Here is a 288,358-nt window from a genome sequence, read left to right on the forward strand (position 1 = left end):
TATTTTCTGTTTTAAATAAGCCTTATCCAAGTGGAAAGATTCCTACTGACTGTTGTGGGATCCATCTTATACCTCTTGCCTTATGTGACTTCTGTTTTTATTCCTCCTGTTTTTTTTCTGGCTTTTCTTCTTTGCCTTACAAACTTGCTCCTTTCTCACTGTTACATTCTTCTTCTGCCCTATTTCTTTTCCTTCTACAAACAAAAACAATTATATTTATCTTCTTGTGGATTACTGCATACCCTTACAATGAACCAGACATGTAGCTCTAAAACAATGGAGCAGGTTAAAAAAATTACAAGCCATTCCCACTTTGTTTACTTTTCTCTTCATCATCTTTCCCAAATGTAATAAAAATTTGCTTCAATTTTTATTACATTTCAGATCAGAAAGGATTGTCATATTATTTGCTGCAACAGTCACCCTGGCAAATTTAAATCAAGTTAAGCATTACTGTCTCTAGAATAAGTCTCACCAAACTCTCCCAAGTGTCTTGAATGGTACAACATGGATCACATAGCTTGTACCTGAATTGTCTTCAGGTGATCCCAGTAGGAAAACCAGGTCTACTGCTTTCTGCTAAGTATATCTGAAAAGCTGCTTAGTCCAAAACCATGCATGACGATCAGAGGTATCAGGCAGAAATACAAGAAAAAGTTTCTCTGATGACTAGAGGACAATAGCCCCTCATCTAAAGTTCTTCTTCAATTTAGAGTTATCTGTGGACTGAGATGAAAAAGTCTTCTTGCTACAGAAGATCAACAGAAACCTCTGAATAACAAGATCATGCAGAAGGCTAGTGATCAGCATGAATATACAACACTGCTATGAGCATTTGTATCTCCGTGTGTATATTTTAATCCTTCAGGAAAGTCTTCTTGGAAAGAAGAGCGTACAAGCAGGTACTGAATACACCAAATATGAAACGCTAGCAGCTGTGTGCCAATGAAAACAGAAGCAAGGAATTTTACAGTCCATTTACAGTCAAAAATTTTGTTCACGGTAAATCATTAGCAATATCCTTCTAAGTGTCAGTGCTCACCCAATTGCTTCAACATTTTTAATATCTCTTTTCTTATCAAACTGCCACTTCCCATGGTATAGCTTTAGGAAACTGTATCCCATATTAACCACAAAAAGTTGTCTTATTTCACAGTAATTACTACTCACAAGAACATAGTCACACAGGCAGTTATTTTCTACTAATTATTACATTTTTGGTAATACCAGTCACAGATCATTGATTTTTTTTCTTGGTTTCCTTAGGACGACTTGTTGCTTACATTGTACTTTCCAATTTGCTGAAATGTTAATAATTCATCCTGTTAGCTTTTCTGTAATAAATTGTACATGTTCATGAGTACGCTTGCTCCTCCCTAGCAGCTTTTGAACTTGTTTTGCGGTTTCAGACTCACTAGACAAAAGGAAAGCATCTCAGAAATATTAAGTACTTACACGTCATGTGAAAATAAGACTTTGGTAGAATGCTATAACCAAGTGAAAAATTCAGATACTCAACTGTACTAGATACCGATTAATTTACATGAGAGATACCAAGAAGTAGGCTTTGTTAGCTTTGATGTTCACAAAACCAGCTGCTTTTACTTCAACTGACTAAAGTACCCACTCTGCCATCCTCTTACTTGACTAAGCACTTAAGTTCAAGTCTCATTCAAAATTAATGATTAATGCTCTTCAGTAAATTATTACTTCTGGTTAGCTTCATTGCTTCACTCAGTTCACAACACAGCACCAACCTTTGTTTTAGGAAAAGCCTTCTCCCTCCACACATCCATTTGCAAAGCCTCTGATTTACAAAACTGTTTATTTTGATCTGAAACACTGTATTTATGATCAGGACTCAAAGGTGGGTTTTGCTTTTTTGTTTCAGAGTTTTACCCTTACGCCAAACTGCTATGTAAGTAAGTCTCAATCCAAATCATTAAGTAACAAAAGGCGTCCTGAATTCCTGTGAAAAAGAGGCTTATTTTGTCACCGGCTATTTTAAGTATTTTAAAAGCTTAAAAAACCCTTGAGGATTCATCCGTTGATGTACTTCAAACTCTTTTACCACGTTGGTTGAAAAGGCTTCCTCTGAAAGGCTTAACAAGCTATTTCCCCTAATTTGGGCATTTAACTGGACGCGTTATTAACGCTTGAGCACAGCGGAGAACGGTTTAAGAAACTGGAGAGGCTGCTTTAAGCAGAGTCTCCGTACAAATAACCCACCCCCGCTCAGCCGGCTTTACTTTCCCAGCACGGGAGGGCGGCGGGGAGACCCCCTACCCGCACGGCGCCCCGAGGGCCCGGCCTCGCCCATCGCATCACCGCCGGCTTTTCCCCGGCCGCCGGCTCGAAGCGCCGACCGGAGAGCTGGGCGGGCCAGGGGCATCCCCACACCCTTCCTGCTCTCCTTTTCCTCACCGAGCTACAAAAGCCCGGGGGGCGTACAACACTCCGCTCCGGCAGCCGCCACCTTGCCCGCCTCCGCTCCCCTCTCTCCTGCTCAGGGCCCGGGGCCCCTTTCCCTGCAGAGCAGCGAAGGGAACGAGGCGGCTCCCTCCGGCGGCGGAGGGCGGCGGCAGCCGCTGACGAAGGGCCTAAACCGGTCGCCACGACGCGCCCCCTCGGCAGCGGGGGGGGTGGCCCCGCCCCTTCCCGGCGCGCGCGCCCGTCCGCGCGTTCGAATCCTCGCGAGAGGCGGTCGCCGCTCGCTCCCGCGTTGCCACGTTCAAAGGCGCCGGCGGCGGGGACCGCGCCGGCCACGCGCGCCCGACACACCGCCGTCCCGCCGCCAATCGGAGCCGAGAGGCGCGCCGCCTCGTTCCCGGGGCGCTCCGCGATTGGCTGGCGGCGGGCGGGGCGGGCCGCGGGGCGCTCGGCGCTGCGCTGCCGTAGCCGCAGGGCGCTCCCGCACGCGGCGCTCAGGTGGCGGCGGCGGTTTCTGACTCGTTCTCGCTGCGGCCCCGCCCCGCCCCCGCCGCGCGCGCCGCCCCCCCGCCCCGTCGCTGCCTGACAGGAGGTGCCATGGCCTCACGCAAGAGCTCCAGAGGTGCCGGTGGCAGCCCCAGCCCCGGCTCCAAGAGAGGTGAGCGGCGGCGCCGCTGGGGGAGTGAGGCCGTAGCTCTGAGGGGGAAGGGGTGGGGGCTCTCCCGCGGTCCCGCCGGGGCGGGGCGGGCCGGGCGGTACCGCTGCGGGGCGGCGGCCGGAGCCCTGGAGCTGGGGGAGGGGCGCGGGGTCGATGCCGCCCCTCACCGCGGCGGGGGGTCGATGCCGCCCCTCACCGCGGCGGGGGGTCGATGCCGCCCCTCACCGCGGCGGGGGGTCGATGCCGCCCCTCACCGCGGCGGGGGGTCGATGCCGCCCCTCACAGCGGCGGGGGGTCGATGCCGCCCCTCACAGCGGCGGGGGGGAGCCCCCGGGCGAAGCGAGAGGGGCCTGCGCCTTCCTCTCCGCCTGCGCTTCCCGGCGGGCTGAGGTGCAGCCTCCCCCCGCCCTTTTGCCGGCCCGCGTGGGCCGTGCTCCTCTGGCGGCCTGGGAGCTGGCGGGTGGGGGGGAGCAGGGACAGATGGCCGAGGTCTGTCCCTCGCATTCCCGTCGTTCCCCTTCTCGGGAGTTCACGTGGAGGAGAAACTCGCGTGGCCGGGCCTGACCGGTGGGGACGCCCCTCGAAAGCTCCCCAGAAGGGTTGGGGCAGGTTGTCTGCCCGAGGCGGGTCTTGACATCTGTAGGCATCCCGGGAAAGTGCGCTCAGACCTTTTCCTCGTCCAGAAGCTGGGAGTAGAACCGGGGTGCTCCATATCTGATGCTAGTGAAGCCGTTGTTACTCTTGTGTTCAGACTTGGATGTTGGAATATCTCCTCAGGCTGACCTGTTTAACACCACTGGTAGCATTACATGGTGTAGCATTAAGCTGAGGGTTTCTGTAAGTATAGAAGCAGGGAGGAATGATCTTGGAAAAATTCAAGCAGAAGGTTTTTTGAGACAGCTCTCCCTACCTTCCCTCCCCCAATAAAGACCACCTTAGCATATCTGACGATTCATAAACTACTATGTGTGGACAGTTTAGGTAGGGAAAGCTTTATGTGCAGTAGCATTTTTAAGCATAGCAGAACATGCCTGAAAGAGGAAAAAAACTATGTACTTCTGGAATCACTATGCAACCATGCACACTGCACTAAAGAAAGGAAGTGCTTTTATCAGAGATTGAATGTTTGCTCATTCTAAATAATTTGGTTTTGAGCTTGACATGCACAGAGCTCCAGTGATGAAATGTGGTGACGTCACTGAAATATCTGTTGTTCCTCTTTGAATATAGCAATAATATGAAGAATGGTGTTAATTAAAGGATGAACCATATAGTTTACCTATCACATGATGAATTAAGAGGAAAAGGTTTCAAGTCTATTTAAGCATGAAAAGTTTAGAGATGATATTACAATGTTCATAGAAGTGTGGGATTGGTTGGTTTGGTTTTTTTTTTTCAATTGCTAACCGATGTAGTAGAGTCTATTTTTGCTTGGGGTGGAGGTGCTCTGATCATCATCCAGTATTAAATACAGATTTTCAATTATAATGTATTAAGAACATGAGTCCTTGGTATAATTTTGAATACTAAACATGGTTCTGTTAATCTTTTAAATATCACTTTAAAGGTTCATCAACATTTGAAAAATAAATTTATCAGGAAACTGAATCTCTGACTTAAGTATTATGTAGGTTTTTATTTTCAGCCTGAGTAAAATTGTATCTCTTTGCATTAAAAGATTGTGTATCAAAAGGTTTGTGTAATTGCACCAGGGACTCTTTATTTACTGTTATCTGTGAGGGGATGAAGCAGTATGAGTAATGTGTTAGGCACTCTCCTAAGATGTAACCTCTTAAATTTAGACAAATGTTTTGTTAGTTTCAGCAACTCTTAGTTAGAATTCTTTGGACAACCGTAGAAATTACAGCATGAAGCTGATGCTGTTTTCATAGTTGCAGCTGCAGAAAGAGGTAATGGATGATTACTCCTGTGTGAATAAAGGAACAGCTAGAGGAGCAGCATCTTCAGAGCAGCCTGTAAGCCTTCCACAGTTGAGTTGTGTGAAAATTTGATGAGGACATAATTTTGAGATGGCTAGTAATAGAGACTGTGAAGTATGGAAACCTCGAGTTTGAGGTGGTTCTTGATAATGTTGTAGTATTCACTTTCACAGCAGTTCATGGCAGAGGATGTGGCTTTTTGCCAAGGTGTTGCTCATAGCTCTGAAACCACTAAGTTGACAGCTCATCTAAAAATCTGTGCACTGAAGACAATGCCTGTATCTGAACGTAGTAATCTGCTTTTAGGTTTCCGCATCAGAAAATCTTGACGGTAATCTTACAAACAGATTATGGCTGAAGTAGTTCTAACTGTAGTTTATATAGGTGTTTTCAGATTCACTGAAATGTCAGATGTGGAACTAAATATTTTTTAGAAATAGAACTCTAAGTTTTACTTTCAAAAATCATATACTAGAAGCTGTCAAATCAGTCCTAATAAAAATAAATCTTTGTATTTAAGCTTTGCACTGCTACTGATGGATGCTTCTTTGAAAGTGACATTTGCAGAATCGTATGAATACGCCAGTGATTTTATTTGGAGTACAGAAGTGAAAACCAGGTCATAATTTGACAGTTTGGGGATACTTAAAGAGGGAAACATGTGTTCGTTATTATCTTTACTGGGAAGTTTGGCTTCTTGTCACTAGCCTACAGAATCCATTGTAAAAACTCCAGCCTCTCTAAAGGAAGAAAATAAATTTTAAACAGCTAGATGAAGTAATAGATACTTACAGGAATATTACTTAAAGCTTCATTAGATGAGTGAGTTTTGGTACAAGAATAAATGCATGTCACCTGGTCATGGATTAACTCCCTCAAATTTCATGAGATGGGAAATTTGGAAATGTCTTGGGCATTAGCAGGTGGTTGTGGAGAAGCCTTCCAGTAAGAGTGAGGATCAGCACCCCAGCTACTTTTGGAATACAGATGGCTGAAAAAATATGAATTAACTTTGTAAGCTATGCTTAATGGTAGATGATTATAAGGCATCTATCATTATGTTGCTGTGTGGGTGTCTCTTGTCTTATAGTACATAAGCAAGGACTTAAACATAATTCTCACTGATCATATAGTTATGCAATAATTGCTGTCTGTTTTCTTTGTATTTCTAATGACAAGTGGGAGAGTAGTTCTCCAGTAAGCTAGGCACTATACAAAAAACACATTTCCATCACAAGGCATCGTCTATATCTACAGACAACTGTATTTTTTATTAAAAAAAAATAAATCCTATCTCTGCTAGTTCTGAGGCTGTGTTGTCATCACACAGATTGAAGTCAAAGAACTCTACTGTTGCTTTGATAAATTTTCTTTAATCTCCATAATAATGATTGACATTATCTTCTGACATCTCTTACTTTTCTCTGCAAGATTCCAGAAGATTTCTGATTTCACTTTTTCCTGTTTTAAGTATGTAGTTTCCTTATATATCTAAATGCAAATGTATTGCCAAGCTTTTAACTCCTTTTACTCATCTTTTGGACCTTCTAAGGTCCCTTAATCTAATCCCTTCGTTAATTTCTGTTTTTTTCAGCTTTCTTCAAATTCTTTTTTTTCTGTATACATTCAAGCTGACCCAATGTCCTTATCCAAATGCAATGTTGTGCTAATATTACTTCTTTTTCAGTTAACAGTATCACTTCTAGAAAGATAGTTGTGCCTCTTAATTTGCATGAACTTTGACATTTTATCTCATCTCTGTTGTAAAGACTACTTTATGGCGTTCTCTGGGTGAGGCTCTCCATTAGGTTTTTAATTTACCTAAAGAGCAGAGAGAGTTCATCAGCTAAACAGGTCACTTTTTTCCTGCTGAAGCTCTTTTGTTGGCTCTCAGGAACATTGAACTTCACATCATTGTGAAGTGGGATTGCCCGTGCCTTCTCTGGACTCTCTCACCTACCCAGCTTGCTGTAGTATAACATCTCCTTTTCTTACTCTATGGATTCTATGTAAATATGCTTCCATCTATCTAAAAATCCTGTCTCTCTAATTTCTGCTTTGAACTACTGGACAGCGTGCTTGCTTTATGCTCTTGACTTTACAATTGTATAGTGTACCATCTGATTTCTTGTGTTACAGTCTATCCATTATCTCCTTCTTCATTTTAATTTTAATCCTTAGGAAGAAGGGTATTAAGGTGTTGGAGGTCATAAGTGAGATGTAAACTTGGGATGCTCTGTGGGGCTTAACAAATGTTTTGACTGGTCTGTCCAAGTCTAACTCCTAAGGTTTGCTGAACTAATACAAATTCTCATGAATTCAGTTAATGTGCCGCTCGGTGCTTTGATTATTTAATCTCAACGTTAGAATGTTTTCTTGTAGCATCTTTGGTATTCAGGAGTATACAATGGAATGTTATTACTTTTTTAGAGTTGCTGTACAACTGTTGCAGACAAATGAGAAATTCTTTGTGTCTCACTGGTGGAGTCTTTAAATACTGTTTTAGAAATGTTGCAGTGATTTCTTCACCAAGCTTATCCTATTGCCTAATTTAGTTGATTACAACTAGTTGAAGATCTTGAATTTTTACCATTAGTGCCTGATATTACTATTTTTTTAACAGTTTGGCACAGACTGGTAAAAAAAAGTCTTCTTATTTGAAATAAGATGGATTTAACTTGGAAAGTTGATTATGACTTGAGAGACTGCTTCTAGATCTCAGAATTTTAATGGCGTTTGTATACCTGGTATCTAACAGATAACTACGGCTTTCAAAGTATGAATAGCTCATGTCAGTGACAAAGTATCTAAATAACAACTGTGTATGTTTCTTCCCTAAATCTTCAGGAAAGCCGAAAACATGGTAAAACAAATAGCAAACCCGTGAAAATGCAGACAGCCACCTCTCTGTGATTCATCTGTCTGCCTTTTGTCTTGTTCAAGGTGGCCTTTTTGAAAAACATTTTAACTTACTGTAAAATAATCTGCCAAATGAAATAATGGTAGCAACAGTAATGATCCAAACATTTGTAATTTACATGGTGTGTTGCACCAGTGCCATCAGTGAAATTAACTGGTTTTGTTGGTTCCCCCCCCTTTTTTCCCTTTTCCTTCCCCTCCCTTCCCCTCCCTTCCCCTCCCTTCCCCTCCCTTCCCCTCCCTTCCCTCCCTTCATTTCTCTAGAATTAGAGTTAAATGAGCTCTAAATCCTGGAAAGGCAACCCTGTCATCTCTTAGGTTTATCTGTATGAAACTTTCTATACTCCATTGCCTATTGAAAGGTATGGTAACTGACTGCCAAGGTCACTCTGCAATGAAAAACGATCAATTTGAACACAGTATATGCTTTTATGACTTGTTTTTCCATATTGCCTGGCATTTGGATTTCTTCCCTTTGCTTTTTCTCAATAAAGTATTATTCCAGGTTTTAAGATTGATACCTAAGTGTAGCAGGATTGACATAAAACCAAAGAGAGCCTGGTACTTTCCCTCTATCAGTACTTTTTCTCCCTAAGAATTCTGGAGCACTGGGAAATTCCTTTTCCTGCTTCCAGAGGTGCTGCCACTTGATAAAGAGATCAAGGAAAGTTCTGTCCCTTTTGATCCAGTGTGGGCTAAAAGATATTATTCATGGTGCTTCAAATATGGAGGAGCCTTGTACTTAACATCTGCAAGGATGTCTGCATTCATATACTTTTTGAGCATTTCATTAAGAGTTTAAATGGTATGTAAGAGAGGTAACATTTTCAATAGCCTTTTGAGGCTAGAGCATGTTTAAAATACTAGGTGGAGAACCTGAAGTATCACTAATAATCTCAGGGAGGCAGAAGGTTGGAGGAATATATTTTCTCAGATTTTGGTAATTACTCTCAGAATGCACATGAAAATTCCTCATCAGAGGTGGTAGCTGGTCTAGGTTCAGACTCCAGGGATGAATAACATATTGGGGGATTAAGGATTTAATTTATTTTTTTTTTTAAAATTCAATTCTATAGGTATGCAGTCAGTTTAATCTAGTTTGAGGTTGCTCTGCAGTCTTCCTCTTTTCAATTCCCCTTCCCTATACCTGAATTAGTAGCTGTGCAGGTGCTAGGTGAACCACACCAGAGAACTGATATACCAAAAGCTGACTCTTCTTTTTCCCCAGACTGGCTGAGTGCACAGCTTTACAAAAAGTCATTTGGGTAGAAGGGAAGAGATGACCATGAGTGGCTGGACATCAGGGGTGGGTGAGCTTGAGTCTAGAGTTTTGTGTTTGATCATGTCATCATGGAGCCATGGTGTGAACATGGAAGGTGAATGGTTTGGTTGGATATGCTAATGTAATGGCTGGATATTTAAGGCTTCAGTAAAGACAACATTTGCTAGCAGTAGAAGGCGTGTATGTTAATATTATTTCTAATTACAGAGTGCATAAAGAGGTGAGATTTCAATATTGCTGTTTCTTTAAACCGAAACCCCCTTTACTGATCATCTGCGAAAAGAAAAAAGTTCATTTTCAGCTGGACCTTTCTGAATCACTTTGAAACATGTAATAACTGTTCCTGTGCTAATTCTTATGTTGAATTCTTCATTGTAGAGAACTTGAGCACTGAAGTTCTGATTTACCCCAAGTGGTTCTTTCCTGATGAAGATCACAAACTGGTAATCTGTGTGATAGCCTGCAGCAATCTTTTTCCTAACTGCATCCTACGGGCTAGCTCTTTGCATGAAAGAGTTTTAAGCTATGCTTTGAAGTGGAAATCATAACATTATTGCGTGTCTTTAAGCACAGTGAAAATTAAGTATGCAGATAAGCATATACTGAGTTTGAACAGACTGTAGTATGTGTGGTTCAGCTTTGTTAGAACTTTTTAAATGAAACAAATTTTAGTCTCCTTCAATTGGAGTTGCACTATTACTATGCATGTACCTACGCAGTGTAACAAATGCTAGCAAGTTATTTGTTTGAAGACTTCCTTTATAAAATATTTAACAGCTAGGGGTTTTGTAACTACTGAGTAGTGGTTTTCTTGTTTTACAATTTTATCTCCTGGGGTTCTGTTTGATAATCGACAATTAATTACTAATGTAACATATCTCACTTTCTTCACTTTTTACACTAGTGTTTTTTAAGGTGTTTTTTTTTAGTATTATTAAAGAAAGTTCACATAGTTTGTAACTGTGGTGTTATTTTTTCCATAGTAACTGGAGGACACAGCTACATCTTTTGAAGCAAGAAAGTTGTGAAAAGAGCAATACTCTTTGCAACTGAGATCTAACAACATACTTTAACAAATATTTGTAAGACTGTAGGTATGAGACACATAAAAACTCTTTTGAACTCTGTAGGAGTTGCAGATGCATAGCACCTCCATGAGCTAACACCTGATTAAATTGACTTAGTATAAGACTTGAACCTTTGATAAGTTTTAGGCATTAAGTAAAGGATTTGAAAATGTTCTTTTTTCTATGAGCAGAAAGCTGTGAATAGCAGAGTTGTAGGTACTTGCATGGCAACTAGTTTTATTTGTCTTTATATGAAACTCCCTCAAACCATGAGAAAAACTGAAAGAACTGAAACGATATCATCTGTTTTCTTTTTGTGGCTTAATTAGGACTTGTAGCTGAAACAAATTGATGTGACCCACATTACAGGATAGGAAAATGGAACAAGGAAAAAATACCCTAAAATTGATGGCAGCATGCTATACACAGATATGAGGATTTTCAACCTTATGTAACAGAAATTTTTTTAAAGGTCACCACCAGCAGAATTTGCATGTTCTGGGTTTAAGTATTTCTTGTATTTCCTCTCCACATTTACCTTTCCTGAACTCTGCTCTGGCCTAAATACAACCAAATATTTAATTAGCCTAGAAATTTTGTAGGACTATTGACCTCATTAAATCATTCAAATAGAAGATAGGTAGATCGTATCATTTTAGATCTTCTTATTTGCAAATGTTCTGTGGGAGAGAGCTGGTTAATCACAACAGCAGCTACTAAAAATCTAAGTCATCTGCACAGTTAAAATTGGTATTAGTTTTGTCTCCTCGTCAGTGTTCTTGTGATACAGATAATGTTGGTCCTGTAGCAGGGACAAACTAAAATTTCTTTATAACCTTGTAGTCTTAACCTTGAACTTCTTGGCTTGATGTCAAGTCAAGTAAGCTTATAAGAGGCAAGTTCTACATTGAGTTTTGGACATTAATTCTATTTTGTGTTTGCACATACATAAAAACAAAACTTGAGAAAATTGACTAAAGTGTTTGGAGAAAAATATCAGAATGTAGGAAGGTGTACTTTTCTGTACAAATCTATTTAGATTAGGTAAATAGATAACACAAAATATTTTTGTACCGTCTTTACAGGACTTTTGTTTTTTCCCAAAGTGCTAACTCTCTAAGCCTGTTATTGTACTATTTTTTAAGTTTGTGGATAAAAGGTTGTGGGTTTTTTTTAAAAAAAGTAATCCAAACTATTCAGATAGTATGTGATGGATGCATTAAATAGTGCTTTAAATATGTTCCTGTTGATAGTCAGTATTCATTATAAAATTTTTTGAAGTTGTAAGCAGTGTTGTTACTAGTCATTTAAGCTGTGTGCACATCTGTGTGTATTTTTTCCTTGTAATAAATCCTAATTGAAGAACTATTAAAAAAAAATGTACCAAAAAGAATAACCCAAAACATGTCTTGGATAAAATTTTACTAGCTTTTGAAAGTAATCATCTTTCTAGCATGTTTAGAAAAGGAGCAGGTGCAGATTCAGGATTTTTTCTTATTAGCATATATCCCTGTATTCATTTTTACCTCCTCTGACTTCAGCAGTTATGCTTAGATAAACAGAACTCCAGAGGAAAGTTGTTAGCAGCAGCAGCTCTGTTACGGTGGCAAACAGCTGGTCTCTCCAAATCTCACTGAAAAGTGTGGAGCTAGCACTGCGAGTAGAATTCACTGTTGTGCTTTATTTATGTAAAGTGCCTTTGACAAGTCTTACAAAACTCTGCAACCTCCTAGGACAGAATTTCTCATTAAGTTTCTTTTTGTCTTTAATTCATGACTGGTTTCTCTTAGAGAAAAAAACTTCAGTTTCTTTAAAAAAACAAAACAAGCTAGTCCTTCTTGAGATGTTTCTTTTATGAATAGATTTCTTCTGAATAAATTTTCTGGGTTTTTTTGTGTATATATGTCTTAGAATAATCATTTAAATAGAAAGCAATCAGGATTTATTCACTGTTTATAGTCAGAATAAATGTAACTACATAAGAATAATAGTTTCAAAAAAAACCACCCTGGGAATGATTCTTGGCATCAATCAGCCAGATGATAATCTTATTCTTCTTTTGTGCTGGATTTTTTTCTGAAGAATAGTTAATTCTGATTTAGCAACAAATCACTTTAGCTTGCAGGTAAAAAGCTCTTCTAAATATTCTGGTGCTTCCTGTGAACCAGAAAGTTATCTGTAGGCTTAAAAGTACTTTGAACTATAACAGCTTATATTCAGAAATGGGCTTTTAGAAAGTATTGACCATCTCTCTTTATAAACTGAATTAAAAAAAATTTAAAAACCTACATGTATCTATTTTACTTGAAGTGTGTTTTCAGATAGTAGGGTTGCAGATCTGATTCTGTGTAGAACAGGGCTGGAAAGAGTGGTTTCTTACTTCGTGCAACACATTAGTAAATTGGAGCTCTCACCCAGCATAGAGAAGAAAAAGATTCAATTCCATTTTCTTCTTGAAGAAGAAAAAGTGTCGTTGACTTTCAGTGTCGCAGCTGCTATTTATGGGGTATACTTGAACAGGAGTGAGAGCGTATATTTTAAATTCTGGTTGTTGAAACTGTTCCAATGCAATGTGAAACAGATTCAGCCTGCTGAGAGTGAGCATGACGATAGGCCGGTTAGGTCTGGAGTCCCCTTTCTTAGCTAGAAAGGAGGGGGAAGAACTGGGCTTTAGTGTCTGTTCTGTGGAGCTTCTCTCTTACAAATTGCTGTTGTGACCAGTTAAGGTTTGGCTGTGCACAAATAAACAGCTTCATCGTGAAGGACTAAAATCTCTGTTCTCATACCCTTGGGTATACTTAAAAATGTGTTTTAGACCTCTGAAGAAATTCAAACATTGTTCCCAGAGGAGAACTGAAACTCTGATCTTTCACATCCTGATTAAGTGCTGAATTTGAGGAGATGGTTCAGTGGAATTGCTTCCTCTATTGAGGGTAGGAGATTCCTTTCACTAGGGAAGTGCAACACAGCACTTTTGATTCTAGAGGGTTTTTACGTATTTTTTGATGCATCTCTTTTTTTCTTTTTTTTTCCTTCTTTCCCCTCCGGCAGGCCACCTTCAGCATCTCTACTATCAGCCTGCTTAGCTGTCGAATCCTGAATTTATGACTTTGCTCTTGTTTTCAGTATTTATGTTCTTCATTGATTCTTGTATAGTAGGATGCTTTACTATGATAAATCTTGTAGGAGTTGAAAATTAAGGACCATGAAGGTTTAGGTGAGGATTGATTATATGTGAAATAAGGAGAAGTTCCTCAAACACTGAAGTAAAAATTTGTGAATTGGCAGCAGGAGAGCAAAAATTGCCTTTCATTTGGCTAATTTATTATTTCAACTCTAACTTCTGGTCTATTTGTTTTCTTTGAATTTACAGCTTTTTCTGTGCCATCCATTTCCCTGTTCCTAACTAGTAAGTTTCTGATTTAGTTTATTAAAGTCCTTTGATAATGTGCACAGGTATCTTTATAACCATGTAGACAAGATTATATAAAGTACAGAGCAGAGATCTACTTTTTAATGAGAATAATAATTAATAATGCTACTTGGTTTTCATTAATTTCCATTAAGGTTGCAGTGCTGACTATTTCTTAGATACCAAAAGAATCAATTTTGTATCACAAAGAATTTATATTGAATTTATTAAAAGTAAACCTTTACCTTAAACTTCAGATCTTATCTCTGAAGACCCTGCTGTTATGATCGTTTGTAAAACAAACACAAATTTCTGAGTATGGATATTTGTGAAAATATAAGGTTGGATTATTTTATAAGTGATACTGTAAGTATTTTAGTAAAAAATCTCTATTCTATATGTGAAGTAAACAGAGAGAAAACAGTAGCCCCGTCTCCCTTACAAAATGAAATAGTTTGTAAAAGCACATCAAAAGCACAGATTTGTCCATTAAAAGTGTGTTATTCCACCCTTGGCACACTGAATGAAAATTAAAGATGAAAATCTGTTTTACTTCAGTGATAACACTTGCGATCATTATGGTGTGTGAACTTCTCAGAATGGAACAGTTCAACATACATGCTTACTGAGTCCAGATTTTAAAATACATATGAAAGAAAGTGTGTATATACATACACATATATGACCTATAGCTGTGAGGGGGGGGGGGGGAAAGCTCATATTTTAATAGGCAGGGGGAAACAGTATCAACAGAGAATGCTGTAAACTTCCCTTTAATAGATATTTTACTGAAAATACTTGTTACTGATCTCACCCAAAAAAACTTTGTGTAAAAATGTTTAAAACAATTAACTGCAATTTCACTACTGAGAATGGCTTGCAACAGTTGTTTTATCATTAATCATATCGGAAAAGATAATTTGGCAAAAATGTCAAGTGGTAGTAGCCCATGCTCATACAAGAGAGGTGGTTTTCCGTTGCACTGCTACTAGTTTAGCTCTGTTGGTGGTAGACTGTTCTATTGTAACTTATTTTAGTTTTTGACTTCTCTCCCATATCTGGTTTTTATCACTCTGCATTTTGCTTTTAAAATTAGCATGTTCTGAAGTCTTCCTGTGATCTAGCTGATTGATCATTTTTACTTCTGAAATGCAATTTTTAGATATTTCTCTGAGGTCAGTGTCTTGCTGGGTTTCCTTTTACTGTGCTTTTCTAATTTCTAGTAACTGCCTGCTGGTGTGCACCTTTCTCTTCATGTGATAATCCATAATTGCTTCTGTATTACTTCCTACTGCACGTTTGTGGGAAATAATTACACACATTAGTAAAGCTTAACCTAATGCTTTGAAGCCTGCCTTCATTTTTGTGTTCGTAGTTGACGTTATTTTTTCTCTAAGCTTCTTTGCTTGTGCTTTGGTAGTGATCTACAGGTGAAATTAACATTGCTAGTCTTGATTGTCAATTATGCTTCACGCTATTTTGGTTAATTTTAGAGGAGTGCATAGTTGTTGCAAAACTAACTTGAAAATAGTTTTTAAATTTGAAACAGTTATACAAGTGAGGTGAAGAATAATAATTTTGAATGTTAGTGAAGCAATTTGAGTTGCTTCAGTAAAGAACCAACAGACAAACCCGTAGTCATAGCATTTGAACACAGTAGAACTAGACCTCACAAGACGTCTGCACTGTTGGCTTAGCTATCCTGATCTTGAGTTGTATTTTAAATATATATCCATTAAATTTAGCCTTTGTCTCTCACAAAACTAACAAATTATGTTTTTGGTATTTTGAACTATAGCATTCAGAGACATACATATGTAAGCTGTATTTTTCAAGTTGTGCTTTAATATATGTTGTTCACGGGGTGTATAATCAGTTTTGTGGCCCTTTTGGTCCATCTTCCTTTTGATGAGTCTGAAGAGTTTCCCTGTTTTAGCTGTAGCCTCCTCTTTCAGGAACAAAGATGTTTGTCATTTCTTGGGAAGATATGTTCTTGTAATCAATGGACTTTTTTTTTTTTAAAGGGCACAGGTTAAGGCTGTGGGTACTTGGTTAAAGGTCAACATATGTGTGTTAGTTCAGATTGGAAGGGTACATTTGGAACTGATTTCTTAACTGTCTCCACTCACTTTACCTTTATGTCTTCTGCTGTTGTCCCTGAATATATTAGGGTTGAGTGAAATGAAACAGAAAGGTATGCTGCAACTGCTTATGGGTATTCAGCCAGGTAAGATCTAGTTTGGAGCAATCCCCCCAAAATACGTATAAAGTGGACTTCAGGTTCTCAGCATCAGTTGAGTGCTCCATGAATCCACTTGTAGTAAGATCTGGTATCTGCAAATGCAGGTGCAGCTGAAGTAAAGTTGCAACAAACTGCCTAATCTAATGCTTGTCAAAACACTATAGGTTTTATATGCAATAGACTACATATCATTGCGCATAAAATTATTTCCCTTAATAACCTGTTGATTTCTCCATATATTTGGTGGTTTTTACCCTTCGTTTAAATTTTTCTCCTATCTTGCTCTAAATTGCTTGTGCATCAAGTAAGTTGCTGAAATGCACTAGTCAGGAGGTCTTTCTTAAAGCATCTGTTCTGTTTGGTGTATTCAAGTGGCTTTAAAAACAGTTAAAAGATCCACTAGTTACAGAATCAATGGGCTGTAGTTCCTTTACATCCATTTGAAAAGTCTTAAACTCGGATGTTATTTCTCACTTTTTTTTTTCCTCCCTTGACCTATTGGGAATTGCATTTGGTAATTAGCTGCTGGGTATTAAAATGACAGGAGGTATATGTTGTTTTCCAAAGTAGCTGTAAGATTCTACTGTTCACTCCATCTACGCCCGATGAGTATGTTATTTAAAGAAGTGTGGGGGAAGAAGGGCAGAGTGCTAAGTCCTCAAGTTTTTATTATGGTTCCTGTTAATGAGAAACAAACTCACGTTTCTGTCTTCCTCCCACCCAAAAGGAGTTAGCTTTTGCTTGAAATGCAGTGGGAAAAGATTGCTAAAATTGAAGATGTAAATAAGTTGAAGAGTGTGTTAATGGATTTTTTTTTCCTCCTTTTCTGGTGCTTAAGAAGAGTGTATGTTGACCATTAATCATTTGTGTTAGCTTTAAATAGTGCAGGTAGCCTGCATATTGTCAGAGTTTAAAGGAGAGGTGAATGAGATGAGTTAGTCCTTTCTGGAAAGGGAGGGCAACAAAGCAAAATCAACACCTCTGCTACTTTTAACAAATACGCAATAGAAGTGTTGCCTGTTTGCTAAGTGGTTTAGCTTTATGGCACGTGGTATATTGCACTCTAGGGAAACAGGCTTTGCTTTGGCAAAACTATCAGTAACCCTCCTTTGGGTCTGCTAGAAGCAAATATGAGGTGTACCAGGGGAACAGTTCTGATCTCAAAAGCCTTTGGCAAGAATGCGTGTGGTTGGTTTCAAGTAACTCTTCTAAAAGACTCAAAACTACATTTTAGAAATTAACTGTCTGTTATTCTTGAAGTAGCTAGCAAGTTTCAAATGAGCAGTCTCTACAGGATACTCGGGAAGCCTGGTAGAGGAGTGCCAACATGGAGAAAGTTTTTTGGGTGAGGGCCAACTTAACAAATGCAAGCAGGCAAGCTTTGTGTCCAGACTTGTGTTTCAGCTTATGCTGATGGATTTAATGTCCTTAGAGCTCAGGCACTGAGGCATACATTGCAGCAAAAATTCTACAGTACAATGTGCTTGGTTTCATTTGCTGCTGTGTTTGATGTTGGAGGATTAAGGGGAGGGAAAAGGATCAACTACCCAGGATGCTCTGTTAGGAGGAGTAAGTGAATTTGATTGTCGTCAGAACTAGATTGCCATATGAGTTCTGAAAAGCGCTTGGCTCCTGAGGATAACTGCTCTAAAAATAGATCTGGAGGAGAGGTTTCTCTTGGGTCCAGTTTCGGGTTCCAGCTGAGCTGGCTTTAGGAAACTTGTTTGCTCCTGTTGCAAGACTACAGTGAGGATAAATCATTTCTTATTCTGCCTTCAACATTAATTTTTGGAGATATCGACACACTCGCTCTCTCTGTGGAAATCAAGCACTAATGTTATGGCTGACGACACAGGTATTATCCTAACCTTTTTGTGAACAAATGGAGAATGCGTGGTCACAAATACTGGCTATGTGTGATTTTGAAATCAGCAAAATAACTGGCTTATTGTGGTATGTTGGTGTTTTCTAGGCAGTTTGCTGTTCTGAGACAGGCTGCCTCTCTGATTATAAGTTCTCTGGAGTAGAGGTGTTTCATGAGTTTATGGCAGGTGGTTAATTGTAACAGTTTTTGTTTGAGTAGAGTACACATTAACATGAGACATTGTTTTGTCTTCAGATATCTGACATTAAAAGTTATTTTTGAAGTATGTGAAATTAATAGGTGTCTTTAACATAAGCTAAAGTCAAAGGAAAAAGGTTTTCATACATTTTTATCTAGGTGTGACTCTTAATGTGAGGTGGGTGAGGTATAGGACATTAAAAGATTTGCCATTGAGGAATAGAGCACACTTTAAGACTTTCTGATGTCTGCATAAAGACATCTGGTGGTGTAAGCACAGGCTTACCAGATATGGCAAGTGACCTACTTCTGACATGGCTGGCAGCATGTGCAGGGAAAGGGCCTGTATTGAGAATTAACTGTCTGGGATGAGCTCTAAGCCAGCATCACTCCTTACAATGTTTTGTTCTGACCCTATGCGTAGGGTTACCTGTGTAGACCATAGGTAAATTTTACGTTACATAACTTCCATTTATATTGAAGTGTTGCCTGATTCTTATGCCATGGTTGAATTTTTAGCAGACTTTTTCAAGAACTTTGAAAATAATTTTCCTGTAAGATAGGAAACCAGAGCATAAAAATGTATCTTTGTGACTGTTGTGAATGATATTTTTATAGCAAAATCTTTTTTTGAGGCATTTGCATGAGAAGTCTTTTAGTCTGGAAAAAATATGAACAGCTATGCTTGATTATTTAAATAAGTTGTCTTTTCTTTCATTTTCCTGTTCTTCTAATAAGTAAAGCCCTTTTCTTCAGAGGCAGCTAGCAGTAAACAGTAGAAAACAGTAAGGTAAGAGTGTGAAATACAGTAAGATTCTCCTGTTTGCCTCTTCTAATACCTAGTTTGCTCTAGAACAAAGTTGTAATCTGGAATAATTTAAAATGTTTTTAGCTTTAAGGTTTAATTTTAAATATATGTAAAGCTTCCATTGACTGGCATGGAACACAGGAGTAGTGAAGTTTTGCTGTTACATAATATAATTGTTTATTTCTGAAAATTAACATTTCTAGCTCAAGAGTACTTTAAATAATTTTCTTATACAGTTGATCCTATTTCTGAATGTACTGGTACATGCTGCTTGTCTTTGCCTCTATTTTCAGGCTACCTGTACATTTTTCCCACAAGAGAGATGTTATGATGAGTTATGTATATGGACCTTGCACTTATGTAATTAGGGTACTGTACTGTAGCAAGCAATACGTGCCTGATGTGAGGCTAAGTTGTCTCAGTTTCTCTCTGAATATTGTTGGACAGCCTATACCAGCTCTGTGTTTAATATAGAAAAGAAACAAAATAGTTGGTATTTGATCTTTGTACAGAGTAGTTTTAATAAAAGAATAATTTTTTTTCAATAAAATGCTGAGCTGAGTAAGAGCTGACATGAGTCAGTTGTTTGGTTTGTTGGTTTGGTTTTTTTTTTTTTTAATTGTTCTGAACTCGTAGCACAATGAATGTAATGAAAGGTTAGTTTATTACAGCTTGAACCTGATGGCAAGCAGGGTCTGAAAGTACTCTTATATAATATCTATTACAGAAATAAGTCAGTCACTGATTTCTCATGACTCATCTTTCAGAGCTACTCCATTTTATTCTAAAAAACAACCACGTTGATATTTAGCTGTTGAGAGTATTTTTGTCTATAAGCGTTGATAAATACATCAAATGTTACTTGCAAGTAGTATGATAAACTCCCTACCTTATTACATTATCACAATATTAATGTAAAAGTTCTTCAAGTATTTCAAAATATGTAAGGAAGAGTTTTACTTCAGTAACAAGGACTGAATGGGACTGAAGGGGCAAAGGCTGGTGCTTAGAAGAGAGTGGAGTGGAATATAGGATGGTAGACATGAAGCTGCAGCCGAGTGCCAGTCTTGCAGCGACGGTATCAGGAGACAGAAGAGCAGACCTTGAGCTTTGGAGAAAGGCCACAGGCATCTTTCTGGATGCACATTTATTTACTACATGTATCTCTCTTTCCCTAAAATGGTCCTAAAGCAATGGACCAAGCAATTTATGTCTTCTGTAGTGGTGATGCCCATTTGAAACCCCCTACTCATATGCCACGTTGAGGGCTTTCTTTTCCCAGTGGTTTGTCTATATCTACTGCATTTTTTATATACACTTACTTCCCATATGTGTAGTTATAAATGAAGCTGTGATTTGCATTAAGTCTCTGTGTCATCCTTTTACTTGTATGTTCCATAGGACTGGAAGTCTGAAGGTACTCAGCATGTAATGAATCTCTGCTTGATTCTAAGCAACAGGGAAGATACTTTTAGCTGATGGAGTGTCTGAACTTGGAGTCTTACCCTTAATATGGTTTAGATTTAGAGTCTTCTTAGGCTATTTGAATGTTGATTCTGTGAGCCAATTCAACTAGCTTTGAAACTTGCTTCAGAAGAAATGTTCTTCCAAACTGTTTCTGCTGGTCATATTGCCCTCTGGTGGCAGTTTGAGAACTGTTGGCACAAATGCAAAGCATCTCAAAAATTTTAAGCTCTGTATAAATATACACTACAGGGGAGAAAGGGGGGATTTCCAACTAAGTTGTTCAGACAAATTACATATGGGTTTTTGGTACTTGGTTGGTTTTAGGGCTTTTACTTAGACAATCATCGAGCTTCCCACTGTAATTCACAGTGATATGAAAAGAAGTAACAGTGGTGAAGTTTAAAAAAAAAAAAAAAAAAAAAAAGAAAAAACACAACCAAAAAAGTGTTACTCAGCTGTCTTGTATTCTGCGTACTCATAAGAAACAAGATTTATAATTATATCCTCAGTCATAATTCTCTAACTCATACAAATCCATTTTTTCTACTGGTTTGCTTTATTTTAACAGAGACTAAGCATGGAGGAAGCAAAAATGGAAAGAAAGAAGGCCTCTCTGGAAGCTCATTTTTCACCTGGTTTATGGTAATTGCTTTGCTGGGAGTTTGGACATCAGTAGCAGTTGTCTGGTTTGAACTTGTAGATTATGAAGAAGTTCTAGGTAAGAATTTTAAATCTTAAGATGATTCTAATAATTATTATGGTATGTATTAACTGGAGGCCATTTTAAATTTCTAGATAGCTGATTTGACTACAGCAGTATTTGCAAATGACCTACATAATAAGAATAGGCAATGTAGTTCAAAAAGTACGTTTTAATGCTGAACTCTATTATGATGATAAAATGGGATTCTTAGACTGAAAAATTATTATTATTAACATAGTGCATTTATTAAAGAATTGAAGAAATCTCCAAGGATAGATCTGGATCTCTTTGTAACATGTATACTATAGATCATTTGAAATGTCAGCTAAATATGCATTGTTTAATTTAAGCTCTCAGAAACTTGCAGCAGTGGTTGAAAGTGGGCAGCTAATGTTACCACTCCTCTGATAGACTGTGGTGCCTACAGAGTCAGAACGACTGTTCAGTCATCCTCTCATGAATGACCTCAGTTTTAAGGTGGTGGTTGTATCTCAGTAATGACAATGTTAAGATAGTATTGTTAATATAATATGTAACAGTGAAAATTAATGTCTCGCATGTCCATAGATAGAGCTATTGTCCCTGATGTTGCAGGATTCAACGTGCACTTTTGCAACTGCTGGTTTTACAAACTTTACAGCTTTACAGATCTGTTGGTACATGGTTTTTTGATCTGGACTGATTTTAAGAGAAGCTTCTAGTTTGAAATTTAATTTGGTCTAGTAATGCAAATAATGGTTTCTATATTTTTACCATGCATGCAGCCAAAGCAAAGGATTTCCGTTATAACTTGTCAGAGGTCCTACAAGGTAGGATATTAGAGAAATAAGCTTGGCTAAAAATTTTGGTTTACTTTTTTATGTTTTTAATTTTTTAGAGAACTACTGTTCTTCTACAGTGACATGAAACTCATTCATTTCTCATCTGTCTCATTCTTCATGGTTTTGAAGAATTCTTATTTCTAGAGAATTACATTTATTCCGACATTCTGCTGTGTTTAACCGTAAACTGATAAGATCCTTTCTAATTGATTGCTTCTGTACAGTGGTGATGGCCTTATTTTTGTCTATTCTAGACACAAGTTTGAACTTTTTCTTCCATAAAACTGTTCTCATTTTCTAAGTATCATATTAAGAACTATATTTCATTTATTTTAATGGCAATCAAGTTCTGCCTGCATTTAGAGAACAACAAGTGTAGGAATAAACTGGAAAACTATGAGGACTTCAAGTTCTTCTGCAAACTGTGCAGTTTCAATCCTATTAGAAGTTATGTCTGAATTTTATCAAAACTAATTAGATAAGCTCTCTACTGATTTGGTGATTCCAGGACACTTCTAATCCTGGATACCACGATTCTGTGCTAAAAATTCTTTTTGAATAGAAACTGGGTTTTCCTTTTGCGTATGCTTAGGGCTGGTAGAGCTGCAGTTTCAAAAATAAAAGTGAGAAGTCTGATGTATTAGTCACTTATAAAAGGATGGACAGCTTTTTTGTCTGCAGTGATTGTTAGACAGTTAATACAAATTATGTATGTTTTTCCTTTATTCAGGAAGTAGGTTGCTTACCTTCCATTAAACTGGCACTTAAAATTACATACCTATCTTTTTTTCCTGAGAATTTAGAATGGCAAGAAGCATATAATCAGAAAACAAATAGTGATTATTTGATTAATTCTCGGTTTACTATTTCTTTTCTCTCAAACATGTTGAATGTTCCTAGTGAACTTAAATTTTATTCTAAGCAGAGCATGTTCACGTAAAGCACATCACTTAATTACAGATTTGCTTTAAATCTGCAATCACCAAAATAAATGTGTGGAGAAAAGACTAATTTGTGTTCAGTCTGAAGTCTAGGAAATGCAGAAAGGAACTTAAAATATTTGTAATATTTTCCAGGAAATTTAAAAATACGGTTAAGAAGAGCACCGCTAAATAATTTTAAAAACCCCTGGTAACAGCCTGGCATTGACAGTCAACCAGTGCACATTGACAACGCTGTGCTGGAAACAAACTGCTGAACCCCTAATTCTCTCTTCTTCCTCTCTTTGCACTTCTAGGCAAGCTTGGGATATATGATGCTGATGGAGATGGAGATTTTGATGTGGAAGATGCTAAAGTATTGCTAGGCAAGTACAAACACAGGCAGAATAATCTATTAAATTCAGTTTTCATATTCATATCTGGTTTTTGTTTAATGTCAAAATAGAATTTCTGTTTTTCCTAATTGGAGAACTTAAATTGGTTTAATTGTAGTAGGTTTTTTCCTTCGTGCAAGTTGTAGGATTAGGTGTGCGACTTGGTGTAGCAAGTTGTGTTCTTTTTCTCCTAATATACCAATGTAAGTAGAAATCATCCTGTAAGTAATCAAATGCTTTTGAAGTTAGATGGTTAATGTTGCTGTATTGACTGTTGAAAGAAGGTTGTGATTATTAATAAATTTATCAGATGCAGGGCTTAAGATGCTTCGAGTTAAAACGCTTATGTTAACATGTTAAGTCAGGTTCATTTTAAAATTACTTCCAACAGGCCTTCGTACTACATAGATGACTATTTCTTTAGCATATTTTTGTACTGGCTTTCCTCTATTCTGAGTTCTCCACAAGTCTGTTCGTTTTCTTTGCCCTTCAGAAATCCTACATGACATGTCTTTTTCTTCTTTGATGTTGAAACACTGGTTTTAGGCTTCTGTTCCTTGTCGTTTGGGAGAATGAAATTTCTCTTTGAAGAGACATAGTGGGCAGAAAGACAATCATTAGACATGCTTTGTGAATTGCCCTTCTACCTACATCTAGTAAAGCACTACCATCTTCAATTTCATGGTCAAGCATTGGATAGATACTTCTTGCATACCTGATGTTAGAAAGTTTAATTGATTTGTTCAAATGTAAACCTATTCTGAGCACACAAACCTCGCAAGTTAAATAAACAAAACAACAAAAAACCCTAGCGTAGTAATTGATAGCTTGAGCAGAGTCAAAATGGAATGTCTCAAACTAATCAAAGTTATCAATAGTATATTAGGGTGTTATGGCTTGTTGTTTGAAACTCATACTTCATAAAAATCAGTTTATTGTCAGTTCATTTTTCTCCACTTATGTTTGTAGAAATAAGTGAGTCTTTTGGGGGAGTTCATTTGTTTACTCCCTTCATGGTCAAAGAAAACCCATGCAGTCAAAATTACTGAACCAGTTTGCAGTGGTGTGAATGTGAGAGGCACTCAGAAGAATTTGTAGTGCTCTGAGTGACTTCAGAGCTACAAATTATGTTAATTACAAACGGTGAATAAGATAACACTTTGTATAGTTACATTAGTTGGGTCACGTCAGTTGGATTCAGACTGCCAAGGTGGTAGCCAGAAACATGCTGCTGCTTTGTTACGTGTCTGTTTTATGCAACTTGATATAGCTGGGAATTCTGCCAGTACATCACAGTGTTTCTATTATAAGCTTGTCTTATCACACATTTAAACCTTATACTTTGAATGTGACATTAAAAGGTCACAGATCAAAAGTTATTTTTATTATTTTTGAATACTTGCTTAGAAATATGATTTAACCTCATTTAAGTTTATTTTCTGCAATACAATGATAAATGGTAAATTTTGAAAAGTTACATGACAATGATAAAAATTGTGAAAATAAAATATATTTTTCTACTAACTAGCACATATTATTAACTGAAATTCCCAGTAAATTATTGTGTTTGCTTGTATTCTACATTTAAAATGCACTAAAAAATGAACACCACTATACAGACTGAAATTATTTCATTGATGCAGAAACTAGAAGACTAGATTTCCCTCTTGAGGAATTTGTCTTCCAGAACTAAGTCTTTGTAGTAAAGAAAACCGTTTAGTAAGCTTATATTCAACTGCATTAGGGTAACTTTCTAAATACTGAATGCATAGCTCCTTTTATCTTTTATTTCTGAAGATTTTGTTTCCATGTATGCTGTGTTTGAATAGTTGTTACTTTCTGGGATTTTTCTCTGGGTCAGACTACCATAATAGCAAGTGGTTTCTCTGCTAGTTTAATATTGACTTAAAAAGGAGATACTACTGTTTGATGTTTAACACTAGAAAGTCATATGCTTTTTTCTTTTCTGTTCTTTAGCTATTACTAAACTACTGTATATTGAAATTGTGGCATGTACAGTGGTTTAATGTTGTCCACTTCCATAATCTTTAGTTTTTGCTACAAATTTAAAGATTTCATTTGCTTAATAATGATAAATGTATTTTAAGTTAATTTAATTTAAAAAAATACTTCTACCAGCATGAGTTTATTTTGTATTTCAAAGAATGGTTTAGTAGCTGATAACTTAGTAGTTTTCTGTACTACTTGGGCACACCTAAATAGAAGAATTAACATTTATTATTTTATTTCTTGTATGTATAAGGTATGATAGGGTCTGTTCTTTTTATTTGTTGAAATCAAAGGAAGTTTGTTGATTAAGTTCTCTTGAGGTATTCGTGCAATTTTAAAAACAGTGTGCAAGAAGTGTGGTCCTTGCCCACCCCCCCATGCCCCAGGTAAGGGGCGGGGGGGGGAACCCACCTAAAACCCAGCCAACCAATCAACCCCAAATATTTATTGAGTTAGTTTTGTATCCATTTCTAAAAAAATTATCCAGGGTGGAAATGCAAACTTGTTGAACTTAGACTACAGTTACCTTGCAGATGCTTTCTTTTTCACAGGTATTTGTGATGTTCTGTTTACTGAATTCCTTTTGGTAATGGGAAGAGAGGCTTCTTAATCTGCTCCTTTGAAGGCTGCTGTTATCAGTAATTCTCTTCCCACTTTTTGTCCACTTCACTCTGATTGTTCTTTGAAGGAAGTTGTTCTACTTAGGAGGAGTGTTATACCTCTGTACTTGCTTTAGTACAGAGGAACAGTGGTTGTAGTAGTATTGCCAAAAAAAAAATGCATGTGTAAGGAGTACCAATGACTGTTATAATAAAATCTTTGGAGCCAAGCCATTTGTTATACTTCAGTCCTTTTTAACAAGCAACGATACCTTGAGAAATGCCACTTAAATGGCTGCAGTAGTTAGTACCATCTTGGAACTGCAGCTACAGAAAGTCAGCAATATATTGTTCATGTGCATTTAGTTTAGAGTAGTCTGACTATGCAGAAAATGGAAAAACAGCTAACCTCTTTTGTCAGTAAACAAGGGGTAGTAAGCATTAGAATCCAAGTTTCTGTGAATGAACTTTTTCCCCCCCTGGTTTGCCTACAGTAGAAAAAGATGTTTGCGAGTAGTTTGACAATGATTGCATTTTCGGAAAATCTGGGGTGAGATAATAGGAGCTAGAGGAATGCTTTTGTACAGTTCAGCTGCTTAGGATAAGTTTCATACTCTTCTCTCTTTTTCTCACATTCTACTGTAGCACCTTCAAATATTCTTGCATATGCTCATTCTTATAAAAGAGATGTTTGCAGGGTAAGAAAGGCTTTGTCTTGTTGAATAAATGTAGGCAAGCCCTTCGCCCCTTTGGTTGTGGTAACACTGTGGAATAGATAAAGATTTTGACTCCCTTGATCGCTGATTTAAATTGTAATGTTTAGACTTCTCTTGAAATAAAGTAGTTATTTCCTGTGAATCACTGGTTTAGCGTGGTATGGCTGCCTGATTGGGCAGTTCCATTTTTGTCACCATTTTCAGATACTTCTTACCACGCTTATGTGTGCTTATCAGTATGTGGATTTTACTTTGAAAAGCAGTTCTTTTTGATTATGGGGATGAATGAAGACCAAAAATAATTTGAGTATTAATTAGTTTAGGTTTTTTTATTTTAAAAGAGGTAAATATATGTAATAACGTGTTACTTTCTGAAACTCAGGCTGAAGTGTCTTTTTTTTTTTACCCTTAGATTCAAAAGCCGTTATATTAATCTTGGATAGATTTTGTAAAGAATTGTGAAGAAAAGATTTGGGGTTTTGTTGTGTGGTGGTTTTTATGGTAAAGACTGTAAGATGTATTCTTCCAGTTTCTGTGGTTCCCTCTGGTGTCCTAATCTTTTAAAAAGAAAATATCCTGCTGTACTCCATGTTATATTTTATAAAAATAATTGCCCAAGAGTCTTATTCTTGACTTAGTGCAAAAACAGGGGCATATATATGGTTCTTCATGTGCTTACAGAAATGCTGTCTAAAGCCTGGGGTCTTTTGTGAGTGGTGGTTTGATTGTGGTTTTTTTTTAATGCCAGATTCTGGCAGAATAGAATGGTACAAATAATTATAATTCTGTGTTTATAACTTAAGAGGGTTTTGGGGGTTTTTTAGATTTATGTTTCTATTCTTAAATTGAGATTTCATTCTTCAGTAAATATTCTTACTTTGGTTTATGTCTTTACATCTTGCTTGGTCCAAATTTTGAAAACAAATTAGATGACTGACTATCGTGCATAAAGTTAAGTCTATAAAATTTAATTTTTATAGAACTAAGCCATGGAAGAAGTTGGAGAGGGATATTTATAATACCTTGATTGCCTCCTGGATTCAATCTGTCATTTTTAAACCTTTGGGCTATCCAGTGAAAAATTAAAGAGAATGGCTGGTCACTCAAGTAGAGGTTCTGGACATCCAGGTACAAGGATGTGGAACATCATGGACTTGGAAGTTTCCTCAGAATTATCAGTGATACTTTCACTATGTCCTGTAAGAAAAACGTGTTGAAATGTGTTCAATGTCTCTGCCATGAACTCCTTTATCTTGAATGTTTCATTAACCTGCACCTAATATTGCTTTGTAGTCTGCATGTGCAACATGTTCACTTAATTTTATGTCTCAACAGTCTGTCTTCACCCTTAGCCCACTTTTCTGCTTCTTCTTTCAACACGAAGGTTTGTTCTGGTTAGAAGTGGGGGAAATTCCTCCCTCTCCTGCTTTAAAGCTTACCAATAATTGACATTTGTCATTGCTTGGTCATTCTGTTGTACTTTTTCCAAATGGAAAAGTTGAAATGTTATTTAGTAATAACTGTAAAAGTGGATTTTAATTACAAACAAAACAAAACAAAAATCAAACAAAAAAACCCAGGAGGAAAACCAGAGAGCATTAAGCATGGCTTCTTTGTATTTTACAATCGCCAGTTAGATCAGTGGGTCTTGTAGCCCAAGATAGCAACTCCTGGTTTCAGAGAGTTTAGAAGTGATGAGCTCTTCACTGCTCTGGCTCTCTCTACTGTAGCTGTCTTTAGTCTGCTTTAGATTTTCTATGTAACAATACAAGCACCCTTTATATTGGCTACCTATTCATTTTATCTAGTGTTCTGTGTATCCTCAGGTTTGGAATTAATTCCTGAGGATGAAGTGTCTCATGTAGAATACATATCATAGAAAAAAATTATTGAGAACCATGTCAAAAGAACCCAAACAAGCAAACAAACTGCAAAATAACCCCACCCCCCCCAGCAATTAGAGTCCTCACTTCTAAGCAAAATCAGAATTCTGCATGGTAGAATAAATGTTATCCTTAGCAGTATATCTATGACAAGTTTGTTTAAATACTGTTTGCTTTTAAATGTTATTCTCAGCTATCAGTTGCAAGCTCTCAAATTTGAACATGGTGGTTTAAAAAAAAAAAAAAGGCAAATTGGATGATTTTTAAGTAGTGGAGGATTACTGTTAAAAAAAACTGTCTAAAGGTAAATGCTGTGACAAGACAACTGAATATAAATGGATTTGGTTTTAGAACTGGGAAGAAGGGAAATCAAAACTACCACCTTTTTTTAAGATTTTGGCATAATACTGTGCATGCTTATTGTCCAAATTATAGTCTGTACTTTGAAAGACTCAACTTTCTTAACATCTTTTTATTTCCTAATTAGCATTCCTGTAAAGACTGCTGTCTGTGACATGAGATGTCTTTCACAGATCCTCCTTTTACAGTTTCCTCTTTCCACCTAACTTCTGTCTCTTTTTTTTTCCTTCCCCCTCTTTCTCTTTCTTTCTCTCTCTTTCCTCTATTCTTGTGTAGGCCTGACCAAAGATGGCAATAATGAAAATATTGATTCCCTTGAGGAAGTCCTTAATATTTTAGCAGAGGAAAGCTCTGATTGGTTTTATGGCTTTCTCTCATTTCTCTATGATGTATTGACTCCTTTTGAAATACTAGAAGAAGAAGAGAGCGAAGCTGCAGATGATGTTGATGGTACGTCACAGAATGAAGGGGTTCAGGGAAAAAAGACTTGTGTTATTTTGGATTTACAGAACCAGTGACTGAGAGACTAATTTGATTGGCTTTCGAAAATGTCCATGAAATCATAACAGGAATTTATGGCATTGAGGGGAAACTCCCAAATGGACGCTATAAAGATTGAACTTAAGTCAGTCATGCAATGTAGTTCACTAGTTGAAAGCCTTTCAATGACTTTTCCATTTTTGTGACAGGATGACAAATACCACACAGTTGTGTAAATATGTAGAATAAAACATGTATCTGCGGTCGTGTAATTGGTTTCTGTATGTGCTTCAATTTGTGCATTTTGTGCACAAAACTTACAAAGCTAAGTGTAATAACCTCTACTGTTAACACTATAACATTTGTCTTTCTAGCAAACATTAACTGAAGCATTTTGTAACAGCCTTGATTGTATTCTAGCATGACTGCATTATGTAAATACATACTTATATGTTAATCCTTAATATAGACATGACAATAGTTCTTCTGTGGAATATAATTTTAATAAATAATTTATTTTGTGATTCACTGATTTCTCAGATAGATTTTTTTTTTTTTATCTGTTCAAATAAAAGCACCTCATTTGAAAGTGCTTGAAAATTTTACAGAAACATTTATTTCTAAGTTAGCTAACATCTGTTGTATTCAGAAGATATGATGTCATTATATGGTTTATTCCCACTGATGTCTGTTTTCAAACTAAGTTTTCAGTCATTTTTTTTGATATAACAATCACACCACAAGAGCTGTTCTAAATTTGTTTGAGGTTTTTTAAGGTGGGCCTTTCATGGAAGTGGGAAGCTGTGATTATGTACTTCTAATGTAATACTGAATATATTAAAGACTAATTGGAAATTAGAATTTAATGTCTTCTATTCCTTGCTAAATTCAAGAACTTAATGCAGTTTTGCAAATTATAAACCAGTTTCACAGGAAAAGGATTACAACAGTTATTCCAAAAATATGTTTCATGTACATGAATTCTGCCTGCTATCATAAAGTTATTGGTAGAGAAAGGGGAGTTGTAATTGTGTTCTGCAGTTTGTAGCAGGTACTAAAAGCTGAAACTGAGCTGTCATTTTAATACATGAATAGTGTACTCAATCAGATTATTATTAAAACTATATGAAATTGTTTATTGTGATACCTTAAGTTTGTATCGGTTTCCCATATAATGTTTATACTCAAGTTTTAACACTAGTGGATGCAGGCTGAAATTTAACCTGCTTTTAAACTAAATGAATTTTCAATTGCTTTGGCGTGGCAGTTTTAAAGCAATTTAACATGCCTGTTTCAAAAAAGCTTTCCTTAAATCGTCCGACTCAGGGTTCTACTCAATCTTTAAAAAGTAATAAAAAAGAAAAAATGTTAATGTTAAGCAAGCGAAGTGGGTTTTTTTTTAAAAAAAAACCAAACTTGTGAAGTGTTAATACTGCTGCTTAAGATTTACAAATGGAATAGAGCAACAAGAACATTAGTAACATTTTCTTCCAAATATTTGAGGATTAGTACATAAGAAGGTTAATAACACATGAATTTAATGGTTTTTAGGATGAGATATATGAAGTATAAGGCAAAGAAAATAAAAAAACCCCATACATTATGAAAATGAATGCTAGAGTATCTGTGGAATATTACTGAGAAGTTTCTTAGCAAGTGGAAGAAACTTCCAAAGTATTTGAGACATAAGAAATGAACAAGCTTGGTTTGTTTTGTTTAGTGTTTTTTTCTCTTTTAATTTTAGAAGCAGATCTGAATTAGAAATGAGTTTCCTCACTATTGTGAGATAGTATCTGTCAGTATGAATTAGAAAAATTGTCCTGGAACATTGAATTCTGTTGTAGATGGTTCAGCAATGGAACTAGATAGCCAAAAAGAGGAGGAAAACATCTATTATGAGAATTCTGTATCATGAAATTTATACCAAATAGTTAAAATACACACTGATAATCTGATGAAGTTTAAAGTGAAATAGAGATAGATATTTTGCTTGAACCATGAGAAAGCTGCAGGCACTGAAACGGGTAATGGTCACATCAGTAAAGAGTAAATTAATTTCACTTGGGCTAGGAAGATGAAATGCAGGCCAAGAAAGTTCTGATTTGATAAAATCAACCTTGTTGATTTTATTAAGTGTGTAAGTTCTCTCAAAAATAATTACAGTGGGAATAAGGAATTTGTGGGAGGAGAAAAAGGGGTGGTGGGGGAAGACATAGGGGAAATGCTAACAGTGACTTACTTGCTAGAGTGTTTAGTTTCTGGAATGTAGGGGTTTTTTTTCGGAAGTGTTCAGTCTTGCCTGGTGGCGTTCCTGTTGAGTTAACAATTAAACCCTCACCAGTGGTGAGCAGAGCTATCAAAGCTCTCCTAGAGTTAGGGGTAGCAGAGTTTGATTTTGATGTATGGCATTAATTGTGATTGCAAGCAGGACTTGACTAGTAAGGGTGGTAATAAGATTTAGATGAGTCTTCAGTTATATCAGCATGGTGTCTTTTTTTTTTTAATAAAAAAAGCATTTTAATAGCAAAAAGGTTGAACTGAGTATGATGTGCAAATAAACAAGGAAAACTGAACTGTGTATCAACTCTTGCTTCTAAGTCCACACAAAGTGTTTGAAATTAGTTGAGGAAATTGAAACCTAAACTTTTAGTTTGATTTTTGGTGACTATCAATTATATAAAATACAGTCAGTATATTAATGTTTTAAAAAAAATCCAGAAAACTTTTAAAGTGGTTTTAAACTGTAGGTAGAAAGCTGTAGCAGCTTTGGCTTCTGATATTATTTTACAATAATTATTTTAGAAGACAAAGCTGCTGATTTCTACCTACTGTTTTTGTTTCGAGAATTTAAAATAGGAGCAAATTAGTAGCAGTGTTTTTAATGAGGAAAATACATTATTTAAGTGATAGGAACTTGCTAGGTTTTGTAGCTAGTAAAGAATGAAAATTTAGTGATTTTATGTTAAATTGGACATGGAGCTTTCATTAGCTCCCTTCATATTCCTTACAGGTAATTTATATTAAATTTTACAGAGCTTCAGAAGTAAATGTTTGTGACTAAAATTATAGTCTTCCAGATTGGCCAGTGGAAATATGTGGAATGTTTTGCTTTTCTGTTTTCTCATGTTGGTAGATGTTTGATATTTTAACTGCCAGTCTTCAGCCGAAGTTTACAACCTTCACACTACATTAACCTTTGTATCATAAGCTCTTGCTTGCTTTATTGTGTTACTAATGTAAAGAAATTGTAAGGAAAAAACCCTTAATACCCATATATGTGTCATGGCTGAGAACTTATGGAAGGTTTGAACCCCAGATTTCTGTGACCACCTTCAACAATATTTAATTTGGAAGTAAGACAGTGTTTGGGGGGGGGGGGGGGGGGTGGAAATCACAACATTCATAATATACAGAATAACTTAGAATTGAAGAGAATAAACAGAAAATTGTTTGCTTATCTGTTGAAATTCATATTGCAACAACTTTTTGCTAATACTTCCCCTGGTGAGCTTTTTTGAGAGCGTGTTCAATCTTTCACTCTTGAAATTTGTTTCAAGGTCAGTGAATAAGGCTTACCATCTGTAGGTTTCATTTTATGGTAATTTTGCATTATTAGTTAGTCTCAGTTGACTGTCCTTAGAAGAAATTGAATTTTTATGACAGTTATTCATACAGATTACAATTGGATCGAGGGGTGGAAGAAGAATGCATTGAAGCGTTGGAAGGATTTTCATTTCATTTCATGGTCAGATGGGGGGAAAAAACCCACCTATATTGTAAACGTGATTTGATTAGTATTTGAGAGCTGGGGGAAAGCCATTATGTACAGTTCAGTCATTTTGGATAGATGCATACTATTTTCCCTATTCAGTTGGCATCAGTTAAGCAGCTATCATAATGATGGCACAGCAGCATGAAATACATTAAATATTGTCTTCCTAATAGTCAGTTAGGATGAATTCCTCAGCATAAAGGCAAGACTTGCTTGTTCGTTTCTTACATCTTCGCATACAAGATGCAACATATGCATCTGTGACTTCAGAAAAGAAAATGCTTTCTGGCCCATGTCTCTGATTTGGATTTTTCCTCTAAAATTAGGCAGTTAAATAAGCAAGAGATATTAAAGCAACTTACTGAGAATATATTGAGAGTATTTTATTTTTTTTTTTAATGCTAGTTTAATGAATTAGAAAAGCTCTCTTGTGTTTGGGAGGGTTACAGGCTTTGGTATGCCCAGTGCTCTGCATACAGGTAATGAGTTCAGTTTAAGGTGAGTAGGTGCTAGCTTTCTGTCAGTAAGCTATTTTGTTTAGCAGACCTTGTATATCCAATGTAGCATATTATAAATGCAGAATAATAGTAATAATTATGTGCAAGTGCATACACAAACAGTGATATCTTTTTCTGACTTGCAGTTGTTCTGGAGAAGGAAAACAAAAAGGAGAGAAAAAAGATTAACTGTTTTGGCTTATAGACTTGTATTTCTCTTTTTAGTTCTGCAATTTTACCATCTTTTGTTAACTTTCTGTGTGGTGAAGGGGGTTTTTGATGGGACCTCGTGAATTCAGGCAAAAGTCTAAATACAAGCCCTAATGTTCAAAGCTTGACACTTTCTGTTCTGTTACCCAGGCCCAAATTGCAGAAAGGTAGCAAGTTCTGTCAGCTGCTTAGTGCTAACCTTGACCATATGCTTTCTATGGTAAATGCGAAGTAGCCTCTTCCTCTCTCACATGTAAGTGGATAAGCCATCTTAATTAGCTTGCATTTGTTAATGATGCTGCAGGTTAAAAGGGTTTATGCAGGTAGATGTTGTGGTGAAATTGATTTACAGGAATTTTTCCATGTGGCAAAGCCTTTTCTATAGCAAGTCTATTAAAGTTTTCAGTATTACTAAATGAATAATGCAAAATTTGCATGTGCAAAAATAAATGTCAGTTTTCTCAATATATTGTTAAATATGAGAATGTTATCTGTCAGCATCTGTGGAACTGCTTAGAAAGACTGAATGCTTTGTGTCATCTATTATGTTTTTTGCCAATGCTTATCTTTCTGAATAAAAATAGTATTCATATATTTTTCTTTTCATGCTGAAATTCTAAAGCTGTGTTCTCACTTGGAGGTTCTTTTTGTGGAGGTTGAAGATTTTTATGAGGAAGAATAGAGGAAACAACTGGATCTTGTAACAGAGTTAAAATGCTCTGTAATATTCTAAGTTTCAAAGAATCAGTTAAGATACTAAGTTATCTACCATTAAGCATTATGTAAAAATAACCACTTGGACATAAATAATTAATTTTTAGTATGACTATGTAAAGCATTTCTTTGGCAAATATTGGAAACCTATCTGTCTATGTTAACTTTGAAGTCTACTTTTTAATTCACTGACTCCAATAGTAGCCATGTCTGACATTCCACTATAACCACATATGTGGTTATAAATTCTGTATTTATTTTTGTATTGCCAGCACTGGACATTTATGTTTCAGGACTGAGTGGAAAAAAGAATGAACTTAAAAACTAGCTCAAAAAGAGTGCAAAGACACTTGAATTGGAACTTAGAATAAGAGTCCACAAGTTTAGTTCCATGATTCATAAAATTCTGGACGTAGGTTTGTGTTCCCCAAGGCTGTAAGAGCCTAAGTCTTTGCCAATGAGTTTACTTAGATGGCAGATTTTATCACGTGCTCCAGGACATTGCTATCTTGGAAAAGTAAAGTCTTTTGCACCCGTGTCTTGCTTCAGCCTATTTGGGGTTCATAAATGAGACCTCCCTGTGCTGTAGCCATTGGGGGAACCCATTCCAGATGGAAATCAAGATGCAGCAGGATTTCTGTCTTGTGATTATTACATAATATTAAGATTTTGAAATATATTATTCTACATACTTTTCCTGTAAATGGGTCTATTCATAATATGTTACAGAATCACCGAATCATCAAGGTTGGAAAAGACCTTGAAGATCATCCAGTCAACCATTAACCTAACACTGACCATTCTCAACTACACCATATCCCTAAGCACTATGTCAACACCTCCAGGGATGGGGACTCCACCACCTCCCTGGGCAGCCCATTCCAACGCCTAACAACCCGTTCTGTAAAGAAATACTTCCTGATATCCAGTCTAAACCTTCCCTGGAGCAACTTGAGGCCATTACCTCTTGTCCTATCGCTTGTTACTTGGTTAAAGAGACTCATCCCCAGCTCTCTGCAACCTCCTTTCAGGTAGTTGTAGAGGACGATGAGGTCTCCCCTCAGCCTCCTCTTCTCCAGACTAAACAACCCCAGTTCCCTCAGCTGTTCCTCGTAAGATCTGTTCTCCAGACCCTTCACCAGCTTTGTTGCCCTTCTTTGGACACACTTGAGTAATTCAATGTCCTTTTTGTAGTGGACTAAACATGATTTACAGAATTGTCATGCATTGATAATTTGCTGAGAATCTTACACTTTTCATTGTATAAAAGCAGTTTGAAACAAATTACTGCTTGCCTGAATATTTAACAAGCAAAATATCAATAATCAGTGAACAAGCTATTGTGTAATCTTTCCATGTAGTGCATATATTTCTATTTAAAAATAATTTCAAATATCTGTATGATAATTTTCGTGTATACAGATCTTTGTAAAATTTTCTGTTTTCCCTGTCAAAGCAAGCTTTTAAGAGTATTTCTTAAAATATCCAGTAACATTTACTATGAAAAGAGGGGAGGAGCTGGAAATTTCAATATGGCTTTGTGCAACTTTGAGTACCTTTTATTATTTATATTTTTATTTGTGCTGTGGTGTAACAAAGTTGAAGTCTATTCTTCCTTTTATATGAGAAAATCGTTTACTTATTCTTCCACAAACTGCTTAGAAGTAATAAGATTGAATAATGAATATAGTCAAGTTAGAACTCTGGACTTCAGCAATGATGGTAATCTGTGAGAGAAGAGTGTAAAGAGGCTTTCATATCCCAGGTTTGTAAGGAAATTGATCTAAAAATTGTATTTCTACCTGGCTAACCTATTTTTAAGAAATTTTGGCCATAATGTCAATGTTTGATATTTTGAAAACATGTAAAATAGAAATTAGATGAAAGTTGATTACAATAACTTCAATGGCTGCATTCTTTAAATCTGTGAACTTTTTTTTTAGTGTAGAATATGAGGGTTTTGTTTTTTAAGAATAAATGTTGAGATATATTGATGCAGTTTGGGTAGTTACTGTTTTCTGGAAACCTAAGCTTGATGTTCAGATGTCCAGTGTAGATGCTTTATATGTCTGATTGAGAAGCCTAATGTTGAGACATGGGAATATCTCTTCAAGTTTAATAAGATTATGAGTTCTAAAAATATATTTACCATAACTTTTCTTAACTTTCTAGTTGGATTTTGGGTAGCAGTGCACATGACTTGTTAAGATAGTTGTGTTTATGGGGTTTAGGTCTTATGCCACAGCAGCATGATGGTGATAATCCAATCTCTTTTTATGGTATTAGAAACATGAAGCTAACTATTATCTGTATTTTGGGGAAGGATTTTGCCTTCATGCGTCTTGTGGAACTAGGTATAAAGCACAATCAAGATGCTAAATGAAGTTTAGCTACAGTGTGGAAAGAGGACAGCACCTGACTTTGGAGAATAAGGTGGTTTTTTTTTAATAAAAGTCTTAGCAGTCTTAAATAATCTAAAGTAAAGCAGTATTTTAACTGAACTGAAATGACAACTGCTTTTTGGAAGATGAGCAATACCTTTGCCAAAATATATTTTCTATTGGATAAAGAAACATAAATTGTAATTCATTGTAAGAAAATACTCCATTAATATAACCTACAGTACATATGTACTTGAAGATCTTTTGCGTTAATATGTTTATTAAATATTTATAAAATTGTATTGAAAAATGAGTTAGTGGGTTTGAGAGAACTGACACAGTACCTAGCAGAGAAATCAATTGGGATGTTGGTCATAATTATGTGGCATCACACTGTCTGGAGAGAGCTGAACTAGCTCTAAGAAGTTAAGAAGCATCTCAAGTAGTGTGCATCTGGTAATGTACTTTTCTTGGATTAATTAGTCTTCCATCTCAGTACTTGTGGTGGTCTTGCTACTGAAGATGCTTTATTCTTTACAAGTTAGTATTTGGTATCTCTCCATAGCATTGCAGTGTACTATGTAAAGATAACTTTTTACATAGCATGGCAGATTGGAAAATTTTATGTCATGTTTGTTGAACATCACAGATATGTTCATAACCTGTTTCCATTTTGCAACAAATCAGGTGAGGAGCCAGGAGGGGTAGCCAAGAAAAAAACTAAAGTCAAAGGTATTTTTAATGTTCTTTTTCTTGTGGAACTTTACGCAGATAGTGATGTCTGAAATGCATGCGCATTGCAAATACAGATTGCAGGTTATAATAATGTTTACTAATACTAGCTGTGTTGGCTAAGTGTTGTCTAATGGTGCAGCAAACTATTATCCTCCCCATTTTTCAGTAAGATTTTTTTTGCTACAGATTGTGATTTAATGGCAATGTGAGTGCTTTCCTAACTAGAGATTATATTTTGTTTGTGCAAATTTTTACAACAGTTGTCTTGTTTGGATTGTAAGTAGTTTATGATAACTTCATATTCTGCATGTTTAAAAAATGTTCTTGTGTATATGCAGATTTTGCTCTGTGTGAAATCCTCCTTTAGTTATCTTTCATGTCTTTCATGAATTCATGATACGATTACTATATCGTAATTGAACTTGAGCATCTTAATTTCTGCTTAAGTCTGTACTTCCAATACTTTTATCTATTTCCTTCTTATGGGAGGAGAAATTTAGATAAAGTTAATAACTTCCCCTTTAATATTATCTGCAGGATTGATTGCAGTGATGATACTTATAAATTTTCCAAAAGCTTATACTAGGATAGCTTGCAACCGATTTATGCCATATATTTATTTATAATTGCGTTGCTGTATAAACAGGACATAATGGTCTGAATGTGTTGAGTGCAACAGAGAGACTAAAAAAGCTAATTAGCCTCATCAAAACACCAAAGTACCAGATGTACTTCAGGTGCTTAACTTTTTATATGTTCTTAGTTATCTGCACACAGCATTGTGCTGTGTAAAGAAGTCTCTGTTGCATTAAGGACACTTAGACTTTAATGTGTTTTTTCTAGCAGTATGTGAAAAATTCATGCTGTTTGTAATACAAACTATTATTAGGAAAAAAGTGCATTTGCTGAGGGAAGCTCTCATGCTTATATGAATGTGACTTAGCATCTTGCATGCAAGTTGAAATTTTTAGAATTTGTTCCACATTGTGCTTGGTATGACTTGGTTGCAAATTGTGTGTTTCCAAGAATGTAATAAATGGCATTTAACAATTCATTCCTGAGCTTTGGATTATTTTTCAATGTTTGATATGAGAATGAAGAAATGGTATGATATATTTCAAGTACTTTATCCCAAAAAAGAGTTGGAAGGAAATGTGATGTTACTCCTTTTAGACTAAGCTGTGTGATTGAATTGTTCACTCCACAGAAATGTTACACAGCAAGAGGCAGATGTTACAGGACAAATGTTGCGTGCCTGCTTTTTACCTCAACAGACTGCAGTTTCTCTCAAAAGTTTAAATAAAAATAGAGCTGTTGTATTTTATATATAAAATATTTATTGCTTTTTTAATAATGTGGGAGTATTAATATTAAAATTAAATACAAATATTGCATACAGAGATTTAATGGAAAAATTTCTAAATTTTATTGAGTTAAAAATTCCTTATTCTGGAGAATACTGCTGGTATTGACAATTTTTTTCAAAACTGTGGGCAAAGTGGAAGTAAATACTGAACATTTAAATTTCAAGGATGCTGTTCTGACTGTTCTTCTGATGTGTTATCTAGATACCATGTCACAGCCAAATGTGAATTGAAATAGAGAAAATAAGTGCAAGAGAGACAATTCAAAAAATAAAACAAACAAAAAAGTGTTGCTAATAATGCTACATATGGAAAAGCAAAGATTTAGGAATTAATTTACAATTGTTACTTTGTTTTCACTGAATATGGTCAAACCAAGTTAACTTTTTTGGAGTTTTTTTAATTCACTAGGACATTGCTGTTTCTTCTTAATTATTGTGTACTTATTTCTTATTTTTGTAAAATATATACTTCAGATATATTTTTAAGTCTTGGCTTAATCTGAGGTAATGTCAGTAAAATGTTGTAATATACATTAGTATTGTTATAACACTTTCATTTGTAGTTGTAGAAAGTTGAGAAAATTGTGAAAAAAATTTCTTTTGGAGGTGCTCTTGATATTTATAGATCCTACAGTTGTCATACCATTGTCAAAGATTCAAAATTCACTATGATTTTCATGCTCACAGACAAAACTGGTTTTACCATTCTGCAGAAGTTAGTTAACAGTAAGATAACAGAGGCATGGTTTTCACTAGATTAATGCTTTATTCGGATGCCGGTGCAGAAAGCTAAGGTTATTGGCTGGCTGCATGGTGTGAGATATTGCTAAAATTTGAAACTAATTTGTTTAAATTGCTTAAAGCTTATATAGTTAATCATACAAGTTTAAATTGGCATCTAACAAATATTAAGGAAGAATTCGATCAAGGCTTTTAGATAGTTGTTCATAAGATGTTTTCTGATCCAAGAATGGTTCTCTTATTGAACATTTCCTCTTTTTTAAATGAAAAACTAAAAAGTAAAAGAAGCTATTAAAGAACCGCTCAAGAAATTAAGGGAGAAGCAGGAATCCAAGAAGGAGGAAATCAAAGATGAGGAAGAAAAAAAGAAAGCCAGGAAAGGAAAAGATGCTACTGATCGAAAGGACAAGAAAGCTGTTGATACGAATAAATTAAAGAAAGATTCTGACAAGGCTAAAAGAGACAGAGGAAAGGAAAAGGAAAAAGGCCTAGCTAAAAATGTAAAATCCAAGGAGACTACAAAAAAATCAGCCAGTGAAAAGGATGGTACTATTCAGGTGGGAAAAGACAAAGAAACAAAAAAGATAGTTAAAAACCCATCCAAGGAAGACAAGAAAGAAAAGAAATAAAGAGAGTTCTGGTTCTGCTAATGAGGAACAGACCTCAAGAATGAGAAATTCAGCATATTTATATGAATGTGGTAAATACGGCAATAAGAAGATAAGGTTTTCTGGAAATAAGTGTGAACAAAGGCTATATATAATAATTTTTTGAAAACTGTTAAGCGTGTGCTGGCATTGTAAACACAAAGCAAAAATGTCTGCTGTGAAACTCAAATATGTACATATGTTAATATGCCTGGTTAACAATGTGTATTGAAAATGTCAAACTGATGCCAGTTACTTCAAGCATACTCTTATTCTGTGGGGTTTTTTTCCTTTCTTTGTTTCCTTATATTAAAATGCTATTTTATTGATGTGGGGATGAAAGTGTAATATCGTGTATCAAATGCAAGTTTAAAGCAATATTAAGAGGATTATCTGGACACATGTAGTGGAAACTCACAGGAAGATATTTCTGTTTCACTAAAACAACCAAGAGGAGCATTGATAGAATGTATTGTCATAGGAATTTATCAGATAAATGTAAATTATTCCCTGCTAAACTTTTTTCCCCTAAGTAGACCAAGAAAACTCTTTCATACATGAACACTCAAACCAACTTCAGTGTTACATTTATTTATGAGACTTTAGTGTATATCCAACCAAAACAATGCAACACTTTTGTTTATTGATCCTGTGACAATTCATTCTGCTTTCTTCTTTCCTTTATTTATTTATTTTTTAGCTATCTTTAGGTCTGAAAACTTGATTCATTGTCACTTTTTAGATAACTGTGTCCTGATTTTTCTGAGTTTTTCAAGCCTTCTGGTAATGAATTAGGCCACCACTAATGGGTTTGATTCCAATCACATTTTAAGAAGTGATATGCTACTACTACTACTGTATTCTGGTTGAACTTGATTAGAGAACAGCTTATGTATTTTTGTAACTATTATTTTCTTCAAACACTTTTCAAGTACATGATACTTCTGTAAGCAAGCTCCTGTGTTTGCTCTTATAGCTTCTGTATTTTTAGCACCAAGGAGCGATTTATCCAGCAGTCTTGTAGAATAAACAGAGTTACAAAACATTTCTGCAGAGATATTTCAGTATGTTATTGAATCTATAATTGCTTTCAAGTTTATATGGGAAAGGAATAATTTCTACTTTTACTAGACAAATAATATTGCTTAGTATATTGAAATATTAATTGCACAATAAAATTACACAAGATTCAGAACAAAATTTGAAGTTACAGTTGAAGATTTTATTATTGTTATACTGCAGTATTATTTTAAAGAAAACAAAATTAAGGAGTGAAATTGAGCATGAGCAGCATATGCATGTGGGTGATGGTGTAAGATTAAAGTCCTGAAAGTTGATTCTGTTTGTGGTTTTGCTTAAACTTTGTGTATAACAGTTGTCAATACACTTACTTCAGACTTTTGATACAGCACATACATGTCTGTAAGATGTTTTGATCCCTAGAGGTATAAGATGTGGTAAGAGGATAAAATATAATCTGATAATCTTATTTTCCTTTTTTTTTTTTTTATTAAGAGGAAATTTATGAAAAATAGTTCAAATGAAAGCTGTAAAAAATAGTACAGTAGCTTAAGATTCTAGCTGTGATAATTAACAGAGATGATATACTGAGCTATTTTCTAAATATATATGTGTGAAGAAGAAGGGAAAGTTGTGTGTGTTGTGAACATTATAGTGCTTAGCAAAAAACTTGACAGAATGAAGATCTAATAAATGCACTTGAATAATGAGCATTTTCTCTTAGGTTTCAGTGATGGTAGACATGTTTACTCATCTTTGCTCTGATAAGTGTTAAGATACATATTTGACAGAGGAGCACTCAAATCACATGAACGGTGGCACAGTGGTATACTGCACATCACTTCTTATTTTCTTCCCTAGTCGGACAGAAGTTGTAACTCTGGGAGTGAAATTTCAAATGAGTTGCCTTCCTGATTAATATATTATTGTATCTGTAGCCCTGGTTCTAAACTATCTGGTTCTAAAAAAGTTTGTTTGGTTATTTTGGTTTTTTTCCAAATAACATTTTATTTGAGCAGCACTCCAGGCTATACAGATAGCCACACAATAAAATGAGATTTTTTGCCCCAATGATCTGTTGTGCTGTTGTACATCTCTATGAAAAATTATTGTCATTAAACTTAACATGGCAAGTTACCACATAAGCTCAAAAAATGCACCACACAAGTAAAAACTGAGTGCAAATTTATTAAAAAGATGAGAGAAAATGGTATCTTGAAAAAAGTAAATGACTTACCATATTACATACTCAACAGGATTGAATAGGAATCAGTGATAAACGCATAATAGAAGTGTATAAAAAGCTTGAAAACAAAGTTGAGAAATGTGCAAGCAAAACAAAGAAATATTCTTGCTAGTCCCTTCTTTCCTTTTACACACTCTTAAGTGCTTGTTGGCTGTGAAATATTGATTATCTTTTGAAATACTTAGAATCCATTTATTATTCATGAAACAAAGCAAGTGGTCGTCTGGAATTGGAGATGTGGGTTATTGGAGAACATGAACACTTATTTAAAGAGGTCTATATGTAGGGGAAGTGAATTGTATTTGTGAAAGCAGGGTTGCTGTTTCTATGTTTCCAAATTCTGAAGTGTGAGACAGTGGCTAATATAAGTAACCAGGTTAGTCTCCATATGTAGTTAAAGATAATTGTAAGAGGAAGTAACTTCTTACTCTTGTAGCCATTAATATTACTGCAGCAAAAGATGAATGTAAGTCTTAATATTTTTTAATATTTCAGGGTTATTTTAATGACACAGAAGAAAATTGGTAAAAAAATTTAACTGTAAATTTGGCTTTTTTCTTCTAGCTTCTGGTTTTGACTCCATAGTAGCAGACTTTTAGTTACAGTACTTTCAGATACAGCTTAACTACTTTATGTGATTTAAATAATATAAAAAGGTGTAAGTAGAATTAATTCTGTTATTCCTGTTCCCATTACTTTTATAGAGTAATGGAATAAATGTTTTCTCACGAGTCAAAATAATAAAATCTCTAGTGTACACAAAGTTGTTTTGAGGCATACTAGACCTAATTGACTGCAGTAGAAATCTAGTAATTATTTTTTTAAAAAAAAACTTTACTGGCTTGAAATATAATACTCATATTGTTCTGGTTAAAGTTACTAAAGATTGTTATCATTACAGGAGTGTTCATTGTAGTGTAGCCTCTGCTTTCCTAAATATTGTTTTTCTCTTGATTTCTGTGCATATAGCTCTTGAGAAACTCGTTTGTTTGGGGCAGTGTGTTAAGAAGGTAGTTTTATCTTAATTGACCTTGGAACTTATACCTAAATATGAACCTAGGAAAAATTATGTAGGACTATAAGAGAATTACATTTGGTAGTGACTTCAGGCGATCCTTATTCCAACATCCTGCTTAAAACAAGGTCATCTCAGAGGTATGACCAGGTTGTGCTGGCTGTTACCCAGCGTGGTCTTTAAAACCTCCAAAGATGGGAATACACAACCTCTCTGTGCAGCCTTTTCCATGGATTTGACTGTCATGATGGGGTGTGGGTGTGGGTGCATGTGTGTATGTGTAAATTTTTCTAATATCTAGTCTGAACCTCTCTTGTTTAAGTCTTTCTTGAATCCTTCATAAGGGGTAGTTGAGAGGAGGATTAGGCTGATACCAGTACATTCTTTCTTAAGGATGTAGTGTCTTAAGATGTGGCATAATCTTTCAAGGCTATGAATTATCTTTATCTACTACCATGGTGTTGATCATTGCTGTTATTGGTTGCTTTCTTTTAATTGTGTTTTGATCTAGAAAAACTCTGTGGTATAGATAATAAGCATGTGACTGGTGAAATTCCACCAGTCATACTTTTTCTGTGGTAATTTAGTTGTCAAAAGAAACTGGAGATTGAGATCACTTTATTCTGAAGAACCTACAGTTCTCTTCATCAGATCTTCTAAGAGTTAACACATGAATTTAAAATACCTGTTCTCATTCTGAGCAGCATGTTGTAAAGTTCAAATTAGTTCTTCATAAAACCTAAAAATGCTGATCACATGAAGCACTTTTTGCCCAAAGAGAAAAACAGTGAGGAAAAACCTGCTGCATGTTTTTCTCCTGGATACTGAATAGATGTTGAGAATAGCATAGTCATTTGTTCGGTCACTTTGAAATAAAGGCAAGTGCTTAAATTTCTGTCCCTTCTTTCCCCTTGTGTGTTTGTCTTCAAAACATTTGTTTACTATCTGAATACACTTTAGTCTTTGTATATATATCACTGTATATCAGGACCACCCTGTAATTGTAATTAAGTGTTTGAATGCATTTTGGAGAGTTTAACATTAGTTAATTTAATTTAGTTTCTTAGTTTATAATTGAATCAGATCAAAAGGAGCATAAAGTTAACTTTATAACTGAAAAATGCAGGCCTTAAAGAAAGATCTGTCCCAGCACAGCCAGCATCACCAGAATCTGAGGAGACCATCCAGCCTGCTGAGAAGTCGTATGTCGAATCAGGTAAGGCCTTCCATAAACCATAGGTGAAACGATGCTTCATTTGAATTATAATTCTATTTCCTCAACATGTAAACTCATTGTGTTATTTCTTTGGGGAGAAAAAGGAATCTTTAATCACTTTTATGTGCTGCTTATCCACTATAGTTTATTTAATGGGAATCACTGTTCATAACTTTTATATAATCACTGATCATGAAAAGTTTATAATTTAAATGTATAGAAGGCACTCTTGTCAGCTTTCATGATTACCACTGGAACCACATCACATCAGAATAACTTTCTGCTGATGTACAGTTGTGGTTTTGATACACATGCAACAGTGTACCCAGTCAGAATAACAGCAGATTTTCCACCTTAAACAAAAACAATGACAAAAAAAAAAAAAAAGGTAAGGAAAAAAAAAAACCACCAGCAACCAACTTTATAAGGTTAATCAAATACTCACTTTTCTACCAAAACCAATACAATACAATAAGTACAGTTTCTGGTGTTGAAAACAATAATTTAAACATTTTAAAAGCCGCATAAGTATTAGTAAAATTTACTAGGTTCGAGAGGAATTCAAGAAAAGATGTTTTTACATGTCAGACTTCAGATACGTGATTTGCATTTTAGTGTTATTCAGAGAATACGTATTTTTTCCTGTTCCTTGAAGAAGCTTATCTTGATGTTTATGTGAACCTAACACAATAAGCCACAAATGTGGGGCATATTGTCAGTAAAATAGAATATAGAATTTGTTTTAAAAGACTTGCATTACTTAAGTTATCATTTATAAAATATATTGTTAAGTTGTTATTTCCTTTTTTTTTCCCCATAACTGATACCATTTTGGATATATATTTGAAAAATGCAGCTATGATTTGGCTTTGTGCTGTTGGGTTTCTCAATTTCAGGACATTTATACGAAGGCAACACTTCATAGAAATCCCTGTTATGTCCTGGTCCGGTGTGTTAGATGACAATCACTTGTCCCTGAACTCGGTTTGTGATTTATTCTGGTATGAGTTGCCAGGGGAAGACCTTGATATTGTAATGTTAGTATGTATTTTCCCTGTTTATAAAGTCAACAAAACACCTCTTCTGCAAGTGACATTTTGTTGTCAAATATGACATGCTAGTGCTGCTGCCTAGATTGTAGGAAAGTAATGGATAAGAGTGTTAGTAAAATAATTATAGAAGAGAGTTCTTGGTTTAAATAGTTATCTGAAGTTATTAATGTTAATGTCACTGAGAAAAAAATATGTGCAGAAGATCCAGTGTAGATAAATTCTTCCATTTCATCTTCAGAATGGTTCTGATGTGATTGATGCAATACTTTCCATATTGAAGAGTAGGCAAAATGAAATTGTTTCTCTTAATTGCACGAGTTGCAGAGGTGCACCAAGTCAAACTCTATGGAACTTTATGGAATGGACTAAGAACTTTATGGAGGCTACTGAAAGCTGCAAGCCTTGAGCTAATGTTTAGACTTTGCCATTTGCACTTACCTTCACTGCAATTTGTAATCCTTTTAGAGCACAAGAATGCTGACATAGAATTGGAAGAGGAATTTCAGTCTGTTCTTCATGAAGCTCTCCATTCCCAGCCTGGTAATACATTAGCACTTAGAAATCACTGAAGAGTAATAATAATACTGCCATAGGCTAGATGAATCTCGGAGTCTGGTTTTGGTATGCACTTAAAGCACTTTTGCCTGCACAAAGCATTCTACTCAGCTAATTTGTCATTTTCAAGAGAATTCAGAAAGTTCAGTCACCAAATCTTAAAACTCTGGTCTCTTACCCAGGGGTGTTTGGCAGCAGTAGCTTAAATCAGCCAGTTGATAAAAACTTTCTCAAAATACTGTGTAGAGTGGAAGAATGGGTAAACAGAGATGGCTTTTACAGTGATTCTCTCCATGAGCAAAGAAGGCACTGGCAAGTCAGTGCGGATACTTTGGGTTTATACTGCTGTAAGGTACAGACAAGTCATCTGGTCCCCCTCCTCATCCCCTTCAGGGACTAGTTGAAAAACGTGAAGGGTATGCTGAAGACTGAGTATTTGCTGATAATAGAATTTACCAAAGAGTATGTATTCTCTAACAATCTGTATTATTGATCAGGAGAGAGACACGAGGATGTAGTTGAAAGTATAAATGACCAGTGGCAAGTGAAGGAAGAAATACCCGGAGAAACTATTGAAGCGCCTACAACAGATGATTTGCTCAGAGAATTAGAGAATGAAATGCCAGAAGCATATGAGACACCAGACTCAGTTCAGAAAGGTATCTGAATGACTAAATATATTTAAAATTAAATTTTGCCAAAAATAAGGATAGACGAAAGGAAATATGTCTCATTAAAAACCTGATTCTTGATTTCTACGTGCAATACTTAGCAAATGTCAACACGGCAAGTATTATTTAGCAGATAAATATTTTTAAAATCAAAATGGGATATTTTAATGCCATGTGTTTTGGAACCCAGGTAATTATATATTTTTGTTTACTTACTGTATATTGGCTTGCAACCAAACAAATTAATCTGTGCTCCAACTATGCATATTTCCCCTCTGTAGAGGGACTTCTATAATATCTGTACGGAGTCTGCTTCTCAACTTTCTAGCTTATTAAACTAAATTTTAACAGTTTATTAGCACAGACTTTTGTAGACAAACTTATTCTCACTCTACTTTCCTCTAATGTGGATCTCTTAAGAGAATGTTATATATGAACTATATTGCAAGTCCTGCTGAGAACATAACATCATATAAAGAAGGTGCTCATAATATTCTGTTATAGGGTGTGCGGTATCATGTATTGAGTTAAAAAGTTTAAAGTGTGTAAATACATGTTTGTTTCTCAGATGCCGATCTTTTGGCAGATGAACTTGAAGTGATAGAGCCTGAACCATATGAAGCTCTAGGTATAATTTTGTTTTTCCAAACTTGGTAATATTGGTTTTCTGCCTACATGTAGCAAATTGTATGAGAAAGCAAAATAGAAAAGGCTAGACTGGTTTAGTAATCCGTAATTTTGAAATTTTTTTTTTCTCCAAACAACTGTTTTTGATTGTCTTCGATGTTTTTACTCTGACTGAGATGACATATTTGCCATTGCAAATGGTTCTTAAAAAGAATGGATGATAGGCATGGAAACTTTGCTTTCATTTGTGCAACAACTTCATTTTTAGTTTTTTATGTGTTTCTGTCTTTGTGTATGATTGGATCTGGATAAGCAAGAGATCTGTGTTTGTACAGTCTTAAGAAAGAGAGAATGAGATATATTGCTTATATTACTATCTTCTTATAGTCTACAATGCTAAGGTCCTTCTAGCCTGTTATTCTTGTCATTAGTCAGAAACTTGTGTTCTCACATAGAACCTGTCACCTTTCAGAAGCATCCAGTTTGTAACCTTCCCTTCAGGACTGATTGTTTCTTTATGGCAGATTATACTATTGGAGAGTGAGTCAGCACCAAGGACTTTGTTCTGAGCTATCCTTGACACTGTCTTTCTGCACACCCTAATTCATCTTTCAGACTTCGTGAAATTTGGCCTGGACTAATCCAATTAGCTTATAGTTATCTTCATATTGTTTGATACTACATACAATGGCATTAGCTCATCTTTCCCATTATGAAGAAACATTAGGTGGATATTACAATTTCCCTGCTATCTGATAAGTATTTTCTTCTAGATGATAATAACGCTTCTTTATAATACAGGCAACCTCATTAGACATTGATTTCTTTTTGGACTAGGCTTCTTACCTTTGGCTCAATGTTAGTTCTGAACTTCATAGTTTTGTTTGATGCCAAATAGGAAAGAAAAATAATTTTATTTGTTTGATACAGCTAAAACTGCTTATTCCTATCTTCTTGGGAGATTACTGCTTTCCAGTTACTGATTTAGAATCCAAGCTGCAATGCTTCCAAAGTAAAAGGATAGTTACTTTACCTTCAATACCATGTGTTGTCAGGTGTATCATACTGAGTATATTAATAACATCACAAAAAATTATAGTGACAGAAGAAAAAAATCCATGTATTTAGCTATGCAATGAAAAGAAGTAAATTGCTCTAAATCTGTGATGCCAGAAGTAAATGTACAGATTTCTCAAGGTGTGATTTCTGGCTCTTATCTTGTCTTCTGTCTTGTCTATCTCTTATCTTGTCTTCTGTAGATCACCACCAGTGGTCCTCCTGCAGCTACTTTAGAACTTTGAGGATAAGGGAAGATTACACTTTTTTTAAATTAATATTAGAAGATCTGTTAAAAAATATTCATGGAGACTAATGGCTCTCATGGATATAGTTTTCATACTGAGGGTATAACAGAGGACTGACAGGTGACCCACCACTAAGAGGTGGCCCAACACCTTCCATTGGATTGCCATGTGTCAGGTTGCACGTGTCTGTAAGGTTTTAATTTGTCAGTTTTCAACTAGGGAGCTACACTTAACAATTGACAAGACACACCGTGGATGCAAGTTAAAATAATTGAGTATTAAAAACACTTCATATTTTTAATTTCAAACTTTATTTTTCGTATTTAATTTACAGTTTCAGATGAATATGTTATGACTGTGGAAGAGACAGTAAGTGATCCAGAAGCACCAGGTTTGTATATTTTAATGAGTTCAGATTATAATATAATCACTTACACTTTTTTAAACGTGCTTCAAAGTAATGCGTCGTGTTGACTAAGTCACAGTTTTATTTTCAAACCATTTTTTGTGTAGTTTCAAATAAGCCTGATTTTTGCAGCTGTGTTACCATTGCAGTTGTGAACACAATACTCCACAAATTCAATCCACAAATACTTACTTAAATATCTTGTTCTGTCCAGAGTCTCTCAGTCTAATCAATGGATTGTCAAAGACCTACTTGTATTCCTAATTTTAAGCCCAGATACAAATATGCATGAATTTATCTTGTGTGACTTAGTGTAGCTCCTGGATGTGTTTTACAATGCAGCTGTCACTTTCAAATCAAACATTGTAGTATTAACTCAGTATGTTTAGTTCTGTTATTCTTGAGCTAAATATGTGATGTTTTTAACTTCTCTTGTGCTATTTAGCTGTTGCATGAAAATTTGATTAGAATATAAAATATGAAATATTTTTATTTAAGGTGACTCTGAGCTAATGCTAGAAGATGCTATTGAACATTACACAGGTACAGTCCAAAGTCTTACTTATTTTTATTGCAGTTTTATTGAATTGTGGCCCCAAACCAAGACAAAAAAAAAACCCCAAAACATTGGAACTTATAGATAGCATTGGTTCCTTAGTAAGTTATTACATCTATATTTTTATTTACATTCTGAAAAAATACAGAGATCTACATGTAATACTTTTCTGTACGTCAGCCAAATGGGCAGAATAATATTTTGTGGGTTACATTTCCAGGAGAATGGATATTTGTATTTTAAATTGCATATAAATGTTTCTGTGAGTAAAAAATAAATTGAATTTGCCAGAGACGTTGAAGTTAGTGTGGTAAGTATCAGAAAAAAAGTAGTAAAATCTTTCTTTTTTGAAAGCAAGCAAGCTATAACAAGGGGATTCCAAAATTCCACTGTAGAAGTCTGCTGTATATAGAAATGATTTATGAGTATTTCAATTCTGAATTGTAGGTAATTTGTAGATTATTTCATGAACTGTATAATAAAAGCCTATTGATAGTGCTTTATCTTTTTAAAGTCTATCTTGTGATGCCAGAAAATGATTCGGTTCTTTTCACAGGATCTTTTAGAAATCTTCACCTTTGTTGAATTCTTACTAACTTTAATACAGTATAAAATACTATAGTTTAGAATATCTCTTTTGTCCTGAATAAACTTGACACTGTGTTATTTGTGTGTATTTATTGCCTCAAAATTCTATGAATTTTCATATTGATTTTTTTTTTTCTTTAAACAGAGAATGGAGTGCCTGAGGATGATAATGAAGACCATGGTATGACAACTGCTGTATTTAGTAAAATGACAGTACCAAAGTCTTTCGTTAATATGAAAGTGAAATTACTTTGTCTTAAAATTTTCTATGCTGTCACATTACTTTGCAAGTTCTCAATTAAGGGGTTTGTTTTTATTGTTTAACCCCATATGTATGTAACCAATCAACAGTCCTTAACACTGGAGCAAGTGTAGAATATGCATCTAGGTTATTTTATTACCTTGACATTAGCTCCAAAACTGCAGTTCACATCCACAAGAAGATTCACTTTAAAGCTTCAGATGCAAATGTCTGAGAAATGAGCAGATGTAGAAGCTTCTCTTTTCTAGAGTCAGTGTGTCTTCTCCATCTCTATCAGATGTGTTTCCCCCCTTCTGGCAGACTCTCTGATGTAATATTTTCTCCAATCCTGGTGCTTTCTAGAATTCTCAGAAAGCTGAGAGGGCAGTGCCAAGATGATTGTTGGCCAGAGCAGTTGAGTTTCTTTTCCAACTCTTGCTTTGTAAGACTTGGTTCTTAACTCAGATCAGCAACCAGCTCTAATAAGATTGCAGTTCCTGTAATCACTTCTACCTTGCCCTGTTGTCGTGGTTTGAACTTGATTGGCAGCCAAACACTATGCAGCCGCTCGCTCACCCTCCCCCTGCCTGGGGGATGACGAAGACAATTGGAGGGATAAATGGAGACTTGTAGTTTGAGATAAAAACAGTTTAGTAATTGTAATAAAATAAACCAACAACAATAATTGAAGGTACAAATGGGTAATGCACAATGCGATTGCTCACCACCCACTGACTGATACCCAGCCTGTTCCCGACTAGTGATCCCGAAATACCAATATCCTGCAATTGCAATCCTGGCAATGAGACAGAACCCCCTCTTTCATGGCCACCCCTTCTTTATATACTGAGCATGACATTACATGATATGGAATATTTAATTGGCTAATTTAGGTCCAGTGCTCTGACCGTGCTCCCTCCTGGCCTCTTGTACACCTGCGCACGGGCAGGACATGAGTTGGAAAGTCCTTGACCTCTTAGCAACAGCTGAAAACATCAGTGTATTATCAGCATTCTTCTCATACCAAATCCAAAACATAGCACTATTCTAGCTACTAAGAAGAAAAATTAACTATATCCCAGCTGAAACCAGGACGATGGTGTTGGGAGAAACTGAAGGCCTGTGGTAAGCTGCACCCACTTTGTCTAGCGTATTGAAAGGAGGAACCATTTCTTCATACCTTCTGCAGTTATTGCTAGTGCTAAAAATTCTTCAGTTGAAATGAGTGCATGTGCCCACAGTGAAGTATATAAATGGATTGATGTAATTACATGATGAAGAGTTTTATACAGTTTGTAGCAGTGAAACTAGAAAAAAAGGCAAGTTTGAGATTTTTCATCAAAAGTTAAAAGTTCTGGATTTTTTTTTAAGACTATGCTGTAAGAACTCTTTTTTTAAAAAAGATGGATGGGGAGCCAAGTGACTGTTAGTGCCTTTTAAGAGAAAACAATAGTATAAAGATTTATTTTTTTTAAATCTTATGTAAATAATCTTTTTCTGATGTGGGCTAGTGCCTATTAAGATAATGAAATTATCCAAAACACTGGATGAACATTGAACTTTATTTCTAAAATTCACAGTAAATGTATATTGAAAATTTAGACAATTAATGGATAGCATTTTGTCTGTTTTCAGACATTACCTGAAGTAATAAATATTCTTAACCTATTTCTTCTTCAGAGTTACAAAAATTAAACTGGCTCTTTTCTCAAAGATTAGGAATGTAGGTGAATTATTATAATTGTACAGAATGATAGCTTTCTTGTTGTCATCGTAGTTTTCAGTATTTCATCTGTGTAGAGAGAAATGCTTGAAATTTCAGCATTATGTTCAATTTGGTATTTGGTTTATGTCTGGAATTTCTAATACAAGCTCCAGTAAAGGTTCACATATCTATTCAGGCCCCAAAACTGGAGGAACTCTTTGAGAGTTTTGCATTTATCAGTAAAGAAATGAACTGGATGCTTAACCAAATTTTTAGGGTACTTTGTGCATAGGAACCATCCAGGAACTTTATTTTTCTTTCCTTTCAGAACCAAAACATGAAAAGCAGACTGAGACTGAAGATACAGGTATATACATATATATATGTATGTATATGTGTGTGTGTGTGTATGTGTGTGGGGTGTATGTATACTCCCACACACATCACCCCATGTATATATATTTATATATATGGAACATATTAGAAAATCTTTGTTTTGTATGTAATTAAAGTAGAAATGCCTGTAAATAAATGTTATTTGGAATATAAATGCTTTTCAAAATCAGAGAAATGTTTTGGAAAATTTAGTATAAAAATAATTAATCCTGCTATTTAAATACACTGAAATATGTAATCTGTGTGATCTTCAATCATGATATATTGCCAATTATGGCAAAAGTGAGTTACAGTCTGTGTAGTTATGAAGTTAGTTTTTTGACTATGAACTGGGACACCTTTTAATTATACCATCCTCAAGGATTCATCTTTAAGGTCTCAAGTCACCTGGGGTCTCAAGTGACAGAAAGTGGGACATATGAGGCTTTTTGTGGACATTTGGAAGACAGTAGTTCAGCATAGACACTCAGTTTTGCTGCCCGCTGTGAGCCTTACTCATAACCTTCTACCCAGTGCTTAAGATCGTTCAAAATTTACAGGCTGTTTATACTAGTTTGGTTTTGATGCTTACTTTTTGCTAGCGTCTTTGTCTAGTTAGCAGAAGCAGTTAAAAAATTATTTGTTTGCAGTCTTCTCTCTGGGTCCCATATACTTTTGTTGTCTTGGAATACCAGCTCTTTTGAGAGTCAACTGAGACAGCAGATTGAAAAATGCACAATTATTTAGTTTAGAATGAAGTCAAGAAATTCTCTAGTGTAAATAAATTGTAAGTATCTCTTTTGTCACATTTGCGATCATAAGCTTAAGAGGACAGTCAAATGAGTTAAAAGGTGCTATATTGAAAGAAAATAAAAATAATTTAATCTTCTGTGGAATCCATAATTTAAGTTGAACTTGCTCATTGTGCTCAGGAATGGGAGTAGGACCCACCAAGGCATTGCACATTTATCCAAACAAAAAGACTTTTAAAGTAGAAGTTTGTAGGGTTTTTTGGTTTGTTTTTTAATGTGTGTAGCAGATGGAGTCAATGCTGCAAAAGGTGAAAGTGGGGATACTGATTATGCTTAGAAAGTTTAAGGAGTGTTTTTAAAATTTCAGTTTTTAAAGTTACTGGGTCTTAATCCAAACAACATCTGTTCAAAAGGTGCAATTTTGAAATATTTACCTAATGAATACAGCAACTCTTTAGTGAAACAGGGAAAGAAAATTTAAGAAGTAATTTCTTATTTCCCTCAAATTCATCAAATTTCCTGTTTGTTCACAGTTAAACATGGTGTGCTAGCTGTATTCTTCTGTGTTGTATGTAAGTTTCATCAGTTGAGGGCTTGACTTCATTATTGCTCTGAATTTAATGTTTTCTTAGCTGGTGAGGACCTGGAGGAGGTGAATGAAGCCACGGAGCCAGGTATATATTTTGTAATTGTGACCTTAAAGTGGTTTGATGAAATATATGCATTTTGAAATCCAATGTTAAAAAACAACAACCGCTGATTATATACGTTTTATACTTTCTCTTATAGATGAAATTATTGAAGATACTGATAAAGAGCTTTCAGGTATGAGTTTTTATAGTTTGTGAAAGAAAACATTTTTTCTTCCATTTTTATTTGTTAATATAATTAAAAAACAAAAATTGAAGCAGAGAAATGTGCTATATAGAATCATAGAACAGTTTAGCTTTAAAGATCATCTGGTCCAACCCCTACACCTTCCACTAGATCAGGTTGCTCAAAGCCCCATCCAGCCTGACTTTGAACACTTTCAGGGATGGGGCATCCACAACTTCTCTGGGCAACCTGTGCCAGTGTCTCACCACCCTCACAGTGAAGAACTTCTTCCTTATATCCAAGGGCTGCTCTCAAGCTCTTCATCCCCCAGTCTGTACTGATACTGGAGATTGTCCTGACCCAGGTGCAGGACCTTACATTTGGCCTTGTTGAACTTCATGACATCTTATGAAGTACTGACGAGCTTCAATTTGAGGAATGGATTATGTTAATGTCTCGCATTACTACTAAAAAAGATTCAGTTGTAAATTTTTGTTTCTTGTGCTGGTGTCAGAGAATTTTAAATGACTACTGGGTCAAATGTAATTCAAAGACTTGCTCTGAGAAGGTAAAAATATAATTAAGCAAGATTTTTTTCCAGACATGACATGACATGTGTATAGGATTTGAGGCTATATTTATTTAGGTTTTCTATTTGAAAAATGTGTTCTAATATAATTAAATGGGGAAAAAAACATTATTGTTTTACACAAATAACAATTGTAAACAAAATCACTTTTAGGGGGTGTAATAGCACTGGAAGTCAGTAACAAAGAGGAGCTAAACTTTTGGACATGAAATATATTCAGTACCTTTTTTCTACTCTTAAGTTAACTTGGTTGTTCGGCAGTTTGTCTTCCTTTTTGTTTGATACTAACTTGATTGGGTGGCTGATGGGGAATAAAAACAAAATTGTGAACATACTGTGTGTAACTTTCAACACTTATTTTCTTTGTTACAGTAGAAAGTAAGCATACAGAAGATGTGGCCACTGAACCAGAGCAATCAGGTTTGTATATTATCTTTTGCATAAGTTTGCTACTTTAAAAAAAAAATCAAAAAATGAGAATGATATATGTCATAGAATAGAATTCTATACTGAAAAAAAAAAAAACCCAACATTCATAACTTTTTCTGCAGCTTTTTTCTTACAAGGATAAACAACTGTGTCGTTTGATTCTTGAGGTTTTAATGACAATATTTTAGTAGCTTACAGAGTACTCTTCAGTTTAGAAGCTGAGAGTGCTCCCAGTTCAGAAAAACTTACAGCAATAAAAATGGCCATATTAGGTCATGGGAAGCTAGTCAGTAGTGCATACTCAAGAAAGAGAGTATATGTAAAAAGAAAGAAAATAAAGTGGAATGTCTCCCCAGCTTTGAGTATTTTACCTATGGGCTTTCCAACTCAGAGAATTTATTTCCCTCTCTTTGATTCTGTTTACCGTCTGCAGCCAGCATCCTGGCTATTCTCAGTTCTTTTCTGGTGAGGCTGACTCCCTCCATGCACATACCTCTCTATTCATGCAACCTTCATTCTATAGCACTTGCTATTACCTTCAGTAATAGCACTTGGTCCCATGTGACATGTCTAATTTAAACATACATATGAAATTAAAAAGAACTGAATTTTGAAGTAAAATATTTCACAATTACAACTGAGAACATAGTAAGTATATGAATGTTTTCTAAGCCCAAGCTGTAGTAGCATGTGAAACTGTGGGAGATTTGTGCTTTGGCTAGTACAATTTCAGAATTTTTAAGTATCATTTTTGAAACTATACAATCCTGCAGTTTATTCATTGGCCTACTAAAGTACTAATACTTCCACTGGAAAAATTCAGCTGAGGAAAATTTGCATCTTACTTCTGCAAAAGTAGTATTACAGAGCACTGTTGATAGGTCACTCTTTTGAGCATAAGGGAAAAATATTCACCTTTTTGTAAATGTTTAGAGAACTGTCCAGTTTGAATTGTTTGTACAATTTTGACTTGCATAAATGCCTGTTCAAGATGAGGATTATTCAAATTATGATTTAGTGTGTAAGTTAATCTTAAATGTTTGTTTTTTTTCCCAAAAAAAGAAGCTATAGCTACATGGAAAGTTTGCAAACAAATTACTTTGTGAAAAGGAGTGAAGGGATATCATTATTGTCATTTAAAGTTACTTCCTGTTTTTTAAGAAATAGTTTTTGTCTTGTGCTGGATAAATGCTAGTAATAATTACTGGGTTATATAGAAGCAGTCCAAATAAAACTGAACAGTTTTAATTTACAACTTTGATTTTAATTATTTGAGACAGACCTAGAAAATTTTGCTGTTAAGGGAAATATAAAATTTCAGGGCTCAAAATATGTGCATGCTTCCTTTCTAGAGTAACTGATCATGTGTGGTGATACTGTCACTTCTCTGTGTATCAGTCAGATCTATTGGAGTCCGACTGTGACGCACTCTTTGGGCACTGATCTGGAAGCAGGACTATTTTGTCATGCCATCACATTTTTCTTGACATAACTGATTTTAAGAACAAGAGCACTTCCAGCTCTTCCATCTGTTGCCTGACAGTAGTCAACACAGAGTTTACCAAAACCATTTCTTCTAAATTTGAAGATTGCATATTGTTACCTTTAATCTGCTTTTTGGAGTTAATTGTTACAAGTTGCTAGTTTGTTCTTTGTAACAAAGTAGTTGTATTGAGTGAAACACTGGGTTGTATCTCTGTGCAGTAAATCACAGAACCTGCAATCCAGGAGCCTGGAGAGCTGTATTATTGTTTTGTTCTCATTAACCTGAGCACCTTTGTGGGTTAGTTAATCTTTGCAATATGCACAAGCTCTTACGTGGTGTGGTGCCCAGGTAGTTCTGTGGGGTTTTGGTTTTCCTTGCAGGAAAGGAAACTTGGTTCTTGGGCATACCAAAAGCATCCAGAGAAGTGAAAAAACATGGGAGGTCTTTGTGGTTGCCCAGTACAGATTGGAGGCATGGTTTAGTTCATGTTTTAATTTACATGTTGAACCTTAACTGAGGTGGTTTGAAATACTCACATCAATACATAACTGTTGTCTGTGACGTCTTTCTGACCTGTTTATCATAACAGCCACATGGTGTGTTGAAATGTTTGAAGCCACAGGTGTTCATTAATAGATGCCTTATCTAAAAATGTTTTGTTTCATAATGAATATGAAATTTTTTTTAACCAAAGCTTGTAATCAAAGTAGGAAAAAGCAGTAGTTACCTTTGACAGCATAGGCAAGAAGTTCAGCAAAGGTAGTGTTCAGTTGGATTGTTGTGCTTTAAGTTGGAACTGCAGAACAAGAAAAGATGTTTTCTCTTAGAAAATGTAGCTGCTTAGAGTTAAAATAACAAAAAGGCCCTTACAGAACTACTGCAAAATTTCAACAGTAGATAATTCCACTGCACAGTGTCAGTTGTATTGATATGAGGATATTGAGATGATCTCTTGACTTACATACAGTATTTTAAAGCTAAATTCGGAATCCAAGTACCAACTTGAAATCTTTTGGTTTTGTGGACCATATTTCTGTTACTTTTTGTGCTGTAATTAATGTATCTATCTTGCAGCAGTAAATTAATTTCCTACCTTCACAAAAAAAAAAAATCTTGTGTATTGTACAGTTGTGGATGTTTTCCGAATATTTTGTTTAGAATCATAGAATCATTTAGGTTGGAAAAGACATCATCCAGTCCAACTGTAAAACCAACACTGCCAAGTCTGCCACTAAAACATGTCCCTAAGCATGTCTAACATCTTTTAAATACCTCCAGGGATGGTGACACAACCACTTCCCTGGGCAGCCTGTTCCAATGCTTAACAACCCTTTCGATGCAGAAATTTTTCCTAATATCCAGTCTAAACCTCCCCTGGTACAACTTGAGGCTGTTTCCTCTTGTCCTATCATTTGCTACATGAGAAAAGAGACTGACACTTACCCCGCTACAACCTCCTTTCAGGTAGTTGTAGAGAGCAGTAAGGTTTCCCCTGACCCTCCTTTTCCGCAGACTAAACAACCCCAGTTCCCTCAGCTGCTCCTCATAAGACTTGTGCTCTAGACCCTTCACCAGCTTCGTTGCCCTTCTCTGGACACGCTCCAGGACCTCAATGTCTTTCTTGTGGTGAGGGATAGTGAACACAGGTGAGGTCTCACCAATGCCAAGTACAAAGGGACAATCGCTTCTTTAGCTGCAGGTGGACTTTCAAATAAGATGGTGGAATTGAACCTAGTTGTCCACTCTCATTTTATTGTGATATGAAGAGAGTTCATACTGTTTTTAAACACTGTTAGAATAAAACAAGTTATATTTTATTGAAATAGTATTTATTTTTGATCCTTTCAAAAGGTTTTTTAGATTTATTGTTTTTAACTTCAGTTGTTTTCAAAACTAGTGCAACACACTTCTTAAATCATGAGATTAGGGTATGTTAGGTATGTTAGCTGACAAGGGCTTGTTAGCTCTATCCAGGTATATCTTGTGGAAATAATAATAGCAGCACTGGAAGGAGCAAATATTTTCTTTTTCCCTTCATGGGGAAAAAAGTGAGAGAATCAATCAAAAATTATTTATTCAGTTATTAAGCACACGAGTAACTATTAGAAGTGGTACCATGTATATGATTCTTCCTTTAGGAAGTAGAAAAGGAAAATAAATTGATCAGCACAAAATCTGCAACAGTGTACTCAAGAACCTTCAGTAATTTGCGTAGTTATGTGGAAACCACTCTGAAGGCAGAAGAACTATTGTTTATCAGTTTTGGTAAAAAGCTGATTGTGTCAGCACCTAAAGTAGAATTCACATTGCGTCTCTGAAAATTGAGAAAAGAAATGGGACATAAATAAACTACTGACCAGGAATAAACATTATTAAACACTATTAAGTATTTTTACCTGCCTTTTTTGGATGTGAAAATTTCAGTTTGAAGGCAACACTATTCTCACATTTTCCAAGGATTTTATTTTATTTAATTTGCGGTAGAGGATTCAGTATGGGAGGTTTTTGTTGTCGGAAGTCTTTTCTCCTTTGTTCATGCGATTTCATTTCATCAGGCATTCAAAGCTAGTATTTCCTGTTATTTCAGCAATAATAATATTAAAGTTCATTGTACTAGAGACTCAAGAATTCTCTTCTGAATGAAGAACACCTATGTGTTCTCATGTGCACTCTTTACATATATAAAAGATTTATCTATGTAATAAACATAACTTCAGTTATTGTAAAAGATACTCAGAAATGTCACTATAGAGTCCTTATTCTCAGGTAGTATAAATTCATGCAACTTCATTTAAAGCATGGTATTGGTTTGTAATAAGGTTAGGAGTAGTTGTTTGACTTTTATCTGAAACATAGGTACTTACTTGTTTTGGAAAGAAAACAAGAGACAGTTCAGAGGATTAATTTAGTTGTCAGGAACGTTCTCATACAACCAGTGAAGAAATCAGGTGTCGGATTTGAATATGCTGGAGTGCAAGTCAAAAGTTTTTTGCTACCTTAAGGGCATATCACAAAACAAATAGCAGTAGGCAACTGCATCTTTAGGTATCTGTATGTACTGTTTTCCAATTCTCCACATTTACTTCTAAAACTATTACCAATGTTACTTTCCAGCAGTAAGTTATTTTAACTACAGTTGTAGGCTGTGTTTCTGTAAACTAATGCACTTGAGTGGTATGATAGGCCAGCTTGAAATATTACTGATGTAGGATGTTTGGCTAACCCTGTTTTACACATAAATTGCAGTGATTGTGGTTGAGTGATGCTTGTTGGAGACGTATTTTAAGGGAGACATTACAGTTTTTTGGGATACATTTACTCTTTGTATTTGAATTTTGATCCCTCTTGTATATGTTCAGATTTAAAATATTTAAGCGTTGTTTCCCCTTCCCTCCCTTTCATCTTGTATCCTTGACATTTTTATAACCCTGCATTTATTTTACCAACTGCTGAAATCCCTTATGTTTAGAGAGGTTTCCACTTTACAACTTCGACCCTTCCTGATTCCCTGGCTCCTCTTTTCCAACTGTATGTGTCCTTGACTTTTTTTTTAAAAAAAAAAAAGATAAATTTGTTTTAATGTATTTGTGACATGGCCTAGATTTCCTTTACAAGGTAAATGAAGTGCCATATGATGAGAAAAAAAAATGCTGCTTAGATAAATATTTAAAAGTTTACATTTCCCACCTTATACAGCAACTTTGTGTATATTCACTATGATAGCTCCTAGAAATTATAGCTTTCTCAAATTAACTAGTGTTATACAAAGTTGCATTTTTTAGCATTTAAGATTTTTTTTTTGTTTTGTTTTAGAGTAAGTTGTGTTTTGGTTGGTCCTTTAATATAGATTTCCCCTTATTTTTTCAGATACTTAGAGCTTCAAAAGAAAAGTCCCTACATCAGGAGGACCAGCCCTAACCATACGCTACAAAAGGGGAGCAGATGCTTGTAATAGATCTTATGATGTAATTACCAAGCAGTTCAGGGTTTGGGGAACAAACACTAAGATATTGTAAATGGGTTGTAGCCAACTGTCATTTTAGTAAGCTTTTTTAACACTTGGATGTTTAATTTACATTCTTGTCTGATTTTTTTTTCTTGGTCAAGTTTAGTGAATTCATTATTTTTCTTCTGTGTTTGTGACAGAGTTGCAACTTTGAGCTGCATTTCATATGTGCTGTTCAAGCAATTGTTAATCTATTTATAACGTAGCAGCAAGTACATTTTTTCAGATTTTAATATATATCTTTTGTTGTGGATTCATACAGTATGTACAGAGCAGTTTGGTCAAATGAAACATATAATATTATGAATTTTTAAATGTTTTATAACTGCTGATACAGCATACAGCCTAACTGCATTTTATCGAAAACACTAATCAGGCGCACACTATGCTGTGAAGTTTGACTTATATCTCTTTGCACTGATGTTATGTCAACAGTTACACTACATAAATTTCAGGTGATTTTTAAAATAATCTAACAAGATACAAAATGTATGTTTAATTCATATTAATAAAAGGGCAGATTACTAAATTACTTTTTTCAGAAACCCTTTAGGTGTGAATTAGAACTCTTTATTTATGCACATTTGGGGTTTTTTAAAGCAAAAAAGCCTAGAAACTACATAATAGCCTGGCAGGGAGTCAGTGTAGATTGCAGCAAAGCTGAGTTGCCAGAATCAGGTAGAGCTCAGTAGAATTCTTCTGGTTTGCCTACCAATATAACGATCTCAAAGCTGGGTTTAGTAAGCTTTATATTAAGTGAATTATTTAAAATAAGTCAAATTTGCGTAAATCCTTGACTTGTAAATTTTATTTTCAATTTAATTTTTTTTAAAAAAACCCCAAACTTTAAAAATTCAATCTTAAGAAAAAAAGGATATCAAAATTTAAGACCTGTGATCGTAAACGCTCTTGTAAATGGTACGTCTGAAATTTAAACTTCGAGTGATTTAGAATTTTAGTATAACAGGTGTACTTTTTACCTGTTCTGTGCTGCTGTTCCACAATTATGAAGACATATTTTATTCTTCAGCATTTTGCGTGTGTTCCTTTTTGGCTCAGGAATAATTTCTGTGATTTTAGGAAGTTGCCAAGCCTGATATGGGAGCTTAGAAGAAATACAATAAGATAAGTTTTTAAGAAGAAAAATCAATTTGGTAACCCTAACAATGGTTACCTTTTGTTTGACAGGGAGATGTTAAATTTCTGTGACACTGTTTTGAAGTCAGGTTTTTAGTTGCTTACATTTATAGTGAAAAGGGCATCATATATGCTTGCCTTTTTTTGTTTGGGATTTCAGTAAGACTCCATGTAAGTGAGTGTTACATCTGATGAACAAACACAGATGTCCCAAAGTGATTTCTTCAGACTTTTCAGGAAAGCAATAATACTCTTAGACTGTGATGCAGTTTGGGATGGGATGTACTAGTAAAATTACCTGTGATTGTGAATTGCAGAGCAATAATTTTTACAAAGCCATATTTTATGAGGAAGCTTGGGAATAATTTTAGAGTGGTGAATGGAGAACTTTTTATATAACAGTGGCAGCCTATTCCTAGAATTGTGGGACTGTGAGAGTGTATTATGCTGTGATCAAATTTTAAGTATTTTGTACCTGGGTATGTGATTCTATGTGCTTCATGTTTACAGAAATATGCCAAGCTGAGCAAGGTCAAGCAGACTATTAAAAAATGTATATTTAATCTGTTTTAATGTTTGGCTGCAATAAAACACAGAAGAATATCTTTGTCTTTCTAGTCTCATTATTTCCCAAATGTGGTAGATATTAACTATGGGGATAAATATTTCTCTCAGCCACTAATTAGTGTTATTATTTTTCAAAGTAATAATTTTTAATATATAAAATATATATTTGAAAGTATTTACAAGGAGGAAGAAATCTAGCAAGCAGAAGTAATTTTTATTTCTGGATGGTATTATGTGAAGGAAATGGGCATTACATTAAGGTCTGTGTCTTCTGAAGTTGTGTATTATAGAAATATAATTGGAGTATTGTGTAATTGGAGTATTAGCTATTCTGCAATCAGTTTGGCCTGAATTTTGCCCATGATACTTAACTTCTATTCGTAATATAAAATGGATGAGATATGACTCTTTAACAAACGTGAGGCAAGTATGATATTTACCTTTCACAGAGAAATAGTCTAGTTCATGGTCTGTAGTTTAAATCAGAAATCTAACAAGGTTGTTGTGTCTGTACAGTTCTCTGTTTGAAAACAAAAATCTTCCTTGACCCTTCAGTTTTCAAACACCTCCAAATTTTTATGATGTTATATTGCTGAATAAAGAACTGTAGTTTAAGAAAAAGTCAAAAAGATTACACTTTCTTTGTATTTTCACATTGCTATGTTGCTTCTTGCTAACTCCATAATTCTATGAAATCTTGGGTTCAGTTGGTTTTTTTTGGAAATCGCAGGAAGAAATACCAGTAAGGAAAGCAAAACTTAAATAAGAGTGGGATACTAAAGTTTTATGTTATTACTGAAAATTTACTACAATTTTAAGTGACTTTTTCACATTCTGAATAATTCAAAAGGTGTAATATCATGGCACCTCTTTCTAAGAAGTAAAGAAAATGGGTAAGATTGGATATAGGAAAGATACTGAAACATGTCGTGTTTTTACTGAATATCATTGTGTAATTGTATGTGTTTCAAAAATTATGTAAATAGCAAATTGTATTGTACATTTATAGTGTTGATTTGGATTCATGTCAAATCTACAAGGTTTGAAACAAATTTTGAGTTGTGATTTGGGTCATTGTCACATGCATTCACAAATATTTACACACATTGTAATATGAAAAATAATTTTTTTCTTTATAGTAGAAACCTTCTTGGGAATACCTGGTGCATACATTACATGGTGATGGCAGTCCTAGCCTGTAGAGATAGATCAAAACAGTTTTGTCTGTGATTTTGATCTAGATTTGTTTTGCTGGAAATAGAGAAATTGAGTAAAGGATGAGAGTGGTTTGAAGAGCTAAGACATTTACTTTCTGTTTGAGCTACAATTGGTTTAAGTTGATGACAAAATAGTCTCAAGATTTACGATTGTATCCTTGTCTTTGAGACAGGACATTTTTAAACCTTTATCAGAAATAGCTTAATTAAAACCATTTGTACCATCAAAGTAATCTAGGGATCAGTGTGGAGGGAACAAAGCATTATGTGCTGAATATGATGCTGAAGTCAATTCTTAGTTAAGTATGGTGAGAGCTGAGAGAAAAAAGATCTTCAGAGCTAACAAGATCAAGTTGTGATGAATTTCAAAAGCAGCTACATAGAAGGAGAAGCTGGAGTATTTAAAGATCATTGGAGAGGCTGCGGTGAAATCAATGGCAGCTAATTTAGCAGAATACAGGTTGAAAAAAGTCTGAGAGAGAGTTACATAATTGATCCTAGTGCATTAATGGGTATAGAGATCTGTAGGTTGTATGTTGTGTGAGCCTCAGTAATAAAGAAATGTGAAGCTGGACAAGAAATGGGAGATAGGAGCAGGCTTTAGAGTGATGAGTTCATAGCTTGTTCTTCCTGTGATGGAAAAGAAGTTGCAGAAATAACATGAATGTTCAAGATGTGTGGAAGGGGATCACTGAGTGACCTAGAGAGAGTTAAGAGAGAAGAGGTCATGTGAGATTATCAGTGTTGCTGATAAGGGAAAAGATACAGGGGAAAATGGGTGGCTAAATAGCATGCTGTATCATGGTTCACTATCCTCTAAAGAGTTGTTCATGTGCTTTGAGTTGGTAAATATAATAGAAATATGACTATATAAACTATTCTGTGTCTCACCTGGAACTATGTTACTGCTCTTTTTAAAATACGATATTTCTGATGACATACACATGGACATCACTGGTTTTTTTATTGTGGTGTGTCCAAAAAAATAACAACAAAAAAGCTAGTATTTTAACAAGTACTGGACAGCACTTTCATTAATATACTGTTATGGTAATAATATTCCTTCTCCAAGTTATCCCATAGTACGTAACTGACTCTATCAATCTTTTTTGTAATTTCTTTCAATTTAATAGACAATCTGTTTTTTGTGACATAATTGAAGAGGTGAATGACTTTCAATGTGACCATATTTATTTAATTTACCATACCATAATCAAGTTAATACTCATTCTTCCTTGTGCTGAATATAAAAGTCATGTCCACATGTTCAGTAGTAGCAGTTGTCAGCTTGTAGTAAAGGGTGAAATTAGAATGTGAAATGGTTTGATTTCATGTGTGCGCATAACCCAGTTTCTTCATGAAAAAAGATGGTTTTCAACATTTTTACATGGTGTATTTCATTCACAATATAATGCTTCTGAGCAGTCGGTTTAAAAAACTGTGAAGATTGAGTATTCTGACAAGATGTCTCTAACTGACTTGGAAATTAAAGAAAATGTTTTTTCTATGTATAAGAATACCTCAAAATGAAAGAGTGTATGTTAGAAAAGAAAATAACTACAAAGCTACCTGACCTCTGTTTTAGTATTCTCTATTAAGTTTATTGGGAGGAAATATTGGAAGTTTATTGGGATGAAACTGTAAACAGAATAATAATATTAGAATTGTGAGATAAGATGCTTTAAACGTTGCAGAGTAGCGCAAGATCAAAAAGTGTTTAGAGAGGAGAAAAAGAGGAGAGGACAAGCCTGCCTCCATATGTACCACCTTCATGATATACACATACATGCTTTTGGTACAGTATATAGTCGGTCTTTCATTACAGATTGTCTTGTGCTTAGTCAACATTTACCTGTGCATTCCAATGTTTTCAAAACACCTGGGTTAAATTATTTTAAAAGTTGAAGTAAGACAAAAGCTTCCAAGTCCCCAAGTCACTTCTGAAAATGAGACCTAGGTTCCAGGTTGATTTTCATGTTTTTTACATTTTAATGAAAAAAATATATATATTAAGCTAGTGTTCCCAAGAGTTTTTAATCAGTGAACAGGTTTTTTTCTTGCAAAATAGCTTGCACTGTGTGTATTACCAACGTCTACCGAATATCTCAAGGGGAAAATTTATGAAGTATTTTGTGACAGAAGCAATAATCAATACTTGAAGCATCTGCAGAGAAAGACCCTATATGTAACTATATAGTTCAGACAGTAGTCTGTGGTTACTTCAAAAAATAAAAATGAAACAAAAAGTCCTGTTAGACCAATTATATTTTGAGTATAAGCTGTAATTTTCTTGTATCTGTTTTTTATCATAAACTGTTAACAAAAATTTATTTCAATTAAATTATATTTTTAATATTCTAGGGAAAAGTGAAAAAGCAACTGAACAAGACAAAACCGAAAAAGGTAAGTCTGAAAGTAACGTTCTGTTCTGAAATTCAGAAGCATTCTTTCTGGGAGAACTGGTTTAAATCAGATTAAATAGTAATGAAGCTTAGCTCCTGTACAGTTTATGTAGATAAACTGGAGTTGAATAAACATCCAGAGTGCATCTGCTTTTGTAAGTAAACACACAGTCGTTTCCAAAGCTGACATCAATGTGTTCCCCTCTTACATGGTCACAGGCTGCTGTTAAAAACTTGTGCTGTTTCAGGAGTAAAATGTTCAGTGTTGTACTCCTAGTTTAGGACTCCAGAGGTCACAGCTTCACCAGGCTCCTCCAGCATCTGTGGGTGAGAGGCAACCTGGGCTGCCTGGCCCCAAGAGCCGGGTTCAGCACTGCCTGCTGGGCTAAGCTTGGGGAGACAGGTGACACTAAAATCCACCCTTGTCAGCTCCGTGTTTACACAGTAAGGGTTTCTGTCTGGCTTAGTTTAGGTAGAAACATGCAGAGGCAGGTTTGGTGGAAAAGTAGTGAGGTTTTGCTAAGAGCACTGTTGAATCTGTTCTCCCTGCCATGACATTGGTGCTGGCCCTGTGCATTCCCTGTCACCGCATGAAGCTTGCACAACCTCCCTCCCTCCCTCCTTCATTGGGATCAAGGTTTGTATCTGACCCTGGTACAGCCCTACAGCTGGCAAGACACAGAAACCTCAGGGCCTGTGCCTGCATTCTGTTCATGTGGGTATGGCCTACAGACTAGTGCCTGACCTAAGTATCTCCAGCATTACTAGATGAAGGAAAAGGGGTTCAGTGACTCTACTGGTGTCTACTGCTTCTTTTTCATTCTCTGTTTCCATTTACCTATGTGGCTGTTATTTCATATTTGAGTACTTAGCAATGCTACTTTTTTTATCTTTTTGTAAGATTTATTGGGTTTGGTTTTGTATATTTCTATTTTAAATATCAGTTACTAGAACAGGCAAACTAAACATTTAAGTATTAACCATGTTAAATGCAAGTATTACATTTAAAAAATAAATATACTATTAGCCAGTTTACTCAGAAAGCAAGTCAATTATATCCACATTTTCATTTCTAAAAGGATAGATTTGGCAGGAAATAGCTTACTGCACTGGGCTTGCGTACTTGATAGTAGAAAAAAACACCATTGTGTGCTGGTTTTACTGACCTGTTAGAACAGGAGAATATCATGACATACAGTAGCCATCCAGTATGAGTAAAAAGCATTCATATGTAAAACTACTAGCTTTGTAAGAAAATGAAGATGTACGGATTTACTACTACGCAACTTGTAAGAGAACTTTATGACTTGAAAGTATGACAAGGTGGAACCACTTTCCTTTTGCACCCTAAGTGCTGTGTGGTTTTGTTTCTTAAACACTGAGCAACTAAATAAATCCTTCTGCTGACTCCTGCCATTGCACATTACAGGACTTCTGTAAGCTGGAAAAAGGGCGGGTTTTGTTTTCCAGGTTAAATTGATAAAATTTTGCATCCTACAGGGAAAAACCTCTGCATTTTTTTATGGAATTTGTTTATAGCTAAACGGCTTTCATACAAGTTGAATTTTGTGGAACTGTTTAAGTTTTCACAGTTTGAGCTGTTTTAAGTTTTCACTTTCAATAAAAGAGTCTAGCTATAGATACTGTAGTCATTAGAAAGTGGTTTAAAGTACCATTGAATTTGTTTATTTTAAATTACCCTAATAAGATGCAGCAATAAATCGATGAGAGAAGTATTTAAAAAAAAATACTCTAATGTGACTCTCTAGTATATGTAGAAAACTCAAGAGATCTAAGGAGTTGGGAATTTGAAAATTCATTTTTGGCTTGGATTTAGGGATCGCTTGTGATTCTGACAGTGCAGAGGGATGTATGTGCAAGTCTGCATTTGTTTTTAGATATTTGGACATATAAGCTCTGAAAGGCCTTCTGTACAGAAACTATTTACAGCTTTCAATGGATCTTACAATATTAACATGTTTCACTGCTGCAGTTTTCACAGTACTTTATTAGCAAAATGTCTTAAAAATTCTGTAAATTTCAGTTTTTAATAGTATTTCATCAAGTTTATTAAAAGTCTCACTGAAACTTCTGTATTAACACAAACTTCTCTTGGAAACTCCTCTAAAGAAACAAAAACTAAACTAATTTGGAGTGTACTATTACTTCAAGTTTTCTCTATTATATTTAATTGAGAAGGATTGTTTGTCTTCTTCATAAGAATGTGATCAGACCTTATATTTAAGCAAGTAATTTAAATGGGATGGATATTTCAGGTGAATCTGAGAAATAACTCTTTAAAAATGTTTCACAGGTAGTACCATCCAGGGCATATATACCACATCTGTAAGACATCTTTTCTTATGAGGTGGTTTTAGTTGTTTTTGATCATGTAAGCTAACAAAATTTAAGTTTAAGTAAGTAGTTTAATTTTTCTACTTGGACTTATATTGGCATATATTGAATATTTGTTTATATTGGTGAAGAACGGATATAAAAACTGGAACAATCATTTTCTGCCATGACTGTGTTTCTTTTATAAACTGAACATCAGTGTAAGTAATTACAATAATAATTTTCACTTTTCAAAACTGATAAAACATGAAATTGAAAATGAGTGCCATTTGGTTGGAGCATTCAGTTGTGTTGCAGCAGGGACAGAGGTATACATAAGCCAGGGTTAGGACAAATTTCATTCCACAAGTGGTCCTGCAAGTGTCATTCTGATAGCAGGGTCGACATTCACCTCAGATTACTCTAGGTATTTACCTTTGGACAGTATAAGTAGGATTCCACAGTAGAGATCTAAGCTGTATAATTGGAGGCTAAAGTGCTATTCTTCTGGCTAAATGTAGGTTTTTGCTGTAGGGTGAGATGAGTTATCCCCTAAACTCCGTTGAGAACCTTAACCAGAGCTCCACTGGCTATAGAAAGAGCTTGCATGCTTAGCTCACCTCCAGAATTGTCAGCTCAAAGTAGGTGGGCTGACTTCAACCCTTGCAAGCTCTACTCTTAAGGGTATACATACTACCTATTGATTTACTTACATATTTAATTGTAGCCTGAATTAAATATGAGCTGTGGGCAGCATGACCAATGCTGTACTTCACAGAAGTGTAGTTATCAAAGTCGGAAACTGCTGTATAACACCATGCTGAACTATGCATAGGGCATTAGAATATTAGTGTGTATTTTTGTACAGAAAGTCAGTGAAGAAATTCATTTCTGGTCTTGTACAAGGATTGCTTGATTCTAGCCTTTGAATGAAGCCAGAAGACTTCATAATGAAACAGAGAGGTGCATGATGGAAATACATGCCAAAAGTAAAATTATAATTCTGCAATTGTTTCTTACGATCAACATCTAACCAACCAACATTAATTTCACACAGAAAACCCTGTAGAATACTTTTTACTGCAAGGGAAATCATTCTGGAATAACTGCAGCTAAAGATTTATTATAGTCATTAGATTCCACAGCTTTATTGGTCCCTAAAATGCTTCAGTTTTTATTGTCTGATTGCTTCCTCAGATAAGTTGATTATAGAGGTTTTGCCTGTTCTACCAGTACAGTTTAGAAAGATCTTTTAATTATTGTGGTGCTACTGGCTTTAAATTGTCTAGATGCAGTTATTTGTTTTTATACCTTCTAAGTTATCATTTATAGAAGCCCATAAAACAAGTGGATCACTTACACTATCTGTATGTCACTTAATGAGCTTCCCAAACAACAGGACAATGACAGGAGTTTTTCATCATCATCAAATTCTCATTCAAGCTCCCACTGAGAGGCAGCACAATTTCAAAAACTAATCTGGGTAATGATATGGGCCGAGTAAGAGGAGGGAGGACAATTACTTGAGCAGATTTTGAATACCAGGTAAAAGTAGTTGGTCTACTAATATATATGTATGTTTTTCAGCCCATAACTGAAACTTTGAAACTTGGACTGGGAAGGTCGGAGTATTTGAGGGAGGGGACAGGAGGAATTAGTAAAACAGAAAGTCACAAAATTAATTGGAAAACTTCTACAGACCATGATTGTTGGTATCTACTTATCGCTGTCTTTTAAGGCACCCATCCACAAGTTGCCAAGAACATTATTACTGAATTTGTATTGCAGCAGGGATAGGAGGGTGTTTAGAAAACAAAGCCTATAACTCCCCTAGAAACTGCTTTCTTAGATTTTGAGTTTAAGATGGAGAACTGGCAGGAAGAGCCTTTGCTGCAAGTAACTATGAGACTGCATCACATGAGGAGATTTTTATTTCAGATTAGGTTTAGCGATGGCACCCCCCACTCGTCTATTTTTGTCAAGGTGGGAGAGAAATAAGGAGACATCATTATATAGTTATAACGTCTACAGTTATATAGGTATAGCTTTCCTTGAAAACTTTATTTAAAACTTAAATAAAACTGATCTGCTAGCAGTAAGCACAGTATACAGTCGGTGCAACAGGATTGTTCCAGTGAAGTTTTGAATTCAAAAACTGGGGACCATGTGTCCTCAAAGTGACTGTGAAGACCATGGTTTGTATTGAATCCTTATGCCTTATGAAGTAATTAACTAAAGACCAGACTCCTAGCTGCCTGCTGTTTTGCATGCCAGTAGTAGCAGAGGCAAGATAGAGGAAGCCACCAGGAATGCTCCCTTAACATTATAATGACAATAGGAATAGATAAATAAATCTAATGACAAGAACTAAACCCCACTTATGAGGGGGTTTGTTAGATAGGAAGCAGTGTCCTTCTATCCTCATGTTCTCTCCCCATGCCGTCTGTCAGAGATTGTGACGTTATTGTCTCACCATTTCTGAGGAAATAGAAATTTCATTAGAAGGCATACTTAACAAGAAATACTCATGCTAATAGTGTAATATGGACTTTCATAATCACAGAGGAGGCTACTGCCCCTCTCCATTGACTACGAATCCTACAGCATTAGTTTCTAAACATTAAATCAAGACGGTTTAGCCTATGTGGAAGGCACCCTTCCTCCCAGACTTCCACATTAGACCAAGCGGGATGTCAGTCATCGCTATCAATGCACAGGATAGGTTCAAGGTGCCAGCTGCAGTGCAGCAGGTAAGCCTGCCCTCCCACTCCACCACTTTTCCTAGGCTCTGAATATAAGAAAGGGAGCAGAGGACTTAGGAAAGGGAATAGTTAATACTGAGAGCAAAAAGTGGAGGAAGAGGAGAAAAGGACAGCAAGAACAGGTGGAAAACTGCCTTAACTAGTCCCAGTTGAGATTTCTTCCTGGCCACAGTGGCACATCAGCTAACAAGCCCACAGTGGTGTCCTTCTTTCTGACATGTCTATTGTGTCAGAATAAAGTCACAGAATTATAGAATATTGGCTCACAACTTTTTACAAGGCACGGGAGTGAGACATGATTTGTGTTAAGTGTATGAAAGTGCATACTGGTTTTTAGAAATAAACACTAATTGTTCTGGGATTTTTAATAGCAGTGTGATATTATTTCCCACTTACCTTGCTCGGGAAAAAACTGTACATGTATCCTTTGATCAGAAGCTCGGAGTATGTGAGCAAGGACAGAATAATTCTTGCTATGTGTTGTGCTAAAAGTACCTCATTCTTTAAATGATCTTTTCAGAAAACAACTAGTTGAAGTCTTTACAGTGTAGTCAATATCAGAGACCCACTTAAAAGTAACTTACTATCTGTTAAAATGCCAAGTGCATGGTGTATCTTTCAGATTAAAAAAAAAAGTGTATTAATCATGAAAGATAATTAAGATAGTATTCACTATTTTTTTCCAATTCTGGCTAATGAAGTATTAACTGTTTTGAGATATCAGGCTGATGTCTAATCAGTCAGTTTTTCTTAACATCTGATTGGTTTGTATTTCAGATGAAAATGTGAATAGAGAACTGACTCTTTCCCACACCCCACCCCCCACCCCTTCTGTGGAGGCCAGAGAGGATTCATTTACTGTATTACAGAAGTATTATCACTAGTTATTTCTGATATAATATTTCTGCCAGCTCTGTATTGCTTTGGACTTATGGTCAGATGTAATCAATTTTTTGCCATGTACGAGCCATTTCCAAATTTTTTTTTCCTTGTTACTTCATGTAATTGCTTTGGATGCACTTACCGCATTAACATAATTGGCTTACTTGGCATTTTACACCAATTTTAAGCCTCGTGTTCTGCTCAGTTATACAGGACCATACAGACATTTGATCATTTGAGGACATTTGACTAGAAATTCTAGAAGAGTTTAATTACTTGACTGTTATTTCTTTAGGCAGCTTTTTGCATTAGAAGTTGTAAAGTATCAAGAAATTATATTTGCATTATAAGTCTATGAATAAAATCAACATAGAAGTTGCAAAGTTATTTGCCTGATGCTGTTTATCTGGACAGTTGCTTAAGAGAAAAAGATACATCTGTTTCAGATGAATATTTACAGAACTTTATTTTTTTAATTTACAGAACTTTATTTTTTTAATTTATTAACCTTTTGTTTTTACAGAAAGAGCTAGTAGCAGCACCGGTAATTGAGATTGCTTTCTATCACAAGGCACTGTTTATAATCACTTATAGCTTTTTCTGAAATTATACCACTGAGATGAAGTTTTGCATTGGAAAAATTCCTTTTGGAAACGCCTTTCTAAAAATTGGTTTTGGAAGCTTTCAAGGAAAAGATTCAGTAGCTTCACTTTGCACTGATTTCTTTAATCTTTTAATTTTTTTTTCCCCAGCGTTTGCATGAAAAAAAGCTTTTATTGCAAACTTAGTGTATGTTTTTTCTTCTTCAAGAGCATGTAGTATTGATGGCTACAAAATATTAGTTCACACATGCACATGCTGGCTAGTAATCAGTGGAGAGACTTTGCCCACTAAATTTCATTATCCATCCCCTGCCTAGTCCCTGTTTGCTGCTGTATCTCCACTCATCTGAAAGCAGATGGCATATTCTGGTCTAGATCTTTGGACCTGGGCAGTTTTTCCTCTGATGCTATTCCTTTGCAATTCTGAAACTTTCTGTGAGATCAGGTCCTGGAAAAAAGCATTGAACCGTTTCCTGAGTCTTTCAGTGTTCACACTACTGGCTTCCTAAAAGCCTGCAGGAGTAAGAAGTATTATCAATGAGTGAGGAGAACAGCCTGGACGAGTCTTGGTTCCAGATGAAGACGTACATGTGGCTGTATGTGCTGGTGTGGTGTCCAAACTGTATTATATACAGCGGTCATCTATACATTCAATGGGAGCCTTGCTTTGTGCTGAACTCACTTTTTAGGCTTCACTGATGGTAATGACTAGATTTCTGAGATTACAGCAGGGTTTAGGTGACTACATGGAGAAACTTAAATTTAGTTGCCTTTATTTTAAGCTGTCAGTGCATTGGTGACATTCTCAAGTGATGACTAAATGAATGAACTTTTAGCTAGAAAGTGAAGAGCATCAGGTACTGCTGTTGAGCCAGGTAGTTGTATTGCTTCTTGCTCAGGCTGTGTTAATTTCCAGGTAGTTAACACAGTGCTGCATCATGTGTAGAAAAGGTGAAGTGTTTCCCACAGAGGCATACTTATGCTCTGTTGGCACCATTTGGTATGGGGCATATGTAATTACGTGACGACAGAGAGGTTTTGTCACTTGAGTCACTCTCATGACTGCATATAGCCCTAATCATTTTCTGAACTATGCAGCAGAGATGGAGAGTGGCTGTAGAGTAGATGGTCAGTAACAAGGATTTGGGACAAGGGAGTTTAGGGGAAAAGACCCTTGAAGAAGGGCATGAGCAACAAGTGTGTGGAAGAAGACATACCTAAGAACAGGTTGGGGATAAATAGGGAGAGCTGGACTGAGGAACAGATTGTGAGCAAGTACAGAAATGAAATGGAAGAATAGTGGTAGAGCATCAAGGTTGAGAAGGGGAGAGGTTGGAGAAGAGGATAACAGGAGAAGGAAAGAGAAAGGAGATGAACAGAAGCTTAATGGTTGAGTAGAAGCTACAGAACATAAAAAGCATGATTGTTAGACAAATGAGATAATCTACAACTGATCCATTTATTTTTGAACTTCAATATTCTGTTGCTGGCATTGGGCTAGGAGCAATCTCAGTCACAGTGATCACTGGCACGGCGAGCTTCTGGGGGAATTTCTTTAATTAACAAATGAGAGAATGGAATTTCCCTGTGTAATTATAGTCTTGGCACTAAAGCACATTAATATATAGCAGTATATTATGGAAATTGTAGAAAATAAGACTAGGTGGGACCCTGAAGCTTACTTCATCTATTCTGTTGACGAAAGGCCTTATGAACTGTGTGCATTGTTCCTGGCAGTTGCCTGTACAACTTGTTCTTACAAATTTCCAGTAATTGGAATTCCACAGCTACCTTCAGCAACCTCTTCTACTGTGCTTGCTCAGAGATATTAGTTCCAGATGTTCAAGCCAAATTTTCTACTGTAGAAATTTTAAGCCTTTTATTCCTTGTCCTTGTTCCTCTATCCTCTATGGTGATAGAGAAACAATTTATTATTTTCATCTCTGTATCTACTTTTCACAGAGTTGTATGTACCCCTCTTCCAGTGGCAAACTCTACTACTACCTTTTTCTCCTTTGTTCCTGCTCATTCAGATGTAAATGTTGCCTCCCCCCAACAATTAAGGACAAAATATTTTTACACCATTGTTCAAAATTATGTGATTCAATCACCTTTAATCATTTGGTTACTTTTCCTTATTTGTCACGATGCCCTTGTGGTCTGAAGGATATCTAGAATTGCATTCATTATTTTTCAAAAGGTATTTTGTCCTTTGTAGAAAAAGACTGTCCCTGCTTTTGATGATGACAAGATGCCTTTCAACATAAAAACATAAAATATGCCTGGTATTTTAGTATATAAAATAGCTATTTCATCATCTTTCATTGGATGACATTGCAGGCTGTTAAGTTTACTGCATGTTTAATACCATTTAATACAATACCACTTGCAAAATATTTTCCTCTCTTCTTTTTTTTCTTTCCTCTCTTCTGTATCTTAATACAGAAGGGAGATATGAGATTGCTTATCATCACTGACCATTGTTTATTCTCCAGCAGTAAGAACTAGCATGGTTTCTTATAAGATTTCTTCTGAGTTTGCTGTTTTGACAGTGGAAACTGTTTTCTCTGAGGGAGTCTTCAGCAATCCTATGACAGAAATCCTAGATAAAAACCCTAACCTTCCATCGAAGGTCATTATTGAAAATCCTCAGTATTATTCTTGCAAGACCATAGTATGATATATAAAATAATTATTATCATTTTAATACTTAACCAGATTTAGACTATAAATCACGCTAGCAGCTGCATGATCATGCATTACTTCAGCTACATGGTGAAATCTGTAAGTCAATGAAGAAAAATTACATGTTTTTTTCCTTTGAAAATAGATAAGTTACCTTCTTTATAACATTGAATTTAATATATTGGGTCACATCTGCTAAAAGATTATTACACTAGAAGGAGGCAATGGATAATTTATTAAAATACCGCTGCAGGGACATAGCAGGCTATCTGGTTAATACAGAGGAATTCTTGATGGTTACACTGAAAGCTCCCTGGTGAATCCTTTAACATAGGAGTAGAATGGAAGATGAAAATGATGGCTCATTATATAATGTTTACTGTGTTATATTGGTGCCTAGCAGCTGAATAATATTTATGTTAACAGCTCCTTTCCAGCTTTTCATATTGATCTCCTGCTGGTCTAGAGCTGATATATAATCATACTGTAAATGGGAAGATAATACTTTTTTGTAATGGAGGGTGGGAAAAGGGTTGTTCCAACACATCACCAAAGTCAGATACAATGGGAAAGATGTCATATCTTTGTGCCACAGACTTCTAAGATTTTCATTCACTTCTGAGCTGTTTCTGTCTCATCTCCTTGTAAACTCAAAGGAATTGTGGAAACAGTGTCCCACAGGCAGTAAGAGTTTCTTGGTGGGTAGGAAAGCTTCTTTCCTTTGCCTCGAAGGAGCCTTGCTGTTGCCATGTTTACTGAGTTTGAGAAGGATCAAATGACTCTATGTCTTTCCATGAATACTGAAAGTTAGAAAGCTGACAAATAATTGTCCTCTCTTAACTGAATACAGAGTTTCTGTATCCTTAGACAGATTTTCATACATGCTGTAGAACTTAGAATTGACATTTTAGTTGTGTTTTACATAATTTCTTGTACGTACAGGCTCCTACTTAGAGAACAGGAACAAACCAAGTGTTTGGTGGTGATGTCCAGCTGGAAGCTCACCAGATCATGACATACCTCAGTTTTCCTGCTAACAACAAATGACAGTTTCACATAGCAGCTGTGAGCACAACCAACCTAAAAAGTCTTCAGGGACATTTGCTTTTATTGGCTCCTTGGGCTGATCCTTCTGGGTTCATCCACACCTACTGTTGAGCAAGCCAGCCTTAGAAATAACAATGGTTTCTTGAAAAACTGAGCAGACATATTTTTTTTTTAGAGAAGGAAAAAAAAAAGCAACAACCACAAAACCCAACAAACCTTTTGCATGTTATGGATTGTTCTTTTCAGGCCCAGTGACGTTATGTCAGAAACCTCTGACCATACCTGTTAGTCACTGTGGACTCAAGGTCTGGGGTAGAGGGATCCTTGTTTTCATGATGTGAGCTGGTTCTCTAAGTTTTGCTGGATTCAAGGGGTATGAACACTTGGAACAGAGCCAGTGCTTTGCTCCTTAATTGTTGTCATCATTAACTGCATGAAAATTCAGTAAAGTCAGTGCATTCCTATGAAATGGATAATATTAAAGTAAGACAGAGCAGGACTAGAATCAGCCACAGACTGAAATGCATTTCTACTATGTTATCTATGGGGAATGAACAAAAGACATGAAATCTGTATTACTGTATTAAAAAAAAAAAAAAAAAAAAAAAAAGGCAAAACATCTCTTTGGTCAGTTCAATTCCATAACTACATTCCATAAGTGCATAATTGTGTGCTTGAGTATAAATGCTTGATTTCAAGTCACAGGGTACAGTGAAAACCTGAAGTGTTTAGGGGAGCAAAACCAATATATTAAAGTATGCTATTTGGTGGTTTATCCTGAAAAATAAGTAAATTCCTGTATATCAGACAGTTTTTTTCCTCTTAACTTCTTGGTAGCTAATGCCTTGGAAAATTACAGTCACTTCTATTATAAGAAGGATCAACAGGGATATTATAATCCTAATGCACTGCTTCTTTAGTACCTTTCCTTTATAGATCTTAATACATTTAAAGCTTCGTATGATCTTTGTGAATAATTAAATGGAATTTGGTAGGATACCTTCAATCCTGCTTAAATTCTATTTCCCCCCTGACCCTGAAAAGCAATAGCTTCTATTTAACTGTGCATACCAATGCTGCAGAGTAGTTTCTAAAGGTGGTGTAAGAAAAGCTCTTGCCATGTAGAACTGAGATCATTGTTGAACATGACAGTAAAAGTCTTACACAAAAAGAACCAAAGGCACTCAAGGTTGGCTTTTTTTAATCTCATACAGAAGCAGCTCAGACTCATAAGATCCTCTAATGCTTGGATAGGGTTAGTATTGGTTTAGCATTAACTAAGGCATTGGTCTTTCTCTGGGGTTTAACATAAACAAAGTGATTTGTCTGTCCAAAGCTCTGTACAGAATCAGAGTCTCAGAGAGAAAGTATCATTTAATGAATCATGAGCACAACTTCCAATAGCATGTGGTGGCTCTTGTCATTCCTGAACAGTGCACCTGAGAACTTGGGAAGCAGAATAAACCATGGCTAATTACAATACCTTGTTTTCCAAAATACTTGCTACAGCATTGCATCAGTCCTGTCATGTTAAGCTGTATGGTGTTTGGGTTTAGCTTTACACATACCAGTCACAGTATTCCCTGTTTAAACTTCTGTGAAGAAAATAATCATTTTACTTCTTTTCATGCTTTTAATGACTTTATGTCTATAGAGGAGAAAAACCAGTAATACATAGTTTAAGCGAAAATATGTGCTACTAATTACAGATACGCATAACTAGTAGTTACTTGTATCAGCCAATATATATTTCCCTTACTTGAGTCAGAAAAGGTTTTTTTTTTTTCCAATGAAGTGCAAAAGCAAAGTTTAGCTGTAGCAAATGTGGAGAAAAGCAGTTATCTGCTGTCATATCCTTCAGTAGTGTATTTGCATTTTTTTAACATCTAGTATACTTAATGCAACCAAATAGACATTGTTTAGGAGTGAACTGCTATGAAGTAAATAGCTGTTTAAATTGACAGAGTTTACTTAAATTTGCTTCAAATGCAATTTACTCTACACAGTTTACTTCAAGACTGGTTTGCTACGTACTGCTGCTGCTCTGCTCCAGTGTGATAGCTTGCTAAGCTGTGGAAACTTGATAACTTAAAGTGGTCTTAATCAGACATTTCAGCATTGAACCTGTTCTCGGCAGCAAGTTGTACTACATGACTTTTTGAGTCCCTTCTACCCTGAGTAACTATGATTTCTGTCAACTATTTGACAGGCACAACTTTAGAAATTACTAACATGTCCTGGTAATGATATTTTTCATAATACCATATAAATATGGAAAAATAACAGTTCTCTTTGTTCTTCCATGTCAATTGAACCATTTGGAACGAAAAATATCCTTGACTATATGAGATGAAAAATGCTGTATCAAAAACTTGACTGCAAAGTTATTCAGTTTGAATGACTGAAAATTGCTTTTTCATACAGGAGTTTGTGATTGTAATAAGCAAGAAATCAATTTCTTTTCAGTGTATTTTGAAACTGCCTTATTTGAAAATCATGCACTTTACCAGCACAGTACTAGTTGCTAGTTTAAGGTTACTCCAAACAATTGCTGTGAAATACAAAAGAAGTAATGAACTGTGTGTTTTTTAAATCTTCTAGCTAAAAAGAAGAAGAAGCCAAAGCTCTTAAACAAGTTTGATAAGACCATTAAAGCTGAACTAGATGCTGCAGAAAAACTACGTAAAAAAGTAAGTTTTGAATGTTTCACACAGGACTGTAGGCAGTGAACAAAAATGCATAAAATAAAAATGAACTTAGAAAAATAAAACTTTTATATTACTTTCTGTGAAATTAACTTTTTAAAATTAAATATTCAGTGCATGTTTGTCCTTCAAGTTTCATTTCTGATGGATAGTTTATCTTAAATTTTTTAAAGTAATAAGTGTATGTCTGTTCATGTGTGTTTGCTCACCTTTAACCTTGAAAATATTCAGCTTAACTGTTGACTTCCTATCACCAAAAAGCTGCTTAAATTAATCACATGGAACAGGGTTAGTTCTGTCCTATCACTTGTCTGTTTGAGTACTGAAGTCAACTATTATCAGAGAACTTAAATCATATAAGTGTGTTAATATGGATCTCTCAGTAAGTGTTCATATGCTTCATAAGCATTAGGTGCAAATCTTTGTAGTAGTCATTTGGTCAGTTGGCTGACACTCTTTTCCTGCCTGTGTCTCTTGGTGGGTTGCAGACAATCATGCTTGTCTTGTAGGAAACAGGATAAATTTGCTAATAAATCAGACACATGTAATATTTGAAAATAGCAAGACAGTTGTGCATAATAGTCCAGTCATATTTAAAAAGCTGTAAGAGTTGGAAGTGGCAGGAAGATCTGATGCCAGATTTTGCCAAGCAGTGCTTAGCTCAAGTTTAACAGTGCAGCCGGTTCTTCTCAGCTGCCATCCTTACTTGCTACTTGGCATCAAGCATGAGAATACCGTAGTTAAATTCAGACTTTGTATGTGACAAGGAAGAGACACAGAGCACATGTGAGGTGTCCTGAGGGACATCATTAATGCAAAATATGTGGAGGAAACAGCCATATATTATGGATGAGTCTACAGTATTTCCCCTAGAAGAACCGTAGTTACGATACTGTTCAGGTGAGGTATGAAGAGAGGAAATGTCCATGTATGTCTAGAACTTCCTTTCTGTTCACTGTTATGTTCAGTTTGGACTTACTGTTAGCAATAGACTCTTTATGTTTTTATATAGACAGGTTATTGTCATCTCAGCATTCTTTCCAGTCAACAAAGGGAAAGTGAGTAAAATAAAATCAAAGCTATTCATTTTAAACATGGAAAGCAGATAACATTGTTTCATAAATAATGACAACTAATTTCTCTTAAATAAGCAGGCAACCCCAACAAAAATATGAGTGAAAACAGATTCAGTCTGCATTTTTTTGTTTTATTTTTGTTTTTTAATTGGGAAAACTAATGTGTTATTTTCTCATGCATCCTTCAGCATTTTTATTAGATAGAATTTCTGATAAATGTCTCTACTTTTCAGGGAAAAATTGAAGAAGCTCTAAGGGCCTTTGAAGCATTAGTGAATCAATATCCACAGAGTCCTCGAGCAAGATATGGGAAAGCACAGGTACTAAAAAAAAGCCATAAATGTTAAAAAAGACAAAATAAACTTGTTTTTAACAATAAAGTTCTAAACCTCAGTCAGACTTCATTTATAATTTTATGGATGTTTCCTATGGAAAAAAAAGAATTATGTGATCTGTCATATTGCATCTGTTTCAGTCCTCTATCCTTCCCCAACTACTTTGGGAGCTTTGGTCTAACTTTAGTCTAGTGGGAAGTATTGTAAATAACACAAAAATAAGATACATCCTGTAGATTTCATGAAAACTGTCAGATGAACAGTAAGAGATGTATCACAACTACTGTCCCAGTGCAGGAACAACAGGCAGAACTTAGCTGTTAGCTTGCCGCAGCTGGTAAATCAACACATCAGTCAGCTCTGGGCTAAATGCTGCTTTTTGCTTAATGGGACTAGAGAAGGGGATTTGGAGTTTTTATAGAGAGAGTGTTAAAGGATAAAGAACAGAAATTCTTAGGCAAGGAGGCTTAATTAGCTTTTTCTTGTGGAGTGAGTTCAGTTTCAGGTGTTCCCCTCCAAAAAAAAAAAAAAAAGCAAGCATCAGAAAATAAGCTCTGCATTCATAATACTTTAGAGCCATGTTGGGATATCTCAGAATAGAATAATCAAAGGAAATTTCATATTTCATACAAAATATGAAAATTGTATTTTCATAAATAGTAGGGTAATCCCACTGCATTAGGTGTAATAAAAGATTGCTTGAACTCACATTAATCAAGATGAGCAAAGTGAAGCCCTCACTGTGGACTGTAGAAGTGAATTGTGCTGTTATACAGTTAATGAGGCACTTGAATTGGAGTCACAACCAATTTTCACTTGGTTAATAGTAGTCATGCTAAAGTCAAAGCTATGATTATCCAAAAAACTATCACACAAGCACTTTGATACACAGCAGATCGAATACTTTAGTGCTCTATATGAAGGATAGTCTGCTGAAATATTTGCCTTCTTATAGTAAGTGACCACTTTGGCTCATATAGGTGATGGACTTAAACTTTTAATATTTCCCTTTTTTAATGAATCTACTCATTATATCTAAGAGAATATGCTTCCTGCCTCCTCATTAACTCAGTCTTTGTAGGGAGTAGGGCAGATCATTGAAGCCAGCTGTGAAGCTTATTCTCATTCAGAATTCCCCTCTCAGTGACACAACTGCATTTGTCCCTTTACAACAATTTGTAGTCACCATCTACTACTTTAATAGTGCTTAAAAGGTCATGCAGACCAGGATCTGAAGTCATAATTAGCAATACACTTTCTGGGAATGTATGAAAGCAACTATAAATTAATTTCCATTTTCAGTAGCCTTTGTAGGCTCATACTAGTCATTTTACTGAACACTCATATGAATAGGACCAATAACAATTTTATTGAGGGTAGTATATGTAAGTTGAAGCTGTTTGAAGGAATGGGAAGATCATGGGCTTCACTTAACAGATGAATTATTCCTAGGATTTACATTGTAACACAGTATTACTTTTAAGTGGGTATTTATCCCAACACAACGTATTCAAATTTGCTATCCCTTGTCACTAACTAAACTGCAGAGAAGGGTAGGAGTAAAGGTCAGGAATTCAGAGTGTACTTTTCCATTTCTGTGAACCATTATGTGCTAATTTTGTAGATTCAGTTTCTAATAAGACATGAGGATTCATTTTTCTGGATCTTTTAATAGCTTTAAAAGGCAACTGTTTTCCCCCAAATTCTGCAAAAGATGTCATCATAAAAGTGGTTTTTAGAAATTTGAGAAATTTCTGATATGATTTCTGGACCTACACTTAGGTCAGATGAAAAATATTCTACAGAGATTGTTAACGTCTTTAAGGCTGAAAAGAGCAGTAGATAAGTCTTAAACCTCCTTATTTGATTTATAGTGTCTATATTGGTGAATTTATGCAGATTTTATGCTGACAATTTTTGCCTCTTCTTCATGTAACTTTTACTATTCTTTGCCGTACAATTCCCTCGAAGAAAGTAAAAGCAAATTTCCTAGTGAATGTACCTCAGAAAAACAAATTATTGCTTAAAACTGATTTCTGAAGTTATCTCTGAAAACCAGCTGATCAGCTGTTTGTCTGAGTAACCATATTGTTTGGTATTTCCCATACTCAATTTCAAAGTAGCTCAAGGGAAAAAAGAAAAGGACAGAAGTGCAAAAAGATTCCAGACACTGCAGCATATACAGCTAACACTGTTGAAGCTGTTTCATTTAATGTGTATGATTGATGCAACAGTGAATTTAGGTAGACCAATAAGAGCTTCTGTACCTGCAGTGCTTGCGATGCATCTATGCCTTGCTCTGCTAATTGACTTAAGAAAGAACATAAGCCAATAAAAATAGAAGTATTTGGGAATTCAAAGTAATGCTTTAAAAATTCAACATTTGAGATACAGTCTTATTTTTTTTCAGCTGTGGAAACAAATTACGAAAATGCCATACTACGAGTGAAATCAGTCATAGCTTCCATCAGCTTCATAAAGCTGTAATTACACAGTAGAGATCTCGTATATCCTTTGGTCTGCTTCTGAACTTGATGACAAATTTTAGTTCTGAAAGAGTTGTGGGGTAGATATTCTATCAACATATGCAAGAGTTAAGCCGATACCTAATTAGTTTTCTAAGAAAGAGTGTAAATAAATTTGTTTCAGAATATATGAAAATGTTTGTTGGTGTGTTTTGATCTGTGTATTGCTGCCAGTGTGAGGCTTAGTATACAAATAAACCATAGGCAATTTAAGTTTCTTCCATATTATTAAATCAGATTGCTTCATTTATTTTCAAAGGCAGAAATTAGGACTTCTACAAATATTAACCAAAAATCTGTGTTAATGTATGTTTTAGGTGTAAATTTTCTCTTACTTATGCTTTCAAACAGTTTGCAGGAAACAAGAATTAACAGTAATTCTAATCTGCTTTACCGTGAAGCACAACCAAATAAGTTTTCCATTGTTATGCCAAAATTATATAAAGATAATTCTAAAAACATTCACATAGTCTGACAGTTACATAATTTGCCTTTTAGGAAAACAAAGTTGTTTTTAAGTCTAATGGATTATTATGTGTTCGAATAATGGTTTTGTGATTCTTTCTAGTCTGAAGATGACTTAGCTGAGAAAATGAGAAGTAATGAGATGCTGCAAAAAGCTATCACCACCTATGATGAAGTGGTTAGTCTGCCAAATGTCCCTTCAGATCTGATAAAACTGAGCTTGAAACGAGAAGCAGACAGGCAGCAGTTTCTTGGTAAGATTTGAGGGTGGTGTAAAAATTATGTAAGCTGTGTGAGCAAGACTTTCAAAAGATTAGTAAGGACTTAAAAGTGCCAATTCCATTGACTCTTTGGTAGGACTTGTGTTCCTAATCTCTTAAATGCTTATGAAAAATATTTTAAAATTCTTTAAAATATTTATAGGGAACTAGTGTATATAATTGCTTGGATGATATTAGTGCCTGTAGACAACAGCACACTAGGTGCTATGAGAAGCTATGATGGGAGGTGGTAAAAAAATTTTTATTGAGACAGAAAGAAGAAAATGTCCTTTTTTACTGAAGCTGAGGGAAATCATGAGGGAATTAATGACATATGCTGAGTAAACGTACCCAGAATAAACTTTCAGTAAACATAGAAAAAAATGGAATTTAGTTTAGGGAAAACATCTGAAAGTTTAGATCTCAAGTCTGTGATGTATGAGAAGTGCTGATTAGAATATGAGGCACAGTCAGCTTTGGTGGAGAAGAGTTCTGTTCCCATGGGTTGAATTTTAATATCCACTTGTTTTGATCTTGCTGTTCCTCAGGAAGACCTAATCTAGGAGGCCAAGGAATGTACTTAATTTTAAGCACATAAAGCATGATTAATTTAATAATGAAAATATAGTAGAACTATTGCTTAACACTAGAAATGCATTTAATGACTTAATCAATTAAGACTAGGTTTATTTTGATATGTTTACCTATTATCTTCGAGCACTTTGACATCTGTGTATGAAAGAGCAGCCAAAGCTTAAATGTTGTTACTGCTACACTGTGAACAGTTCTCCACTAGAGGCTACCATAACACTGCACAATAGGCATTCGCAGTGATTTCCTGAAATATACCTTGTACGGCTACACCCCCGGTGACAACCAAGCAGCTGAATATACTCCCATCTGCACAAGTGGGTTTTTTTCCAAGTTCTGCTTCTTCATCGTTAGTGAAAGTGGAACACCTGGCTCTGACTTACGTTTTCTTAGATGTTATGTAAGCATCTTACTACTGTTACTCATATCTGTAGTTGTAATTCAGTCTTGTTCAATCAAATTAGGTCGCATGAGGGGTTCCCTGCTTACTCTGCAGAAACTAGTTCAGCTCTTTCCCAGTGATACTTCATTCAAGAATGACCTTGGTGTTGGTTACCTCTTGATAGGAGATAACAGCAATGCCAAGAAAGTATACGAAGAGGTGAGTTTCCATTCCAACCAAGGAAAAGTATTATTTGCATTCATATGTTCATTTGAAAGATTGCTTGCTTTTAACTTTTTTAGTTGTTAAACATTTTGCATGTCAGGTTTTGAAGGGTTAATATAGATAAGATTTTTTTTTCTAGTGCAGTTCTTAATTATCTTCTAATTTTAATTCAGGTTTCCAGATACTGCCATGCTAAATGTTTTTCCTCAGAGACAGAGAAGTGCAGATATTCTTCATATGCCTAATAATATTTGATTTCTTATACCTTCTGGTAGCTTAGTTTGGAATATATTGACAACAAATATACATGTAATGTATAGTATAAAAAAAAAGTCTTATCTGCAATACATGGGAAGCAGAAGTAAGCCTGTTTCTTTACAGGAACACCATCTCTAACCATGTGATGAAGTAGTTTGGTACTCACACAGCTATTTAACCTTTGGTTTTGCATGATTTTTGCAGGCAGCCTAAATTTGTTTTTTTCTTTCATGACACATGTTTTGTGGATTTATATTCCTATCTTATACTATCTTATACTGTCATTACCAGACTGGGGTGACTTCACTGCCCGGAAGGACCACTCTGCTCCTCTGATCTAGAAACCCTGTTAACATCTGGAAACTCTGACAGATGCAGAGCTTGACATCACTGGTAGAGCACAAGCTGTTAGCACCTGATCAGAGATGATCTTGTTGATGTTGGCACACTTGCTGCAGTGCTTGTTTAGTACAGGTGTGGTATGGTAATTGGCTGATTAGGTAGCCTGAAGATGAACCAGCATGACTAGTACCACCTCCTGAGAATAAAGGCCCAGTTTTCCATCCCCCACATCTGGGAGTCTGAGGGGATTCTCGTCTCAGGTGGTTTCTCAAAGAGAAGGAGGACGTTCAACCACATGGTTGGAAGCAGGAGCCAAACCCTGATAAACCTTTTTTTTTTTTTTTTTTTTCCCTCAAGCTCCTCTGGTAGTCTTGAATGTTGCCAGAATAATATTTGCTTTGTTACTTTGGCTACTTTGTAGGTCCTTCCATAAAACACTTTTGTTCAGTAATTTTTGGCCTGCTGTCAAAATTTCACAGAGAATTGGAAACATCAGCTTTTAAAGATAGAATATATTAACTGAACCTGCTTCTCAAGCTGCAAGGAACTTGAAAAAAAGCAAAAATGTATTCCTTTTGGGCAAGATTTTCCTTTGTAATTTTTCAGTATTTTGCTGCAGACAATACAGTTGTTAGAATTTCTCAATATCAATAATCACAGGATGTTTTATAAATGGGAGAAGGTTATGAGTTTATAGTATAATTACTTTGATAATGAGTTTGATATACTTCAGAAGAAGTGTATACTGTTCTGATTAAGAACAAATATGCAAAAGAAGAACTGATCTGCTTTTAATATATTGTTTTCCATGCATCCATAGACTTTATCCAGTGTAATCACTCTGTTTTGAGGTTCACTAACCACTGAAATAGATCATAGTGATGTGCTGTCCTTGTAAAAGAGCAACAAATAAATACCTCTTAAAAGGAATCGAATTTATTGTTTTTAAAAATCACATGAGTTTTGTCTATATTCAGGATGAATTCCAACACAGTAATGTAATTTTTTTTCTTTGTTGTAATTAAGGATAAATTTACATGAAGAATTTTAAGAAAGGAAATATAGCCAAAGAAACAGGGAGAAGCTCATGTGTACCTGCTTTTATTCTTGGTTATACTGAAGGCTTCTTACATGATTTTCAGCACATTGCTTAGGGGCCATATGGTCTGCTCTCGAGTGCTTTGCTCAGCTGTTGCAATGCACATTTAAACGTGATTGGCATATGGTTTGGAGCTCCTACCATAGGTGCTTAGGTTCTGTGCATAGTCAATATAGAGATGGGCAAACTGTGAAGAGTGGTTCAGGGGACCTCCAGGAGACATCTTCCTCTTCCCATGATGTTTGAAAAACATGGGAAACTTCTGTAATATGAATAAATCCTTCTTCTCACTAGTGTAGGACAAATTAGTGATTTGATAGAAAAACATAAGAGAGCACAGCCAAGAGCATGAACTCAGTGCTACAAAGTAGATGCCTCCAATATTTATGAATCCTGGATTCCAATTCCCACTGTAAGGATGTTCATATATTTTATTCAGTGCTCTTTAATGCAGAAGACATGGACATCTAGGAAAAGAGCAGAGCTCAGGATGCATCCTCAAGAGAATGTACCCCTTGTTCGACTAAAGGCTCAGCTTTTTGCTGGTTCCTCTTTGGTCCCATTCTTTTTTTTGTGGTTGTCTAGCTTTTTGTGTATGTGGTACTTGTTTCTGCTCCTCGGGCATTTCCCAAGTAGTTGAACAACTCTTCTGCGCAGAAGAGTCTAGACTCCAAATTTCCCATTTCTTGGGCGTCTGCTAGATTCTTGCTTCCTCCTGGAACATTTTGATCTTAATTCCATGTTATTAGTCTGTTTTAAGCATGGGCTGAACACATGCAACCAGCTGGACCCTTCACAGGCACTGTCCCCTACATTGGGATTACAGTATGTGCCATTTCAGACCAGACCAACTCTACCTTGCATCATGTCCAAGGAATTGAATAGATGCCCAAGGAATCCTAGTGAAAGAAAACTTTCTGCTTTACATTTAGTTTACTTATTTTCCATTCAATTCTTGTTTTCCATTCCAAATTTGTTATGTCTTTGGAGCTGTTGAAGTGTTATAGTCACATTTTTATTTCAAAAGTCATAAATACGCTATGTTCCTTCTTTTAGCTACAGAAGTGATGTGTATAAACACTGAACTTCAGATCAAGAGAGTTTGTACATAACAGCTGTAGTGTGGTATAATCTAACTAACACAAAATACACTTTTCTGGTATGCATTTGCCAGAATTTATGCTGGACCACAGATGGAAAATGGTGTCCAACTGGAGAGGATTCAGTTTTGCCTCTAACATTGCACTTAGGGACACAGAATCATAATGTTGAAAGTAGTCCTAGTAGAATTCAAAGCTATTTTTATTTTCAAAGAAAACATATTGTTAAAAGTAGTCCTAATAGAATTTAGAGCTATTTTTATTTTCAAAGGTCTACAGATTATGATAAAATACAGTGGAAGAGAACTTTATAAGATCAGTTACTCTGGTAATAGCACTTTTTCTGCCTGCCATGCTGAGGCATGTCTGCATGGCTCAGTGCAGCATTATACAGACACGCATAAGCCAGCTCTGATTGAGCTATCTCAGGTACCAAAAGCAGAATATCCACATTAACACAGTACTCTGCCCTGGCTAATTAGCCATTGATAGCCCCAGAGGTTAATTTCTATATTCATGATTAATATTTAATGGGCGATGAGCAGTTTAGTAAAACTTATTTCTAAACATAATTAATATTGCATGCAGCAACAGCAACAGAGTAATACAATTTACATTAAATACTTCCAGTGTAATTTCTGCTGATTGTATCTCTTCGCTTCTCTTCAGGGGCTCTGAATGTAGATCATGCCTTAATGCAACTCGGCATAGTTTAAATGAACCGTAATACAGAAAATTCTATTCTGTCTTAATTAATCAGATAGCTTTATCCTATAGTTAAAGGAACTGTAAGAAAATTATATGGCTAATAAATATTTCTGTCAGTCATTTATTTCACCCTGCAGGTACAGATTCATGGATCAAAATAATTATACACAGAACTCCGTAGTCAAAATGAGTAAGATGCATAAGGTAGTAACGTATTCTTATAGTAGGGATCAAGCTCGTCCTTACTATGACTTGCCAGGTTCACTTTTTGCTAATAATTTGTCATATTATGGACTTCAGATAGATTGGTAAATTGATTGTTCCTTCATAGTAGCTCTTCTGCAAAAAGGAATAAAATGCTGCTATTTTTAACCCATAACATTTTATATGCACATTGCACTCATTTTAGTTTTGCTTGGATGTAGTTTGTATCTAATAAGGTTTGAGAAAGCAGAGAAATTGGCCCAGAGAACTTGTTATGGTTTTGCTTGTAATTAAATTGATTGAAAAATTAGGTTAGACAGTGACTGGAAAAGGCAGAGGAAAATGGCTATAATGTATGCAGACATTTTATCCATGGCAGAAGTTTAGTAGCTTCAAAAATGGCTTTAGGCAAGAGAAATTGCTCATCTGTTGTTTTGTATGTAGCGGCTGTGCTAAGTTCAGTATTCAGCAGGTATCAGCCTCTGCAATTCCGCTGCCAGGCTCTTGTGATGATCCTCACAGACTGAGGATCTGTCCTGATAAGACTGTCCACCCTTATTTAAGGAGAGAGGAGGTATAACAACAAATTAACTTGACCATGTAATTGATACCACATAGAGCTACAAATGATATTGAATATATGCATCATAGAAACGTGGAGTAGAAAGTAGATCAAGACATTCTCTAATTTTCCCCTTGGCTGAGGCAGACCAAATGCACTTAAATTATCTCAGTAATGTTAGGTATATGTTTCAGAACTCAGGCCAGCCAGCTTCACACCTCCTTTCCCTGAAAGACTTCCCCATAAACTGATCCTTTCCTACAGCTGTCCCTGTACTCACAAATCTTTCTCTTGCACAGTCCCCTGAAATATCCATCTCCAGATATTTGCCTATAGGTTTTCCTTTCCTGCAGCATTAAGGCAGGCTATAACTTGGACATTATCTGAATCTTGTTCAGGATACATCATCTTTTAGCTTAATTCAGCATGCTAGGTCTTGGTCAAAGAGACCAGCACACAACTGTAGAAGAATTATTTATCCATCACCTTCTGGCATGAAAGCACATTGAATCACTACTGCATTAGACCTTGCATTACCATCTGATAGCTTTCTCTTGGCCAAGCAAGTGTAAGCTCTTCCAGAGAATGCTCTAGTTCACCGCAGTACTGAGAATGCCCTTTGTGTTCCCAGTGTCTGCGCAGTCCCATTCTGTGATGCAGGCTTCATCTTACAGCGTCTTTCTCAATTGTACTCACTGTGCTTTGCAGTGTAATATGTTTTCTCATGCCAAGACTAGTTTGCCACCAGTATAAACCTATCTGATTTTAAACTATTTCAGGTATATTTCTACACTATGCTTCCCATGACTGTTTTGTAGGTTCTTTCAAGAGCAGCTGCTTTCCTTCAGATTAGTCAAACCTGGGATAGGTAACTTAAATGTTAATAAATGGTGTTAATTCTGTAATGTAGCATACTGTAACTCAAGAGAGAGGGTGGAGAAAGGCAGACAACTGAAAAATAAAGCAATTCAGAGATTCTGGTTGGAATAATTTTTACTTCTGAGACTCTAAAGTTTGATTTGTAATAGATTTTTCTGGAGAAGCACAAAAATGAATGTGGAAAAGAAAGTACAGCCAAGCCAATAATTTATCTGAGAGTCAGCGATTAAAGAAAATGTCATTGCATCACTAAATAGTAATATGTGCACAGGTTTGTTAATTTGCATAGATCCATACATGAGTATTTAATTTATTTGCTTTCAAACAGGTTCTAAGCCTGGCTCCAAATGATGGCTTTGCCAAAGTACATTATGGCTTCATCTTGAAGGCAGAAAACAAGATAGCAGAGAGCATACCCTATCTAAAGGTATTTTTCTTTTCTCACTTACAGTAAATATTTTACCTGTAAAAAATAAAATTGCAACATATAAAACATGTCAAGGTAGAAGCATACTAATCACAAATCACAGTTTAAGCTATATGTTGGAGTTATATTGCTATATCACTGCCTATGAGCTGGAACAAGCTTGTACATTGAGAGTCATCAATTCTTAAACATTAAGTATTTGTTTTATTGGTGGTTAACTCTAAGTACACAGCTATGAGTCTCAAACTGCTTTGAGTTTGGCAGTATGCTGCACACTTAAGGTTCTTGAAAAATCCAGAGGGCTTGCATATACTTCTGAGTGTTTGGGAAGAAACACCACAAAATAAAACCTTAATACAGCTTACTGAAATGCTTGTGTATATGTACATAGAGTCAGGGGCAAGTATCCATCTCTGAATACACTTCTGTTTTGGAGGGACTGCGGGGAGAGAACATGGCATTTGGAAAACTGATAACATTTCCCAATGTTTTTTTACTGAAGTATTCATTCAGCCTGAGTTCCAGATGACTATGGTGGTTAGATTTGATAGCCAATATCATAGCCTGTCTCTTGCATAGAATTGGCAGCCTATTTACAGCAATCAAATGAATTATTTTAGAAGTCCTGTTGAAGTTTCTCTTATCCTTTTTCCTTTTCTTTTTTTTTTTTTTTTCTTCTATTTTTTAGGAAGGACTCGAGTCTGGTGACCCTGGCACAAATGACGGACGCTTTTATTTTCATCTGGGTGATGCCTTGCAGAGAATGGGAGACACAGAGGTACATATTTAACATGTTCTTGCTTTAAAGCTAAACCTCTGATGGACTGCAGAATCCAAAAAAACTTTTAAGCATGGGCTCAGTGTTGAAAACATGAGTAGTCCTATTGCAATAACAATCCACCATATGTGTGTAGAGGTCAAGATAAGCAACAGCAAAAAATCTGCCATTGGTGTGACAAGAGAGTCTCTTAGCATCTGTTGCTTTAGAACTAACCTAAACTTTTAAAGCTTGCATGAGGCAGTTTAAACTGAGGGACCAAACATTCTTCAAAAATGCAATCAAGGTGTTTTTAGAGTCTGTTTTCTGCTCCTGCCACTTACAACAAAGACTTTAACCAGAGTTAAAAAAAAACAAGTACATGTATATCACTGTATGGAAGTTCTCTCATAGCTCTGTTATAACAGTGTTTTGTAAACCTCCCTTCTTCCTCAAAGTGACCTTGAGCACCAATGAGTATGTGATAAAAGACCATAAGAGGACTGAATGTGTGGGCTGAGTGACAGTATTTGTTCAATAATTAAAGTAGCAAACAGATCAGAAAAGCAGAGATTTGTGCAACAAATCTGTTGCATGCCCAACAAAAACAAACATATGCGACTGAAAACCATAAGAGTTTCCAATTCATTAATTTAAAACCAAATTTAATGTAAAAGCTAGATTTAAATGTATGAATTAGCACTATTGCCATGGTAGGGGAGCAAAGGGCTTTTGTTGAAGACTGTTATCAGTAATGAACTTTACTATGGGCGTGTATTTAAAAACAAACAAAAAACAAGCCAAAAAGCCCTACTCAGGTTCCTGGATGGGAAATGTGAAAATAATAAGAATAAAAAAATCATAGTGGAACTGCTTTTTAAAGAGTTATCTAGTAATAGGTCTGAAATATTAATATCTAAAATACTGTAAAGTATGCTGGCCTCTTGAGTATCTTGGCCCAGTTGGTCAGTAGTTCTCCAGGTGGAGTATAGTAGCGCCTATGTTAGTGATCTTTCTTAAGCCTATTTCATCAGGTTGGTTTTCTTTCTTTATAAATCACGGAACTTATATTGCAATACCTTATACATACATTAAAATGTGATAATATCTGTGGTTTTAAGTTAGATTGCCTTCTCTGAAAGTACAATAAAATATTCTTCCAATGAAGTTTCTTGAATTTAAAAGTTCATTTACAAGTGAGAATTAATTGGCCTCATTCTGTACGTAAATACACACACACATACAGAGCGCCGGCTTGCATGCACTCTGTCTCTCTCTCTCTGTCCTTCTCTCAACAGAAAACCGAAAAGGAAATCCCTGTATGCTTTTGTGGGATATTCTGGGTTAAATGATTGTAATGGGATGCTCTAGGCTCAATGTTTGACTAAAGATACAACACAGATGTAATTAATGTATATCATCCCAGTCTGCAGGATAATCATGTGTTAATATTTATGGAGTTAATGGTCAAATCTACTGTAGAAAAAGTTTTAATCGATGACAAATGAACTTCTTGGCATAGAGAAGACTTCTAAATTTATCAGTGGAAAGTCCACTGTTAAGCTAAATTTTTCTTACTGACCTTGCTAGACTTGCTGAACTTCAAGATTTAATCAAGGAAACAGATCAATATTTACGGGACATGTGAAATTACTATCACTGAAGGTTTGTTGAAGGTAGATATTCATCTATTAGAGCTAAATTAGGAATTATGAATGTGGTTTTGGTAAGTGTTAGGGAAACAATGTTGAGTATGCCCTTTCCAACTATAATTTGATAAAATGCCAAATTGACTTAAAAAAAAGATAAATTAGAACAGTGGAAGGTATTATAGAACAAAGTGCTGTTTACACAGAATGTATAAACTGAGTGCCTCTCAGACACAAACAATTTCCTGGAAAAGAAGCTATACTGTTGTAGCTGTTCTGAATAGTATAGTGGTCATTACTTAGTCTGTCCACTGCCAAGATCTGCATGTGAAAAGAAAGGTTTCTCATGGAAACTCAGGACTGGAAAGGATGACCGAGGCAACCTAACCCTACTTCATGCTGTCAAAGGCAACCTCATAGGACAATTCTTCTAATAGATAAGGATTAACAGCATTATATATCGTGATTATAGCTGATGGCTCTTAAAGAGCAGCAACATTCATACTCATCAGTCGGTGGCTGAAACAAGTAATTCATCCCCCTTATCATTTGGGCTAACTCCAGACATTGCAAATGAATGCAGGCAGTGACCATGAATGATCTATTGATATCCCACTGCTATTGCAACTTACATCTTGGGGAACATACGTTATAAATCATAATGCTTCCATTTCAGATACTTAACTAAGATAACATCAAAATTTAAATGTATACTCTGTATTACCCAAAGGTAATTCTTTTTTTTTTTTTTTAACCCATACACAATTTTACAAAGCTTCTCTAGAAAAATAAGATGAAAGCTTACATATGGTCTACTGTTATTCTGTTCATCCACACTGTTTTTCTGTACTTCAGATAAATACTGTAAGGCAACATTCTATTGCAGCCTTTCCTCCCTACTTTAAGATGGTTATAAAGATCAGAGTGCCACATTTTTTAAAAGCTTGAAGAAAATTTGTAGACTTTCAAAAAATAATCTATGGTTACAATATAGAGACTTATGTAAAAATGTGAAAGCAAAGCCACCCAAAGTCATTTTTTACCTTATATCTGAAGTAAAAAATCTCAAAGATGACATCTGAAAAGTTATAGAAATAATCCATTACATGAATTTCCGGTAGCCTTTTGTTTTCATGACTGACTGACTGCTAAGGCTAAGTCTTAGTAAGTCACGCACTATTCTCATGACTGATTTGTACCCAAAAAAATTTTGCTTGTCTTTCTAGTTTACTTGCTTCAAGGTAAACATAAATAATAAGCTGACATGAACTGTTCTCCTAGAGGTGTGTTATTTGATTGTATGTGTCACATTCCATTAGACCCCATACATGAAATGATTATTCTTTAGCTTAAGAGTTAGTACTGTGGTTTTTGTCTCAATAAGCATTTTGTTTTAGCCTTCATGTCGAATGAGGGCAGATTAATGGACAACTGTCATGCTCAGGAGGTAGAATAGGAGAAGTTACTCTCTTTGAAAAACAAATAACAAATAGTCACACAGGGAAACTACCATACCAGAATACTGCTGTGGACAGTGTTCATCTTGTCCAGATGTCATGGTTTAACCCCAGACAGCAACTAAGCCCCACACAGCTGCTCTCTGACTCCCTGCTGATGGGATGGGGGAGAGAATCGGAAGAGTAAAAGTGAGAAAACTCCTGGGTTGAGATACAGACAGTTAGGTGAAGCAAAAGCCACATGTACAAGCAAAGCAAAACCAGGAATTCATTCACCGCTTCCCATCAGCAGGCAGCTGTTCAGCCATCTCCAGGAAAACAGGGCTCCATCACACTTAACAGTTACTTGGAAAGACAAACACCACTACTTCAAAAATCCTTTCTTTCTTCCTTCTTCCCCCAGCTTTATATGCTGAGCATGACATCGTATGGTCTGGGGTATCCCTTTGGTCAGTTGGGGTCAGCTGTCCCAGCTGTGTGCACCCCCAGCCACCTCGCTGGTGCGGTGGGGTGAGAAGCAGAAACTCTCTGTAAGCAGAGACTCTCTGTAAGCACTGCTCAGCAGTGACTAAAACATCCCTGCGTTATCACACTGTTTCCAGAACAAGTCTAAAACAGAGCTCCATACTAGCACTGGGATACTAGCACTGTGAAGTGCTCTGGACTTACCTCCTATCTCCCTACTTAGCTGTCCTGTCATACCCTTTTTTTTTTTTTTTTTTTATGTGTGTGGTCTAAAATATTGCAGCCATAGCAGCAATGCTAGACAGGAAGGAGGCAGCTATATATACCCTTCTTTGTGTATGGTTCATCACAGTGCTATTCATGCTGGATCTTGTCTTTCCAAGCATCCCATTTTCTTCCTTTGCAGAACCTTGTTTTGCTGCTATATAGTGGTAAAGCAAGTTCTGGAAAGGGAGAGTAAGACAAACAAAGGTCTGGTATTAGCCTCAGTAGGTTTCTACCATGTGAAATAAAGGGAAGGGTCAATAAAAATTAGTAGCATCAGCTCAGTTCTGGTGTGGCAACAAATATTTGAAGAAATTCAAATGCATATATGTATTAGATAATTATGTAACAATTTAGATCCACAAAGTCAGCACTGTTTTCATCATCACATCATCTCCATTGGCAGCAGAAGGCAGTCATCTATAATACATAAGTAGAGAATTGAAACATAGAGAAGGCAAGGTTGCCAAGATGACAAACAATTGGATATCCCAAGTCCAAGGAGAGCACTGATGTTCCTGACCCATATTTGGTGTGAATGTGAGAAGGTTATCCTATTTTGCTAATGTTGGATTGGACAGCCTTGGCTGACTGATGTATTTTGGGATTATTAATTGGGATTGTTTGGTTTGGTTTGGTTTTTTTTCTTTAAGTGTTCGTTACTACATTACATCAGAAGAATAACCCCAGCATCCAAAGAGACAGTCTGTTACCTTACCAAAAAAGCATGAGTTACTTTTTTTGTGTGTGGGAGCTTGGCTGATAGGAATTTGATTGTTAACACTGCAATATTTTAGGCGTACAAGTGGTATGAACTTGGATACCAAAGAGGTCACTTTGCATCAGTTTGGCAGCGCTCCCTCTACAATGTCAAGGGACTGAAAGCTCAACCTTGGTGGACAGCAAGGGAAACTGGTTACACAGAACTGGTGAAGGTAAGGCAGTTTGTTTCTGTGTACTTTGATGTTATTTTTTTTAATAATGACTATAAGGTATTAAGCAGAGAAAATTCTAATCTATGAAGTCGGAATCACTGCCTGTGAGTGCCAGACACCAATCTCAGACTGAGCACAAGTTTTAACTAAGATACTATAAAATGAGCTCAGGCATTTTCAAAATTGAGAATGGGAACAGGATGGCTGAAATGATTAATAAATACAAAATCTGCATGGTAGACAACAGTAATGTCTCAAGTGCAAAATGACAGCAAACTTTAGTAATGTCTGGGATACCCATTGTGAATTTTTAATTAGTCAGGAAAGGCTGTGTCCTTCATCCCTTGTGTAATATTTGGCGACTTCTTTAGAAGTTTTTAATTGCATAAGAGAAACAAGTGTAGACTCCCAGTGATGGATTTAGCAAAGATAACAACATAGAATTTAGGTTCTTTAAAGTTTTTTATTTAATGAAAGACAATTAGTCTGGCTATTATTCATAATAATAGTTTTGTTTCAAAAATAGCATAATTTTTATTATTTTATTTTAATTTTAATAATTTTAATCATAATTCCTAAAAAAAAACCAAACAAACAAAAAAAAAAAACCCAAAAGAAAAGGGGAGAAGAACCCTTTTTTTTCCCTGTATGTTTTAATATTATTATGTGGTTTAGCAAAAATATTCTGCACAAATAATCTAAAAACATAAATGTTTATTTGCAAGAGACAGGTTCCTTCAGAGTGGTTGCTTCCTTATACTTAGTTACATAACATGTTAAAAAACCTACTATGAAAGGATGATTTTATTTTAAAAAAGGAAAGAAACTGAAAAAGGAAGATTACTCCTTGTTATGCTTTTGATGGCAACATAAATAAGGCTGGGAAATTTAGATTAAAGTATGATTCTCCAGTGTAATCTCAGTCACACAAAAAAGGCAATTAGCTTTGTGGACTAGCATTTGGGAATATTTTAAATGTGCATGTATTGAACTCATTCTCAAGGAATGTGTAGGAATAGATATTCCCTGCCATAAAGGAGATGGAGAAGCTGGGAACTTCTTATCATACTTTTGCCCAACAAAAAATAAAGAATATATATTATTTTATTGATGTTTTAGAGCTATCTGCAGTGACGTTTTACAGTCTCTTACATGTAAACCATTCAAATGCCTGAGTCACAGATGGCAATGGTCCCTTCACCCTTGGGATGAATGGCCAGGACTCCACCTTGAAGGGATTTTTTCAGATGGATTAGACCATATATGGAGGTCTTGATTTGGATCAGCATCCTACATGACTCCTAGAAGAACCATTCAGAAGACCAACAAGGATAGAAATTCACCCTGACCTCCACAGCACAAGTGCCTCTCTGAAATCCACTCATACCTCTTCAATCCAGTCATTTTGTGCTATGTTTTTTAGCTGTTCTGTTAGCAATATGTCATTGAATCTGGTCTAAATTGTGGCTGTTAATTTACTTACATAAGTATCATAATTTGGGGGTCATAAGATTTACATTCTTCAAGATAATATTCATAGTTGAAAGTATAAACTCAAAATATAAGTGAAATGCATCAGGAAAAATATTTGTATTGTGTTTCCCTTATAACTCAAGTTTTGAAAAAAAGCGGGCTTGATTCTAATAACATATGATGCTGCAAGCAAAATTTGAAGTAATATTCTCTAGAAAGTGGAAAAAAAATCATTGAAAACATTGGCTTTATTAATTTCTGAAATACCCAACTTCTGTACATGCTTTAGTTTAAAAAAACATTTTTTCCCCATTCCACAGAGCAAAAACTAATCAGCAGTTATTTCTTACTGCTTCGTCTCATTAGATTCCTCTTACATCTGTGCAGGATGTGTCGGAAATGCTACCAAATCCCAATGATAGAATTTGACATGGAAAACTGCTGTATGAAGGGCAAAGCACTGGAGGCCCTGACCCTCTCTCCCTGTGTTTCACTACTTGTTGTTAAATGTGAACAAGCTTTTTTCAATATCTTGGTAGCTTAACAGAGCTAACTGAACATTTATTTGTGGCTAACTAAGACAGTGCTAAAGCCAGACTGGCAGCTTGTTTTGGTTCATTCTACTAACTAGCACAGCTGTGGTCAGTAGCATCTTATGGCAGAGACCTGGCTTGATTTTGTTATAAAGAGTCATGTGATTTCTTGGGATTGGAGATGGGGATGTGAATTTTGACAATGCCTTGCTTTTTCCATAGAAAACCTGAAGAAAAAATTGTCTTTTTTTTTTTGTATTCCCATTTTAATAAATTCTTTCTGAGGGGCGTTCAGGTCACCTAACTGTAGCCATACAGACACAAGACATATTGTCCATACTAGTGGTCTATTTACAGGTCAAAAAAGAAGTATTTCCAGAGGATGATTAATTTTTACTATGTTAAATAACTATCTAAGGATGGCATGTCTTCCCTTCTGGTGTTAACTTCCCTACTGCTTTACTAAAAAAAGAAGCCTAGACAACTAATTTAGGCCTGATGTTTAACTGCCTGATGGGTAAGATTAAAGACAGCCTCATTCTTTATTTACTTCACTGTTACCTACTTGCCTGGATGTCTTAAGGAAGAGGGATTTTTTTTAGTTTCTAAAAAAACCCCACAAAGTAACACTTAACAGGATGTGTATTATGGTGGTAAATCCTGATTAGTGCTACTGTGATAAGGGGAAGTGGATCTTTGCAACTCTTTAGCTGTTGCTCATTAATGCTTGTGTATTTTATAGTTTCCTTGAAAGAATAGGAAGGGACACCTGATTTCTTAGGGAAAAGAAGACATAGGTTTAAGTAAGGAAGAGTGTGTCAAGTGATTTATATAGAAATGTTCTGTTAATGTTTCTGATCTACAGTATTTCAGGCCTTTGGATTTGGAGATAGAAACTCCTTCTTTCTTGTTTGAGCTCAGCTAAAAGGAAACCTTACTTTTATCTTTGAAAACCTGTCCTCTTCCTTTGGGGCAATTAGCTTTCCATGAATGGTCTTGCTGAGTCATTGCATCATTCTCTGGTACCTTTTGTAGAACCTCAGTATAGGTTCTATTCTGGTGCTCATTTAAAAAAAAAAAAAAAAAAAAGAGGTACAATGCTATTGAACCCTAGAGACTTTTCACCAGTCTGAAACTACTACATAGGTTAATGGCCTAGGTAACTTCTTCCTTTCCTCATGTTTGTCCTGTGACTTTTTGGAAGGACCCCGAGGATGCTTTGCCAACAATGTACTACAGTGAATAGCTATAATGTACTACAGTGATTGATTAAAGTAGATCTTGTATTGTCAGTTTTCTCTGGCTTAGATTTTATTAATTAAAAATTTAAAGTGCAGCAAGAAAAGCGTAGAGAATGAAAGTACTGGAGCAGCACATATCCATAATATTTTCTGGAGAGTGACAGGTAGGACTTTAATGGTTTAGCTAATAATAGCTAAACATTCATATATAATGGAGAAATTAAATTGAAATATGCATTTAAAGTGTGGCTGGATGCTTTAAGGGGAGCCTTGCGTTGAAAAGAGCAGATGATGCATACACATGCTGATGTTCAAGCACTCTGAATGACTGGATGGGTACAAGGAACCCATTTTGAAAGGTTTAAAATATTGCCCCTTACTTGGAGGTTATCCCCAGCAGAGATACGGTAACTGATCATGAACACTCTCATACTCTGTTTCAGTAACAAAGTGAAATAGATTGAAGTCTTCACCATTATTTTATTTTATAGTCCAATGAATTAAAATGGACATGTGTTCAGTAGTTAGGCCTCACAGAGGGTAGTAACCTCTCAGTCTCTGCCTGTGTCGTTTATGACCATGCATTTGAAAGGGTTTGACAGCACAGAGTAAAGATTCTTATAATAGTCACACATAAAAATAAACCAATATTTGGAAATCCCTATTTAAATATAGTAACATCTTTGGCAATAAAATCTACACTATTGCCAGATGTAAAGCAACTGTAAACTTCCATTATTGTTAGGAACTGTATTTAAAAAGCCATATGGAGGTTTATGGGAATCATCTGCTAGGAAACAAGTACATATGCTCCCAATGCTGTTTGCCACCTGATTCTTCACTTAAAATCGGGATATTGCACCAAATATAATATGAATTTGTTGCTCTAACCTGAGGCTTGAATCGCTACATATTATTGACTTAGTCATTATGTTTTAATGGTGTTATGAGTTCTTACCATTCAAGGTATGCCTAAGAGTCTGTAAAATCAGAGAGATCAAGACTGAGCTGTTTGAACTACTGTAACCCTCTGCTTCCTTTTTACCTAGGAGTTGCCTATCACTTATAGTAAAGCACTGTCAGTGTCTTTTATAGATGGGGTCCAGGTCTTCAGGAGTATAGAGACGCTATTGATTTCAGTGCAAGTTATATCTAAAACCACTGAGGAGCTAGTTCAAAATCAATGATATGTATTCAAATCACTTCATATCCAAAATGTTAGGGAAGGAGTCTTAAAATGCAAGGACAAACACACACCTTTGGAGGTTAACTTTCAGCCTGTGGCACTCATGAAGGATTAGAGGTGACCAAGCAGCTGTTGCCTGCAACTCCTTGGACCATTGGTGCTCTTCATATATCATCTTGTCTGCATGGTTGAATGCTTCTTCTTACCTTTTTTCAGATGAGGGAGTAGGAGGAGTTTGAGGAAACAGAGAAGCACTTGTATCTTTTAAAATTTCCCAGTTTTGTTGATCTGTATCACTGTAATTTGAGGCTTGTGCAAATGTAAGTTATTCTTTTCTTTCTCTTCTCCAGCCAGTGCAAAATCAGGTACTCAAGCTGGTATTTCCTTTTGTAGATACAGTAATGTTGAATCAGTACCAGCACTGTTCACTATTCATCTCTGATCGGGTGGAAATTTTCAGTCTTGTTTTGTACCCTGCATTTTGGAAAAGTCAGTTTTCCAAAGATATTCTAAGAAACATTTCTACTTAATGTTAACTGTTAAACAAGTGTTATGGAAACCCATCAATGAGAGAGAATAAGGTGAATTCACCAGGAAAAATGATAAGTGCTCTTCCCCTTTACTGATGGATGAGAGAGAAAACAATTTGCTAGGAAGAGGTACTGTAATAACAGAAGTGCAATCCTAATTTTCATAGGTCTTAGCCAACCTAAAAATGTTCTAGTGGGAGAAAGTTGCCGTATTATAGACAGCATGTTCTAGCCATGGCTTGCTGAGCCTTTTATGATGTATCAACATACAACCTATTTTGTGTGATTAGCTTGTCTTTTAATTGAAAAAACTCAAGTGGAAAATGCAACTTTTTAATTGAAATGGGGAAGGCTGATAACCATATGGAGTTTTAAGGCTAAAAAGGGGCAGTTATATCACCTGGTCTCACAGACTTGAGTTTTACTCGGCTTTACACATCATATAAAGAGGTAGTGTGGGAGCACACCTTAGCCTATTTTCAGTATGAAATTGATTGAAAATGTCTTACAGAAATGCTTTGTTCAAGAGCACAAAGGAAAAATGAAAACCATTCACCCAAAATAAGGTTTAGCAAGTAAAGTAAGCAGCTGGGAAATTGAAGTCACTTATCCAGGTCCATTGTGACGCTATGGGTTTTTCATTTATATTGCTTTAACATTAAAATGACTTATTGGCAGAATAAAAGGCTTTCTGATCTATCTGATTTTTACAAATATAATGTCCTAAGGCAACAGAGAACAGAATTTTTAGTTCTACAGTCTTGTGGTTTTGCTATGTATGGTACAAGCAGCTTACACATTTTTAATGGTTGTATCCATAAATCATCACCTGGCATTTCAAGTCATATTCGATCTTTTCCAATAGCATCAGCATATGCAAGTGAATCTTTGCAAACCTTTCTGAAGATTTAAATCATAACTGTCAACTTAAGTGGCCTGTTTACATTTGTACTGTTTGAACTGTGATGTTCTGCCAACACCTGGAGTTCCAGGTTATGGGAGTGGTTTTCTAGTTGCATGAGTGCTTCTAGGTAACATGTGCTGTCTTTAAGAACAATACTCTTCCTAGCTTGCAATGCAAAATGATCTGTTAGAGGGCCCTTAGGCTAATCAAAAAGCAAGTCAAAGTGAGGCCTAGTCTGAAAAGAGGCTGGGGATTATTGAAGTTTCATGATCCAAATGTAATTGAATCTGAGGAATACTGTGGAAATTGTTTTTCCTGCCTTAACGTGTCAGAAGGGAATTGAATATAAAGAAACTTGATAATGATGATGAACACTCTTTTAGTGCTTTTAAATTAAAAAAAAAGTTAATGTCAGGGAAAAATAAAAAAAGTACTAAAGCCAAATGTAGTAAGTTCTCAGTGCAGTAACATGGCTCTCACAACAGTCCTTAGAAAAAAATTGGAAGCTCATTCGGGATGAGGGGCTTGCTGTGATGGATAAAAAAAGAAGCCTCTTCCTGCCTGAAGATGAGAATCTACGAGAAAAAGGAGACTGGAGCCAGTTTACCTTATGGCAACAAGGTAAAACATTTTCTATTTCTTCTCTTTCCCCAATTTCACTTTCTCAGATTAATATAGTGTAATAAGGAGTAGCAACACAGTTTTTTCCAAAACCATTTTTGTAATCACTGAATCTGCAGAAGAAGGGAGCTAATAAAATAGTGTCTGGGACCCCTGTGACAGTGAACAAGAGTTCTTTATTCTAAACCATGTTGTCCCCAAGAACTTCTAAGAATCCCTTGAGGGTAATACTCCTCTTCTGACAAGGCTGCATTTTGCATTGTAATGCATAGTACAGATAAGCCTGAGGGAAGACAAGAATGTGGGGGGAGGTGCATCCTCAATATTGTGTTGTCAGCTAGGTGAGATCTATCATTCAGAAACGGTATGAGCAAAAGAATATGAGCTTTATTAAGACTGCTGCCCTGTCTCTGAGCTCTGCAGTGAGAGCTCCAACTGTTGGAATGACCTTAAATTCTTATAAGACTCTGCATTTGAAAGAGTACTGTAAAATAAAATATGAAAAGCAACTTATATCAAAATATATTCTGGTGTTAAAATGGTACAATGTTGGTGGCATTTTTCATCTTTTCTTCTATGCAGCCTCATTAACGATTATACTTTCAGAATCATGTTTAAAAATGATAGAAAGCCTGGTCTTCACAAATAATTTAAAAGCAAAGATGTGCAGGCTGCTCTGATAGTACAACATGAGAGTACTGCTGTTTCACGATCTGTAAAATGGGAATTTTACCTGTCTTTCAGTGTAGCTCTTTGACAGCTTTGTTGCTCTCTGCAAAGCAGAAAACAGGGAAATGTTTGTTCATTGATCTTACCAATGCTTTATTCATTATTTTCACTAGGAAGAAAAAATGAGAATGCTTGTAAAAGTGTTCCAAAAACATGCACTTTATTGGAAAGATTCCCAGAAGCTACTGGCTGCAGAAGAGGGCAGGTACCTAGCAAACTTCTTCATTTTTGCAAATTCCTAATGCTGGGAGCAGGTGATTTTGAGGAATGTGTATAGAAGGATGTATGACCTTGGTATATTTAATGGTGCTTCAGGCACACAATGAAGTTAACAGTAAAAGCATGCCCAGTTTTAGCCCTCAGCAAATACAAGGTGAAATATGTTAGCTGAAGCCTTTCTATGGAATCTTTAGTTTGAGCTATTTTACCTTGTGTGCACTGGCAGTTCGTGGTAGGTGAGTAGTTATTTGCAATGAGTCCACCAATAAGTAATAATTTACTAAACCTCAGCCCTAAATGACCTGATCTGACTCACAGCTAACCCTCCTCTGAGCAGGAGGTTGGATTAGGTCCTTTCTAATCTGAATTTTCCTATCATTACTTCTGTCTGAACTTTACAAAACTACTTCAGTGAGCCAGTGAGCTCACTGTGATAAATTTCACCCATCTACCCCAGCCTGACTTCATTAGACAGGACAATCACCTCCTGGAAGCCGAACAGTACTGCTGTCTCATGCTTCTTTCCTAAAGGTAAAAGAAGGAAATTTTACATCCATGAGCTGTGGCCTTGGGTGCCAACAAAAGTTGTTTCAAGTGCCTGGTCTACACTGACTACTCGGCTACAAATTAACATCATTAAATCATGCAGTATGGATCAATACATATGCAGCTGAACGAATGGCCCAACACAGATATCCTGTGATTCTATAGGACAGAATTTTTCATTATTCTTTTTTTTTCTTTTTTAAGTTATTATATTTTCTCTCTAATGACTGACTACATGAGGATAACCTTCATGTTGAAAAATTAAGGACGCAAAAGTTGGAAAACACAGTGCTAGCATAATCCTAATTCAGAGCCTTGAGAGTAAGTGTTCAGTTTTTTTCACTAGACTCTTGCTTTTGATGTGCAGAAGTACACTTGATGGCTAGTGTTGTGGCAATGAACAAGGCTATTGTTTCATTGATTTGTTGCAAAAGCTGGTTGCAGTGAATATAACTGATGAGAGAGGTCATCACACTCAGTGTGGCTAACAGCAAGAAAACTGTTTTCTGTGGTGTACACAGCCAAAATGGATCTATCCCAGAGAGCAAATTTGCTTTGAGAGCTACTATTTTGTTCATCATTTTTTGGCACCCCACATGTTATCACCAGGACATGTTTGCAGAAGCACTGTGTATTCACAACTATAGCTGTAGTCATGTGTTTTGAAGATATAAAATGTAAAATAGTGTGAAAAATGGTGCTCTAGAAGTCTTATGTCCAGTATTACAGTATACCTAGGACTATTTTGGTCTTAGGCTAGCTATGCCTTAGATTGTAACTGGTAAATTAAATTAAAAATATCACCTAATCTCTATGCATGTACTGAAGGACTTGGATGCAGTGTGAACAAACATAATCAGGAAATTAGGAATTCTGTGGTAGATAGATCCTTTGGGTTCTTTGGGCACCTTGTGTATTGACAAAAATAAAAAGAAATGTAAAATAATTCACAACCTTTTCAATGCTGCTGAGAGACGGTGTAGAACAATAGCGAGTAATCATATTATTAAAAATTATATAGTTCTTCTTAAAAATAACAGTAAAATAAAAGTAGCACAGGCAGTTTTAATTCTGAACATTTCTTAACTCTTTGGAGTTTTACTTTACAACCATAGTATAAATCATTGGTAGTTCACAACTCTGTAGTACTTGAGTACAGCACATACATATAATTCACAGACATATCTAAACTGATCTGCATAGTCAGATAAAATACATGACAGTAGTCATTCTGCACTGCTGGTATATGATCATTTAAAAAATTGTTTCTCTAGGATATTAGTAACTATTCTGCATAGGCAGTTATTTGCATTGCATTAGGGTCTGATAGAGCAATCAAGTTAACGCATCTCAGTGTACTGGTGGGTTGGAGCATCTGTGTTCACCACGGCCACTGGAGTTTATCACTTGCTGTTGAAAGAAACTGCTGGTAAACTGAAACCTCAGATGGTGGGAATGGCTAAGACACTAGACACACACTGTCTTCTGCTGATTTTCTTACAGTTGGAGAGCAAGCAACACCTTAAACCCTAAGACGTATCAAAGTTATCCTATCCCAGCTGGATGTGCAAATTTCACAGTTGAAAAAACACTTCTTGCCACTGTCATGCGTTATTCGCACTTTCTGTTTGGTGGGTTGTTGTAGAATCACAGAAAGGTTGAGGTGAGAAGGGTATCTGGAGATTACTTAGTTCAACCCCTTGCTCAAAGCATGATGAACTAGAGCAAGTTGCTCAGGACTGTGTCCAGTCAGGCTTGGATGCCTCTAAGGATAGAGAATCTACAGCCTCTCTGGGCAACCTTTTCCAGTGTACAGTTAAAAAGTGTTTTCTTATGTTTAAATGGAGTTTCCTGTATTTCAATATGTGTCCATTGCCTCTTTGCCTTTCACTGGATACCACTGAGAAGAGCCTGTCTCCGTCTTCTTCACTTCTTCCATCAGGTATTTATATACATTGATAAGATCCTGCCTTGAGCCTTCTGTTCTCCAGGCTGAGCAATCCCAGCTCTCTCAGCTTCCCCTTGTATGTCAGATGCTCCAGTCCCTTAATCACCTTTATAGCCCTTCACTAGACTTGCTGCAGTATGTCCATATATGTCTCATAGTACGTAGCACAGAACTAGACCCAGCACTCGAGTCGTCTCACCATGAGTTAGAGGGGAAAGGATAAAGTCCCTCAACCTGCTCCCAAAGCTCTCCCTAATGCAGCCCTGAAGCCTGTCGTCTTTGCTGCATGGGCACGTTGCAGGCTCATGTTCAAATTATTGTCTGTGAGGACCCCACAGTCTTTTTCTGGGAAGTTGCTTTCCAGACAGTTGTCCACCGGCTTGTATTGGTTCATGGGGTTATTCCTCCCCAGTGCAGAACTTTACACTTCTCTTTGTTGAATATCATAGGATTCCTGTTTGCTCCTTTCTCCAGCCTGCAAAGGTCCCTGTGAATGGCAGAAGGAAAAAAAAAAAAAAGCCATTTCTCTCCAATTAACTGTCATCTGCAAACTTGCTGAGGGTGATGCACTCTGTCCCATCATCTGAGTCATTTGTGAAGCTATTAAACAGTGTTGGACCCAGTATTGAGCCCTGGGGTGCACCTCTGATAAGTGGCCTCCAGCTGGACTTTGTGCCTCTGATCACAACTCTTTGAGCCTGACTGAACTGCCAGTTTTCAATCCACCTCACTCTCAGCTTACCTAGTTTCTATTTCATCAGTTTGTCAATGAGGATGTTTATGGCAGACAGTGTTGAAAGTCTTACTAAAGTTGAGATAAACAATATCCACTAATCTTGCCTCATCCACCAAGCTAGACATCTCACCATAGAAAGCTGATAAAGTTCAATTTCCCCTTCATAAATCCATGCTGACTCCTCCCAGTCACCTTTTTCTTCATGTGTTTGGAAATGATTTCCAGGATTATTTGCTCCATCACCTTCCCAGGGATCGAGGTGAGCCTGACTAGCCTATAGTTCCTCAGATCCTTGCCCTTCTTGAAGATAGGAACAACATTTGCTTTCTACCAGTCCTCAGGGACTTTTGCTGGTTCATGACCATGTGGATTCACAACATCATCCAGCTCCCTCAGCACTCACAGGTGGATTCCATCAGGACCCGTGGACCAGTTTGTTTAGTTTATTTAAATGTTCCCTAACCTGATCCTTCTTCACAGAAGGTAAGTTATCTTTGCTCCAGTGTTTTCCACTGGTCTCAGGTGCCTGGGATTCCCGAAGGTCAGTCATACCAGTAAAGATTGAGGCAAAGAATGCATGTAGCACCTCAGCCTTTTCCATAAGGCACATAATGCCTCAGCCTTTCCCGTGTCCTTTGTCATCAGATCTCCTGCCACATTTAGCAGCCAGGCCCACGTTTTCCCTAGACTTCCCTTTACTGCTGATGTATATGTGGAAACCTTTCTTCTTGCCTTTCAATTCAATCTCCAGATTCAACACCAGGAGAGCTTTGACTTTCCAAACCTCATCCCTGCATGCTCAGAGAGTGTCTCTACAGTCCTTCTGGGCGACCTGACCCTGTTTCTACCTTCTGAAGGCTTCCTTTTTGTGCTTCAAATTTTGTCTGAGTCACCATGCTTCCTGCACATGGGGATGAACCATTCTTGAGCTTGGATGAGGTGATACTTAAAAATCAACCAGCGGTCCTAGACCCCTCTTCTTGACAGCACTGTATCTCATGGGATTTTTCCCAACAGATCCCTGAAAAAGCCCAAGTCTGCTCTCCTGAAGCTGTGGGTAGTAATCCTGCTTTTTGTCTTCCTCCTCCTCTCATGATCCTGAACTCTACCATCTCATGGTTGCTCCAGCCAAGGTTGACAGTGACCTTGACAGCCACGTTGTCATCTGAGAGGGACCGGTCAGTCTGGCTAACACGGGCCTTGTGTCTCCTGAGATGCATCCTTTTAAATGTTAAGAGTGTATGTAAGTCTTTCCGTAGGAAAGAAGGTATTTTTCTGATTGTAGATAGGAGATAATTATTTCCAGGCTGAAATATGAATACTGATTATTTTAAGCAAAATGAAAAATATGCACTTTTACACACACACACACACCGCACAAGACATTTTTTTTTAGTATTGAATGCCTTCAGGACATGAGAAAGTGCAACTGTTGCTGAGACTCTAATAAAAGGCGACATTGCACTTTTGGCCCATCATCAAGGATGAGAAGTAGTGGAATCCTGAACTCCTATCAGTGTGGTTGTGAAGCTGAATATGTTGAAGGCATGCCTTTCTCTTCTTGCAGATCAAATATTCTATCATGCACCCAGGGACTCATGTCTGGCCCCACACAGGGCCCACCAATTGTCGGCTAAGGATGCATTTGGGCTTGGTGATACCTAAGGAAGGCTGCAGAATTCGATGTGCCCAAGAGAATAGGTATGGTTGGGGTTTTGGGGGGTTATTTTTTCCACCTTCCTCAGGACTGAAAAAGGGTTGGGCATGTAATAAAAAAAATTAAAATGGGGTGTTTTATGGATCAGGAGGTGTATTATATTTCATTAAACAGGCAATTTGCACCCTAACTCTTGCTACAAATATCAATATCAGTTCTTAAACAATACCAGAAGAATCTTTGGAGACAAAGCTGCTCTCCTCTGTTATGGCATGGAAATATCAGTGGGTTTAGTTCACAGAGTCCATGTGTTTACTTTTACAATGCCAGTCTAATATAGTTGCCAACTGAGTTCCTCTATTTGTTTTGATTTTGAGGGGACTTAGAATTCATTGCTTATTGAGCAAAAGCTAAAGCTAAGCTGAACCTCCATTTTCACCACCGTGACAGAATACTCTTGTATTTCTGGCAGAAGCCTTCTTCCTAGCTGGTATTTGTTAATAATTCAGTTAAAAATATTCCAGCTGAAGTTGATTTCAAGATGGAGACATCAATGAAGTGTTTGGTCCAATGAGTTACACAAGTAGCAAATTTCTTTAAAGTGCATTTTAAGTAAGAATTCTTACCCCTTAGGGAAAAATTATGATGCCTTGAAGACCAGTTTTGTTTCTGTTTGTTTGGTGCAAAAAACAAAATAAAGAGCAATAGCTTATGCATTTACAATCAGGGCATATACTCCCCTGGGAAATATGAGAAAATGTGATACATTTTTGCATGATATTATTAAACATAAACAGAAAAATATATATTAACCATATTGTTTTTTGATTACATACTTAATTTTCTGAGACTTATGTGAAATTCTAATGATGCTTAATGATGCAATATGTATTTTTTTGGAGATTCACTGTCTTGTCTGTAGCATCTGAGTGCAACAAGTGTTAATTTTGAATTCTTTTCATGGTAGTAATGTACAGATATATCTGATATTGAGAAATTAAATGCCACTCCTGTGTGACTGCAATATGTAGCAAAGATTTTTCTCATAACATTTGAAAACAACTACAAGAAATGTTTAGAATTTTTGAGAAGTATCCAACTGTAATAACCAAAATTGTTGTCACAATAGACTCCTGCCAACATATAGCTTATTTAATAATCTGTCACAGTCAGTGTTACAATCTACACTACCTACATATAGGTAGTGATGGACATTTGCTTCCAGCATTCCAATCCATATCCAAAATAAGCTGGGTTGAGGGAGAGGTAGCTAATGGACTTAAAGGACTAATATAGAGACATGAAGTCTTTTCACTTTAGGACATTGTGAATTCAGATTGGTGGTGACCGAATGGCATTACCATTAGGTGGCTGTTTAGTAGCCTGCGTGAATGAAGTGGTGGTTTTGATCTGCTGCCAAGAGAGTAGGTGTCCCCACCTCACCACCCATTATTACGGCTGGCACCCTTCTTTGTCTTAACCCGAACAGAAGGGATAGTCCTGTGGAAAGTGAACTTAACTACCTCCTTGGTAGCAACACTGTCAAAGTCAGTGTGTCAGAGTGGAGAAACACCTGTTGCTGCTGGTAGCTGCAGACAGAACACTGCAGTGTCTGGGCTCCTGGACCTGGCTCAATCATTCAGGTGCTGACTACAGCCTGTGCTGGACTGTGTTAACTTCAGTTGCTTTTGGCAAGAGCTATACATTCAGAATCAAAGACAGGATTTTCCCTGAAAACACTGAGAGTGTGTCTACTTCTGGCAGTGAAAGGGTTTTTTTACATCCCTTCACCTATGAAAGAGGAGGTGGGTGAACTGCTTTGGAAGGGAATGGTGGCAGGAGGAAATCCTACCTTGGGCATTTTCCATTCCTCCCTTCCTGGTGATTCAGAGCAGTGGCAAGCTTGTGGTTTCAAATAGGAGGTCTGGTTCAAATATGAATGTTAATGTAGGTCAGGCCTTTTCTGGCCTCCTGTCCCACTACTGTGTATATGAGATAAAGAACAGAAACAGTGAGAATTTTTTGCTTGGTTACCTCTGTGCCACCCAGTGGGGGTGTTTAGAGGGGAAATGTTACAATGGAACTCATTCTTTGATGGACAGGCAACTCAGCTCTGTCTAGTACTGTTGTTTTACTCCTTCACTTGCATGAGAGTCTTTCTGCAGCAGCTAGGAACTGGTACACCTCAGTGCTATTCAGTACAGCTATAGCAATTTTAGGTCCTTGGGCCATTTTGAAGTCCCAGCTCTGTAAAGTATAGGGTGCAATGCACAAAAATTGGTAGATAAATAATATCTAGTTATCAAAACTGAACATCTCTGTCAGACAAGGTAATCACGTTTTGAAATGAAGGTGCAGAATTACAGCCTTATGCAGAAGCCAGTCCAAGATCTCACCTGTAACTGTGATGTTAGAGCCATGCAGGTGATATAGAAACTACCCCAGAGTGGCTCAGCACCAGACCAGAATAATATCATCCCTATGGTCCCAATGTGAATTGTTTCTCACACCGTGAAGGCTTCTAGAAAATATTTATTTGCATGCTAATGATGGGGTTTGTAATCTGTTCAAAAGGGGCTAATAGTTCTGTCAACTTTGTGACTTTTTCTTTGTTGTGCAAAACAGCCCATCCCATTATGATGCAAATGATAGATCCTGGGTTTTAACCTCTGAAGCTGCTTCATCTGGGTGCTTGGATTTTTTGTTGTCCGTAACTGAGCTGCACTTTCAGGCTATTTAGGGCAGGATTTTTCAGGCTTGGTTTGTTTTAAAAAACAAAAAAACCACCCCAAAAAAACCCACAAAAAAACCCCAAGCCCAAAAAACTAACACCGCAGAACCTAACAACCCCACCACCAACAAAAAAAACACCAAAACAAAATACCTCTCAAATAAAAACAAATCCCCCACCTCTCCAAACAACCAAAACCCACACACACACTCCAAAAAAACCCAGTGTCTGCTTGATTTTCGTACCGCATTATAGCATTGCAAGTGGTTGACTCCCATTGACTTGAATACCAATGTAACTTTAGTGTGGTAGCAGAGACTCAGGGTCTATATGGCATAAAACATTTTTGTTACCAGATAATTGACATGGTAACAGAAAAAACACATGATCATAGCTGAAACCTGCAAAAGGCTCATTATCTGGGCCTTCAAGGCTTACGTCTGTGTGCAAGCCTGTGTGAATTTTTTACTGTTATGGTTTCTGCTTTATCTACTCTTGCTTAAAATATGTTTACATGATCATTTCAGTTGAAATGCTCCTATTTCAATTTCTATTTCTCTTCAGAACATTACAGCACAACCCAAAAAATTTCAGTGGTTAATTTTTGCTTTTGTTGAATTTAAAAATTAAAAATACCGAGATGACTTGGGAGTCTAAATCTCACTTTCACCCCATTTTTGAAAAAAAATAAAATTGTTTCCTCTGTGAATGAGCACAGTTGAATGAGCTAAGCAATGTATTTTCATCTTTGATGGGAAGACCTTTGTTTCTTTGCCATCCTACTGTTGGTCATAGTTCTTAATTCCCCTTAAGGGCATCCATCCTCTTGGACAGCTTCAGCTCCTAAGGAATCCGTTAAAAAACTTGATTATGCAGTCATTGTAGAGTGGCTTTAGGAGGTAACACTTCTTTGACTGTTGACTCGACTGACTGTTATTCATCCAGTCTCACCTGAAAGGGTATAATCAGGTGCATGCTTTCATCCTGCTGCAATGCAAAATAAATTTGCTTTCCTTATACCACTGCCTGACCTTACAATAGACAAAACATGAAACACATAATCAGCTACTGTGTCTAAATGCAGTGGGTAAGACTGAGATCTGAGGGGCAGCAACAAATGAGTAGCACCGTGACTTTTTGACATGTTGTGACATTATCACTAGTGATCACAGATCAGATGCTGATTTTTTGCAGTATCAGGACTGCCTTTAACCAGGTGTTAAAGCTCTTTTCAAAATTATGAATCCAGATCTCAGCAGGCTGGAGAAGCGTGCCAGCCGAAACTTCATGAAGTTCAACAAAGGCATATGCAAAGCCCTGCAACTGATAACAGCAGATCAACACCTTGTGACAGTACGGACTGGGTGATGACTGCATAGAAAGCAGCTTTGTAGAAAAGGGTTTAAGGGTCCTAGGGGACAAGTTGGACATGAGTCATAAAGTGCTCTTGTCTTGATGAAGGCCTGTGTACCAGACTGTTATTAAGTACATAGGAAGCAGTTTGAGGGGAACAATTTTTTCCCTCTCTTCTGCACTCGAGACGCTGCCTCTGGAGTACTGTGTCCAGTTTGGGGCTCTTCAGTACAAAAAAGTCATTGATAAACTAGAGGGACTCCAGTAAAGAATGAAAAATATTAGGAGACTGGAGCATGCAACACATGAGGAGAAGCTCAGAGAGCTGGTTTAGAATCTGAAAAAGAGGAGGCTAAAGGGGAGCCTAGTTACTGTCTTCAACTACTAGTGGGTGACTGTGCAGAAGACAGACCGAGACTCTTTCCGGAGGTGTGCAGTTATAGAATGAGAGGTAATGGACACAAATGACAGTGAAGGAAATTCCATCTAGATAGAAGGAATTTCTCACAAGGTTGGTGAAACAAAGGAAGAGGTGGTGGAATGTCCGTGGTTGCAGATATTCAAAACTCCGCTAGTCAAGAACCTGAGATATCTCATCTAACCTCAGAGTTGGATCTAACTTTGCAGTGAGACTTGCTGTGAGCAGAGGCTTGGAGCAGATGCCCTTCCAAGGTTTCTTCCAACCTAAATTATTCTGTGGTTCTATACTTCATAAAATTGACAGAAACTCTGATTCTCCTGCCATTTAATTCTGTAGAATTCCCTTCTACATTGCCTCTTGCCATTGCTTTTAAATCTGGTAATTTTGTTAATTCTTCAAACAATGAAGGTGCTCATATCCAAGCCACTTGGAATAAACTGTGTGTCCCTTTTTGTGCCTAACAAAGGTACAGATCTTGGAAGAGTACCACTGTTAAAACTTGACTCTTCCATGCTGTAATGAACACTCACCCAGGGTATTTACATCCATTCAGTGATGTGCTCTGCCTAAGCAGAACTTGGCAAGCAGAGGGGCTTTAAGTTATGTGGACTCATCCTTCCAGTTCAGTTTTAACAGTATAGTTAACCCAGTGTACACTATGGCATTACAACCTTCCTCTGAAGAAAAGCCTTTAGACTCACTGCTGTTAACATCCCTGAAATTTTAAGCATGATCAGGGCCTAATTCTGTTGTTCTGATTTTTAGAAAAAGCAGATTGATTTAATGTAATTTGTTTTCAAACCATATGACCATATTACTGGTCATTCCCTCAGTTGCCATCACTCATTATGTATGTATCTGATTAGAAAAGGAGACAAGTTGATACACCAGTATTATACCTGCTCCCTGCTTATTGGACTCAACTCAGAAGTATATAAGTAACAAATATTATAAATGTCTGAATTTGTATGTGGGGATAACTATGCAGAGTGAGGAGAAACAATCCCTCAATAATACAAAGGTCCATCAGACTGATCTTTCTGTAGTTTATTTCAGTTAAAACTCTGATACGCCAATCTCTTTATATTAGGTAGTGAAATCCTGACTGTGCAATATATACTGTTTAAATCATTGTCATATGTCAAGGAGCATCTTCAGAGCTGATATATAGCTGTCCTGCTCCATGGCACTTCAAATACTGCACTAAAGCATGTTCTTTTTTTGTGTTGCAGAACCTGGGAAGAAGGGAAAGTTCTTATTTTTGATGACTCATTCGAACATGAAGTATGGCAGGATGCTGAAAATTATCGCCTGATATTCATTGTGGATGTGTGGCACCCTGAGTTAACAGCACAACAGAGACGCACCCTTCCTGCTATTTAAGGGGTTCCTTCTGATGTGTGGAGCAGAAGAGCTTTAACCCCTTTAGAGTATGCAGATAGGATTAATTTATCCAGCATACAAAGAATACAAGTATTGTAAGGGTTAGAAGAGATAAGGATGACATTCTGCAATCACAGAGGACTTGATTTAAAAAAAGGAAAAAAAAGAAGGGAAAAAAAAAAGCCATGTTTTGTTCATACTGATACAGCACTGATATGTATTTTCTTCTGGCTGCAAGTTTGAAAATACAGATCTTGTCAGCCAAAGAGCAATAGGTCTGGATTTTCAAACTGAGGAATGTGCAGATGTTTTTGTCATGGACCATTATGCGTACAAAGCCAGTCAGTCAGTCACCTGCCTGATCAGGTTCAGGCACAAGTATTGCAATTCTACATCTGGGAAATACTTTCCAGACTTTTATCTGGGAAGCAACATGTAAGATATTTACAAACATATGCACACAATCAACTTTGAAAATCAGTATGCAGTTGTAATGTTAGCTGCTTTAGGCATAGAACATGTCCCTGTGTTATCAACTGTAGATAATGTGAATGGGTTATGTGTGTTTTGTATTTTTTTCTACCTGAGTAACTGTATTTTTCTAGCATAATTATGAACAAATCTTCTTTAATCAACCACTATTTTTAAAAAAACCAATATATATAAGTGCATCTCTAGCTATCAGCAGAAGGAAAATACTATTATATATGAACAGATTTCATTTTTGCCAAGTGTGGCCTTCTCTTGCCTTCCTAGAAATGCAAACAGAAACTTGCATAATCAGCTGCTTAGTGAAGCTTTGTTCTTCTAAAACAAAATAGTTCTCTTAGCAGGCAACCTTCAGTTTGATAATGTGATTTTGGAAGATGTTGAGCAAATGTGACATCTGTAGTCTCAGATCTTAAAGTGCTTGACAGTTTTTAGGATTATGTGGTGAACTGCTGTTTCTCCTATCATTGCAAAAGTTTGTGTTGTGATATCCATTTTCTACCCAGCAGGGGTCTGGGGCACCTCCTTCTAGGGGCTGCTCCTAGGTTACCCTTGGGTGGTCATTCAGCGGGAAAAAAATATGTGAAGAATTTCTTGTGCTTTGGGCAGAAGGACAAGGTCTAACTTGGTTTACTGCCAGAATGTAGAGGAGACAAAGAGCTTCAGGTTTTTAACTTGTATTAACTTCTGCTGCCAGCATCCTACAGAGTGCTAGAATGATCCTTTAATTAACCTAAAAGTGTTTTCCTTGTCTTGAAATGTATGGCATAATGATGAAGTAGTCTTATCCCAGTACTGTTTACAGTATGCTTTGTATTTGCCATACAGAATTTACTATGTGGTAAAAAGGCCTATTTTCAAGAAAGAAAACTGATTGGATGTTGAAACAGTTGGCTGGTCTTTTGGGTCCATACCGTTTGATGGGAGATGGAGGGTGCAGAACCTTCCATTGTTAACTTCTAAGAACACTAACAGGAAAGAGCGACCTGAGGTTGCACTGTAGATGTTTATGGCTGGCTGTTCTCTACTCAACCGCAAAACCAGCTGGGCGTGGGTAGGTGTGCTAGGACGCTCAGGGCTTGTCAAGAGCAGTGGCATCTTTACCGAGGGTTGTGAGAGTCAAACACTAAGCAAGGAGACATCGAAGTTACTGAGTCTCCATAGTTTTGGCTTTGTTGTCCAAAAGACAATGAACAGTCATCTTATTTGTTTAATGCTCAGTGGTTTTTTACTGCAGAGACTACATCATGCTACCTAAGTATCGTGACCAGAATACCACATTTGCTGAAGCAAAAGACAGATAAGAGCTGTGCATTCCCATAAACTGAATGCTTTTCAGATTTTCTATTTTACTAGGTAATTAAATCTTATAATGCCATGTAATACATGGTGATTGCACCATAAATTAGTATAACCAGTTTCTGGAGGTGTGCACTTTAATTTCCTTTTTGACTATTAAACTGATAAACCCTCTCTAATCAAGAGTCGGTTTTAGACAGCTATGATAATTAGGCTTTAATGTGTTGTCCGTATCAAAAATAGCACTGTGACTATACACAATATACAAGAAAGCAACAGTTCTCAGTTAATCATCATGAAAACTGAAAAGATTTATAAGTATCATGCTTAAGAAAATATAAAAATGCTTTTGGAGAGCTTTAGGAGAATCATGGTGCAAAGGTGGAAATAAGGTACTCATTATTGTGGGGGGTAAAATAGTAAAAAAAATTTTTAAATGCCCTAGTAGTTGTTTAGTCAGAGGCTGTATTTTGTATCTTTGTAAAGTGATTATCAGTAGAAATTATAAACTATTTTGTAATTCTCTAAAATAAAGACATAGTTTGTAAAGAAGGAATCAAGAACTGTTTAAACCAAAATTTGTGGTTTAGAAATATTTTTATTAATGTTGCATTTTCATTTCTATAGCTCAGAGTAAATACTAAAGGAGTAGTAAAAGCTTTGGAGCTTTGTTTATGAAAATCCATGCCGTCCTTCAGATTGTTTCATTGTTCCTTTGAAGGCTCATACTTTATCTTGTCCATTTCCAATTGGTAAATAGATAAAATTGGCAAATAGATAAAAGTAATCTACCCAAGATGTGTGTGTGCTGGAGTAGCACTGTTTATTAAATTGTGTAGTGATATATTGGCAATTTAAAATCTTAAGTGCCTTGAATATGGCAAGGTGTATTATGAATAGCTCCTGCAATATTGAAGTGAATCTACTCTATGCCTACATGTCAAGGAGCTGAGAGCATCTTTTTGTTAGGTACAGTTAGTGGATTAGTTACATAGGGAGGAGATACATATATATATATATATATATATAGTAAACTACAGAAATTATGTAGCGAATAAGTGGTATATTATTTTAGGTATTCCTGTTTGCCAACCGGTATTTCACCTTGAAAAAGCTTTTCAGCATTGAAAATGCCAATGAAAGAAGTGAATGGAAATGTTTCTTAAATGGAGAACCATTGCAATTTAAATATTTTTTTTTCCTTAAATTTATTTACAAAGGGAAATGACAGAAAAGGGCAATATAGTCTCCTGTTTGTAAGGCAGTACGTACTCATCACGATGTTAGGAGGTGGATTTCTCCCTGCCTATAGTTGCCTTGCTTGCAAGCACAGAATCTGTATAAGATCCTACAGTTAAATACAAGCATCATATGGTTATATACAAGGCATCATATGTATTTATTCATGTCACAGATAAAAAAAAAAAATCTAATCCTCTGAAAGGATTAATCTTCAAGGACTGGATTTCAGTGATGTTTGCACTTCTTGGGCAGAACAAGTCCCACTTGAATGAACAGTGATTGTAACAGACATCACAAAGATGCAATGGCAGTGGAGGTAAGAGTATTAACAGAGAAAAATTGTAAACCAAAGTATTTCTTCATTAATGCTGCAGTATAATGGCCAATGTCTGTCCTTTTTTGTCTGTTTGTTTTTTTATTTTCTGCTTTAAGCAAGTTCTCTGTGACAAATTCAAATGCCTGTGAGTCTTTGTGAGCCCAGAGAAGGGAAGGGAGCTGTGTCCTGTTACCAGGAGTTGACATCCTAATTTTCTGTAATAGGTGGTAATGCCAGGGGAGGGGGAATAGAAGAAATCCCAGAGATAAATTGGCTCAGTTGTCTTACTTGTTTAATGTTCCTGCAAACTTGTGCTTCTTTTTCTGACTCCCGTGTTGCCTTGCTGGGACCATCCACTGCCTTAAAGACTTGCTCTCTATCATGGAGACCAGGCTTTGTATCAATGACATGCTGCTGCAGAAGGTGGTTAGTCTGAATGAGGCTATTCTGTACAAATACTAGTGGGTAAATCCCAGGTGTGTTGATAGGATCTGGCAGAATGTCCTTTCTTCCCTGTGCAGGCATAAAATGTTGTTGTAGATAAAGGCAGTATTTTGTTAGTCCATCTGTTAGGGCTGACCAGTTGAACTATATCATCACTTCAGTGTATTGCTTGTGTATTCAGTGGATGTTCCAGAGGCACATTAAAAACTCTTGTGCCCATTATCATCTCATTTTATATATATGGTTTACACTGCTACTTTTGATGTGTTGGTGCCAACCGCTTGTTCTAGTAAATTGTCAATGTATGGCAATTTAATTGAAGACTAAAGGTGTGTACAGTGGTTGTAACCATTTTAGGAAATAAAGTCACTGCACATGCAATTTGATAACGATTTTTCTTTTATTTCTTTAATGTGGTTTCCATTTCAATGAGGGGATGGGACTCTCTTTGCAGCTAGAGCAGAGAAATAACAAACTGATCTTTGGCATTTCAGTTCTATTCTTCCACATTTCCTTCTAGCAGAAGCTTGTACTGAATAATTAATTCTAAGTTTTCCTTTTTCATTTTAACCATGGTCCGCATCTGCAATCAGCATACCCTTCTGGCTACACCTTTCACTGTTTGCGGGAGGGAAGAGGGTAAATGGCTCTGCAGAGCTTTCATTTGCCGTTGTGACCCAAATGAAACAATCTGGATTGAACCATTAATCACTGGTGAATGTGTCCAATGGGTCTCCCTAGCACCCCCCCTTCACACGCACACACACATGCACACGCACATATCTAATAGGCTCCCGAGTTACCTGTGGAAAAACGCATTGTTAAAATTAAATAATTGCATTTCAAATTGTGCGCGTCTGCTGCCCACACAGCTCATTCCACTTAGCTGACAGTTTTATAAGGGCTTCAAAAGTTAAGAATAATTTTTGCTAGATGCTGAAATGTGACCCCCCTATAAGCAGCATGGATGGGGCAGTCACAAAGTGTCATGTTGAATGGCATTATGCTGTCACTGACTTTTTTTCTTTTTTTATATGCAAAATCCTTCTGTAAAACTTGGGCACTCTGTAGATGCTGTTGTTTCTGCTCTCTGAGACAGATTAAACTGCTGATTACAGTGCAAAGTTTAAATTTGAGATGCTTTTCTTTAAAACACACTTAACCTTTGCTTCTATAAAACTGAGCATCCCTGCTGGAGTCTTCAGGAAAACTACAACACACCCCGGTTTCTTTAAACAGAGAATGCAGTCCCATCATTTCCAATATTTTAATGTCATAAGTCAAAAAAAAAAAAAAAAAAAAAAAGGAAATTCTTTGTGTATGGCAGACTCCTGTGTCAATAGAAATGTTATTGTTCGTTGGCCACATGGACAGATGGTGGGTGACAGTTGTTACTTGGTCAAAAAACATGAAGGACTTGTTCTCAAGCAAAACGCATGTGTGTGTATATGTGTGGTGTGCTCTGTGGGTTTCTGGTGTGGTGGATGTCAGTTAATGTATCTCTGTGTGTTGGGCACGTGGGAGCTCAGTCCAGAGCCAGCAGCGGCTGGGTGTTGTCGCTTTCCCCTTGGTCTTCGTGTTTCAGTGTGCCGGCTTCCACCACAGACTGGGACCTGAAAGCAAGAAGACACGCATGCTAGCGAAAGCTGCTGCAGAAACACTCACCTTCCTGGAGTCCCTTTGCTTCGTTTTATGATTTTTTGCTTTTGTTCATTTTCATCTTTATGGCTTTTTAATTATTTTCTGTGGAGCACATAAGGAATTTGAGAAGCATTCTTTTAAATATGAACAGGGACATGACTTATTGCAGATATCAAATGCCTTCAAAATATTTAGTGCTTAGCTACTATCCATAATGCTGAACACACTCAGCAACTTAAAGACCTGATCCCGAGAGGCTGTGAGATCTGTTGGTGCTTAATGTCTTCCTAGGCAAAACTGCTTGTGCAATTGCTCACTGGAAAGCAAAGTCATTTTACAAGTGCTTGCAGGAGTGAGTCTCAGCTTGTACTTGTTACAAATCTCGAGAAAGACAAGTATATAAATCACGTTTTACTGATGTAGGGGTTTAAGGGGTAGAACTTCCACAAGTTACCCAAGGTCAATGAAGAAGCCAGGATTAATATGACAACAAGGGAGCTTCTGGTGTGCCCAGTCTTGCAATTTATCTTTATCTCCTTGTCTACACCTTTGAAGGAGAACTTTATTCAGGGCTAGTCCAGCTGAAATTAATGTCTGTCTTCAAGTTTGGAAGCGTAGTTTATCTTGTGCTGCTAATGGACAAAATACCGCCAACAAGTAAAAAATGAGTAAACACTAGAGAAAGTGGAGCATCATGATTTCTTGCAGTGACAAAAGCTGAAAGGTCTTAAACTAGTGGGAAAATCTGAGACTATTTTATTTTCTGAGGTCTGGGTGCTCCAGTGTTAACTCACTGAGCTATGGAAGGACAAACTGATAAGTTTATTGTTACAGAGATTTGTTATCCTCCATTTTCTCTGGTTTGAGCTAGGAGTTGCCTCCCAGTTTGGAGTGGGCAATGAGCTTTAGTGCAAAATCATTCTGGAGTCAGGAACTTTTAAAAAGGGAACTTTTTCAAAGGTAGAGCTAGAATCATCCAGCCCAGGCGTTTGCATAGTGCATAGTATTGTCTTACAGACCCAGTTTTCCCACGGATAGCTTTTAGAATTTTGGGTAGCTCTCATTCCCTACAGGATGTGTTTGTAGTTCCCAGTTGTTCATTATGGTAACCTCAGTTTAAGCCTTAGCTATTTCATGAGATTAGATATCACCTCTCTTTTGATAAGAATCATTAAAAATTGAATCCTTTGGTACTGCAGCAGTTGATCAGGACTGAATACCATGACTGTGAATATCTTGTACGATTATTTTTCTTATTCGTATGCCTGAAGCTTTCATTAAAGCATAATAAAAAATTTTCATTAAAAAAAAATCTCCAAAGAGAGATAACAAAAACTGGATGCTCAATGGGAATATTTTATGACAAAATTTTCAAAGAAAATATGTTTGCCCAACGTTTTCACTGTGTATTTTTTACAATAATGTGACATGCATAATGTTTATGACTGCATTTTAATATAGAAAAGCAGCTGATTCAAGAGATTATGTAAAATGGCAATTTACGTATTTCTAGTATGTGGCAGCATAAACTAATCATGTGGCTTTGAAACTGATACAGAACGAATTCAAATCACAATATCAACAGATCATTTTTTTTTCTGGATTACCAGATTAAATTATTATTAAATAGCACCTGATTAATACTTGTCATCAATGTATTGTTTCTGTCTGACCCACTGCCCTACAATGAATATAAAAATTTGCAGATCCATTACAATATTTGCCAGCATAGAGCAGAAAGTTTCTTCTCTAAGTCAAATGTGAAAAAACTTGCAATTTTGCCTTTTGTGCCTTTTGTGATAACGGCTGATTATCTCTGCTCTCATCTCACTACACAAAAAAATTGTCTTGCACCTGTAACAGCAAGATACCAGTTTCTCACCCATACTGTACTCAGATGCATACCAAGTTGGGAGCAACGTAATCCTAAACTCTGTATGCAGGTCCCACGTGGCTCCTTTTCACACAGAACCAAAATAGCCGGAATATCAAATAAATGTGTTGCAGCCCACCTGACCTCCAAATTCAAGATGCCAGATGATTCAAATGCTATGCCCAGCCCTTCTGAATAACAGATTTTAGTATCTGCTAAGCTCTGCAGCAACAATCTTTTTCCCTTTTCTCCTAGAAGCTGTTTGGTCCCCTGTCCTAAAATAAGCAATTCAGACATCTATCTGAACGGCACAGTAGTGATTTGAAAAATCATTGCTGTTTTCTAAGACACCACAATAAAGAACTTGCTGTTGTGTTTGGATTTCCATTTTCCAGATGCATCAGTTTTTCATTTGCTGAAAAATGTTTCCAGTTTTTTTTGTAACTTAAATTGTATATAGGAAAAAAAGAAAATTACTCCGTTCTCAACAAGATTCTAAAATGCTTTTTTCATATTCTTCATTTATGGTAAGTATTAAAAGTGTAGTTGCTCAGAAGAGCATTTTGGCAATATATATTAATGCAGGTCACAGTCCAATGTAATAGCTCAGTGTGAGAGAGATGTTTTACTGGCCTAGAACATCCTGGAATATGTATTTTATAGCTATACTTTATTTAACGACAGAAATTATTTTCAATAGGCCCCTATTGCATAAAGCATTTTCAACTCACCAGTAACTATATTTTGCAGCTGTAGAAATTAATATAAGACAAATACTGTTTGAAAAAATGCACCCTGTATGTTGATTTCATCTTGCTTTTGTGTATCTGACACACATACTCAGTTCAAAGAAAGCAGTCATATTCTAGGTATGTGCAAGTTTACACAATATTTAAGGGGTTTGGAATGCTGACTGGTATTGAACCTAGGACTATGACTAGTTTCTGTTTTAAAAGTACTGCTACCTGTTTTAACTGCATTAACATTTTCTTCAGAGGACTTTACAATCATGTTTCAAATTTTTAAGTAGAATCTGATCATGGTTCTTGAAAAGTGTTTGGATATCTAACTCCACCTTAATCTCATTGAAAAATAAATTGCAGTCAGGCACCAAAGTACCTTTGCCCTGACTAGTCCTTGTAATTTACAACCATCTTTGAATTAAAAACACCAAAACACCCTCTTGCACAATGGTTTAAGCTATTTTGATACAAAATAGTAAATGAGCAGTACAGAACTTCCCTTGTTTGGCAAGCTCTGTTTTAAGCTTTGACCCTGTAAATGCTGTGGATGCTATTCTGTTGGTACCCTATGGCAAGTGGTTGTTTATGGCACCAGACAAAAGCATTTTTATTTTGCTGTCTTTCCATATCAATGTGTACAAATACCTGATGGGATGGAGTAGAGAACACAAAGCCAGACTCTTCTCAGTGATACCCAGGGACAGGAGAAGAGGCAGTAGGCACAAACTGAAATACAGGAACTTCCGTTTTAACATGAGAACAAATGTTTTTACTGGGGGAGTGAACAAACACTGGAACAAGTTGCCCAGAGAGGTTGTGAAGTCTTCATGCCTAGAGATATTCAAAATCCAGCTGGACAGAGTCCTGGGCAACCTGCTCTAGCTGACCCTCCTCTGAGCTAGGGGTTGAGTAGAAGATCTTCAGAGGTCCCTTGCTCAACATTTTTGTGATTCTGTGCCCACAAAAATACCAGCTTCTCTGAACCATCCTAATTCATGTTTCTCTGTCCTGACAGGGCAGTGATTTTCTTTCCAAGTTCATTATGCCTTTGAGATGTCAACTTTGACAGTGTGGATGACATTCAGCTGCTAAATGTAGGTATCTACTGCCATTTAAGGCACCTTAGGGTATCCAAGACAACTTTCTATGGCTGACTGTTTGACCCAGGATTTATAGAAGACTTACAGAGGACTCATGTCCTTCTGGAGTAACAGATGGAGGCCAAGAGGACATCACAGTGCCTAGGATCATACAAGATGCCTATACTTAAGCAGCAGAGCCTCAACTGTGCTGCTGTTTCTGAAGGATGAATGCAACTAGTTTGTAATGTTCAAGACATGTCCAAGTCCTTTTGACCTGGGCCAGATACGAACTAATCATCTAAGCAGGATATAGTAATTGCATTGGCCTTCTCCTCATATCACTACATTTTAGTTTTGTGTTGTGATTCATCTCACCATCAGACATCTATCACTCTGTGCTATAAATGACAGAGAGAAATAGACCCTCTCAGGGTACAATTCATCTGATCTGTTCTAAATATATGGTCATATCATGTGATTCATGGGTTACCTACATTCGGGTCCCAGTTGTGATGAGTTCTCATCTGTTAACACCAGGGGGAACAGGTTCCATGATTTACAAGGAAATGTTTCCTACGTATCATAGCCACGACTACCTCACACTATATTACCTTCAACACTCACCTGAAATGTGGCACAGGTCCTGCGTGTGCTGCAACTTTGAAGTATATTTGAATTCAAAGCCTTCTGGTTTTCTTCCTTTCTCAGCTAAAAATTCTCAATAACCAGTCTGGAAGATGCTTGGGTGTGGAGGATCTGGTTGAGTTAAATTTTAACACAGGTAGACAATTGTTTGTATCACACAGATAAGGTTACTGTGTAAGGCCCTGAGCTGACAGACCATATGGCTGTCTGTCTTTAACATGATACATGCAGGAGAGAGACTTAGCTCCTGTAAAAGTACAACATGATCACTGTGGGCTGAGAGCTGAAGTAATTAACAGACAAGTCAATGCCCATAGACTTTCCTAGCCTAGTTTCCAAGGCTAAATAACCTTGCTTAGGAGAGCAAAATGAGAATGGAAAGAGAAATGATCTCTCAGTCTCACTTCTGAAGCCTAGATACCATTTGAGTGTGCTCCATTTAAAGCGTTAATCAAACTCCCCATGGTTGTTTTACTGTTCAGCAAGAATATTTGGAAGTCTGGAAAATCAACACTGCCCAGCTGTTTCTCCAGCATGTCAGCCATATATTTCAAATGACAGAACTGCATAGGTATGTACATCAATATCTAAGAGAGCAGATGGCTTTATGTGTGTGGTCATTTTAATGCAACTATCTCAAATTCAGTCAAAAACCATGTAAGACGACTGGATACAGGCCTTCTAGCTGCACTGATTTCAGAAGGCTTTTGTCAGAGTACAGCTGGAGTCAATCAGCTCACAGGAACTGATGTCTGTTGGGTATCAGTTTTGTTTCCCATAAAAAATAAAATACCAAAATCCTGCACTGAGCTAACAGTAACTGCCAGTGTATCATGACGTGCTTGCCTTAAAAGATGTCTTCCAGTCCTCTGATCCCTCCTTTTATGCTTTACATCACAGCAATGCTGATGTGCTGCAGCCCACAGGAGTGAGGACATATTACATTTTTGCTGGGCTTCCTTTGGGGGATTTTGTGAAGGAAGGAGGAGAGTGGCATGCTTTTTTCCCCAAGTACAGGAGGCTTTAAGTTCTCAGAGTGACACACTGCAGCCAATCAATCAGATCACATCCTGTGACTCTATTCATCTACTCTTACCTCCCATCTGCTCATTTCCCTCTAATTCCCTTCCCATTTCACCAGCACCTCAGGGCTGTTCATCTCCCAATTATTCATTCTCTTTACAGAACATAATAAGCATTTTTTAAAAATCATACCTGTGAATTTTTGTATTCACAAGGTCTGAGGGACATTTCTTTCTCTGACCTCCTCCCTCCCCATCAGACTGCAGAGGAGAGTGCAGCAGTCCAGAGTGTGCTCTGCCGTATGCCTTCATCAGGTGGGAAAACCAAGGATTTCCACCCCACCCCACCCCCAGTATTACAGAAACAATGTGCAGGTGTGAAGTAATTGTGGTAAAAGTTACTATTTTATTATTGAAAGCACTTGAAAATGAAATGCATGTGCAAGGCATCTTGAAAGACATGTATGCTCCCACAGGTGGTGCAGGCAGATGCAGGCAAGCTCTGCTCAGTGGTGCACAACTCCAGCGCAGAAGCCATGAAGTGTGGCTCTCTGCCCAGGCTAATAAGCCATGCTGAAATCTCTTGCTAAGGCAACTCTGCAGATTCTGCACTTGTGCTGGCTCACAGCTCTGCATTAAGACAGTGTGGTGTTGTGCCACAAAGACCTGCCCAAAGGGGCAGCTTTGATACACCGATAGCAGCATTTCAAAGAGGTGAAGCAGCGTCCATGTCTAGGAGCACAGCTGAGCTGGGTAAGTGATCCATCGACGTGGTGAGTCAGAGGGCAAAGCAGCATGAAAACTCTGGCTTAACCTTAGTGCCAGTCCCGTGCTTAGCCTACAGGACAATGGTGACAAGCTGCTGTGCTTCCCAAACAGGAGCTGGCTTTGTGGCCACCATGGCAGCAGTGACCACCTTCCTTCCTGATGGTTAGTACATCCAAGGGAGAGGTCTCCAAGCAGTGCCTTGGCACATCAAAGCCAAGTGACCATGGCCCAGATCTGTGCTTAACTGCATGTGTGAAGTCACAGTGAGTGCATCTACACCACTAAAGAGGCAGCTGCTGCAGAGTGAACCCCAGCACAAGATGCCTCCTCCTCCCTGTGCCCACCAGCTCTCTCAATGCCCCTCCTTTCCCAACAGCTGCCCCCAGCTGCATCTCCCCACGGCAAACCCTGGGCACAGCTTACTGCAGGGTCTGCACCAAAGAGTGGTAGGGGTGACACTGCACTGCATTTGGCTCTAACCATGGCCCACATGGCTGTGCTCCCTGTCCTGACCCATCCCTTCAGCCACACCCCAGGGAATGCAGCCCATATCCTTTGGCACTTGCTGTAAAAACAGTTCTCTGGTGTTACAACATAACTCTCAGCTTACTGTAGACACTCTGAACTGGGAAAGCATACAGAAATGCTTAAGTATTTGGCATAGAACATAGTCTTATGCTTTAAGGCCACTGAGACCCAGAGGAGAGGAAGAGCCAGGCGCTATGCAGGGCAAATGGAGCCAAACTCCTCTAGCAGAGGCTATCCCTGAGCAATACAGACAGGAGTCAGTCTGTGCCACCAACCTTGAAATTAGACTGCACAGCTTGGTCTTTTTTCATCAGTGTGGATGTGTCTGATGTCTCCTGCTCCTAAGTGCTCTGAGCTTCAGTGTCAAGATCTTGCCTTGGTCACACCGCAGGTTCAGGGTAGAGGAAAGGCATGGGTGGGAGTTTGTCCTCTCCATTTTCTTTCTCTGCTACAGACTGACTCCTCCAAATGCTTTTTTTCATATAGAAGGGATAGGAGCACCTGTTTCAGACAGGAGTTCCTGGAAGACCCTTAATTCCCTGGGGTGCAATATGTCACCTAGTCATGGAACCAAATAAACACAACACTGCAGCAGCAGTCAACATCAATTTACAGCAGATTCAGCAAAAGCTGCTAAGAAGTGTGCAAGATATGATATCCAAACAAAAGAAGTTTAGGCCAGGTAATGAAGAAAATTTTCTGCTCCCACTTTATGAATATTATACACACACACACACACACACACACACACATGGACTTGTCATCACCATTCATGCTTTTCCTGCTTATCCCCATTTCCTTGCCCACCAAGCACTCTTTCTAGCCCAACAGCTTCCAATCGCTTTGCTCAGACACTCCCATCCTTTACACCTGCTTCATCTTTCAGTCTGCCTTTTTTGCTCCTATTCCACTGATTCCAATTCCCAATATCTCAACCAGATTTGCCACCGAGTCATGGCCTCTTCACTGCTGTGTGGCAGTGAAGGCTAAGGCTTGGGCAACAGGCCCAAGCCAGAGTTGACCTATAGATGAATCCTGTATATTTTATAACTGATAACCATTGTACTAGTAGGTATTGTACTAAGTTATAACAACCCACTTATGCTGATGTAAAAAGTGCTAAAGCATTGAAATACTGAAGCCTGAACAACAGGCCCCAAGCTGAAGCTGCTAACTTAGTATGTAATCATTAACAAAGTATGTAAGCTCACTAGTGAAAGATGCAGCTTAGAATATAATCAGTAGTGAGGATGAAATGCTGAGAGAATGTATCCAACTTCCCTTGTTTAGCCTTGTTCAAGGCTGAGAACCCACATATTTGGCCTTGTTAGAAACTCCCTTGGTTTCCCCCCCCAAGCCCTGGCCAGGCTTTGGGTGGAATCCAACAGGAGAATGAAACCAGAAATTTTCCACTCAAAACAAAGGTGCCAGTTATTTTGGCTTGCCGATCTCTAGTATATAAAGCTGGACCCGCTCACAGTGACTTTGGATGCCTCACCTACAGACACATCATGTAGGATATCTCACTTGCCAGGAAAGGCTCTCCAAATCCTCGCTGTAACCGGGGCTCCCCAGCGTCTGCAGATCTGGATGATGGTAAAGTATGCATGTATCTTTCTTAATCACTATTCTCTCTCTCATGTAGTAATGATTTGATGCATTAGCCTGTATTTTCCTATTTGTTGCTTTAGGTGCATTATTCTGGCTTTTCTTACTGCATGTTTTCTGTATTACTCTGTTACATTATTTGGTTATCACTAGTAAAATACGCCTACTCTCTTCACTCTGGTGTCTGAGTTTTAATTGGTATCCTTAATCAGCAAAACAGGCAGTAACAGGGAAGATGGAGCCCCGAGAGCAAAGGGTGTCATACCAGTCTTCCTACTCGCCTGTCCTACATCAGAAGTTTCCTGTCCTTAACAAGAACAGCACAGCAGCGTGAAAGCAGCCCTGCAGATGTACTATTTAGGCTGGAAAGTCAAGCACCACTGCAGCAGAAAAAGGCAAAATGTAGGTTGTGGGAGCAGCAGTCACTCGGCTGAGTACGTGGGGGCGTTGTGACCCCGCATTGTGCCCCAGCCCCAGGAGCACGCACTGTTCTTTCTCAGAGGGCTCTTTCCTCCCTCACTGCTCAGGGTAGACAGTGCCGAGCTAGTAAGTGGCTATTTATTTTGCTTTCTTCTAGTGGTTCAGCATGTGGCTCTGTGACACATTTGCTGCATATTATTCCAAGCCTGCTCTGAAGGTAGCCTTTGTTAATTCCCTCCTGAGCTTTTCTGTGGAGTTCATCAACACGGTACTTGTGTGCCTCTTAAATGTTAATTCATTTATTGCCATAGCATGACTGTGAGGGGGGTTTTTATTTCCATTTTGCATGTGGAGAGCTGAAGCACAGTGAGATTAGGGTCCAAGTATTTCTCTAATGTGGGGTGCCCATTTCCCAGTGCCAAGGGTCTGATTTTGCAGAGCGCTCAGCATTACATGGCAGCTTTGCGTTCAGAGCACATGTCCCATTGATTTCTGTTGCAGGTGAGCGCTGAGTATTTCTGGAAATTAGACCCCAGAGTCTATAGCTTGGCAGGCTGAAAATAAGCAACGTGCAATCTCACCATCTGTGTGAAGTTTGGTTTAAGCGACTTGCCAAGCCGACACAGGGGCTCGGGGAGAGAGGGGGAGTGGGATCTGCTTCTCCAGGGCTGCACCCAACAGGCATAACCGAATGATCATTCCTGGTCTCCGTCAGCTCTCCCACTAAGCATTTGCTTGCCCACCAAGTATGCTTCCTAGTCCAGCTGCTTCTAGTCCTTTATGCCTGACCCATCTTTCAGTCCAGCCTAGGGCTCCCATCCCAAATGACCCCTGTTCCCAGTATGCCAGCTGGATTCTCTTTTGAATTCTCGTCTCTCCAGTTCTCTTGCCAAAAGCAGGGAAGAGGCAGCCCCAAGAGCATGGGGTGTCAGTCTGCCAAATCCCAGGTCCATGTCTTGCTACAGCCTGGCCTAGTGCAGAGAAAGTTCTTGTGATCACAAGTAAAAGCTGTAATTACAAAAGCCCTCTGCACCCCGTGGCCTAGACCGGAGATGTGCATTGTGGGCGTTGAACCATCAACCTGAGCTGACCAAGTTTATTTATTCTGGGAGGTCAAGCCAAAGCATGAGGCAATCGTTAGGGTCATTAAATGCTAAAATTAAATATGTTTCTACAAGGCATGTGTGACTTGCCTTTTCAAATGCTTGTAACTCAGCCAGATGTAGGTGGATTTTTCACAGGGCAGCAAAAGACATGAGCAGTGTAAAACCATTTGTTTTATTAAGTGTCATGTCTCTAATCTAAACTACTAAACTTCTGGCAAATTTATAGCCAGCTGAAAACATAATTTACAATGCAATATTTTAGGCAGCCTGAACAGCGCTGGTTCTGCCATTCCCACCTCCAGCCTGTGTTTGTGCACCCGTGCACTGGTCACTGATAACTGAGTGCTGTAAATAGATGAAAACCGTGCTGCCAATGCCCTCAGAGAGCAACCCATTTCCTGCCTTGGCCCAGGGGACCCCCAGCACCAAGCTACCTGTCCCTCCTGTTCTTGGTTCAGCTGTGGCTTTGCGACTTTGATCTCCTCCTCGGCTTCTCTCACTCCTGGCTCCTGAGGATATTCTGCACCATCTCCCCTGCAGCCTCCCTGGGACCTGCTAACGTGCCAGATCCACCAGCTCCTTTCCATTTCTCCCTGACGTATTAGCAGAATTCCAGTCAAAAGCTATAAAACTGTCCAACAGCTAATAATCTACATTGCTAGATAATGCATACATTACATGTTATGCATGTCCCTGGGACACCTGCTTTACTATCAAAACACGTCTCTTTAATAATCTGCATATGGGGGAATCACTTCCACAGAAGCATTCAGAAATTCTCTGTTGCTTGAAATAAGTCATAATAAAACAGTGACTATAAGTCTTTCACCATAGATCTCACATTTTATAGAGCTACTTTAACTGAAAGCTTACAAAGAGTATTTCCCTTTTCCCTCAGCACGTGTGGAAATGCACCCCAGCTACAAGCAGAGCAACCCAGGTGCCATCCATGAGCAGTGAGAAGTTTTCACACATTTTCATACCGATTTTTATTTGCTGGTATTTTACTGCTTCTGCAGTAAATTGGTGCTGACTGTGAACCGGCATAAAACATGACCCATAAAAGCAGAAACATATGGCAAAGGAACATTAAGGTCACACCAAGGATAACAACTAGAAAGGTCTGCCTTGCACAGCCCAGCTGGGCATATGGAGGAACCAGTCTGAATAAATAAAAACCTTACATAAGTCACCCCCACGAATGACCCCTTTTGGATCTAAAACTGTTCCAGTTGGCATTAGTGTATACCAGTTGTGATACCATTCCTTCTGGGAGCAGGATCCCATTTCTGAGAACCAGCAATTAGTTTCAGCATCAAATTCATTTGAAGATCAGTCTTTTAGAAACCGCACACATCAGGAGGCAATAATGGCAAGCCCTAATCTGTACTTGAAAATCCTTTCACTCTAATCTAGGACGTAAAAATCCACATGCTCTGACTCAACAACGTGGGGCAATGCATTCCAACAGGTTTTTTTGCTGCATTTTCAAAATGCCTAATATGGGGGCTTTTGATGAACAACTAGGCAGGTCATTGCATCTTTAGTCACTCATATTTCTACTTCACAGCAGGAAAAGCTAATGGTGTCCTGATGCATGAATTGTACATTTTCAAAATTAGCGTGCTTGGCTCTACTTTTGAAGTTTTACTTTAAAAGTTGTACCCTAACTCTGAATTTCCTGAGTCTCTAATGAGCTTGACTTGGTGATGGTAATGTTCTTGCAATCCACGTTATCCTAAGAATAATTTTTAACACCAAATTTGATTAAAGTCATCCTTAATTAAACTTTGATTTTTTTAGCACATGTTGTTTGGCTAGAATAAATATGTAGATGTATGATTCCTTTCTCTGCAGGGCAATTTTAAATTGCACTAGGTTTTCAGACCTGTTTGCACTGGCAGCAGGTTAAAAGCGAGTGCTCTTTTGATGCCTGGAAGGGCAGAGAAGGAACAGTCAGCTCCCAGGCTGTGCTTGGTGACTGCACAGGGAACAAGCAAAGGCAGAGTACAGTCTTAGTCCCTTGGACTGAAGATCAAGTTCAGACATCAAGAATTCACTCAGATGCAGCTGCAGAAAGCCAGATATTGTAAAGAAAAGCAAGTCACAGGGAGGCAATGTGCTATTGCAGGTTACCCAAGTGGAAGAGTAGGGTGACACCGGGGAAAAAAAGAAACTCTTCAAAGCACTGAGCTCCTTCACATCTTCCCCAGTCACTGAATCCGTCTCTCCAATTGGGGATGCTTGCTCGATGAGTTAGGTACTCAAATAGCTACGGGAATCCTTCTCCCACTGTGGCTGGCCAAAAGACTGTGCCCTGTTGGCACAGAGATATGTGGAGAACAGTCTGACTCTTTAACTGCTAGACTTAACCATCCACCATAACTATTCATTACACTGCACACCCAGATAAAACCTCCAGCTGTTCCCAAAAACAACAGCTCGTCAACAAAAGCCAGCACGAGTGCCTCAGGCAAATGCTTTGCTTTTGTGTTAGCTCCCTGTTGACTAAAGCAACCCAAGGCCCCTTTCTGACCATCAGGGCTCACAGAAGGTTTGGCCACAGCTGAAAGGGAGGTGATTTTCTTCCCTGTGTTCCGAATTTTCACACCGTTTACACTGCTCTCAAATCCCATAGCTCATAAGTGACAGGCTCCCTGCCTGGATGCAGACCATTCAGAAAAGATAGCCCAAGACAGGGGAAGTTTGTGTTGCCATTGCTGCTCCCAAAATTATCAAATGGAGGTGGCCAAGCTCTTGGACTGAACTGACTTTGCTATTACTGTGTTCATGCTGGTTTGCATGTTTATTACTTTGCCCATTTCGAACTTCACTGAGCTGAATCTTAATGAACAGATATATTCTGAATGGATTTTGTTATTGTTGCCTTTTTTTTTTTTTTTTCCCCTGGCCATTAAGACTCATTATGTGGAGTCATCAGCTGTTTTGCTTTGTTTCCCATCTGCTCATACAGAACTTGAGTTTTGGGATTTTTCCCAGGGTGTGAGATAATACTGCAGATGGGAGTGCAATTTCCACTGTTTTCATTTTGCCCCAGTGGGACTCTCCGTGGTCACTGGTGGAAAAATGACAATTGCGCTGGTTTTGATTAAAGATTTTCCACATTATAGAAACTTGTCAAATCTCAAGCTTTTTGAGATCCTGTTGCTAACTAGAGTCAGTGACATTTTTTTCTAAGAGGATTTTCAATCCTTTCTCCATCTGCAACGCCTCCATTCTCTGAAGTAAACAAAGACTCTTTTTTGAGAACAAATCTTGTACAATTTCAAGTCACAGGGAAAAATTACCCCTGTGATTGGGGAGCTGATAACGTTCTGGTCCCATAGTTGTTGAGGGGAGCAGAAATTGGAACCTAATGAGACTTTGAGGGGCAGGTCTAGTCTCCTGTGACCACCAGTAACCACCTCGTATCAGACTTGTCACTCATGTATCAGTTAGGTTGTCATATTGACAAGCTGTTTCAGTAACTCACTCCCCTGATGACTAGCAAACTTACCTAAGTTGTCCTTTTTCTCAAATACCTTTTTTCTCTCCCCAGTTTTTATCTCCTTTTGTATTTGTAGAGCATGATCATATCCATTTCGACCTTTGCTCTGTGAGGCTGAAAAAAACCACTGTCTTCCATAGTTTCTTGCTGGCAAAATATGCTCTCCACACTCCTCATCCTCCTTGCAACTCTCAGGTGAATTTCTTTCAATTTATATTCATCTACCCTGGTGATGGGAGCCAAGGCACTGCTGTCAGTCCTGAAGCCAGTGTATGGGAACGTAGATGCTCCCGTTTCACTCCCTCGCACTGCTGTTTGGTGCTACATTTTCTCCTGGTCTGTATTTTGAGACATTTTAATTTTCAGGTGATGACTTCAGTTTGGTTTCAGTCACATCTTGAAAATGACCTCTTTCTTCCCCTCTGCATTCATTTTCTAACATAGATTAAGTGGCTACAAAAGTATTTTGGTCAGTTATTTTCTGACTCAATTTCTTGGCATTTTTCTTCCAGATCTGTAATTCCTATCTTGATTTCTCAGCATCTCTGTTACTGAAATTGCTGGACACTATTTGGAGTAGGTTATGCCCACGGTGGGCCTCTCTCTAGGTGTTGGATGGCAGTACTACATTTCACTGGGACATTTCTGGTTTTTCACAGTGCAAGACTCCAAGCTATTCTAGCAGTATTGAGCTCTGAGATTAAGAAAGTTTTAACACAGCACTGGCCCAATGGCAGTTCTAGTGAGGACATGCTTGCATGGCTTTACAGCAAGAGGCAGCAGAACCAAGAGGGGCAACCTACAACCCTGCACCTTGTCACACAGCAGGACGGTTCTCCGGAGGGGGAACAACAACCATCCACGCAGCCTCTGGGGTAAATCCACCTCCCATAAGCACTGCCTTCCCCTGCAGCTAATTACTGGACAGGTAAACCTGCAGTGATATATGGGAAGTCAAAGAGAAGACCCATAATTTTTCAGCAAGGTTTTTCATCCTTAAATTACAGAAACCCAAGGCTCAGTCTTCATATATTTACCCCTTTCAGAGGAACATAAGCGTTAAAGAAAAGGTCAGTCACCTTTTTTTTGTTAAACTCAACATTTCTGCATAGAAATACTTACAAAATTACCATGTTTATTCAAGAGTTTAAAGATTTTTACGCTGTGAGTGGAGGAGGAGAGATTTTTAATGAAACTGCAAAATTGCTTTCATAAGGGAAAAAATGATAGGGCAATTGTGAGAGAATTATATTGAAGATGAAGACTAATGCTAGAAAATCACCTATGCCTAGTGTAAACCTCCCTGAAGTACACAGGAATCTCATCCATGGCCTGAGACTCTCATTGTATTGGTGATGTATGAACCTAAAGAGGCAAGGAGGAGGGATATATAAAGACAGCTAATGCTGGTAGAAGTCTGTAGACCTTTTAATAGCCCTTAGGTATAAATCTGGTCTAATAAATCTTATAAAGCACACAATTATTCTTCCTAAGCATAGGCTTTTACCTCAAGTTAGGCCAAACCATAATTTCAGGGGAAGGAGAATCAAAGCAAATACTCATAGGAGAAAATCTGTTGAAGCTGTGAACTTTTCACCTCTAACAGCTAGTAATGACCACGGGGTACAAGATCAGATGGTTCACTTAACCGCTAAGGTAACGAAATTAGGCTAAAAGTTAGATCTAGTCTGCCCAGAGGCAACATGACAAATTAGATTCATTCACTCACCATATTTGTATTAATGCACTTTTGTATTAGTGAACAGATTATAAAAGAAGGCTTTGCCTTGAGGCAGGGTTTTCTGGCACTGAACTCATTTTCAAGATGAGGTTCTCCCCTGAGGGTATGATAAGACCCTCCCTTCTTTGCAGTCAAGGATCTAATCCTCAGCAAAGATTTACCTGTGAACAGCTTTTAACGCTTCAGAGCTTTGAAAACTGCAGATTTCTTTCTGTGAAGCTACATAAATTGTATATTCTTGATATGTTTTAATAATAATGGAATATTTAGTTAACATTTTTCTAAAATCATTCGGTGTGTTCCACTACTAATATTTAAATTAAAAAAAAAAAAGTTCTTTTAAAATCAGCTTTCTGGGACAGGCTCTGTAAATTCATCCAGGCTCCCAGTCTTGGATGGCAGTCAGTACTGAGAACTGTTGACTATGAAGATGGCCACTCCTCTTCATGCTGTGGATGCAACCGTGCAAAGAGTCGTAGCCCTGCGGTCTCCTGGCCCTGTGAGTCGTGGGACTCACAGCACTTAACGTCACCCGTACGTGGGAGCGTTTCCCACACGAGGATTTACTTTGCAGCTGCAGCAACCTGGCATCCCTCTGACCTGGGAGGGAGCTGTGAATCAAGAATCCATTTCTTTTTTCTTTGAAGATGAAAGACTTTTAAAATTAGTTGCATGACATTATGACTTGTCTGTGTTGTCAGCTTTGATTTTGCAGTGACAAAATGATGGCCGCTCCCTGTCACACATAGTGATGTCGCGTCTGTGACCACCACACTCATCAAGTGGCAGCAGTGAGTGAAAGCATCACTGCGATCTGCATGGAAAGCAGTTTTGTGGAATGGGGCACAGAGGGTGAGGCGAGTGCAGATGTTACGCTCCTGCATGGCAGCCAACCTCGCCATCGCTCACTGCAGCTGGTGTTGGCTCTGCCGTACCACCCACAAACCTGTGCCAGGTGTCCAACCCTCTTCCACCCATCCCCGCAACCAGTGCAAATTACTGAGGGTGATACTCTTGAGAGGTGTAATTTTAAGCATTCAGAGCTGAATGCACAACCACTAGATCTAAAATCAAGGATCTTGAAAGAGCAGCTCTGCTGCCTTAGCAGAGCTGGACAGAGAAAGAGGGACCAGAAGCAGCGGGAGGAGACTAACCCATTTTCCCTTTAGATGGCAGTGGTGTTCATCGTACAAAAGCTGCATTTCCAAGGAGGTAAAACCCTTATTGATAACTGGGGTTAGCAGCAGCAAAGCAGCAGCAAGTAATAGGGACCAGCACTGAAGTGGTGCTGTTGGCCACACTACGCCGTACTTTCTGTAATGCTCTGTGCAGGGGCTCATTAATTTCCCCTTGTTTTCGTGCACAGTAATCAGACAAGTAATTACGGTTCCACAGAGAGGCTTCCTCTCTCGCACCACACCGTGAGCACAGTCCAGGGTGAAGTGCCTCTTACTGCCAACGTGTGCCAAATTACAGCCTCTCTCCAAACCAGATGAGCCCTTCCTGCTAGATTTATGCCAAACCTGCTCATAGAGCCAAATAACAGATGATTTCAAAGGCAGCACTAACCTTTTCATGGGTTTGGGCGAGGCCTCCCTCTCCAAGTTGGAGGATGCGTGCTTCACATGCATGGCATTGTAGGAGGTGTGGGTGTACTCGTTTTCATCGCTGTAGTCGGGACCAAGTAATGTTCGAGCCCATGTCCCCATGTCGTATGGAGGAAGAGTCCCCCCAAATTCAGAGGGCAGGCATTCAGGGTGTATTAGCTGGTGAAGGCTGTTCAGGTTGTTACCATGAAGAAAGATCTTTAACAAACGAAAAGAAAGTTCAAAGTCATCATCAATTCCTTACTTCATTAAGTACAATAATAACAGCACTAATGAGGTGTGGATCATCATTAGTTGATGCTGCAGTTTCAGGTGGGAATTTCTGAAGCGCTCAGGGCTGGCTCAGGCAGGCAGGACGGGGGGATTAGCTTTGGGGTGTGCAGCTGAAGAATTAGTCTGGCACTATAAACACTTCTGAAAACCCCCATTCTCTTGCTTTTGTCACATGACACTTTCTTTCTTGAGTACCAGATCAGGGAAAGTGGAAGTTAGGAATAATGACTGATTATTGCTACTGTAAGAGGATAGAGGCTTGTACAAAGAGCAGTTAGAAGAAAAGGGAGATAGTGCAGCTTACTGAAAGAAGATGTGAAGAGTAAGTCCTCAGCATTTGAGAGGGCAACCCAGCCCTGCACCCCAGGAATGATGTTTCCCAGGGGTGTACCAGGTTGTGCCACCACTTTGCGCTGCTTCAGCAACATTTGTCTCTCTAATACCTCTTTGCTTTCAGGCTGGTACTACCCTTGTCCTGCCTGGTTGGACACATCCCAGGGTGGGCTCTGGGGCCTCCTGAGGAATGATCCAGTGGTTGTTTGGTAGACTGCAGAGAACAAGTGGCTAAGCTGACTGCAGAACCACAGTTCACATGGGTTTCAGTGGGGAAGACCTGCCTCTTCTGCAGTGTGAGCAAACAGCTTTCAGGCATGGGCATTTTTTGTGGAAACGAGTGAGTTACCATCATGTGAGAACAGTCAACTTGCTGAAGGAATGAAATAGGAAATTTTACTCCCACAAAAAGAGTTGAGCTAAAGTTTCCCTCACTGCAGGTGACCTCAGCCAGGCCTGATCATCCCTCCACATTGCCAATTCTCTCTATCCCTGAGCATGTCCCATTAAAATGTATCTACGCTTTGTTAATGATAACAGCTTTCTGGTCCCTGGCTGAGTTATTGATTCAATCCAGACCGTTGCAAACTCTAACTTTTAATAACAGCTGCAATTCTCTGAGGCCAAATGAAAAATGCAGAGAGAAAAAGAAGGAAGAAAAGAAACCAGGCAACTATTCAGCTACTCCAGCTCTGAAGCTTCCTATCCCGCTCGTCCCGGTCTAATTACCCTTTTCCTTGTCTTGTCTTTGAGGAATGGTTTGATTAGCGTGTACAGGGCATGGATGTACCAGGGCTGGTTGACAAAATGGACTCCTCCAAAGCGGGCAGGAAAGCTGTCCTGCAGAAAGAAAGAAAAGGAAGGCAGTTAATAGATGCAGTGCTTTAGTCTGGCAGTCAATAGGATGAAAGTCAGAAGAAGTCTGCCTCTTTCCAGCTGCAAACGAACACTGGGCTTGCTGGGAGGGGGCAGGAGGGAGATGGAAAAAGAAAGACGCCTGGAAACGTTTGCATCAGTTTCCTCTGTTAGCAGATGCAGTCCCTTCTTCCCTCCACGCACTAATGCATCAATTGCCGATGATTTAAAGTAGGCTCTCCAGCCATGTTGCCTGAACATTTTTTAACTCCATCAGGGTATCTGACTTGGCAAGGATGGGAAGTGAGAGGGGGTTGATGAGCACCGCTCTCTTGAGGGGAAGCTTTCTAATTTCTCATTGTGCAGCGTAAGGCAAGCCGCCGGTTCCCACGCACATTGCTGCACACAGCTCACCTTTTCACCCTTTGGCCTCCCTGCCTCCCCCCTGCTAAAATCATCATTACAATGGCTGACCTTTCGGGGTGAGCAAGCAGCATATTATGGGGAGGAGGATGGGTGGGAAATGCTGATAAGTGAAGGTGTAGCGAGAGAGCACCATGACGGCACCATGGAAACTGCCGGAGCCCAGCGCTCACTGCCAGGCTGTGCACAAACACCCTCAGCATTAACATGCAGGTAGCGTCCCGCCAGGGAGGTGTTTGCAATAGCGTCCTACTCCGCTCAGCCAGCGTGGCATACTTAATAAAAGAGGAGGTTGCTGGCATGTCTTTAAAGGTTATTGTATATTGTGATGGGTATTTCGCACCTACACTGTCATCTAACAAATGTCAGTCAGTCAGGGAAGAGCCTAGGATTTTTTTGCATTGCATAAATGGTGGGATGACCGCTGCTCCTGCGAGCAAATACTCTTCCAGTGAGAGGAGAGGTGCCTGTTTCTCCCCTGTGAAGGGAGATTCTGATGAAGCAGTCCTCATCCTGCATTTGCCCCTATTCCCTACAGCTCAGTATGTAAAGACAGAGCATAATCAGGTCTCTTCCTTCAGGGCATTGGCTTTGGGACTCAGGCAGGTTCATTCCCCCCACAATTAGCACAGAGTGTCCTGGGGCTTTCTCTCACCTTCCTCCAGAGCATCAGAGGTTGAGCACAGCTGGTGGGGATATGGGGTGGATTTGCAAGATGATATGGAAAATCCCTTTATACACCTGCTCGGTATAGCTTCTGAGCTGCTCCAAGGTCATTTTTTTCCCCAGATTTAGCACTATGTAGGCATCCCACCACCTCCTACCACCCAGGGCAGATTGGCAGGACTCTATGTTCTTTAGCACTGGCCATGGATTGCTCTGGTAGATATCTTAAGCCATACTCGTGTAATGTTTGTGAGCGGCCACAGACATTAAGTGATAACTTTTTCTTTTGCTCTACAGTTGTATAAGCTGCTTACACCTCCAACATGTCAGATAACCTGAAACCATTACAAACCTCAATATTGGATCCTCTGTGCAAGACTAGTGGGTAGTCAGGCCAGCACACAGGAGGCCAAGCAGTGTAACATAACAGGTGATCTAGTTTTACATACCAATAAACTATGAGCTGAGATTTTTAAGACTAGCATACGCTCTGTTGAGGTGTTCATTCACGGTAAAGATGACTGTATTTCCATTGCTGCTGGAATATTCATTAGAGTTTAGGGGTTCAGCTCTGTGATATAAACTACTGCAGTGCTGCAGGTTGCAGAGACTTCAACTGGGTTGTGCTGGGAAACAGTTGTAGAGAGTCTAAGACCACCTAGAAAAAAACTTTCACCAACAGAATTGTAAAGTGAAGCCCAAAGTGATTTTCTACCCTGTGGTAACCTAAAATTGAGTTTTACAGCAGACCAGAGCCAAAAATGCCCATCTCACACAAAATTTGTATATTCAGTTGCTTTCTTCCCACATGGTAATGAAAATTTGAAGATTTGAAACTTTGCACAGAACATTCTAAAAAAAAAAAAAAATAAGAAATATTAGAATGTTCTATATATTTTTTTTTTTTTAATTCTATATTTGTCAAGCCAGCTGCCATCCCACAAACTGTATTTCTAAGGGAAAAGTTTTGGACTCCTTTGCTCTTTGGGCCTGAGTTGACACAGCTGTCCCAGGTTGTACCATAGCAGCATAGGTCAGTGTAGAAGATACAGTCTGAGTCTGAAGCAAAAGACAGTGAAGAAATGAGAGATGGGAAACAGGGGAATAACTATAAGACACAGAGGTTTATACTGACCCAAAAAAGAAAAAATATTTTGCCTTCTCACTGGAATGCACAGATGATATTAATCACAATCTTCAGTGAGAAATTTCGGTCAGACTTCATTTCCAAGGGGGAACATGAATGTTTTAGAACATGTTGACCAGCCTTAATGATACCACATTACCCAGAAAGGTCTGAATGATGAGAATTATAGGAACCAGCCAGAGGTTTAAAGTGGCAGACTGCATCTGGAAAATGTCGGCTAAGAAGAAGGATGTACTTTCCTATATAGAAAATGAATTTTATGCCCACCCAACATAGATTGTTGAGTCCAAAAACTAGATTCTGTCTGGTACATCAGTAGATTACATGTCACAGGAAAGCCCCTCATATAACAGTTTTATATAAAGGCAATTTCTTTCTCTTCATTCTGAAGGTACACTCAAAAATGCACAGAGACCCTTGAAAAGGCAACACGATGGCCAGGGAAAAAGACCACCAAAGAACACCTTTTTGTAGGTAACTTTCTGCTAATTTTTGTTCCTTGTCTTATTAAGCACAATAAGCTCAATTTGACCTTCATCCCTCAGTCCACCTGCATTTGCAAGGCTGTCAATTAGAACAAGGACAAAGACTTTTTTTTTTTTTAAAAAACAAAGAAATTTGATATGGGAATCATCCAGACACTGTTTGGAACCGCAACATACCAATTTTGCACAAGTCCCTAATTAGAGCAGAGCTGTCTTGGAAAGAAAAGCTCCCGTCTGGAGGTCTGCCTTGTGCAGTTCCAGGAAGATGTATGAGACATTTCCCACACCCCACTTAGTGTCTCTGCTGCTTTCCCTGGGGCAAGGTGAAAGTAGCAGAAATTGATTTTCTGCTGGAGAGCTTTTGCTTTTAGGAATTCTCTTTTGATTTCTCATGTCTTGTGATTCCTTGGGAAGGTGTATTTTATAATGAGGTACATTTTTTGGAGCCTACTGTGAAAAGGACCCTGGGATCATGCAGCCTTTTCTTAAACTGATTCCGTGTTAAAAATACCCAATCCTGAGGATATATTTACATTTTATTCCAATGCCATAAATAAAAATATAGCATGCAGGAATTGGTCTAATTATTTGGGTGCACTACTTTCATTTTATCTGAAAACCAGACTGGACATTTTACTGTGTTGCTCAGAGATGAAATTGCAGCGTGAATAAATACATTCAGTGCAGTGCTAACCTCGCTAACTTGCTACTCAGCAATAGCAGGGAAGAAAGAGTGAAAGAACTCCAGATACCTGCTTGGGCAGCTAGCTCACTCCAGAGTCAGACCAGGTCTTCTCCATTGGGACCTGAAGTGAGCTAAAACAAGTTATATATCTAACCATGCTGCAGTGGCACTGTCCTGAAACTGTAGGCAAACCTAGAGAGAGAAAATCATCCAAACACAGGGTTTTAGTTGTTCCTGTTGATTGAATGAAACCTTTCTTTTGCCTGAATTTTCTTTTTTTGACTTTATGTATTTGCTTCTTTACTGTTTTAAGTTATTCCCCTTCACACTGTCCTCAAAGAAGAGAAAAAAATGAACACCTGAGTGCCACAGTGGAGCTGGCACAGACACCCCAAAATCCATACAGGCCTCAATACCTCTTTCATTTCAGATTGCAGAAGTGTCTCCAAGCTTGCAGATCAGAGGAAAATGTTATGGAGATCATTGTTTTCCTTCTCCACTCAGACCGCCTGCTAAGGGGAATTTCTGAACTGAAATGAGCCTGGGACCTAAAACCGTCCGTACATAATGTTCCACTGAATAGCTCGGGAGTGATAGCTACGAGGTGAATGAGAGACAATTTTTCATTATTTCTGCCTGCTCTTGCCTTCATGACATCTATTTCTTTTGGCATGAGTATGCATCAGAAACCTTTTACTGTGTTGTTGTTTGGAACTGCCTGAAAGCTAAAATCAAGATGATCTTCCAGCAGCTCACACACTAAAGTGTAGCAGAAAAGCAAAACAATCTTTGGAATACCAAAATTAGGAATAAATCCAACCTGGTGTTCAGGGTCAATCTTTTCAAAACGCATTAATTTTCTTCATAGACCAATGACCTGAGCTTAAAAAACAAGTCATAACATATTTCTAGGTTATGGGACATCTGAATTTTGTGACACAAACATTTTTAAAATGCTTTCATAACTTCTACCCCTTGCAGTCAGAAAAACAAACACACATCTTGCCATCCAAATGCACTTTAATCTCAACCATACTTGCCAGTTTGCTGGAAATCAAAATATAATCCCCTTTGAAAGAAAATAATTTCCCTTAGATTCAGGAAGATTTCAATCAATCATAAACAAAACTGTTTAAACTGAAAGGTCATTTAAACTGAGGTTAAAAACAGCATCTTCATGCCTGTGCACTTACATAATCAATCCCCGTGGTGGATTAAAGCTCCAGCTTCCACAGACCGTACTAATAGTTCAGGAAGGTTTTATTAATAGTTCAGTGATAGTTTCTCCATGGAGAGTTTCTGTGAGTGTGTGATTTTAATGGATTGGCACGATAAGGGAAGGAGGCTTTCTGGTCTCCATCTCTGGATCCAAATTCAGGCTCTGAAAGAGTGGCAGTGGTTGAAAGTTGTTGTCTTACAAGTTTGTCAGGTATTAGATAGGTTCTGTCTATCAAAAACACATCCCTGAGTGTGTTTGAATGAACACCATGTAACTCCCTTGGTGCAGATGGAGCAGGCTGTCTTATAGTAGGTGCTAGGAGAGAAGATAAAAGTGTCCCCCCCATCGCCACAGCTTCAGCTTCTGATTTTAATGCAGCCTAAGAGATCAGTGCTTAGTTAGGGAAATCCCATGGGCAGGAGGTGGTGGGAGGCAGTGTCAGGGCTGGGGGCTGCAGGGACCCTGGGACTGGGCTGCTCCTGCAGCTCTCTGAGCAGTCCCTGGGGCTGTGGGAGTCAGGGATGCTCCCACTCACCCGCTGTGGAGCCTGCTCTGAGCCCGGGCACATTTCAAACCTCCGTCTGGACAAGTTGCTCATCTTTATGTTATCTCTTTTTGCTCCCCTGTGTTTTTGAAGAGACGGGAATGCAAAATTAATGTTGCCAGTGGCAATAATTGCAAACTCGTTTGCTTCTACCTTGGCATACCCTCAGAGTACGCAGGGCTTGGAAATAGCTGCAGAGTAGGGGAAAACCATTAAAAAAAGACATTAGTGCTAGCAGTATGGCAGTGCTGACCTGCTCCAATACGACTGTAAAAAGAATTCTTGCAGTCGTGAAGAACTCATTGATTTTGGGTAAGCTGTGATTATAACTGCTCACACCAAAACACTCTCTTTTCTTTGAAGCATACAGTAGCGAAGGACTGGAGAAAAATCACAAGAAAATATGAGTGCTTGGTTTATTTTTACACTGCATACCCACATATGTAGATGAGTATGCTCTGAAGTACTGCTGTCAGGGAAATGAAACTGAAAAATGAACATTGGGATGCATTCTCCTAGACATTTTTCATTATGTTTGTTATCTCTCCCGCTACACTCGATAACTTTTAAAATTCAGTCATTTGCAGTGGGTTTCTCCCAGTCATTATTGCACATTAGTGAGGTCCTACAGAGCATCTGTTCATGGGTGTTGGCAGATGGCACCAATAAATCAGGTTATAGAACACAGATTTGCTCAGTAAACTTTGATTTGTCCTGATAGAATCATGCTGTCATATCATCTGGTCTAACAAAATAACTTGTAACCTTGGGGCAAAAGGGGGATTTCTTCACTACCTTTTTACAAGAAACCCTTTGCTGAACCAGTTCAGAATAATTTAGGAACAGAAAATTTCCCAGAAACAGTGACTCCGTTGGATTGACACCATATCCCAGTGCTGCTTTTTTGGTTGGCATGTGCCCCTGTTGATTTAAAAGTGTTTCTCATACTTAATGTAAAGACTGAGGCTCCCTTCAGAAAAAAAAGATAGATAAATTATATTGATAGAGAAACAGCAGGTGTATTCAGGGGCTTGGTTGAAGAGGTACAGAGAGAAGAGAGGAATTCGAAAGGTGATTAAAAAATAATGATACAAAGAGCACTGACACACTGATTTGGAAGTAGCCCACACATGTGTGTGACCAGGGTGACACAGTTTGCTCTAGATAGGTCAGGTTAGGTGAGACCAGATCAGGGAGTGTCTGGTGGAGCAGACAGAGTGAAAGTCACATGCTAAAACTAAGGAGGGGTAGACTCGGTCACAGGAACAGGCAGCAGCATGGTAAGGGACATAAATTAACTGGAGGCTATTTTTCAGAGTTAGTTTAGGAATCTGCTATGCTCTTTGCAGCCAGCTCTAGCAAACTGGGCTAAATTGTCTCCAGTGTCCTAATTTTTGGTGTAAACTGTAGCTCAGAAACATGTTTATATCCAGCTCTCTTAAGTGAGGGTGACTGCAAGCTGGGTTGCTTCTATTCCTGTATCTCACTGAACATGAACGTCTGAAATTAGTTGTGGGGGAAAGGAAAACACAGCAGGAAGATCATCAAAGCTGAAAGTTGTTTAGGGCTTAATGAGAAACTGCAAAATGTGCTGGGCACAGTGCAAGCTTGGCCTGAAGGCTTCCTGGATGAACACAGGTGCTGTTGGCTGACGTGTATGACCACAGGTCAGCGGTGATGTTTTGCTCTCCCTGAGATACGAACTCCTTGGCTGGCTGCAACCTACAAGCTTTGGTTGTTCAAAATCATTATCATCAGAAAGTCTCTGTGCAAACATCAGGTTTCTGAGAGAAGTGACCTCCCTCCAATCCTTTCCCTGACACCAGGACTTAAAGAAAAGCTGTCTGTCTCCACTTGAGCCATTGGTGGGTCATGTGGGTGTGAGTGGCTCTCAGTGTTGAGTGTCTGATAAAGAAGTATATTTTTCCTGTAGCCAGATTTTAATGCAGGACCTTCTGAAGCAAAGGGGCCACATGCAGAATAAGCATATCCAGCATTAAGACATTTTTAAAGACAGACCCCCCCCTAATTTCCTTGCACCTGGAAAAGAATCCACCCAGGAGCACTGGGGTTAAAAAGTTTGCATGGAAAACCTGACCCAAAAAATGTTCTATTTTTAATATACAGTTTTTGGAAAAGAATAACTTAAAGATTTTTTTGAAAGTAATTTTTAAAAGTTAAGCTCTAAACAAAATTACTTAGTGCTATTAACCACTGTAGCCAAAATCTGCTATTTTCCTTAGATGAACTAATTTAAAACTCTCTCTTCCTAGCTATTTCCATTTCCATAGACAGGCCTTGCATCCATCCTGAAGGGCAATAGATCTGTAGTTGAAAGCACAGGGAGTGAAGGAGTTAGGGTAGAGAAGAAGATGACACCGAGGCAAGTCCACTAAGATTTAAAAGACTGTTGAAAGGAGAGTCAAGTGCATGCAAAAAGCCAGTCCTGAAAAGGACAGAGTACAGCACCTTATTTCTTGTACAACACCGGGATTTTAAACAAAAAGCCCTGTACAAAGACTGCCTCTTTAGATATGCATTATTATGCTGAGAATCTACATCATGTAAGTAAAACATTTCTTCTATATCTTCTTCACATCGCCACTTGCTCTATCTACGTATCTGCTCTCTGCCAAAATAGCCCTGTATCTGAGCAAAGGGGCAATGAAGGTCAAACTGCCATGGTGAGGACAAATGCCCACAGCATTAGTTAAAGTCAGCCAAAGAAAAGCAATTAAAAAAGGTCTTGTGGCACTTGCCTTTCTTCTCAGGAGACTTATTGACTTTGCAGAAAGGCTTTCCATCTTGCCTATGAAAGCGCTAAGGTGTTACACAGAAATCATACTGTCGTATTACACTTGTGTGGTGATTGAAAGCTGATGATGGAGAAAAGGAGATTTTGTTATTTATAGTGCTAGGCAACCTATTTGGCGCTGAACAGAAGTCTGCCGTAGCTTGGCTTGAACAAAACCTGGAATCATCTTAAAGCTTTTGCATGTGCATTCACGTATAGAGTGGCATGTAAAGGAGATTATAAACTCTTATTGTTATGTGATTAGCATGGGTCAGAAAGCAAATGATCAAGCAAATTTTTTTTTGGCATTTGTTGACTGACTGAAAAACAATTTAACAGGGATGATTCCCTTTCCAGTAAATTTCTCTGCATCTAGCAAAAAGTTAAGAAAATCCTTTGTGATGACTTCTCCATACAGCTCCTTGAAGGTATGATAGTCTTCTAGCACCCATATTCTCAAGGCTATCTGCCAAACAGAAGCTAGATTCCCATCTTATTCACTAAGAATTTCAGGTTTTACCCTAATTTGTTTGAGGTTGGAACCTCATTTTAAAATAGATTTCCTTTCACTTAGCTCTCACACAACCCCTTTTTAAAACAATTTCTATGGTGTCTGTCATCACTGGTGAATGTAGTCTGATGAGCGTCCCGGTGGTGAAGATATTTTTTCAATTCTTTTTTCTCTTTCAACAGGAGTGTGTCTGTGGGTCTGTGTGTGTGAGGGTGGGTGAGAAAACCCCGTGACCTCCTTTGTTTTAAAGGGAATCAAAATACTAAATGCCTGTGCGATGGTGGAAACCCAGCTCTGGGGGGATTCAATATGAGACAGCTCACACTGCATAAACACCTGACAGTAGCAGAACCTTTGCTTCATGTACAACCTCTTATTCTTCAAAACAGTAGAAGCCTGGGAGAAAAAAATCTTTTATTATTTGCGTGATTCAGTCTCTGTCCTTGTTCCAATCTCTTAGTGAGATTGCTTAGCTTTCTTATCCCTCTATGCTGAAGGGAAACTTTTTTCATGTATTTGTGTTTCACAAAGTCCCACATAGTCACAAGGGCTGATTTGGCAGGAGCAGACCAATGTGTCAGGTCTGCAATAAAATATAATCTCTTTGTGTCTGCCCTTTTGTGATCTCTTTCTCTAGTTTTGGGGGTTTTTTTTAATAATGGAGCAGGCTTTAGTAATGAGAAACCTGACCATAATTGAATGTCCTTGAAATAAGTTTTGAGAAAAAAAAATATGAGTAATGCTAAAGATACATGTGGAAAAATGTAAAGATACATGTAAAGACACGTTGTGGAAAACATATTTTTAGGAAAGCTGGTTTTACAGTGGCAGATGGCATTTTAAGTTTCATGACATTTGTACACCCTGCATTTAAGAAACAAGTTATTAAGACCATTTTGCAGTTAAGAGCCTTATACTATACAGTACAGAGAACACACTGATATTTTTCCCCTGTGGTCATAAAAGTAGGCACATATAGCACAACCAATAGCTAAGACTGTCTGATGCTACATTTGCAATTTGTTGTAACTTTGCCAGAGTTGTACATTTTGGGCCCAGAAATTTCAACAGGGAGCTAAATGTATTTCTATGGGGACAGTTTTGGGGTCTGGAGGGTGGGGGTGAGGAAGTTATTTGAGTGTTTCTCAATGAGCTTGGGGGGAAAAAATATTATTTTCTACAATTGAAATATACTTTCAGATGCATATTGTTTATGCATTTCAAATCGTATACAAATGTATGATTACTGGAGGGTGGAGATTTAAAGCTCAAAGTCTTTGGGGCATGGACCCAGCCTTTCACATGAGGTTTTCCTAGTGTACATCCTTTTACTGGCACAGTGAGAATTTGCAGCTCTGTGTGTGCATATGCAAGAATTCATTCACGGAAGTTTGGAGGTTGAGACGTTTCATAAACTGGACTAGTCATAGTGATACCCTCTTGCCTTAAAAGCCATGATCAGTCAAAATCCTTGAGTTCACTATGTTCTCCCAACAGAGTGGCTGCAGCTCTATGGGTGGGAGGCAGAGCTCTCCCTGCAGTGGTTGGTCCTCGAGGTACCATAAAACACAGGTGGAGTCAGTGCCCCCTGAAGCTGTACTTTGATACTGGGATTTCTTTTTTCCTAAGTGTGTGACTTTGTCATTTTAATGTTCTTTTTTGCTGTGTTCACCACCTAAAGCAATGCTAGCTGACAGCTAGTGCTGCTCATCACATAATCACTCAGAATCTAGGGCTTTTATCAGTCTGGCAGCTGCATAAACTTTGTACTCTTTGCTATACAAAATACATGCTTATGCTCTCTGTAACAGCTCTCTCATTTTCACAACACAACTTCCCTTTCAGTTCACACTTCTTATTCCTCACTACCTTACTTTGTTGCAACCTTAACTCTGACTTCGAAACAACTTTAAAATATAGCAGCAGGAAAATTATTTCTCCTGTCTGTGTAGGTGCAAGCAAAACATGGCACTAATCAGTGCGGCTTTCCAGCCTTTTCATTATCATCAGCCAAGCATGGATATCAAACTGCGGGGATAGTTCCAGGACACTACTTCAGTCCTGTGACCTCTTCTATATTATCACCTGCTCCCACTACAATCCATGAACAAGAGGATTCTGAGGGTTACCAGTTAAGTTTACTGCCCAAGCAGTTCTTGCACTGCCTATCCCAAAAGGTTATTCTTAATTGTGTTTTCAGGCAGCACAACATCATTCTGCAAGCTAATGATTCCTCCATTCTCCTGTTCCACTCTTAAAAATTTGTTCTGATTATTTTTTCTAATGCCAAGAGCAGGGAGGAAAAAAAAAAAAAAAAAAAAGACTTATCTGAATTTGCTAAAACTACAGCTAGCAGGAATGCATGACCCCATTTCTCACCCACCTCAGATTAAGAAACCATACAAATTTTCCTCTTCCTCTTTCTTCTCATATTGGATTAAAGTCACAGATTAAGTACTGCTACACGAAGTCTTAAATGAATTAGGCTTTTTCCACCCAGAGACTTGGAGTATGCTGTGTCGTGTCCCCAGTGGTCATTAAATTTGCTAGGTGGATACAGGGCAGTCAGTCTATACCTTCTTCTTTGAAGGCTTCCCCTTGAGAACTCTTTTCACCTAAAGACATGAAACAGCATATCCTCCTTGTTAAACTCCAAGCATTTTATTACTGCTCCCTGCTTGAGTACCATGGCATTTGCAAATCAGTGGGTGTCATTTACCTTGAGTTTAGCAAGGCTTTAGGCACGGTGACCCATATTGTCCCTCTAGCAAATTGTTTGCAGAGGTGTGGGTGAAAAATTGATCAAGTTGCTGGGATTCAAGCATTGAGATCGGAGGTACAAAGTCTGTCTCATGGTCATTTGCTAATGTTTTTTATCTGGGGTTGACACTGGAGCCAGTACAGCTTAATGTCTTTATAAAGACCTGGGTGACGGTAGGGAGTAACTAACCCTCAGAAACTTTGCTGATGGTACCAGGCTATGAAGTACAGCTGATATGCTGGAGGTTAAGGCAGAGAGTCCATATTCAGAGGGATTCTGTCAGACTGGAGAAATGAGTTGCTGGGAACCACATCAACAAATGCAAAGTGTTTTATCTTAGACAGAATAACCCCATGCAGCAGGACAGGTCAGGCACTGAACAACTAGAAAGCAGCTTTGAAGAAGAGGACCTGGGCATTCTGGTGGGCAAGTTGAATATGAGTCAGCAGTGTATTCATATGGCAAAAGTGACCAGCTGTGTCCTAGGCTGCACTAGCAAATGCATAACCGGTGAGTGATGGAGGTGATCCTTCCCGTCAGCATCTGTGAGGCTACATCTGGAGTGCTGTGTCCATTTCTGGGCCTCCTACTGCAGGAGAGGCTGACATACTGTCATGAGTTCATCAGAAGCTGCTGCGATGGCTGAGGACTGGAGCACATGGCATATGAGGAGAAGCTCAAAGAACAGGGTCTGCTCAGCCAACAGGAGAGGACATTAAGGGGGAATCTCACTGTTCCCTGCGACTAATTAACGGACACCTACAGAGATGACAGCCAGACTCTTCTCAGGGAGAAAAGACAAGGTAATCAACATGAGTTGCTGTTGTGGTGGAAAGCCAAACCACACATTAGGAAAAAGTTTCATGGCAGGCAGTCAAACACAGGAACACATATCCTGGAGAGGCTGTGGAAACCCCATCTATCTGTGGAAATGTTCATATCTCAGCTGGAAAAGACCTTAAGCAACGTGATCTAAACTCAAACCTGGATCTAACTTCAAAGTTTGCCCTGCTTTAAACCATGAATGGGATCAGATGACTTTCAGAGATCCTTTCCAACCTTAATTACCCAATGATTCTGTGGTATTTTATATGTGTGGGTATATATGCATCTGAAATTGTCAGACTGTTCCTGCCCTGTAATTTACTTAGTCATGTTCCACACTTATTGCTGACTGATCTCTGGTTACTCAGGGCTTCAGGTTGCAGTTTCCATTTAAAACTGAACCTTTTATCATCTTTAAAATATACCACAGAATTTATTATAGACTAATGGGCAGGAAGGTAAGGCTTATTTATGATATACTTTGCCACAAAACCCATATTATGAGCATAAATGACAGCAATAAACAAAAGAAAATAATCTGTTCAGACCAGAGGAAAATCTATATCACTAATTCCCTGCATTGAACTGTTGTTCCAAGAATGATTTTCTTGTTATCAGGAATGTGCTGGGTGAACAGAAGTCATCAGAAAAGCTGCATTCCCTATTAATTGCTACAGTATTTCACACATGCCCCAATGCATATTAATCCCATTTATGTCCATCAACTTAATTAAAACCCCTCCATTATTAAAATCTATAACTGACAGAGAAAGATATCACAGCTTAGGAAAGAGTGTTCATTTATGCTGTTCACTGGACAGCTTTACAGTAGTGCTAAGTTATTTCTGGTAGGATATAAACAATTTCTGCTGGAAATCCAGCAATTTGGAAAACACTTGGAGATTGCAACCAAAGCCAACATTTGTCTTCAGGCATTTGTGAGAAGTTAATAGTACTGCTTTGCAGATGCTTGACCCAGGATTCTTTTGGGTTTTTTTCCCTTTTCTTTTGGCATTGACACATTTTTATCATATATATGCACTAGTGTTCTTATACAGTACATCTTTGCACAAAAAGTCAAGATAAGGGCCACTAACAACACACTTATGCAGATATTACACTAATATATTCCCCACCTCTATTATGGGTCTGAGAAAGTCGGTTCACTGCTTATTGGTACCATCCCCTCCAAAAATTTAAGACCAAACCCTTAGCAAACTTCCTTCTTTTTTCCTCCTAATTCTCTGCTTCAGGCACTATATTGTTTCAATTTTGAGTTTAAAACAAACCTTAGACACACTGTGTTGTACAACCTGGAAGAAACTACTCTGTTAAATAGGCTCTGCTATTTGAGCTGGTGGAGTTGTGAAGCACTTCAGCTTATGAAACTCCGCTCAGTGTGAAATCCATCACTGAGTGCAGCAAATTCTTCACTCAGGGTGATTATTGAACAACTAATTTTCCCAAGATTAACAACAAGGAAATATCCTAAACAGAAAAATAGAGAAGTTAAACACCTTGCCAGCACCAAAATTCTTTCAGACCACAGAAGACAACTGCAGTCATTTGCCTAGTACTTCAGTCCGTATCCATAAGCCAGAAGTGCCACTGGAGAGGTGGCTTAATTTCTGACAGAGAAGTTCTGAAGCACCTTGATTGTTATAAATATTTTCCCATTAACTTAGGCAGAAGAGGCTAATTATGGAAGATTTTTACAACAGTTTGAACTCTACTCTCAAGGTAAGGTGAAACATGTCAGATGTATGTTTTTAAACACACCTTACAAAGAAGGTTGTAAAAATAAAATTATGTTTGTGATTGATAGAAAGATAAAAAAAGTTCTTCAACTTTTGGAATCAAATTCAATTTGTGTGAAGATCACAATTAGATTCTGGGAAAAATCATTCAAGAAAGTGTTTACTGAAATACCAAAAATCAACTTAGGGCAAATCAATTAGCATTTCTAAAGCAGTGAAGGACTTGCTTGAAGTTTGAGGAAGTGTGCTGGTTTTGGCTGGGATAGAGTTAATTTTCTTCACATTAGCTACTATGGGACTATGTTTTGGATTTGTGCTGGAAATAGTGTTGAGAATACAGAGATGTTTTAGGTATTGCTGATCTGTGCTCACACAGAGTCAAGGTCTTTTCTGCTTCTCACACCACCCCACCAGCGAGTTGGCTGGGGGTGCACAGGAAGCTGGGAGGGGACACAGCTGGGACAGCTGACCCCAACTGACCAAAGGGGTATTCCATATCATACGACGTTATGGCTAGCAATAAAACTAGGGAAAATGTTGGCTGGGGAGCCGCTGCCTGGGGACTGGCTGGGCATCAGCCAGTTCATGCTGAGCAATTGTTTTCATTTGCATCTCTTGTCTTTCTTTGGTTTTATTTCTCTCTGTTATTTTCCTTTTAATTACAATTTTTTGTTATTATTAAATTTTATTTACATTATTAAACTGTTCTTATCTCAACCCATGAGTTTTCTCACTTTTACCCTTCCAATTCTGTTCCCCCCATCTCAGTGGTGGGGGGAGTGAGCGAGCAGCTGTGTGGTGCTTATTGGCTGGCTGGGGTTAAACCATGACAGGAGGTTAGATGTCGTTTTCATGCTGTGGACATGAAAAGAAACCCACAATGTCTCTGCAGATGACATTGAGGTGGGAAAGCAAAACGCTGTCAGTGTGGGAATCCACAGAGGCCAAGACTGAGAAACTCAGAGTGGACAAACAACTCATGCAAGATAATATGTGCCATTTGTAAAAGGATCATGACACTACACAGGCATTTACAAGCATCAGCATAGATCTGTAGAAGAAGGAAGCAGACTTCTTCATGGCAGTCATGGAAAACAGCACAGTAGAAGGTGGATGGACTGTCTACCTGAAGGCACATGGGACACGAAATGATTTTCCATGGTGTTTAGGTGCATCAATATCAGCAAAGACAAATCACTGATGGTAGGAGTCAATGAAACTATGTCTTATAGAGGTAAACCTTATTCCACTATAGAATTCTGTCAGTAAGTGTTTGGATAAAGAAAAATATTGAAAAATATGGAAAAGTTAAAATTTATAATAGTACCAAAAAGAAAAAAAGATGCTTATAATTGAGATAAAAAGATGCCACCTTCTGGATCTCAGAGAGTGAATTTATTCAATGGATGGACAATTGTTGACAGCAACTGAAAAGGAAATAAGGATGCTTTCAGGAAATACAGGAACTCTCAACAGAGTATGGAATGGAGACAAAAGAGTCAAGACAGTCCATGGTTCATCTACTCAGGAAAGTTTCTCTTGCCATATTTCAGGCTACAATAAGAGAAGCTTATTGCTCTAGGGAGAAAAATATAACTAGGAAGAGCAAGTGAAGGTAGTGCTCTTACAGATTATGTAAAAAGCAAGCAAAAATGTTGAAATATTTCATTTGCATATGAATGACCTAAAAATGGCATCTATTGCAATGTCTCTAATGAGAAACTGAAAGGGCAGTAACACTCTGGGAGGTGACCTTATGAAACTGGGGCATCCATTTGTGCATGATCATTATCTCTCTAGGAAACCATTTTCTCAGAATGCCATTGGGTTTTGCTCAGAGCCAGAAGTTTTTTGCTTGGAAATACAACACATTTGATGGTGTAAACAGTATGAAGTTATGCATAATTTATGTTAGATATGGGGGAAAAGTGTAAAAAATTCTGTCTGGAGGCTTCAAGCAACTCAGAAAACACAACAAATTCTGGCATAAACTAAACAAATAAGTTGTAAAGTGTACAGATATATTCCAGAGAATCCCATGGGAATGCCTATCCCAGCAGATCCCTCAGATAGGGGTGGCGTAAGGAAATTTGCACCTAATCCAGCTGCCTGCATGAGAGGGCTACTGAGAAGATACAATGCAGGAGGGGTAGGTCACAAACAGATCTGTAGTTAACATTGTGAAATTACAGTGATGCATGAGAGGTCACATGAACTCTGTAAACAAGATGCCTGTGCTTGTCAGGCAGCTGTCAGAGTCACTTTGGCCTCACAGGTGTCTTGAGACAGATAGAGCAAAGTGGCAAGTTCAGTGCGCTTTGTGAAATGATCTTAGCAGTGATAAAGTTGGGAATCAGTCATGCCAATGTGCAGTGTACTCATCCTGGATGCAGGTGACACTGCTGCATCAGATGGACACAGCAGAGGAGAAGTAGGTGGAGTAGGATTCCTCAGCTGAGGTGCAGGACATGTGACAGCAGGAACTGAAGGACCTGGCCGTGGCAGAAATGGATGTTACATGGATGTTACAGCTGAGATCCAAGGGTCCATGTGACAGCATGGGACAACTCAGGAGTTAATTGAGCACTGTTAACTGATAGTCTCAGAGATTCTGAATTGCCTTAAGAATTGGTGACGGTGTGCTTCAGAAGGGAAGTTGTGGGAAAATAAAGAACTTGCAGGAGGACCCTAAAATAACCACTTGGTAATAAATGATTACTGATCCCTTCCCCTCTTCCATCAATCTAACTGTGATCAGTTTATTACCCCCACTGTTGCTGTGCTCACACCTTGGAGCAGTAACATGAAACAGAACTTTCTTTGTATCTCCTTCAAAAGTGGCAGGAACAGCCTCTTCACCCTTGCAAGGGACAGAATAAGGTGTCCCACACTGCTTGTAGAGACCAGATTGGTAAGAAGCAGCAGTAAGGAAGAGAAGACAAGACAAGAAGGAGGAAGAAGAAGGTAGGAAATGTGTTGTCCTCAATGGCAATCTCACAACCGGATCATTTATTTTGGTTTCATATGCCCTCGTCATAATAGCAAACCATTTGCTCATGGAAAGAGCACACTCCAAAAGGATAGCTGACAGTCATCCAGTCACTTCACAGCTCTACAGGGTCTTATTTTTAATCCTGTTTCTCCATTCTTTGAAAAACATTTTGATGTCATTTGTATAGTTAATTCTGTCCATTCTTCTAAAAAAAAAAAAAGGAAATACCAGAGAAATAACCAAGCATCCTACAAAATTATAAAGCTAGTAGTACCAACAATTGTAGTAAAAATAAAGCACAAATGTAGTTTAAATGGTCTGGAATCAGATACCGTGCAAGAGAGTTTTTAACACTCATGGAGTCATGTCTTTACTATAAGTGTATCAGCCATGCTCAATACCAATGACAGCCAGGGATACGCACAACCCTGGTGTTTAAGGCAGGAGTGCAGGACACAGCTCCCTGCAGCAAGTCCGACCCCTCTCCAGGATCTCCAAGTTATGCACCCATGTGGGTAAGTTCATAGGGCCAGGTCCACCCTGTGTGGCTGGACCTGTCCTATGTTTGTGGATACACACATATGTATGCTACACATTCCTACAGTTTCTCTCTGACCTTCCCTCTGGCCTCTTCTGACCTCTTCCCTCTCAGCTGCCAGTGTGATGCTGGATGAGCTGTTGGACACTGTTTCATTGCTCTGCCTTTTGCTGCATTTTCCTTCTCCTTCAAGAAAATCCATGTATAGTAGCTAAGGACTATTTGTTTCTGTTATGCTGCAAACCTTTTCACAATCTTCAGATACAAACTGCAAACCACGACCTAATGCTAAAGTTCTTGAAGCACCTTTTTTGTGCCTTTTCTTTCCCCATTGTTGTCATTTCTTTGCCCTTCCCATCTTCCATAGTCCTCTCCTGGCTGAACTAAGTTTGTTGAAGCAAAATCCTGGACAATATATTTCAATGTGCATTTTGTCTTTGATTTTGATTGACTTCCCATGTGTTTTTAGAGCCACAGGTCAAAAATTTCATTGCTCCCTGCTGCTTTATAAGGTATTCTTCTGAATAAATAGTACATACCACAGAAATATCTGATCATCCTAGCAAAACATGAAGCTAGCAGCGCCAGTTAGAAGCTGAAGAAAACTGCACCTGCTTGTGTACAGCAATTTTGTGTAATTCTAAAGACATAGAAACAAAATTAAAAGCCTTGCTTCTGCTGAGACACAGTAAAATTTACTGTGAAGTGAAACTCAACACATGAAAACAAGGATGCAATTCTGAAAAAGCAAGAGAAGTTATTGTCCCATCACTGCTAATAACCTGCTTGAAGCTTCCGCTTACCTTCCCTCATGGTAGCTGGCCTTGTGAGGGTCCCTATAGCATTACAGATAAAACTTTCCAGGATGGCCTAGGTGAACCTGATGTACGTGCCCTGAGCACAGCTGCAGAAAACTACAAGATGAGGTGTGGATACTACTATATGCCAATCTCTGGTACTCTTTCAATTGTACACATATAAAATTTGAGTTTCTTAAACTGATCTCAGAATTGTGGTGGGTTAACAGCAGCTTCACTGTCATTTTCCCCTCCCTCAAATAAAATACGGTAACATATAAAAGTCTTATTAATTTATATCTATTCAATCATATGTTTATTCTCTAAGTTGTTCAGAAAATATCTTTTTATGGGTTTAAGTTTTTTAGAAGCCAGATAACTGAAGAAAAGATTAAAATCTAGCACTTGTGTATTTTACATACAGAAGGTATGGACGATGTTTTCTCTATTTAGAAGAGGACCTGAATATAACACTTGTCAGCGCCTGAAGCAGTGAAATTTGCTGTGTAGTTTTTTTCTTCCTGATGAGTGTCTTGACTTTACAGCAGATTTTAATGTCAGTAGAAACTGTAGCTCCACAGTACACTCCCAACTCCAATGGCTTCACGATACAGAATTTTTTGTCAAAACTTCTGAATGACTCTGGCCTCAAAAGTCTAAATCCACTGAGGAGAATTGGGACATTTTCCATCCAATTCTAATTTCTGTCTGATTTTCCACACTAAGCTTTGGATCAACCTTGTGATGCATATGTTCATTTTATAATACGTAATACAACCCAGGTATGTTTTTGGTGGAACTGGCAGCATAAGAGGGAAGATTTCAGCTATATATTTTTGCTGTGCCATGCAGCATTGTAAGCTTTGACTCCAGACATGCTGACATATGTAGCAAGCAAATAGATGGGTTTGCAATGGTGAGCCAGGGAGGTGAAGAGATGGAGATATTACTTTGTATATTAAACATATTGCAGCTGCTGTGTCTGCAAGAGCTTTGCACACACACCCCCAAAGAACCTGATGTTTCTTTTCATACTTCGTGGTATCTGACTTTGAGGAAACAACTGCAATATCATGGCAGTGTATTTTAAAAGCTGCCTTCACTGTCATGGGTTTGGGACAATGAAATAATCTGACATTTAAATGGCAGTAATACTGAATGCTGATTGTGTGTTATCTTGAAGGACCACATTTACTAGTAGAAGCCCACAAAAGAGAGTTGGCAGGTCATCTTAATATGAGACCGCCAGGGGGAATATTCATCACACAATATGAAATGCCATCAAACATGCCTGACAGGTGAGTCTCATGGTAGCTTGACAGGTTGGACCTTTGCGTGAGAATCTTCTCACCCTTTGCTTTACTTTTCATTGAATAACATTATACATTGAAAACTCTGCCTTGCCATCTTTGCAATCCCAACCCCTCTCAATTGCACTCAGTGATCTCATCTGAGGCCATGTTTTAGAAGACTTCTCATGGTATCTTCCTCTCTAAGGTTACTACCAGCTGCTTCTCCTCTCATACTCCTTCCTTTGTTCTTTTGTTCTTCAAAGAAGAAAGATATTCTTCAAAGGACATACTACTCTGGCAACATTTTAAGGTGGACCTCTACATCTCAACAATGACCCACGTGCCCTCAGGTTTGGTACATGAATGTTACCTGGTATTTTGTTATCAGAAAAAGCAGGAAATGCAAGAGGAGGAAATTCCTCAAGTCCTACATCTGGATCTGAACATCACTTCCTTCTCTTCCATCCTTTGATCTTACTTGCTGTGTTAATGATAGGCTGCTGACACCAGTGTGATTGTCTTTTTTCTGCCTCTGAGTTATTAACAACAGGACAAAAATTCAGGAACTCAACACATCCTTGCTCAAATTCCATTTTTGAAAAAGCCTTTCATAAAAGCATTGGAAGATGCTTACTGAGCCAGATCCAGCTAGCCCAATATTCTGTCTCTGGCAGCCGTCAAAGATGGACAGCCAGGAAGGAGTACAGAAACAGGATAAAATCTGGTATGTTCCCAGGGTACTCTCAGTCTCCAGTTAACATCTTTCTGTATTTGCTCTTTTCCTCAAAGATTTTTCTGTCTCTAAAGACATCTCTTCTCTAATGACAATTCAGTCATGATTCTCCATCCTAGTAATCTATAGATGAAAAAAAGAATCAACTAAAGTGATGGGAATTTTGAAGACTATTGATACCTTAGAAGTCCAACTTACCTGCCTGGGAATAGATTGGAAGGTTTAGCTTTCTCCTATCGAAACATTCCTTACTAAAACAGAAGGGAGTCTGCCAGCTGCAATGCTGTGCCTGGAAGTCAGGTTTTGTTAGGAGAAGGGGAAGGGTTTCATGATTTCTGTTTCTCTGGTTTTGCCTTGTCAACATATTTTACTATTGCCTCAGTCAACAGCTCATTACTTGCTTCACTGAAAGACTGAATTTTCCACTGGAAAAAAAAATAACAAAAAGCATTTCTGTGGAAGGAGTCAAGCCTATTATTATCCTGAGAGAATGAATCAGGACCCTAAATGTCGCTGTACAATGTCCTTCTAGTTGCTCCCTCTTCATGTCTCAGATCAGGTATTATCTTGTGTGTAACTCCATGTGTGCTCCAGGAACACTTCAGTTTTAGCCAGGGAATTTTAACAGGCACTCTTCAGATACTAGTGAATACTGTGAGAGCTCTGCTCTCCCATGCAGTGCTTAAGCAACAAGATTTAAAAGCTTGTAAAAAACAAGAAAAGCGCAGGATCTTTATGATCAAGTTGGTTACATTGCTGGATATAACAGATAAATTTGCAAGTCCTCCTTGGAGCTGAGAGCTGCTGAGCACATTTCGCAGTGTGACAGTCACCTCAGGACCCAGTGTTGGCAGATCTCCTTGGAGTACCTGAGAACCTGACCTGGCTCAGTACTCTGTGTTGAACACTTACAAGTACAAACTTGGGATTTTCCAAAACACTTGCTTGTTTTTCATTAGAATGACATTTCCTTTTTAACTTCACCTCCAAGCCTGAGACATGTGGGCTTTCTGAGGTGAAAAGGGTGATGACTGATTGTAAGAAAACAATTTGCAAGGAAAGCAAAAACAACAGCACTTCATCCAGAAGCACTTGCCATTCTGTAACATTCTGCAACAGTACTTCTGGATCTCCTGATACTGCCAAGTGTTTAGCAGGACTCAGTACAGAGAAAAAGGGATAAAAAGGGTATTAAAGCTTTCTCAGTTCACCAAAATATGACGTATTTAAGAATCCCTTACAATTTATTACACTTAGTTGTCTAGAGTGAAATGCTGACTCTGAAGAGGTCATGAGGACTACAGTATCTTCTAGAAGGTATAATACATCCCTTATTCCAGTGCTCTTTATTTTTGTAGTTGTCTTTACTCCTGGGAATGCAATAAAATGCATTTTCTAAAAATTCTGTAGTGTCAAACTAATAAACACTATGTGTTTACAACTACTCAACTTATTTTCTGTGCAGTACGAAAACAAGTGAAGATAGAAGCAATCAATCATAAAGAAAATAAAAAAACTATTCCTTTAAAACAGAATGTCTCATCCATAAAGCCCTTTGGTTTTAGGAAAAAAAACAACTACCCACAAAACCCATAAAATCTAATTCAGCCTCTTAGTGGAAGCAATTCACTGCAGTTATTCAGAATGGTGGAGGGTTGCAGTGTTTGTAAAAGTCCATGGCAAAAAAAAAAAAGATTAAAATCATCAAAGAGGTACAGTCTCCTCTTCTTGCATAGGATATACTGACCTATGCACAGCCTTCCTTTAGAATCAAGATGTGAATATCCTCACCACAGGACAACCCCCTGCCTGGGGATTTCTCTCTGTTGCCTGACCCACAGGGAGCACTTAAATACTCCTCTCCCCTAGCCCTGGGAACACCATCTGTTCTGCAAAGTAAACAAGCAACAGACTGGGAAACCACAGGAAGTCTTTCTTTATAAACACTTAACCATTCTTACGTGACCATTTAATTGTTTAGATAGGTAAACAAGAATTGATTTTGCTGACAACCTGACCAAATTGAAACCCTACATCCCTCAGTGAAAGATGTCTACTCTTCCATCCAGTGCTATCTAGTTTTTAACATTGGAAGGTCATACAATTTGGTATCAATTTGTTTCAGGTAGTAACAGCTGGACTACAACAAAAAAAGTATTACTGTTGGAGGAAAATTTCTGGCAACATCAAGCATTTGCTGTCTGAGTCAGAAGTTGTTCAGGAAAGCTGCAGAGCTACACTGACATGATGACATCTCTAAAGTAATGTATATACTCACATCTCAGGAGGGCTTCTTAGCTCGGGTGTTTGTCACCAGAGTGGCCACCCAGATTGCAGGGTAGTACTAGCAAGTGGGGGTGACACAACATTTGTCTGCCTCAACCATAGAGACAAGGCCCAGGTGGCCGAAATTTATTAAGAAAGCAATTTATTCATTAAAGAAACAAAGGATTAACTGAAATACTTTGTATTTATCTGTTGAAGCATCTTGCCAAAAAGAATGAGGGAAAAAAATCAAGCAAATGCAAAAACCACAGTATTTTCAACTTTTGTTTTGAACTCTGACTTCTTTTTGATATGTATCTTCAGTGTGATATAAAAAGGGGAAAAGAAACATTCCAAAATGACACAAAGCCTTTTGCAAATCTAACAGTGAACTGGATGTTTTCTGTTTTGGTTTGACCCACAACAATTGGTTTTCCAACTTTTATACTGGGACAGCGACTTAGAAAATCAATTTGTTCGTCTCTAGTCATTAAGTGGGTAATGAGGCATTCGGTGTGGTTCATGGCCACATTGAATAAACAACTTATTCAATGTCATTAACATTTTCAGCATATGAGCTCATGAACACCCAATAATACTGTTCATTTTACAGTGCAGGTGAGACATCTTCAGTGTTTCACAAATCATTGTCATAATTCAAGATAATCTTCTACTTTTATTGACCATTTTAAAGATTTCCTTATGGCAAAATCTTATCAAAACAGTCTGGACAAGGTGGTCTGATGATCTACATGTCTTTTTGGCCAGTGGCGCATTTGCTGGATTGCGTTGAATTGTCCGTTAAAGTAATGGAGAAAAAGCAGGTATACCAGGAGGGAGTATGTGCATCATCCTGTCAGATGTGTGATTTTCACAGAATCACAGAATCATCTAGGTTGGAAAAGACCTTGAAGAACATCTAGTCCAACCATTAACCTAACACTGACCATTCTCAACTACACCATATCCCTCAGTGCTATGTCAACCCGACTCTTAAGTACCTCCAGGGATGGGCACTCCACCACCTCCCTGGGCAGCCCATTCCAACGCCTAACAACCCGTTCTGTAAAGAAATGCTTCCTAATATCCAGTCTAAACCTTCCCTGGCGCAACTTGAGGCCATTACCTCTTGTCCTATCGCTTGTTACTTGGTTAAAGAGACTCATCCCCAGCTCTCTGCAACCTCCTTTCAGACAGCTGTAGAGGGCGATGAGGTCTCCCCTCAGCCTCCTCTTTTCCAGACTAAGCAACCCCAGTTCCCTCAGCCGCTCCTCGTACGACATGTGCTCCAGACCCTGCACCAGCTTCGTTGTCCTTCTCTGGACACGCTCAAGTAATTCAATGTCCTTTTTGTAGTGAGGGGCCCAAAACTGAACACAGTAATCGAGGTGTGGCCTCACCAGTGCCGAGTACAGGGGTAAGATCCCTTCCCTGTCCCTGCTGGCCACACTATTTCTGATACAAGCCAGGATGCCATTGGCCTTCTTGGCCACCTGGGCACACTGCTGGCTCATGTTCAGCCGGCTGTCAATCAACACCCCCAGGTCCCTCTCTGACTGGCAGCTCTCCAGCCACTCCTCCCCAAGCCTGTAGCGCTGCTGGGGGTTGTTGTGGCCGAAGTGCAGCACCCGGCATTTGGCCTTATTGAAACTCATCCAGCTGACCTCAGCCCATCGCTCCAGCCTGTCCAGGTCTCTCTGCAGAGCCTCCCTACCCTCAAGCAGATCAACACTCCCACCCAACTTGGTGTCATTTACAAACTTACTGAGGGTGCACTCAATCCCTTCATCTAGATCATCAATAAAGATGTTAAACAGGAGTGGCCCCAAACCCGAGCCCTGGGGGACACCACTCATGACCAGCTGCCAACTGAATTTAACTCCATTCACCACCACTCTTTGGGCCCGGCCATCCAGCCAGTTTTTTACCCAGCAAAGCGTATGCCCATCCAAGCCTCGAGCAGCCAGTTTCGCCAGGAGAATGTTGTGCTAAAGTGTGTCAAAGGCCTTACTGAAGTCAAGGTAGACAACATCCACAGCCTTTCCTTCATCCAATAAGCAGGTCGCCCTGTCATAGAAGGAAGTCGGGTTTCTCAAACAGGACCTGCCTTTCATAAACCCATGCTGACTGGGCCTGATCATCTGGTTGTCCCGCACGTGTTGTGTGATAGTACTCAGGATGAGCTGCTCCATCAGTTTCCTGGTCACTGAAGTCAAGCTGACAAGCCTGTAATTTCTTGGATCATCCTTCTGATCCTTCTTATAGATGGGCATCACATTGGCTAATTTCCAATCTGTCGGGACCTCCCCGGTCAGCCAGGACTGCTGGTAAATGATGGAAAGCGGCTTGGCGAGCACCCCAGCCAGCTCCTTCAGCACCCTCGGGTGTATCCCATCCGGTCCCATAGACTTGTGTATGTCTATGTGATGCAGTAGGTCACTGACTATCTCCTCCTGGATTGCGGGGGGATCGTTCTCCCAGTTTGTCTTCTGTCTGAGGAGGCTGGATTCCCTCAGTACAACTAGTCTTGTTATTAAAGACTGAGGCAAAGAAGGCATTAAGCACCTCAGCCTTTTCCTCATCACTCATTGCCATGTTTCCTCCTGTGTCTAGCAGGGGATGGAGGCTCTCCCTGGTCTTTCTTTTGCTGTTGACATACTTATAGAAACATTTCTTGCTATCCTTGACTACTGAAGCCAGATTAATTTCTAGCTGGGCATTAGACCTCCTGATTTCCACCCTGCATAGCCTCACAGCATCTTTGTAATCACTGTGAGTGTCTAGCCCCTTCTTCGAAAGGCTGTAAACTCTCCTTTTCTCCCTGAGTTGCAGCCAAAGCTCCCTGTTCAGCCAGGGTGGCCTTCTCTGTCGCCGGCTTCTCTTACAGCACCTGGGGACAGCCTGCTCCTGTGCCATTAACACTTCCTTCTTAAAGAGCGCCCAGCCTTCCTGGACCCCTGTACCCTTCAGGACCATCTCCCAAGGGATTCTGTCAAGCAGGTGCCTAAACAAGACAAAGCCCTTTGGAAGTCCAGGATGTCAGTTCTGCTGCCCCCTCTCCTGGCCTCCCTAAGAATAGAGAACTCTATTATTTCATGATCGCTGTGCCCTAGTCGGCCTCCAACCGCCACATCATCCACCAGTCCTTCTCTGTTCACAAAGACGAGATCCAGCAGGGCACCTTCTCTGGTTGGTTCTCTCACCAGCTGCATCAGGAAGTTATTTGCCACACATTCCAGGAATCTCCGGGACTGGTCCCTCTCTGCTGTGTTGTATTTCCAGCAGATGTCTGGGAAGTTAAAGTCTCCCACAAGAACAAGGACAAGCGATCGTGAGTTTTCTCCTAAGTGCCTATAGAATATTTAATCCACCTCTCTGTCCTGGGTGGGTGGCCTATAATAGACTCCCACTATGACATCTGCACTGTTGGCCTTCCCCTGATTCTAACACAAAGACACTCCACCCTGTCTTCACTATACATGTGCTCAAAATTTTGGGATTTTGCTGCATTATGTACATGTCTGTCATATTAAAATGTTCCAGGCATCTTATTGTCACCTTGAGGATGAATTTTAATTAGACACAGTATGGAATAATGTTAATAATTAAACTCATAAGCATATATTTTACATGAGAAAGGTGCTATATCCTGCATAAAATTATAATTCAATTTCCAGACCATTTTTTCCACAATAGCACAAAGGGACTTAGATTGGACCTGTGATCCGTCTAGTCTGGTATTTTGTGATAAGCTCTCTCAGTTGCTGATTTTAGTATTGATACCAAAAATACAGCTATTATTCACACCTGTATAGCTTATATATTCACAATCTGGCCAGACACCCTTAGCACAGTTCAGGCATACGACTTGAATGCATGTCAAAGGGTAAGTCCTGTTCCTGTGGTTTAACACAGAGGAGCTGCAGACTGTGAATTCCTGGGGTTAAGCAAACGTGCCTAACCAAACACCTCTGAAATTGGAAAGCAATCCTATTCCTCCCTTTGTTTTCAGTTTTGTAAAATAAAGCATTAAACAAGACGTGGCCCATATCAAGTAATGGTGAATAGAAATTGAATAGAAAACACTTCTCTAGCTTGAAAACCAAACTGGAAACAGGTGAAAATACGGCCTGGGTGTGACTGAGAGAGCAGAGCCAGGGTCAGCTGTCAGTGGCTGACCCACATATTTTGGCTGATGTTTAAAATAAACAATCTTTCCAAATTATTTCCCATCCCCTCACATGACAAGGCTAAAGTCTTTCAAGCCCATTTGTAAATCACTACTGGAAACTGTATTTGCTTGGCCAAGAAGTGGAACTAGATCCTCCTACCTAAATAAAAAATATAAAACTTCCTTTATTCCACAAATCCAGGCAGAGACCTCAATGAAAGTTGAGAAGACTGTAAGGCTGGGGAAGACTCAACACTTGAATGTTGCATTTATCTTAAGAAATCAGTTCCTAATCATAAGACCTACTGGAGAATCCACTATCATGTGGGTTCCAAATTATTGGAAAAAAAATGTATGTTTTACTTCTTTCCCAAAGCAGCAAGATAAATAATTTTGAAAAAGATGTACATCTGAAGGACAGAAAGATGTAATTATTTGTATCTGATTACATTTTCTTTGCTATGAAAGAGGAGTCAACCATGTTTCCTCATCACAAAAACTTTTGCAGGAGACTTAAGTATTTTTAAAAATGTAGTCTAACATTAAACAAATTTTGGGTCAAGAGAATTGACACATTTTTGGACAAAAAGATGTTAAAGACTTTGATTAGCTTCTAAGCCAAAGGTTCTGCTGCCACTCATACCTTTCCAGGAAGTTTACAAAGAGTTTGCAAAACTGCTGGAACTCCACAGAAATTAGAACAGCTTCAAAACTGCTACCTGCACAGTTCCTTTTGGCAACTACTTGATCGTAATGTGTCATATAACCTCTATAGAGATACAAGAAGACTATAAGACCCATCCTTGTATTTATTCTATGGCTGGAAGGATGGACTTTACATGGCCAAATGCCACATCCCCTTCTCATTCAGAAATGTAATAAAGGCAGCTTCATTTTGCTCATGTGACAGAGACATATTGAGGGACACAAGGGCAAAGGCAGACATTAGGACCCAGGGAATTAGGATGTCAGAGAAGGAATTGTCAGAAGATTTTTATCCCTGTTTCTCTCATTTCTCTGAGAGGTCTATAGCATGAACTGTTCTGAGGCTGGGGTTGTTCCTGGTTGGATGGTTCCACTTTTGATTTAATATACAGGAGTCCTGTTTGTAGAAGCAGCAAAGCTTTGCTGTCTTACCTGGAAAAACTAACTATGAAATAAACTGAATTGGTGTAAACTGGTTTAACTAAATTGGTGTAAATTTCTAAACTGTTATTTTAAAGTTGCTTGGTTAAATTGACCTGAACAATCTCATAATCCCATTGGCAACTAACCTTGACTGGACATAAATGCAAACCTACACTCAAGAATCCTTCATCCCCTTTTGATATCAGAATCACCTGCCCAAACATGTGCAGACATGGGATAAATTTTGCTTTTGTAACAAGATTATCATAAGACTTTGAATTAATTGAGCTGGTTATCACTTGAAAATTGTACCATCCCCTGTTGAGTTCAATTTACAGTATAATGAACACATACCTAAACATCTTCATTTTCCTTTTTGTCATGGCTGTTTTGCTTTAAAAGATATTTTGCCTGGGAGACTTAATATATTCATAATAATTTTCCAGTCTATATTTTACTTAAGACACAAACACCTAGAAACCCTGAGAAAAATCTAACAGAGGTACTGGTTAAATGGATTATTTGAGCATGTGTATTTTATAACTCACTATTCTCAAAGACAGCTCAACAAGGAAGTTTATCCCCAAGCCTCACTAGGAAAAGGATGACACATGCCCCAGGACAGTACCATATACCTGATATTTAGAAAAATAGTGACTTGTAAAAGGGAAGGAAATGAGCCAGCAAGACAAGTCTAGGGGTACCAAAGTCATGCTTACATCTCACCACAAAGTGCATTCCTTAACTATGCATGATGTAAATTACTAAGTCCACCTGATGCAGTGTGGATGTGCCACATCACATCTGAAGCAATATTACTTCCTTCACATCTCTCTCATTTAGCTCCCTACTAGTTCTTAAGTTGATTATCATGGAAATCTTCTGTCCCTTCTCTTGCAGTGTAGATAAACTATTCTGTGAATCTCCTCTGACTCACTCTCCGATTTTAAATGACTTGTTTGTCCCTCCCAGCATCTGAAGTTCCTTTAGCTGTGTCCTGCACAGACATGGGAAGACCTCTGGATAAGAAAAGTGCTGAGTGCTTTCACTCTGCATCATTATTTTCTGAATTAGTAGGCATAGTTTGCTCTGTGTCAGTTCAGTCACCTTCATGCTAGAATAATGGGGATTTTAATTACATGATGTTAAACCTCTCACTCTGATGTAGCCATGTATTGGAAGGCTCATCATCAATTCAGCAGTCGATTGAGGAAACCTTGGATAATGAGAGTTTATTAACCCAGGTTAATGAGCCTCAGGCAAAAATGAGGGATTTTGTCCAACTGAAGAGGAGCACTGAACACAAATGTGGCTACACGAGCAGAACTCATCCCTCTTGAGATCTGCCCAGGAAATGACAGAGCATTTGGAAGAAATACCAGTGACTGGATGCTGAAAGCAGAACATCTGTGTTCTCAGGAGTTAGATTTTTTAATCATGTCCTCCAGATCTCTGAGGAGGGGTAGATATTCCAGCAAGGGCACTGGCAAAGGGGAAAAATGGCTGTCGTGTTGCTCAGAGAGGCAATGAGCATTGATGGGTGTCTCTCAAGAAGTCCCCTAGACCTTTCTCCAAGGGTGTCTCTGAGGGAGTCCTTCTGTTGCCAAAACTGATTACGCTTCTGCTCCCAGCAACATGTTGCCAGTCCTCCCTGGACTTCATACCCTGTCCTAGGTGCAGAGAGCTGCCAAATATTTGTGGTGCTGAACATAAGCAACAAACTATTTGCCTCTCTTGGAAGACAGCCCTTCGATAAGACACTGGTCCCATCACATAAATTCACACAGGTACATGTTCCCATAGGATGATGCGACAAGGATAGGGAAAAGGGAAAAATCCATGATATCTGAAACAAGCATTTACAGCCACCCAACTCCCCCTTCACTTTGGTCTCTCATGCATGTCTCCACTCCTCCTGTTCTACCCTGCCCTGGCAAGACATCAATAGATAAGGAGGTGAGAAGCAACACATCATTGCAGCAGAAAGGGCAGTTATTTAATTAGAGCTATGCATTCTTAATTAAAAAGTTTGACTATGGAATTGCTTTGGGTTGGGAAATTTCTCTGCACCTTTTTGTATAGCTGTTAATGAAGCTAAAATAGTGAAAATATTATTTCAGAAGTATTTGCTTACTTGCAAGTAACTGTCATTCACAGCTAGCAAGACAGCTATTAGCCAATGGAGGAAAAATGCATGAACTTCATGAACTTCAGTGATGCAAAATATTCCTCTTTCCTGCACTAAATGCATTACCCAGTGAAATTATAAATTAGAATCTGCAGTTCAAAAACATGGTAGCAGAAGCTTTCTGTATTTCCACTTTTGCATCCAATCCCCTGTGTTTACAAACTCTTGAGAAGAGCAAATAGTTCAGAATTACTCACTAGGTGGAAATTCTTGGTCCTGAAGTCAGCAAAAGATTTGCCCTTGTTGTCAGTTCTGGGAATTCATGTAAGCAGTAAGTTTACTCATCAGATCTTGCTGTTGACAAAAATCAAATGGATACAAAATCTTTAAGCTAGTGGATAGAAGAGAAAATGGTCCAAGAGAAAATGACCCTTAATTTTCTGAACTAAAAAATAGGAAGTTTCTATTTCATATTTCTGCATCTATTGCAAAATGTAGCTCATGAATTAAAGTATCCTACCTTCTTCCCTATAGGGCATCTTATCTATATTCAAAGAAGGAAAAAGGACTGCTTAAAATATCAAGTGCTATGAAATATATGTAACCTTTGAAATGAAAACAGGTGGGAAATGGCCCGAAGAAAGTTGAGTGCATATTATTCATAGCTTCAATATATGTGAAACTGTAAAGCTGTGATTCAATGAAAATAACAGTAGCTATGCCAAAAATGTATCTGCAACAGATATGAGTAAGTTTATTGCAAAGTCTATTGTAAAATTTCCACTGTGCTGCTTCTTCAGAAGGGAAAATCTTGCAGTTCTTGTTAAAGTAAGACCTCCACTAAATAAAACATACATACATACATACATGCATACATAGAAATGGTTGCAGGTTTTGTCCCAGAATTAGAACCTTAGTCAACTGGATAAAAAAAACCTATATGATGACAAACTGAAGCTCTGCAGGGTCACGGGTAAAACCTTACCTGCACAGGAAAGTTCTCATTTGTGTCTGTGCAAATGTTACTATGACAGAAATGCATCTGTGTATTTGTGAGGATGTGCCACTTTCAAACGATAGCAGACCCCAGAGGGCCTTGGGCTTCTGGTGAACATGAACTGAAGGGGCTGATCCACACCTCCTGGCAGTCACACAGCAATCCCAGTAACGCAGAGGTCTGTGAAAAGCTTGCTGGAGTTGCAGCAGGACATCAATGCTGGAAGAGACCTCCATCAAGCCACCATCACCTTATGTATATGCATACATATGTATACATGCCTATATTTATAAAAAAAAAAACTAAACAGAGTGGTGTTTGTAGCTCAATTACTGCTGTCAAGAAGGTTTAGAAATGCACGAGAGATCAGTACTAGATTTGCAGTGTAGGATTCCTGCAGTAGGATCATGACTGCGAAAGAGTTCTTGCTTTTTACCCCTCACAAGATTAATCCACAAGGTGGAAAAACACGATTGTTGCCCAGAGTTGTAAGGCATGTCAAAAGCTTCACAAGCCTATGGGGTGACCATCTTGTCTGTAGTTTGGGGTATGTGTGCAGGTTGTAAAGTCATTTTCTGGCTCCCTATGAAAGATCCCTGCAGTGAGTACTGCTGGGAGGGAGGGAGGGAGGGAGGGAGAGAGGGAGGAAGGAAGGAAGGAAGGAAGGAAGGAAGGAAGGAAGGAAGGAAGGAAGGAAGGAAGGAAGGAAGGAAGGAAGGAAGGAAGGAAGGAAGGAAGGAAGGAAGGAAGGAAGGAAGGAAGGAAGGAAGGAAGGAAGGAAGAGGGACTTTAGAGGTTTCTGTTGGAGGATATGAGGAACAAAATAAATACAGTACTTGTTTGTGACACAAGGAGTAATATCTAGGTCTAGATTAAAAAAACCACTCATGGCTTCACATCTATTGATGAACTTTAAGAAATGTACCTTCACCAGAGTATTGACAATTCAATTTATAAAATCCAAAAGTAGGTAAAGAGCTAAGGGTATTGATTAAACTATGAACCAGTATACCATTTCTATTTTTTATAGCTGCAGCTACAATAAACATATGTCAGATTAAAGTTTTAACCAGTTTGTTACCACCACCCACAGAAGGCTTCAGACCAGAAGGTGAGGGAAACTAGTAATTTAGGAATAGAGAAGCATATATGGCCAATTACTGTGGGGTTTGAGATTTCAAAGGGGGAACCTTTTCAATCTCAGTAAGTAAAAGGGTAAATATGAAGAAATACCAGTTCCTTAGTGTCTACATTATGTTAAGTGGCTTATGAAGTTGTGGGCTTTTTAACTGTAAGAGGCTGATGAGCAGAGAGCAGGGTACTGCAGCAGAGAGGCATGCACAGAGTTATCCTCAGACTTTGCTCTGGAGCTGACACTGCTTTGAACTCCAATTAGCTAACTCAAAATCATAGCCCTGGCATTTTTTTTTAAGAGGACCATTATGTATGAATACACACAAATTGTACTAAAAAAATTATGATTCAGTAAAATATGGTCCTGGGAGCTTTTGGTACTAGAAATACACTCTCAGGAATGACGAAAGCCAGCCAGTGCTAAGCATTCTTGCCAGAACAAGCTCTGGGGAATAAGAAGAAAAGACCTGACTTTTCATATGGATGCTACCTACTTAAAATATTGCTGGTATTTTCCTTTGAATGTAGTGACAAGATCCTTTTGGCTTCAGATGCTAACTGAGAGAGTGAAAAAGGGAGGCTAACCCTTCCTGTTTCAAAAAACACTGTTTTCCATATTTAAAACTATCTACAAGGCATAAATATAGGCCTTGTGCAGTATTATAAATTATTAAAGCTGACTAAATGTTTAACTGTACTTGGAGGCTTCTTGCAGGCCACCTGACAGGCTTTGGTGGCCCTGGTGGTGGAAAAAGGCAGGTTCCTTTGCTGAAGGATATAGGGTGGTACAGTAGACCTCTGTTTGTGCTCCCCATCCCAAACCAGGATCACTACAAGAATGCCTGAGTGATGCCCCATAGCTATCTCCACACAACCTCTTAAGCTTTCTCCATCCTTTTTAGTCTAACAACCCTGGAGCTCCCTTGTCCCTTCTCCAGCTGCACCACAGCTCACAGGTCTTATCACTCCAAAAATCCCATTCATGGTTATTGCTAATTCTGCATATTCATCTCAGATCACAGCTTCCCAAAATTTCACAGTATATACCAGACCACTCACCCTCTTTGCCCCCAAAAAACATCCAGAGCATCACCCAACTCCAAATCTCCTCAGTTCTTCCAACCTCCTGCCCCAAACCTCCTTCTGCCCAAACCCTCCAACTTCCCAGGCTCTCTGCTGCCACCCCTCACTTCTTCGTGGCCAGGACCCCCAGCTCTGATCTCCCAGCAATGATGGCTGCTCAACCCTACATCTCTGGACCCGGCAATTTTGATTGAGCCATCTGCCAACATCTGCACCCACTGCAATGAGCTGCCATGACTGGCTGAGCCCACCTTCCTCCACCATAACACCTCCTCCCTCAGCACCTCCCCAGAGGGAAAAAACCCAGCTCGTATTTCTTGCAGAGATTTCTAAAACCTAGATACAGGCTTTGTCTCCCAGAAATGTACTTTAAAAGGATGCAAAGAACAAAAAAATCTATTTCAGGAAAACCAGATGTATTTAGACCCTTTATTTCCTTACTTTTACTCTGCAATTAGATCTGGAATTTCCTTTTTTATAGGATTTGGAAAATAAAACTGGAGAAAATGCATATGTAAATTTTTTCCTCTTTTTTTTTTTTTTATTTCACCTTACCTCTGTTTGGCAGAGAGATTAAACCCAAAGAGAACATTTTTACCTTTATCTCCATCTCTTTAGCCCTGTATTTGAAAGGAAGGTGGAAGAGGTGAAAGGGGACTAAGATCCAAAGAATTAGAGGTTACTTGATCTTCTTTGTAAATAATTGCAGTACCATTGACTGAGTGCCCTGAAGCCCAGTTGCCTGCTGACAGACTGCTGCATTAGCAAAAATTTATTTTGTTTTGCAGGAGTCTTTAAAATCATCATCGGTTAAATACAAGGCAGAGTGCAAAACAAACTCACTAACAATCCTTGATGACACACAGTCACTTTCCACCCAATCTGAACAAATTCTTTTTCCTTTCCACTGGCACCAGGGGTGTTACCTCTATGGTGTTGATCAGTCCTTCCTTTCTCACGGAGGGTGGAGTGTTATTTGCTTCATTCTCACTGAACCGTTTTTTTGCCTATTGAGATTTCTCATTGCAATCAAAACGTGGGAAGTTATTTCATTAATCACTTTATTAGTCCTGTTTTCACCTTTGAAAAAGACACTTCATTCTCCTCCATTTATAGTGCACTAATTCCTACAAGGCACTGTGGAAATGCAGCTATGGCTCAACACCCTCCTTTTACGATAGAATAGCTGGATGAGGAGGCACAAGGACAATCTGGATAACAAAACCCTGCTAGGTACCTCACTTAGACCTTTTCCTGTTCGAAAACTCTTTGTTCCAGTACAGGAACATATATGCTTCCTTGTAAATTATATGTTTGCCCCTCAGCCTCACACTGCTGTCAGTGTTAAAAAGATGAACAAAAACCAGGGTACAAGGAAGCTTACAGCAGTAAAAGTACGCTGTGAGTTTGAAAAGCTACTGAGTGGAACTGGGCAAGTAGGAGTCCTTGTTTTTCAGCCACACAGAGCTTTAAAGGATAGAATGAAGCAAGGTGGAAACCTGGTCTGGACTATTGCTTAGCAAAAGCCACTAAATTTTCAGCAAGTGATTGCTGCAAACTGCCCAGTAAATCCAGCTAGGGATAGTACACATCTTCAAGGAAGCCTTCAAACCTTCACTAGCATAGCTCAGATGGTGGAGGATCTACTGCACTCCTAAATAAGATGCTGTAGTGGTTGATAGCACACATCACTAAGTAGAGACCTGTTTTCTGGCCTGAACTGGTCTTTCCGAACATGAGCCAGCAGTGTGCCCAGGTGGCCAAGAAGGCCAATGGCATCCTGGCTTGTATCAGAAATAGTGTGGCCAGCAGGGACAGGGAAGGGATCTTGCCCCTGTACTCGGCACTGGTGAGGCCACACCTCGATTACTGTGTTCAGTTTTGGGCCCCTCACTACAAAAAGGACATTGAATTACTCGAGCGTGTCCAGAGAAGGACAACGAAGCTGGTGAAGGGTCTGGAGGACAGGTCTTATGAGGAGCGGCTGAGGGAACTGGGGTTGTTCAGTCTGGAGAAGAGGAGGCTGAGGGGAGACCTCATCACCCTCTACAACTACCAGAAAGAAGGTTGTAGAGAGCTGGGGATGAGTCTCTTTAACCAAGTAACAAGCGATAGGACAAGAGGTAATGGCCTCAAGTTGCACCAGGGAAGGTTTAGACTGGATATTAGGAAACATTTCTTTACAGAATGGGTTGTTAGGCATTGGAATGGGCTGCCCAGGGAGGTGGTGGAGTGCCCATCCCTGGAGGTGTTCAAGAGGCGGGTTGACATGGTGCTTGGGGATATGGTGTAGTTGGGATCTGTCAGTGCTAGGTTAACGGTTGGACTAGATGATCTTCAAGGTCCTTTCCAGCCTAGATAATTCTGTGATTCTGTGATTCAACAGCTAGATTAAGGGCTCTCTACTATCACTGAAACAATGTTCTGAATCTGTGGTCTTCAAATCAAACTGTACCCATTTTGCAAGGGTCAGGATGAGGGGTTTTTTTCCAGCTAAAGCCTGGAATCAGCAATAACACCAGACTCTTCCGTTCTCACTCATCACCACTTCATGGGAGTTCAGGCAGTGTGCAAGTGGCAGTAAACTCAAGCTTGCTATTTCCTTTCTTCCTTGATTCTGCTGTGCTAGTGGGAGCAAATAGCAACACAGCACTTCATCCTCAAAGTAAGCCTTGTTACTCTGATTTGATGAGGAAGAATATGATTTCTTAAACATCAACCCTTCACTCTGAGCAAAAAAGCACCCCACATTGTCACTGTGCAAAAGTAAGCAATGAGCATCTCTGTACAAAGAATTCTTTTGACTGCATCCAAAGGAGGAGGGAGGTGGTCTTTAGCAATGAACCATTGTAACTGAAAATAAACAGCATTTCTATGGAAAACACTTAGATGTGGACTTGGTGAGAAGGGAAGTGTTGGAACTGCTTACAAAACCTTGCTTAGTGCAACAGATGCTGTGTGTCATTTGGCTCAGAGAGGTTGTACCTCTCCATCCATGTCTCCTTCTCCATCCAACCTAAGCATCCCATTGCCATCACAACCATATCCAAAGCAGCACTCTCTGCTGTAAGGTCAGCAGCAGCAGCTGAGTGAGAGCATATGTAAACCTTCAATTCTAAGCAGCACTGGCAAACAATCTTGTGATTTTTAAAAATTCCCTGAAAGCCTGAGCTGCTGTACCTGTGATATTACATTAAAGCTTTTCATTAGAAAAGGAAGAAAATGGCTCCAGCCTTCATGGCAGCAGATACAGTCTTGAAGACATCAACTGAATGCACCTCAGAGACTAAAAACTTAGTCTGTATATGTAAAAGAAGAGTCTTAAATTTTCTGTTTGTACTTATATCTCTATTTAAAAAAAAAAACCCAAACAAAAAACAACCAAAAAAACCCCATGATGCTAAGGAGATAAAAGAGAGGAAGGGTGTGGGGTTTTTTGATGTTTCCAGAGGAAGGCTGTAACTACTATGGAGCAGCTGCCCTGACTGATAGCCTCTTGCCCACGTGGAGGAGAGGACGTGAGGTTTCCATGAGCTCCTCAAAGAGAGCCAGGTGGAGCACAGTGGCAGCAACAGGGTTTTGGATGAAACTATCTCCCTTTTGAGTCCTGTGGTTTGTACAGACCTGCTGCAAAGAAGTTGGAAAGCACTGGAAAAGACTGCGTGGTTTTCTGCCAGAGCACAGCTGGGGAATTCAGGGGGCTTTTGCTCTTCCTGTGCTTTGGGTGCTCCATGAGACACTGGAGTAATAGTGCCACAGTCCAACTTTCATCTCGTGATCATGGTCACCACTTCATCTGGCTCCAAGACAGGGAGTGTGGGGGTTTGCTGTAGAGGGTGAAGGAAAAGGCTCTGCAGTTTCTCCCTCTCTTCGCATCAGCAATGCTCACACACCAGCATTACGACAGGACAATAGACCTTCAGCTCATCAGCTCCTGCCCCACCCACCCTGGTTGGACAGCAATCCACCAGCCCTTCATGCTGTCCTCTGCAAAAGAGGCTATCAGGATGGCAACAGTGCCGTTTAGGAGCAGGTGATGGATCAGTGGCAATGACTGAATGCTCTGTGTTTTTGATTCACCAAGCTCTGCTGTGGTCATGCTTAGATAAGCACAAGGAGAAATACAATCAGCTTTCCACTAAATTTTGGAATTTACTAAATTTTTACTAGCATTTCATTTGCTTGAATATGTTTATTTTTATCCTTCAGGCAAATATTTCTGCCTCCTGTGAACCTTTTATGTAAATCAACGGAGGCATTTGGCAAGCCATATCAAAACTGCAGCTTTACATATCACTGAAGCAGAAAATAAATGGAAATAATTACTGATGCCTCCAAGTACAGATTTGTTTCAAAATGAAACATGTAGCTCAGAGGAGGTGGGCAGTATATATCTAATGATTTCCTGTTAGCTTACATAGCATTGGCTCAAACATTTTTATTTCATTCGGGGATGTGTTTTTTCCCTCTTTTGGGGGTGATCAGAGAGAGGTGGTGCTTGGTTGTTTGCTCATTTTAAGCATATTGAACGGAATCAGATCTTTACTTACTTAAGAAACCCAAAAGATCATATCTGTAAATCCCTCCCTCATGCTAGGAATTGGAAATAAACTGATGTTTGAAGGAAAAAGGTATACACTGCTGTGCCAGTAACATCACTAACAGAGCAACTGCCTGAGTAAACTGTAGTTTCTATATGATGGACTTGATCAGTATTCATAAGGGTCAATACTAATATGTTTTTATTTATTTCAGTATAAACCAGTAATGCATGTCCTGACACCACTGAGTTGCACTGACAAGAGGAGAACTGAGTCTTGCAGTGCCAAAGGCTGCCCCTGAGCCACCACCACAGTCCACCATTGGCTGCATCCCAGGAGAAAACTTAGGAGCATTTCTACTTAGGGTCTTTAGACTCTTGGAAACTAATGTTTTATCACTTTTACCATGACTAGACCGTACATGGAGGAATCACTGAGGACAGATGTAAATTTTGCTGCTTCTGAAGCAGGAGGCAGGCATGCAAACCAGACCAAAGACTTATCTGGCCCTGTATCCTCTGTCTAAACCAGCAGCCCTACCCTACACAGTTGCTGAGAGAAGAGGAGGAACAGGAAAATGTGTCTTTACCCAACACGCTCTCACCCTTCAGTTATTCTCAGCTTTTAAAGTCAGATGTGATTCCAGTCTCCTTAGTCACCCTCACTGGATTTCTCCAACATTAACCTGTCCAGTGTCTCCTGATATCATGTAACATCCACATATCATTTGAGACAAGAACTTTCAGGTCTACAACGCACTGCAACAAGAACTGCCTCTTCTCGTTTGTTCGAAACCTGGTTCCTAGTAGCTTCATTTGCTTGTACTAGTGACCAGTAACAGGTGCCACTAGTGACAGTAGCAAAGTATCAGCCCTGTGGTCCTTTAGTTTCTCATAGCAATAGTTCCCAGACATCAGTTATTACAGCCCCACTGTTAAAATTTAACCCACAGACAAGGGGTTTGTTGTGAATTCTGGTTCAAAGCTTTGCTTCTGTTGCATCTAGATTTTAAACACACAATCCACAACTGGACTTCTGTGGGGGTCACACCCCAGTTGGAATTGCTATGGTTTCACAAGCCCCAATTTGTTTATTGCTCTCCTGCCTGCACCCCCAGGATATAAAAATATACAGAAGTGTTGTATTTTAAAGGCCAAGTTCAGTTTTATTTAATTTGTCCCCATTTTTATTTTATCTTTTGCTGCAGAGTGAAAATGATTGGATTTTTTGGAATACCACTTCTATTGCATTCCCATAGCATCTCAAAATGTGCTATAGTACACAAGTCCTGGAAAAGTGTATAGTATGAAAAAATGACCATCCTTTCTACCCCTCCACATGTTACAACTCTTTTAAAGCTTTTAAAGATAGTGAAAGTATTAAACACCATCTGAGCTTTGCTTACTGTAGATAGAAAATCTCTGAAGAGACAGTACCTTGAAGTTCAGGCAGAAATTATCTGAGAAAGAGCAGAACACCAAGAATGTGGGAGATGTGGCAACGAAAGAAAAAGTGAAATGGCATGTTTTCTGATGTATTTAGCAAAGCAAACTACTGCAAATATCCTTCCAGTACTACCTCCTGACAGGAAGCTTATCAATGTTTGATGTGTTGCTGCTGAGCTCATTTACATAACTCTGATGCTGAACAAAAAAGAAAAAAAAGATGTGGCACTAGCTGTTCTGCTTCATAAAATCTCCCGTCATGGCAGTGTAACAATACTTCAGCTTGTAAAGCTCTGCTGTGCATTAGTGATTGGAGACATGCAGGGGGAAAAGTGAGCTCATGACTGAAGGGGCAGAAAGGTAGATAAAAAGAAAAGATAAATGATTTTAAAGTTTGTGGTTTACTGCATTTAGCATGTACAAACGGTGTTTTGAAATGTTTAAAGGCTTCAAGATCTGCTTCACATATGACAACAGTTGAATAGCAAAGAAATCAGAAGGGTTCAAAGTCTTCACCTGTGTCACATCTTCCAGAGCTGTTCCTACTGAAGTGGTAGCTTTCTCAAAAGGATGCAGTATACACAAAAATCAACAGATGTTTCATCTTTAGTGAGATGTTCCTGCCAAGAGTTATTCCACATCTTCTTTTATTGTGCCAACCAGCCTAAATTCAAAGAGGTCTGCCTTAAAAACACAGCCTCCAGGGTCTGGGGAGAGGTGGCATGAAGTTGCTCTCTGAGCTTGCACACAACCTCCCAAATATACAAAATGAGGGAGACATTTTGCCTGTAGTTACCACAGTCATGTTAGTAGTGCTGGTGACATATTTGGGGATTCACTGTGCTGAAATCCTTGATCACTTGCCCCTGTTCATGTGAGTGTCATGGATACTTGCTGACTCGTCCAGGCAATTTGAGGAGAGTCAGTATGAAATACTGCTGCTGAGGGAAAACTGCAGCCTGACAACTAACTGTGTGGAAGCACATTTAAGTCAGGTATTTATTTTCAACAATGTGCATGCCCAACAAAGCACTCTGCTGTTTAAAGCAAATTTCTGAAAATCATGTTCTGATATTATTACAGAATTTGTACTATGTAAAGTATCCAAATAAAAAAAAAAATCTTCAGACAACTAAGTTGCAAGATCTCCTATAAGCATACAAGGTTATTTCCTGATTTTATTTTTTTTTGGTCTAAATCTGGAATCCCACAGATATACTTTCTGCATCAACTTCAAAGAAAAAGAATGCACTGCTACAAAGTGTTGGTTTTTTTCTTTTTTTCCCTATATACAGTCAAAGCTGAGCAATCCTTAGAGTTAGATACCAAATAAATTTACTCAAGTTAATAGTAGCATTCACTTATTTTGTTAGTTTAACAAACTGTCCTGATCTTATTTGCCTAGAATATCTTTGCAAACCAAACAACATCAAAATGGTGTAAGCAGTCAAAGTAAAATACTTCAGACATTTGAATGGATTTTATCAGACATGGCAGGAATTTGCTAGTAAGGTTATTCATTCTCAGGCAATGCTGTTCAGCCATAAGTAACCTCTGGAACAGAGAAATCTAAGCTATTTTCATTGTCTTTTAAGACAGTTCAAATGGAATTTATTTGCCTTCCTTACTCAACAAACTGGATAAGAGGTCTAGCCCTTTAAATGCTGTTCCAGTTTTAGAGGAGAGAGGCTACAAAACAGGGGTGCTTCATTAAAATACTGTAGCTGGCACCTCTCAGAGGCACAGGAAAAGAATATTCACTGAGTAAGTAACACATTATAAATTATAATTGAGATTCAATTCTCCCAGGGAGAAGAGAAGGTAACTTGTCATTTGAAGTGTTCTGAGTTTCAGAGAGTAGACTTGGAGTTTAGAGGGTATAATGATATCATTAAGAAATGCCCTTGCAAAGCAAGCAAAATTATACTGTGCTGTTTCTTGAAAACCACAGGAACTCTTTATTGTTCTGTCAGCAGCAGTTCAAAGAGCTGTGACCCCATTAACATTCACTCAGGCATGTATAACAAATTGGAGGAGGGAAATTTCTCGAATAGTTAAGTATATTTTGTGTGTTTGAATACACAACACTGTTAGCCATGGGAGCTCAGCACCACAAAATGCACACCTTGCACATCTGGTTTACCTCACAGTTTTATTTATCTTTTAATATTTAGAGGAGAAAGCAATATTAAAGGTAGAGAAAGAGGAGGGAGATTGGGAAGTGGAAAAAGCTAGATAATGGCTAGCTGATTTGATGGCTGCAGTTGAACTGATCTAGTATTTGCAGTCACTCTGCTACGAGCAGAAATTATTAGATGACCAGAAGACCCTTTGAACTCACATATCCCTGGCAAAGACTGAGTAGGAATATGTGGAGTGATACATTATAAACATAAGCTAGAATCTTGCAGAGAAACCAAATTTCTCTCATTTTCATTAAGAGGCAGCTCTTCTGGCCAAACTATTTATTTATTTCTGTGAGAAAAGTTGTGGGCTTCTTCCAGAAAATATTGACTTTTCATAGAAAAGCTTAACTGCAGAGATTCTGATGCAGTATCTGACCAGAACTGCAGCTTTTCTGCTTCTTTAGTTCTTTGTGAGTCCAGCTGTCCAAGTGGCTCTTCTACATATGATGCTGAATGACCACAGACAGTCTCCATGCTGCAGTGATCATTGACTCAGCTTAAGAAACGACAGTGGCCAGCAACAGCAACTGAGGTTTATCTGGTTGATTTTGAGTGTAAAAGTTTTCTTTTTGATATAAAATGCTTCGAATTTGTCTGCAAATACAAAGGGTTATTTTTTTCTTGCATAGACAAATGATTAACTTTTTTGTTCAGAGAGAGTGAGTGGTAGATACTGTCTCCAGTGTTAGCAGAAAGCCCACCCACACTGATTAATTGAGGTACTTTATCTGTACCAATTCATTAATATCAGTTACAGTACAGATTTGGGAATCTTTATCTCTTTAGGACTGTGCCCTCACAGCTTTTCTTACACTTAGCAATAAGTTTGATAAATGTTATCAAATAATATGATAAAGGAAAGAACCATCACAAGGAGGTTAATGATATCTGTGCTATACTGAGGAGATGTTTTTTCCTGAGAAACTTTTAAATTCGGGTTCTTTACATTTGTAAATGATGCCAAATAAAATTAAGATTGCCAGTGGGACTCTTCATGAAACTTCACACAGAAGTTAGAGTAGGACCCTTTGTAACTACTGCAGATGTCCTTTTACAATGAGCATTTCCACCAACCCACCAGAAACCATCTCTTCTAGATGTTGAGCACTCATGCTACTCAGCACACTTCTACTAATTCAAAGCTGCTTCTAAATTCTCTTGGAAAATAGAAGAATAAGATTTTTATTAACCTATAAGCCTAGGCAAGCTTGAATTTTATTTTCAGTTTATTGAAAGTTCTGCTGTTATCCTCTGTAATTCTTAAAGAGCAATCTACTATTTTGTTCATCATATATATTCATGCTTCTGCCTTTCTTCTGAAAAACTGTCAATTTGATGACATTCTAAATGTATCTGCTATTTGAAGAATATTTGCATTGTAATTGTATTTGTGTTAGCTAACCTTCTTTTTCTTGGCTGCATTTTCATTGAATGTAGATTGGAGTTGATCAGAAAGTCCCCTCTGAAATGGAAATTATTTTTCTTACACTGGTTCTACTGTAAACAGTTTGAAACAGTGGGAGTGTGCTCACAGCGAAAAGCAGAATTCACATTCATATATGTCTACCGGAAAGGGATGTAAAACACATCCTGAAAGAATCATAAGAAGGTTTCAATTATAGGGCAGTACAGTTACTGGAGGAATTTTCACTGAAATTCTTTTTTACTTAGAAGATGTCCATTTGTCAAAATCAAAGCTTAGTGGGGGGCATGGGGTAGAGAGGAAGGGAGAAGGAAGGAATTTTTCACTTGATTTTTCATCTTTCCTTGAAAGTTTGTGATGTTTGATATGTTTCAGGTTGACATTTTTGCATCAAGAAACCCCTGCTATTCAGGAATGCTTGTTTCAAGTGTTAAACTCTACGCAGTTAAGAAGAGACATAAAAATGTTTGAGAACAAAATAGAGTACTTTAAGATTGTAATTTAACAAAAAGTTCTAACTGATGTGCAAAATTTCCAAAAAGTGCTCAGATGTTGGGGATATTTTCTGCAAGCCTGGAAAACTCTTTGGAAGTGGAAAATCACTTCCTGCCACAGTGTAATAGGGGTGGAATTACAGCCTCCATCAAGGCAATGGCAAATGTCCCATTCACATCAGTTGGGACTTCACCTCAAACGTACTGAAAATATTGCAGTCTCTTTTGACCATATTGACCATACACATTTTGACCATACAAATATGTACAAAAAAGTATTGAGGAATTTGTATGTTCCCTTGTTTAGGAGGAGAAAATAAAAATAGACAGGGCTTTAAAGACAATTGTTATGTGTAGTAGAAAAGTCCTGTTTTTCTGCACATAATAGGAGTCAAACAATTAGCAGGCAAACATTTCTCAAAATCATTGCCTTTCTCCATAATTTTAAAATGTTACTGTCTGAAGTATTTTGTAAAAAATTTTCACCAAAAATTATTACTTTGCCTGGAGCACCAGAGTGAACAGTGTGAACGCAGAGTCCTGGCGAGAGACATCTTCTGCACATGTGTGAGCCGAGCTGCTGGCTCTTGCACAGCAGCAGTCAGAGACCCATGGCCGGTTCCACCGATGCAGCACATCCTTGAAGGCATGTGCTAAAAAGGGGACTGTGAGACGGGGTGTAAGGGAACAACTGATCTTACACTGCCACAGCTGTTTTCCCAGGGGACATGGATTTAGAGTCCTGCAGTTGTTAGTGAGGGTCCAGCATGAATTGTTTCCTAAAGAAAGCAAAGTCCTTATCTACCTGTGCTCAGGGGATAATCCATGCCACATGGCCACATGTCGCAGTGTACAGCCATATTATTACTCCTCTCCCTACCCACATATACCTCCATTGCCACTCCACATCCCAAACAAAATAATACCCATTCCATCTCTGTTGGCACATAGCTCTCACTGAAATGTCACTATTCCTGTATGTTTCTGGTCTAGCCTTGTATATACAATCCCTTTTATATTTTTGCATAATTGCTTTATATAGTTCTTGTAGCAAGAAGGTATCTGTAGTAAACACTCTTCAGGAAGCTTTCACTCAGTTTCAGTGCTAAAAATAAAAAAGTTTTGGGGACTGTAAAAGAAGTTAAACTGTTATTACAGATCATCACTTCTGAAGCTCTATGAAATTACTGAGGACAGGGACAACGTACATTAATGCAAGTACATTTGGTCACCTTCACATTTTATGAGAGGAAGAAAGGCTCAAGATACAACATCAGCTACTTATGCGTATGTTGGTGGGAAGGTTTGAGCAGGACTGGTGTTAGCTCTAGCTGCCTTATTACTGGCTACCAGTAAGAAACAGCTTTCTATTCTAAGCAGACTTACTGCAAAAAACTTTCCTGTTTCCTCGATGAGGCTGAAAGAGTATTTGCTTCCTGTCTAACTCATATCAGCAACTTAATGAGAACTTTACTAAAATGTAATAACTGGCATTAAAAAAAGACTTTCCACATAACATATCCAGCCTTTTGGGCTGTCCACATTGCAGCTTATCCTTTACTCACAGCCAAAAGTCCCAAAGCCTCCAACTGGCAAACATGGCTGGGCTGATCAATTTTACCAAGCAGTTAATTCCAGTTTTCATATGACCAATGTGCGCCTACAGCCTACTATGCTTTTCCTTTCCCTTGTTCCAGTCAAATTCCTAGATATGATAGGCACACAATGAGCATAGGCCTTCTCTTGCAGAGAGCAAAGTCTGTTTATCTACTCTTTTTTTTTAATATATAATGAGTCAATTCCTTTTCTTGTCTCCTAAAATTTCAAAGGCACCCTCACAGACATCTCAGAGAGTACTCACGTTATATATCACAACAGCTGCTGGAGACAGATAGCGTGAGCATTTCTGGAATGATTAAAACTGACCTTGTTTCAATGGATACTAAGTGTTCATCATTAGTAGTGACTTCATGTTCAGCAGTTCAACAAAGTCTCTAAAATGAAGCACATTCTAATATTGAGGAAAAAATTAACTAGAGAACAGATTTGGGAACTTTTGAGACAGCATTTAATGGAAAAAAATGGTATGCTTTTTATATGCATATATTGGAAACAGTTTCGTCCAAGTATCTGTGTAAATATACAGACTTAGATTTCATACAAATCAAAAAAGATTTTTTTCTAGATGTTTGGGACAACCCATTGCATCTTATAGCATGTGCTAAATTCTGATCTGTAGCCATTTTCCAGATGCTGAATGTCATCAGATCTTGAAACTCTCTTTTCAGAAACAGTTAAAACATTCTTAGTGGGAGGAGTTCTCTATTTTCTTCACAAACCAGATTTGTCCCTCTCTGTAGGTAAACCCATGTTTATATAGCTAATCTTGCCTCTATGAATATAAGCTTGAATTATTAGCAGGGAGTCTAGTTTGGGAAGCTACAACATGTCTTTTGGACGTATCAACACCCTGTGATTATGACACAGGAACATCCTGCTTTTATATTCTGAGGAAATTGCCTGTCCTCTGGTAGGCCACTACTAAAGAAATGGTTATCTGTTCTCAAGGACCCAGCCTAGAATATCCCCTTTTCTTCAATTTTCCTATCCTGGGAAAGATAACAACAAGGCTTTTGCACAAAATCCAAAATCTAAATATTTCCTTAATTTTTTACAAGTCTTTAAATTCTGGACATAAAAAAAGAAAAAACAGTCTGCCTTCAAGTAGGTTTCTTTCTAAGAGGGGAAGGGAAAGAAGGACCTATTCTCAGCTGCCATAGATCAGTATTATTCTGCAGAGGTACACAGAGCCCCAGCCAGTTACACTACTCCAGCAACTGGCCTCAGTTCTCTGCTGATTTTTGTCTTTCAGATTTTGAACCAGGAAGATTGAGAAGTATCTGAACAAATGAATGAGTGACTTCTGAGTCTGCATTTAGTCTCCCAGAGATAAACAGAGTCTACACTGAGGGGCTTTTTACATGAGGTGCTAAGATTTTTTAACTTGTCCTTGTCCAAGACAGTGTATGCATGTGCCGATATATGGTTTTACTTGCCTAGTTTCTATTACTGAGGATTTGGTCTGTTCTGTCTTCAGTAGTCAATGACAGAGAGTTCTCTGTTTTCTGTTTAATATGACCTGTTATAAATACCTGATGAGACATAACGGCATCATAGGATATTTATAGCATAGACAGACTTCTGCCTACACTACAGATTTCTGCAGAAAGGCTGAGCTAGAATAAGCCTTTTTAGAATGTTCTTCAGTTTGTTATGATGTGGATTCTCACTCTAAATTTTCAAGTAACAACAGTATTATTTTCAGAAATTATGGAAACATTATTTGTATCTTATACTTACTATGTAAGGCATCTTATAGTCTGCATCTTTCACATGACTCATAAAGAGTTCAATTGGAAGTACTAAGTCAAAGAGATCACATCTACCTTGGGTTTCAGAGTACAAATGTGTTTAAGAAAAGAGAGGAGTCAGTTCCTTGCTCCAGGGTCCGAGCCGGTGAAGGACAGACAAAGCTTGCAGGGCAGAGTGTTTGACAAAGTCTCCAGATGCATGAGGACTGCCCGGGCTCTGTTCAGATCCCCAGTTTGACTATGACAAAGATTTGATCATACCCATAAAGCCAGGTCATGCTGATCAGAACTACTGTTCCATTGTCTCAGCTTGATTTCAACTTTGAAAAAGCAAGAAATTATAACAATTAAGAAAGAAATTGCTTCTTACCACTCATAATTAAATGGAGTGTTAAGTATTTTGATTTTCCAGATGAAAGTTTTTGAAAAAAACATATTTCCAGATTTTTTCCAGAGACGTTTGGAAAAATATTTCACTGCAATACTTCTATTCTAAAAACATGGCATTGTTCCAGAAAAAAAAAGTTTTTCATTGGAAAACTTTTATTGGCTCTAAAAGCTCATATTTTTCACTAAGATTTGGAAAAACAAAAAAATAAACAAATTACATATTTGCCATAATAATGAACTAAACTTTTTTCCTTCAAGATCTATATTCTAGTCTGCCTTTTGAGCATATCTTATATTTTAGCTCTTCCTTCTGAAGCACAACATGAAAAATACCTGATTGGATAAGATAGTGTCAAGAGACAAGTAATCTGTTGCTATAATTTAACCGACATTAAGTTTCCTGATCCCACATAATCACAGTAGGAGGGAATTTAAAAAAAAAAATTAACATATTTAAATCTATTGTTCATATTAAAGATCAAAAAGCTTCATATAATTCTAAGCAGGCTGAGTTTTCCCTATTCTCATTCCAGATTTTGAAGTGGGATAACCTCCAATAATGTCCAAACAAACTTGTTAGCTTGATTATCTGACTTGATCTCAGCATCAGAGTTATTCCGGACAAATGTACCTTAAACAATTTTCTAAGAGATGCTTATAAAATTTTCCCTTATCTGAAGATTTGTTTTCAGAATAATTTTATCAGTTCCAGTATCTGATTAGGGTGTTAAGTCAAGTATCATTGATTTCCTTTCATTTCCCTCACCTCTCAGAAATATCAGTTTCCGGTTATTCACTGGATGATGATAAACTGAAGATAATTTAGAAGAAAAAAAAAAAGAATTTTAATGGATCTTCTAATGGACATTGTTGGTTGTAACTTCTGTCAGGCTATTACCAAAGAAAATCTGGGGACAAATGCCTGGTTGCTGATCTTGGTTGTTCCCTGTTGTTACCGCTATTTGCTGCAATGATTGTGAAATTTGAGTCAAAGCCCTGTTGAACTCTAAAGATCATTCCTGCAGTGATTCATCATTGTCACAAGGTAGGCATAGGGCTTTTTTTAAGAGTCACTGTTCTTGCCTATGTGAGTACAAATGCATGTTACAGAATTATCAGAGAAGAAAAGAATATAGCCAGGATATAACCATTCACCTTACTTCTTTCAGTACCTTGAGACAGCCCTGGGGCAAGTTAGCCTTTATGTTAAGGCAGTACTAGTTACGCTGGAGTGCAAAACTGATATTTGAATCCAGCTTGCTGATTTGTGCTGTAAAGCCACTCAGCTGGGTCTTGGTAGTCAGTGGCTTTCTGGCTTTGTTTTCACCAAAGCAATGGCAGGTGAGATCAGACCTTATGCTGGTCTGAAAGTTTTGGAATATTTGTGGATGCTGTTGGAGAAATTGTTCCATTTCAACTCAGAAGACTAGCTGGGGGAATTTCTATATAGATATGAGCATGCATGTACACAAACTTCAGTACATAGCTCTGGTGTTGGATAAGGTGGAAGCAAGCAGTGGTTCCCTAGGAGCACCCTAAAATAAAGAATCCTGTCTGAAGGAAAAGCAACTACACCCTCTGAGCAAAACCCAACCAGCATTAAAAAAAAAAAGTATGGGCTTTACTGGGCACCCAGGCAATGTTCACTGTAACACACGCACTTCAGCTGTAATTACCATGTTTATTAGAGCTCTTCAAATGCAGTGGTCAGTAGCAAACATACTGCATACTAAGAAGGATTGTAGTGGCCATGTTTTACATGCTTTACCTGCTTCACGATTGCAACACAGGTTTCTTGCCTTTGCCATTAGACTCTGATGCTTCTAAACTGTTATGCAAAATGCCAAAAGATCAGTCTCTGGTTAACTTAAGCCACAATTAAATTTTGTCTACCATCACAGGATAATTATAAGATCAGCACTACACACAGAGAAGTATAACTTCACAGATGAAGAGAACAGAGGGGAGAAATGTGCTGTGAAGGGGAAAAGCTGTTCACATTAAAAGAATAAGGATCAGAAGTCAAAACTCATCAAGTTATTGGCAAAATAGGTTGGGCTTAAATACATCTCCCCACCTCTCCATCCGCATGGCAATCTTCTCTTTAATGTGTTAGAACTCAAAAGATCAGTAAGGTCTAGGAAGGAGTACGGTATGAGCTCAATGCATACAGTAGCTATTGCCTTGTGATAAAAGACAGAGCTCATTAATTAGAGATGGTTTAGGCACTAAGAACACATTTGTCCTTGTGATGTTGTGGCATAATGAGAATTGCCATACTGTACAAATGTTGTTTAGGATCTGAACAACTGTTGCTTAAAGTGCAAACATCAGGCTACTTTTAGGTCATTAAATGAATAACTGAGAAACAGAGTAGGTGTCCAGCTGAGTTAAAATGAACTATTTTGTGTGATGCAATACATACAGAAATCCAAACAGAGAAAAAGTAGTATTGAGCAAAATGTTCTTTCAGCCATGTGGTGATGTAACTCATACTTCACCTCCCTCAGCATTTACAGGCTTTGCAGTATTTGGATCTGAGCATCCTATATAATAGCAACACATTAGTCTCTGCAGCCAAGTTTAGTAGATTTGACTAGTGTTGGTCTTACAACACAGGATGAATTAACATGTGAACCTGTGTAATGTTTGTTCGCTGCACTTAGTGATAATGCACTGTAGCAGCAATTTGGGGAAAAAATAAATAGAATACAAATGCAAAGAAAATAACTGCCAATATATTTATTGGCTTAAAGCAATTTGAAAGAAAGGAAAAAAACAAATGCGTAAATTTAAGACTTACACAGGACTTAATATCAACAAAATCTCTTCTTCAAAAGGAGGACTGGGATAACCATGTAACCTGCCTGTATGAGGATCTGTACATGCACAGTGCCTTAGCTGTGAGAAGTAACAAGGAACTAAAACAATCCTGATTTTTTTCAGACATCATCTCATGAGAGTAGAACCTGACTTTTCACTTTCAGTGACCTCCAGCACAACTCATATTGCGACTCTTCTTTTTCTGTATGTAGGCCTTGCCTGCATTTCAATTACATTTTACATAAATTTTACATTAGGATAGTGGTAGTTCTTTTAAAATAATAATAGAATGAAGTCTTAATGAAAGTACTTCAACAGCAACAATGAGAGCCAAAAAAAACCCCACCCCTAAAAAATCCCTACCAACGGTGCTTGCTAATATGTGCTTTATAAGCCTGACTGACTTGCTTCTAAACCTGGTAAATCAGAGTGCACGTTACAGCTCTTACAACTCATCAAGCCCCACCAGTGGTTAGAAAAGTCTAGTACATGTTACCCCAATTTGTATTTTTTAGAGAGCGCTGTATTTCTACTTATGATGAAGACAACAGTAACTTTAAACAAGAAATTAAATGCCCACCTACCAACAAGAAAGGCAGCCTTCTTAAATTGCCCAGCACAAGATGTCAGGCTAATGACACAATCATAAGATCAGTTTTAGTACTCCCAGACTTTGGTACTTCCAGAAACATACTGTTGTCAACAACTGTAAATAAACTGTGGGCAGAGAAGCTGGCAGTGCCATGGTCAAGAATCAGACGGGATGAAGGTTGGACTGGCCTCTTACTGGAGAGTTGGAAGTGCAAAATTTGGCTAGGCACAAAGACACCTTGCTAGAATTTGGCTTCCTTATGAGTGTCATTTGGCTTTAATCCTCCTTTTGACTGGAGGGGTTTTTTGAACCACAGAATGTTGTTCTGTGAAGGAAGTCAAATGACGTGATAGTATCAGCAGGAGAAGATAAGGTATTGTCTTAGGGACTAATTGCGCAGCTTGACTTTCTAATTTGTTAGAATAGATGAAAATTCTCCACAACAGTCTTAAAACTGCTGGCAGATTTTTCTACTTCATTTTTGAATAATAACATAAAGTAGAGATAATCATGATCTAATTGTAGACAATTTGTTAGTCAAAAAATGAGTTGAACAAATTGTTCTTTCTAGTGTATGAGTTAAAGTTCAGATACACACACACCAGGAAAGATTATTCCTGAGGTATTTATGACTGCAGGATACCTGAAAAATACTAAAAGTCAAATGGAAAAACAATGACTTACAAAATCTCTCCTTTTAAGTATGGAACTACATGAAACATGTGGTCCTTGAGCAACCTGGTCTAAGGTTAAGTCAGCCCTGCTTTGAGCAGGGGTTTGGACAAGGTGATCTCCAGAGGTCTTTCCAACTTAAATAGTCCTTGGATACTGTCAAATGCCCACAGTTAATAAAGTTGTGTCAGAGTACTTCAGACCTAAAAATCCACCTCAGGTCTAACATCAGAGGTGGGCTCAGACTCTTGTGGAAAGCACTGAAGTCCTCTCTGAGCACCACAGTTTATCCTCATCCTCAGCTTGTCCCATCAGGCCCCAGGTGCCTTATGGTCACTTTCCACTTAAACCCATACAGCACACTGTTTTAGCTTGCTCCTATTTATTTGCAAGCACCAAGTGGATGCGCAGCCCCTGAACAGTCTGAACCATAATGTAACAGGATCCTGTGTGACAAATGAAGGCAGTCAGAATGAGGACACAACAGGGAGCCTGTCCTTACTCTTCCTCATTTCCCTCCAACACAAATCCATACACGTGAACACGACAGCACCCTTCCATCTGCTGGTCCCTTCTCCTGCCTCCCTCCCTCTGCATACAGATGTGCTTGCATGTGGGCTGCACACTCCAGAAGGCAGATGCTGCTGGATTTTAATCCCCCTGAATCCTCTGATGGATTAAACCTCAAATCTCTAACCGTCCTTCTTAATGCTGCAGTAAGTAACACACATACTGGTTACACTGATTTACAGCTGAAATAAAAGCAAAAGACAGTCAAAATGAAACGTCTGAAAATCAATCTATATGCTGTGAGTAGAAGGGACACTAAAGCATTCTGGATTATTTTCTCCCACCATCCTTCACCCTGCCCAGTGCCTGCTGAGGCAAAATCACTAGCTGCAGCAATAAAAGTTGCAGGTACATGTATTACTTTCCACCTACCTGTAACCCTTCAATGGCCAGTTTGAGAATAGATGGCGTAAGCTTGGAGGCTTGTTTAAAGGAGAAGTTACTCCAATCTATAATTAGAATGAAGCCATTTATCTGAAGCTCCTGGTCTTCGATGAGCACTTCCAAGGACAGTAGGATAGCCCGAAGGATATCTATAAAGGAGTTTCTAAAACCAAAGCAGAAAAAAAAATCAATGGTTGCAGTAATGTTCAAACCTCAAGATATTCAGGTTTGCTGTGAATGGGACATGAGCAAGGGATGATGATTTGTTCTGGTAAAACTCTTCTAAAAAGAGAGTTGTTTCAGAGGTATCAGCGCTCCCACTCTAAAAGTCACATTCCTCTGCTTGATGTGATAAGTCCTGCACACTGGTGGATAAAATAAACCCTGAATTAGACCTTTTCAATTCTTCTGTCATTTCTTACAATAGATATTAGCTAAGCCACTCTGGGAAAATATTTGTCTGTGAAGAAATCATAGAATGGTTTATGTTGGAAGGGACCTTAAAGATCATCTAGTTCCAACCCCCCTGCCATGGGCAGGGACACCTTCCAGAAGATCAGGTTGCTCAAAGCCCCATCCAGCCTGGCCTTGAACACTTCCAGGGATGGAGCATCCACAATGTCTCTGGGCAACCTGTTCAGCATCTCACCACCCTCACAATAAAGAATTTCTTCCTTATATCTAACCTAAATTTACCCTCTTCCAGTTTAAATTTGTTACCCCTTGTCCTATCACTACACTCCCTGATCAAGAGTCTGCCTCCATCTTTCCTGTACACCCCCTTTAAGTACTGGAAGGCCACTATAAGGTCTCCCTGAAGCCTTCTCTTCGCTAGAACTAACAACCTCGACTCTCTCAGCCTGTTCTCAAAAGGAAGGTGCTCCAGTCCCCTGATCATCTTCATGGCCCTCCTCTGGACCCACTCCAACAGGTCCATATTTTTCTTATGTTGAGGTCCCCAGAGCTGAACACAATACTGCAGGTGGTGTCTCACAAGAGCAGAGTAGAGGGAGAAAATCACTTCCCTTGACCTGCTGGCCACACTTCTCTTGATGCAGTCCAGGATACAGTTGACTTTCTGGGCTGCAAGCACACATGTCTGGCTTAGAGTTTTCCATCCACCAGTAACCCCAGGTCCTTCTCTGCAGGGCTGCTCTCAATCCACGCATCACCCAGACTGTATTTGTGCTTGGGATTGTCTCAACCCATGTGCAGGACCTTGTACTTTGCGTTGTTGAACTTCATGAGGTTTGCACAGGCCCAGCTCTCAAGCCTGTCCAGGTCCCTCTGGATGGCACATCCCTTCCCTCCAGTGTGTTGACCACACCGCAAAGCTTGGTCTCATCAGCAAACTTGCTGAGGGCTCACTCAACCCCACTGTCCATGTTGCAAATAAAGATGTTAAACAGCGACAGTCTCAATACCAATCCTTGAGGAACGCCACTCATCACTGCTCTCCACTTGGACATCAAACTGTTGACCACAACTCTTTGAGTGCGACCATCCAACCAATTCCTTATCCACCCAGTGGTCCATCCACCAAATCCATGTCACCAATTTAGAGACAAGGATGTCATGTGGGACAGTGTCAAAAGCTTTGCACAAGCCCAGGTAGATGATGTCAGTTGCTCTTCCCTTATCCATCAACACTGTAAGCCTGTCATAGAAGGACACCAAATTTGTCAGGCATGATTTGCTCTTAGTGAAGCCATGGATGCCAGCTATCAGTTTAAATCCCTGCTCCTCTGGATATACTTCACCATTTTTTTTGTTTGAGGTTTTTTGTCCCCTTCTTTTCTTTCTATTGTAAAGAGGAAAATCAGAAAAGGAAATAAATCGGTCCGATATTAATAAAAATGATATGGTTACAGCTAGGCTCCCTGACTTCCTGCTTGAGTGGAGGAAATGATCCAAGGCTTTGCACAATAAAGTTTGACTGTTGCCTTATTTCTGCAAACCAAATGCAACATGGGAAATAGCTGCATCCACTCAAAAGGGGAACCCTTTATTAGTTAGCAGCTACCAATAAGCTGCCTGCAAGGCTTCCCTCAGCTCTGGGAGAAAAATTAGAAACCGTGGAGGCCCTGAAGGAGATGGCAAGTGACAGAGAAGAAAATGTTGAAATGGTTTCTTTAATGCAGAAGTCTGTACTGAGAAGCCTCAGTCGCTCTCTACTTCCATCTCATGTATTTTACAAAAGTGTGTTGGAAAATTTGATGACTTATTCCATACTCCACTTAATAACTTATTCTACTTATTCCAGCTGAGTAAACTGAATCAGGCACTCTCATCATCTGTCCTTCCCATTAAGATGATTTACGAACAACAGATTCTTTTAGAGAGCAACAAGCAAGTAAAGCTTCAGAAAGTACAGCTTAACCTTCTGTAAAATGAAATTGTAACATACTGATATTGAGGTCTGCTTTACTTCTGCATAATTCTCAAATTTTGATGAGATCTGAGGTCTATTATAAGGAAGGCTCCCACCATGTTCTTCCATGGAGATTTTCATTTAATCCTTTTCTGCTGTTTTCTTTAATTTAAAATAAGTCATCTAAGCCTACAGGAGCATTGTTTCAAATTCTGCCTGAGAGAAAAAACCTATGTGCAGTCAAAACAAACTTTTCTACCGTCAAGACCTCTACCCCTCAATGGCAGCAACACATGATGAATTTCTATTAGAAGTAAATGGTGAAGTGTTTTCTTATTCTTTCTCTTTTCTCTCAGCAGGTTTCAAGTGGAAATGTACTTTCTTTCTCTAAAGACACGGTCCCTTGAAAAAGCTGTTTCTGATCTGTGCCTCTGCCTAAGTTAGAAGCTTCTCTGAAGTATAATTGCTAAGGCAACTTGCAGTACATAGAGCTTAAAGATATTTAACTTTGTTGTTGCTGGATGCCAGACCACCCCTCCCTCATTTGCAGTAACAGGACAACATTGACCTTTCCAAATTGTATGGGGAAGCTGTGCTAAACAGACAAACTGAAGGAGTACTTTCCTTAACAATGTAAGGTGAAGACATATCAATTGGATTGGCAACTGACATTTATTTTTAGTCTAAATTTATTTCAAAAAGCTGTGGTATGAATATACTACCTACTGCCCAGCTGACTTTCAAACAGCAGCATCAAATTACTAGACTTTCAGTGACGAAAAAAGCGATTGAACCCCTAAATCATATCTACTTAATATATCCTACTCTACCCATCTCTATTCATGGGGATCAGCACTCTACAAGAACTGCCCTGTGGAAGCTCCCAGAGGTATGCAGTGGCTCCAAAAGTATCCTCACACACATGCCAGCCTTCTCTACTCGCTTGTTGGTATCTACACAGAATGATGTCATCCATGGATGGGCTTTCTGGCTAGACTGGGGAAGATGGACTAATCCAGAGCTTGATTCAGTCCCACAGTTGCAAACCTTAAGATGAACCTTGATATTACTGTTATTATTAACAGTATTATTAACTTGTATTACTGAAGGTGAGAAAACAAGGACACAATGTGATAAAAAAGGGTTTCATCCTTCATTTGTGGGAAGAAGTTTTCTTAATAGAACATTCAAACTTGTATTCATTATCCTGCTACCTCTGATGCTTTTAAATGTTATGTATTGATTTCAGTAGGGTTGTATGGAAATGGTGCATACCAGTTATCTTCTGTAATACACTTAAACTCTAAATCACAATGAAATATTTCATTTGATTGAGCACAAAATCTTCCTCTCAGACTCTCTGCTGAAGAATTCCAATCTTTGTTTGTGTGTCTATAAATTAGACCCACAATAAATTACCAGGTTGTCAAACAATTAGTCACCTGTACTTCCCTGTACTTTCAAGTAGAAAATACTTGTCTGGGAGATATGGTACCCAGTTTCCTTAGTGTGTAACTAATCTGGATGTCCCCTGCCCAGATCCCTGCCCCCTCTATGTATTTGCAGTTTTAAGACATGATGTAGGAAATAACTCAAAATTAACACAAAGACATTTTTCTGATAAGTACAAGGAGACATGAAAGCAGCACACAAGTCCTCCAGGTGGGCTGTCTGCAGGCACACTGTTTTGTGAATGCAGGGTCTGGATAAAAATCAGACAGAGTGCCACTTGAGGCCAAAGCCCTCTGCTCCCTAATCTTGAGGCTTTGAGACAAATCATTCAGCTGTGTGACTGATTTGCATCCAAATCATTTTCTATGCATGAACACAGAACCACTTTCTATTAGTCCATCTCTTTTGTTCCTTTGTTTAATGTTCCCTTCCCTACTCCACCCCCCCCTCCCCACAAATTTAACCCTCTCACACACACAAAAAAAAGTGAAATAAATTACTATTACACAAAGGGAAATGTGTAAGGTGCTGTTAGGATTCAGCATGGAGCCTACTGAAGTGAGCCACTAATGAGTTACAAAAGATTTGCACAAGCCCCAGAAAGACAAAAAGGAGGAGGGGGGAGAGTGTCTATCTGCCTTGGCTGAATGGAAAGGTACCACAAAAGAGGCTCATCAAATATCCTTTGGAAAATGGGAAGTTAGCCCAACAGAAGCTAGTGATAAGGAACAATAATGTAAAACAAAAAATGAAGATGGTTTAGCTGAGGGATTTGGTGAGGAGATTAGCCAAAGGCATAACATGAAAATAAATAAGAAGAAATTACTTAATTATAAGAGGTGTAAGCAGGCTGTGAGAGAATCAAAAGGCTCAGTGGAGTACCAGGGTGCAATGGGAACAATTAAAGGGGATAAAGACATTGCAGGGAAATTAAATGATCTATTTGCATGTCTCTGCCACCAGTCGTTTCGAAGAGATACATGGATAATAAAGCTGAGGGACTGTTGGAAAATAAGGGGTCAAATAAGACACACTGCAAAGAAATTATACATTTTGGAGAAGATAGCATCAGTAAAGGCTTTTGACATTACTCTGTCTGAAGAGTTAAGCAGTCTCTGTTTTAAGCATGGTAGTGAAATTAATTGGATTATTCAGATGGTTAAAAGTATGAACATACAGAAGTACTGACAGCTGAAGACATTAAGATTGTCTGGTAGTAAGCAAAACCAAGCTGTCACTAAAAATCCTGACTGTCCCACAAGACAGCAGGCTAACAAAGTTTGGACCAGTGTCATTATCTTGGCAGTTGCTGACAACTTGCCTTAACATGCCTATATTAGTATGAGGTAAGAGCCTCTCTCCTATAATACTTAAAAGGTGGCCAAAGCTGCATAACATTTAGGAAGCTGCAAACATGTCATAGATACAAATTAGGTAAGAGAGTAAGAGACCACATCTCACTTCGTTCCCTCCCCACACAATAAATCACCAACAGAAAGCAAAAATGCTCTCTTAGCTTCTAATAGGGAGGGAGCTGGCACTGCCGTGCAAGGAGGATTCTCACTGGGAGTAAAGCACAGAAGAGAAAGAGGAAAGAAGAAGGGCCAGAAAAATATCTTCAGGTTGCCACAAATTATGAGCTAATCAAAGCTGAAGAAGCGGGCCGCACCTTGAATACTGTGTTCAGTTTTGGGCCACTCACTACAAGAAAGACACTGAGATGCTGGACCAAGTCCAAAGGAGAACAACGAAGATGGTGAAGGGTCTAGAGCACAAGTCTTATGAGGAACAGCCAAGGGAACTGGGCTGGTTTAGTCTGGAGAAAAGGAGACTCAGGGGAGACCTTATTGCTCTGTACAACTACCTGAAAGGAGGTTGTAGCGAGCTAGGTGTCAGTCTCTTTTCCCAAGTAACAAGTGATAGGACAGGAGGAAATGGCCTCTAATTGCACCAGGGGAGGTTTAGATTGGATATTACGAAATATTTCTTCACCAAAAGGGTTGCCAAGCACTGGAACAGGCTGACCAGGGAAGTGGTTGAGTCACCATCCCTGGAGGTATTTAAAAGATGTGTAGATGTGGCACTTCGGGACATGGTTTAGTGGTGAACTTGGCAGTGTAAGTTTACAGTTGGACTCAATGATCTTAAAGGTCTTTTCCAACCTAAATGATTCTATGATTCTATGAAAGGCTTAGAAAGGAAGACATGAACAACACAACAGATCAATGTGGGTGGAGGAGGGAGAACCCAGGAAGGAACATTTTTAATTGTTCTCACACACAGCCAAGGTATGCTGCTCATCGAAAAACCCTTGGAATCCAGTCAGCACTGGGTTTTGAACCACTGTTCATAAATCATACAAAGTCATTTATTTCAGGAGATTAAATTCTGCTTTCTGCTCATGAAGTATTGATAAGAAGGCCTCAAGTTCCATTAACGTGTTCTTAGAAAACATCTGGGTTTTTTAATGCATATATTTATTTTAGAAATTTAAAACTCACCTCTGCTGAAAAAAACCACTGGAAATTAGTGACCTACAGTCCTTGGAGATTCATGTCTTGATTCAAATTCATGATCATGAGTAGTTACCCTGCCTCTCTGGCATCAGAGAGAAATAGCAGTCAGTCCAAGCACTACAAGACCTGATCTTCACGTTTTATGACCTTATGGTGGAGAAAGGCCCCTTATATGAAGCCACACAACACAGGGCAGACCTTGGCTGAAGAATAACCAGGAAGAATAACTGCAGAATTGTGAATAACCGTGGTGACTCACTTGACTAATCCTGCACCAGAGAAGATGAACAGTCACACAGAGGAGCTCACAGCTGACTCATGTGCTGAAAAGGGCTTGTTGTCTCATCTGTCTGAGGTCTGAATAGCACATATGTGCGCAGAAATTAGCAAGGCTTGTCTCCAATCCACAGAGAAAATGGGTTGCATTCACAACAACTGTTCACCACAAATATTTTGACCAGTCGTAGGTAACCTTCTTCATAGAACAATTCAAAGCCATTTAAACTCATTAGCTGCAAAATATGAATAATTCACCAGCACACAAACTGGAGAAATTCCTACACAAAAATATGAGATTTTTTCTTATTTTGTAGGGTACCAACCTCTTCTTTGTCATGCTCAAGTTACAGATTTTTTCATTTCTCTGTAGAACCAGAATATATGTACATAGAACTCCTACTGAGTAAAACACAGGTTGCATCAATTTAATGTTATATCTCCAAATTATTCTTCTGTCACATCCAGTGTAGCTATCTTTGGTTGTTCCAGTATGTCAGCTTCAGACAGGCATGTCTCCTGTTTTGTGATGAAAAGATAGCAAGTTTTTCCCCACAGCATCTGTGTAAGTCTTTAAATAAAATTTCCAAGTAACTTTACATCCAGGATAACAAGCTGGATAGACAAATGTACTGATTTTTTTCCTCAGAAGTGCTTAGTCCAACAGTGCACTGGATACAAAGAATAGCATAGACTAAGCTGAGTCCTGAACTCTATATAACAACATTAGAAATCCACTGCTTAGCTTATAACTGAATGGAGGCCAGCCACCCACAGATATCTGGCTGACTTTGAATTCCTACTTGGAGTGAGCTGGAAGCCTCTGCCGTTGCCAATGAAGGAGAAATGTACCAGCCTGCAGAAAGAAACTACATCAGTTTATTCTTTTATCATGCAAAAATTGCCTCTCAGTGGCTTTCTTTAAGATATAAAAATATTCCCCTTGTTATATTTCTGCTGGAGATTCTTCTATATGCAAGTATTATGAGGTTTTTTGCTGTCACTTTCCACTTCAGTTGAACTCCATAGCAACCAATAGCCCCTGAATTACACGCTCCGCATTCAAGTCTGCGTTACGGATCTCCTCCTACATACACTCATTCATATTGTGGGTACCCTTATCAAATGAATACTTTGTCCCTGATGTTAATGTGCCTGTGCAAGGACCCTTTCTTATGTGTAAATTGGCTGAAAAACAGGGACCTCTGCAGCCCCTGTGATTGGGGAAGGAGAGTGCAGGTGGTGGGGCTCTTTGGACCCCTGGTAGGACCAGCTTCCACCAAAGACCTACACAGGGGAATGGGGAAGTGACATCTGCTCTTCCCTTTGCCTCAGCCCAGGGATGTGTCACACCATTTAGTAGGGAATCAGCCCAAGATAAAGAATAAAATTGTTACACTCCTGAGAGCTCAAAAAAATCTCTCCCTGAGCTCTCCAGAAACTTGATCTCAAATGGAGCAGGCAACCAACTGAAACCCATCACAGCACAAGATCAGCAGCTGCTCAGAAGGACTCCATGTGGGTGCAGTGGGGCAGCCCAGCCATTGGGCTAATGGCTTGGCTGGGCTCCAGTCAGAGCACTCAGTGCTATGCAGGGTGAAGACTCTCAGAGGTAATATGCAGCTCTGCTTTGCAGCCTGCTGCTGCATGGAAAGATGAGAACTGAAGCTCAGGTGCAATATGACTGTTCCTCTGGCTGTGGATTTGTTTTATTCCTTCAGGAGTTAAGTATTTCTGAGCTACACACTGGTGATTTTCTTGCCTTTTTAGTACCCAGAGCAATATCATGCTTGCACACTGTAAATTTCTTTGTTGAGAAGGAATAAGTGACAATCACAGGTAGTGTGTTATGATACAGTGGAAATTATTAAAAGCCCTACACTACAACCCCTAAATGCAATCAATAAATCAATTCAACAAAGCTACTGCAGTAATCTGCCTGGATAGTCCCAAATGCAATATCCTCTGCAAGGAACATGGGGAAGATGGACAAAGAGTACATCCCAGCATGAGCACAATCAGGGAGTCCGTGGTGGTTTCAGGTTAGTGGTCACCAGTGTAAGAAATTTAGGAGATGACAGATGGGAACAAACTGATGGTCACAGCTCAGGATACTGTTTGAGAGGTAGTTTTTAATCTCATATCGTGATCTTACCAATGTTGTGATACTGTTCCCTCAAAGTACAGCTCTAGTAATAATGAACAAAATGAACGCTGGTACATGAATGGCTTATGGTTAGAAGCATTAGGACTGATGACCTCTGTTTTATTTTATTCTATGTGCTTGCACAGCCTTGGCTCTGTAATCCATCCTTGCATCACACTAAGATATTTGCTCCATTTCTTGTACCGTTGCGTTCTACAAGTTAAGTTTTCATTACAGAAAAGGAAAGAATCTTCTTCTGAACATTATGAAGCTACTGTTTAGTCACAGAAAGTAATATATAGCTCCTTTGTTCTGTTATTAGAAGGTACAAATGGCACAACTGGTTCAGTCTCCCTGATGTCATGTTTTCTCTATGTGATTCCACTATATCCTCTCCACCTATATCTCCACTGCATCTTCAACATCTTTCCATTTGAAATAGCCCTGGACTTTTTGCTCCTTCCTGATGCATTTACCTCACTTGTTCACAATGCTAATGAATTCCTTTCATTGCTCTTTTTTTGGAACAGTTAAATTTTTTACATCCCCTTCAGTTTGAGATAATACAAAGTGAACTCAGTATTCAAGGTGAGTTTGGAATATCAGCATACATAAAAAAATGTTATGTTTTCCTATTTGTTCTCCATCGCATTCTTAATGCAGCCTAACATCTAATTAACTTTTCTGACCACCACTGCACAATAGCACACTTGTTAATTGTGCTGTCCATAATGACCTGATGTTTTTCTTAAAAGGTTAAAAGTAATTGAAAACCCAGAAGAAACTGCACAGAGTTAAGAGAGAATAAAGGATCTGCATACAAGATGTGGCCACATATTAAAATCCAACATGTTCTTGTACTGCACTTAGAATTCTTTGCATAATAAATACTGCTTTTCTAGGTCATTCTAGAGTTTGCCACAATTTTTGCTAATCTTTACTAAACTACACAACTTTCATTTACTTTTTGTCACATCACCACTTACCTCACCTACATCTGCCAAAAGAATATTACTGCTGGGCATTATGATAACCTAATTTTGCCTCTTACAAATCCTATTCTTTGTCTGAAGTATCAAGGCCACTTTTATGTGCAAGGCAAGAATTCACCCATATATTTATTAACTTTTCTGAAAAGACTTTAATACAAACTTCATAAGAAGATTTTTTTATTAGCTAACTAAATGCTATATTTATATATTTTACCTTAGACAATTTTAACAAAATTTTCTAATTGTTCCTTTGGTTGCAACCAGTCATTCTTACAGCAGCCCTCAATGATGATTAGATCAAATAATAAAGTTAAAATCAAATAACTGCTCACCAGTGTATATATTCTGCAAGTGCTGAGTTCAGAACTACAAAAGTCATATTATTGCTTGTGGATATTCAAACAGCACCTGGTTACTCACAAAACACTCATCAGTCCAGAAAGCTTTCAAAAATGTAGCAGAGTGCCTGCAAGTTAATTCAGAAACTCACTTTTGTCTACCTCTGTTGGAAAGTTTAACTGTTCAGCTAAGAAGCAGACTCCTTCTGTGTGCTTGAAATTGCAGTAATAAACTTTCAGCTGGTAAGATGACAATGAACCCAAAAGGTATGCCTGAAGTCACCTCTTTCCTTCTAGTACTTAGGCTGAAATTTCTGTGAAGATCTAAGGCCAGAGAGAAATCTGGTCCATCTGAAATTTTTAGAGCCACAGATAGTGTACAATTGGTGTGCTTGACAGCTGAGAGTCAAAACTTGCCTGTGAAAGCAGCCCATGTTTGGAAAAATATTCTGCTGAAGAGTCCCTTTTTCTTGTGTATGGAATTATGGAAGGTACATTTGATTCTACAGGCTGAAAAAAAAAATCAGAACAAATCATAGGAAAACTGGAAAATTTAGTCCAGATTGTCAGGAGCAGATTGTGTCAGGCTCAAGGAATGACCATATATCCAGTAGGAAGAGCAGAGTTGAGGTGATCATGGTGAAAAGCCACAGTAACTGATCCTGAGCTATGGGTAGCACACTGTACATGAAATTCCAGACACTGTGTGCGAAGATGACAGTCATGCAGTACTATGTTCCTAAAAAAACCCATAACATAACAAATAAGAAAAATACAACATCTCAGTGGACTTTATTAAGGCAGCATGACATCCTCCTTGGCCTGTGTGAAATGAATTCACACATAGAGGCAGACTGTTGCAGACCTCACAGCCGTAGCATGTCTAGAAATGGTTCATATGAAGATGGTGGAAAATGGCTTATGTATCTTCATTGGCGAGATCATCCTGTGGTACTAATGTATATCTCCACATAAAGGTTTATAAAATAGTTTTGGTGTCACCAGATGGTATAATGGACAACCAGAGAGACCATGTTTTATTTCTCCTTTCAGGAGGAATGAAAGAGAAAAGCAGAGCAGGTATAGGTAGTGAGCAGCAATGCCACCAATGAAAACAAAGACATAATTTGCAAAGAAAGCAATTAGAAACACCACAGTATCTAGACTTACAACCTCTCTCCAGTAAAAATGGAATTTTAACTATTATAATAAAGAGGATGATAAAAAAAATGATGATCTTATCAAAAACCTTGGAGAAGCTCAGCGGTCCCTATGCCTGTCTGGTGGAGAGCATATTAGGGTTTTGCTAGACAGCAAGAACAGACTGATGAAGCCATGTGGGATATCATCAACAAAGGCAAATAATCAAAACTGAACCTCTTCAGAGATATTAGGTAAGAGGTTATCAAGACTTGAGAAGAAGTGTCAAAAAATAGAAACACAAGTATATCTTAGTAAACACTAAAATGGCTATTAAATCAGACAAATAAGCATTTACCTATGGTTATGCCTGTACTTAAATCTAGGCAGTGAAAGTGGCAGACGTTAAAAAGATGTACAAAAGTGACATTAGTCACAAAAAGTGTTATAAATTATTTTAGTTGGAGCCCTTCAAGGCCAATAAAAGACAGACATGAAAATATTCTAATCATTTCTTATAAGCAAATGAAAAGATGTGTCAAGCATTATATATCAAAGAGGTTTCCCACTGGAACAATAGGCAACTTTGATATAGCTGACAAGATGGAAGAACTTGATATTATTGATGTAGAAATGATCATTTGGGAACTCAAAACAGATGCTATGAAGATTCATAAGACAGCGTTCTAGGAAAAATTAACTGCAGATCTCTTCAGAAACAATGATGAAGAAAATTCACTATAATGATTCAGCTGAGCAGGGGAGAAGGACCAGAAAAAAATGAACCCGTGTAGATTTATGAAATAGAGAAGACTGTTAAAAGTGTATGGGATCATGGTACTACCAGCCACAAAGAAACTGCTTTGCACAGTTACGCTGAAAAGGATATGTAGTGCCATGAATCTCAAGAAATATGCGCAGTTTTCACCATAGTCACTTTTGAGTGGATCATATTTCATGCAACTTCACTAAAGAAAGTGAAGGACTGAATAGCAACAACTGTTTCCCCTAAGAAACCATATCTGTAGAAGACTCCAGACTTTACAGAGTCTTTAACAAGATCAAAATGTGATGCGATCCAACCAACAATGAGGAGTCTGGTCAAACATTACCAGTGGAATTACAAAAAAAAGTATATATTCTTATTCACATTCTCCAGTTTTGTCTCAGCCTTCATTGGGTATCAGACCTGTCATGTGGAAAACAGCTGACAGAAATTGCTTTGGGAGATCTGGTTTCCATGGACATATGACTTCCCAGTATGTCAATCACAAAAGACTGATAACAGAATGAATTTTATAAGTAGCTAGTAGAAAGCAAAAGTTATGGAAGACACTATCAGTCTGAATCATACCACACTGTAGTATAAACCTTAGGAATTTAATTCTATAGGCAGTATGAGTGACAACTGCTTCTGTAATGACTCCAGCAAGTGAAGCAATTGCTCCTTTTGAAGCAGAATTACTGAATACAGAAATCAAGTATCATCAGCGTTATACTAGGTAGCATTACTAGCCTTTTACCAAGTGTATTTTTGTATGGATGACAGCAATGGAGCAAAAGAGGTCTGCCTAAAGGAAGATAAAAATCTTTTTCTGTGGATTTTACTACCACTTATGCAGAATAGGTTGGGTAAGTGGAACAAAAAATGTTCAGATCCGGAGACAGCTAAAACCACCTGATGCTTTGCAAGTGAAGAAGGGAATTTTGCTGGGATGTACGGGGTTTCTTTGACAAAATAGTCCTTTGGAATGGTCTTTTGTTTGGTTGGTTTTTTTGCCTTGAAGTTGCAAAATATGATTTTCTGAGAGAATCACAGGACAAAGGGAAAAGAGGTAAGCCTGGAAGGACTCCTCTGAATTTTTTCCAAAGCAGCAACCTGAACAAATTAATGTGACTGGCCCAGCTCATTTAGAAATACAACAGTGTTTACACTGGCTTTCTCAAAACAGGTGAAGTAATTATGGAACAAAAATATTAAAATGCAGGCTGCAAATTGAAAATTAGAAGCTGCCAGGGTTACAGTTATTCTCAAAATGTCTCCTGTGCAGGATCAGCCGACAAACTAAGCTATAATAAATTTTTAACGTATGATTTCAAATACCATAAACACAAAGAGAAAAATTAAGCATAGTTTAAAACTCTAAGACCAGTACTTCATAATTTTTTAGTACTTCATTTTCTGTGAATGCAGTGGCTTGGTACATAATTTCCCTATTTTTAAAAAAAAAAAAAAAGAAAAGAATGGGCAATCTACCTGAAGTATTTAATCAATGCTTACATTTCATAATTGGGATTTGAAACCTTAAATTTCTGCAATAAACTCTGCCTTTTAACCAAAGTTACTAATTCCATGATCTAGCAACATGAAGGCATTATCCTGGATGGGACAGGATGGATTGACAGCAGCAGTGTGTAGTAACTGTTTAAATTGAGATCCCAAAGGTGGCAGAAATAGGATTGTGGAGCCTTGTACTGAATATATGGTAATGGTGAAAGGAAGCCCAGACTGCTATCCTCTAATTCCCCGAAGCCTGTACAATTTTTTGGTACATGCCAATTCCCAGTAGAGTACAGATTAGTGTTGCAAGTGCAGTATGGTCCTTGCCTTGGAATAGAAATGTTATGTTACTTTGGCAGACAAAAAAAATTTCTCAGGAATTGCCAGTGAAAAAAAATTTAGGTGATTTATAAAGTATTAAAATTCAGTTGAGTTGAAAACAGAATTTCATGTGAATTGCAACATTAGGAATTCTGAAAGAAAGTTTTGTTAATTTCTTATTACACATGTTATCAGCAACCTCCTAAATCACTCTAACCTCTGTACAGTGAAGTGTACTTACATGTGTGCATGTTTAGTCCCTACCTTCTGGCAACCACTGTTTCAAGGTTTGATGATTCTGGTGGAAAGGGCTGCATTTTAGGTTTCCTAAACAACTGGAAACTGTACATTGATGTACAATGTTTTATACTCTTTTATTTCTATTTGTATTGCTTTTTATTGTGAAGCTAATGTAATTAATTCAAATTTTTTTACACTTCTAATAAGACTTCTCACATAATCAATACAGAGGATTACTGAAGAAATGTGGTTAATTGAAGTCACTACTCTACACTACTCATTCAATTATAAATAATTGTTCATGGAGAAACATGCATAACAATTAAGTACAGAAAAGAGTAGACAGCCAAAATTTTTGTGCTTTTGAACTCAATGCACAATGATGTCCTGCCAGACCTCACAGTGATATTTGTAGGAGGCAGCTCTCAAAAAAGTTAGCTGGAACAGCCAGGATCTTTACTCCAGACACAAGCAGTAGTGATCACTTCAATGAAGATACAGACAGAAGGGAGGCTGTGTTTTGTCAAAAGTCAGCAAAAAAGAGGCAGAAAAAGGATCAGCAGACATTGCCACAGCACATGTAGTTACATGGCCTTGAGAAAAATACTAGAAGAAAAACTTCAGTATTAGAAGTCTTGAACAAATAAATCATCCCTTGTTCTTTACTTCCTCTTGTTTTCTGGAAAAGAGTTGCATGCAGTCATTGGTACAAGCTTGTTTACAAAGAAATACTAATTTTTTCATCTATTTCTTCCTGTAAAAAACCTTTATGGAAACAGAGTCACAATTAATTTTCCTTGGGATCTAACTGGTTTGATATTAAGAAAGTGAGGGATTGAGTATTACCACAAGCATATTATAACTTATTGGAAGAGCTGCACTTTGAAGTCTTTTTTAAAAGTAGTAATGCCTACATTTCAGGAGATGGCATTGGAGGTGCTTGTGTCATAACAGGCAAGATATGACCTTTGGAAGAATTAATATATCAAAGCTGTAATTTGTTATCATGGGAAGGCTTGTTAAAAGTGCAGGGTTTGTTAATACTACATTGGGTGTCCTTTTCTGTCTGTCACTGCCTTACAGTTTACACTGTATTGAAAGGGGAAAATCAGGCAGGGAGAGTTCATTCCTATAGATCTAATCACAGCCTTATGACACATTTATTACAACAGCAGAATTCATCTGCTTAAAAACAACTGTGGTACATACTTCTCTCTATTCTAGCCAATGCTTTGACTTCAAAAAAATGTTACTAAAAGACCTTATGGCAATATCAAAGAAAAACTACAAGTGATAAAGTCTTCGCAAAATGAAACCCAATATGCTGCAATTAGTTTTACTCCACAAAACCACACAAAAAGCAGTGTTTCCAGCCTCTCTGTGTTGTTTTTACCCTGATCTGCCAGAACTGTTGCATTCAGTTGACTTAAGCCTGGTTAAGATTTTGCAATTTTAGTATTAATCAACAGTGCTTAACAGTCAAGCAAATGCACTGGTTTCATTTCTGCAGAAGAAGTATATTAAGCCATAAGGCACTTAAGAAAATGTCTAACGTAAAGCGTATGAATAGTCTCACTGCTGCATTTTATCTCCATAGTTGAATTTGTTGGGGTTGCTCACATGCATGTGAATATATACATTGCTAAATCAGATGTTATGAAAAAAAATTTTCTTTGCCTTCTTGCTTTTTGGAAATGCATGAACCCTATGTGCTTTTGAAAGAATTAGGTAAGGAGGTTCCCTGGCTTCAGCCATGAAATCTTCTAACTCATAGTTTCATGTAGGTCAGAAAACAGACTATTAGTTCACCTATTCTGACCTAGTCATGTGCCCTAGTTTTATTTAGGGCCCCACAATATGACTGTAGGCATGAATTAGGCCATTTTTCATTCTAGAAATAGGAAACTGCATGACAGAGTACAGCACTGGCACAGTGGGACCTTGTGCAAGCAGGACATTGATGAACACCTTCCTCCCCCCTGCCTGGCTGCAGCACTTCACCCCTGCACTCTGCTGCTCCCCGGGTCCTGACCAGAGACTCTCCTCAGAGGACACACTAATTGAGGTACTGAGCTATAAATCATACCTGCTTCATGATGATGGGCACTTCTTCCAGCGTAACTATTTCAATCTTTTTTCCTTTGTTTCATTTTGCATTATCCTGCCATGCTCACACTGGAGCAATTTGCCACATGCAGAAATGAGTCTTGTCCAAAGTTTGTGTGCCCTTCTTAATTGTTTGGCACCACCAGCTTGGCAAATGGTTGTTTTCTCAATGTACCATTAGTATAGTAACCCTTCTTATCTTTCTGGGTACTTCAGGATAACAAAATAACCATGTTTTTATTGAAGATGCATTTGTAGACATTTATAGTGAGCCATAACCTAGGCCAGGCTTAGGTGTCAGCCAAGATATTTATGTTCCACCATACCTTTGGGAGATATAGAGCTTCTTCAAGGGAGAAAAAAGTAGACAAAGGGGTTTGTCCTGTGCTCCCTGGTGTAAGAGCTGGACCAGGGCTGAAGTCTCTCTGTGGGTCAGGTGGGGGCCAGTTCAGGTTTCCTTCTGTATCTTTTGGGAAGAAAGATTAAAGAAGACCTTGTCTTCAAGGCAGTAGTGTGACAAGTAGGAAACATTAAGTTATTTCTTCCCTGTGTCACTGATTCACTGTCTGACTGCAAGCCCCCCATCAGGACCTGGGATGCAGCCAGCTGCAAGCTGCCTGGCCCTGCCTGGCTGCTCCAGGGAACCACCAATGCTCCCAGCCCCCAGGAAGCCCCTGACCCCCTGACAAACTCTTCTTCATTTAGTGAAGGTATTCAATGCTCTTGTCCTTTTAGATTGCAGAATTTCTAGGGTGGGGGTTAAGGCTTGCTTTATTTTTTCATCCAAGTGTGTTAGGACCCAGCTTATGGCTGATAGCAAAAAATAAACAAATTCACGTAGGAAATTGGTTGCTGGTGAGCAAAACTGGCCAGTATGAGTACAATGGCCTTTTAGATACATCATGCAGTAAGTGGTCACCCAGTTCAACAGCCATGGTCTGGATTGACTGGACAAGAGTTCTGATGCAGTAGCATTTAAAGTCTGCACATTTTATTGTGTTTGACAATTGCCTGTAGGTTATCTCCCTGCATTATATGTTAATATAACCTTTGCTACTCACTGTCTTTCCCTGACTCTAGTGCAGCTGAATGAGATAACACAGTAAACTCCTTGAAGTTCAAACCCACTCTACTAAGACAGTATTTTTGACTTGCTAGGTCCAGTAGTATTCAAGAACAGCATTTAATGTCCAAGAGACTAGATACTCAGCTGTGCCAGAACCATATTCCAGTGTATTTCAGAGTTAAGATAAATGTGGCTTTACTCTAATTAAATTTCTTTGAATGTAGGGATGTGACTGCTGATTTGCAGGGCCAGCAAGAGCTCTGAAGGCCCTTTTTGTGCTGTCTCCTCAACAGCAGCCAACAGGACAGGCCATGTGGCTCATGCATTGACTGGAGCATTCCCTCCATGAACATGTAACCAACACTATGTCTGCACTGAGACGTTTCACAAACAGCCACACTCAGTACTTCAGAAACTTCCTCCCATGGGAAAATTCAATGCCTCTGAAAGTAAGACAGGCACAAGAAAGAGCCCTTCTCACTCACTGCATCTGCATACTACTCCTGCCAGAGCATCTGTTCATTGATATTTTCCTGAATTCTTAGCACTCCTTTTATTGGGGTCATGTCAGAAAAGCCCCACTGGAGGGCTATTTCTAGATGGGCTACCTACCTAGAGATTCTGCAGTTTTCCAAATCACAGATAAGCATAGAAACCTTTTCACAAAGTTAGGACACCTGCATTATTCAGTGATTTCAAACAGATTCTCATCGAGCAAGAAGGCTGCAGTAGACCTTGGAGACGAGTTTTGTGACCATTATCCTCCTTAGCACACAGTGAGTACGAGACACAGCTCCACTGTGGGAAACAATGACACTGGAATACCATAAAATATCAGAACTATCCATTTTCAAATATAATAGAGGCATAAAACACCTAACAAGTATTCAGAATCCCAAATGGGAAGACAGCTTTTACACAGCATTTCTTATACACAAGACATTCTGCTGGACTTTTAGATACCAGAGGTTACTGATATAATGTTTATGTTCTTAAATTGCAAGATATCTTAAAGCACCTTCTGAGTTTATCCTCCTCAGAGGCTTTTGACAAAGTAAAATGAATCCTAGAAATAGGGGACAGCATCTCTTACATCTCCTGCACTGTACCATCACAAGTACTCCTAGCTTGTCTTTGACTTCTTCAGTAAAAAATTCAGTGATGAGGAGTCCACAGAGTGCCTCGGTTAACTGTTCGGGTCCTGAAACATCTTAATGATTGCAAAATGTTTTCTAATTGTTGGAAATCTAATTCTTCTGAAGATTACTTAATTGGGTTTTATTCTGTATTCCCATCTCCAGGGAGATGGGGATCTTTTCACCACCACCTTTTATCAAGGTAAACTTTTATATATAGGAAAATTCATATCCCATCTCTTACTGTCCTCAACTTTTATTACATTGTCATATTTTCCAGACTTCTTGTTTTATTATTCTTTCCTTGACTTAGCTCAGATTTGTTTCTTGTACTTAGGTCAGGTCAGTTGAGGTGAATAAAGGTGAGTAACTGCTGGTGTCCTGCAGACAACATTCCTGTAATACAGCTCACAGACATTGTTTCCTCAATGGTATCGCCTTACTGTATCATTCCATTTGTAGTTCATCCTTTACCCCCAAATCCTTTTGTACCTAATCAGTATTTTCTCCATTAATTAACCATGAATATCTTATTTAACAAACCAAGAGTTGAGAAAATCCCAGCAGAGACAAACGTGTCAGCCAGGACTAAACCAGTAATGGCAGGTATGTCTCACAAGGGTCCTTGGCTTTTAAGATGGAGTCTGCATCTGATATGCCTCTTTTTGAAGCAAAACCCCAAATGATCCTGAATTACTTCTAAATGAATCATATAAAATGTTCTCTGAAAGAAAGTGAATGTACATCTACCTGTGTATACATTTTAACAGAGAATAATAATAAGATGCTGGAAAAAAGAAAAGCATTTGTTGGCAGCCACAGCATACACAAATTGCCATTTTCCCCAGACTTGCAAAGTTCTTTTATTCAAACAGAATTGAAGGCTTTATCAGAGTGAAAGTGAATTTAAATTGCAGTAGCCAGCTAAAAGTGACTTACATGTAAATGAGAACCTAAGAAATGGAGAGGTTTCCTACCATCTCTCCCTAGGTCAGAGTTTATTCCTCCTCCCTTTTTATCTCAATTTCCAAATGAATATTGCTGTGCATTTGGAAGAAGGATTTTTCAGCAGTCTCTTTCTCTTTCAATATAAATCACATTTCTCCTTTTGTACTTACAAAACAGATGGGTAGGATTATCCCTGGGAAAACAAGGCAATGCATTCTCATTCAGAAACCTCGCAAAGTGAGAACAGCTTAGAGGATCACAGGTCCAAGATAATAGGAGAGGATGAATATGCCTTAGACAGGGTTATCTCACTCTGGTGTGGATTTTCCTGGTCAGAAATACCTATACAAAAGAAATTCTGTGTGCTAACACATACCCTAGCACTCCGAAGTGGTATAGGTACCACATATACTCTGTAGATTTATCTGTGCATATTTAATATACATGACTGCTATCACTTAAATTTGCTGTGAAAAGAAGCCAGAAGGAAGGAAAGAGTGAAAGGTTTAGCACAGGGAAGAGGAATGCATGTCCCTGATCACACTGTAGCAGTGGCCTTGTGCTTGTTACCACTTTTTTTCACCTTTATTACTTCATTCATATCTGAATGTACGGAATTCAGTTCCTCTGCTGACATGGTATAAAACCTGAGGAACTGAAATTATGGCTTTCTGAAAGGAAGCACAAGACTACCCATGGGAAAGAATAAGGAAGGCGTGGGGATGGCTTGTAACTTGAACTCAATGAAGAAAACCATACTAGTCTAAAAAGGTGAAAAAAAAAGTCTCGAGCTTCCTGCTTTGTTAATTTAGACCATCAACTGTATGTCTTGAAAAGTATATGAGTACCTGTCTTATAAAGTCTACTGGATCAAACCAAAAGTTCCTCTGGCCCCAAATCCTTGTTGTGACAGTGGCCAGCAGCAGGTCCCTAACAAGGGGTTTAATACACAGCAGGTTGTCAAGATTAAAATGGAAAACATACTAATATTCCTCTGAAAAGCAAATATTTCCCCTTATGTATACTGATACATTAACTTCAAAAATATGGCAGTCAATAGCTTAGAATCTTACAGATTCAATCAAATTCTGAATTTTGGCCCTCTAAAGATGTGCTATGGGATATTATATATATAGTCCATATGCATTTTTCAAATAGATTGTTATTGATCTCATAGCATTATAACATTACTTGGTGCTGTGATTTATACTGTATATGTGAAAGACAGCTGACACCGCATGTCTTGATGCATGCACAGACACATGCCATCCACTGAGTGTCTGCAATGGGAAAGTGGAAAGGGGGTAGCATATTTCTATAAAGAAAAAGCACCAATGAAGATATTTGCATATTACCTTTCCCTTAAAAATTAATCTTTACTGATGCAAGTTTGCTCAGCACAGGCGGAAAATAGGCAGCTGCATAGGAAATAGTTCCAGCAAGAGGCTAACTGGCTGGCTTTGCCCTCTGTCTCCCACTACCAATGGACCCTACAGGAAGTTTCCAGAGCTGAAATTATCACGGTCCAGGAGCAAGGGATAGCTGCTTTTTCTGCCCCTGTGGTTGCTGCACTTATTAAAAATAAAAACTGTGAGAGTGCTATCAGAATTTAAGACAAAACTTTCCTCTTCCTCAAGGAGTGATTCCATTTTCTTCTCTTTAGGAATAAAGTATTCAGTCATGGCATATTAATTATGATGCTTCACCTCTTTTAGTGGCTTACCCATGTCAAAAGAGGCAAAATATCTTGTACAGAAGAGTTTTGACAACTCAATCTTCAGGCTAGTTTATTGAAATGTCTTTACTCCTCCATCCTTTCCCTAGGCCTCCACCTCTGTCTGGTCTGTTAAATTTTTAGGTGCCAGTGACAAATGGGTGCTTCTACCACTTCCTTCCTCACATTATCAAGACCATCCCAGAGATACATGGTTGGGGCACTCTCCTCAGTGCAACTACAAGAGCTGATGTCTCTCTTGTCCTCCAGCCTTGCCAAGGAAGACGAGCACCCTGAAGCAGGGTTACCATGGTAGCAGGGTAGAATTTACCCCAACAGGTTATTCAGCTGTTTCATGGAGCTCAGCACCCCCTAAACCATGCACATCTTGTCTGAATTCATGCTGTCCAGTGTAACTCCACTGGGATCATCCAGCCTGCTAATGGCAGCAGTTCCCCAGCATCCCTTGTGCTGCTTTGAGGGTGCTGGAAGTGGAGGATGCTTAGTACCTACAAGGGTGTGGTGAAAAAAATGACTATTTTTATGTAAAACCCAATTGATATAGAGGCTTGGAGTTCAGAGGAAAGAGTCTAAAATAACTTATGGCCTGGGGAAATAATATATCAAGAAATTAGAATTTTAAAATTTCTAATGTATTTAAGGATTCCAGCTCAGGATCTCCACTCTTTTCTGACACTTCTACTGCATGTAGCCTATTAAATAGGTAGTCAGAGAATTATGGTTTCTTCCTCCCCTGACTTCTGTTCCTGCTGCAATGCATGAATTTGTCTTAGCTCCTTTTAATTAGGTTGGCAAGTTAGAAACTGATCAGAATACCAGATATTTAGAAAACTTGATCTAGGAAAAGCTCCGACAAAAAATATTCTGATCTCTTCCTATGAAGTCTCACCTCAAAAAACTCCTATTTGTAAGAACATTCATTCGTGATCACCAGCTGTTCCCAGGGGTCAGAGGGATGAAGAACCAAGTGGGATGTCATATTGTTTGACTTCATACTATTGTGTTGCTATAGCTCTGCTATAATGTTCTTTTGCAGAACCCAGCTGCGAGGATGACATACATGGCTCATGTAGGAGTATGGGTCATTTCCTAGAGACAAGGGACAAGTGCTATCACAACTGTATGCAGGTTCTCTTTTCTGCCACCCAGACATAAACCCTCACACAAAATTTGAGTCTTTTGACACAGTCTGGGAAGGAAGGGTGGGGTGTGTGCATGTGTGCACATGTGTTTGTTGTGTATGTGTGTTTGTGTGTGTGTATTTTTCTTAATCAACGGTCCTCTCTGGTTTATAAAGCTTGGGGATTGAATTTGGTTTCTTTTCTCCATGGCAGGCAGGTGGCACAGAGCCACTTTCCAGTCTGTCCTTCGTTTCCCTTTGTTATCCCACAGGCCAGTTTCAGCAATTGTCTGTCTCACCCACTAGCACTGTCCTTCACAGCTCTTCAGTCAGCCCTCAGCCCAACTTAATCCATTCACCTTCTCTTCCTTCTCAATATGTGTTCTATTGCCTTAACCCCCACCATTGATTTTTTTTTTCCTTTCAGTCAGGCTTCTCTCGTTCTTCAACATATGCTTCATAACTTTCCCAGCTGTTGTTTTTCAGACATTTTCTCTCTCTTCCTTGATTCCCTTCTCAGCCCTCCCCAGGACTGCCATTTGTGTATGTCATCCTTCTGTCATTCATATGGACTACAATTGCCTTCCCATACATGGCTTCCATAACAAATGGTACTAATTGAATTAAGTTGCCACCTCCAAACAAATTAAAACATTACAAGACAGAACTCCTTTTAATCTTCTTTGTCCAATATTTAATTTGCACATCTGTTACTCCTTGAAATGAATATTCTGCTTATGCTACACTTCCTTCCTCTACTACCCTGAATTCTGCTACCATTTCAGACTAGGTCAGTAATGCAATATTGTAATATAATTTTTTTTTAATATAGTGTGTTTCTAGGCTGTTTATTGGTTAATGCAACGCTTGAACCACAACCTCAATCTGTATTACTGTAAGCATCTCCCAACACAGAAGCACTATCTCCTAGCCAAACAGAGACTTGCTATGTAAAAATCATTCTGGTGTTAGGGCTGGCCATATTTCAGCTTCAATCTCTCATAATAAACAGCTATGAGGCTAAGTTATTGCCACACTTTGCCTGTGACTATAAATCAGTCTCAACAGATGTTTATTCCTTCATATTCTATTAAGCATCTGAGATTATCCTTGAAATATATTGAAATAATCAGCATTTCAGACATATTCATTTATACCGACAGGATATGCTGATGATAATATCTTTGTAATTACACCACTATGAGCATTCTCAGCAAGGACATCATTTTTTCTATCGTGATCCTTTAAAATATTTATAGCTGTTGGTTTACCACTATGTCAGAGTATTTCCTTGCCCTTTAGCCTATCTCAATACACTTTTCTACGGAATGGTAAGTACCTGGCATTTGAGATTCCTTGGTTAATAAAAGAGAATTTATAGCTAGCAGCTGACTTGGGAATATATGTTGTAAATAAAGCAGCAGTTTTTTTCCGTCTGACTTACAGAATTTTTGGAGTTATGTGACAGCTTCTAAGATACAAAAGTCCAGAGATGAAGACAGAAATTAATTACCATTTTACTGCAAAAGACAATGGGCAACCTTCTGTCCCCTTACCCCAAGACCCTATTCTCAGCGGAACATGATTGGAGATAGCCCTTCTGCTAGCTCTCTGCACAGAAATAAATTTTACTCTGGCTGAATGATCTTGAAGGAAATATCTTTCCTTGGAAGATTAATGAACACCTTCTGCTGAATTACTTGTTCGCCCAAACCCCCATCTCCCCAGTGTACAGGCAGGATATATTAGAAAGCAGTAGCAGACCTAGGAAGAGCTGCAGCAGTTAGTGAAGGCTTTCCTCAATCCAACAGCCAAAAAGGAACTCTCATCTGACTTATTTAAAAGCTTCAGTTTCACTAGAGGTGCATCAGAGGAATGGGGGCTTAGGTTTGGTGAGACTGCTGAAATGGAAAAGTGTGAGAAAGAGTATTCGTAATCCAGCACATGGCACATTTGTTTTTATGTGAAATCCTGGTTCAGGTCTCATCAAAACTCTATGTTTGTATGTACACATGTACTTGTTTTACCAACTGGGATATTTTATGATGCAAATTATTTAATAAAAAAAGTTCCTGACAAGATCAGTTTGACATCCTTATCTGTCTTTATCACTCTACGATTTCCATTTAAAAATTAGGTGCTCTGTAAACAGTGGTATATGTGAAGCCTTTGAGGGTTTGGGGTGAGTTCACACCTTGTAGTTGGATTATTCTGTACCTCTGAGGACTGAGCTCTGATCAAAGTGAACAATGGCCCCCCCCTGCACGGATTCTCTAGTGTACAGTAATATAACAACATTTTTCCTCTCCCTCAGTTTGGAACTAATCTTTTTCTTTTCTATCCATGCTCTCATTTTCACTTATTCAATACCTCTGAAGCTTTCTGTTCTGTATCATATGTGATTAACATTATCTAACAGATCCAAAATATACTATGCAGGACCTAGAGAGAAAGCAATGGCATCATCTCGAAGAAACCTGTCTAAAAAATAGAGCAAAATCAAACCAATGCAGCACATGTCAAATGAATGAAACCCTAGCACCATGATAGATCTCAGCTAGTTCTTTGGCAGTAAGAATTATCATTCCTTGTGTTTTTTTCCTAGTCATCAAGCAGGTTTTGGTCAAAACAATAATCATTATATTTTTCAGCAATGTAGAAGCAAAAATAAAATCCTTGCCAGTGAACTTTGCAGATGTCACAAAACCTATGCAATGTTAACTGATGAGGAGGACAGGTTTAGCTCTGCAGAAGAGTGTGAATCACATGCTAGACTGTGCCCACATTATGGATGAGAATGTATGACACATTTACCAGTGGTGTTTGTATTTTAGGAAACAGTGACTTGGAAGCAGAGTTGAGCTGAACATGAGCTCAAAATGTGATAGAGTAGCTAAGAAAACAGCAACAATCTTATATCTAAAAAGAAGGAACTACGAACAGAAGAGATGGTGTTACCACATGATGGTTTATTAATGAAAGTTTGTATTCAGTTCACCCACCTGCACATTAGCAACAATGCTAGAATGATAGGAAAGGTCCAGAAAAGAATGATGAAGTGTTAGCAACCTGGAAAATCTTCCTAATTCTGAGAGTAAAGAAGTTCAATCTATTTAAGCTTTGGCAGTGTAAATATATTGCAAGACATTAAGTTAGTGCAATACTTTGCAGAACATCATCTCTGTTGTGCTGGCTGCCCACAGGTATGTTCTTTACCCTGTAGACAACACAAGGTTGTTTTGTCCTTAAGAAAAAGAGGGTTAGCTGTTTTACATTCACCATGCTTAACAGTGAACACAAGAACCACTGCTGTAGAGTAGCTAATGTACTATCTCCTTGTTACCTGACAGTAACTTACCCTACAGTGCTGCATCCTCAGTGAATTCAAAAGTAGGTTAAAAGATGACATGGACACAACACAAAAGTACAAACATGGGAAGCTGTCATATTTTTGTAGTCCCTTTAAACTAATACAATCCAGCAACTGGAATTTGAAGCTGGAAACATTGACACTGGAAATGAAAACCCAGTTTTCTAGAGATGTTAGATCTATCAATTATATTCTTGAAGATGAAATACCAAAAGTTTCTAAAATCTCACACAGAAGTTTTACCTTTGATACAGGGAATCCATTAAAAACATCTTGGATCTGATTTGTCCAAGAAGTCACATTACACAAATAATGACATTTCCTTTTAAAAATCAATATATTTTTAAGACTAAAAAATTTTGAGGCTGCTTCTTTCTCCTTGACATGTGATCCCTAAAGCCACAATACTCCCAGAACTATAAATGGTAAGAATGTCTGGAGTGAAAATCAGTTTATGGATTATAGCTATGCTGATTTTAAATGATTCTTTATAAATCATCCCTTATAAATTATGATTTAATCATAAAGGAAGAGAAGACACAACCAGCTGCAAATGAGATTAAAGTTAGGAAAGGCATGCTGAAGGCTGAGCTCTTGCATGTCAACATCACAATATCATATGAATTGGTTGCATTAGCATTCAGCTGAATTGTAAGCTTGTAAACGATCTTACGATCACTGAAGACACATCTATAGAAAGGTTGCCCAAGATACATGTATGTAAGATATACACAATGCCTGTTTGCTTGAGGGTTTTTTTGTGAAATATATAGGAATATCTATTTCTTCTGGTCAATAAGCTGCTTCCCTGCTGCTTAATAGGACTTTGCACTCATAATTTCCTGTTCCTTAACAGCTTTTGCTCTTACTGATGCCTTTAGACAGTAAAAAAGGAAAAGGTCATCCCTCTATTTACTTACAGCCCAATTCCTGTCCCAAATCCTTGTTGTACTTGGAGCACTACAAAAGCCCACAGAAATTATACTTCCTGTCATTTGAAACCATGGAGGAGTTGAGCCTCAGTGACTGAACAGTGGTAAAATTTGCAAGTGATTTTTAATTTCACTGAGGGGACTTAGGAAAGTATACCTTATCCTATTTGCCTCAAGCTTTCTTCTTTGAAGGTTAGAATTACTTTTTCAGAAACAAGGTATCTTGCATGCGGAATCGCTTTGGTTTTTACACACACACACACATATTCATGGATGCATATTAAAGGGCTTGCTGAAAATTTGAGCCAAAATCTGACAGGAATCAATGTTCTGTCAAAATCTCATTGCAGGAGCCTTAGACAGCAGCACTCAGCTTTCCAGGAGCAGGATGTGATGTACGAGGTTAATCGCAAGGATTCATTTTGTTGAGGAATCAGAAACCCAAAGCTGGGTCTATATAATACCTAAATCCCTTAATGCAACCAGCAGAGCCACGTCCTCTAAAGATGATACTTTCTATTAATTCAAGATACCTTTTCATTCATCTTTCTTTACAGGCCAAATGCTAAAGGAACAGGTTTTGTGACTGGAAGAAAGACAAGCTCACAGTTCAAAAAGAGAGGAGATAGATAAACTGCTGACCCCTTTGTAATCAATAGGACTTTTATCACTGGCTTCACTTTTTGATTTGATCAAATACTTTTGTATATGTAAAGTTACATTTCTGTAACTTTTTCTGTACATTTATTTACCAGATCTGTACACACAAAGGAAATTAGAAACACTTCTGAACTCTGTGTTCACATGGAGATGAAAGGTTTTCCCAGAAAATAATTAACATGAAAAATTGCAGGCATATGTATATTGTTCTCTAATAATTTCTATAACATAAATTCAAAGCTCCAATCTATTGACTCCTAAGGATGAGACACTTTCATGGACAACTTTAGACCATGCCAAGACCAAATCATACCTGGAACTCATCAGAATTTATGACAGTCAAAACCTGAATCTGAATTTTGTTCTTTCATCTAATTTTTATCAAAAGTCAGCAGAATACATGGCAATCCTACATCTTTTCTCCACATTTCCCCATCTCATCGTGAAGGCAGGGAAAATGGAATGGAATGACTTCTGACGAAGAGGACAATGTCAACATGATATTCCTGGACTAGTCCCTTTCCTCTGTATCACTTCAAATAGGTAGTGAAAGCTGACTAATCACATTAACATTTAAAGACATCATTTTAAAATAATGGCTGGGAGATATCTTTGTTCATACCATTCTATAAAGAAATGACCTGAACAGAAAATACACTTTGCATGAATCTCCCACTTACCAGACTAACAAGCATACTGTAATCAGAATGTGTAGAAATTACAATGCACTTTGTGGAAATCTTATACCATGGGCTGTAATTCCTGAAATGGTTAAAACAAAAAAACCCTATCTCTTAGGAAGTCTGGAGACAGAATAAATATGGTCAGTTCCTTCTGCACCAGAAGAGCTATGAGAAACCCCATATGTTTTGAGACATTTGCTGTCAACCTGTTTGGCTAGTCTATGATATTACTGAAGAAATTATATAATAGGCATCAAAGTATTTATAGCAAACAGACACTATCTGGTGAAAACCTGAAAATATTTATGGAAAAAAAACACAAACTACTTATCTGACATACTGATATACTCTTATCTCTCAATGGTGATATGTCTGAAGAATGAGAGGTGATCAGATCAGATGAAAGTTTTAGTGAAATGGACTCATGGTTACAAAATACTGAAAATGGCCTTGCTCCTTCAAGTATGATCACAAATATTCCATTACAAGTTGAGTGAGTGTACGTAAAAAGATAAGGACACTATCTACATTTACCTACTCTGATCCCAGTTGGCTGCAAAAAGCAGAAGAATCTTCCTGCCACAGTGGTCGCGATTTTCCAGTACTCCTGGAAACCCATCTGTCAGAGCCCGTTTGATTCCTGGATCATCAGCCTTGAAGTTTTTGAACATATCCAGATTTAATTGGCGGTACTGGAAGTACTGAGCCAGCAGTCTGAAGGCCTCAGTTTGGTGAAACTTTCTGGCTCGAAGAAATCTCAAGATGAAGGCATCATCTGTACGTAAAAACCCAATGTCAGGCCTTGTGATGATCATGTCCCTGACTTGTTGGATATCCTGATGCAAAATGTCTGGGTTTTCATTCAGTTCCAGGCGGGCTTTCTCTATAGTCTCTGGACTAAGTCCAGCTTGTAAATGGGTCATCTCTGCAAAAACCTCTTTTCCAAATCCTTAACTTCAGATATTTTAGTAGGAGAAGTGCTGATCCCATTCAATGAATGGTCTGCTGTGAGAGTGAGCCATTCAGAAGTTTTTTGCTATCAAGTTGATATTTAACAAATGAAAGGGAAAGGCTTTTCTTATTCTTGCAGAAAGTAACAGGCAGTTCACATGTAGTATAATCCATTCAAAGGAAAGTGTTGTTTATTCCATCACTTACTAAAAGAAAAAGCAAATATATTTTAAAAAGATTAAATATATATATAAAGCTTACAGGAATGCATTTCTGAACTTTATATAGCAATAAAATTGCTTTGTGTGCTTCATATGTAAGAGGATACTGGTCAAATAATTTCAGAATGGGTGCATTTAAAATAAGGCAGTCACTGACATCTTGAACATATATATTCAAGTTTTCAGAAAGGCAATCTGATTAATTGACAATTGATACTAAGCTGTATCAATTTGCTGTTAGCATACACTTTGCAAAGTTGTCTTACATAAGTGTGGGAGTTCCAGCATCCCATAACTTCAAGCCCAGTATGACAAAAGCAAAAATAATAGTAATTTTTTTCCACCCCTATAAGGAGCTACATTTCAGCTTTCTAAGTATGCAGATTTTCACTTATCGTATTAAGTATAACAACTGTTTGTTTTGGTTCTATCACCATACTGTCAGCTTGTAGCTTTCTTTGCATTAGGCCCTGAGCTGATTGTAAAACTGATTTTAAAAACCCCAGAACTCCACCAACATCAGGGGTATTTTCTACTTGGCAAAACCTCACTCAAAATATTTCCCATTGAGACTTAATACATCTTTATGGGAAACTTCCCATGAATAAAATGTTTGATGAATCTAATCTGTCAGGGTTGGTGTTTTAGTTGAAGAGACATATATTTTATTTCAAATTCTTTTTTTCTGTATCTTGTAACTTTCCTGACTACCTAGTTCTGAATTTCATTTTCATTTCTGTACTTTACCTAGAATTTGTTTTTACAAGTTTCAGAAGAAAAGCTGCTTAAGCTGTTATGTATGAGCAAAATGGTACAGTGAATCTCTTACATTTCAGTGACATAATTAGCAAGAGGCTGTCATCGAAGTCTGTGTAGTTACACTTGTGTGAAATAAGATCAAGGTCTGTTCCAATGTGAAATGTGTGTGAAGAAAGATCAAGATCCATCCAATTTTTCAGGCATCACAAAAACAGACAAGCAAACAAAAAGCCCCACTGCTTAACTGATGTTTTTCTTTTTCTAATTTCCAAAAAAGAAAAATTGGTTTTAAAAATTAAAAGGGAATCCCTCAGTGAAAAACATACTTTATTGTATTTGAAGAAAGCTGTTTGGAAAGTTATGAATTATTTATAGCAAATCAACCATTTCACTCAGCTACTCCCCTGGGTTCAGCGTTCCCATATCAAACAAAGAGGAGAGCAGCACCCAGAGCATTTCTTCATCCAGGGGCTGCCCAAAGTGACATTGCAGGACCTGGAAGTCAATCAGCACAAGGGATGCCCGAGTTCCATGTTTTGTGAGTTTGCATGTCATTGATAAAACCTGCAATTTAGATGCCACAGCTGCAGTCCCATGATGAGATCCTGAAATTTGAATACAGAGAGTTTCTGAATATTTGCTTAAAGGACATTTGTGGCGGGAGATAAGCTTTTCATTTAACAGCAATGTGCATTAGACTTGTCTGTGGGTGATATAAAGGAGAGTTTGTTAAGCAGCCGCCTCCTGTATTCACTGTGGAGCTGGAATTGAGAAGAGCTACCTGCAGGGCAGAGTATCCGGTGATTGATCAGCCTGGGAAAACTTGGGAAGGCAGAGCCCGAAGGAAAGAAGGCTGGCTGCCTTTACAAGGCACTACAGAGTGCAAAGGACTTCAGAAAAAAAAAAAAAAAAAACCAAACCTGAAGTTTTCAGGGATAATCTATCGATGTAGGTTATTCAATTCAAATCAAGAAATGAGAGTCATATTAAAGATGGACTGCACATATAAAAATAAAGTAACAGTTATTTGTTTTGCTCTTGCTTTTAATAGACCAAATCAGGATAACTCTGATGGTATCAACTGAATTCCACTGATGTAAAATTGATGTACACCATGGGAAAACAGGCCAATATTTTGTGCTTGAGATCTCAAATTAATGGTGGCATTAGCATATTCTTGCTCTGACACTGTCACTGGGGGAGTGTAGTGTAAGGATTACTTCCCTCTCTAGTTTTAACTATGGAATCACAGGATGGTTTGGGTTGGAAGGGACCTTTGAAGATCATCTGTTTCAACCCCCCTGCCGTGGGCAGGGACATCCTTCACTGTGTCAGGTTGCGCAAAGTCCCATCCAGCCTGACTTCCACTGATGGAGCATCCACAAATTCTCTGGGCAACCTGCTCTAGTGTCTCACCACTCCCATCATAAAAAATTTCTTCTTTATATCCAACTTAAACCCATCCTTTTTCAGTTTTAAACTGTTAGTCCTTGTCCTATTACTACAGACTCTAGTAAAAAGTCTCTTTCCACCTTTCTCGTAAGCCCCCTTTAAGTACTGAAAGGTTGCAACAATGTCTCTCCAGAGCCTTCTCTTCTCCAGGCTGAACAACCCCAACTCTCTCAACCTTTCTTCATAGGAGAGGTGTTGCACCCCTCTGACCATTTTTGTGGCCCTTCTCTGAACCTGTTCTAACAGGCCCAAGGGCTTGTGGCAGTTAACTGTGACCCCCCAGTGGGTTCATTGTTTTTCTGTGAGTTTATGGGAGTAAAACTGCCCCTTCCTCCTCTCCTTTTCTGACTCCCACCTCCACCAAGGTGCTTCTTTGGAAATAAGGCAAATTCTTGAACGGTCAACTGCAGTCTGCTTCAGAAGAAAATGGGATTAGACCAAGGAGATAGCATGGCCCTTCAGATTTTCTTGTAGGATCCCCAAGCCTTTAATGTCAAAAATTATGCTACCTATTTTCATTAAAATTTCTTACTGTTTTTACCTCATTTAAATGGATTAGCACCCTTCATGCCCAGGATGATTCCAAGCTAAGGGAGATAGGATCCTCTCCTGTCAGATGATGTTGCCAAAAAGCAATTTACAAATACTCAGTCTAACAAAAGATACATTTTTTAATGCATTTCAGAGTTTTTCTCATAGTCAGCTGAGCTATAGCCATGGGTTACAGCTTACAGGACAGTCTGTATAGATTATCCTGATTATCAGCTGGAACAGGCGGCACTAAAATACTTTATTGATGTAATGTTATATATTGCAAAATAATCCAAAATATGTATGAACAATGTTGTCACTATCTGAATCATAACACAAATCATGGGGTTAGTAATCCACTCTAACACCATTGACTTTACATCAGTGAATGATTTGGTTCTCCCACTGTTTACCTTGACAATAAATTTAATGCTCCATAGCTACACAGTTTAATTGTCATTGTGCTTTCTCAAATGGTGCTGATTTATTCTCATTCCCAAAGGTATAACAGAAGCACCTTCTCCATTTTCACCCCCTCCCACACATGGCAATTTCTCCTTCTCTTCTGGCATTGTGTACAGCTCTGATCCATCTGCCAATTTTTCAGAGGTTTACATCTTTGTTCTGGTTTGTTGCGGTTTTTTTCCAAATGAAGATGCCGGCCTTTTTTTCACTATCTTGAATATTGTTGCTGCTTGTTGGCACACTAGCCTCTTTGTCTCAACTAGTCTCAACAGCTGTTTTTCTCTGTTGTGACTCTTTGTTCCCAAAGGACTATTTGCTCTCCTAATGTCTTTTCACAGCTACTTACAATAAATCATCTCTCCAAAGAAACAAAACCCTGCTTTAAATGATGAAAAATAATTAACAGAGGTTTGAAACACAACATATTAATACAGGGGGAAAAAAGGGAAATTTCCACCAAAATTGTGGTGTCACATGCCATTATTGTTTATTGATTTTCACTCCCAATAAGAGAATGACAAAGGACAGAAAGTGGCTTTAGGATGGGTAAAATACTGGAAGTGGGATACAGTCTTCCGACAAAGAGCTTATATTTTTGCCTGACTCTCAAAAATAAAAATTAGTTGATAAATAAAATGGTTAACAATACTTACTAACTAACTAAAAAGAAATTAAAATAATAGCTTAAGGAAGTATATATTGCACTTTACATCCAAAGATCTTAATATGCTTTACTGTTCTCTCTTCAGTGACAGCTTCTGGATCAGCATTCAATCCCTATTTGCTCTACATCCCCTGGAAAATTGGCCAAAACCTTCTCTCAGTGATGATGACGCTTGTCGGGATCATTTTGTTCCTGCCTGCTTAGCTGTCTCTGCAACACCATTTGCCTCTTGAAGCACTGTCCTCATGTTCATTTGGCCCTTCCCCATCCACTTCAGTTCCAGAAAGATTTTAGTTGCCTCTGTCTACTGTGTGCTTTCCATTCAGTCCAAAGCTATATCTCATGTGAAGTTTCATTACCACAGCTTTCAAATGGGAAAGGCACTAGGGTTTGATCCTCAACTGGTATTAATAGGCATCACTGTTATGATTTGTCTCATTATATAATTCCTAACTCCTAGCATTCATACAGATATTAGCTGCTAAAATTATGCCAGAAAAGAAGGGAGTGGGCAGGGAGGGAGGGAAAATGGTAATCTAGAATGATTTCATCTCAGAGTGTGGGTGTCATCTCATTAAATTGCATTTTAAAAAATATTTTGATGTTAACTGTGGAAAACATCTTGGAACTATGTTCTGCTTAGCAGGGATTGCTCCATAAGGACAGGGGAGGATGAATCCATAGCTGTACTTACAGGAATGTCTCCTATGGCACTTTGTGGCCTTGTGCTACCTTAGTAGGAACCTGCGCAGGAAATGGAGCACTCAGACATAGAAAGGGACATATCCTAGCTCCATGAACTAATTTCAAGAGAGTGGTGAGAAAAACTGACTCTCTCTTGATCTTGGCTGAGAGATTCTGGCATCCTCCACAGACAGTGGGGGGAAGTACAGCCCTGAGTGATATGCCTGAGATCATGGAGGACACGTTTTACAGAGCTGGGAACAGACCATATGTCTCCTGAGCCGCAAGCTTACACATTAACATCTGGGCAATCTTCCTCCCCTGTGCATAATGCTCTGTATCACAGGAAAAATGTGAAGCCATGCTGCTCACAAGGAAATGGAAAGGTAGATTGCAATATTCCCAGTGTCCCCAGTGTAATCCCCTTAGGCTTCAATGGCACAATCAGGGTCCCAGAAGGGTACCATTTCTTTATATTTTTGCAAAGTGTAACCCCCCTGTGGGGGTTCCCAACAGGTCTATCTCATATACCAAGTCCAATAGCCTGACTGCTGCTCAGATTATTATAGAATCACAGAATGGCTGAGATTGGAAAGGACTTCTAAAGAGCATCTAGTCCAACCTCATACTGGTTTCCCAGGACTGTGTCCAGACAGCTTTTTAATATCTCCAAGGAGGGACACTCTACAGCCTCTCCAAGAAACCTGTGCCAGTGCTTGGTCACTCTCACAGTAAAAAGTGTTTCCCAATGTTCAGAGGGAACCTCCCATGTTTCAGCCTGTGCCCATTGCCTCTGGTCCTGTCAGTGAGCACCACAGAAGAGAGCCTGGCTCTGTCCTCTGCATCCTCCCTTCAGTTATTTGTACACACTGATGAGATCCCCCTGAGCCTGCTCTTCTCCAGGCTGAACAGTCCCAGCTCCCTCAGTCTTTCCTCATGTGAGAGGTGCTCCAGTCCTTCAATCATCCTTGTGATCCTTCACTGGACTTTCTCCATAAGTCAATGTGTCTCTTGTACTGCGGAGCCCAGAAATGGATACAGTACTCCAGGTGTGGCCTCACCAGTCTTGACTACTATGAACAACTCCTGCTTCCCTGCAGCCCTTCCCTAAGGGACTGGGTTCTCCCAGTGAACCTAAACGACTTAAATATCACAAGCCTTTCTCCTTCAAGTCCTCATGATCCTGTAAACTTTCACTAGGGAATTGTTCCTTCTTTTCAATAGGAAAATAGTGAATGTTTGTGACTGTAACAGCCATGTGGGGAATTTGATGGTTTCTCACAGTTTCCCAGGATGCAATCTCCTTGCTCATGTACAAAACCTAACATTTGTTTCAGTTCAGTAAAAACAATACATCACACATTCCTACTCCCCTCCTATTACAATCTTCTTGTTAGCTTGAGTCAGTTACAGGTTGCCCTCGGGCCACATCTAGCTGTCCAGCAGTGTCAATTTAGCCATGGCACAGCACAAAACACGGCAGCAACTCAACTGATCTTTGCAGCTCTCTGCACAGTATGTAGGGCAGGCACGTTCTCAACACCGACCTGCAGTTGTCCTGCTGTTGCTACAAGCTGACAGGTATGAGGAGAGACTGACAAGATTGTCGAATAGACATAAAATTAAAAAATTGCCTCATTATCTTTTGACCTGAAATGTACAAAACTTATTGCCTACCTGAATATTAAGGAATGGGACCACATGCCAAGGAGGATAACTTAAACAACTTGCAAATAAAAAAGTTAAACAAAACACCCGTGAACTTAATGAGATTGCTTCAATCTTTCTTCAAATCATAGTTGTAAAGTTTTAAGTATTCACCAACCACAGATGAACTGCAAATCCCTATGGGAACGTGAGGCATGTCCTGTGGCATGTCAAAGAAGCAGCAGGCTCCGAGAGACTTCCATGTCAGTCATGAACTACTCCAACTGTCAACACGCAAAAAGCATCCTGTACAGTATTGGACAAAGAGGACACTTTTCCAATATTATAGAAACTTCTTGCAGATGAAATTATCAGCAGTATACAAAACATGAATTCTGATCCCCAAGTTTGATAATTAATCTATGTGCAGAAATCTGAAAGCATGGGATCATAATATTGGTGCCTGAAAATCCCTAAATGCACTGCAGAAGTTGTGTTAAAACATCCGCACAAAGATATGCAAAAGAAGGAACAGAGCATATTATCAAGATATTTAGTCCTACATCTTTAGTAACATGAAATGCATCTAATTTTACAGTTCTTTTGCTCCACATTTTAAAAATTAAGTTCTTTTTTAAAAAAAGGAAATGCAATGGTGATGCATTATTGCCCTATTAGTGGCTGACTTAGTTCTGTTTTATACATGATACCAGAAAAAGGCATCCATAATCCTGTGGGGTGGCAGTGGGAGAAGAAGGGAAGGGCAGGGGTGGGAAGGAAGGCAGGAAGTCAGGAGGGAGAAAGGGTGGCAAGGAAGGAAGGAAGGAAAGAAGGGAAGAAAGAGCAGAGGAAGGTGATAAAGGAAAGAGGAAGGGATTTCTGCATTCAGAAATTCAATAAATTCTCCTCGTTTTTTCTCTCCTATTGAAGTCTGAGCACAGACACAAAGATCTGCACACAGACACTTCTCCCAAAACTGTAGAAATGAAGTTTATTATAATTTGATATTACCTTGTGGGTTTGTTTTCTCAGTGAAGGACCATATCAGACTTAAGGAGTTTATTTCTATAAATCCTATTGAAGAAAAAAAAAAAAAAAAAAAAACAACAAGCACAAAACCCCCAAACTGTTTGGAAATTCTCAAACTAAACCCTCAGAGCAGCTCTAGTATCAAGAGGGAAAGGACTAACAACTCATCTGCAAAAAACTAGGTGAACTTTTGTTCATTGAACTTCTCACTCCATAAAAGACTGATGTTGCATCTTTTTTGTTTTTTCACTAGTAGGACCCAGTTGTCATATTTTGTTTGTATATGTGCCAGACACCACAGCAATGGTCTGTAAGAGAAAATAATACTTTTTTGCCAAACAAGAGCACAATTGCTTCAGTAACTGTACACTTAAATTAACAGTTACATTAGTTTACAGTCTTAGATTGAAGGAAATATTCTCTATCCTTTTATGAGGCTGATCATTTGTATTTTAACTGACATGGTCCTCTTTTGGAAGATGAGGAGGCTGCTGTTACATGTTTCAATGAAACAGTCTCTGTGTTCAAAGCACATAGAGTTTAAGGAATTATGACCCAGTGCTATGGGGTGGATTCTGCAGTTCCTCCATGGCTAAACTCAGTCACACCACTTAACACTACTATTCAGCAGCACTCAATGATACTGAGTATAAGAGTATCTGGTCTCTGCACCAGATTTTAACTTATAAATAATGATATAAAAAAGTAAGAAGGTTTTTGGAAATGGTTGCAATATCTTTCATTGTTTTCCATCTGCCTTACAAGAGTCTAATTTTTAGAAAATACTCAGTAGTTTTCAGAGCTGGATGAGTCAACAGAATTCTTAAAATAATCAGCAGCATTTTATAACAGATACATATCAGACGTGATTATGCTGACAACACAAGCTGCCCCTGTAAACTTCAAGCTGGGATACAGACTGCAAACCAGGGAAAGATCTATAAGGTTATCTGACTTATCATTACATGAAAAAGTAAACCCTTACCTTTGCTATGCAGTGCATGGCATAATGCCGTTACATAATATGTCATTTAGATGTTCGCACCGCATTAACTTTTAGTATTGGAGAAAATCCATGTTATCATCTGATTACTCAGAAAGCACATGAAAGCAGCCTTTCTGTAATTTAATTTTTCCTTCCAAATATGATCCAGTTACTGTTCAGTGATGGACAATGAGTAGCCATCTGCTCCTTAACTTCATTATTCCTGGAGCTTGTTTAGATTGAGGAATCAGCATTTTGAAAAGGGAAATCTCCCTTTTTCCTATGACCTTCCCACCCTCCCAGGATTAAAACACTGCAAATAGAATTAAAGTCAGGCCAGTAACACACATGGGGTTTCTCCAGACTTTATTTGCTTTGTGTTTATTTTCTGTGTGAAACCCTCTCTGAACACCCTCACTGCTTGCAGAGAAAACTTAATTCTTGACTTCCTGCAGCAAAGGATCCACAGGGCAGGAGTAATTCACCCCACTTCTTCCCTGCACCCATTATTCATCACTGTTTGCCATTGGGAAAGCAGAACATTTGACTGATCCAGCACATTCCCCACTCCTCTTAATCCCTCATCCTCCTTTAAGTTGAGTGAACCTGGTCAAAACAGGCATCAAGTTGCTGAGGAGCAAACAGGTATCTGCTGCTGTTTGGCAAGCTCCTATCTGTTGGCACTTGGCTGGAGTCCTTACTTCGTCCCTTAACTCTCAGTTTTAAGCCTTTCCCCTCTATCCCTGTCACCTCTCCCCTGCTCTCAAATTGGATCTGGACTTTCCTTTCCAACTTGTGCTCTTTCCCCTGCTTGCCCAGCTCCTGGGCTTCTGAGCTGATTTCCAGCCCCCATGCCCTCTTTCAGGAAGGACTGAGGATGGTAAGGAAGAAGGAAAACAGAAGGGGGAAGAAGGGGCAGGAAAGTGAGGAATGGGGGGAAACAGGGTCAGGGGAGGAAAGGAGACAAGGGAGCAGGGCAGGGAGTACAGTAGACAGGGAAGGCAGAAAACAGGAAGGCAGGAAGCAGAGAAGCAGGGCAAGGAGAACTGGAGGCAGAAGAGGCAGGGTAGATAGGAGGCAGGAAGCAGGAATCAGGGCAGGGAGGAGAGGCAGGGGAGGCAGGGGAAGCAGAAGAGGAAGGGGAGGTAAGGGAAGCAGGGCAGGCAGGGGAAGTAGAACAGGCAGATAAGAGATCAGGGCAAGGAAGGGAGGCAGGACAGACAGGGAGCAGGGGAAGGAGGTAGGGAGGCAGAGAGTACTGAGGTAGGACAGACAGGAGAGGCAGCCAGGGGAGTCAGGGACCAGGTTAAGGAGGCAGGGAGGGAGCAGGCCAGGTAAGAGGCAGAGGAGGCGGGGAGCAGGGCAGGCAGGGGCAGCAAGGAGTGGAGACAGGGGATATGGAGACAGGGGAGGCAGTGAGTAGGGGAAGGAGGCAGGCAGGGAAAGCAGGAGGCAGGGAAACAGAAGCAGGACAGGCAGGAGAGGCAGGGAGCAGGAGGCAGGGCAGGCAGAAGGCAGGGCGGGCAGGGAGTTGGGCAGGCAGGAGGCAGGAAAGGCAGGGAGCAGGGCAGACAGGGCAGGCAGCAGGCAGGGAGCAGAGCAGGCAGGGCAGGCAGGCAGGGCAGGCAGGCAGCAGGGAGCGGGGCAGGCAGGGCAGGCAGGCAGGGCAGGCAGGCAGGAGGGAGTGGGGCAGGCAGGGCAGGCAGGCAGGGCAGGCAGGCAGGGCAGGCAGGCAGCAGGGAGCAGGGCAGGCAGGGCAGGCAGCAGGCAGGGAGCAGGCGGGGAGCGGCCCCTGCCCGCAGCGCGGCGTGGCTGCGGCCGGAGCTGTCCGCCCGGCGGTGCTGAAACGCCGCAGCCCGGGCCCGGCGGCGCAGGGGAGGGACGGGGAGCGCCGAGAGCCGCCCTGCTGCAACCCGAGAAAAGACAAATCCAAATACCTGCACAGCGCCAGGCAGCCTGCCGGGGGGCGGCGGGGGGCTGCGGGGGATGATATTTTCCCCCCCCTGTAGGTGTCCTTGCTGTTGAGCTGGGTGGGTGAGAAAGATCTCCCGGCTCCCAGGTTCAGGCTCAGATCTCTCTAGAAAACTGTGAATGAGCGAGCGCCAGCTCCACGGGGCTAGGATTTTTTTTTTTTTTTTTTTTTTTTTTGGTAGGAGGCGTGTGCACCAAAGCCTGGGTCCTTCCACTCGGCGGCTGCCGTCCCCCTGGGTCCTAAGCCCTCCTGCCGCCCGCCCGGCTGTCTCCCGACTGTCTCCCGGCGCTCCCGGGCTGCGGGCTCTGTAGGGAGTGGTGACAAAGGAGATGCGGGCTGCTGACAGCCGGGAAAGCAGCAGCACAGTCGGTCACGGCGAGCTTAGCAGCGCGGGCTTTCACCTGGTGCCATGGTCTTCACCGCCTTTTTTCTCACATCACCCCTTTCCCAGCGAAACTCGGGGAGAGCACAACCTCCTGCGGCATTACAGCAGCCACAGAAAGGGTAACCTTAATGGGCCATGTATTATAGATGGACTGCCTTAATGAACGTGGCAGCATGGGTTTGTAAAAGAAGTTCGTCTGGGTCAGTCTACAGGTACATCCAGCTCCAGGCGCTGTCACCACCAGCAGCCACAGGGAATGTCTAGGGAATAATATAAGAACAGGACAAGCTTCACACCTGAACTCTCATGGGCCCTCTCCCAAGCATTTTAAGTTGAGGGATTTCCCCAGCAATGTGGTGCCTGTGTTTTTAGGATTAATTTGTCCTTGAACTTTCGCAGTGTCTCCTAGAACACTATCCATTTCTAGAACATCCTCCCATAATGTCCTTTGGCAAGGAGCTCCACAGATCATCTGCCTACTTCACAAACTATCACCTCTCTTTTGTTATAAGAATATATAACACTAGCTTTTGCTAGTGTTGTAGAAAGGACAGGAGAGGGGAATGTCTCTCATTAAATTAGGTCCTGAAAATCACTTTCTTTATGAGCTTCATAAGACCTGTGCTAAATTGTACTTGGGAGACTTTGGGTGACCTAATGGCCTTGACAACGAAATTCACACTCAGCTGCTCTTATCAGTAAGCTCAACTAAATGTACCGGTGCATTTCTTCTGCTACCCCTGTACATTGTGGAGTATAATTCCTGGGAAGTGGTGGATTAAAGTTGGCTGACTGTCTTGGTCTCTTTGCTTTGGACTGTATTAATTACTGAAGGATATTGTATAGTGAAGAACTGGGTGATAAATGATAAATATAAGGAACAACTTCTACATAAGAAATGGCTAAGCAGAGTAAGATTTTTCAGCATGGAAAAAAAAAAAAAAAAGATGAGTAAGGGTAGATAAAATAGTTGTGTGGTTTTTTCATCATTTCTAATATTTCATAATAATGAGCAGCATGAGGAAGATAAACTGGAACAATATCTCAACATAATTTCCAGTTCAAGGAGTAGGAGAAATGAAACCCTCTAGGGGCTAGCTTTGAATCAAACCAAAGAACATACTTCTTCACAAAATATTTAGTGAAGCTGTAGAATTCATTTCCACAGGAATTCAGACTTCAGAAAACTGTTGGACGTATCCATGGAAGAAAAATTAACTAAGGGCTTTTAAACATGAAGTCATGACCTCTGGCTCAGGAAGTCCCTGTTCCACAAATTGCTGAAGGCTCAGGTAATATTTGGGAAAGAATGATTGTATTCTTGCCCTGCTCTTATTCTTTGCCTTAGCCATCCACTGCTGATCACTGCTGGAGATAGACACTGGGCTACACGGACCTTTGATCTGACCCAGTACTGGCTGCTCTTATATTCTTATATACAAAGTAGACTTTGAGAATGTGAACACAACAGGAGCACTTTCAGCTTTGCTTTCCTTTGATAGGGGAAGAGCCAGTGGTTTTGTTCTATTTGAAAGAGTGAACATCCAGACAGAGTTACTTGCTTTTTAGAGGAAACCCCACAATATTCATGAGCAAAGGCAAAGGAATCTGTGGGGAAGACGGCTTGTGCTTTCAGAATGATTTCCATGCACGACCATTAAGTTAACCCGCAGCATGTTCAAAACTGGAATATGAGGTATTTGCATCCTGTGACCCAGTCACATTGACTGGAAGAGATGAAGCAACAGCTCAAAGGCAGAAAGTTCAAAATTCTCACAAGAGCATTTGTCCCAGCACTTGATGGGAGAGCATTTCTAGCTCCAGGGAAGTTAGTAGTCAGTTAGTAAGTAGTCTCATTAGATCATTATTTTCTGCATAAAGATCAGTTTGGAAATAAAACAATAAGAACTCTGTTTTCATAATCCTGTTGCAAGCTTGCACTCTGGCGCATATGATAAAGATTAATGTACGAACTACTGTAACTATGCAGTACTTCCCTGGGAATTGTTAATAATATTAAGTGGAATGAACATGACTCTATAAACCAACTGCCTTAGGCAGTCAAATGAGTTGCCAAATTTGAAGTATGCTTAATATTTAGGGATTTAATAATTTTATTTGGTTTGTTAATTGAGGCTGTTTTTTTCCCCCTTAGTGTTGCTGTTAGGTGACCAGTGTCTGCCGATCCACTGGATGATTGACATGTAGTGCAATGTTATGGTAGAAGCAAGTCTCTAAAAATATTACAGCAGGGCCTTATATTGATCTCACTGCAATTATTTTCAGGTTTCTTTCTCATCACCAGTTCATCACTTCTTCATCACTTTCTTTCTGCAAAGGCCACTCTGTACTCTGAGAGCATGCTTCAGGTCTTCTCATTCTTTGCATTGTCCCAGTCATTACACTTCAACTGCAGTTATGACCTCAGAAACGGCAATGTTGAAGGCATAAAACCTTCAGTTTCATAAAGGTATTCTGGGATATTAGGAACTCCCTTGTTGATGTTCACAGGCTGGAGCTGCATCCCTTGCTCATTTGCAGTGTTGAGTATGCAGAACTAAGGGGAGAAAAATGTGCCTGTAATCACAGTTTGTCACTGAAGGCATTAGAACTGACTGAACACGTGGAGGGAAGAGATCAATTTGGAAGGGGGAGGATATTTTATGCAGCCTTCTCTGAAAGTAAAACAGAATTTTGATATTGAACTTAATGTAACCTGGACTTCCCTGTCATCACACATATTGATTCTCTGTTTTAATGAAGAGCAGTGAAATAACAGACTTGGAAAGAGAATGCATATTTTCACCACCAGTAGAAAGGATCCATGTACATGAACTATAAAGGAAGACATGAAAGGGCAGAGTGGCCAGTTGCTCCATGGTCTAAGTATGATAATTTTTTTCTGCTGAATCTACTCTTTTTGCAACAAAACATTTTTGTCTTCACCCAGTGACAGCAAGAAGCTGTGCCATGAATCTAGGAGCTAGTCTGCACATTTTTGCACCTCTGATATTACTTTCTCATTCATACAAAGCCCAAACCCACAGAAATATTTTAATTCATGACGGTAAGGAATTTTAACCCTAAAAAAAATCTAAAGAAGCAGAAACCTGCTCTCACTCTGTTTTCAGTCTGAAACACAGATATATATCTCCATCACACAAAAACATACTGATATTCAGCATCTTATAGGGTTAGTGTTTGTGAATGGTGTGCATATATAAGGAGGGGAATGGATCTTTAATATAATTCAGTATATATCTAATGTAATTTACTTTTTCAATGTGATTTCTCCAATATTTAAAATGTTCTTTACAGCTTGTGAATAGAGAATTTGAGAAATAATATAGGATGCCTCTGTATCTTTAAATTTTCTTTTATGAACAGTTTGCTGCAAGTTTCTAAAATTAACAGTCAATTTTAATAATTAATTGGGTGCTCATTCTTTTTCCCTAATCTACAATTACCATCTGGTTTTATTTCCTTTGAAAGTAGCTGCATTGCAAGCCCCAGTAGATTAAAAAATAATAATGCTTAAACTGCTTAGACCCAATAAATCATTATTCTTAAGGGAGAGGTAACTCTTAGATCACAGTTCAGAGGGATTCACGTTATAAATCCTCTCAGGTTTCCTGAACCTTTAAAATATTTAAAAATTTATACCCAAGAATGCAAAACATATGCAAATGGATTGTTCATATGATTTATTTAACAAGAAGGGTCCAGTTTTTGCCATTTTTACTCTTGATGGAGAGAATTCACTCTTTTGCTGAGTTCACATGCAATTGCCACTCCTGCCACTCTCAGAATAGTGTATAACTGGAACACGAACAAAGTTTTGGCCTTGACCATGTAGATGGGTGAAACTGAAATGGTCTCAACTCCATGGGAATTCTGTGAGTTGGTGAGGAGATCCAGCACAGAGCTGGAGGCCACCAGTAGAAGTCAGGCATAGCTGAGCTCTCAGAATTGCAATCCAGAATTTCCCCCCTCAACTCTTGCCTAACTCTGAACCCATCTAAATCCCATAGCTGGCTTATTTTGGGATTGTGGAATTCCTGGTGTAGATCCATGCTGAGTAGGTTAGTACCAAAGATCAATCAATATTCAAAAACTACCAGTATCCCTCTGATGGCCTGATCATTTGCGTGTTGGAAACACTGACTTTAAGTCCAGATGTGCTGTATAAGTGAGGGGCAAATTTGGCCTCATGTCTTTAATCAGTTTAACTTGGCAACAATTGACTGTGCTGACTTTAGTGAGATACCTGTGATTTAAATCACCTGGGGACCTGCTCCTATTGAATTCAATTACTCACAAAGTCAGTGCTACTCTGTCTAAACAATAACAGCACTGTCTTGCTAAACCATTAAGTGTCCTTTTGCAGAGGGATATAAATTATGAGATGTCATATTTTGCATAGCTAGTACCTAAATGATATAACCTTTAAAGAACAGCATGGCAAAACAGCCTTATTGCCTAAGAAAGAGCTAATGTTCTTCCTGATGCAGAAGCAAGACAACCTAAGGTAGTCAGGTGTGACAAAAAAAAGCTCCCAGTCAGGCAAGTGGTCCAGAAAGTAAATGAGTCCAGCAAGAAGGTTTAGGATGCCTGTTACAGGATTAATTCAGAAAAATCCTCTTGGGAAAAACCTGGCTGTTTCCTGGTGCCTTGCTACATTAGGAGCAGTTTGCACATAAGAAACACTTTAGTCTGAATTCTAATATACAGATTTCAGGTATGATTTGTTAAAAGCTTAAAACATGTATGCTGTTTAATGTTAATTCTCCAGTGTGTTAACTTCAGGGTTCCTTAATTTCCCGAAGACTGTTGTATATTTTCCTCAATTTGCAACTTGCTCCTATGCATTGGTCCAAAATAGCTTTAACTGTTAGCTTAAAGTGCAAGAATATAACTTCTGAAGTGACAGAAAAGGATTTGATGGTGGGTAGTTTGACTGGAATAGTTAGAGATGAGGGGAATAATAGGATACTCATATGATTGCCTAGTTTGTTATGTGATGATTTATTTCTGAAATATTTTCAAATGAATGATGTACATAAATGCATGCAGCTTTGGATGGCAGTGACATAAATCAGCAACAGCAATAATGACTGTGAGCTCTTGCATGTGTAAACAAGCATATGTGCTATATAAATTCAATTATCTCAACGTCACTGAGGATATAGAATAATTTCACATTTGTGACTGAATAACTGCAGAGATTTTTGTTGGAAATAAGAACAGATGGAGGACAATCTTATTCTGGATAGCTGAAGTCTGTTGAACACTGAAGTATATGAATGTATATGCATACATGTACAAAAATAGAGGCAAGCACTATGGCTGCAATCCTCAGCAGATATAAATCAACATAACTCCACTGACTGTGGTGGAGGTGTGCTAATTCACACTAGCCGGCACGGGGGTAAGTGTGTGTATATAAAACAACTATTACACCTGTCAGCGGTCTGATGTTTTACATTACCACTTCATACAGGAATGTAAAGGATGCAACAATCTGCCAAAGCCACTCCGCAGTACGGTTTTATCCCTCCTGGGATGCAGCACTGGAATCAGGGTCTAAACAGCAACAACATCATCTTGTAAACATTGGGTATGCTTTAATGTCATCGGGGAGCCCAAGCACAATCCATCCAGAATATATATCAAGCAGAGGGGCATACAGCAATCATGTACTTTTTAACAGGCAGGAGGCTTTTTGCTTGTCATAGCTGGTGAGCCCCAAGGGAGGTTAGACTGCTGCCATCCTGATTCCCAATATATGCTGATTCAGTCATTAAAATGTGCATTCATCTTCCTTCTCCCAAGACCTAGCTGTGCACAGCAGGTTTAACTAAATTGCCAATAAGAAAGACTCTTAAATCATCCGCAGTCCTGACTGGCAGCCTCACAAGCAGATGCAGCAACCGATCCCGAGGCAAAGGGAGCCTGTTCAGCTGCAGCTTTGCACTTCTGTGTGTACCAGCTAGGGTTTTTTGTAACCATTAATGAGCGAGTACATTGAAGAGGGAGGGAGGAGGGACAGAGGAAGAGTGAGAAAAACAGTTGGGAAGGTGAGACTATTGGAAAATTCTCATTACCTTGTCTGAGGCGATACCCTCTCTGCAGCTGCAGGATAAAAGGAACAACCCCTTCCCTTAAGTGCCCCTAGCTTCAGGGTACGGAAAACTGTTAATCAGCCTGTTCTCATGCAGCAGGGACCTGCAGGAGGGCTGGCTGGAGAGTTGCCAAGGACTGTCACTTCACACATCCTGAGAAATCTCCCCCCCTACGACTCAGATTTTAATGCTTTGGGGGTGTGTGTGTGGGGGTGTGGGGGTGTGTGTATAAAAGAGAGAGAAAATGTATTCCCTTGTCACTCTTCCATGTCTCACATACACTACTGCAAATACCTACTTTTTCCTATGTGTACACATGAAATGTGGTTTCAGTAACAGTAACCACTGTTTGCAAAAGTGCTAGAAAGGAGACCTGATTCTGGCAGCAAGCCTTCTCTGTCAAGTATTGTTGGAGTCTGTCACGGCTGCCAGATCATCTCTGGAAAGTCATAAAGTCCCAGGCACTCTTTAAACAGGTGTTCAAGCTCAGTTATTGCCTAACTAGCTGGGCACAATAGGCCTTGCTTCCCCTTCAGTAAAAGGCCAAGATTTAACTTTGGGCTGTGATTTCTGGAGATGACTGTGTCTGGCTCTTCGTGATACAGGACTTACCATCAATACCATGAACATGTGCAGTTTGCTTCACACTAATGCTTAGGTTAGACTTTGTCTGTCACTTTTCTTACGATGTGGTGCATACTATGTCTGCATTGGACAAAAGTCTAGAAACTGTCATTAAATTGAATTGCATCTCCATATATCAGACATCTCATTGCAGAACAGAGGCTGGCCAAGTCCTGCTGTTGAAAGTTAAGTGTCACAGGCCTGCAGCACCCTTCAGGAGGTGTCAAGTAGTCTGCATGGGTGAATAACCAGATGATGGAGTGGCTCAGCATGGGCACTTGTGTGCGACAGAGTTGCAGACTCCTCTTGCCTGTATTTTTTTCCTACAGAACTGAAGTGTAATGTGAAAAGACGGTAAGTATCTACTTGTCCTAGATGTTGCTGGAAACCATGTGTTTCTCAGCATCTCTGAAAAGCTATAGACAAATGTAAAAACCCAGGGGAAAACAGCAGGACATGTAGGACTCAAAAAATCCCTTCTTGAATTCCAAATTAATCTCCATAATCACATATGACTGTGAGAGCTGAAAACATTAAAATATAAGAAGAAATTAAATGTCTTCAAAAAGAAGTGCTGAGGGACTTTAGATAGAGGGCTTCACTAGCAAAGAGTTATAAATTGCCAGCCAGTAACTTGCCTGTAGCACAATCAGAAGGAAGACAAGTTCTTTAGATCTCCAAAGAAATGACTCCACTCTAAACCATGGAGAGGGAGACAACTGGTGAAATGTATGTGCCCAAAAGAGACCTCATGAAGAACATATGTCAGTATAATTGGTGTTCTAGTGAGGAAAGTATCGGTAGTTAACACCAGTTCGTGGAAAAAATATTTTGCTTCTTTTGCACCATCTTTAGTGTGAAAAGACTAATTTGTTTTGGGAGAAAATATTTCTGCACACCAGGAATTAGCACTGCATTAGCACCCAGTGTCTGCTGACTTTTACAGACAAATGTTCACCAATACCATGGCAGATCACTGTAAAGGATGCAGAAACTACAAAACAACTCCAGTGATTTAATTTTGTTTTCTACCACAAAAGTTCTGTGTCATTTTCTTTAAAAAAATCAGACACCCAAAAATTGAATTGAATATGTGTTTTTTCTATAAAGAATTGATGAGGTAACTTGTTAAAAATTAGCACATTCCCTAAGAAATAATAGATTTAAGCCAAGAAGTTGGTGCTTTATTGTTATAGAACAAATCAGAGACTGAGGGCTTTTTCTGGGTCCATTTTGGAAAATAATGTGGATAGAGAATGCTAAAGATTTTGAGCTCCGTTTAAAAAGAAGGGTTTTTTCCTTCATAATTTCACAGCTAGATCTCTCTTTTCTGTTGGTTACAAAGCTCTCTTTCTTTTCAGCTTGAGTTTATTTGATTTTCTCCCTGTTTGTTTTTGTTTGTTTTTTTTTTTTTTTTCCTGAACATTGCCCTTCTGGGGTACAGGACAGCTACAAATCCTATTGTTTATTTATAGAGAGTGATCAAATTTCTAGCCAATTTTAGTTTATTAGGCCAAGAAAACTAACTTTGGGAGGACACTTCTCTGTTGCACAATGGGCTTGCACTGTCTGGGACTGTGCAGGTAGGGCACAGCACTGTGCAGGGAACTGCTCCAGGCCCACAGGCAAGATAAGCACGTTTGCATGGCTATATTGCCTTTGCACTCACACAGAAGAAAATTCCTGTCTCCAGCTGTAAGACAACCCCAGTAGCTGATTTGACATCTATCCCCATCTGAAACTGTTCAATTCAAATAAGGAAAATAAGTGATATTTCACATTATTTCTGCTTAGTGTCTCTCACAGCAACACAAACACATCCCTGGCTTTACTGACTATACCAGGAAAGGTATTTTCCAGTTGTGGAACTTGGTTTTTTCATGACCACAGTACTGGAGGCTCCACAGTCCTCCTGTAATCAGCAAGTGCCCCAGGGTCTCCCTCCTTCTCTGTCATTTTCATCTGAAACTCCCAGTTTGCAGAAGTTCATGTTATAAACTCGTTAAGTGCATGACTTTGCACATTATGCAATTAAATTTCATTCCATTTCTAATACTCTATTCTCAAGGTCATTTAGTTTTTCCTATATGATATTAGTCTGCCTCTCTGTTAAGCTTTGTGTCATCACTAAACTTCATTAGTACACGCCAACTTCTTATCCCAGAGTCATTAATGAAGATGTTAAAAAATCAATCCAAATGTTCAAAGATTTCCACTAATGGCAGTTCTTTCCAGACCAATTATTGGTTCTCTTCTTTTGCTGATTCTGAACTCACATTTCTTGCTACTTTCTTCATTTCTATAAATAATAATTTCCTGTAAGGTGTTGTTAGCTTGCTACAGTACAGATAGATGAGATTTAGCTGTGGGTTTAGTGGGTTTTTTTCTGTATTTTTTCTGTATTTTGTACAGATTTAGTCATCCTTGGTATCAAAAAGTATAATAATCATCCGACCAAACTACTAAATCCATATTATATTGTATCTTGGTCTTTGTTTATAATTTCCTGCTTTTAAATATTCACCACTTCAATATCTGTGCTGATCTTACATCTAATTCAGATTAAATTCTTGATTCTGGATTATTTTCCTCACTCGTTCATATATATGGGTAGTGTGGTTGCTGTTTTCTAGTCAGATGGTACTCCTCCATGCTTCATTAAAAATTCAGAATCTTTTTCAAATTTCAGTGTGTAAATTACTTTGTTTCTTGAAAGAGCATATTGAGTATTCTTACATCCAGATGTGACCGTTCCTGTCTGTGCATTCACTTTCAATAGCCATTTAGCTTTTGCTTCCATCCCATCAATATCATATCTCTTACTGCAAAATGAGGCAAAATATTGGTTTGCATCCGGATCCATGTCATTATTGTGTTTCATATTTAACCCATCCTCACTACACAGTGGACTCATTTCCTTATTTATTTGTATGACAAGAGATTTTCACTAATTGTTTTAATTTTATTTGCAAAGTTTCACCTTGGTTTTTATCAGTCCATACACCTTGTGCTTTATTTTTTACAAAAAGCATGAGATTACACTCCTTTGCCAGTTCCTAACAGCATACAGTGCTTCCCTCCACTGTTACTTCTAGTGCACTTCCTCCATCACTTTTTTTTAATAATCTTCAGTGAGATCAATGGTCTGCAGTGCCTTGTTCATGCGCTAGAGCTACGAAAGCATCTGAAAACCCACCTGGTCTCAGAGGCAACTGTAGCTGCCTTGACACAACAGAGAGCAGCAGGGACCTTCAGCTTCCTCCATTCCCCGTGTGTCACCCCATGGCTCCCAGAGGGGGGCAGAGTGACCAAGCATTTCTAGGTAAGGATGGGATGACATGAAGGATGGTCTCATTAAAATCAGTCAAAATCTTTTCAAACGTGCACTCGCATGTCTGAGCTTTGCAAAACCTATCCCAGAATCAACATTTTCTCTTTGCTGTTCTTGATATTAAGATACTTAGCACAGGCATATCACCACAGGGCATGAGAACATGTTATGTACAACAACTACTACATACGCATTTGGAAACTGCTGGGGGAACCCATTGGCGTGACACATTTGAAGCAACAAAATTAAATCCCTGGTTTATATTCAAGGCTCAGAGGGATGGCTGAACATATGCCATGAACATATAAAGTTGCCACCTCTCAGCAGAGAAACCCTAACATACGGGATATGAATATACTCACTACCAATTTAGCTTATTTCCTCTGACTTTAAAGCTCAATGGAAGAGCAACATTTCACAGATGAAGTGCTCTGAGAACACACAAACGACTGTTCCAATATCCTGCTACCTTGCCATAGACTTATGAAGTGCATGAGTTCTCAGTGTAGTTTCTGTTAATTCAGTGCCTATTGTTACTACTTCTAATAGTAAAAGGAGAATCCTGCAGTACTGACACATCAGTCCTGGGATTGAGGAAGTCTGTATCTTATTCACATTTATCTCATATATCTGCTAAATGACAGTGAACAAAATTATTCTGATTGACTTAAATTTCCTGCTCCATAGACTGAGAATGGTAATGTTAGCCTAGAGCATGGAGATGTTATAGGTCCTAATGCTTTAATATGGGTAATGTGATTTCTGAATCATCAAAAGAAGGTGTAAAAGAAGACCAGAATATTATTATGGCAAATAAGATACAAATCTTTGAGGATTCAATTATATTTAACTTTTTTGAAAGCCAGTGTTTTAACTGTTAAACAACCACTTCTGATTATTATAGGACACAAAAGCAAATGCTGTTGTGTCCTATAATAGTCAGAAGTGACACCACAAAACAAGGGTTTGAGACAGATACAAGATAATTTCTAACACTTTAAACTGGAATGCAAATTTCTTAGCCTTGAAGCATGGCAGCCATTCAGGAGTTTATTTTTCTGGCTTTGAAATCTGAGTTGTACTTAGCTATGGGATCTGACAAGTTTCTCCTGCCTTACATCATCTCTGCTCACCTGGCAGCACAGAAGAAGGTGTCTCACACTAACGTTGTCAAGCTAAAGCTCCACTGAGAGGACAGTGATGAATGCTGGTTTAAGTCTATTTAGCTTGTGTTGGGTGGGCAATGGATGAAGGCCAGGTATATGAAGCAGTAAGAATTATAAACTGAAATGAAAGGCTCCACTGCATATAGTTTAATTCTTCGTGTAGTCAAAAGGAGGTTTCTTGACTAAACAGTGATTTTTTCCTAAATCAGCTTTTCTCCACAAGCCCACATGTCCATAAGATGTTTGTCTTCTTGAATTACTAGCACTGGCAGACAATGCCATATCTGTACTAGGAGGAATATGGTCTAGGGAAAATGATAACAATTCTGCAAGAAAACAATCATCCTTTGACTTATATAACCCTATGTGCCACTGAATATTACAGTGACTAAACTCCAGCTATGCATGCAGGCTCAGTGTATCATTCCTTAGGTGAACAAATTTCCACCTCAATAAGATGAGCACAGCCAACACTATAATTGCTCAGTGAGTGATTTTTAAACACTTTTAATGCTGCCAAATCAAACCCAATTTCCTCCAGAACAAGGCCGCTCATTGATGCCCCTTGAAAGATATTTTCATGACATTTAGAAGTAGGTTGTGGATCAATACAGTTGTACTCTGTGGGAATATTTTAGTACATCACATGGTGTAATTATCCATGACCACAAATACACAAAGCCAGCCATCACTGGCCAACTGAACATGCGGTAATTGGAAGTCTAGGTGCTCTAAAACAACGAACAGCACCAGTTCCTTAGATAATCACTGCTTTTGGATTGCCTTCTTGCTGTGGATGCCTTTTTGTTGTGGTTGCAGCTAGGATGCAGGGCTTTATTCCCTACTTCCAGTTTTGAGGCATTGCTCATATTCCATGTGCTACAAGACACAGCCTTTCCTCTAAATCTCATCAGCCTTTTTCAGTAAAGGGAAGTGCAATGACTGTGTGTCACTGTGTTTCAGGTCCCTCTTGTCTTTACCCACTCTGCCTGGAGACCTGCAGGATTGCACCCCCATGAGTGCCAGCTGCTGGATATTGTGACACTTCCAGGACAGGACACCCTAAAAAGAAACATAAAAAAGGAGGGAGGAGTTTGTTTCATTAAAGCAGCCTAACACCCATTTTTTATTGTGTTATTTATGTTAAGTATGTATAGAAAGCCAAGTATGTATTAAATAACAACGTGTGTTTTAAATAATAAAACCTGATGTATTGCAAAGCAAAGAGAAAGGCTTCCCACCTGTGCAAAAGGAATTTACCTAGACACAACACCAAAACCCTGCTTCCTGCAAAGGTGAGAAGAGAAGAAAAGAAAGCTTAAGTTCAAGAAATGCTTTCACTATCAAAGATAACTACTCTTTAGCTAAGCCTTGACTACTGCTACATGTATTGTGAAACAAGGAGGTAGTCAAGCCAGCTGATCTGTCAGAAAGATGAAACAGCTACAGATGACAGAGTCTGTCTGGATGGGGTAGATCTGCCACTTTTCTAGTGTGGAATATGTCCAAGGGATTTTAGGTATTAAATCTGCTAAAGCATCTACTGAAAAGGCAAACACATTTTAACTTGAATTGGTGTTTGCCTTGTAACAAAGATGTGGTTAGGGACTTATGGGCCAGAGAAGCCCTCCTCCCCAGCTTTAGGCTCTGGATTGCTGAGCTCTGGATAGGAATCCCCCTGGTGTCAGGGTCCTGAGCACACTCCCCCCACTTGTAGGAGCCTATTTGACTAAGTTAAGGCATCTCATTGACTGAGTCCAAAGTCAACTCTCTTGTTAATAAGAACTATTGTGAAGAAAGCTAGAAGCAATGTCCTGCACTTCAAGCCTTCCCATGGGAGCTGCTTTTGAGCTGCAGCTCTTTAGCTTGGCCATGCCTCTGCTACATTACATCTCTGTGTGTCCAGTGCAAATACCTCCTCAATCCTGACCCTGATCCTGACAGACTGACCTGACTTCCTGCCTTGACCCTGGACCAGTCTGATCACAATGGAATTGCAGGGCTGTCACTGGACTAAGGCTGACCCTGATCACTGTCCCTGGACCTGATCCTGACCCTGTCTGTCTAAACTTCCTGACTTCTTGTTGGGGAGGTCACAGACCCTGCCTGCCTTGCTGTCACCCTCTGCTCCTAGTTCCCCTTTGCTTGCAGAGCAGCTTGCCCTTGCTGCTCCATGACATCTGGAAAGCATAAATCCACATTCTTTTTTACAGAGAATAGGTGGGTCCAAACACATCCCAAATCATCCCAGATGTCACTATCTCAGGCTCTGCGGCTGATTCATGAGAACAGCAATGCAGAAGAGTATCACAGACTCACAAAAACATTGTTTGGAAAGGACTTCTAGAGATGACTGACTATTCCAGTCTCCTGTTCAAAGTGGCACCATTGCTAACATCAGGTCAAGTCAGCTGTGGCTTTGTCCATCTCAGTTTTGAAAACCTCCAAGAATGAAGAGTCTCTGTACAACCTTTTTCAGTGGTGCATTACTCTCCTAGTGACTTTCTCTCGTAACCTCAACCTCCCAAGCTGCAATTTGTGGCCTTTTATGGTTGCAGTTGGCATGATACTCAAATGTCCCAGGTCCTCCTGGACTGAACACTGCTGTTTATCATGTCAACCTCTGTACCTAATCTAATGTCATCCACATATCAGCTGAGAGTACACTTTCTATCACCATCCAAGTCTTTGATTCAGATGATCATATGGGCCTCAGTATCAGCCCCTAGGTTACTCTATTTATTTTTTGGTTTTCATCTTGACATTGAGCTTTTGATCACTACTCTTTGAGCCTGATGATCCAGCCAATTTGTAGCCCACCTAATAGTCCATCCAACAAACCTTTCCTTCCAGCTTCCTACTGTTTCATCTTGCAAAGAGATATGCTGTGGGAGATGGTGCCAAAAGTCTTAATAAATTGTTCTCCACTCATCTACTAGAAAGAGGATGTCAAGTGATAAGCTACAGAGAGTGATTTTATTCTCCTAGTCAACTGTGCCACAGTTGCTCACTTACATGGCTAGCTATGGTTACTCCTTTCTCCACTATGCCCTGGCTCAATTACTGTCCCACAGGCATTTGTGCCCACAGCCTCTCTAACACACAGACACTATGTCTCTGCTTTGAGTTGGTTTTCATCATTAATCACTTTTAGTCTTTCTAATTTTAAGCTACACAGCCCAGTCTGAGCCTCAAATCTCTTACTGTGAAGCCATACTGCTGCTCCCCCATGGTAAATGGAAATTCTTCATGTCCCTCATTTTTGTGATTACTTAAGATTACTGTGACCTGCTACTAAAGTCTGACAACTCCTTTAAGCCCTGTCAAACCTCTCTTTTGTCCTGGACACTTTCTGTTGGTTTGTTTTTTTAAAAAAAAAAAAACTTTTAAAAAAGATTTATCATTTCTTTTTAAATATGCCTGGAAAATGAGACACTTGCAGTACATTTATACCTTTCCAGCAGACTGCTGAGAGTGTGGGCTGCATATAGCAGGCTACCATACTATAACACATGAAATGGTCCATCATACTGGGTACCTGCTGGAGGCCTGAGCTGAGCATAGCCCTGGGCATAACATCTACTGGAACTGCCTTTGATTGATCTAAGCATCAAATCACTCATGGATTTTGTTTGAGAGATACCCGGTTGTTCCCCTCCAGAACAGATCCCAGGACAAATCTAGCCTGCATGCTGTGCTGCTGGTCAGGGAAATGGGACCCTGGAGTGAAACAATGAGTAATCCAATCTGACGGGCTAGTGACCTGTTGACCCTTAGATAAAGAGCTCATTGTTGATGCTGTTAACACAGGGAAAAGAGTGATCCAAATCTTCTTAAGTATTTCCAGTAGATGGATGGTCTGTTAGGGAGCAAGACATCTTGACTGACATCTCTTGGTGAGTGAAGAGAAAAGACTGCATTGGCCAAGTGTCACTTGTATTTCTGTCATAGGACACTTAAGACATACTTTGCCAATTTGTCATTGCTGTTATTTTGCTCAAAGGCTCCATTAAGTGTTAAGTAAAAGAAATAACATAATGCTGCTTATTCTTTTGGGGTCAAATGAAGTCAGAGAACTGCAGAGTTTACTTTTGATGAGGGCTTACTGCAGACTGGTATGGCTGAGTTTTGGAGCATGGGAAAAATAGTAAAAGCGAAAAAAGTCGAAGTGTTCCCATACAGTATTTCTCATGTAAAAACTCTAGGTAGAACCCTTCATGCCACTTTCTTTCTGAAAACTTTGTGACAGACTTTAATAATGCAGAGATGGCTTTTGCTGAAGCTGTAGGACCTCATCAACATACCTGAAGAACCTGACCAGGGATTCTCAAGTCAGCAATCAAGCTTACAACTACTCTTTCAGGAGGAGACAACGTTACTTGGGGGAATACCAGGCAAACCGCTCCGAGGGGCTAATGGTAATCCTCAAACTCTGGGTTCTGGCAGCACTGAATACCAAACCAACACTGAATACTAAACAGCAAGTGATACAGCTGTGGAAAGGGAAGAGAAAAAGTGCTACTGCAGAAACACAAGTGTCATATTGCATACTTCAGACTATGACAGTCAAACTGTTGTTAGGAGTGAGAAACTGCTGAAAATCTTATATAATAGACATTTATAACTAATATTATCACTGGATTTCCTAAAAGTAGGCTGTGTTCCTTTCAGGCAAGCACATTCAGTTTCTACCTTATTTCTTGTACTCAATGAATCATAAATACTGACTCAGAGAGATGGAAAATGCTTGATAGCTGTTTCTTTTCTGCATTTGGAATAAAGCAGGAGTATGTTTGCATTCCATATGATATGATGGATAAACCATGTCTGTGACAAAGAAGGACGAGAAATCTGCTAAAGAAGCCCAGATAATGTAAATTAAAGAGGAAGTGGGCAAGGATCTTCCTGAGAACATCAATGGTTAAACAACTCAAAGAATATAGCCCTACAAAAGATGGAAGGATTATTAGCCAAATCCTCATATTTAAAAGAGATTTGAAGACTTCTGCATCTATAATCTGGTTAGCCTATCATTACCACCATGCAAAACAATGGAGTTCATCTGAAGCAATGCACAGCAATACTTAATAAAAACTTTTAAAGAAAACTACATCTTTTAAAAGACCACAGTAAAAAACCCTAGAATTTTCTCTTTTTTTCTTTTTTCTGAAAAAAACACCAAACAACAACAAAAATAAAAGAGGTTCATTGGTTGATAAAGGCCCTGTGTTGAGTATGTCAGGGCACACTACATCTTGACTAAAACTTTACACCCTGAGAATGAGGCTCCCTCTTCTGACGTGATGCTTTGCTACCTGTCCATGTCTCTAGGAGACATCTCTTTGAACAGATTTGCACTTTCTCTCTAGCCTTGAGGAAAATATAGTGAAGAATAAAAACGTCTTTAACAATAACATACGCCTTACTATTCTACACAGGAAAGGAGATGAAAAATTAGAGAAGTGCTATGCAGGTTATCACAGAAGACTGCTACTCAGCTTAACTCAGCTCAGCTCAGCTCAACCAAGATCAACAGTGTCTCTTTGCACTGTCAACACTGTTCGCACTTACATGTATTTGAATCTCCTACCTGTATTTATCAAACAAGCCTTTTGTTTTGTGTGTCAATAGAGCCGGAATCTTCTTTCGGGATTATTTCACTTTATTGCTATAGCACTTCATACAGCAGCTAAATATAACCCATAGTTAGGTCTGATTCAGCTGCTCTTGTTGGACTGTTTTTCCTACCAGCTTGACTGCTGAACTTCAGGACAATTTCGAACCAGATTAATGGCAGGCAGTGGTTTAAGGTTGACGACACACTTAGAAATGGCAGAAGTGCAAGATTCTTGTAAATGACAAATTCATGCAAACAGTGCAGCTTATTGAGGAAAAAGAATTCCAAAGTAGAGAGCAGAAGTCAGCTGTAGATTTTACAGGCCTTTAAAAGCCAGTGACGTTTTTGAAAGATGGGTGGTCACTGTGGAGGCAGTGCCTTTTTTTTTGAAGTTTGAATGGAGGTAACATGAGACTTCAGATGGGGACGGCTCAGCAACGCACCCCCACAACTCACTTTAAAAATAGTGGCCAAATGCTGCATTTGTCAAACATCTAGGCAATCTTTTAGTTAAGCCATACACTTTAAGGCGTCTTAAGATCCAGTGTAAAGAGCGACAAGCAGGGATGTGCTGATATGGCCTCTGGATCTGTTCCTGGAAGAACATAACTCCATATATATTTTTCTTAAGAGCATGGAAAAATATGTGAGGAGAAATTGACAGTGTATTCACAAAGAGAACAGCAGGTTCTGAAATTAAACTAGTTGATAAGCTTTCAGCTCAGAAAATCAAAAATCTCCTGTGAAGTACCATTAAAAACTGCTACAGCACCAGTTAGTGCAGTGTAATCCAATCAAATGAACTGTAGGACATGAACATGACAAAAAACTTCTTCCCTCTGTTACAAAAATATGTGCTTATCCCACTACTTTCCTGATATTGTCATGGCACAACGCATAAATGGATTGGACAAAGAAGAAACATTTTGTTCTCTTCCTATCTGCCACAGAAGGCTTTGCTTTTGTTAAAAGCAGAAAACACCGCACATTAATATGCCATTCCCCACCTGATGCCTGTCCAACATCCTTATTTGCAGCAGCTAAAGAGCAGCTGCACCTGCCTGTATCTGCAGTGTATCTTTGTTGAAAGGATTTTAGATGACTGTGTTGGCAAACACTGGGTCGACCAAACCTAGCTGTCAGCATGAGGTAATAATTGACATGTAACTCAGAATATTCAAACATATACACATTAGCAGAAGCCATGAAGGTAAGGCATGCATACTAGCCACAGAAATAAACAGCTTGAATGATAACATGAAACACATTTATGACATTCTGGATGCTTCTACCTCTGTCTTAAATACAAGGAAATCGAACTTAATGAGTTCTGACAGCTTTCACAAGTTAAGTCTGACAGGAAGCAGACTAGAAATTTCTATCTTATATTAAACATATAAGCATGATAGCACCCTACTAACTGCTCCAGGCCTATTCTTCTCAGTTTTCTTTGTTTTCTTCGATGTTAAATGTTGCCAGTAAATTCCAGTATGAGCAGCTTGCTGCCACTTTAACACCAAAGTGACTATAAGAAATAGTCACAGCTATACCATTTTACAGTTTTAACTGTTTCATAATAGATAACTGTCCAGTATGGCATTTATTATACAGAGGTGCTGCTTTTTCAATATGGTGTAAACTTGTACAACACCCAGAAAAGTACTAAGCAGGGATGTGCATAGCAGTGCATGCAAAAACAAGCATCAGCTGAGACACTAAAAACTACATGCACATTTAAGCTGAGATAAATTACAATCCTGTGAAGGCTGCTTATCAGTCCTCGGTCACTGTGAATGATAACCAAAGAGAAAGTATTATCTATCATTCTTTCAACAGCTACAATAAGAGATGTTCTGGTATATTGTGCTAAAATATCATTGTGCCAGGCTGTTTTCAACAGTGTGCTATTACTGGTGGCCTCACAGTCAGGGACAGGTGGGAAAAGAAATTACTTATGACAGGCTGCTCCAAAGAACTGCCCAATTGCTTGTAGCAACAGTGAACACCCTCTGCTCCCTGGGTTTCAGAGTGGCTGCTATGAATGCTGAGTTTCACAGGACAAGATACAAACCTTGTACCAAAGGCACAAGAACTGGATATAGAAATGGGGTTTAAAAGACAACTTTTATTTGCATTCATTAATCTGCTTATGTTGAGAGACATCAGTTTTCTTCTTATTTATGATAAGACTGCTTACTAGATCTTGATTTCTTGCAAGCATTAAACCAATTTTATTTCATTATGCAAGGTCTTTGGGATAATGTAAATAATTTCAAAACAAAACAAACGCAAACACAAACAAACAAGAAAAGAACCTGAATACTTCAGGTTGGTCCCTTTCTGTATTGGTCCAGTTTTACACTTGTGGTTTATTGATTTGATCACAAACCTGGTGTAAATGATGATAACACAAAGATGAGGATGTCTGTTCCATTTTCTTGTACCAGTTATTTTCAGAGTCTGTATGTTAAAAGAGAAAGGGAGACATATTACTTTATGTTACCACACCAACATCTATCTCTCATTATAGAAATTATTCTGTCATTATTTATTATGGAAATATCACTTTTATGGTTAGGTTATTAGAAACAGTAATTGGAGCATGATTCATGTCATAAATTTAGTACATTGTAGATGAGTAGTTATATATATTAACACTTAAAAGAATCATTACTACTTAGCAATAACAGAGGAGGTGCAGGACAGGTTCAGTGAATTGATGGAGAACCGGGAAGATTTGATACTTGAGGCAAAGGCCACTTATCCCAGTCAGCCACTAATCCCCAGGAAGTACTCTGTGCCAAGACTGTTAATATAATTATCATATTTTAAAAGACATGAGAATGGTTTCACTTTTGGGTGAATGAATCCTGCATCTTGAACATGTTGAAGAATAGATGCAAGCTGTCACACAAAGACACTGTCAATTTTCCTTGGTTTTACATTTATGTACTCTTGGATAGAGCTGGCTGAATACTAGCTGATGTTTAAGGCATCTACATGCCAAGTTCAAAGATTTCCACTATTTTGGAAAGGCAAAATATATGTTTGCTTAAAGGTTGCAAAGCATTTGAGTAAGAATCAATAACCAGTTATGATCCAAAGATAATTTGTGATGCTCTGTAGATTAGTTCTGTGCATTCATTGCTAAACATCTGGAGAATGGGGATTAATAAATGCAGAAAGATAAATTTAACAAATATCAGTCATTATTCAAATTAGCAAAAACAGTTACAGAAGATTATGCAATCTCTAGAAAAGGAAATATAGAGTAAATAACCATATAAGACAAAAGCAGAGCAATTCAGTTTCAATGAATACACAGCTACCTGTGTCAAAGGCCTGTTGAAGTCAATGGTAGTTTTTAGAACAGTATTGCACGAATAGATCTTTATGGTAAATATCATAAACCCCATTGATCACTTTTGTCTCAGGACCTAGCAAATGCTGAAAAGGTCTATGGTAGGATAATGCAAAGGTTAAAGCTATGAGGGGGACTATGTACATTTTAAAAGGAAAAGCTACAATTAAAAGAGGCAATATGATGAGTATGTAAAATAAGAAAATATATAATGAAAAACAGATGTTTGAACCTGTTTTAGCCTTTAGATTACCACAAAGACAAGAAATAGCCATACTGAAAGGCAACAGACATAAAATACTACAAGTACTCTGTTTTCTACCATTTATAATTAACCTGTGCATTTTATTGCCACAGGATACTGCTGAGGGAAGTAGCCTAGTAAATTCCTGAAAAGAGCAGCATCCGCAGCTCAGCCTGAGACGACAACATGGTAAGAACTATGAATCCTCATGCTTTGAGGTATCAAGCCAGGGTCAGCTGGGTCTCAGAGAAAAGTTCTCCTTTTGTGGCCCAATAACGAAGGGAGCAGAACCCCTACAGTCAAAAGGCAGATGTTAAAACAGAAGAACTGCTTCTTTGTAATGGCATCACAGCTTTTGTCTCTGGTTTTACAAATCTGGAGGACAGGATTTGTTATGTACTGGGAAGTGTTGTATTAAAATGTCAGCATGCATGTCACGCCTTCTTAGTGCTTGTGATTCATATTCCTATAAATCACTAGAAAGACAGGAATATTTTTATCTTTTTATTTATCTCAGGCTGTTGAACAACTGAATGGCTGTGAGGATTTTTCATTGAAATCAAGTTAGCTATGTATCACAAGTTAAATTGAGCTTGCATCTTTTAATCCAAAAGCAAAAAGTATTTTAAAACAGATTGTAAATTAGTGGTTAAAAAGAAGATGAGGTTTTAGTTATTCCGAATTATATTCTGAACTCTGAGTAAGAACTCTTGTGTAAATTCAGACAAGTTATTTAACTTCTACGCATCTAAACTTCCCCACATCTGCCAAATGGATCTGCCTAATGAAGAAGCTGCTAAATCATTGTGCATTTTGTGTTCCAGACATGAGAAAATGTTATGTAAATGCAAGGTGTTATTACTGAGCATTGTTCTGAAGCTCCTACAAATGAGTCAGATTTCTCTAGCTGTCACCCCACATCAAATAAATGTAATTATATAGTGACATCATAGCTAGGGACATCTTTCTGAGTGAAATTCTTCTAGAGAGTTGTCCCCTGGCATCCCAGATACAGCTTGGCATATTTACCCAGGTTTATAGCAGGAATTATGGTGGACTGTTCCTTGAATTTCTCCATTTGTTTGTGTTTTTGTCTGTCTCTCTCTCTTAATCTCTCTCTCAGGTCACCTACAAACATTTCTCAAGGACCACTTGGGCCAGTCACAGGGTGCTGTTTTCACATTGCACGAAGCAGCACCATGGATGGTAGCTGAGCTCAGCCCAGGAGCTGCATTCCTATGCTGTCTTCCCACCAACAGCCAATGCAGTTCCTTAATAGTGAGGGATATTATGTCAGTGCTGATGATTTTAGCAGTGTGCATCACTCAAAGGTGTTCTGCAACATGTGTGCTCCCAATTACAAAAAAGGGAATTGAAATAATAAGCCTCTGTGTTACTCAGCAGATTTGATTATACCTTGCTGCCATGCCTTTTGAATTCATTCTGGTTCTTTTTCTCCTTGGAGAGAAATCTTTGCCTGCCTCCACACAGGTGCTGGTGATGCTGGAGGGTGCATTTGGGCAAGCAAAAGGAGACTCACAAGGCTTGGGATTACTGCTGGGAGCCAATTTACTTCTATCTGTCCAGGCTTGCTGCAGGGTAAAGGACAGGATGAAGGTGGCACGCAAGAGATAATCAGAATAAAAGCTCCCAGGAACAGTACCAACAGTAACAGATTGTGTAGAAAGAACAAACACAGGGATACTTCAGGCAATGTGCATGGTGACATGATGCCTGCAACTGCAGATCACTGTTATTCTCTGTGAGGAATGTCAACTCCTTGTGTTCTGGATCAGGCCTAGAAGAAAGATCTTTCCCACAATAGATGAAAGGAATAACAAAAATGCACTGAAAGTCACCTGGATACAAGAACCACTTTCTGTTTGTGGTGAATGTTATGATCCAAGGAGTAGTGTTTTGTTATTTCTAGGTTACTCTTTTTATGTCTATAAACCAAATAACCCTCCTAAGCACCAGTGAAGTTACCAGGAATTGTAGGTGCCCTACTCCAATTTGTGAAAGAAATGCCAAATGTAAGCACCAGTTCCGAAATTTTGGTTCCAGTATCTTGTGCAAGCTCCAGGGCTAATAGCCATGGAATTGCATATTTTCCTTCTAGCACAACAGTCATAACATAACAATTCCAGCACAACTTTCTTGTTCAACATGGTTCAACCTTAGCCTGAACAGTGCTGCTACGGGGGGAAAATAGTTCAGATTCTCGTGAATCATTTGATCAGATGCTGAGAGAGCTGGAAATGTTGTTGATGATATGAAGTGGACAGGAGAATAGATTCCCTCATCTATTTCACACAGCTGATAAGCAATAATGCCCTTCAGTAGCTCCCCAGCTGGCCCAGGTTCAGATGACCAGCACAGTAATGAAAGTCTCCATATCCTATTAACAGTTTTCAGGCCATCCATAGTTCATTGAAGAAACGTCTGCTCTGAGCTGAGATGGATGGCTTCCTCTGTAATGAAAATAGAGTGAGAGGTAAGATTGCATGAGGAAGACCTGCTTCTATTTCACCCCTATGCAGGTGGAATGATACTTGGAAGCCGGGGGGAGATTTTTGTTAAGTATCTGGTACCTTTGTTTCATGTAACAAAGGAAAGACAAATGGTAACACATTCATAATTCTAGCACCAGTTTTGTCATAATAGGACAAAATGGTGCCTGAGGATTCCTGAGTATCAAGCAGATGGGCCATCCATTATTTTCCTTCAGGTCAGGGGTCACCCTAAAACGAGAGTCAGCAATCATTTTGCAGGGTATAACAAACCCATTTTTTTGTCTGCTTCTTAATCCCAGAAAGCACTACTGTCCTCTACTTTTGTCCACATACATTATCATTTTTGTCTATTATCTGTGTCCCCAGAGACCTAATAGTCTTTTCTTCAGTGCAGCTTGATCTGGAGCAGCTGTAAGCTTTGCTGCAGGCAGTGTCTGACAACTGCTTGCCTCTTGGTCAGTGTCAGTTCCCTGGGGGAGGACAGGCATTCACTTCATTATTAGAAGCGTGGAAAAAAATCCTATATTCATTTAGATCCAGAATAAATTCGTAATATTTGGAACAAAGGACCCATGTTCCAGTCCAGCTGGCAGTGCTTTTACATTGCCATTCTTCAAGGCCAGCTCCTGCTTAAAGCATGCATTAAGGTCATTTATTTAAAAATAATGGAATGTGCTGCAAAAGCCCTTTTTTTCCTCTGTCAGTCTAAATTTCACCTTCCAGCATCTCTCATTGATCCTTGAGCACTAAGACTTTGTGTGAAACAGCACCTTTGTAAAAGTAAAGATTGTTCAATTACAGTACTTGGTAGAAGAGAGCAATAGCAAACAACAAGCCTAGTGTTTTTTTCAAAAACAGGCCCGAGTCTTATTTTGTCATATAACATTGTGTTCTTATTCTGGTGTAAGGTGAGAATAAATTACCTCCTTATTACTGGGATAAAAATGGATGCCAATGAAAGGTTTTATTGTTAGCTTGCTGCAGGACATCCTAGTACTTTACATGATTATCCCAGGTAAGAAGGTGCTCTTCAAAACTGTTCATGTGCTTTTCCTGCAGTTGTCCATCACAGCTGTTTATGTTCCCTTCCATTTGAGACACACAAGAAATGGGCACTGAACAAGATGTCTCCTTTTTTGTTTCAAAAAGGAGCTAACTCTGAAAAGGTGTAATATTGTACAGATTTAGGATGAAATCTTGGCCCTGTTGATGTTAACAGACGTTACCATTTACTTCAACAGGACAAGAATCTCACTGGCAAAATACAGCTACTATTTAAGTCAGATCATCTTCTTCGTGGATTCTAAGGTGAATGACCACATGGAGGCTCCTTCCTCCAAAGACCATGCAGAAAGACTAACCAAGATCAAAGTGAAATTCACTTCAGGGGTAAAATCAAACATCCGTGCATCCTTCGATACCAACTTCCAAAAATTTAGGCTGAGATTTATCTGAAGCAACTAAAAGATAAGGATGAATTCTGAGTGTCCAGAGGATGATTCATCCTTCCATCCATACCCTAGATGGTGGGCTTATCTTTAACCTTATCCTTGTCCTTGTCCTCATCCTCATCATAGTTTATGATGAAATGAAATCACATCTGTGACTTTTTTATTAGCTGGGTAATGTTAAGTTGACTTTTGAATTAAGTTTCTTCAGCTTTTCAGAGAGACCTTGTGAAATAAGCTAACCTTGTAGGAAGGTAGAAAGTTTTGCTTACACTACTATTTTTTTATATAATCATTTTGGTAACAGAAGCAGTAATTTGAGAAAAAAATTCAACGAAAATATTTACTGGTACCTTCTTTAAAATTTGTATTTGTGCAGGTATCATGGACGTTTTGTATAAAAAATACTTTTCTCTTACTTTCATGCATGTAAGACAACATTGTCGTAAGTAGGACCAATAGAAAATGTAGTAAAAAGGTTGTAAAATAGAGAAATTTGCTACTAATGTGCTAAGTATTCTCTATCATGTAAGTATCCTCTCTTTGTTAATCATTTTATTGTAAGTTGAGAAGAGCTGGGAGTTGAGAAGAGGGTGGGAGTATGGAGAGGACAAGAAAGCATCTTGAGGATCCTTCTGTGGAACCTCCAACATCTTTCCTGTTCCTAGCTATCTTCCATACCACGTGTTGGTCTTGAATAAAAATTTTTACTCAGAGCAGTAAAATTTTTCCTTGGGTCTGGAGTAATAGAATAAGGCAGTTTTTAGTGCTCTGAAAAGATAAAAAGGGAAATATTATGTTTTCTGTCATACCATGGGTCATAACTGCCATAAAGTTAGTAAAGGCTACTCAGTATTTTTATTATTTGGCTAATATTGACTAGTTCTAATGATAACAATAGAAATGTTGGTAGTGTTTTACTGGAATTGCCTTTAAAAAGTAGTTACCAATTGAGACCTTTCTCCGAACTGCAACTACAGTGGCTAAAAATGAAACATATTTGGGGATTTATCTCATATTTCCTTCTTGTTGAATAGTGTGGGCTTGGCCTGATTCCAAGTCAGCAACAAGAATGGTATTTCTTCCAGGGGACATCAGTTTGCATTGACAATCAATAAACTTAGCTATTATCAAGTCATAAAAAAATTTCTTGTGTAAAAATGTCAAATGTGTCTCACTTTTCAGTATTTCTGAGGAAATAAATCCTTACCACCCTCTAGAGAAATGTGACCCTTAAATGCGCACCCTGCATTTACATAGATGATCGAGAAGCTGAAATAAAACTTTGTAGTGTGACTTCTGGAAGTCCCCCAAATAATTAAGTCCCTGTCCTGTGTCTGACTACTTTTGAAGTAATGCAGTCTCAGTACTTAAATCAACTTTGTGATCCTACTTTGTGGCTTCCAAAAATGGATTTTTCTGATATTCAGGGGCTTTTAACTTTTTCTGTTTACTTATGATGACATATTCTGAAGATTCTGTTGGATCTAGTATAGCCAGTCAGTTCAAATGTCCTGCAACAGCAGATGTGTCACTACTTTTAAGTTTTTCCCTCTCAAACGCAAATTCCAAACCCATTTGAAGACATTTTGCAGGAAGATACTTCAAGCTGTAAGGTGAGGATAACTATTTGGGAGGGACTGAGACCAGGCTTGCCGTCTCTTCACCATTTACAGCTGTTTTCCCTCAACGCACATACTTCACTCTAATTACTGTTAATAGGAGCTAGTTGTGCAGTCTGGGGAAGTCTGAATTAGTTGCTGTTCATTCAACAGAGATGAAGATGTTTGTGACTAAATAAAACCCTACCATTCTATGTCTAGCACATAGCACTAATTGGACCACCACCTTGACAATATTGTAAGGGGAGGGCGGAATTTTGTCTTTTTTTTATACAGTCCACATGAAGGTCAAGAAGACTTGCAGCTGCTTCACTCTGGAAAACACAAGAGTGGCTTCCTTCCCTATTCTTGTTTCTGTCTTTCCTTTCCCCTTTACCTTCCACTTTCAACAGCAAGACATGGAAAAAAAAAAAAAAAAAAACGAACAAAAAAAAACAGGAAAAGAAAGTTAGAAAGGAAAACTTTCAATGGCCTTAACTTCTATGCATTATGCCCCTGGGGGAAATAAAGCTCATCCCAAACACTTGCTGCCCTGAAAATAGGTAGTCTTATACATGGATGCTTGTTTCTGCCAACTCAGGTTTCAGAGTTCAGGCACATACATAACTGAGTTACAGCTGGAGCATGTATTGGCAGATCTATAGTGGCTGTTGGGGTGGGCTGCTGCAGCAATAGGCTGTAAATTGGTATGTCACTGTAAGTCAATCATATGTCTAGGTCCTAATTTGAAACAATATTTAAATCTTGTTTGGATATTTGTTTCAATCTCACCTTAGCTCCTTTTTTTTTTTCATAATCTTGAATGTCTTGTATATCAACTTATGTTATGTCTACAAAACCTAATGATAAACTGAACAAAGAGTGCTTAGACAAACCTTATCTCTGGTTTAACTAACTGATACATAGTTTGCCCTGAAATTAAATCAGTCAGTTTGCTGAAAGAGATAAGATCTGAGACAATATGTCTGTGCTTCCCTTGGAAACATGGGATCACTCTGTTAATGTGCAGCTATAGAGAGCACCACATCATTTCCTTTTTCCAACCTAATAAGATATTGCCAGTATCATCTAGGAGTTCTCCAGAATAATATATAGAGAGAATGAATTAACCTGACCTTTTTTAAAAAGATATTTGTTTATTCTTGCTTTACTTTGTCTTTTCCCTCAGCCTCCTTCTCTCTTAATTTGTATGGAAGAAAATAAGCTTTTCTGTCAGCAGTCCTAGTTCTCTTTTATAAAGGTTACATATTGTTAATGTCTTGACTGAGTTCTTAATGAAAAAGTACAAAAAAATTTTGCTAATAAACTGGAAGAAACCGTTATTACCAGAAAGGTAATGATATGTCTGGCTCCTCTGTAAATTTCTAACTTCTCATAACATGAAATATACTACTAATCTATGTCTCTTTTCCTAAAATGCCCTTCATTAGAAATAAATAGCCAGCTTCATATGAATAACAAAGCATCCTGACCATTTCAGAGCATATAGTCATTGTGTTTAACTGGCTCATTTCTTCACTCTTTGTAGTTTTTAGATCATATACTCAGTTTACTGGCCTAAATATGTAGTGACCTCAAAACAAAATCAGCCTTCCTTCAGTTAGACTTCCTTCGGTTCCATGTAAAGCCTCCTGTAAAGCCAGTGTCTCACAGCCAGCTCTGAGGACTCTCCTGAAGGTTACACCTCTCACCAAGTCCTTACAAGGCACAACACGCTGGCAGAGCTGACTCCTGCAGGGTTTCCTTGATCCTGACTGGAAGCACCCTCTTAAATTGGTCAGGGACATATAGGTTTGTCTATACTGGGAAATGAAAAAGAGCCAGGGCACAGACTCAACATATGTCCATGATAACTTGTACTGTTTAATAGCATGCTCCCTGTCACACGTGGCTCTGGCCCACCCATGAGAACTGCAGTCTCCGTACATTTCTGAAATGCTTTGCAAGATGACCCAGACCATGGGATACTCTGTATTTATATACAGGTGAAGATTCCCTGCAGTTTCCTTATTTTACTTTTAGGGTGGAAGAAGGAGGGCAAGCTACATAGATGTGACCTGTGCACTTGCTCTCAGGGTGAGAAAAAGACTCTTGGACCTGTTCAGTTTAATACAGACCTTGTCTGGGGACAGGAAGGGGAAATACAGTGAACATATCACTCTCCAGTCAACTACGTATTTCATACGGGGGACTGCAGCAGTATTTAGTCTTTTTTCTTGCAACCTACCTTCTAGCAGCCCAAAGTCACCTGCAGTGTACAGTCCTGCAACATACCCAGTGATCCCACCACCACCTGCACTTCTCTGCTGGCTCTACCACCTCAGTGGCACTCTAGGCTGTCTTCATTTGTTTCAGGAAGATTTAAAACCCAGTGTTTTGCTGGGGGCAACATTTCCATAGGGAGTTGTTTTGATATTTTATCTGAAATAAAGCCAACCAAAGCATCACTTTGAAATGTAGAAATTATTACAAGGAAGTCTAAATCGCAACAACTATTCAGTTTATTAGAAAGCTGTTTTTTTCCAAACACCATTATATTGGATTTTTCAGTTGTATATATACTACCATTGAATTCAAATGTTCAAATAGAGGTATTTCTCACAAAATGAAAATATGGATCTCCGTGCTGCACAATGAACAGATACAAGAATACAATCACTGATGTCACACTTATGTGAATGATGCAGGGGGAAAGAGGAGACACACTGTGTACTTTATTATGATCAGGTAACCAGTTCTTTTTGCCTAAATCTGTCTGGAATCTTACTGTTCTTATTTTGTTTCCCTTCAGAGTGATTAAACTGCATGATTTAGGATATGTATCTAGAAAAGAAACAAATGTACAATGTGTCTGAAATTCTGACATCCATATACCTTCTCTGGAGCTGGCATCTGCTACAAGAAACACTGTGGAGAAAGGGGCAAAAGTAGGTGCTGAAATATCATTATTCTGTAACCATTTTTGCAGTACCTGACCAAATTCTTGAAGTAGCCAGTGACCTTATGGAAAAGTACTGTATTTCAGAGAAGGCATTACATACTATGTTTGGTCAACTCTGCTTACCCTTAGTGAAATGAAACACTTTCAAGGCCCAGATGACCATGGACATCAGGGGTCCAGCCCTACCTCTGAATCAGACCACTGAATCAAACTTCCCTTCTCCTATACCCTGGTTTTCATGTGAAGGAGTGCCCAGCATACAGTCTGGAAGGAATTGGAAGTTCAAACTCCATCCAGGACCATGACATGGTTACTTTGAAGAGGCCAGAATCACCATGCATTCCTACCACTCCATCTAGATGCAAACTTTCCATTCATCTAGAAAGTCAGGATCCCCATTACTGCATGATATTAGATTTTATCCTGTTCTAGCATATTTTAAAGTAGAAATGGTCACACACATGGTCATGCCTATGGTGACATATAGTAATATGGTCACTTATGTTAGAAAGGACTTGCAAATATTGAATAGGACTTGAAAGAAGCAGGTTCGAAAGGCAAGCTGAAGAGAGATCCAGTCAGCAGATAAGTCTCACCTGTTTTTTCAGTTCATGCCCTGGCTTTTATCACAAAGATAAGAAATTTCTGCCTGCTCTTCTGCCACCAGCCGCCAATTCCCTGAGCTGCTGCAAGCTAATCCACCTGCTCCATGTCCCTTCTCACCAGCTAGATGTACAAAACACCACTGGGAAAATGATGCTTTCATGCTACAGAAACCAGCAAACCAGAAGTAAAGCAAAGCACAGCTGCTGCCTTGAGAAGCCCCAGCCTGAACTCCAGGCTGAGCACTCATCTTAGCCACAGGCTGCAGAGCAAAGCAGAAGCAACAAAAGTGAATTGCTCAAGGGAGAGCAAAAGTTTGAACATGAGGCAAATGAAGCATGAAAAATGAAGCAGTGAACCAAACAATTATTCACCGCTACAAGAAAATCCATTAAAGAAAAACAAAGCCATTTACAATAGTGCAGCTGAGGGAGGTAGAGATGAAAGCATGGAAAACAATCCCCCCTGAAATCTTGAAATTCTCAGACTGAGGAAGAAAAGTAGGAGGGGAACAGAGAGGAAAAAAGGAATGGGGGAAGGAAAAATATCAAAATGCAAATTAGCAAGCTTCATTAGTGGCCTCATTCCAAAACATGCAAGGAAAAGACTAAACAAGAGCTATTGCCTTTCTGGGCATGGTGCCACCTCATCACACACGAGGAGAGAATCTCAGATGACTGAGGTGGGATACCAAAAGATCATGGAAATGGTAAAGTGAATGGTGAAGAAAGGTTTTATTCCCTGTAATCATATTCAAGATACTGTATTGTATTCAAGATTCATCACCACAGTGTATTTCTGTGACTGGGTTCACTAACAATAAATATAATTGAGGTGTGTGTTTGCTGTGGTGTTCTGTTACTAAGTAAAATTTTGAACATGCTAATTCTGCCAAGTGGCTTATTCTGCAAAGAAGCTCCTGCCTACTGCGTGGCAGCAGTACTACTGAAGACAACTATGGGCACATCCAGTTTTCCAGAACTGTCTCCTGTTGACCCCCATTATAAACAGATTAAGTCCTAGAGAGTTTTATTTTCCCACATGATACTCACATATGAGAAGATGTTTTGGGTAGTCCAGTCACTATTTCAAGTACCATTGATCACGGTACAAAACCCATGGAAGTGTACACAGTGACACCAAAATCACGTATGTAACACATTCTGGGATGTCATATTGGGCAGAAAAAATGCACAAAGGAAACAAACTGTCTGTGATCCTTGGATATATAGTATTACCAGTCTAGAACACAAAAACCATCCAGTACCTATTATGTATAAGCATGAGTTATTGTTTCAAACACCAGGAGGGTTACACTTTATGCCTGTTATGTTTACTGAATCCTTCTGATTTTCGAACACATTTATTCATAATTTGAAACATTGCTGTCTGACTAGGAGAGAGAGAATAGTTTTTCTATGGCCTAAAGCACAACCATGTGGATCCAGGAGCTGGGGCTTTTCCTATAACCCCAGATAGAGTGACACTTGCAAAAACTGGTGAGAGTCAACAACATATAGGCTATGTATAGGAATGTGGATATTCATCCCTACTGCAGAACGGTGCTGGAGGGGTAACAGCAGACCCTTGTGCTTGCAGCAAGGTACACATAAAAAGTGAAAGGGCAGGCTTTAAATACAACATAGAAGATTTAGAGGTGAAGAGTATGATTCGGGTTCATTTTCCTGAAGAAAGATTACATTTTTTAAAGTTTGGGAAAGACCAGTTTGCATAAATAGCATCAGGCTAGGCTGTTTGCAAGAGCTAAATACTATTAGTTGCTATGAATGTTAGCCTAAGATTAACACATGTGAAAGCAAAATCTATATTTGGAGTCAGCTAACAGTTAAAAAATTATTTAAAATTTGATTTGAACATAGGACTTCACTATTTCCCCGCTAACAGAGGCAATATAACTTAACTAAAACATTCAAATCCAACTAAGAGATCTGAAATGCGTGAAGCACTCAGACATTTTAACATCTTTTTAAAAATAGAGATTTTAAATTTTGCCATTACTAATTCACTTCTACTCAGGCTCATTCTCCTTTTTTTCCTTTTCTTCAGATGTCACACATGTTGCTTCTATTCAGGACATTTCTTCTGCAAGGCCTAATAGCTTCTTTCTCTGATACACTGCCAGCAGAGCATTTATGTATTCATCTTTTTCATGTTAGGAAACATGGTCAGTGTTGCTGGCCACAGGCAAATTCTGTAGCATATCTCTGCAGAACATTTTTTTTTAGGATTCATTGTCACATTTGGCTCCAGATTCCTGACACAGTTTACTGAAGCATCCCTGAAGCAGACAAGAGCACAAAAACTGCCGTGGTGGATGAGACACATGGTCCATCTAGCACAGCATTCTGTTTCCAACAGGGAAAAGCCCAGCTGCTTCCAAGGAAGTGTCTGTGTGGACTATGTCTTTGCTGTAATCTGCAGGGAGCCTTTGACTAGCTGAATGTGTCCTCACCCTGAAGCACAAGGTTGTCTTAAACTCTGATGCAAGAGGCTTCACTCACTCATTCTTTTTGTGACGCTAATTTAAATATTTCTTAGAATTGTAAAGATATGAAAAAGCTGAGAAGAAATTCAAAGCTGGTTCTGGAGGCCATCGAGCATGTATCACCTGCCAGCATACCCTACAGGTGTCCCCACTGGGCTCTCTGATCCTCCAGCAGTCCTGTGAAGAATAGGTCTGCTTTGTCTTCTCTCTAATTACAGTAGAAGTAGAAAAAAGTAGACTACTGGTGTCAGGAACATGAGGTTTGAGAGCTGCCACTGATGAAGTTGTTTTTCTCTTAGACTGTAGAACGTGGACAAAATTTATCAAGGTTGGAAATAGCAGGTGCTGCCAGACAGGCTTCAGCCTATTCAGCCCAGACTGAGCAAAGCTGCTGGGTTCAGTCTGCTGCTGGTGCTCTTAGCAGCAATGCTCCATGCCTTAAAACTCCGCCTGTTAGTGTACATATATCCTGCTTTTTTACTAATTCTTTTCAATACTGTTTATTTTGTAGGGAAAAAGGAGTATATTCACCTTGCTTTGTTTCCAAAACTACTTGAGGATACAGATCACAAAGGATGATAGAAAACCGCATTACATATTGCATGCTCTTCCTTTCCATATCGTCTGTACTAGAAAAATGGTGTCGACGCTCTGATAATTATATCTGGCTTTCATATATCAAGATTTAGCTATGTCCTACAGCTAATAATAATTTCTAGGATTTAGCTCACCAAGTGAATATGAATAGTTACACATAGTCAACATTTCAATCACTCTTCCATTTGAGCACAGGGCTTCTCTCTTTATTATATCTGTAGAGGCTCTTACCTGGAGGTACTTCCTGACACCACCAATAAAGATATGTATTTACACTAGATACAATGTTTACTCAACACACTTAGATGCAAAAAATCATTTATGTGTATGATACTGATCATGGAACATTGTTTGGTTTTCCAACTGTATCAAGAAGACACAAGTCAAACTATTTGTTATTTTTAAGGTAAAAATCAATTCACTTGGTTAAAGTCTAGCACATCTGCTTTATTAGTGATTTCTTTTAAGACATAGCCCAATGGACTCTTTAGGAACTAGGTTCAATATTTATTTCAATAATATTTCATCAGTTGATTTTTACTGAACTGGCTGAACACTGGTACATTCTCTCATATGTCCTGAGAGTGCATTAGGAATATCACCTTAGTTTCTAAAGCTAAAAGGAGTTGCACATTATCTACCACAAAAAAAAAGGAGCCCATGAGACTAATCATTTGTATACAGCCCATTGAAATATTGATAGTTTTGAATACAGTATGTGGCATTTATTTTTAGAAATTATTGTATTAGAAAACCCATTGTATATTCATGAATTACAAGATTGTACAGAATTCCCTGAGCTGAACGTTTGGCCCCACAAAAACAACAGCTCCAGGACCTGCAACAGGAGGAACACAAATTGTGAGCAGTTTGAGGCTGATACAACAAAGCTTACTCTGCCCTTCTCTGACAAGGCCAGGCAAGAGACATTTCTCATTGGGAAACCAAGTGAGTGCATTGCTCAGACACAGCACTGACCTAGCTAGCTCAGCATGCTGCCAAGGGGTCTGCCTGCACTTGACTGCACAGGTGTATCCTCATGTGTGACTCGAGAGCACCACAATTTGCTTTGCTTTTGGTTAAATCTTTGCTTGATTAAAGGGACCTGTATATCCTTATTACCACCTCTTAAATCCAGAGCTGGGCACAGAGGTACCCAAGCTGATGCTTGCTGTATTGCATCAGCATCTCCAGCAAATGAAGTGTGAAGGAGGAGATTGTGGGAAGGACAAAGAGTTACTTTGTGGATCAGCAAAGCACAATTGTTGCTGAGTTGGGATGGGCTGCAGGGCTGTGCTAGAGATTGAAGAAGCATGAGTGTAGGGTGCTTGGGAATTTCCTTTTCTTTCCCACATAATCTAGTCCTATTTCTCTCGCATTTCTTGAAAATAAATGGTTTCCTTAGATTCAAGACCCTCTCATATTCAGGCCAATACAGGCACAGAGGATTCCAACTGAAGAGTCCGGAAATTAAAACAGGCAGTTCTCCCCTGCTCTGCTCATATCATCTTGGCAATGTGACTTCCAGGTCATCCTTTTCTCATTGAAAAAGGAGATTCAACTCCAATAAATACTTCCCCACAGATTTCTATGTCTTGAGAAGAAAACTACCTCCTTGTCTCCTCCTCCTAAGCCAGGGCCCTCTTTTATTTCGGTCCAGCAGGTGAATCCTGCAGAGCTCTCCCATGAAGCACTGCTGTAGCAGAGAAAAGCTTTTTCCCTTTACACAGCTCCTGCCTTGCCCTATTCTGCCAAAGAACCACAAAGGTAAGGGGAAAGACATTTAACTCTTGAACATACTCTCTAGTGTCATTCAGAGCTTGTTAGTGTGTGCTTAAGGGTTACTATATTTTCTTAAATTGCCTTAAAACTTTAAAAAGCTTTGAAAGGGATTTTCCTGTATTTTTCAGACAGGTGCTCTCTTCCACAGGCTTTCCAGGACTCTGCAAGAAAGGTCCCCTTCTGTGTTCCCAACAATGGTTTTTATATGGCTTTCCTTTCAATACAGTATATGTACAAAGTCTTAGCGCCTAAAATCCAATCCTGCTATCAAATGCATTCATTCACACAAGAGGGTTGAAAAAGACCCAAGTTTTTCTTCATAGTTAAGACAAAATTGTTTATCTGTAAGGGTTATCATATATTAGGGCAAAGTCAATTAACCCAGTTAATCAAGGTGTAAAAAAAAAAAAAAGCCAATCAAATTGAAATGAATTAAAGTGGTTTTGAACCAAAACAGCAACTCATATCTAGAAACTCTTCCTTCTACCATGAGGGTCTAAGTAATGCCCAGAAACTTCATTCAAGATAGCTTGTTACTGGAGAGCAAATCAAAATTATTAAAAGCAGGAGCTAAAAATGACTAGTTCATTCTTTAACAGAATAAAAATCAACATCTTTAGTTATGAAAAAAAAGAAAGATGAGCTCATAGCACTAGCTGTAGCATAAAAATTGGTATAAAAGTTCTAACATCAGAAAATACCAGTGAATGCATACAAACACAGCCATCTCAAAAATCTTCTGAATTCATGGAAGATGACAGAAACATAAGGTCTGATGTTTGACTTCCTGGAGCCATAGGTGAGTATGTAAAGGTGAGTTTCTGTTGACTCCGTGAGAAATGTTGGGGAGGAGAACATGGACTGTTCCCTGTTCTCTCTTCAAGGTGCAGATTTGGCTTGTTTTAGCTCGTTTCAGCTTATGCGGTAGCTGATGTTATTTGTTGTGCCTGAAGAGGTATCTAACAATTTATAAACAACTGCCTGATTAAAAAACCTGAGTTCATCCCCATATTAGGGACTGATGGGTGGCAAGGGCTACCTGTTAACCAGGGTTGGAGGTGAGCCAGCCAGTCCATCCCTTCTGCAGCAGGTGCCATGGTCGGTCACTGTGAGTCTGAATTCACACTTGTCTTTCTTAGAGGACCACAGAGCTGAAAGTTATCTGCACTTGTGTTTGTCATTTGAAACAAAGCCAAAACTGAGGCAGCAGAATCTAATCTTTCAAACATGACCTTAATCCACTCCTGTAGTTCAAAAGGTTTAAAATTAAAGCTTTCCATTTAGATCACCTTTACTCCCAAGTAATTTTCATTCTTCTCTGGGGTTCAATGCCCTTAATAATTCAGTCTAGTTAGCCACCCTACAAAAGACACAGTCACACCTCTAATCTCTGCCGCTGCCTTTCTTAGCAAAACCCTGATACTAAAAATTCCAATAGGTTGTCAAGCCTGGATTTTTAGACATATTTCAATATCTAGCTAGCCATCATTCCAGTACCATTCTGGTACTTAAATTCTCTTTTAGGAGCTGTAGTATTGCTTCAGTTGAGCTTTATGTTGCTTTCAGTATAGGTGTGTTGATTTGCAGAGGACTAAATTATTACCTGTAGTAACCTGTAGCACAGCAAACCTCTAGACCAATAGATCCATGAATCTATTCTAAATAGTTTTGTAATTTTTATCCTAAACATCCTGAAATCTTCTATTTTTACCCTGAATGTGCCTATCCTAAATAAAATCTAAACAAAAAAATCCATTAATATTCTTTGCTTGCAAACTCCTCAGAGCTACCAGAGCACCACACCTAGGGCCTTTAAACTGAGCTGGAAAGCAGAGCTGGCAAGCAAAATTCTCAATCCTATTATTCATCAGAATTAGCTAATTCACCAAAATCAACCTGCATTACTTTAATCAACCTCTGACAGGCTTTGAAGGGCAGGCAGGCCAGAGACAGGGCTCTTGCCAGTGTTATTACTAAATGTCTAGCTACTCACAGCAGCCCAAGCTCAGGGGCCTGGATGCCTTCACCAAGAATGCCATGGTGTCTGCGTCTCTGCATCTGCAGCCATCCACTATCCTAACCCTGGACTTGGGAGGCCCAGAGGCCTCGCAGCTCTGTATCAAATCCCACCTGTCTCCTGCCAGGTCGGCAGGAGAAGAATGGGGTAGCCAAGGGCGCCTTTTGTCCACCTGTGATGTTGCTGGTGGGACACTGAAAAGGCAGGTGTCATGCAAGACTGTAGTCAGGAGTTCCTGGGGTGCCTGGCTCTGTTTTAGTCATACAGATGAAGTGGTTGAGATCCCAGGGAACACGTTTTATTTTGGAAACCAGAGTTTCCAAAAGAAATACCTTGGGATTTCTAGTCTGAAAACAGTTTTAAATTTTCAGGTTTCATTCTACTTCCAGGCAATAAAACTGCCTCCCAATCACCTTCGCTGGTGACTTTTTTGGAGTTCACCCTTCAGCTCTGCTTGATATCGTAATACCATTAGCGCTAATGAGCTCTCCAGCAAACATTGCATTGTTGTTCCCTTACCTACCTACTTTGAGAGGAATAAAGGACTGAAGATGCTGTGGCTATTAACTCAGAGCCCTGCATTCACTTACATTTTTACTTTAACTATCTCTATTCACTGTAAATTCCCTTCACACTCTGTGGTGTCAAGAACACATTATCAGTTTTCCACTGATCTCAGTTTCTCAGGTGCCTGTCACTGCATGTGTTGTAAAATCAGCATCTGTGTATACATGTGGCCAGGCTTAGCAGCTGCTTTTACAGGATAAGCTGTGATATATATTCTGTATCTGAAATCAGATGAAGCCCCAAATCCATCAAACATTTTATTTTAAAGAAAGGCTATGATGCCATTTACAGCAAACTTATTTCTTTATTAACAGTTTCTCAGCATGCTTCCCAGCTTCAAATTTTCTGGATCTGGGATTATAATTCATTCATTCACTCTAAAAGAAACACTCATTCATTTTGTATTATGATTGCTATATATAATACAATGCTACTACACAACACTGCTACTGCTTGCAGCTCTCCAGCTGTCGGGGAAAAGGAGTCACCCTGGCAGGGCAGTCTGTCCCGGACTGGCCACCCTGGAGTCTTGCATTAGTGTCAAACTTTGCACAAGACTTTTCCTAACTTTCAGATCCCTGGTCAGATCTGAAGATGAACAGTCAAATAGTAATGTTTGTCCTCTGGCAAAGATCCCATGGAAGTCAAAGAGTGCCCCTCCACAAAAGTGCTATCAATATTCATTGTCTCTGTTGGTGCTAGATAGAATGGCTCCAAAGAAGAATTAGGGTCCTCAAACTTCCAACCTAAGTGGAAAGTAAAAAGCAAGCTATCCACAAAATCAGCAGATGGTAAGAGGGAGATAATAATGAGTGGTGTCACCAGCAGCGGTTGCAGCTCAGCAGCCGCCACAGCATTATTGAGTGTTCGTTGCAGAGCAGTCGGTGTGACGGTGAGCCAGCCTGAAAGGAGCCGTCAGCTCCCCGCAGGTCAGACTCCATGCCTCATACAGCTGAGCCCTAACTACAACCCCCACATGACAGGGCTTGCAATATTTTCTTCCCTCCCCCTTGACCTCCCTGGCTACTTATAGATCAGTGACTGCTGTTTCAGGGATTCTGTAACCTCTGGCAGGATTCAACAGTGTGAGGCCTGTAAACCCTTGTCTGGCAAGTGTGGAAGTCAAAGGTGCTGCGATTTTGGGATAAGAGTGCAATGGTAATTTCAACCACACAGAAGAGCAGAAGAGAAAATCAATACATCTAAATGGGGAAAGGAAAATGTGAAGAAAGAAGAATAATTCTCCAGATTCCCTGCAGATATGACAAACACTGAAGAACAGGACTGAAGTATACAGCCTAAAAGAATTACTATCTGGAGTTCTGTCAAGATTGTCCCCTTAGGCTTTTCCTGGGTCTTTCTCTCTACAGCTCAAAATGGCATCGACAAAGGAAAGTACAAAACACTTAAAGACATATTTTGCTATCTACAGTCTTCCTTTCTTATCTTCTCAAGCTACACAGGAAAAGCAAACTGTTATATCTTAATAGGATTTAGGCTACAAGATTTCAAGTCATCTGTTCTTTCTCTAATTCATACTGTATGGTCAGTTCCTGACAATGCTATAGGTGCAATTTTCACAAATACTCAGCATTGGTCTAATTGCTCTCTTGCTGAATTCATTGGAAATATCTGTCCTAAAAATAAGAAGTTATACAAACTGCTTGTATTAGAGACAAATATGAGGGCTGGTATGAAGGGTAGGTCACCCTGTCTCTGATTCAGTCACTTTCTTTCTCTAACAGGTCTGACACATATCCTGACACAGCATGTAGAGCTAAATCTGACCCTCTGGAGTATGGCTAACCCCACGCTTCATGGCAGCCATACTGGTATAGGTAACTCCATTGCATTTTCTATATATGTTTTCAGCAAGATATTTCAGAAAAATCAGGAAAGTCAATCTGAGTGCTTCAGGAGAAGACAGGAATCCTGGAGACCAGTCACACGCAATGCAAGTTGCAACAAGTGGCAGGACTTCCAACAGAGGTATGATTGTAGTTGCCTGGCTAAACTTCAGACTCACCATTGTGTGAAATCACTAGTGTTCCCTGCTACCACAGCTGACAACCCTTTGTCTGCAGCTGAAGTGGCCTGTCGGTCCCTGGGATCCAGTGGGTCCAGTCAGAAGACATCACAGGCTCCGCTGGGCTTACTCTGCTTGTTTTCCTCCCTCAGGAAACAAAAGAAGGAAGGGCCCTGGTTTTTATTTTGGTCTCCTCCCATTGTCCAAGTAATATCCAGATTCAGGAGCTTGGAAGTTCTTATGTCACCTCTGGTTTAGAAACAATTTAGTAGGCAAAACCCACCAGCTCTAGGATCATTGCCCTGACTATGGATGCTATCAGCATGCCTACAGCATCAAATCACTCACACAACATCATTGATTCAAAGACAGAGGGCAGCCAAAGCTGCAGTCCTGGAGCCAGTGAAAGGGATTTGAAAACTCAGAGTAGAAAGCTGGGAATAGGTCAAATTGAATTACTATGGAAGAACATTGTATTTTCACATCTATTTTCTTCACTTATAGGTAGTTGTTCAATTTTCCTGTGCAGTTTTTGTTGGCATGAAAGCTTAGAGTGGTGCCAGAATTTGATAGTGTACCCTTACTCTGACTATATTGATCTGCCCACGGGCATAAATACACACATGCATTGGCAAGCAAAATTCCTCACTTCTGCACACAGACACCAAACTATATATGAAAAACTGCTGATTTTGAGATTGAATTTCCTGTACAACAAAGATGAATGTCAGAGTTGGTCTGTTTGCAGAACTTCAGACCAGAGGCACTATCACTGTTAAGCTTGTGGTGGGATGTTAACACATCCTTTAGAGCAAGACCCTCCAACCAGAGCTCTACCAGGAAGCAAATGAACCCAAAGAGCCTGGCTGTTCCCTTCACAATTGGAGGGGAATGTGCAATACGTAACATAATTACCTGGAAACAGAACATTTGGTCAAAAAATCTTCCAAATATATCTGATAGATCCAAGTTTTAACCTTTCGTCTATTTTCTGTGTTCATATGCTCTCAGTCAGGGGTGAATACTCTAAACTTAAGGCTTGGGGACCATTTAAACAGGCAGGCTCTGTCTCCTGGTCTGTCCCTTCTCTGACAGATTCCCTGGGAGGTCCAAGATCTCCTTCTGTTTATGGTATGTAGAGAGTTAATCACTGACTCACAAAGGCTGTAGGGAAGAAGTTATTTATAAAAATCATTTATATGTGTGGCTAATGCCTTTTTCAGAGACCTATTTTGCTGCATAAATATGACACATCACCAATCAGATGGAAGATAATTGAAAGAGGGAATTCTTTCACCTTGTATTTTCTAAAAAATGCCATTGCTTTTTATGATACCTTCCTTCTTATTTAGCCTTCCAGGACTGTCCTTTCATCACAAAGTTCCTTAAGGACTGCTAGGAAAAAGAAATCTCTCCTTTAGCCTGTCTTCCTAGGGCAGTGAATCTTATGAGGTCCTGTTATTTGTCTGTTCTTTGCCTTCCTAAAGACCCTGACTAGTTTCAACCCAATTTAAAAAAAAGGGTAGAAGTCTTCAAATATATTTATGTTCTCACAAGCTTTGTGAAAGTCAGCAGCTGAGTAAAGGCAAGACAGACAAATTAGTGCCATCAGTGAAGGAAAAGTTGCAGTGCAAATGTGCAATATTAGCTACTAAGGGCAGATTCAAAAAAAAGCCATATGAGTGGGGAAAGCTTTAGTGAGAGCTAACACCCTACCACACATGGGATAATTTGATTGTATAAGCCCCTTGTTTACACAGGTTTAGTTTAATATCAACTAAAATAACTTGAAGATAGTTGTGAGAAATATTCTCGTTGCTCATGACTGCTCTTGGTGCAAGGCTCTACACTGGTGGTTTATGGGGGAAAATGGAATAAACTGGAAAAACCAACTGACCCAAACCAGGAAAGGATCTTCGGTGCTCTGCGTCCAACCAGGGGTTGAGCAAGGAAAGAAGGGAGAAAAGGTCTCCCCACCACAGCACTGGCATTGCCTGAGACAACTACAAACCAAGGCTCTTGATCTCCCTTACAGACCCTCTGGGCTACCATGGCTACAAAACTCCTCATCACACCCAAGAGGCACCACGATGACCGTTCTCTTTTCAGCATATTGGACAGCCACTACAGTCAACAGTAGGATTTGTCCTCAGTGCACACTCAATGTTATAGTCCTAAAGACAGACCCATCCCACATAGTTTGGCCCCAGCAGAAAACAGCACATTAAGCTGTCCATCATGGCCTTAACCACTGTCCTGCTGCATATCCAGCCATCCCTATCCTGGGTGGTTGTCTGCATTGGGCTACTGGAGAAGTCCACCAGGGGATCTGGCAGAGCTCTAGGTACTGACGTGAGGACCCACTGGCCATTCATCAAAGGACCTTGTTTTAACTGCTGTAATGTACGCTATGACTTCACCTGCCCCTAATCCACTTGCTACATCCCCTCCCCCATGTTTTCTTGAAGCATGGTGAGTCAGCAATGCCTTCCCGACCCAGCTGAGATGAAGCAGAGCAAGTGACCTTGGATGTGCTGATAGCAGCAGGAAGAATAATCATCAGCATCATAGCTCAAGGGCATCCAGATCCTAGTATGTGACACAAATGCAGAAATCAGGCAGACTTAAAACGATACCTTTCTTAAAGTGCATTTGGGAACTTTGTCCTGTTCTGTGGCTTTTGACTGCTTTTCATCCTTTCTTTTAAGGGCTGGTTCTTGCTTACACCATTGAATCATCCTTATGTTTTCACGCTGGGAGATTCTAATATAGTTGTCGTGTACACTGCTCACACTCCAGATTGACTTTTCTCCACCTAGCAAAAGATGCTGTGATTTTATTCACACTTTCTGACCTTGGGTGGATGCATCAGACATCTGTTCAAAAACATATTTTGCAGAGACCCGAATCATGACACGGATTTCCTCGTGCTGTGCAGTCCTCGGTTGTGTTTGAAAAGCAGACTCTAATGCCACTAAGGGACATAGGCATCTAACTGCCTTTTTAAGATCTGAAGTCTGAAAAATACCTCTCAGTTGTCTAGCACCTATGTTTCTGCCAAAGACGTTTTCCACTGCTAGACATAGACAACTATCTAATTTAGACATCCCGCAAAAGGCCTGAGTACTGTGGTGACTAGGGCTGTAGTGCCAAATGCTTAGGTGCTCACCTCAGGTGCAGAACATACAGTTACTTACATACCCAGAAATCCTGAAAAATTAATGTGGGAGGATTCAGTGCTAACTCACCTAACTCATAGCCAAGCCACAGCAGTCACAAGGTAATAGTAATGCTCACAGCCCAAGATTGATAGGAATTGTCAGATCTGGTCTTAGAGATGCTGAAGAAAGAGCCAGAGCTGATGAAAGTCCTTTTCACCCAAGTAGTTTAGTGGGTTGGCCAGACACTGGGACATCATGGGTCAAAGGACACTTATTTTCAAATCCCTCTTTTGCCTGCAGATATCTGATACTTCTCTCCTAAGCAACTGGTCTCATTACCAGACTATATAACCACATTCATGAATGTGACTCTCTGTCTTTCAGTTGAAGTCCTTCCAGTCTGAACAACATAAATAAATAGCTTTTGTGCTGGAACTGAAGCCATTGGAAATACTCCACAGTCTAGAGGTTAGAGTTCTCAGTTAGGATAAAGTCCTAGATGTGCAGCCTTGCTCCAATGAATATTTACATATTGTACACAAAATACAGCACTGTTGCCAAGAAAAAAGGAGAAACCATCACTTTCTGACCAGACTACACCCTGCCAATTTAATTGCGTACCTAGAAGAATAGGGGGAGGGAGAGATTTGAGATGATCAAGTTCAAGTTTCCTCAGATGTAGATAGGATTTGAGCTTCAGGCACTCTAACCTCTTCAGGTTAAGCAACAAGACACTTACCAACTGCTGAGAGATCTGACTTTTACTGCTTTTATACATTGGTTACTTACCCTGCAGCTATCTAAGGTCAGTCAGGGTGCCAAAATCTGCCTTAGGCTTTTTCCACAGCTCAGCATTGCACAGAAACCTTTTTCACTTAAATTCTGTCAGGCTCCAAATACTGTTTCCTGAGGAATCTAATCAGTTCCCAGAAACCTTTGTGTGGTGCATAAGCTATTGCCTATCGTCAGCCAGTGTTTCGCTAGCACTTGTAAAAATAACAGCATTAGCAATAATAGCAATTTAATATAGTCCATTCAAATCTTTACAAGTGGACGCAGTAAATTTCAGAAAGATTTGTAAATCAATGCACCAAGAACAATTCATCATGACTCGTTAGCAGCATATGGAAATTTCAAGAATTTCTACTCATGAGATGCAAAACATAGTGGATCTAGACTAGCAGAATGGATGCAGAGATCTAAACAGATTAAACTGGTTAAAAACAGGAAAAGGAAAAATTTGCAATGACTCTTTTAGTCATTTGTCAAGGTGTCCCCATAATAAACTACTATTGTTCTTAAAATGTGATTCCCCTTCTTCCAGGGATTCCTGTAGCAAACAAGGTAGCAAGATCACCCCTGTTCTTCCTGGAAAAAAAACAACAGAAAAAGGTCATGTGTGTACTGAACTGAGGGCAATAAAGGAGTGTTGAGTGGAGGTAGCTTTTTAAGTGCTCTTTGTGGACAGATGTAACCCTGTGGTCTGGGGAAAAGTGTCACTATGTATGAACTGGAGTAAGAGGCTGAATGAACAGTCATCCTCTGCCTGGGAACATGCCCAGGGCAAATGTTAACATTTCAGTTAAAGCAAAAGTAGTATCTGTAGCAGCACAATAAAACATTATTATTCTCATTGTATAACTGCGTTTTGACATATCTCATTCTAATACGTCCTGACTGAGGAGTTTGCCCAGCCAGCAGCTCAGCGTATCCCAGGCAGCAAAGCTGAAGGAGACAGGAGATTTACCAGCTTAGGTGTTATTTAGAGCTATTGGAAGTCATTAGTCATCTCCACAGGGTAAGAGCAGGGGTGAGATCCTGCACCTAAACATGTCAGTGGAGGGGGACAGCAACTCTGCCTGACTCGACAAGGGCACTCAGTAGGGGTTTTCCTTGTCAAACAGAGTTGATCCCCACATTGGGGGAGGAGCCTTATGACTGAAAATGGTTATTCAGCGAGAAGCAGGCCTGGTTTCCTACTGCAATTACTGCAATACAGCTGATAGCCTCACATGAGGGATGCTCTGCCTAGCACCCAGAGAGCCAACATCATGGGGGTGATGCTTTCAAACCATATCACTTGGAAGTAGTGTTTGGAAGCAAAAATGTAGTGGAAAAACATAGACAGTAACGGCAAGATGTTCATTCACATAAGCCTGAAACACCTCCTTGAGGGGCTAGAGATGGGCATCTGAGGGAAACTCTCTGGGTCTTCACAAAACACCAGAAACCACATAAATTTAAAGCATGTAGGAGAACATAAAAAGGACATCCACTGGATGGTCACCCTGTGCAGAGGACTTGGTGTTTGTGAACGAGAAAGTGTTACGTATCATGAAGTGACTTATGCTTTCCCATGTTTTGCACTGATGATGAACACCTATCTCCTGGACACAGCCCTAGTTTCTGCACATATTGAATGCTGTATGGTTGTGTAATCCTACTCCCATACGTATGGTCCTAACTCTTATTAACCACAGTACAAACAGCAATAAAAAATTTCCTGCTTTGGAGAATGCTGCACAAGGTGAGTAATGAGTATCTGTAGCATTTTATAAACTCAAGGATTATCACACCAGATTGGAAGGCCTCTTTCCCACTAACCTTCATAATTCATGAGAAACTTTCCACAAACACCTGGATACTGCAGTTTCCCTTTTTTTCATGAATTAAGCATTTTTTTTCATTTAATTTCATGTATTAAGCATTTGTACACACTAAGAGTTTGTATTTGTAAAGGCCAAGGTTTACCCAAGTAACTGTGAGCAGCTCTAAAGATTTTCCTGTACTAGATTGGGTTAGATGTCCCTTCACTATCTTCTTGCAAGAATCTGTCTTATTGATAAATCAGTAATCCTGGATGCTGATCATGACCTGTTACATGAATGTCTAGGCATATTGGGGTTTTTTCTCAAATTTTAATTCTCAGATGCTTGCAGTCTGCCATGTTTGCTGGTGACCTTTAAATGATTTTTCTGTCTCAAATACTGAATAATCTAGAGTTACCTCTCACTTGCCATTTCTTCCTCCTTGGATTTTGTACTTTTGAAAGTGGTATTTCAAAAACTGTTCAGGATACAGACATTTATTTTAGCAATTGCTTTTCTCCTTTTTCTTCTACAATGAAGAATGTTCGTCCTTTTTTTAAGTAGCATCAGAAGTCTAGTCTTGCTTTGTCTCAGATATGCTCTCCTGACATATACTGAGCCCTGTTAAGAAGGCATGGTTTCAGATGATTTATGTTTCAGAAGAGCTTGTTGATTTGGGGATTGCTGTTATTTCCCTTGTTGTCTTTCTTCCCTGATGGCAAGTCTTGCATCTCACCTTGCTGGGGCCCAGCGAGCTGGCCACTGGGGCTGTGCACCTCACAGACTGTGAGCCAGGGGACAGTTTGATAACTACCTTGTGTTTCAACCTCACGGAGAGCTCAGACTCTCAGGCACAAGAGGTTAATTGGAACAGATGTTATTTCAGAAATTGCATGATGCCCAGAGATCACATCTTTGCCTCCCTAAGCCTTTTTGGTGGTGTTGGACTGCATGATCTCTCTTGTTTTTCTCACACTGGGCTCCTTTTCATCTTTTGAATCACTCCAAACAATGGCAATCTTTACAAATACAACAAGCCCTCCTCTTTATATCAGGCATTCTTCCCTCTAGGGATACAAGCAATCTGAGCTGAAGCAAGAAGTAATTAAGGCCATTTTTAAAAGCTGTGTGTTTCCCCCTGTATAGCCTTAACAAAAGTTGTGTCTAATTTATACTTTGGTGGTGTGTTTGTGCTCTCTGCTGGTTTTGACCTTTTCCTTTGAAAGACGCTTGTATAACTTCAAAGAGGTCTCAGATTTACTTTAAATGTCCCCAAAAGGGATGATGTAAAAACTTTTTGACTTCAGACCATTCTGCTTCTCTCGGAGTGGGAAACAAATAGAGACTTCCTCATATCTTTGAAAATCTGCTCTTTGCTGGTTTGAAAGGATGCCGCAGAAGCACCTCTGAGATTATGTGCACAATTATGTCCCAGTACTACTTCTGTTAGTGGGAATGAGAAAAAAAATGTTAAAGGTTCCCCCTCCTCCCAGTGAATCATGTCCCAGAGCTCATTATTATGAACAGCAGATAGAGAGGTAAGAGATGGAAACTAAATCTGAAATCATAAACTCATTAGCAGACATCTATGACCATCTCCCCTATGGCCATAAATGTGGGCCATCAGGTATTTCTGAATAACTGTTGAGGTCTGAAATGTCCCATAGGGAAAACAAACATTTCTTCACTGAATACTCCTTCTCAGCAGCTTCACAGTGAGATTGAAGTTATACAAAGGAGTAGGTGTAAGCAAAGGGACAGAGTTGAGAAATATTTGGGGGCCATCCCTCTTAGGATAAGACTTAAGGTGTTGGCCAAACTATCCACTACTGGTTGTAAGGTGCTATTACTGCAGTGCACGTTTTGTGTGACCTCTTTCTTACCTGTCAGTATTGATTGAGCTTTGGGTTTAATTGTTGCTGGAAAGTCGAAGCCAAGCTACAACTCGTATAGAACCAGAGGAATTTCCTCTGTCATTTGTCACAAACTTTCAGCCAATATGTGAATGCATTTTGTCACCACATCTCTTCCAGATGTTCCACAGGTGACTGCATCACATCATGGCTTATTTCCAAGCAGCTCTGAAATTTGGTGTCTGACTGGGAATGTGGGAAATCTGTAAATGTCCAAGACAAATCTCTCAAATGCAACTCATCAGGACAGAGATATCAACTGACAGTTTTTTAGCATTATTACCTTAATATAAACCCTGAATTACTCTACTGGCTTCAATGAGAGTAAGAAACAGAACTTCATAGAGCCTATTCATCTTGTGATCTGACCTTCATATTTTCTTGCAAACCTGTTGGACTTGGACAAATCCTCAGGTTTTTTGGAAACCCTAGGTCTTTTTCCAAGGATCATTTGCAGTCATCACTTGAATTAGTTTGAAGTCATGTACCTAGAAACAGAACCTAGGCATAGATAATAATGTGGCCTTCAATTAGGAGTCAGTAGACCTAAATAAACAGAAGATAGATAGAAACCACATAAAATCAGAAAAAAAAATCTTATAAAGTTTGAGTTCCTGTATCACAGATAATTTTGAAATTTTGAAATTATTTCATTTTGAAATAATGAATGTCTTACAGTTTGAAAGAATATATGTAGTCAGAATAATTACAAACCAGCTGTGCTCATAAAGTTATCTCATTGGAACCCAACTCCATAGCTTATATTTGAACAAGAGAAGGAAAACTGGATCCCATTCACAGTTTTATGTCAGAGGAACCCAGCTTCACATCACTGAATTTACCAATCAACTCCATTACTTTTTGTACCATATATGATACCAAAATGAATGCATTCCTGCACAACAGAAAAATCAAGCATCATACAGATATGACACTGCCACACGGATCACTTGAGCTTATGAAAACCTAGGTCCTTGCATCACTGAAAAACAGAGAATTAGTATGTTGCTTTGTGTCAGAGAAGTACATTGATGCAGTACAGCCAAGAAAACTTTGGAACATATTTATAAAGATTTCCCTTTGTCCAGATAACTTTGGATTAGCAAATACACTGTCAGAGGGACTGTTACAGAGAACTTTTGGAGAAGACCAACTGCACTGGGATGAGAATGCTCACAGACTGAAAGTGAAGAAAAGGGTATTCAGTATCTTGCTACTCCTAGTAATAATAGCGGTTAGGTTGGCTTCTCATAGGACTCTTCCTAATCTGTGTGACAATATTATTGATATGTGACCTATATGTCATTCCAAAACTTGAGAGAGGCTAACACCATGTCTTATTATGATGGACTACAGTTTCCAGAGTACTTTATAACTCCAGGTTTCAGAAGGACTAGCTGAGATCTACCAACAGGCAGCACTGGAGTGAGAAATAGTTGAAGCCTCTTCCAATGATGTAAATCCAACCAAGAGCCATAAACCAGGGTCACCAAAAAAGCCTCTTTAATCTCTTACTGTCACATATTCTCTCTCTTAACATTGTCTTTTTTCTTGACACTGCTCTCTCTTTGCAGTGAAAGTTACTTTCCTTTAATGTCAACATTCTAAACAAATTTATGATAACAATCCTAAATCCCTCTTGTAGGAATCTGTCATGGGTTCTTAGTAACATGCAGTATTCCTCACTTCTGTTCACCAAGATGTGTGAACAATAGTTGCAAAGTAATCTCTGGCACCAGAATAGAAAAAGAGAAAGAGAAAAAATGTTTGCAGAAAATTCCTCAAATACAGAATATTTGTATAAGCATGCATATGTATAAGATTTGCATAAGCATGCATATCTTCAAAATATATATATTTATTGTATAGGTAAGGCATCAAGATCTAGCCTTGATTAAAATCCAACAGTGAAAGGCAGATGCATTCTTATCAAAACTAGTAATGTTCAAGTTCTGCTGTTATTTTGTTGTTGCAAATTAAAAAAACAGTCCATAAATGGCAAAGTCAGTGATATTTTGGATATACAATAGAAAGAAAAGAAAAAACCCAAGTTGTTACAAATTCCTGTCCGCATTCATTGGAAATCTCTTGGAGATAAGTAAATTATAAACACTAACAAAATATCTGTGGGAACACTGAGCCTGGCAGTTGTTATTGAAAGTAGTTTGCTGTGGTGCAGGCATTATTATACCAATATTATGGCTTATACTTCTTATAAAAGGTTTTATTGTGCAAAATAGCAGATGAGGAAGAGGCTTCCTGTAGCTATTTAAAGTGAAAGTCCGGAGAGATTTTAAACGCAATCAAACAGAATACACTTACTACAAACTTTTAGAGTTAAAAGAAACTGTGTCATTAATGGTATATTTCAGGGTTGACTTTTACAGATATGGTCAATACTCAGACTAACAATGTTTTTACATACTCTGCTTCTGCTTGAGAGTTGTATCTGTGAGTTTGTTAACACTGCAAAACTCTTGCATTAGTGGATGGAAAGTAAAGCCACTTCCATGGCCTGTAGATGCTTTAGCATCTTCAGTTTTGGCAGTGTTCTTGTAAGTGATCACTTCTGTTTTGGTGTATCTTCACAAACCTCCTGCCATGGGAGATAGGTGCTATGCACAGCCCAGGACTTTACTGACACAACAACTTAGTGGACTCCAGAAGAGAATGCTGATTGCAACAGAAGTCTAAACCCCTTGAAGGGTAAATTGTTGAACACTATCTGAAAGGAACTATTGGTGATCACAGTGGATGGGTTGACCCCAACAGCCAAATGTCTCTACGTGAATGGGAAGATTGCTATGGTCACACTTGATCAAAAACATCTGCAAAACCCACAGTACCAAAATTCCATAGCTGAGCACAGCACAATAACGCTGATGCCTCCTCATGGGGTAGCTGGGTTAGCCACAAATAACTAGGATCTGATTGTTCGTGTGATTATATTAAGTCTGGAAGAGATTTCAGGAAATAATTCTGGTTTACCTGGTGCAACAATGAAAATGAAATTTTCCAGAAATAAAAACTTAGCAGAGAGAAAATCTTCCTTTCAGAATAGCACTAGAAATGGCATTTGAAATCACTTTTGAATCCCCTTGCTATCTATGATGGGGAAGCTTCACATTTGAAACAACATCTCATGTATGACGTGGGGGATAAAAAAAGTGAATGATAAGTACAGATATGAATTGGACTGAGTACTGTGGCAAAAGATGTTTTGAGTTTATGGGATGACTTTAAGTCTGCTGGTCATTCTACAGCTTCAAAAGTATTCAAAAAGTTTAACATGGCCCCAAAAAAATATAGTGCAAAAGAATTTGAGTTTTTTTGAAGACTATGTCCTGTTTGCCGTAGAGGTAGATAAAAATAAAACTAGAAAATAAAACTTGAGAGGTCATGTAGTACAAACCTTATGCCCCAGGACAGCATCAGCTTTTTCTTAGAAGACTTATTACAGAGACATTTTCTCATGAACATACTCTTCCCCTATGCTGCTATCTTTATGTCTAGAAAACTTTCTCTAGTGTTACACTGACTTTCTTTTGCTGCAGTGTCAGTGTATTACATGCCCTGTTCACTGCAGACATAGACATCAGGTTATTCTCATCTTCACTAGAGTTTTTAATGTACTGGAAGATTGTTATCATTAGCCCCTATGATTTTTTTCTTCCCTTAGGGTAAACAACCCCAGTCCTTTAAATCTTTCGCATAGGCCATGAGTTCCTATTATTATAAAGAAAGCCTTGGTGAGCTCTGGGGACATGTACCTCTCAAAAGAACCAACACATAGAAGTGTCCTCATTCCACAAACCAGAGTTGAAGACCTCAGTCACATGCAGCCTGGCCCATAGAAGGCCATGTGGTCATAGGAGCTTTCTAAAGAAAGAAACCTGGAAGTGTTGAATGGAAGGAAGGCAGCTAGAAACAGAAAGCTGAAAAAAATGTTCCTGTGTTCTGGGCCACAAAACTTCATCCTGTGCCCTATCAGCATGGCAAGATTACATGGTAGAATTAGAAAATGCCATCATCAGCTACACCCCTGGTAGAAATAATCAAGAGTGTGTAACTCAGTTAACTGTTTAGACTGAGAGAGGGTAACAATAATAAATTATTTAAGTAACATTTGTAACTAAAAAATGACATGCTTTTTATTCCTATGCTAGTCTAGCTAAGGATTTGAAATATTCATTTTTCCCCCAGTCCAGGTTTCTCACTGCCAGGCTGCATTCCCGTGATGTTAAGTGATGTGAAAGGTTTACCTTTCCTCAATATTAAACAAAATCATGAGGTAGCATTTCTTTAGTGTAATGTGTGATGGCATCTCCCTCTGGTAATGCAATTTATTATACCCACTCTACATTTTGCAGAATGATGCATGTGGCCAAGTATCTTTAATGAAAAGTGATGCCTGGAGAAATGTTTCCCCAGAATAGAGTATAAAAAGCAACTGCTGACCTCTCCCCATCTATGGTGATGCATGAATTTCTCCAACACCCAGTGAAGCATGGAGTTACATTTTCTATATGTAAAGTGAACTAGGATTTAGTGTTTTTCAGAGATCCAGTGATACTTAATATCCATTTTTCACATACAGAATGAGAAACCTGAAGACAGAGTTCCTTGATATCAGATTATCAGTGGTGCTACCATTTAATTATAGATGTTTAGGCAAGAGAGATCATTGACATGACACAAACTGTTTGATGAAGCTGAGTTTTATTGCTGGTCCCTGCAATGCCTTGCTTAAAGGCCTTTGAAGAAGCAACAGTTTTCTCAATACAAGAAGGACAGTTTTCTACACAGGAGTGGAGGTGTTCGTTCCTATATTTCTGATGTAGAAAGAATGGAATCTATCAAATCTGTACTGAACTCCAGTGCAGAATTACTGATTGATGGAGGGATTGGACTATGGAGAGTCCATCCCACTCCTGCACTTTACCTGCAGGTGTCGTGGGCCCAGCCCACCAACTTCATACTGTGATATATCCATCCTTGTTGAACTGCCCATTAATATACAAAACCAACTTCTGTCAATGTCAAGTGAAATGTAGCCTGGTATCTACCTATGTAAATCACAGCTGAAACAAATGTCCGTTTGCATACTGGTTGTCTGTGAGGGTATAAGAGGTGAATATTGCACTCCTTAGACAGACAGACCTCTTTACAACTATCTAACAAAGCAGTAAGACTCAAAGACCCAGCATTAAAACTCCTATAGAGCGATAAGAAGTTTGTCTCATTTTAGAGAGATATATTATTTGATTGTATGCTGTTTTTTTCTTCCAAGTGTGCGAAATCCTTCCACTGGAGTCTCTTATTCAACTCAGTATATGCGCTCACTAAACATGTATTTAATGAAATAGAATGAAGAATGAGAGAAAAACACCTTTTTTACCCTAATACAATATTCCTCCCTTTAACAATATATTTTCTCTTCTGTTTTTCTCCAGGACCATGTTGATCCATCTATTACAGGCAATCATTTGAGCTCTGAAGCCCTGTTGTTGACATGAGCAAACTCTGCCAGATGTTTGAACATCAGCTTCTACATGATCCTGCTTTTTCCTAAGATGAGTGAAGTTGTATCTGTCCAACTTGAGATTTAAGCCTGAAATTCTTTTATGTCAGGTACTAAGCAAGAATGAGTTTTCGCGCCTCTGTTCAAAACAGGAAGGATGCAGTTAGATAAACTTATTCTCAGAGGCTTTGTGCCAAGTAAACTTAATCTTGTGGAGTTGTGTGGTAAAGCATCTTGTTTCTAGCTACAATACGAAGAAAAGGCTCTCCTTTCTAGCAGTAAGGAATTTTTTAACTCTTAGAAGAGGAGAGAATAAATCTCTTGGCATACACTGAGGACAGGCTATGGCATTTTCTTTGATCTGAACTAATGGCTGTATCTGAATTCCTCTAAATTAAGTGATCCAACTTGGTGTATTTTTACAGAAATGATGCAATACAATTAAGCTCAAGGTCCCTTCATGGGCAGCATTGTATTAGGCAATGCTTACAGTCTAGTAAGACATAATTGTCTTGAGCTTCATCCACCTTTTTGCCTTAAAAATATCTCCAAGACTGTCTTACACCCAATTACAATTACAATAATCTGTTACTCACTATTGTTTGGGGGAACAGTAATATGTTTTATTTTCAAAGACCTTACTGATATTCTTCTTAGATTACAAAAGCAAACATTAGGTAAGTAATAGGTTGGGTCTTTTTCCTCCACAAACATAAACATGAGACAAAATTTCTTTGGTGAATCAAAGCAAAGAATCTCTCTCTGGAGGATATTTGATTTTGTTTCTCTAGAAAGGTTCCCAACCTCAGTATCATTTATCACTGCATCATTGTACTCAGTATATGGAGACAACATCAAGGTTATTCAAAATGGTTTGTGTGTTTAGTGTTTGTGCAGGGTTGTTACAGCAGCTTTTTGTCTATGTAAGGCTATCAGCTGCACATTCCATTACATTTACTTTGCAGTGCAATAAAGTAGATTTTCCTGTCCTCCAGTGCTTTCCTGGCTTCCAATCAGAATTCTTATACTAAAGGTAATGTAGCAGGTTTATCCTGATCATAAAGTGAATATACAGAGGGTGATTTCTGCTGCATGGAGACTATATTCATTTTATGGGAAAGATAATGCATATAATACTAATATATGAATGCAATGCAGTATCTAAAGATATATATCCTCAGGAGGCAATTTATCTGAAGGGCTGTTTTTCTGCTGTTCATTCATTTGGGGGAAGATGGTATTCCCAGACTGAAAATGAAGCAAATGAAGGGACTTCCCTGGTGCAAAGTGATGGATGATGATTTTGTTGCTACTGTCAAGAGATGCATTAGACTAGGTTTCTCATTCTGAAAATGCTAGATGAAAAGGGATTAATTTCATGACCATTTGGGAGACTGAATTTCCATTCTTAATTATAAAATGATGCCCTATTATAATTTTCTCTGAGGTACCTTGATGATTGAAGCTGAGTTACTTGACTCAGGGACACAAAGAGGTTCCAGAAGGCCCAAAGGTAAAACTTGAGGCACACGATTTATATAGCAGGATGTACCATACTATGAAAATCCAAGCTCCTTTCACAACAAAAACCCAAGGCAGACTGCTATCCTGGCCCTCCGCCTCCCTGCCTGTCCTGTTAAGAATGGATTTTTGTGAAACAGCTGCATGTTGGGAATTGGAAAGCAAGTACCATGATCCAAAAATATAATCCACCTGAGAAACTGTGGAATAAAACTTCCCAAGTCTTTCCTCGATGTGTGACCCTATATTTTTCCAAGACTGACATGTGTTTTTATATGAAATATTTTATATACAGCATCACTAATTTTTCTACCCAAGACAATCAGTTTGCACTGTTAATCTGTTAACCCTTTGCTTAGAAAAGGGCTGATGCCCAGGTCGAAGTTCTCTGAAATCAGATAAGACATCCATGGTGGAATTCAACTGACTAAATACAGTATTGTTTTAGAGACACTAAGCTATCCTACATGGCCTCCAGCTGCTGCCCTAGCAGGCTGCAGACCCATGGGCCCAGTGTCATCCCTGACAGTACTCTGTGGATTTAAAATGGCATGAGACATGCCTGTCTGAACACAATTGAGCCTGGTTCTCATAAAAATAGTAATGGGTTTGAATGAGGGGTGGTGTTGAAGGGGACAAAGTTCAACTCTTTGGCATTGTCATTCCATGTCACTTGCACTGGCATCATCAGAAACATGCTCAGTTTATGTGATATTCCCTGATGAGAAGTGCTGGTGAGATCTAAGGCTGCAACTCATAAGTATGTCCTGACTGACAGCTGTTTTGTGGTTTTGAGGTTTGGGGGTTTTTTGTTAGCATTAGTTTGTGTACCAGGACTGCCTGAGTGGCAAGTGACAGTTGTGTTGTAAACTCGAGTAAATTATACTAACTTATCACAGTGAGTTTGTCTCTAATGTAATATGATGCGATGCAAGGATCAGCCAACATAACTGATGCTCAGGTCTGGATTTTCATGAAACTGATGGATATGGCTGCACTTCCCTGAGAGCCAGTGATGGATGAGGTCAGGTTTCACTAATGTTCTCTGATGCATGGTGCTACATTTCTTTAATATAATCTAATCCATGTCAAGGAGTACCCTCGACTTCATTTGATATATAAGACTGTGTTTTTCCTTTTTGGACCTAATGGGAATACACAGACACGTTTTTCAGCTGTGCAGTCACAAGTGATGTTGTACTTCTCTGTGTTCAGAGAAACTCATTCTCATGTATCACTATATATTAAGGAGTTGCAGGTTTTTTTGTACTACAGTAAAACCCAGCTACATGCATAAATAGCTTTCAGCAAAAAATGAGGTTGCTCCATCATTTATATCAGTAACACCAGCTCACAGGCAACATCTTTTGTCAGTAGGACAGTCTCATGCAGGCCTAAATAATAGAGAGAAAAGTAATCTTATTAAACATTTTACTGCACATTAGCAGTTTCTTTGGACATCCAGAAATAATCTTGTATGTTTCTTAGGTTAGAAGGAGGGACCCCTACCATTATGTAGCAGTTATTCTCTGCAGCCTTCAGTCTTATTCACCATCTGCTACTGGTAAATCTCTGTCATTTAGGATGTTTTACATTATCAAGCAAATATTGATTCTGTTTATATCACAGGAAAAAATATCATTGTGCATTACTGATCTCAGGCAAAAAGAAAACTAATGCAATAAACTGTATTACTTTTTCCTGTCTCAGACTTAAATAGCTTCTTCAAAATGCAGTTTTCTTTGTTCAATTCCTATCAGGGAATTGAGGCCTCAAACACCATTGGGCACCAGAGAAACACAGCTCCACATGTTTCTTTTCACATAAAAGAACAAGTGATGCATTTTACACACAGTGGCATTGTAACTCAGTTTCATCTGTTGTGACCCCCACTCTCTGTGTCTGCCAACAGTTATCTTGAATAATGGCATTTTTATAGGAAAATTGAGGAAAAGTGAGTAAAAATTAAGTAGTCCAAAACCATATCTATGTCTAGTTAATACCCAGGATCTTACTATTGTTAGGGTTTATTATAGATTTAGCCTATAGTAAAAGCTTTTGAATAAATTTTTGTGGTTGCAAATCCAACTGACACCTCCCTCTGCCCCTCAAGGCCTGGGTCTCATCACCATCTGATGGTGACATCTTCACACCTGTCTCAACCTTCTATGTAGTTGTGGAATCTCTGCCCCCATAGGACTTCCACCCAGACCTCTCTATGCAATGAATACTGACTACAGACTTTACACACATCTTTACATTTCTCCTGCTAGATGTCTTTCCACTGGGTGTTTTAGGTTGACCAATATTTAAAATAATATTAGACAGTCTTCCATTTCATGTTAGTCCACAAGAATCCTCTGAGTTCAAAAAGGATGCGCAAAATAGATGCCCTTATCCATTTTGCAGTTGCCTCAGGCTTGTAAGAAATTATATTTCTTTGGATGCTGATAAATTCTGTTCTCTGGGGATTCAATTGAGAGAGATGCCCATACTGTGCAATACAGTGGTTGGCAAAGTTATATGAGTTAGTCCCAGACAATCTAGTTCTGGAACAGCAAGCAATTTAGTCATGCAGATATTGCATGCTTAAATAACACTGCTGAGGGCTGGTTAACAACAAATGAGATGGAAAACACAGTTAAAATAGCTCTACTGCTTCCAGGCCCATGTTAGTATCTCTTTCCAGTGCTGCATCATGTCATGCTGGTGTGGCAGCATGTACAAATTTACCCCAGGTGTCTTTGCACAGAATTCATGCTGGGTATATGTGTGATGGTTTAGCCCCCGCCGGGGTCTGAGACCACGCGGCCACTGCCCCTCCCCCACAAAGGGAGTGAAATACAAAGGCCCAAGACTGAAATAAGGAAAGGTTTAATACAACAGTGCAATAGCAACACAACCAACAATAACAATAACAGTAATAGTGATAGCAATGAACAGAGCAAAATAGCTACCAAATACAGCAGTTTGAAGCACGATGTACAAAACCACGAGTGCACCGAGCTCCCGCCAGGAAAAATGTGACCTGCCAGGATGTGACATCCGCATGGTATCTGAATAACCCGGCTAGAGCTCCCCCCCACTGCTGGGGAAACTTAACCCTATCCTGGTTAAACCAGGACAATATGTTTCTTTCCTGTCTTCGTATGAGACACCAGTGATGATACTCATCACTGTAAAGTTACCCAATTCTATAATTATGTCTACTGGGATGAAATATAATTTCACTTGGATGTTTTTATCAATTCTTCAGAAAATTCCAGCCTCATACAGCATATACTATGGAAAACAACTGTGTCTCACACTTTATTGGAGAAACATAGATTTACATTTCTGTTTATAGTGTAAACAGAGTATGTTAGAGTAACCCAACCTCTTTGGATGTAGAAAAGGATCCACATGACTTTAACCAGAGCAGTCAATCAATTGTAGCTCTCTTCAGCCAGGAAATCACTGGTGTGATTTCACTTGCATTACCTTAAGCTGTGCATCACTATGGTTATTAATTAATTTCATAACCTCAAGTGCACACAACTCTGCTACATACCAAGGTTCTCTTAGCTGCACTGTTCTGCTTCAGAAGGGGGTGAAACAAGCTCTGTGTATGTTTCTGCATCTCACCTCCTCACATCTCACTTCTTATTGACATTTGTCATCATTTGGTCTGGAAGGAACCCAAGTTTCAGCATTGTTCTCAGGAGAAACAGGCATGATATATCACTTTACATTAGGGAAATCCAGTTTTCTGCAATAGCTTTAAATCAAGGAATTCACATAGAAAATGATTCATGAAACAGAGCTTTCCTGGAACAAACAGCTCCACGAAGGAGGGTTTTACTGATTAAGTCTGATGAATGATGTTCTGGCTTTTATATCTACAATGATCTGTGAGAGCTGGTGTTGTGAAAGAAAAAGGTGCATCAGGCTGGGCTTCTTAAGAGACAGTGATAAATGTGATTTTCTCCATATTATATGAATTGTAGAGGAAGTTTTATTGCTGTGAAAGAATTCAGGTGGGGTTTTTTTCTCATATAAAGTGCTATGTCAAGCTATATTTCTCGAATTTGAAAAGCACATACAAGGTCAGAATAAAGAAACTACCAGTATTTGCTGCTGGCTTGTCCCAGCATGTATGATGATGTTGCGTGTTGATAACGCATTTAGCAGGACATAACTCCAACTCCTTCTCGGCGTGACGGAGCAGCACGGCAAGGGCCGCGACACAGGTCCTGCCCCGGCGGCGGCAGCAGCATCCCGGCGGCGGCTGCTCCATTCTCCCGGCTGTGCTGACCTCTGCTGGTGCTTCCCCGAGGCACGACGTTTTCCCGTTCTCACTCATTTTCAAGCATCTCGCGTCATAGTAAAAGCAGCGATGCTTTTCTTTCACGAATCCGGTCAGTTTTTTCGAAAGCATTTGGTCTGTGATGCGAAGAAGCGATGAACTCAGTTTCTGTTGTTGGCGTGCTCTGAGGGGCAGAAGCACATCCTCAAGCTCAGTTCTTCTTCACTGCTCTGATCCTCAAACGTGGACTAAAAGCAAGAACTTCCCACTTTCCTTTCCCCAAAAATCCATCCTCCCATGTGCTCTGTGATACCTCAAGGCAGGGAAGCAGGGCTTGGGGTCTGCTGTGAGCCAGGCCCTCCCTCCTTACACTCACCTCCATTCTTATTCAAAGTATATTTTACTCCATTTTTAATTTTGAGAGTTATGTTTGTTGTATAATGATTTGGTCATCTGTGTCAACGGCTGTGTTATCACAGTCTCTAGACTTTTCCAGTTACTTCAGTATAACCCTTCCTATTCTTAACAGAGCGGCTTTATTCAGTTGAACAGGCCTACTGTTTCATCTGGCCTTTTCATTCATGTGATAGTTCAAATGTTCAAAAGAACAAGATTCATCCCTGCCGAATGGTTCCTCTCTGGCAAAATGTTTCAAGGCTCTGCATAGACACATTCAGTGTGTCAGACATTTTCCAGGGTCCATTTTCAGTATGATTCATGTCATTTTCGCTCCAAGTACACAAAGAACTGCCTTTCAATGTCTGAAAAACAACTCCTGATGCTTCACTGGG

At 38.8% G+C, this 288,358-nt stretch overlaps 2 protein-coding genes across 11 annotated transcripts; one reads left to right on the forward strand and one right to left on the reverse strand.

Moving 5' to 3' along the window:
- The first annotated feature begins 2,923 nt into the window (after window positions 1-2,923).
- Window positions 2,924-118,583, forward strand: ASPH (aspartate beta-hydroxylase). 8 transcript variants are annotated; one of them, XM_074818469.1, is made up of 28 exons: window positions 2,948-3,088; window positions 9,608-9,672; window positions 20,856-21,005; window positions 21,755-21,799; window positions 23,049-23,117; window positions 44,645-44,734; window positions 46,252-46,326; window positions 46,839-47,000; window positions 47,581-47,640; window positions 49,278-49,334; window positions 49,848-49,892; window positions 50,639-50,674; window positions 52,768-52,806; window positions 54,199-54,240; window positions 54,356-54,391; window positions 55,344-55,391; window positions 66,175-66,216; window positions 79,129-79,217; window positions 80,542-80,628; window positions 83,737-83,887; window positions 84,949-85,085; window positions 90,572-90,670; window positions 91,359-91,448; window positions 96,060-96,197; window positions 102,550-102,685; window positions 103,528-103,619; window positions 108,431-108,564; window positions 114,258-118,583. In XM_074818469.1, the coding sequence occupies exons 3-28, from the start codon at window positions 20,927-20,929 to the stop codon at window positions 114,406-114,408; spliced, it is 2,229 nt and encodes a 742-aa protein (XP_074674570.1). In that variant the 5' UTR covers window positions 2,948-3,088; window positions 9,608-9,672; window positions 20,856-20,926; the 3' UTR covers window positions 114,409-118,583. The 8 variants fall into 8 exon arrangements, with proteins under 8 accessions (XP_074674519.1, XP_074674529.1, XP_074674556.1 ...); XM_074818418.1 differs by lacking the exon at window positions 9,608-9,672 and having other exon boundaries at window positions 2,924-3,088; XM_074818428.1 differs by lacking the exon at window positions 9,608-9,672 and having other exon boundaries at window positions 2,924-3,088; window positions 55,347-55,391.
- CLVS1 (clavesin 1) lies at window positions 118,580-229,507 on the reverse strand. 3 transcript variants are annotated; one of them, XM_074818487.1, is made up of 7 exons: window positions 229,072-229,507; window positions 226,132-226,194; window positions 218,281-218,903; window positions 189,906-190,080; window positions 137,826-137,936; window positions 136,453-136,688; window positions 118,580-119,811 (listed from the first exon to the last, which is right to left on the reverse strand). In XM_074818487.1, exons 3-7 carry the CDS (start codon window positions 218,667-218,669, stop codon window positions 119,724-119,726), a joined length of 999 nt encoding a protein of 332 aa, XP_074674588.1. In that variant the 5' UTR covers window positions 218,670-218,903; window positions 226,132-226,194; window positions 229,072-229,507; the 3' UTR covers window positions 118,580-119,723. The 3 variants fall into 3 exon arrangements, with proteins under 3 accessions (XP_074674588.1, XP_074674596.1, XP_074674606.1); XM_074818495.1 differs by lacking the exon at window positions 226,132-226,194; XM_074818505.1 differs by lacking the exons at window positions 226,132-226,194; window positions 229,072-229,507 and adding an exon at window positions 225,299-225,407.
- Window positions 229,508-288,358: the final 58,851 nt, after the last annotated feature.

Source organism: Strix aluco, chromosome 1, assembly GCF_031877795.1.
Source record: "Strix aluco isolate bStrAlu1 chromosome 1, bStrAlu1.hap1, whole genome shotgun sequence".
NCBI lineage: Eukaryota > Metazoa > Chordata > Aves > Strigiformes > Strigidae > Strix > Strix aluco.

Bases quoted from the DNA above. Each gene is read 5' to 3' on its own strand.
- CLVS1 (XM_074818495.1), bottom strand. From the start codon at position 218,669: ATGACCCATTTACAAGCTGGACTTAGTCCAGAGACTATAGAGAAAGCC. The intron at 190,081-218,280 runs GTAAATGTAGAT...CTTTGGTTTTAG, and splicing joins GCCAACTGGGATCAGAGTAG to AAACTCCTTTATAGATATCC. The intron at 119,812-136,452 runs GTTAGTGCTGCC...TCTTGCTTTCAG, and splicing joins TCGCCCAAACCCATGAAAAG to GTCCCAGTCTGTGGTGGAAG.
- ASPH (XM_074818418.1), top strand. From the start codon at position 3,028: ATGGCCTCACGCAAGAGCTCCAGAGGTGCCGGTGGCAGCCCCAGCCCC. The intron at 21,006-21,754 runs GTAAGAATTTTA...CCATGCATGCAG, and splicing joins AGATTATGAAGAAGTTCTAG to CCAAAGCAAAGGATTTCCGT. The intron at 50,675-52,767 runs GTATGACAACTG...CTTTCCTTTCAG, and splicing joins GGATGATAATGAAGACCATG to AACCAAAACATGAAAAGCAG.